The 252,338-nt window shown below is 53.3% G+C and overlaps 10 protein-coding genes across 33 annotated transcripts in view; 3 read left to right on the top strand and 7 right to left on the bottom strand.

Moving 5' to 3' along the window:
- Positions 1-2,702: 2,702 nt before the first annotated feature.
- On the bottom strand, positions 2,703-5,838 carry CCL19 (C-C motif chemokine ligand 19). Its single transcript, XM_037373814.1, has 4 exons — positions 5,708-5,838; positions 4,444-4,567; positions 3,986-4,082; positions 2,703-3,601 (listed from the first exon to the last, which is right to left on the bottom strand). The coding sequence occupies exons 1-4, from the start codon at positions 5,763-5,765 to the stop codon at positions 3,581-3,583; spliced, it is 300 nt and encodes a 99-aa protein (XP_037229711.1). The 5' UTR covers positions 5,766-5,838; the 3' UTR covers positions 2,703-3,580.
- A 6,290-nt stretch (positions 5,839-12,128) lies between these two features.
- CCL21 (C-C motif chemokine ligand 21) lies at positions 12,129-15,301 on the bottom strand. The gene is made up of 4 exons (XM_037374384.1): positions 15,163-15,301; positions 14,458-14,578; positions 14,165-14,342; positions 12,129-13,831 (listed from the first exon to the last, which is right to left on the bottom strand). Exons 1-3 carry the CDS (start codon positions 15,275-15,277, stop codon positions 14,180-14,182), a joined length of 399 nt encoding a protein of 132 aa, XP_037230281.1. The 5' UTR covers positions 15,278-15,301; the 3' UTR covers positions 12,129-13,831; positions 14,165-14,179.
- A 35,159-nt stretch (positions 15,302-50,460) lies between these two features.
- On the top strand, positions 50,461-59,084 carry PHF24 (PHD finger protein 24). Its single transcript, XM_037374650.1, has 8 exons — positions 50,461-50,854; positions 55,669-56,041; positions 56,958-57,143; positions 57,632-57,710; positions 57,812-58,014; positions 58,354-58,520; positions 58,762-58,860; positions 58,966-59,084. The coding sequence occupies exons 2-8, from the start codon at positions 55,673-55,675 to the stop codon at positions 59,060-59,062; spliced, it is 1,200 nt and encodes a 399-aa protein (XP_037230547.1). The 5' UTR covers positions 50,461-50,854; positions 55,669-55,672; the 3' UTR covers positions 59,063-59,084.
- Positions 59,085-77,476: 18,392 nt separating this feature from the next.
- DNAJB5 (DnaJ heat shock protein family (Hsp40) member B5) lies at positions 77,477-93,658 on the top strand. Its single transcript, XM_037374423.1, has 4 exons — positions 77,477-77,552; positions 83,813-84,057; positions 86,757-87,355; positions 91,701-93,658. The coding sequence occupies exons 2-4, from the start codon at positions 83,847-83,849 to the stop codon at positions 91,932-91,934; spliced, it is 1,044 nt and encodes a 347-aa protein (XP_037230320.1). The 5' UTR covers positions 77,477-77,552; positions 83,813-83,846; the 3' UTR covers positions 91,935-93,658.
- Positions 93,659-102,764: 9,106 nt separating this feature from the next.
- On the bottom strand, positions 102,765-123,804 carry LOC119141268 (valosin containing protein). Of its 2 annotated transcripts, none has more exons than XM_037373376.1 (17): positions 123,750-123,804; positions 118,326-118,437; positions 117,779-117,951; positions 116,146-116,288; positions 115,047-115,177; positions 113,159-113,290; positions 112,640-112,742; positions 110,701-110,834; positions 110,316-110,451; positions 109,167-109,279; positions 108,339-108,503; positions 108,108-108,230; positions 106,799-107,011; positions 105,214-105,522; positions 104,121-104,276; positions 103,624-103,778; positions 102,765-103,224 (listed from the first exon to the last, which is right to left on the bottom strand). In XM_037373376.1, exons 3-17 carry the CDS (start codon positions 117,943-117,945, stop codon positions 103,119-103,121), a joined length of 2,286 nt encoding a protein of 761 aa, XP_037229273.1. In that variant the 5' UTR covers positions 117,946-117,951; positions 118,326-118,437; positions 123,750-123,804; the 3' UTR covers positions 102,765-103,118. The 2 variants fall into 2 exon arrangements, with proteins under 2 accessions (XP_037229273.1, XP_037229272.1); XM_037373375.1 differs by lacking the exon at positions 123,750-123,804 and adding an exon at positions 123,401-123,586.
- A 1,153-nt stretch (positions 123,805-124,957) lies between these two features.
- On the bottom strand, positions 124,958-134,996 carry FANCG (FA complementation group G). Of its 2 annotated transcripts, XM_037374192.1 has the most exons (14): positions 134,874-134,995; positions 134,594-134,684; positions 132,964-133,095; positions 132,130-132,323; positions 131,290-131,443; positions 130,030-130,160; positions 129,517-129,663; positions 128,537-128,697; positions 128,229-128,295; positions 127,448-127,773; positions 127,253-127,308; positions 126,547-126,684; positions 125,537-125,669; positions 124,958-125,189 (listed from the first exon to the last, which is right to left on the bottom strand). In XM_037374192.1, exons 1-14 carry the CDS (start codon positions 134,958-134,960, stop codon positions 125,072-125,074), a joined length of 1,935 nt encoding a protein of 644 aa, XP_037230089.1. In that variant the 5' UTR covers positions 134,961-134,995; the 3' UTR covers positions 124,958-125,071. The 2 variants fall into 2 exon arrangements, with proteins under 2 accessions (XP_037230089.1, XP_037230090.1); XM_037374193.1 differs by lacking the exon at positions 124,958-125,189 and having other exon boundaries at positions 125,558-125,669; positions 126,547-126,682; positions 134,874-134,996.
- Positions 134,997-137,181: 2,185 nt separating this feature from the next.
- On the bottom strand, positions 137,182-151,986 carry PIGO (phosphatidylinositol glycan anchor biosynthesis class O). Of its 3 annotated transcripts, XM_037374086.1 has the most exons (11): positions 151,939-151,986; positions 151,139-151,632; positions 149,607-149,750; positions 147,986-148,109; positions 146,821-146,980; positions 146,173-146,346; positions 142,698-144,270; positions 141,968-142,171; positions 141,454-141,656; positions 140,584-140,654; positions 137,182-139,978 (listed from the first exon to the last, which is right to left on the bottom strand). In XM_037374086.1, the coding sequence occupies exons 2-11, from the start codon at positions 151,629-151,631 to the stop codon at positions 139,858-139,860; spliced, it is 3,267 nt and encodes a 1,088-aa protein (XP_037229983.1). In that variant the 5' UTR covers position 151,632; positions 151,939-151,986; the 3' UTR covers positions 137,182-139,857. The 3 variants fall into 3 exon arrangements, with proteins under 3 accessions (XP_037229983.1, XP_037229985.1, XP_037229984.1); XM_037374088.1 differs by lacking the exons at positions 151,139-151,632; positions 151,939-151,986 and adding an exon at positions 149,170-149,388 and having other exon boundaries at positions 149,607-149,698; XM_037374087.1 differs by lacking the exons at positions 137,182-139,978; positions 140,584-140,654 and having other exon boundaries at positions 141,514-141,660.
- A 393-nt stretch (positions 151,987-152,379) lies between these two features.
- Positions 152,380-157,613, bottom strand: STOML2 (stomatin like 2). 2 transcript variants are annotated; one of them, XM_037374341.1, is made up of 10 exons: positions 157,509-157,613; positions 156,463-156,615; positions 156,028-156,127; positions 155,352-155,410; positions 154,917-155,018; positions 154,235-154,369; positions 153,570-153,714; positions 153,147-153,226; positions 152,784-152,912; positions 152,380-152,675 (listed from the first exon to the last, which is right to left on the bottom strand). In XM_037374341.1, exons 1-10 carry the CDS (start codon positions 157,557-157,559, stop codon positions 152,544-152,546), a joined length of 1,086 nt encoding a protein of 361 aa, XP_037230238.1. In that variant the 5' UTR covers positions 157,560-157,613; the 3' UTR covers positions 152,380-152,543. The 2 variants fall into 2 exon arrangements, with proteins under 2 accessions (XP_037230238.1, XP_037230239.1); XM_037374342.1 differs by lacking the exons at positions 156,463-156,615; positions 157,509-157,613 and having other exon boundaries at positions 155,955-156,062.
- Positions 157,614-157,725: 112 nt separating this feature from the next.
- On the bottom strand, positions 157,726-199,768 carry FAM214B (family with sequence similarity 214 member B). 6 transcript variants are annotated; one of them, XM_037374183.1, is made up of 10 exons: positions 199,694-199,768; positions 192,862-192,951; positions 167,277-167,478; positions 164,324-165,573; positions 162,666-162,724; positions 162,250-162,346; positions 161,615-161,773; positions 161,125-161,193; positions 159,861-160,066; positions 157,727-159,519 (listed from the first exon to the last, which is right to left on the bottom strand). In XM_037374183.1, the coding sequence occupies exons 4-10, from the start codon at positions 165,389-165,391 to the stop codon at positions 159,366-159,368; spliced, it is 1,812 nt and encodes a 603-aa protein (XP_037230080.1). In that variant the 5' UTR covers positions 165,392-165,573; positions 167,277-167,478; positions 192,862-192,951; positions 199,694-199,768; the 3' UTR covers positions 157,727-159,365. The 6 variants fall into 6 exon arrangements, with proteins under 6 accessions (XP_037230086.1, XP_037230080.1, XP_037230085.1 ...); XM_037374189.1 differs by lacking the exon at positions 161,615-161,773 and having other exon boundaries at positions 157,726-159,519; XM_037374188.1 differs by lacking the exon at positions 167,277-167,478.
- A 20,902-nt stretch (positions 199,769-220,670) lies between these two features.
- UNC13B (unc-13 homolog B) overlaps positions 220,671-252,338 on the top strand; it is a 215,155-nt gene continuing 183,487 nt past the window's right edge. For 10 of the 14 annotated variants that reach the window (XM_037373658.1, XM_037373661.1, XM_037373659.1 and 7 more), the window contains exons 1-3: positions 220,672-220,825; positions 247,544-247,573; positions 249,692-249,791. In XM_037373658.1, coding sequence (XP_037229555.1) covers positions 220,804-220,825; positions 247,544-247,573; positions 249,692-249,791 — 152 coding nt within the window. In that variant the 5' untranslated portion in view covers positions 220,672-220,803. Of the gene's footprint in view, positions 220,826-247,543; positions 247,574-249,691; positions 249,792-252,338 lie in introns of all 14 variants that reach the window. The other 4 variants (XM_037373647.1, XM_037373652.1, XM_037373651.1 and 1 more) reach the window with 1 other exon arrangement.

The following is a 252,338-nucleotide window of genomic DNA, read 5'->3' as shown; positions in this document are numbered from 1 at the left end:
GCCTTCTGTGTCTTGTTCCCCTTGAATTCAGCCTGGGAAGCACCTGAGATGGTTTTAACCATGCCTGGGATGGACAGAAATGCTCTTATGATCCCAGCTATGAGACCAGGCACCCAGAGAAGAACCCAAAGTGTGCTTAATTTGCTTGCACAGATGCAGCCTTGTCTTTCTTTCCTGGCCTTGTGTGCAGCCACCAAGACAGCAGCTGTTTTGTCAGTTCCCTAGGAAAGCTTTTGAGTTATATATATATATATATGTATATATATATGTATATATGAGTCCTATCATTCCACAACATGTGAAATACTGGTCACAGGCATGGATAAAAACTGCAGGTGATTCAGCTGATGTTCCAGAACCCCTCGCATCAAAGTGATCCTTGCACTAAGCCCCAGACCTACTGAGGGCATGTCTGTTTCATACTGCAGTGGATCCTGATCCTGCCCCAACAACCCCTGAGGATGCAGTGAAGGTAGGCAAAGAGCAGGAAAAACGTGGCTGGGGAGAGAGATACAGGAGGACTTGGAATATTTTTTACTGAAATTTGCTCTTGGCTGAAGCTTGAGGTTTTTGACATGGCAGTCACTAGCTGCCATGGAAAGGAAAGTGTACTTCCCTCTAAAGACATTGTTGACATTTTGTATCTGAAAAACTCACTCCATAGTCTACAAAGTACTGAGCCCTGCTGGTTTTTTGACAGATTTCCAAGAGCTGCGCTCTGTGGTAGGGAGAGCTGCTGCATGGCTGGAGGAGGGACAGATAGGCAGGACCATGTGCCTGGCCCAGGACAGCATCTCCTCCTGTCCTTCTCTGGGGAGTAAGGGCAGCCTGCTGCCAGAGCTGGGACCTGGTTCACCGTCCGCTTGGGAGCCACAGCAGACAAGGACCTGACAGGCATCTGTGATGAATGACTGCATTGCTCTGAAGAGGGCATGTTTACTGCTTCCAGAAGAGATGGGAGCCACGGGCTTTGCAGCCATGCTCTTACAGGCAGGTTGGCCAAGCCATCCCTCAGACTGATGGAAATAGATAAACCTGCTTCCAGCATCACTGAGATTGATGCAAGTCCCTTCTCCCTCAGCTTCCCAAGGAACTGGGCCAGGACACTGTGCTCCTTGTCAGGGTAGCCTCCAGCCAAGGACGAACCTGATCTGCCCCAGGCTAAGCCCTCCTTCAGCCCCTGCCCTGCACAGGGACCCACATCAGCTGCAGCGGCTCAGCCCCAGTGCAGATCCATACCAAGCACGCTCCCCCCGCCCCCAGCCACCCCCCTCAGGGGTCACTGGGCGAGCAGCAGGAAGGTTCCTGCCCAAGCAAGCACCAGTTATCCTCCTTTCCCATTCACACTGTTTGTCTTGGCCTCTCTTCCCATACTATCCTTCCTCCTCCTCCTCCACCCCCTCAGGATTGTATTGCTGGGGCTGTCACTGTAGTTAATGAGCTGGGACAGAACTGGTGCTCTGGGAAAGTCACACCAAGAGACAGCTGAGCCCCGGGCATTGTGTGTGCACAGATACCAGGGCAGAAGACTGCAGCAAGAGAAACACCTGAAAAAGAAACCCAGTCACCAACCAAGGGAGCCAGCCAAGCAGGGGAGGAAAAGGGCCAGGGCTAAGCTTGTGCTCAACAGGTCTCAGCAAAAGCCATCAGGTGCTTGGACATTCCCTGGCTTGGACAGCCCAGCTGCTGTGCCACTGTGGATGCCATACCCTGGAGGGTCTGGTGGCCACGAAACCCTGCCTTCAGGAACAGACCCTGGGCTGTCTCACTCCCAGCCTTTGCCCAGGCTTGCTGGCTGGCACCAAAACTGGGCCAGGGACAGTGTAAATAATTTAACACTGTGGCCAGTCATGTTTGACATTGTGGTCTTTGGAAGGAGAGCACAGTGCCTGGCTGCTGGCCATGCAAATCCCACTCGTGCATGTTCAGCCCATGCTTCAATTGAATGGAGCAGCTTTGTTAGACATTGCATGGCCCAGGCAAAAGGGTAGTTTCCAAGGGGACGTAAGACCACTTTGGGTCAGCAAGACCGTAGTCCCAGTGCACAGACACAGGAGACCCAAGGCTCGGGGGGGAAAATGACCAGGGACTCCTGGCTTATCAGTGATGCAGGGCAGGACCTGGTTTGCTGCCCTCCATGACTTATCTATTGATGTGCCCAGAAGCAGGTGTCTTCACCTGCCTCCCTTTCCCCAAAAACTCCTTCTCCTTGCCTGCACCTCACCTGCTAGCAAGCACCAAACTGATCGGCCATGCTGTGCCTCAGTTTCCTTCCACTGCAAGGACAAAGCTCCTGTTCCTGCAGCTCTTCATCTGTGTCCCATGCTCCCGTGGGAGCTGGGGAGCTGCAGCCCAGCTGCAGCGCTGGTGGGACTGAAGTGGTTTGGGCTGGATGGTGCAATACTGCCATGCTCCCTCCCACCCCATCTCTGCAATACAACCAGCGGGGGCCTTGCTCCCATGGCCTGGCCAAGCAATGCAGAGCAGGGTGCTCACCTCACCATGGTGCTGAGAGACTCCCAGGAGAGACTTGCAGCCCAGCTGCTGTAGAAAGCATCCTTTACCCTTATGAAAGCCCCTTTCCCCCACCTCGCACCCAAGCACAGCCCCTTTGCCACTGAGGCACCACCGGCAGTGCTGGCTGCATGTTGCACACTCCATGCTGCCCTTCAGGCTCAAACACGAGGCAAGTTGACCACACACTGGCTTTTCTTTTTATTTAACAAATTCACAGCACAATAAAGAAGAGAGAAAAGAAGCAACTTACACCCGTAATTGTCACATCAAACAGATCTAGCAGCAAATACCTGAGAGCAGTCTGAACGCTGCTCATGCATCCCTGCCAAGGCAGGGGTGTGGGGCAGGGTTTGAACATGATGGCAGGCTGGGGGACCAAGCAGGGTGCCAACATCCCTGAGGACAGCAGGGACTGAGGGCAACATCACTGCCCACTCTGTCACCACTGCATTACTGGCTCTACCTTACCCATGCAAGGAAGGGCAGGAGGGGAAATGGTGGAGGGAAAGTCAGGGTGTGAGAGGGTAACCACATGGGCCACGATCTGCCCAAGGGCATTTAGGTTGTGCTCAGCAAGGGATCAGCACAGTGCATGGCCAGTGATGAACATTTCCATCCCTCCCATCCATGCCCACACTGTCCTGTCCTGTCAGCCCTTCCCAGGGATGCAGAAGGACTTGGGCATGGAGCTGGCAATAGAAACTAAAGGGATCAGAACTAGCCCTGGAGGTCACAGCTGATGCACTGAAGGGAAGGCTGAGATCCCCCCAAACCTATCTTGCAGAATAGTCCATCAACCATCTTCCAGGCTGCAAAGGTGGCAGAGTGTCTGGTCCAGCAGCCTCCAGCTCAGCCTGACACAGGTTACTGGGTCACAGTGGAGACAGAGGGAAAAAGAGAGAGCAGGCAGGGTTCTGCCCAGCCCAGTGCACTGACACGAATCCCGAGGAGGGTTGGCCCTGTGGCTGGAGGTGGAAGCAGGTTGGCTCCGTTAGCTTCAGATTCACAGCTGGGAGACAGCCCCACTCCAGGTGCTGGGGACAGCCACAGACTTCTTCAGAGGCTACTTGCCCTTGGGTTTGGCCTGGGGAAGTGAAAAAACCAGCTGTTATGGCTGTGATCCTCAGTGTAGGAGCCTTCTCAGAGTCCCTTCCTTGCAGTCAGGGTGGTCAACAAGGGGTGACCTCCCCCAGCCATGCCATAGTAGTGAAGTGGGGACCTGGCAGGCCTTGCAAAGCACCCACAGAACTCATTACAAGCCCTCCCTGTGAAGGTGCACAAATTACGAAGTCCAAGCTTGCAGGGCAGAACTGGGGAGGGGTTTGCTCCCAGTGCCTTTTCCTGTGGCACCCACTGGGCTCATCCCAGGGTGGCACTGGGTGGGCAACAGCCCCAGGGCTGCATTTATTTGGGTAAACCCACCCCCAGTCTTCCCCCAGTCCCATCTGAGAATAGGGACGGCTCTTACCTTCCTGGCAGAGCTGGCATCCAGCTTCTCTTGGAGGCGAACCACCCACGGGGCTTCAAGGGGAGCACAGAGGCGCTTGCCCTTTGTGGTGATGAACCTGCCAGGCCCATGGGGAATAAAACCCAAGATGAGCTGAGCAGAGACCCCAGGGATGCTCAAGCACATCTCAAGCTCTTATCCACTGCCTCCCTTACTGCCCTCCTCCATCTCTACCTTGAGATGACTCTTCCCTGATTTTTGTCCCAGGTTTTACCCTTCCAGAAAGTCCTGCTCTGATTGAACCTCTGATCTCCAGGGTCTTTTCCACAACACTCCTTATCCCTCTCCCCCAAACCCAGCTTGAAATCCCTCCTCCACCCTGCTCTGCCTCCCTTCCTGCCTCCCCACAGGGTCCATCTCTTGGCCATCACCAGTCTGGGGTTCTTGTGTCTCAACCATCAACACCCTGGGGTTCTTACACAGCAGCTGGGATGTTGCAGCCATCCTGCACCAGCTGGAGACGGTAATCCTGCACTATCCGGCGTGGGATGGGCTTCTCGCTTGTCCGCAGGCAACAGTCAAGGACATTGTTCCCACCATGGACTGGAGAAGAAACACACAGTGGATGCTGAGGTTGCTCTCCCTGGTTTGGCTGCTTCTTCACCCAGCCTTCCCAGAGAGTGAAGGGACTGCGGGACCACCCCAGCGGAGTGGGGCAGAACAGTGCCTACCAGCAATGCCCTCACACACTGCCCTGGCTGCACATGCAGGCACAAACTTTATTGCTCCCATGCCCCAGCACCAGGAACCGTTTGCATCCTTTTGACAGAAAGCAAAGGAGTTGAGAAAGAGCAAATTGGCAGACGGCAACCCTTCTGCATGCCTGGCTCCCTCCCGCACCCCCAGGGCCAGACCAGCAGCAAGCAAGGTAGGACAGGGGTCTTCACATAGCTTCAGTATGCTGCAATACAGACAGACACCCATTCCCAAGAGGCTGGAAATGACTTCAGCTTTACTTGCTGAAGAAGCCACAGATTTTGCAGCTACTCCATCACCAGCCCATCCCACGCCGATTAATCCTGTGACATCTGATGGACACAGCTGTCAGCACTTCATTGTGGGGTAGGGGACCTCAGCCATCCTCCAAGCAAATGCTGTATTCACTGTTAATGCCCATCAAGGCTGGCAGTGCCCAGGGATGCCTGTAATCCCAGGCAGCAAGGTGTGGTGCAACATCACAAGGTGTAGGTTGCCCCAGCTGCCTGCAGCAGAGCAGAGTGCCTGGTGTCACATACCCAGACAGCTGTAATGTGTGCAGCCCCCGTGTCCAACACCAGCAGCCCCTCAGGCATGGATTCTGCCCTAGCACACACCTCCCCTCCCAACCCCAGCCCTGCCACTGGCCAAAGAGTGCTAGGGCTGCTCCCCCGCTGTGCTGGGGAGACTGGGACCAAGGTGATCCCAGCCCAGTGTGCACAAGCTGGACTAGGGCACTGGGAGGCACGATTGCTCCATGGCTTTTCCCAAGTGCAGCTTTCCAGCGCCAGTGCTCTGCAGGCTCCTGCCTGGACTTTGGGTAGGACGGAGTCCCTCTGGGACAGGTTACAAGCAGAAGATGGAGGAGGACTGCAAGAGACCCCCAGCCATGGGTCCCTCTAAAAGTCTGCTGGAAATACAAAAGAGAGCAAGAAACTGGATCCTCTCCCTTCCACAAGAAAGTCAGCCTGAGAGGTTCCCTCTTACCATCCAGGATACGTCCCAGCACCAGGAGACAGAAGCAGAGAAGATACAACCGCTGCATTTTGCTGCTGAGGCTGGCAGAGAGTGGGCTGGAAGGTGATGGTGCTCCAGGCAGGAGAGATGAGTTCCGCACAGCTTCCCTGCGCTCTGCTGCTGGTGCTTCCTGCTGCCTATTTATCCTTCCAGTTTGTGGCTTTCACTTTCTTTTGGGGAAGAGGGGTGGGAAGTTGCAACAAGTCTTGCCACAGGCTGATTTTAATCTTTGAGCAGTTCCCGAATATCCTGACTGCTTTCCCTGCAACCAGCTGGTCAGAGCCAAACAGCTTCTGTCCTCCACTGCCAGCACCTGAGCCACAGGGGTTGCTGGTCAGGGCAACCTTTACCCTGCAAAAGTGCCCCAGGGCCCTGGGCAAGCACATAGGTGGTCTCACCCCATACATTTCCCAGTCACTTCTTCAGGACATCTCTGGAACATTCTCATTAGATATTGCATAGGCTCAACACACTGATGCTGGGGGGAGAACTTGCCGCAGCCCCACTTTTTGTGTACGTATTGGTGCTGGGGTAATGCCTGGCTCCCCCTGATCTTCCCCATCTGGTCAGGGGAGCCTGGCTTGCTCCCCCTGCCCTCCCCAGTGCCTGCCTGGCAGGCACATCCAAAGCTAGTGGATGGAGGAGATCTCAACCAGCATGCTCTGCTCCAGGTCTGCAATCTCATGTACCAAAAAACAACCTGGTTTCCAGGTGTCTCAGTGGGCTGATAGCCAAAGGCAGCTACAGATCTTCCTGGAAACAGGCTTTCTCAGCACAAGAGAAGAAATCCCCCACAGAAGTTGTGTGCATGGCGCTGGGTGCCAGCAGCTCACCAGCTGCGTGGGCACTGCAGGGAGTGAAGACCAGCACTCCAGCTCAAAACCCTCACAGGAGAGCAGGGATGGGAGCTGTTTCTCCTTGGGATGGTGACTCACCACAGTGTCAGTGCCACCTGCAGTGATGTGCCCTCACCACCCTGCTTCACCCCTGATACATAGCATGCAGGATTCTGAGAGCAGTAGGGCTGTGCAGCCCAGGGAGGGAATGGTGAAGGGGGTCTCACTGCCGCCAGCAGCTGCCTTGTAGGGATTTGGAGAGATGCCAGAGTCAGGCTTTTCTTGGAGGGGCCCAGGGCAGGATGAAAGGCAATGCACCAGCTGCACCCAGGGAAATTCCTGTTGATGGTAGGAAAAATATTTCTGCACAGGGTGAACAAATCCTGGAGCAGAATCTCTGTCCTTACCCCCTCTCCCTTGCTCCAGCTCCAGCCTGCCCTAGCACCTTGACAGAGAGCAGTGCACAGCCCTTCCACAGGGACAAATATCTACCAGAGGACAAGACACACAGATGGGACCCAGGGACCTCAGTGGGTCCCTCTGCTCCTCTCAGCAGTAGGAGATAGTGAGCTCTGCTCCTTGCCTGCTCCATGGTAAGAAGCAAGAGGAGATTCCAGCCATACCACCAGCCAAGGTTCTCCATCCCTGCACTGGCACTGGCACAAGCCTCCTGCATGAGGTGGTGTCCCCTGTCAGGAGAGCATGGCCTCCAGCCGTTCCTGTGCTCCTGTGCTCCAGCAAGCTGGCACTGTGCCAAAGGGGTACGCAGGGGCTGGTAGGCTGGATGAGTGGCACAAACAGGATGTGCCAGCTTAACTTCAGTCAGCACCTGCCTTCTTCTAGCACTCACAAACTATTGGAGAGAAATCTTGGCTGGCAGAAGGGGAATTTAGGTGGTGGAGGGTTAGTGTCAGTCATCAGCCCCAGCCTGCCTGTGGGTTTGGGGGTTCAGGCTGGCTCTGGGACCTGGTCTCCGCTTGATTTCCCCAGGGTGCACCAAAGAGATGCCACAGCAGGGAAGGTGACAGTTCCTGGGTGCTGGTGGTCAGACCTACATGAGCAACTGCTTCTAACCCAGAGCTGGCTCCTCCCTCTGCAAACTCAGAGCCCCCTGCAAAAAGGGGGTCCCAAGAGCAGAGCCCCGACCCACTGACAAGGGGTGCTAGGGGTGCTGCCTGACAGCATGCCCTCACCTCCTTGCCTGTTCGGTGGGTTTGGCAACTACTGGAGCATGCCCAAGGGCTGCCAAGGGGTGCTGGGGTTCCCATCCTGTGGGACACCCCTCCAGGCACTGCTGGGGTCCTGGTCCCCTTGGCAAGTGGGAGGTGTCCCCAGCCACTTTCCTGTGACTACCGTCTGCTGCTGGCTCCCAGCTGGCCACACACCAGAAGAAGCGTGTTCAGTGTTGGGAATACAGTCCTTCTCGGGGTGAACCCCTTAACGGCCTCTGGCTGCAGGGGAGTCCCTGCCTTTCAGCTGCTTACAGTGCCTGCTGACCCATGGGCAGGAAAGAGAGCCTCTGCCTCCTCCTGGCAGCTGTCTGGGTGCCAAGTGGGTGAAAGCATGGCTGCTCCAGTCACCTCTGCTCCCCATGAGGGACACCGGAGGGTAAAGAAGGGGGCTTTCCACTTACATTGCGAAAGGGGGATGTGATGGGTTTCCCCCCACCTCCAGTGGGGTCAGTGGGATTTCTAAGAAGAGAATGGTCATCTCTGAAGTGCATCCCTGTGGCATGCAGGGAGGTCACCCCATCCCCCTCACAGAGCTGAAGAGATGGTGCAGGTGGAGAAGAGAGGATGTTTTGGGGTCCAGGCACTTCAGAGGCACATGCAGGCAGGGAAGGGTCAGGGGATGCAGTGCAATTTGGGAAGAGGGGAGAGCATTGTGTATGCTGACCCATTTAAGCCTCATCCAGAGCAATTTGGGAGTGCTGGAGCTCCATCCCCGAGGACACCACAGGCAGTACAAAGCATCCCTGAGTGTTCACCCCTGCAGAAGCCTTGGTAACACAGTTGTTAATTAAAGTGGAAACCACGCATATGAGGGGATCCCCATGGGAATCCAACCCATCAAAATGTAAATGGGCCATGTGAGCATCCCCTCCATCCCCTGGCTTTCCTTGGGGAGCAGCAGCCATGCCGCCACCCTCTCAGAGATCTGCTGGCTGTGGGACCCCCCAGGGCAGCTGCTCCCCACCAGTGTGTGGATTCTGGCATGTTCCTGGGGTACCTTGTGGTGCTCTGCTTTGCACCTCTGAGCTACAGAGCTGGAAAGGCAAAGGGGGAATTTCAGCAAATTCCAGGCATAGTCAGTCCCTAGGGCAGGATCTGGCCTGGCTGCATTCACCTCATTGGGAAATACTGGGCAGGCGTTGCAGCTGTTTCAATTTCCCTTGCAACTCCCAGCACAAGGGAGCCTCCCGCATAGCTCCCATTGCAGTCCCGGTTCTAGTGCAGCATGAGGACTGGGACCACTGCCAGCCCATGGGGCTTGGAGCCCCACTGGATCTCCTCTAGCTGAGAGAACCCAGTCAAACCAATTTAAATGGAGTTAAGGGTCAAAAAAGAGCAAGTCACGCCTTTGTCCAGAGGGATCAGAGATGGTCCTAAGGATCTGGCTAAGTGTGATGCAGAAGGTGCCAATTCCTGCTCTGTTAGAATCCGTCTATCCCTAACACTCATTGGCTTCAGCGTCGTTGATGCTGAGGTCACCACAGGTGATGGGCAGCAGAGCCAAGACCTTTTACCTGGGTCCGGCTCAACATCCCCTGGGTGAGCACCCATCTCCCAGGGTCCCTGCAACACACGTGTCCCTCAGCATCATCCTTGGGCTGCGTAGTTTCCCAGCCAGGTGCTTCCTGCAAATGTCCTTAGACGTGCTATGACATCACCGAGATGTCAGCAGCTAAGTGGGATGCCCCCAGCCCTGGCTCCCTGCCATCATGCTGCCTTGTCCTCTTTGCAGCCTCTCCTGGGTTTTCACAAGAAGGTGGCTGGGGAACAGCTTGGAGACCTGTGCGAAAAGCAGCCCATCAGCAATTTCCTTGCCATCTCCCATGTGGCTTGACAGGAAGGATTCCTGGTGAGGCTGCACAACAAACTCACCTGTGGACAGATCTAAAAGCACATGGGATGGACCAAACCCTTGGGGGCTGCTCCCTTTCACTGTTCTGTTGGCTTTTAGACTGACACCGGACAGAGGAGGCTGTAAGGTTTTTGGTCTGATGCAGCTCTGTGACACAGTTCACATTGGCCCCACCACAGGACATCCTCAGAGGATAGCAGATGCTCTACCACCATGCCTTGGAGAGCTGCAGCCCAGGAGCAGGTCTGCAATCTCCAGCAGGATGGGAGGGAAGCAGAAGGACCTGGAGGTCTGGGGGAGTAGAAGGAGGACCGGCAGCATGAGGACACCCCACAACCAAGGGTCTCCAGCCAGAAAAACAGAGGACAGGGGGAGGGAGAGTGGTTGGGAGCTACATGTAGGCAAAGAAAGGGTTGAGAGGATGCTCTGGGCTGGGGACCTCTAGGACAAGATGGGTGCCAAGAGACGGCCAGGACTAGGAAATACCTTGAGGCAGGGAGGCTAGGAGTCCCTATTGCCCACCAGCTACTTTCCCACCTCCTCTTTGCAATCAAGACCATGGCAGACCCCAGAAGGGCAGTGTTGGTGGAGAGAGCACCAAAACAGACCTTGAAGGCTCAGCTGGAAACCATAGCCCCTCTAGCACCCATGCAGCCCCAGAAACAGCCTTTGGCACCTGTCGGGCCGCTGCAGCATAGCCAGATCCTGCTTCTTGGGAACGGCGTGGGGCAGGGGGATGGAGCCAGTGTGTGTGTCTCCAGGTGAGCCGTGCTGGAGCTCAGCCTGGCGTCACAGTCCAGCACACTCTGGGCACAAGCCCAGAGCACTGTCTGCACCAACTAAAAAATTGAGCTAATCATTTGGCCTGTGTTCAAGTCCTCCCTTTTCTTGGCTACACTCCATGGTTTCTGTCTTGCCTGGCTACTTTCTGCTGTCATTGAAACCTTTCTGCTCCAGGGTGGCCAAGCTCTCCTAACTTTTTGCTCTGCTTGACATGGTTGTAACTTTCTCGCTTTCCCTGCCGAACGCCTAGGCAGGCTCGTACAGCCCTTGCACGCCTGCTGCCCCGGCACACACCGCATTGATGCTGCCTTGTCTTCGCACGTGAGGCAAAGCAGCAGGTTTGCCCTGCGCAGGGGTATGACTGTGTGAATCCTCCCCTGCTGCTTCACTGCGGCATCATCTTAGAGCATCTTCTTTACATCGGTTGTATCCGCTGGGGCCTGTGGATTCAGCTTCTCTGTGTGGAAAGGGTTTTGGCCTCTGCTGCACACTGAAGATCCTACCCCATTGCCGCTCCCCTCAGCCTCTCGCAGGGAACCTCCTCAGAGGTGTTTTGGTGGTGCCATCTCACCATGGCAGCACTGTGGCCACCTGCCTCACCAGCAAAAAGCTCTCACTAACACTGACACATTATTTTCCTTAAAAGCAGCATTCTGCAGTAAAGCTGGAAGTGGTGTGCAAATGTCCGTGTGTGTGCAGGCACAGGCACACTTGGGACTGCATTTGTCATCTGTGTCCATGCTCATGTGTGCCTTCCTGAGTAGCTATCTGTGCCTGAGCATGGGACAAATGCCAGTGCTCTTCCACAAGCCCTGCTTTCAGGGTAAATTTTAGGGTAAATTAGAGCACCCCCATGGGCACATCTTTATAACCTGTTTTAGCCCAATGCCCACCTATCATCTGAAGAGAAAAAAAAACACCCCTGTGGTGTTTACATATGCAATCACAGAGCCACCAGGACACATGTCACATGCTGGCTCACTCCTGCCATCTGCTTGTGCTTTGCTGATCGTGGTTGCAGACATATTCAGCTGGGCCTCATTTCCAGGGTTTTTTTGCAATCGTTTCACAATCCCCTGACACCACCACCAGCACAACAAGGAGTCTTACAGAAGGAAGGGTCAGTCTCACAGGGCTGGATGCAGCGCATCCCCAGCAAACACAGGGCCGCCTCCAGCCCTCCCATGGTAGCCTCAGCTGACTCCGTGCGTGGGTGTCAGTTCCCAGGCTCCCAGCAAAGCCCAGGCCAGAGCACAGCCTCGTTAATAACTTGTTTTAGTGGTGTTTTCCCAAAGTGGCTGGAAGCACACAGCCCCTGCTTTGAGCAAGCACTGATTGTCTGGGGGCGTCAGAGTTGGAGGGACGGGCTCAGCCGTGAACAAAGGACATCACGTACAAAACCATTTTGTGCCCTTATGTTTGCTGGCACCTCAGGACCCCTTGGTGGGGACGGCTGAGCAAACAAGGCAACTTCATCTTGCTGGGCAACACAGCTGCGCGGGAGGGAATTTATGTGGTCCCGTTTCCCCATACCAGCAGCTGCCAGCCCCTGCATTCCAGGGATGCAGCATCCGGCAGTGCTACAAAAGCCAGGACCCGTGGGATGATGTGTATAGGGCAGGAGAGCAGCCCCTCGCACAGCCCTTCCCACACCATCAAAGCCCATCACAACAGCCAGAATGAGTGCGTTTGGTTGTAAAGGATATATTTTATTGCCTCACATCCTGTCCAAAAGCTGGTCTGGCAGATGGCTGCATACTCCCACGTGGAGGTGAGGGCAGCACAGAGCCAGCTCAGCACCCGTCCCATACTCACAGCGGTATCTTGGACTTCACAGTTTCTTTACACAGCCTTAAAATAATAGACCTAAATGCCTGCCTAATAAAGCAATCAAGCCAGATAAACGTGCTTGATAGAAACATTCAGCTACAAGCTTTACTCCAGCCAACACACAGCCTTTGCTGATACTATCAAGCTCTGCAAATCCTATTATTGCAATTATATGACTTAATAGACCTTTACTGACCAAAGTCCGTGCCTGAAGTCTCTGCGAGCAGATAGCACTTGCAGCTGCAGTGTAGCTGCTCGACTTGCCTCTTCTCAGCATGCTGGAGGGGGTTTGCAAGCACAGGGAGAATCTACTTCCCCACCAGCCCTGTCCTGGGCATCTGTCCCCCCTCTACTTGCAGTCTCACCTTTTGGTGTCCTCAGGTTAGTGAGTTCTTATTTTACTGAAGGTTTGGGATAGAGCTGCTCTCAAACAGCTGCAGCGTGTCTGTGATGAATTTTTCGAAGTCTTCTATTCCCCTATGTGCACAGCCGCACACGCAGTTTTCACCAAGTGGGCTTTTCAGATTTGGGAAGAAAGTATATAAGACTTTCTTTAGCTTCTTTCTTTTTTTTTTTCTTTTTTTTTTTTCCTTTTTTTTTTTCCTTTCTTTTTTTTCCTCCCAGAAAACAGAATACTTGGCCTAATAATGTCTGGATCACTGCAAATCACAGCAAAACCAAGGGAGATAAAAGGGTAAAATTCCACTAAAATTAACAATTTGTTCTGATTTCATTGCAATTTTATATCTAAAAAAAAAAAATAAATGAAAAGGATAAATCCTAACTATCTTCTTCCACACTACACTGCAAAAGCATGTTATAAAAGCCAAAGAGAAAGCCTAGAACAGCCCAGACACATAGCCACACTGTCACCTCTGCTGTCCTCAAACTCTCCATCCCAGCTGCTATTAATTGCTCTGCAAGGAAGCGCCCAGCAAGCAGCCTGGGCAGGGCCACGGGAATGTGGGACCGGCCTGGCACCCCACAGCCCTGCAAGCCAAAAAGGAGGAAACAGGTGAGAGAGAAATGAAACACAGCCGTCGTTTATTTGGTAGAAAAATAAGAGCAATCTTCCAGAAAAGCCAGCCTGTAAGCATAAAGGGTACTCTGTGAAGCACAAGGAGCCAGAAGTAAAGCCTTCCAGGAAGATTGAATGAAAGCATAGTCTTTAAATATAAATACAAATGTATAAAAAACCCAAAAAAAAGTCATAGGAAAAGCTGCCATCCTGCCAGGCTACAGAAATCCCCTCTGGTGGGAAGGCTGCCCATGTCCCGCTCGAGGCCACAGCCCAGCTCCCATGCGGGTCCAGGTCCCCGCTGGCACGGCTGTGCGGCGAGTGAGGACCTAGGTGCCCCTGACTGCCGAGAGCACCCAGCCGGTGCAGGGGTCCCGGCTGGGTGAATCTCTGCGGCAGGCACAGCAGCGCTGAGGTGGCTCAGAGCCAAGGGCAGCCTCTCCGCCAGCCCTGTCCTCGCCCTGGGGCCAGTGGGTGTGCGGGTGGTCTGTGGATGTCCATTGCCAGGCAGTGGGTCGGTCGTCAGTGGGGAAGGCGTCCGTCCTAAGGAGGGCAAGGAGGGGGCAGTGAGGTGGAGAGGGTCTCAGTGAGATCACCCACCCCAGCTGGGATACCATTGCCTTGCATGGCACATCTTGCGTGTCCCCAAAGCATTGCCTTGTCCCAGCAGCTCCAGAAACAAATCTGATTTTAAGGCAAGCACAGACCAGGAGGGAGCCATGCCCTAAATGCTTCTGTGCTTCAGTCAAGGCTCTGGCAGCCCTACTAGGCTCAGCTCCACGAGCTGGATGCCTGGCATCTTATGAAGATGGATCTCGGAAGGGGGGCAGCACCCTCACCCCATCACCCTGCTGCTCCCCCCTCCCCCTTGCCTACCTCTTCAGGCCTGACTTAGACCCGCTGCTGCTTCTGCTGCTTGGGTTTGCCCCTGGGACGTGGGGGCTGTCCCTTCTTCTTCTTATTTTTGACCTTCTTGTCCAGGTTCTCCATCAGCTTCTGGACAGCAGAGTCAGTGGGAGAGGCACAGATCTTCTTGTTCCTCTTGGTGGTAAACCTGGGGGTGCAGGCAGAAAGTTTCCCTAGGGCTGGGCAGGAGGAGGACATGGAGAAGGAGTGTTCGGCTGGAGCCAAACCGATCGCAGTGGTCTCAACCATAGCAAGGTACTTACACAACAGCACGCAGCAGACATCCCGACTCAGGTCCCTGGAGGCTGTAGGACTTCACCCAGCTGCTGGGGATGGCTTTCCGGCTGTACTTCAGGCAGCAGTCAGAGGGTGAGCTGCCAATGCCTGGGGGAAAGGGCAGGATGTGGGATTTCGGACCCTCACAGAGCCAGGGCACCTTCCCAGCCCCAGGGCAGCACAGCACAGCTGGCCGATGGCACAGGGCTCGTTTGGTGTCATTTGTGGGAGAGATGCTGGAGCAGCACGTGAGTGTAGGAGCTCTCAGTGTCAGTGCCCAGCTGCCGGTCAGACCCTTCCCCAGGGATATGTGGCTCCAATTTCACCGCCAACAGAGGGGAAACAGGCAGAGACAAGCTCCTTGCAAAGAGACTGAACCTCGTTCTCCTGCCTGCGTGTTTCAGCTCGGGGTGCTGCTGCCCCACCAGCCACATGCACACAGACACGCTCCCAAGCCAAGCAAGCCCTGCAAGCCAAGGCCACACACCTATCAGGTGCACAAACACACACACCAACACACAACTGCACTGCAAACCCCACACCCGCAGCCATCCACACACCCAAACACCCCACAAACACCCACCACACACTGCGACCGCACCACCCAGCACCCTGTGCAGACCCTGTCAAACACCCATATCCCTTGCCCCATCCCACCCCACAGGTGGGCAGGAGGGCGTCTCACCCCTCACCTTGAGCCTCGGTAATGGCGAGGATAGCAGCCAGCAGGAGCAGCAGCAGCAGGAGGCGCAGCGCCATGGTGGGTGCCAGGGGTGACAAGCTGGGCAAGGCTGGGGAGCAGGACATGCACTGCTGCCTTGTGCTGAGGCTGCTCCTATTTATCCCTGGACGCTTTGCTTTCATTTTCGGCCAGCCTGGCAGGCAGCCCACCAGTCAGCCAAGGGCTGGGTGATGCAGAAGCAGGAGGGTGGGGGATTCCTGTAAGCTGCAAGCCCCCCTTTACAGACACGTCCTGTCTTGTTCCCAGCTGCCCATCATGGCACAGGGTGCCAGGTGGGGGGCATGCCGGAGACATGGCCCCCATCACGGATAAATGAGTTTGTGGGCTCCTGTTTCCTACTCAGTCTCACAACCTGCCACTACCTGCTCTCAGAGGGTCGGATGTTGCTGCTTGCCTGTTTGTTCCCAGGGCAGGGACTCTGGCAGGTGGCCAAGCCATTAGGGAAACCAAGGAGTTGATATGTTCTGCTTTCCCACCTTGTGCTTTGCCCCCAGGCCAAGCCACACACCCACACAGGTGAGAGAAGGGGCTCAGGGTGACCCCAGATCCCAGCCCCCAGACCTCCATCCCTGTCTGGCTGCCTTGGGGACCTCCCTGAACAGCTGAACACATCTGTAGGGCTGGGAGGCACAAGGGCTAGACTGCGAATGGCACTGGGGGAGATAGCACAGCCCACCATACATTGGTGCTGGTGCCAAATTGTGGGAAGCTGAGGATGAGTGGGAACCTCCACCAGCTGGAGGAATGGGCTGGTAGAAACCTCCTGAGGTTTAACACAGGCAAGACACAAAGTCCCATGGTCACAACAGTGTGACCTTGTGCAGTGGGAAAGGTTGGGCATGCCTGGTAAGATGGGGGCTGTGCAGAAGTGGACTGCAGGAGCTGGACAGGAGCTCTCAGGGCACCCCTGTGGTGGCAATGGCCACCCAAAGAGGTGGCCATGTAGCTGGACCAAACCTTGAGCAGCCCGCTGTAACATTGGTCCTGCTCTGAGGAGGGGATGGCCAGACACCTCCACATTTTCATGCAGTCACCACAACATGGTCTAGAACAGACCAAGGATGGAGGTTCCACAACCACTTTGGGCAACCTGTTCCAGTGCTTGGAATGTTCTCATGTTGAAAATGTTTTCCCCACTATTTAATTGGAATTTCCCTTGATGCATCCGGTGCCACTACCTCTCACCCTACCCTCTGAGAAGAGCCAGGCCCCAGCATGTCTCCAGCTCCCCTGCACAGCCCCCACTAACAAGGAACCTCCTTTGCCATGCCACCCCCAGCTTCACCACTCCACTGCTAACAGCCCCCCTTCACCCATCCTGGCTTTCAGCTCCTGGGCCAGCCCCAGTCTCACTGCCCATGTCAGCCGTGTCCTGGGAACCCAAGTGGGATGCAGAGCCTAGATGGGGTCTATTCGATGCCAGTGGGGTCCAAGCCTCCTACCAGGCCCCTGCCAGTGACCTGGAGTGCAGCCCCGGGACTTTTCACCGGTCCCTGATAAGGACCCACATAAACAGTTATTAAAAGCAATGAGTAACCTAGGGGGAGACCAAAGTCCTGGCTGCTGTAGAAAGCAGAGCTGCGATAAGATGCCCACACGCTTTCCCCCCTCATCAGGGAGGGGGAGACACTGGAGTCATGGTCGGGGGGCTTACCAACAACTGCCCTGCAGCCCTCTCTTGGGCCAGGAGACCAGCAAGCTGCAGCAGCTTGCTGCCTTCCTCGGGGGAAAGCTGGGTGCCTGGGGCAGTGTGGGATCCAGGGCTGCACTCCTGGGGCTTCCTCCTTCACCCATGCAGAAGAGAAAGGGAGCTCCCATGCTGAAGGTGCCCATGTGCCCGGTGCTTGGATGGGGGTACCGCAGCTCCCCACACAGCCGTGCAGCACCAAGGTCAGTGTGGCCTCAGACAGCAGCTCCTGGGGCATGTGGCAGGCACAGGCCATGGGCCGCAGCGGGTTGCCAGTGGGATGCTACTCCCCAGGGTGCCTGGCAACCTGGGGAACTGATCCCTGAAGGCATCCTATGTGCTGTCACCCATCCCTCCAACCCCAAAGCACCAGTGGCATCAGGACAGGGCAGGAAAAGGAAATCCATGCTGGCACTTACTGCCTTTCCAGCCCTTACCTGTGCAACCCCTCCAGGTAGCAGTGCCTGGGTGCTGAGCACCTGGATGAACTCCCACTCTTGGCATGGGCTGAACACTGTCCCTGTGCTGGAGAAGCTGAGGGAGCACTGATTCTACAGTCATCCACCCTGGTCAGGTCTCTGCAGAGCCTATGTGGTACGAGGACAAGTGATGTGGAGGGAGGAGAGACATGTCACAGGCTACCCTCAGCACAGAACAGTCCAGTCCAGGACTCCATGAGCTCCTGAAGAGCTCTGTGGTCCCAGCACAGAGCTCAGATCCTTTCCTTGCCCAGTCCCAGCCCCGGCCATGGCATCAGGATCCTGGAAAGTCCCTGGCTCTCTGTGTGTTTTCAAGACACCGCAACAGCATCCTCTGGCCAGAGGCCAGCCCCAAACATGGTCTGAGCTGCTGAGTACATTCAGGACACACATTTCTTTCACAGCCATCAGTCTTTGGCAATTCTCTAGTTGCTGTGATTTGCACCCCGAAGAAAACAGCTGGCTGAGCAGAACCTCAATCCAGTCCTTCTAGGAAAGGTGGTTTGAAGAACATGCAGGGGGGAACAAACTTAGAGCAGGAGTACTCAGCCATTGCCCTGGCTGAGCAATGCAGACACACCTGCATGTCTGAGTAGCAGGGCCCCATGGAAACAGGCCTGAGGGTCTGTGCCCCACCTCACCTCCTGCCTCCCTTCTGTCTCACACCCCCTGTTTACTCCTTCCTCTCCAAGTGCCTTGCTCTATCACCTGTCCCCCCAGCTCAAGGAGAAAGCAGGGAGCTTCTGGCAGCGAGAGAGGGTTAAGCATCCCTCTTTGCAGGGGGGTCACAAAGCAAACTGAACTTCTGGGATACAGAGGAGCTGCTGGAGGTGGTGGGTAGAGGCAAGGTTTTGTAGGGTGCTCCAACAGCGGCTGCCTCCAGAGGCTGCTCTGGTCAGGCACAATTTCTTGCACACACTCACATAAACCCAGCTTGGGCTCCTGCAGGCATCAGCTTTTTCCCAGAACTCAGAGGTGCAGGATCGAGGCAGACACTGGGAAGGGGACATAACCAGGCAGGATGCCCCTTTGCAGTGTCTCAGCTACAGGGAATGCCTTTCTGGCCTCAAGATCTGTGTCAGGCACCGTACAGAGCCTTTGCAACAGGGCTTCATGAAATGGTGCCTCCATGCTCGGGCAGCCCTTCGTGCATCCCTGTGGGGGAGGGACCTCCAGACTGCCGGAAGAGGACAGGGTGTTCTAGGCAGAAACTATGGTGTCCCCACACACTGAGTTTGAGAAAACAGTGGGGACACAGCAAAGGTCACCAAACTGCCTTGCTTGTAAGCCTTTCCCAGGCAGTGAAAGCACTGTGGCAGTTTGTCAGGACTCATTCAAGCCTCCATCCCGTGTTTGCACCCTGCACCTCAGCACCAGAACGTGGAGTTCACCTGCGAATTAGTTCCCTGGCTTCCAGCATCACAGCCTCCTGGCACCTCACCCCATGTAATGCCAGGAGATCCTCTTTCCTGACTGCTCAGTCCTCTGCTCACCCAGCCATGAGCTGCCCTTCAGCCCTGCAAAATCCCCCCAGTTCCATCCTGCTTAACCAGGCAGCAGGGTCTGCTCCCCAGGTGGCTCAGGCCTGGGAGAAGAGGCTTCTCAGGTACATGCATGGACCAAAGGCATCAAGGGGAGCCAAAAAGGGGGACTGGGAATTTCCAAATCCTTTTGGATGCTGCCTCCAAGTTAAACTCACTGCTAACAGGAACAGGGTCGCACAGCTCAGCTCCGCACTGACCAGCAAATTCCTTCCTGCAGAGGCCTCGATTCCCAGGACACAGCGCAGAGGTAGTTTGCAAAGCCCAGCATGGAAAACCCCCGTGGCTGGGAAGGGGAGTGGGCTGCCTGCCAGGCACACCGTATAGAAATGCCATATAGTGAAACGATGCTCGGGAAGCAGGAAAGAATTGCTGGAAGCTGGCAGCACACGAGCCAGGCAGGCTCCCTGCTGGCTGCCTCACCATTCCCTGACATTCAGCAAGGCTGATGGGAAGAACAGGATGAGCACAACATGCTGGGAAGGGCAGGGAAGCCCTGGGACTCCCTGCACATGGATGCTGGACCCGGCTGAGCTTAGACAGGGTCTTCTGCCAGAAGTTTGCCTCCACCCCAGGTCAGGTAGAAATTTGGCTTCCCAGCTAGGTGTGGGTGCAAGGAGTTAACTCTTTGGTTGCTAATGTGCCTGCAGAGGGACTCAGGTGCTTTGGGGCAGGACAGGCTTGCTGCTGGAAAATGTGCAGGGGCGTAGTGAGCAGGCTGAGAGGGACCCAAATGGGTCCTGTGCCATGGAAAGATACCTTCTTCCTACAGTGTCCTCTGCATGGTATGCAGTGATGCCCATAGTGCTTCCCAGATCCAAAATCAAGGGACTGGGCAGGATCAGTCAGGGCTGCTCAACTCTCAACCCTCCTGATGCAGGCATTACCCAACACATCGGATCCTTTGGGCTCTGACTGTTGTGAGTATGCACATTTGTCACCATGTCACCAGGCAATATATTCAGTGCTGAGAGAGGTGATGGCTGTGATGGCTCAGAGCTTGTCCCTCCATGACACAGCAGAGACTTCCATGGGGTGGCCAAGGTTCATGGTGAAAAGAGGACATAACGAGATGTTCCTGCTTTTGGTAGAGATGCTCATCCAGAGAGTGGGAGATGCTGCAGGGAAGAGGGGTTCAGCTGGTGTTTGCCTGACCCTCCAAAAGCTGTGCCCCACTCAGCCAGTTCTTAGCTTTTCCACCAACCACAGGCACAGCCTGTGAGAAGCACATCAATTCTCCATCCAGAAATCCCATAGGTCCTCTTCTGGAGCATAAAACTCGGTGGAAGCTGCTGGCACCAATGCAGCCTTCATTGAAAGTAGACATGTAACAAGTCATAAATCGTCTCATGGCAAAGCAAGCAGCAGCCCCCAGAGCAAGGCACGGTGTGCATGCTAGCCAAGCCAGGAGCTCTTCACCGTTTGAGAAGGGTGGGTTGGCCAGGCAACATTTGGGCGGGGATGCGCACACACGTATGTTTTGTGCAAAGGCATCGTCCTGGCGTGTGAATTCAGAGAGACCCGAGAAGCTGCTGGCAAAAAAGCTGTCTGTGTTGTTGGAGAGGAAACTGCTTCTTCTCCCTCTCGGGACATTGGACTTTGTACTTAACACCAGGCAGATCTGTGCTGCAGACACCCGGCATCCATCCAGCAGCCCACTCTGCCCTGCGCTTCTGACATGAGCTCAGTTCCACAGGCTGGAGAGCCAGACCAGCCTCTAGAGCAAGCAGCAACTGGCACATGTGGCAATTTCATCAGAAGGGGGCAAACAGAGAAGGGCAAATTAAAGACAGCCAAGGGGAAATGGAGCAAAACATAAAGAACACTCTGGAGAGTTTGCGGAAGACATCAGAGCAACATGTAAACTAGGAACTGGACATACTTCAGCCACGACTGGAAAGCACCGGAGAAGCTCTCTGCTCCTGGTGAAGGCTCAACCAGCCACCTCAACAGGGAAACAGCCTCCCAATGCCCAAGTAGTGGTAGAAAATGCAAAAGCCATAAAGAAAACAAAGAGGAAGGAGATAAAGCCTCGCAGGGCCATGAGCTGCCAGGCACCAACACCAGGCAGAGACCCGCTGTGTTGCCTGCAAGCATCATGGGCTGCAAGGACCTGGACTTGGTATCAGAGGGAGCACCAGTGCCAGGAGGGCACCCAAATCACATCTGGCCAAACCCTTCCTGGCAGACTGCATGGAAAAGAAACAGCTTCTGGAATGGATGGAAATGGCTAGGGGGCTCTGGGAGCCCAGCTCTGCAATGGGCAGGACACATCCTGCTCAAATATAATTAAAAGGTAGGAAAAAGTTATATACTCCATATCTAAATATAACTGGTCGTTAACAGTAATTCAGAGCAGGAAGGCAGAGCACTGGAGCTGTCAAAACCCAGCACTAGCTGACTCCACCATGGGGCCAGCATCTGAAGATATGAGGAGTGACCTGAGGCTCATTTTGGCACCCAGGCAAACAGGAGTCATGCAAAGGGGACACCCTGCACCACCAAGGAGACCTGTGCTGTGAAAAGCAGCCTTCTCCCAGACACACACACAGCAGGGACTAACCCGGGCGCACCAAAGACTTGGGGAGTCAAGACTGGCCATTTGACCTGGCCATCAAATTGGTGACTCCAAGAGGAGGCAAGGGGCACACACCTGAACATGGGGAAAACCGTGTTTGGAGCCGAGACTCTGCTGGAGATGCCGCAGCCGGCCGGTGAACAGCTGAGCTCTTTGGTTCGGCGGGTGGCTGTGGGCAGCGTGCGATGGGGTAGGAGCAGCGTGAGGGGCTGGAAATTCCCTCTGGGGATGGGGATCAGGCAAGACAGCTGTTTACAGCAAGGGAATTGCTGCAGGGCCAGAAGCCGGGAGACCTCCTGGCAGCATCCTCCTGCCTGGCAAAGCCCCACAGACCCTGCCATAGCAGCTCTGGGAAAGCAATGTTGACAGTCTGCAAGAGACTCCTGAAGGGTGCTTAGTTCAGGCATCAGGAGGAAGGGGAGACATGCAGCATCCTACCCACCAGTGGGTCCCATCCCAATGCTTCAGCAGCAGAGCAAACCATGCATGTTACAGAGATCTGGAGGAGCTCAGGGCTGCCAAGATGAGCCTGAGCCCAGGCCCTGCGCTGTCTCCCCCAGAAGTGACTGACTGGTTGCAGCTGTGAAGGGGAATTTCCCCCCACAAGAATACCATGAGGGCTGCAGCCCCAGTTTCCCTCTGTGCAGGGCTCTGCTCCAAGCCTGAAGGTCCCTGTGACAGTTACCAGCATTGCCAGATCCAAATCTTCCCATGGGTTTCCAGATACAAATAACTCTCTGCCCGTTTCCATCTTTTCCTACTTCCTCCATGGCTGCACCAAGGCAAGGTTACAGAGGGAAAGAAGAGGTTTGCAAGACCATTTAATATGGTTGACATTACTTACTGGGCTGGGAGAGCATCCCCAGAGTGTGCTGCTGTCTCCATGGCCTACAGCTACCTCCCACTGGACAGCAGACCACTTAGACAAATACCACAGTCCCTGAAGCCGTTCAGGACACAGCTCTGGCAGATGTGGTCTATCTCATGTACCTTGGGTTGCTTTCTCCACTCAGCAAGGAGACAAAGCCAGATCCAAATCTTCTCATGGGTTTCCAGATACAAATCATTCTCTGCCTATTCCCATCTCTTCTCACTCTTTCCAGAGTCTTATTAGACTCAGGATCAATGCTGAATTGGGCAGCATGTGTCTCAACAACTCACAGCAATGGCTCCACCTTCCCATCACAGCCCAGGGGTAGCACAGCTTTAACTTAAAAATAGGCTGATCTGCCGTTGTGGGTTAACCTCAGTAAGCATCTAAACCTACAGCTCACTCGCTCTCCCTGCAAGTGGGATAGGGGAGATAATCGGAAAAAAGTGAGAAAACTCATGGCTTGAGATGAAAGACCATTTAATAGGTAAAGCAAAAGATGCATGCATGAGCAAAGCAAAATAAGGAATTAATTCACTACTTCCCATCAGCAAGCATTTACCACTTCCAGGAAAGCCTTCATCATGCTGATGAAGTCAATACTTTAATCACGTGTAGTTGTTACTTGGGAAGACAAATGCCATAACTCCAAATGTCTCCCCTTCTTCCTCCTTTCCCCCAGCTTTTATTGCTGAGCACAACACCCTATGGTATAGAATGTCCCTTTGATCCATTGGGGTCAGCTGTCCGACATGTGCCCACTCCTAACTTCTTCTGCACCCTCAGCTTACAGAAAAGGTCTTGAGATGGTGCAAACACTGTTCAGCAATAACCAAGTCATCCCTATGTTATCAACACTGTTTTGATCACAAATCCCAAGCACCATATGAGCTACTATGAAGAAAATTAACCCTATCGCAGACAAAATCAGTACAATCTCTACCCCTTATTTGATAACATTTCTGTCATGCTCAGATCCCACACCATCCAATACATCCTCATTAACTATTTCCCTGGCCCCTTCCCACCCTTTAATTTATAAATGTATATCTGTCAGTCTACTGCCCACCCCTGTAAAATGTCCACAAAACTGTGGACGCCATTGAGTTCATTTAGTCCATGACTTTGGGGTCCATTTGTTATGGTGGTCACACAGGACAGGAGAGGTGGTGTGTCGCATGGAGTTATTTGGCATCAAAGCCAGCATGGGTCAAGTCAGTGTTGCACTTGCACTGCTTCTTGCAAGGCTTGTCCTCCACTGGTTCAGGTGGTTCCTACTATAGTAATACCTATAAGATGCAATTCAAATCAAGGTTTAAAACAATTTAAATATATATCCATTACAACCTCCACCCCTAGTTCCTATGGACCAGACCACAGGGTTTAACATGGCAGTGAACTCCTCCCCTTGCCCCTTCTCCACTGTAGACTTATCCATGAGCTACAGTCCCTTCAGGGCAGAACCTGCTCTGGCATGGCCTTATCTGTTAGCCGTGTTCTTGCTTCATTGTGGCTTTATCCATGGGCCACAGCCTCTTCAGGGGTATTCCTGCTGTGGTGTGGACTTATCCATGGCCACAGATGCTCTGTGGTGTTCCAGCACGGCCTTATCCATGGCCACAAATGCTTCAATGTGTACCTGCTGCAACATGTCTGTCCATGATGCTGTGGAAGCCCCAGGTAGGGCCACTGCAAGCACAGACTACAAGAGCCAACCTCCTTCTACCACTAAGGCCAAAGTTATAATAGTCAAGGAGCTGTATTTTGATAGACATGAAAGACATAATCAATGGTTATGTTCATCCCGCCCAACTGCAGCCAAGGAGTTTTCACCAGCTGAGCCCATCATGATAGGTCAGGTCAATTCCTCTTCTGTAAGCACAACCCAGATAGTCCTGCTGTCCATCAGTATGTTCGGTATCAATAGTTTCAGCAGCCAAAATAACCTGTACTTACAAAATATGTGGCTGGCACTAATGCCAGGGCATCACAAACAGGGAATTGAAGTTAATGTACCCTTGTGCACACGAACATCAGCAGACTGCTGCTGACACCATTCAGTTATGGAGTCAGCTTTTCAGAAAAAAAAAAAGGATAAGGCTTTGAAAAAAGGATGAGGAGGGATATGGCTCATACCCAGGCCAGAACCTCCCTTTATGGCACTGGGGAATTTTTAATAGCTGTCTCTAATGGGGCAGAAAACTGGTGTGCAGCCTTCACAGGCACCCAAACACATAGTGTGCCACCAGATTTGCCCCACAATAATATTCATTGGGCACATTTACTGACTCAAAGCTGCAGGGCCAGGCCAGAGAGCAGTAAGCAGTTCTCTGTCACTCTGTTTGGTCATGGCCAACAGTTTGTTCCCCACAGTAACTGTGATGATGAGCTTTCCATGGCTGCAACATCCAGTTTCCATGAGGAACGCTCCACAAGACAAGAAACATCAAATATACCCTCCACCCAATATATCACAAGGAAATCCTACAATGGGCAGGAGGGACCCTGGGCCTTCACAGGGATGAAGAGCTGGTGGCACTTCTGGAGACTGTGGAGCATTTCCAAAGCCGCAGAGAGTCCCAGGCTGCTCTGGGGATGCATCGGGTCAGAGTGCAGGATGAAGCTGAACCAAATGTCCATGGTCCACCTGCACTCGCAAATATGGGCTGCTTCTTACTCCACAAGACTGAGTTGCCCTGGAAAAAGGATCATGGCTGGAAAACAATGAGGAAGCTGGTGTCTTTTCTGGAGAAGACCCCAAACCCTTCCTCTCTGACCTGTGGAGATGAATGAACAACCTGCCTTGGCCCATCTGGTACTTCCCACAGCCCAGAGATACTCTGTCTCTGTGGCATGGTGTGTCCTGTCTCCATCCTTGTGGTGTGTCTCCATAGCCTTGGCAGGAGGATGCTGCCAGGAGGTCTCCCGGCTTCTGGCCCTGCAGCTCTTCCCTTGCTGTAAACAGCTGTCTTGCCTGATCCCCATCCCCAGAGGGAATTTCCAGCCCCTCACGCTTCTCCCAGCCCATCGCACACCGCCCACAGCCACCCGCCGAACCAAAGAGCTCAGCTGTTCACCGGCCGGCTGCGGCATCTCCAGCAGTCTCGGCTTCAAACGCCATTTTCCCTGGGCTCTGGTGGGTGCCTCTTCTCTTCTACCTCCTGTTAGAGACCAGTTCAGTATGACACAAGGCCCCTTCCCCTTTGCAGAGGGCAATGGAGACAGCAAGACGGACTTAACAGTCAGGGCTGTTGTGGCATGTAGACACTGGACAGAGGGACATCCCTGTGCACCCAAAGCAGATACACCTCTGGTGTCCCAGCTGTTGGGTGGCTCTGCACACACCCGTGGGGTCCTGCACTGTGTGTGCTCTGAAAGTCCAACTCCCCATTTTAGGACCAGAAGTCCCCATCCCATCCTGACACCTTGGCAGCAGAGCAGACCCTAAATGTTCCTGAGGTTTGAAGCTCAAGGCTGCCAAGATGAGATTCAGATCAGATCATGCCCCATGCGTCCCAACAGTAATTGGCTGTGATTGCAGTCAGGAAGGGGATTTTGCACCCCCAGGAAGACCACAAGGGCCATGGCCTTAATTCCCATCTGTGCAGGGCTCTGCTCCAGTACTGAAGGTCTCTGTGAGCTGCCAGCATTGCAAAACAACAGCCTCGCTGGAAGAGAGCGGGAAGATGTACAAACCAGCAGCAGAGGACTGTGTGCCATTTCAATGCTGAAAGCTCTGGGAATGTTCCTGCTCTCTTTGTATTCACCTTGTGCTCCCACCTCTGGGAGCAGGACCACCAGGGGTCTCCAAGCCCAAAGCCCAGCTGCCCCCATGAGCTGTGTGCCAACTGTTTAAAGGTTTTGCACTAAGCCCGGAAAACCAAAGGCTAAAGTATCTCCCCTCGTCACCACACAGCATAGCGTTCCTTTATGGTCCAACAGCCAAAAGTTTCATGGCCAGAGATGGAAACTCAATGTTGGAGGTAAAATCCAGAGCAGGAGAGGTGAGGAGCAAGCAGAATTCAGAGCGTCTCCTGCTGCTTCCCAGGTGTACACGGACAGAGGGCATGGTTACCTGTAATGCTGGCAGTGCTGCGAGATTTAGAGCTGCAGATAAGCGGCTTCAGATCCCACACAGACACCTCCTCTATCTGACATGACCCTCTATTTGTCTGGTGCCTCTGGTATCATGGAAGAGGGCACCATGTGCTTTTTTGACAAAGCAGGATCTCCTTTGAAGCACCATCTCTGTTTTGTCTTCCAAATAGTAAGACACTGCCAGCCCCACAGCTCCCCTCACCAGAGGGGTGATGGCAGTCAGGAGCAGGGAATGAGGGCATAAGCCTCAGCACAGCCCCACCACAGCCTGGCAGGATGCTCTGAACCGCACACACACACCACACCCCCCCGAGTGCAGGACCCCCGTCTTCTTCTGCTTCCATCTGCAAAGGCCCTGCTGCTCCGGGAAGGCTGTGTGTCCCCTTCTGGCTGGCTCACCCTGTGCCAGCCACATGATTGACACATACAGATTGATGTAAGCATGTTTGGGGAGAGGCTTTGGAGCATAAACACAAAGGTCGGGTGGCAGGTTTACAACTGAAAGCACACAAAACACTCTGCTCTCCAAAACTGGAGGCTGGAATAGCCAGGGTGGATGGCTGACCTTGCACCTCTGCCAGGATCCAGCTTCTCATGCAAGTATCCTCCGCTCAGGGTTCCCCCATTGCCCATCATCAGGCCCATCACGCTAACCCTGTCTCCTTCCAGCCTCTCATTGAGTGCCTTTTCATCTCCCATCCTCCGTGGTATTAGTTTCTCTGCCCAGCACAACAAATCTTCCTGGAACCTGCTGAAATCTGCAATTGCTCATGTATCACAGGGAATTAAGAGATGAAGTGTCTCCCCGGGCTGCTGAGCCTCAGCCGAGTGTCCAGCCGAGATCGCACACAGACAATTTGGCTACAAGGCTGCAAAGATAATGATAACACTCCAAACATCCAAGCAAGCAGCTCTTGGAGGTCAAGCTGCTCTCCCTTCCCACTTGATGTTATCTGCCTTGGGATCTCCTCTGTCACACACAGACTTCAGGAAAAAGTCCTGTCTTATTTAAAAACTTTTGATTGCCAGAAACATCCTTCAGCTTGGGTATGTGCTAGGGCCTAAGTGTCTCTCCAGACATGTGCACCATCTTTCTGGTCACCCCTGTACCCTTGTCAAATACTGGCACAACATTTTCTTCTAAATCTTCTGGAAATCCCCACTGTCCCAAGACTTGGCCAGTGCCTGTGCTCAGCATGCTTTGCTGGAATAGACATTTTATATATGATAAAGTGAATGACGCAGAATGTTAGAAGAGCTCTTCTGGGGTGGGCGCAGCCCATCTTACGTTGTACTATCAAACCTCCCTTTGAGGACCTCCCTGAAACAACATGCTGGATCCGTCCACCTCCGCTGCAGTCCCTTGACTGTGAAAGACCTCAGCATGCTGGCTCCAAGCTACCCAGGAAGAGCTGAATGCAGAAAGCTACAGCTGGGGGACCTGCAGCGTGGGCACCCCACCAAATGCACCGGGGCAGTGACAGCATCCCTCATGGGTCTCCATGCAAGCAGCAATGCCTCCTTGCCCCAGAGCAATCTCGTGGTTGTCTGTGGTCTGCACTGCGCAACGCTAAGACTGGGCAACCCAAGTGGTGTCTTCCAGCTTTATACACCAAACCATGTAAGCAGAAGCCCAGAGGAGTAAGAAACAAAGGGGGATGCGGCACCCACATATTCCTCTGTCCTCACTGCACTCCCAGGGCTCTCCTGCCTATCCCTGGCTGCCAGACCACATGCTGGCTAATGCCACCAGTGCACCACACGCTGCCTGCTCCCTTCTCTCACTCTGAGGATGCCCCTATAGAAAGCTGTCCTTCCAGTCCCTTGGCACTAAAATCAACACAGTGTAATTTCTGGGAAGCTCTGTCGCACACGTGTTTGTCCCCCTTCCCAGGCTCCCCAGCTGCCCAGCTGTTCCTTTCCGTTTGAGATAATCACAGAGATTAAGGCAAAGACCCAGCATGGAAGGTTTGCAAACAGCTCCTGCCTGTTTCTGCAAACAGTTTTTGCAGTTGCGCTCCTGCACAAAAGCACACAGGCTAATAAACCCCGTGGCATCTGTGCAGAGAATTCCCAAGAACGGCTCAGTGCTAACTCAGTCCAGCTAGAAGCCAGCCACCAGCTTAGGGACATTACAAACCATGGGGACACCAGGCACAAGTCCTTCAAAGGGGAAGCTAAGAGAGGCAGCAAGGCTGGAGAAAAGGTGCCTAAGAGCTGTCAGGAAGGACTCCTGTCCATCTCACCACAGAGCCTGAGTTCCAGTGTTCCCTGTCGCCCCCAGAAGCAGGCTGCCACCTCCATCCCCCTGAGCACACTAACAGACTCCCCCCCTCGGGGAGGGGAGAGCCCACCGGTCCCAGCAGGGTGCCAAGGAGCTAAGCAGCCAGGCCAGGGCAGAGGGGAACCTCCATCCCAGTCCTACCAGCCGGTCTCCTGTCCTTGTGCTGCCCCATGGCTGCAGGCCGTAGCTGATGAACGGAGCTGTTCATTACTAAACTGACTCAATTTTTCAGCCTTCAAACTCTTGTGGCCAGGAGACTCCAAGCCAACATGACAGAGCCATCCTGTATCTGTCCAGCTGTGAACTGAGGTTTCTGCAGCCACCCACCAAGCAAGCTGCTGTCCCTGTCAAAGTAAACAGGTTGTCTCCCCTCTACTAACAAGCTCAAGGGATCACTTTGAACTCCCAGCCCATCTGTAGCCCCATGTTTGCCACTGTATGAAGCAAGCAGCTTGCAGATGGCCTCACTGTGACTGCATGTGAAGAATGGGATGCAGCCATCTGGGGGTCCTGGTGGGCTGCAGTATATGATGGATTGTTGGAAAACATGACCCTTCCCAGCCGTTCAGCACTGAGTCCCAAGGGATGGGTGTAAGGGTGAGCTGGGGAAAAGAAAGAAACTAGATACTCCCATAAAAGTGGCTTGTGGTTGAAACATGCTCTTTTCTCCCAGCATGGTGGAGAAGATCCCCCAGTATTGCTGCTTTGGAGGTGAGGGAGATATTTCCCTGGCCATTTTGCCTTCAAGAGCATGACAGTGGGCTAAAATGCATTGCCCTGACGCCCATGTGCTTTGTGGACACATGGTGGCTGATGTGCCAACACCATTGGCAGGAGCAGAGCACACAGCTCATGTCCCTGGTAATACAGGGATCCAAGCAAACCTGTCCAGCTCCAGGCATGTTGAATAGGGAGGCCTGTCCTCCTCTCCTTCCCCTCCCTGACACCAGCCCACTCATCCTCCCCCAGGGCTGGCACAACACGAGGTTGGAGGGATTTACAGCTCAGGCTCAAATGGCTGCAGACATTTGGCCGTACTTGCAGCCACATCAGGATGTACTCTGCCTGCCAGCGAGTAGTTTTGAAGGCAGGCAACAGGCAGTGCTTGCACGGCTGCAAAGGACAATGCTCAGGCTAAGCATGGATGGATTTTGGCAGGTCAGAAGGTGAACAGGGATCTGCATGACCTGTGCAGGGACCCCACCTGGTGTTCCATCTGCAGCGTCCTGGCTAGAGAACATCACATCCCTTTTTCGTCATAGCATGGCTGGCCGTTCCCAGTGTGCTGTCTTCCAGGCGTGACAGCCCAAAGTTTTTGCTGATAATACAAACAGGACAACTTGGACCCAAAACCTGGTCATTTAAACCAGAAACTTTGCTCAGATTTATGGTGGGGAGATTTTGAGACAAACAGTTTAATTAATTTAAATGAGGAGCATAACTGGAGGAAGAAACGGGAAAAGTACTTTTGATTCTCCTCTCTCTTTTTTTTCTTTTAAATAAGCATGTTCCTGAAAGACATATGGGGGAGGTGCATGGGTTTTCCAGCTAGGGGAGCTGCCAGAGGAGCACTGGGGACCCCACACTGACCAGGGTTCCCTGGGAACTCGCAGCACTGACAAATGTCCTTGCTGTGAACTGTGGTGAGAGAGGCGACTGTTTCTCATTAGTCAGGAGGATAAAAGCATCCCAGAAATCACAAGGGCATGACCACACAGAGGAGCTTTTGGGGTGACTACCTGTCCATGGATGAGGGGTGAAGAAGGCTCTAAAAGGAGCAAGAGGAGAGCATACATGCCTGATTTCTCAACTTCATGACATAGTGGCAGCAGCTCTTGGGAAGAGATGGCCACCAACTGCATTGTCCATACAGTTCATCTATTTCCCTGATGGTTTCTCCATAGCTGCAGTCACCAGTCTTTCAGCACCTCCACTGTGAAACCAGGGATTGTCTATATCTTCAGAAAAGTCTGTTTTCATTGGTACCTCCTGATTTATTACTGCAGCAGTCCTGGAGAGACCACATCCCTTTGAAGCAATACTTGGGCTGCAGTGACACTGCTGGAACATCACCACATGTGCTGATAAATTGTGTGCACACTCCCTTGCGTGCTTTTGAGCCAGGCCAGCTAGCGCCAAGCTAAGTGTATGGGGGTGAGCAGGGTCAGGGACCATCCTCAAAGGATGGGGGATGCAGCCGCTCTGTCCAGGGATGAGAGAGTTTGGCCCCAGGCTGCTCCCTGCCAGCTGGCTGAGGTGCCTGGTGGCCTTCCCGCGCACACTTAATCAGCTCATCTAGACCCAGCAGTTCCCTCATTAATCACCAACAGGCACGGGTCCCACCAGAGGCTGAGACAGCCCAGCCAGCTTCCTTCCCCTGTGCACCCCACACATTCCCTGATTTACACACTCGCGCCTTTGAAATGTAGGCGTAACCTCATGCCCTGCTCCATTCCTGATGCAGGCGTCAGCGGCCCATTCCTTTTCTCCCAGAAGGCAGCTCTGGCCCACTGTCACCCAAGTAGCTCATCCCTCAGTTCCAGGACATGCCCTGCATAGGACCCCCTGATCCATGCGGCTCTTGGCCCCTTGCCCCGCAGCCCTCTGTGTGAGGCCAATGCGTTTACAAACACTTTCCAAGCAGCCCCATTAATTTCCCCTCTCCCACCTCCTTTAGAGCTGGCAGAAGAGTACGCTGGGGTGAGTGTGAATCCAGAAGGAAATGTTAGAAATTGGCTTCATTTCTTGTCCAAGTTTGTCTGACTCCTCAGGCTATTTGGTCCCGCTCTTCTCCACCAGCTCCAAAAGCCTTGTGCTCCAAGCAGGTCCTTGTCAAGGCCAGCTCCTCACCAGGCTCAGACCAGGCACCAGGGACTGCCCAGGGTAGAGCAGGCTTTCCTCCTACCAAGCATCAGGTAGTCCTTCTCCCATCCCTCCTTCAGGCTCCCTCTGCCCAAGACCATTTTCAGCTACTGATCTCCCCACTCTCCTTCCACTGCCTTCACCAATTCACAAATCCATCTCATGGACTCAGAAACAAAACTAGGTCTGAAGTCCAACCTCCCATCCAAAGTAGGGACAGCAGTAGGATCATAGAATCATAGAACCATTTAGGTTGGACCAGATTGCACAGGACTTTGCCTATCTGCATCTTGAAAACCTCCAAGGCTGGAGATCCTACCACCTCTCCAGACCCCTCTTCAAACACATGGCTATCCCGATGGAGATAATTTCCCCATGCCAAAAGCTCGATCACTCTCTCTTATGCTCCTGTTATGCACCTCCATTAAAAGCCTGGCTCTAGCTCCTCAATCTCCCTGTATATGTTGGGGGACTGCTCTTAGGTCTCCCCAAAGCCTTCCCTTCTCCTCCAGCCTCTCCCTGCAGGGCACGAGCTCCAGCCAGCCTCCAGCCCCTGCTGAACTCAGAGCACTGAGTTCAGCAAATTGTATTGAGGGTAGCAAAACCTGGACGCAGTACCCAGACGTGGTGTAATGAGTGCTCAGCAGAGGAGGATAATTACTTCTCGAGGTCAGCAGAAAAGGGCTGAGCCCTTCTGCCTTTTAGCAACTCAAGGGCATTGCCAAAACTATTGCTCTGGCTGCCTTGAAATGATGAAGGTTCACATTCCCGAAGAACCTGTGGGCGATGCCCAGCTTAGCACCAGCCCCAAGTTTCTGCATCGCCTAAAATCTCACAGGGCAAGGCAGTAGAGGAGGTCTTTTGCAGACAACAGATCTGGAAAAGAAACAGGTTCCCCAGCTCTTTGGATGTCTGTCGGAAAGGAGCAGCTGCAGGATGCGTTTCCCACGGACTCCCAAAGCCTACGGCCAGAGGGAGCCATCAGATCAACTTCACACAGCCCGGAGCCTTGGTGGTGGCTGCATAGCTGCCCCATCCTTGCAATGTTTTAGTTCCTTGCTTGTCTCCTCGCGCTTGCAGATTTCATCTACAAGCGTTTAATATTCATTTCCCATCGTGTTGAATGTCTTCAGGTCCAGAATAGGTCCTGGAGGAGTCAGGCAGAAGGTGCCACTTCCCTGCAGATGGCTAACGGTGCCAAGTCACACATGCTGTCCTGAATCACCTCTGGCCCGTCCTCAGCTCAGGGCAACCTGGAGTCCCCAAACTGTCACAGGGGCTCCCACCTTCACTAGGGTACAGGTAGCATCCTTCACAGTACAGGGAATGACAAGAAATGGCCGCACAGCTTACAAACAAGGTTACACAAGATCTCCAAGCTTAAACTGTGCAAACATCACAGAATCTGCAAAAAGCTGCAGAATGGACAAAGTAAGTTGGAAGCTATTCCGGAGAGTTTGTTTTGTGAGATAGGTTGGCAGGAAGCAGTGACTAAGCGATGTTAGAGTGTTTTCTTTATCAAGGGCAGTTCAGCACACTCGTGATTGAACCCCTGAAGGGCTGCAGGCAAGAAGAGAACAATTAATACCAAGTCCGTGCACACAGCACAGAGTTGCTCTCTTCCAGCACCAAGCTTGCAGGGTCCCTCTGTGTCTAGGGGGAAGTGACCTCTCTCCACAAGCTGCTCACATTTACTCACCTTCCCAGGGATGGAGGAAGTAGAGGTGGAGAGCTGGGCAAAAGGGCCTCCTTCCCTTGGAAGTGTGCTCCCATTCCCCTTTAAAACCTCATGTGGGAATTGCATTGGCTTTTGCTTGACTCGGCTTGGGCTTTTCCCAGAAAGAGTACACAGTCATTCTTTCAAGATACTTGTAGTAACAGCCACGCTGTCCCCTGTGCGCCTGACTCAAATGAAGGATGCTCTCTGCTCCAAGGAACGTGGATGCCTGAGCAGGAAGATATCCAGCAGATGCCTGCCTGCCCCTGCTTCTCCTGGGAGAACCAGGGAAATTCCGGCTGTATAAGAAAAAAAATACTGTTGCAACTAAGATCCCTCAGCCCATTCTTTTGGGGCTCTTGGGTGCAATTCATCTGGGCAGCCATTTTTGAAATATTTGCCCTCGGTGTATGTCTTCTAGCATCCCCTCTAGCACCCAACAAAGTGGAAAGTATTTCACAGCCTTCCTTCTTCTCAAACCCTGAATACAGATACTGCCTTCCTTTCTGCTTCTTGTGTAACAGCATTTTAATTCTTTTTTGGAAAGATTTAAAAGTTGAAGATGTGTTTTAGTAGCGAAAACTGTCTTGCTCCTCCTCATCACTGTGGTCAGCCATGCATGTCTCCCAGGAGCCTTCACAGTTTTATACGTTCCCCAGCTTCCTGCTTGCATCTGCTGGTGCCCACCCAGCTCATTTCAGACAGCTGCTCCCTCTTCTCTGCTGAGCCTACCCATGAAATCCCCTTCCTCGCCGCACAGTCTGGGCTTCAACCTCTAATAATGCCTTCTAAAGGACATGCCTTTTCAGTGGGTTTTTTTTCTTCCCAGCCCCCACCACTTTGCTTGCTGCAAAATTTGCCCAGGGTACACTCAATTCTACTATCTATGTCATTGATGTAGATATTAAATAGTACTGGTCCCAGTACAGACCCTTGAGGGACACCACTCATTACTGGTTTCCACTTGGACACTGAGACACTGACTGTAACTCTTTGGATGCAACCATCCTCCCCACCCTTTATCCATTGCTTTTCTCAGACCAAGCAGGGATTACGGCTGGCCAGCACCACCGCAGTACCCTGGACACTGTTAGCTTGGCACAGGTAGCATGAGCACACTGGTAGCAGGGGCACTGCTCCTGTTTGCTCTTATGGTTTGCTTGCATTGATTCTACAAAGGTGAGCTCTACTGGCTGAGGGTCTCTTCTGGGCTGGAGGATGTTAAGCTGGGGAGTGGCACAGCTGCCTGGTGTGGCATTCCCTGTGGGAGGCCACCACCTGCCTGTCTCCCTTGCAAGTCTCTGTTCCTAGGGGTGCTCCTGGGGTTGGTTCTCCAAAGCATCCATGGGGCGCCCATCACATCCACTCCTCGCCATGGCCCCAGCCTTGGATTCACAGCAAGGATTGCACAGATGAGGACCAGGGAGGCCATGGTGGATGCAACAAGGGGCACAGCCTGTACCATGCGTAGGGCTGGGTCTTCCCTGATGGATGAGCTTTGGCAACATGGGGCAGCCTTGCCACAGCACCACTTGCTGCCAGGACCCTGCACCAGCACAGGCATGGCCCCCAGCCACAGTTCCAGTCCCTCTGTGCCATGTACATTGCCAGGGCTCAAGGGGCTTTGCAGCTGTGCAGAGGTCCAAGGGAGCAGGCAGACCCCAACTCTGCAGAGGCTTCTTCCTCTGGGTCAGGTCCATGTTGCTCAGGCTCTCAGCGGGACTGAGGTTCAGTTCTACCCCACAGAGGTGGCCAGGCTGAGGGTTGGAGGGGGAGCAAGTATGGAGCAGTAGGTGCAGAAGTGCCTGTTCTCCTGGACTGAGGATGCAGCCCTGCTGCAGGTGGAGGAAGTGCTGTGATGGTGGTCATTGGGCACTGGCTGGGCAAGGGATGCAGCACAGGGCAGGGTAGGTGTTGGCCCCACAGGAATGCCCCAGGCTGCTGATGTGTGACCTGCTCTTGCTTAATGAGGCATGTTGGCTTCAGCAAGGTGATACAGGCCCAGTCTGGCCACCATGGGTCAGCCACCACCTGCAGGAATTTGGGCAGTGGCTAATATAGCCTTTCCATGGAACACTGCACTGCCTGGGGGAAACTTCACAGCTTTATCTCCAGCTGTTTTCTCGCTGTGTGCAACCAATCTGCTGCATGTCTCCTGCCTCAACTTGAGGCTTGAGACCACAACAGGCACTGCAGCTTGAGGCTGGCCCTCACCTCAACCATGCACGAGCATGGGGTGGCAAAGTTGGTCCAATGGCCATCATCTTTCTTTGGCAGGATCAAGGCTGGTCCTGCTGCAGGTCCTGCTGCCTCGCAGGCTGCATTGGGAAGGGCTGGAGGGACCATGGACAAACCAGGAGACTATAAGAACTCCTCTTCAGTCTAGGAGATGGAGTATCTTGCACATGATGTTCCCCAGTGATGGTGGGTGGATGGGGGAGCAGACCCCAGTGGACAGCTCTTCAGCTCCACTTCTATCTTGCAGCCCTAAGCCTCTCAGTCCTGGGAGGCTCAGGGACAATCAGGACCTGCAGGCTCTGGCTGTGCCTGGGGACCCCAATGGGTATCCCTGTGCTGCTGTCACCAGGTTGGGAGGGAGCAGTCCAGGTAGTGGTCACTTACAGAAAGGCCATCATCTTCCTTTGGCAGGATAACGTCGTCCTCCTGCCAGTTCTGCTACGTCCTGCTGCCTTGTTGGCCAGGCTAGAAATGGCTGGGGGGATCTATGGACAAAATGAGAGTGCACAGGGAATCCTCCTCCCTCCAAGACAGCCCCCCATCTCGGCAAAGGAGGCTTTTGCACATGATGCTCCCCAGGACTGGATCCTGGCTGCCACAGGCAAAGAAGCATGGACCCTTCTGGGCACAAGCCTTGTCTCCCTACATCCCTGCAGAAGCAGCCTCCCCTAAATGGTGGCAGGGAACCTGCCAGCCATGGCAGATGGCATCTCTTCCCATGCTAATGAGCCGGCAGGATTTAATTCCTGCCTCCCATTAACACTCATTAGAGTGTCACTTGGACATTCTTCTTCATCTATCACATCTCTGCCACTTTTGCTTCAAGATGTTAATTCAGGACTGCCTCTGGCATGGCTGTCATCCTCTCCCACACCAGCCAGAAGGCTTCCACCTCGCTGTCCCCAAATCCTGCATGAAATGGGTCTTCAGAGGAGGCAGACACAGAGCAACACGGCACCCATGGGATGGATGGATGGATGGATGGGTGGACGGATGGACAGACAGATGGATGGATGGACACGTGGATCTGGTCCTAATCCCCAGACCAGGTCTGGACTCAGGGTTTTCCCTCAGCGTCACCACCTTGCCCAAAATCCCACAGCCCCACCACAGCAGTGAGCTGCAGGAAGATGCAGCCAGACCTAACACAGCTTGCTGGGGGCCAGAACTAGGTTACTTTCTGCCATGCATAGAAATGATATGATGCATATTCATCAGCTACAGTTGTGCGGAGATTACAACAGCTGCATAAATTGCAGGTTTAGGGATCATCAGCTGCACTCCATGACTTTCCCAGGGCTTACTTCCCTGACAAAGAGATGGAAATTTGAGTCATCTCATGAAAAATCAAGGTCAGTGCTCTAAATGATGTCTTAGAAATATGCTGTTTTCTTTACTGTACATTTTTGCACCCCTCAGGTGAACAATTCAATGATCATAAGCCTCAACTTATTATTTAAAATTATATTTATCAGCTGCAAACACTTTCAATACATTTTTGTTCTTAGAAATCAATTTACCAAAATCTTCACAGGTATGATGAAAACAAATTGAATTTGAAGACCAGCCTCAAAGGATTGATACTAAGCAGGTCGCTGTATCTGTTTACAAAGGGAAACTATTCTTTCCTGCCACTGTCTTTAAGCATAGTAAAGCACAGGGAGCCTAAAATCTTTGAGAAGTGGAAAGGATTTAGGGATCCATGCTCTGCAATCACCCATGAAGCCAGGAGCTGGGAGCAAAATCCTACCCCAGTTTCCCTGCTCAAAGATGCTCTCCCCAGATGGTTGTCACCAGTCTGGCCATGCCACCAGCTCTCCAGTGTGTGCCTCCTTGCCAGCCTCACCGTGTGATGCTGGATCCCTCTGAAATGTTGATGGCATGGCAATCACTTCACCCAGCCATGAGACAGCACCCAGGTGTCACCAGCAGAGACCTCTCAAAATACAAGTCAGTGGCTTTCACCCAGTGATAGGTGAAAACTTATCTCACGCATAGCTGTAAGAGCCCCCCAAATGATTTGAGTTCCTCTCAATCACAGGCTATGAAGTTAATCCAGGAAGGAAAATGTGCTGCAGTGCTTCTACCCATCCATGACAGGTGGGTCTCATCTGAAATTCTGAATTGGCCATAGCTGGAAAGGAAAAAGGCCTGAAAAAACACCAGCGTGAGCGGGCTCTGTGCAACACAGAGGCTGGGCAGTCAGCCCTGGGCAAATACTCATTTCTGCTGTCTGCTCCCTTGCACACAGCAATGGTTGGCCAAGCTACTGACCACTTGCTTTTTCACACATTCAGCTACTGCTGGAGCAGACTGGTTAGTCTGCAAACAGCCCAGCAGATGAAGTATTACTGCCTTTCAGTTGAGGAGCGACCGCACAGCAGCACAGAGTGACTGGAAGCATTTTGATATTCTCATATTTGGGGTATCTGTCATAACAGAAAAAAAAAAGGTTCTCTTCAGCCAAGCCTTTCATTATTTTTTCAGTCAACAGAGAACCTAATATCTAAGTGTAAAGGTCCTTACTTCCCCAAATGTCTTATTTGAACTATATGGGACTCTCAAGAAAGACCATCTATTTCCCAAGCAATTGTTCCAAGTGCCTTGGGATAACACTACAGTTCCCTTATTTCTTCTGCAGCAAACCCTGCATCGTCATCTGTATTTTCACATCTATTTATCAACAGAGGAAGGTGGGGGAGAGCTGCTATTAGGAACTATTTGAGACTGGCTTCAGTGATCTGTGCATCCTCACCAGTGCTAAGGGGAAGGGATAATAACTTCCCTCAGTCTGCCAGCCACGATCCTCCTAATGTAGCCCAGGATGTGGTTTGCCTTTTTCGTGATGAGAGTGCTCTCTTGGCTTGTATTCAGCCCAGTGCCCACAATGACACCTGAGTTCTTCCCATCAGTGCTGCTACTTGGTGCTCAGCTCCCAGACTGGGCTTATTGCATCTTGGTGCTGCACTCTGCATCTCCTTTTGCTGAATTCCAGGGTATCAATGCTCACATTTATTGAATTCCACCCTGACTAAGGCTGTGTTAGGTGTTCAGCTACCCTTGTCTAGTGACACCTGAGGTTTTGCTGAAGGTTCATCCTATGTCAGGGCCCCTGTTGCTGATGGCAAGCCCTGTGTAAGCCCCCAGGGGCTTCAGTCATTACTGGCCACCCGCCAGCTGTTGGGCTGTTGGTGGCCTCCCTCGGAGTCCAGCAGAGTTTTCCCTTGGGAAATCCCTGCTTGCCCTTTACATGCTCAGAAATGGCTTTGAGACACTGTGCTCCATAATGGATCATACAGCAATTACTGCTCCCTTTATTGATCCTCTCCAAGTCACGTCTCCCCTTCCCACAGAAAGCGTGGAGCCTTTTGACTCCTGGATGGATAATCCCCACCACCAGTCAGTCCTCCTCCTGCAAGCACAGCAATAGAAAACATAGAAAGCAGGGGTCAGAGACCATGAGATGTGTCTTTGCCCCCTTTGCTCTGGCTTGCCAGCCCAGGCACTGCGTCCCAACCAGCCAACAATGCCCTAAAATCTCCTTCAGGATGAACCATCTCCAGCACAAAGGAAAGTTTTGGGTGATCCCAGCTGAGACATTTCCGCACAGGCTGCAGCTTTGCATCCCAGCAGCAGCCTCAGCTACTTTTACACAAAGACACTAACGAAATTCAGGATATCTTGGTTTTGAAAGAGCTGCATAATTGCAAGCTGTTGTCTGAAACTGCGTTTGCAAGATGCAATCTCAACAGGCAGGCAGTTCAGGGAAAAGAAACACTTGCTGAGTATGGGAGAAGCTCCTGCAGGGGATACAGCCTCGCAATACCCCAGCCAGACATTCACGGGTCTTCTCAGCTGCCCAAAGACTATAGTTTTCAAGCAGAAACTTGACGGCAACATCCTACCTGAATCCCCTAGTCCTTGCCATAAACTCAGGGGTTTTCTGTCCCATTCCTCTGTATGTCATGCAGAATCCTTTGTCACACCATCAGCATCAGGTGGCAAAGCCAACAGTGGCTTGCAAAGCATGTCTTCAAGCTCCCCACCCTGAACTGCAACATCCAGAAAGCTCTGGCAAAGCTTCCACATACATGTTTCTACTCTGCTCACAGCTGTGCTGAGATTTTGCAGTATGTGCCCTTCCGTGCAAGCACTTACGATCCCTTCTAGACTCCTCTTCCTCACCCACCTTGAAAAGCAGAGGTCTGGAAAATGCTGGGTTTGATCAGGCATTGGCAAAGCCACGAGTGTGACCGCTACTTCAGGCATATGATTCAGGGAGGAACTAGAGCACCCCAGGAGGATGGCTGGATTTTTGTCTTGAGCTTTATGGTTATATTTCATCCAAAAAAGCTCAGGTACTCTGGGCAGGATCCTACACCTGCACAAGGTCTGATCAACAGCTCAGTGCTGCTCAGCAAGGGTTCATGTGACAGGTCCAGCCTTTCCCTGCAGGACATCCCTCAGCCAAGAGAGATGGCTATATGCACTCCCTATACTGTCTTGTCACAAATAGAAAATCCATGCATATACCCCATTCATGTCTCCACTTATCCAAACCCACCTGCACCCAAACTTTGGTGGACCTGTTAGGTTGCACAAAGCTTAGACTGTGCCTTCTTGTATCACTTGGCCCTGGGAGCTGGATTTTGCCATGCATCAGTTTTTGTGATGCATGGGACAGTCCTGCATGAAGTCTGGCCACAGACAGGCAACCTGGTCCTTGGAAACAAGGAGCAGGCAGCATCCATAGACTGAATCCAATTTGGGACATACCTCCATCTGGTTGGTACATAAGAACAGGCAGGACTTTCTGAAGTGGATGTCCCAGGTCCTCCAGGGTACCTGAGGAATGAGGATGTCTCAGAAACAGAGAACACCCCTGCCAAAAGATGCAATGAATGCTGCAGGTCTACTCAGTTTCAACAGGAGACCAGCTCATGGCAGAAAGGCCCCCTGAGGACAGCTAAATACTCACATGGTGGCCAGCAACCCCTGTCCCTGCCACCACTAGCCCCAGGGGACAGTGGTGCAGGGGCTGGTGGCCATGCACTGCTCTGCATGGCCCGGCAGCATTAGTGTTAACTGGGCTCTGCCCCAGCCCTGCCAGGAGCAAACACTTGCCTGCAGAGCTGTGTTTCCAGAACTCTCCTTGCAATTACATGCCCTGCCACCATGCAGGCGAGTGATTAATATTTATTAGGCTCAATTATTCATGGCCTCTTTAGGATCCTGTTGTTTAAGTCCAGCTTGAGATCTCCAGACTAGCAATCACAAAAGTTGCTTTCCAGAGGAATTACAGTAAATCAACCCTTTGGAGATGTTCCAGGCAGCTGTAAAACTCATGGACAGAGCTGCCTGGAAAGGAGCTTCACACCCAGCTGTCAGAGGCCCTGGACAGTCCTGCACAGGAATTTGAGCCCTCCTGGGGTGGGATGCAGGGTCCTGGAAAAAAAATTCTCCTCTTGCAGCCACCTGCAAGGAGGTCACACTGCTCATCTCCTGAAGCTGCAGGGAAGAAAGAGCCCAGGGGTAACAGCTTGAAGGTTTCTCCCTGTCAAAAGCATTAGGATGGAGAACAAACCGTGAAGTTCATGGCAGAGCAAGGCAAAGCAGGCAGCAGCCAGGAGGACACAGCCTGTCCTGGTGGCTATGACAGGGGATGCCCTTACATGTCCCAGCTCCTGGTCCATAACTGGGAAGCTACAGGGAGGCTGTAGGATCCAGGAGGGATACTCCAGGGTGCTCCTAGCAAGCACACCCTATGGCACAGGACATCCCACTAAGACTTGCCAAATTGCTACATCAGAGCAAGGCTGGAAGAAGCTAGAAGCGTGCACACAGCCTGGGGGGAGAGGATTTGCCTTTCTGCCCTGTTGATGCCCTGATCTGCACCATGGCAAACTGTGGGTGAGTCCCAGTACCGGACACAGAATGCACCAGCCCCTGGCATGCACAGGAGCAGGCAAGGGGTCTGTCTGCACCCTGTCTGCAGCTGATGTGAGCTGTCAGGACCGTGCTTTGCCAGCAGAAAGCCACCTGGACCACTCAGAGATACTCAGCCAGGCTGATAAGCCAAGGCCTGGCACCACACTAACTGCACCCGCCGAGCTGTCTCACGGCTGCTTGCAAAGCCCCAGGCTGAGCAGGTGAGCCTGATGCTTCCCCAGCAAAGCCTGAGCTACACCCTTGCCACTGACCTCTGCTTCTGCTCCAAGCCTGAAGCTCGGAGCAGCCACCCCACTGTCCACTGTCACTTCCAGCAGGTCTCAGCACTGTAGAAATAACAGGTGGGACAGGGGACTACCAGGGAACCCACATGCTGCTGGAAGGAGCTGTGGGTGGGCATGGTCCCCCAGGTGCATGGCATGTGTCCCTCTGCAACCCCCCCTGATGAGGGTAAGCAGACAGCCTCTTTTGTGGTGCTGGTTAATGCTCATTGGCCATGATGGGAAATCGGGGCATGTGGAGCTGATTTAGACACCTGGGAGGGGAGGTAGAGTCCTCGTGCAAGAGAAACAGCCCTCTGCCTCCCTCCAGCCCTTTCCCTTGGCAAGGCCTTGTCTCTGGACAGCTGGGGACCTGAGGAGCAGAGCACAGCCAGGGAGGAGGTGCATGGCCAGGAGAGAGTGTGGTGCATGCTGTCTTCTCCAGAGACCAAGAAAAGGCTGAGGAGCAGTGTTGCCCATGGTGATTCATGGCTGAGCCACATGGCCAGTGTGCAAGGGATGAAGCAATTTGTTCAATGCAGAGGAGGAGGAGCAGGGGTTCGAAAGGAAGCAGCCAAACATTTTGAAACCTCAGCAATGAGCAGGCAGAAGGGACTGGCTGCTTCCCCTACAAAGCTAGGGTGATGGCCCTGTGCCATCAGGCTCACACGCTGCTCAGGTGGGTGTCAGAGCCCAGCCAGTGGATGCTGGGATGGAGAGGACCTGGGTGGAGGCACTCAGATGCCACAGCAAGGGCCATCCCATGAGACAAAATGCCGAAAAAGCCATGTCACCCTCAATAACTGGGCTTCTTTGCATGTCATCTTTTCCCTGACCTGCCCTCCCCTCTCCCTGTCTCCCCTGTGTCCCTGCAGCAGCCAGTGCCTCCTGCCTGTGATGTGGCCCTCCTTTAACTAAAATCTGCAAAACCGTGTTGTGCTCTGGGCTCTAGCATGGCTCAAGATATAAAATTTTGATCTGTTAAATGGGTTTGCAGAGGAAGCTGGGTTAACAGGAGGGGGAAAACACACCCGCCTCCATGCCCCCACCCGCCCCAGCAGCTCCCTTGCCTGCACCACACTGGTCACTGCCAGAGAGGATGGAGGGGGGCTGAGAGGCAAGGGAGGGCTCGTGCCATGCCAGTGATGGCAAGGAGAGGTAGCCCAGAGCAGCCTGCCTAACTGGGCAGGAGATGCTTGAGGGGCCTGATCCAGCTCACAGAAAGGCCAAGGGTGGCAGAGGTGGGTTTGGAAGTGGGACAGAGAAGGGACCGGAGCACAGCCAGGGTGCAGGGGAGACATGCAACACAGCTGCAGAAAACAGGGCAGGCACACACCAGTGGGGCCAGTGCTGCTGGGGGCAGGGGTTCTGCCCCATACCCTGGGATGACACCAAGTCGAGGACAAACAGGGGCCAGACTATCTGAGCTGTAAGATCTGCCCCCCATTACCCCCCAGCCACTCCCTCCTCCACTGAGCCACTGCACCAGGTGGCTGCACCACCAGCCCAGCCAGCTTTGGAGATGGTGGATCCCCGAGGACAGCACCCACCACCCATCCCCACACTGCCTGCCCAGGGACCTTGACACCTTTGTCTCACAGCCCTTCCTTCATGCTGCTGAATAAACTGAGATGGCTCTACCACCAAAAGTGCCTCAGACAGATGCCAACAAGCAGGGGCATTTTCTTTTTCCCCAAAAAGCCTCTGAATCCCAGCAAGAGCTGTTTTAATCAGAGCTTTCTGCCCTGCAGGACTCATCGCAGTGTAATGAAAGAGGTGCAGACAGCCCTTTTATTCTTCCCTCCCATCAACCCTGTTTGGCCTCCTCTCCTTTTTTAATTCTCCCCTCTCCCTGCATTACAAGCCTGCTTGGTAAACGTTTGAAAGTGATGCTCATGTGGTTGGTATGGCAACACCAGGCTGGGGCCCTCGCCTGAAACCCCAAACACACAATTAGCTGATTAAAAGGCGAGGCGGCAGCGTGCTGGGGCTCTGGTACTCCATGGGGCTGTCCCCACCCACATTAAGAGGCTAAGTGGCAGCGTGCTGGGGCTCAGCTGCTCCGTGGAGCTGTCCCCACTCACTGTACCCACTAGAGGTACTCAGGGGTCTCCAGGAGCGATGAGAGGCATCAGGGGCTGAGGTGCATCCCAGGGAGCATGCACAGCCCCTCATGTGTGTAAAGGACCAAGTTTCCAGGTTTGGAGAGGCTGAGGACAAGCCTTTGCACAAAGCATGCTGTGACATGGGAATGGAGCTGAAGGAGACAGTAAAAGCAATGTGGAGGCTGCTGGACCTGCTTGCAAGCACTATATCCCTGTTCAAATAGCAGCACGCAGGACCCCTGTGTAGCCCCCAGCTTGGTACAAGTCATACCACATCCCACCTCCATGGTGGGACAGGACCCAGCTGCGCCCCAGGGGATTCGATGGTCAAATGCAGCACTCCCAGCTCTCAGCTCTGCTGAGCCATGCTGCCCTAGACCCAGCAGGGCTTTGCATCTTCCTCCAGCCCCAAGGGCTGCCTGCTTGCCCCCACCACCCAAAACAGGCCATGGCAGTGTCCTCGCTGGCAGGGCAGAGGTATTTGGACAGCCTCGCCTCTCCTCTCCTCTCCTCTCCTCTCCTCTCCTCTCCTCTCCTCTCCTCTCCTCTCCTCTCCTCCCCTCTCCTCTCCCCTCCTTCCCTCTCCCACAGCTTTATTGCTTATAAAGCAGCTCAGGAAGGCAGCAATCATACCCATGACAACCTCAGTTAATGAAGTTGGCCTTCATTAGGCGTTTCCGTTCCACTTGAAAAGCTCCTCTGTGAGGATGCTCGACCGGGCTGCGGCAGAAATGGCACCGCCAAGGACAGATGTGGAGCTGGGTGACACTGCAGGGGAGCAGCCAGGCGACCAGGGTGGGCAGCAGGGAGGGCTGGCATTCCTGCCTCTGCCTTCCTATGGGGACAAATGCGTCCCTTGCAAGGTGCTGTGGGGCTGGCACTGGGACCCTGCAGCTGCAAACCCAGACCCTGCACCTATCCACAGCCCAGCCCTGGCACTCCCCTTCTCATCCCAGCCTTGACCCTCCTCCCTAGCCCCATGGCTCATCCTGCTCTCCAGAGCCCTGCATGTGCTGGGGGACAAGTCCCTGCTATTTGGGTACACCTGTGTCCCCACTTAGGGCAAGGGGGTACCAGTCCCTGGAGAGCCATGGAGTCTGGCCTTGACCCTTTCCGAGGACTTCCAGGTGGAGGGGAGAGGATGGTCTCAGGGGGGGCGACAGCTTCTTGCTGGTCACTTGCTTGGAGTGGCCCTGTGAAGAGGGTAATTTAGCTAATGCCTGCAAGAGTGCTCCTAGATTAGAGAGCTCTAAAGTGCTCAGCTATTATCTGTCCAGAGGGAGCATCCTCTTCTCATCAGGGCCAGGCTTGGCAAGCCGCCAGCTGCAGGGACAGGGTCAAGAGACTGGTGGCTTGGTGCCATGCCTCGGCTGCTCCAAAGGGACATGCCACACCCAGGAAGGGCAGCCCAGGGTAAGCCCAGGCAGCCACCCTTGGGGAACACCTTCCAGCAGACCCAAGACCCCAGGTCATGCCCCCTGGGGCAGGACAGGTTGTTGGCTTCCTCCTGTCTGCTTCATCTCCCACCTGCTTCCCTCACCCCTGCATCTTCCCCCCAGCTCATCCTGGGGTATTTTGGCATCCATCCACACCATCAGACCACATTCTTTCTGTGTATCGCCTCCCCAGGTCCTAACATTGATCCCCACCAGCTTTTCCCCCTTAACCATGGGGATGAAGGTGGCTCATGGAGAAGCAATGTGGGTAAATAGATGCATGAGGCAGCACGATGCTGAGCACCTCATGTTCTCTCCGAGGCTCCCCAGAGTCCAGTCTTGTAGAGGGAAAAGGGAACAGCCAAACTGTGACTACAGGACAGTAGCAGGGAGCAGACAGCAGCACACAGACAGGGGCTCATCTGGAAGTGGACAAGCAAGAGGACAGATGGGCTGGGTGCAGACTGGATCTCCTCTTTCCAGCAGCTGGAAAAGCTGGTGGGGTGTATTGTTCACTCAGGACTGTATGTCCAACATACCTGGGGCTGCCATGGCTCAGCCTAGCAGATGCTGGGACATGGCAGTGAGGCAGGGCTGCGTCAGACACAGATGAGGATGAGGAGGAAGCAGCCCTCAGCTCTGCACCAGGCCAGGGCCCTGGATGGAGCTAAAACCACCCTGAGCAGCAGAATGTGCTCATGCCCCAGGAGGGGATGCCTGGTCAGGCTGGAGTGGGAGGTCAGTCTGTATTTGCAGCTGGGCAAAGGAGAGGTGCCTCCTACCCACACAGACCAGTGCCTGGCCCTGCCCCAGCTGGGATTTTGTCTACCAAGTGCATCCAGACACACCTCGACTTCAGACTCCCAGGTCCTGTGGAGCAGCAGAGCTGAAGTTAAATTCATTAGGTAAATCCTGCTCCAGGCTCTTGTACTGGGGGATTTTTGGGTGCCACAAAAGCTGCTAGGGAGAGCAAAGCCAGCCGTTGCAACCTGATGGTGCACACAAAGCTGCTCAGTAATTATGCCCTGCAAGAGCTCTGTACTCAGGCCCTGGGATGGGAGGGAAACACTCAAAGCAAGCAGAGTGCCACAGCCGCAAGGCACACAGCCAGCATCCACAGCATCTTAACCTACTTCAGTTTTGTTACCACGTGGCTGCTGATGGGGCCCAAAGGAGGGGCTGCATCCATGCTGGGCACCATCTGGCAGCTCCTACTCAGGGCACCCTGGCCACTGAGGGCAGGGGGAAAGCCAGGACCTGCCATTCCCATCCCTGTCACTATCACAGTTGCCAAGATATCATGGCAGGGTGAATGTGAGAAGCAGGAGCCACAGAGCAGCCACCACCCCTTCAGCAGTTTGCAATGGCATTGGCACTGCAGCCCCCTGCTCCCACCTGGCAGGGGACCATTGGTGGGGGACACGAATGGGAGCGGGAAAGTGTCAGAGCAGCCTAGGGTGAGGGGCTGCTCCAGGAAAACAGCCCCACCAAAGGCAGCTAGTTGAACCCTTTGGGATGGGGGGCACAGGGTTGCAGCCCCACTCCACCAGCAGGCTCTGGCTGCAGGGAGCCAGCAGCTATGGGGACCGATGGCTGAGCTGCTGGGGTGCGGCATCACCAGAGGACAGCTGCATCGATGGCCAGGGGTGTGACAGGCGGTGTCAGTGATCTGACCTCAGTAGTGGGACTGTGACAGACAGCCATCAGCATCATGCACAGTATCTGTGTTGATGACCAGGGGTGTGATGGACAGCCACTTGATGAGCCAGTGTAAATGCCCAGGGGCAGTGATGGAGAGCCATCGGTGGGCATGATGGACAGCTGTCGGTGGACATGAAGGACAGCCATCAGCAGGTGGCCTTGGGAGGTGCTGTCTGCACTCAGCATCAGGATATGTCCCGCTTGGATGCCAGTGGAGACAGGATCATGTCTGCAGCTCGGATCAGGTCTGTGGGTGAGATCCTGAGCCCCTTCCCTTATGTAGAGCGCACACAGGTGGAGGGCATGGCCTGGGACAGCTGGAAGGAACAAGGCATCGTTCCCCTCATTCACAGGCTTGTTCTTGCACCACTTGTTCCCTATGACAGGAGATGCTGTGCCATTCCCTGCCTGCAGTCTTACATGGCAGCCCATCAGGCAGCCAGTTTTTATCCCATTTCATGCTGATTTTGACATCACCCTCCCCTCCTGAACCAGCTGCCGCGAGGTGTGCTGATGCCTCTCTGAACCCTCCCCACAGCGCATCAACACTATTATCTCCATCAGCCAAACTTGTAATCTACTGAAAAAAGATACCTCGCTATTTTGACAAGTTCTCTTCTCCATCACCCCCCGCTGGCTGGCACGAATGCTGGCTTATGCAGGCGCCCTGCTGCTGCTGCTCCTACTTCTTGGCAGGAGCCAAGTTTGGGTCACCCCAATCAAAGAGCAAACCCTCCACCCTGTGCCCCCCCCCCCCCCCGGGTGCTGGCAGCTTCAGGACTGGGGGCCAGGCAGGAGCGGGGATGAGCCGGGGCGGCACAAGGTGGTGTTCCCAGGCGGCAGGCTCCAGATGGTGAGCCCACACGCCGTGTCGTTGCAGCAGCCAGTTACCTACACGCGGGCGTCATGCGAGATTTTGAAGTCGGGGAGGGGGGGTGGGGGGAGCTGACGAAAATGTTCATTCCTGCTGCAGCTCAGCTCTCACCTCCGCCCCTGCAGCCCTCCTCCAGCAGCCCAGTGCTGCTGGCTCTGCCAAGAGCTTTCTCAGCCCATTGCTGTCTGGCCACACCAACAGGCACCCAAGCCACGCTATGGCTTTTTAGAGAGGGCAAGAGACCAAATCTTCCTTCTCCCCAGGAGGTGTGAGAGAATCCTACATCTTGCATGGCGGGGAGGCTTGCTGGATGCCCCTTGCAGAAGTGGATCTGGACTGTAGCTCTCCATTGGTGGGACACTGCACCCACCGGCTGTGCCCTGGTGCATCCAAGGGCTGACAAGGAGATGCCATTCCCCAAGCTCAGCCAGCCCTGTCCACTGAGCCTTGCTGCAGGGGTACAGCCTGGCCGTGATACAGAAGGAACTACAGACCACAGGGGCAGACAGCAGCAGGAGCCCCAGGCCCCTCCACAGCTTGAGCAGGAGAAGAGCTAGGCCTTCTCCTCGCCTTTACTTTTCCAGGAGATGCTGCATTCTGCCACTGGCCCATTGGGGCAGGGCTCTCCCCACAGAGGCACTTAAAGCTTTCACGGATTGCTAGCACACTCCTTCTTCACCGCTTCCCCCTTTCCCCAGTCCTCTGGGGCCAGGGTTTGTCTGTAGAGATGTTTTCCTCTGTCATTATTTACAGCTGGCCTCCTCTTTCTCCACCCCATATGCATCCAAGCACCTTTTGACCATGCTCCCTGGACAAATAATGCAAAATGTAATTCATCCTAAAAGGAAGCACCCCTGGGGGGAAGACAAAGCACAGAGAGGCAGCCCAGGCTAGGGCAGGGTGACTGGAGGCTCCATGCAAGGCTCCTGAAGCCAATGGAGTGAAGTAAGACAGGACCTGACAGCCACAAGCAGAAAGCAGATAAATCCTGTCTGCAGCCTGGCTTTGCACATCTCCAGCTGGCGCGGAAGGGAACCACGGACCAGCTCATGTCCCAGCGCTGCACCCAGATGCTGCCTTTCCCAGCCCCTGGCTTTGCTTGCAGGTGACATGAGCTGCCAACAGTCTCAGCTCACTCCTGGCTAAAAACGTGTGGGAGTAGGAAGGGTAATGGAAGTACTGTGGGACCAGTGTCAGTGCCTGCAGGTCTAGGGAGGGCTGGCACAAGGCAAGGAGCAGCAGTCAGAGCTCAGGGACCAGCCTGGTACCAGTGTGTGGCACCGGCTGGAGAAAAACTGCCCCAAATACAGCACTGGTAGCAGCGCTCTGAGACTGCCCTGCCCCAGCTGCTTGCTCCTTGGAGGGCAGGGCATTGCAGAGGCATTGGATGCAGGGTCCAGCACAGGCTTTTTCAGAGGTGGAGAAGACCTCAGAGATGGTGCTTCTGAGCTCCCAGGTGCCAACAAGCTTCAGCCATCCAACAGTCCTTCATCCCATGGCTTCCACCCCACTGTCTGCATGGGAAAGGTGAGATCCCCTCACGGCTGCCGCTCACTGATCTACCAAGGCATCCTGATCGCCTCTGCAGACACATGCATCATTGCACACATGCAAACATGTCCACTCCTCCATGGGGCTGGCGGGTCTGCATGGAGCCAGCCAGGCCCTGCTCCACGGAGGGCCAGGATGTCAGGCTGGGATGTGGGATTCCCACCTCAGCAGCATCCTGAGGACAGCAGTGCAGTGGGGCTTTGAGCAGAGCATCCCTGTCTCCTAGCTAGAAGAGGGCTTGCTGTATCCAGCCTGGCCAAGGGGCAAGGCATCCTGGCAGCCATCCCCACTGCCCAGGCCCCTTTGCTGTGACCTTCAGCACTAATCCCAGGCCTGGCTGGAAGCTGGTCCTAGGAGGTCTCAGAGCCTCTTGCACCCTAAATCATTCCCAGGTACGGCTGGCAGCTCTTGAACGGGAAAGCACAATGCCCTCAGCCAGCTGTACCCCATCCCAGAAGGGTGTCAGGGGGCTGATTGACCATCTCCACTAGGCCAATGTGAGGCAGCTGTGGATGCACATGGAGAAGATATGCCACCTTCAGAAGCACTGCATCAGGGCTGCACCCACCTCTCCAGCCCAGCACCAATTCCCTTGCACCCTCTGTGAACTGCTGGCCCCACTGCAGAGCTGTGGTGTGCACCCAGGTGATGTCCAGTCCTGGGGACCGGGGGAACCGAAACCCCTGGTGCTGCATTGCACCGGGGAGTCGAACCACGGTGCGGGAAGGACAGCCTGCCTGCAACACTGACCGGCATGTATGAGGTTAAAGCAGTTGCAGGTAGCCTGTGGTGGGGGCGCCGGGTCCAGGGAAGACCCCGCGGCAGGGCAGGGAACACCTTCACTCGTCTCCTAGTCCTTCAGGTTGTCTCAAAGAAAGGCAGTTCAGCCCCAGGGACCAGGGGAGACGCAGGGAAAAGCTGTTGTTGGTATCTCCCGGCCAACGTCAGCGTGGTTAAAAAAAAATGCTTCGTGTCTCAGAGAGCTGTTGAACACAGCCCAGGCAGCAATTGGTACAGGGACAGCAAACCGGGCTGCATCTGCTCAGCCCCTGTCACAAGCTCCCTGCGCCTCCCGTGTGCGCGCGTGCGCGTGCGCCTGTCTGTCTGTGTGTGTCTGTGTGTGTGTGTCTGTGTGTGTCTGTGTGTGTGTGTGTGTGTGTGTGTGCGCGCGCACAGGCATCCGCTCCCAGCATCTCGCTGTCTCCTGCATCCTTCGGCAGCAAGTGCAGGGGCTCTGGCTCCCCGGGTGCCAGCCTCACCGCTCCGTCCCCTGGCCGGGATTTGCACGCAGGGCACGGGATGCGGTGAGCACCCACAGCTGGAGAGGGGGGTCGCGGCCAGAGGCGGTGGCAATGGACATCGTGTGGACTGCTCTCTAGGGCTCGTGCGCCCCGGACGGACCCTGACCCTGGTAAGTGGCTTTTTTGCCGCCGTTGGCTCTTTGCCCAGAGCATGGCACGGGCTGGACACATGTCGAGACACCCCATGGGTGTGTCCCTCTGCTGCCCCCGAGGTCCTGGTGCCAGAGAAGGTGACCAGGGCTCCTGGGATGGGGTGCCTGGGAAGTGGGGGTGTGGATGGGGTGGGAGGATCCTGCCCAGGTGTCAGGATCCTTATGTGGGTGCTGGGGAGAGGGGCTGGGGACAGAGACGAGGAGGACAAGTGGGAAGCTGGGCAGGAGCCGTGTCTGCTGCAGGGGTAGGGACTCTGCTGTCACAGCATTTTCATCCCCCTTTGGGAGACTGAAACGTGCGACACACCTATAAAATCTGCCATGGCATGACAGGACTGGCAGCCTGATCCAGCACGGAATGCAGCCACCAATTTGGCATCCCCAGGAGGGGAACACAGCAGAGCTGGGGTTCCAGCCACCCCTGCAGACCTCCCCACCACGCTCTTGCAGCCCTGCAGAGCGTGGGGAGGGTACCATCATCTGCAGATCCCCTTGCCCCATGGCAACCGTGTCACCTCACAGCAGCAGCCCTAGCAGTGCCACAGTCCCAGCATGTGACATTTGCCAGGGAAAGGGGACAAGGTGGTTCTGCCAGACCCCTCTGGATACCCTCGGCCAGCTCAAAGAGGTGGGATGTGGCATTCCCCAAGCACAGCCTGCTGCCTGCGCTGCCCGGTCCCCCTCACCCCAGGCAGGCAGCAGCTGGCAGTGTGTGCAGGGCTGTGCCAGAGCCATGGCAGCTCCTCCCAGCCCTGCTCAGTGCCCTTCAGACCAAGCCATGGGCCCAGGTTGCCAGGGGCCCCAGGGTGTTCTCCCCATCGATACCCCATCTCTCTGCCCTCAGGTCCATAATGCTGCTCCCAGGAAGGCACAGCACTGGTGGGTAAAAACACGAGGAGCCTGGCAAGGGCAGGGAGGAGTCCTGGCCCACGAGGAGCCTGAGGGGACCAGGCATGTCCTTCCCCATCAGTGGGGAGCTTGGGAGGGGGTCCTGCCCCTGGCACACCCCTGCTGCATCCCCTTGAAGGTGTGTGCAAGGGGTGCCACGGACACTGCTCATGGCACACACAAGCCCAAGCGCCCGCTGGCCCTTGGTTTGCTGGCAGAGCTTTGCACTGGGGATGCACCATGGGGCAGGGGGGCTGAGCACGAGGCAGGCAGAGAGGCAATGGCCAGCCTTATGGACCCTGTGGCTCCACAGACCCAGCTCCTCATGCCACCACTAGGTACTGCAACAGGCCACCCTGCAGCCATGGCCACTGAAACACACCCATCCCAAATGCCCAGCTGCCACAGACATCACCCACTCTCACAGCTGCTGCAACATCCCTGCACCCAAAGCCACCACCCACGCTGTGCCCACAGCTGCTGCAACACCCCCAACCTGCACACTCCCCACGAGGCCATAACACCTGCCCCACGCTGCCAGCCATACCATAGCACATCCACCCCATAACACACCCACCCCGCACTGCTCCCTGCTGCATCCATCCTGTGCTCCCAGCCACCACAATGCCCCCACTGTGCTGTGATGCACCCACCCACACATCACCTGCCACCCCACAGCCACCACTGCCCTCATAGCTAAACCTGGCACCCCATAACCCCAGCACAAGCAATGGGTGCTCCCTGCTCCTGCTGCCATGGGAGGGAGGAGAGTTTGGAGACATGAAAGGACCACTGGGTCTGTTTGCATCAGGATGCTCTGACCTGCTTCCTTCTCCCGGAGTGCCTCTGTGCTGGCCGTCAGCCCTGTCTCACCAGTGCCCTGTCCTCAGCTAAAATGGGCTGATCCTCACTCCAGCTGAACCAGCCTTGCCTCTGTGCCTCAGTTTCCCCACACACAGAGCTGTGTGGGGCTGGGAAAGATGGGTGCTAGGAGATGAAGTGCTTTCTGGCTCAGCATTTTGCTGCAGGGATGAAGTAGCAAGGCATAAATCCCCACCAGAAGAGCCACAGGGACAGGGCAGGGGTGCAGGGAGCTGGGAGCAAGGGAAGTGAAGGGGGTGGGAACATGCCCAGCACCTGCAGCAACAGCCCCTGGTGCCAGTGGGGCTCAGTGGAGCCGGGTGTTTGCAGGCAGCTCCAGCCCATGCCCAGATTTATCTCCTCTATGGGGGTGACCTAAAAATAGACCCCGCCAGCAAAGTGAGCTGGTCGGTGGCACAAGATCCCCAGCTCCAGGTGCCTCAAGGGCTGGGCACAAATACCAGCAAAGACACCTTCCCTCAGAGACATATGGAGGAAGCAGCGGCTGCTCAGGTAGCTGGACTGCTATGGGGTGAGGGTGTCTGTGGTCCCCCCTCCCCAAATCCAGGCAGGACCAAACCTGGCAGGACCCTGATCCAGGCAAGGCTGTGTGGAGGTGATGTCCCACCCCACACAGCCAATGGGTCAGGCAGGGCATGGCGGAAAGAGATTGCAGAGCCGGTCTGGGGTGTCTGGGGAGCACTGAGGCCTGTGGAAAGGCAGCAGGGTCTAGAGATGGGGCTTGGGGTGAAGCCATTCAGCCCCTGGACATGCAGGCAGGTCCAGCTGTGCAGCCTTAGCTGGGACAGGGAGGCCAACAGGGCTGAGAACAGACACAAGTTGTGACAGGAGTGATGCCCTCCAGACTCCAGGCATGCAGCAGCCAGTGGCACTGACTGTGGCAGGAGACAGTGGGGTGGCCTTGGGAGAGGACAGGAAACACAGAGATGGGCTAGAATCTCCCAGCAGCAGCACAGGACAGGGGGATGACCACACCATGAACACACAGGGCAACCTCGTTTCTGGGGGATTACAGCAGCCCCATACACCAGTCACCCCACTGCTGCCCAGGCTGCCGGGCCACACTGCAGGGTGGCTGGGGATGGGCCACCCAGAGCCCCAACAGCACTGCAGGAGATGCTGCCAGCACACTGGGGATCAGGAGGACCAGAGCAGCTACTGGGAGCACTAGTGTGTTGAGAGCTGGAGCCCACACCCCTCTTTTTCACTCTTCTCTTTGAGCCCAGCCTCTCTGCACCCTCTCATCCTTGCACAGGATGAGGCCAGGATCTGGCCAATGGTTGGTGATGCAGGAACCTGCAAAGGCAGCCCCTGGAGGGAATTTCCCTGCGGTGCCCCCAGCTCTCTGGCTTGCAGGCACAGCCGCAATGCTGCCCAGCAGCAGAACTGATCCTGCCCATGGCTGGTGTGATCCTGAGATGTGCGGGCAGGGTGTAGCAGCACAGCAAGGAGGCAGAGACCCTCAGGTGTCTTCCCTCCCACTGGCACAGCTGCAGGGATGCTGTTGCTGTGGCTTGGGCACTTGCCTCCAGCTTTTCCCCACTCCCACCTTTGCAAACCCCCAGGAGCTGCAGCATGCCAGGCACCAGCCCCAAACCAGGCACAGGGACCAACAGCTGTAAATACCCACACATGTGCACACTGATGGGACCCACACACAGGGGACAGGGCTCACATGTGTTGCACACCCAGCTCTGTGCGTGGGAATCTGCACGCAGATGGTCCCATGGTGTTGGTGGGGAGGCTGGGAAATCACATGCGTGTGTGCGTGGTGGTGTTTGGGTGCTGCCTGCCAGCATGCACTGCTCAGCACCGCTGATGTGATACAGCTGTAACTACCCTGCCCAGGATCCCTGCCACAGCAGCGCCCACAGTGCTGTGTCCTCCCACAGCTGTGAGGTCCCAGTGTGTGCTCACGTGCTGCTAATTATCCCGCTACCTGGGGACTTCCCTGCTGAGGCTGATGGAGCAGGAGATGGCTGCTCCGATGTCTCCCTGCTTGCAAAGGCAGTGAGTGCTCCCTCCTGGTCCCTGAGCATGATCTGGGAACACCTCTTTGCTGCAGCATATTCATAATGCAACCCCAGCAGGGCACAGGCACACTGCTGGGACCCACACAGGGTGATACTGTGCCCCACGTCACTGGAGACCAAATCCTCCTTCTCCCCAGCTTCAGCCCACCCCCAACTGAGACAGGGCCTGACCTGCTATGCTGGTGCTGTTACCCTCCTTGTTTTACCCTAAGATGATCTTCCCTTAGTTCTGCAGCCAAACCCCCTTCTCAGGACCCATGTGCCCTATATCCATGAACTGCTCCCCTTCCCTCCTGCTTCCTCACAACCCTCCCACGGCTGGCCCAGCCTCACCTCACGGCTCCCTGCAGGATGCAGAATGCCTAGCGGTCAGGCAGCAGCAAACACACACATGCACACAAGCATGTGAGCCCAGGAGAGGCTGGGGGGTGAAGACGAATTTTGCGAAAGTCAAAGACCCAGCACCAGCTCTGATATGCCCTAGCCCTGGGCAGAGCTGCTGGGAGGACACTTCTCACACTTGGATGGCCAAAGAGGCTTTCTCCGAGGCAGAAAGGAGATGCACACAAGGGGCTAGGTTACAGCTGGTTCCAGTCCCTCTGGGATTTACCGGTCTGGTGTGGGAAGGGCTTGGATGTGTTTCTTGTTAAGCTGGAGTCTACAGAGCAAGGATGGGGGAGCAGGGTGAACCCAAACCAGCTCCCTGCTTGCTGTCCTGCTCCCCCACCAACACAAACCCCCCATGGCCAGATTTCCACATGGCTTCAGGTCCACCTCCCCATGGCCACCATGGATGATCCCAGTGCCAGCTTGCCAAGGAACCCCCATTTCTCCCAGCCCTGAGCTGCTCCCCACATAGCCAGGGAAAAGCCACTGGGACACCATTTTGGGACCAGGGACATGGTGCAGGGGTTGGACCAGCATTGCACCCTGAGGCCTTAGTACTGAGCACCTCCCTTCCCCCCACAGAGCCATGGGGGTGCTGATGTCCAGGCGGCAGACGGTGGAGAAGGTGCAGAAGGTCAGCTTGGCCGTGTCAGCCTTTAAAGACGGGCTGCGGGAGCAGCCATCAACACGGCAGCGGACAGAGGCAGGGGCCACAAGCCGAGGGACACTGGAGCAAGCAGTGCAGGAGGGAGAGGAGGAGGCACTGGCAGGACCTTCCCAGCCGGAGGAGAGCAGCACCAGCAAGGCAGCCTGGGAACGGCTGCGGGATGGTCGGGGCGTGGAGCCAGAGGAGTTTGACCGGGCCAACAGGTTCACGCCACCCGCCTTCATCCGGCCCAAGCGGGAGCTGCACGATGATGAGCTCCCACACATCAGCCTGGAGCAAAGGGAGCAGGTGAGCAGACAGAGCACAGGGGTGTGGAGGGAGGGATGACCACAGGGCTGGAGATGCGCAGGGGAGAGCCCAGGGATATGCAAGCATCCCCAGTGCCCACCAGGCAGTGACAGCCTCCCCAGGCATGGCAAAACACCATGGAGGTGGCTCAGTGGAGCGGGGGCTGAGGGCTGGGCAGCTGGACGAGGAGGAGGGTGTGACTGGTTGGATGTGCCTTGGAGGGACCTGGTGATGTCTTGGAGAGGAGAGGTCACTGCTGGACACAGACAGCTCCAGCTTTGGGGAAGAGAGAAGGACAGTTCAATCTATGTTTTTTTTCAGCCTACAGCCAGCCAGCCTGTAATTCAAGCCATCCATCTGTATCCGCAACCCTTACAACCCAGCCCACCTACAACCCAACAGCTTACCCACCCATGTCCACAATACTGCAGCCCACCCATTCACATCCATGACCCTACCCAACCATCCACCAACCCCAACAAGCCTACACCCCAGCCCACCTACAGCTTTAAAGCTTAGCAGTCCACACCTACAACCAGCCAACCCACAGATCAGCACTTCCACCTGTCCACACTGCAACCCTAAAGACCAGCCAAACCCACAGCCTGGCCATCCACACCTACCACACTGCAACCCGGAGAACCTACGATGCCACAGCCCCACCAACCCCACAGCTGGACCTATCCACCCTCTATTTATCCCCACAAACCCATCCACCCTCCTCTAGCTGGATCAGCCAGGTCCTCTACATCCCCACCACCTATAACCTATGCCAGCCCCATGCAATCCCACCCTCCTGTCCCTTCTGCCCCCCAAAATGCATCCCCACCTGCAATGCATCACCCTGACACCCACCCTGAGAAGCCAGCCCCCTGCCCACGGTTGCCTGTCTAAGCATCTGCCCATCTCTCCCCAGGTCCTCAATGACGAGATGTGTGAGATCTGTGAGGTGTGGACGGCTGAGAGCCTCTTCCCCTGCCGCATCTGCAGCCGGGTGTACCACGACGGCTGCCTGCGCCGCATGGGCTACCTGCAGAACGACAGTGCTGTGGAAATGACGGAGACGGCACACACCGAGACAGGATGGAGCTGCTACTACTGCGTGAGTGCCTGGGATGGGGGACACCAGGCTTCTGCTGGGTGGTGGGTGCTCCCTGGGGAGCCATGCCCCTGCGTGGACATGAGCGAGTCCCACGTCACAGCCTGGTCCAGGGCGATGGGAGACCTGCTGCTCTCCAGCTCCTGCCGCCCACCTTGGCCTCATGAGGAGCCACCAGACAAGAGGGGACAGCGGCCCTTTGCCACCCCCCCACCCCTGCAGCCAGTCCCCCAGCACCTCACCCTGGCGGGGGACGTGAGACCACAGGATGTGCTGCTGGGTACAGGAGGGGCTATGGCAGAGCTGGAATGGCCAAAGTGCAAGGGCATGGAGCCATCCCACTGCCGCACCCCTGGGTGACACAGTGCACTGTCCCTCTCTGTGTGCCCACACCCACATACCTTCAAGGGGCCCTGGTGTTCTGGCATGGCCAGCTGTTCCCCCCACCCCGCGGCTTTTGCCCCATGGCTCTTCTCTTCCCCCCACACCAGGACAACCTCAATCTCCTGCTGACAGAGGAAGAGATGTACAGCCTCATGGAGACCCTGCAGCACTGCAAGATCATTCCAGGTGTGTAACCTCCCCACAGCAGGTCCAGATGGTTAGGGGAAGTTGTTGGGGTGGCAGGTCCCCTCTCCCCAGGTGCCCTACCACCGATCTACCCCCCACAGAGACCTGCCTGACCCTGGACGACTTTCTGCACTACAAACACCTCGTGCACAAGCAGCAGTTTGAGCAGCCCATGGCCGAGGCACAGGAGGAGCAGGCGGCCCTGCAGTTCTCTGCCCTGGACCCTGACAAGAAGGGGCACATCGAGTGGCACGACTTCCTCTCCCATGAGTCCATCCAGTTGCTGCAGAAACTACGGCCACAGGTACGACTGCGGCACCCAGGGCTGGCTCCTACAGCTAGCACCCATGGCTGTGGCACCTAGGTCCCACTGCCATGGCCAGCACCCATGGCCATGGCACCCCGGGCTGGCTCCGACAGCCAGCACCCACAACCATGGCACCCAGAGCCAGCTCCTGTGACCAGCACCCATGGCTGCAGCGCACCGGGCTGGCTCCTAGCACCCACGGCTTTGACACCTGCAGCTGGCTCCCATGGCCAGCACCCCATGGCTGTGGCACCAGGGCAGGAGACCCCACAGCATTGGGCGAGGTGGGGGTTCCCATGGGGCAAGCACTCCCCCTTACCCTCTCTGCCCCCCCAGAATGCCCTGCTGCGGCTGCTGACAGTCAAGGAGCGGGAGAGGGCACGAGCAGCCTTCTTGGCCCTGGACCAGGACAGCGATGGCTTCATCAGGGAAGGAGAGTGCCGCCGGGCCCGGCACACCTGGTTCCGAAAGCATCAAAAGGAGACACCATCCTGCAATGTCAGGTATGGGGACTCCCGCCCTCCGGTGGGGGTGACATCCCTGCTGGGGCTCCAGCTGCAGTCCCACCACCCACCTAAGTGGCTCTGCACACAAATGGGTGCCCCCCCCCCCCCCCCCCCCCAGCCCTTCCTGCCACGTCCCCCTCCATGGGCCCGCAGCCCTGCCCTGGGCCTGCACACCCTCTTCCCCCCAGCCACCACCACCGGGTGCAAGGAGCAAAGGGTTCCCTCCTCCCCCCAACAGCATCAGCCATGTAGGGCCCATGTCGGAGAGCAGCCCTGCCAGCAGCGGCAGCAGCAAGAGCCAGAAGACCCCGCCAGCCACGGAGCAGGAGGAAGGCAGGTGAGGCAGGGGAGGTCTAGGGGGGTGGGGGACACCGCCATTTTGGAGGAGACACTGGGGGAGCAGCGATGTCATGGCAGATGGTGAGCCCGTCTCTGCCTGCAGGCGCGTCGACTGGCCCAGCTTCCTGCAGGAGAACGTCGCCTACATCCTGGCCGCCCGCCCCAACAGCTCCGCCCTCCACCTGCAGCCCCCGGCCTAGCCCCCGGCAGCGCCATCTTGGGCAGCGAGGCCTCTCCCGCCACGGAGACCTGCCCCGCCCTCCCCTGTGGGCGGAGCCGGCCACCGATTGGCTGGTGGGGAAGTGGCCATGCTGCTCCCTCCCCCTGCCTCCACTGTGGGTTGGTTGTGAAGAGGATGGGTGCCAAGCTCTGATTGGCTGAGGGAAGGGGTGTCTCTGATTGGTGGGGAGGATGCGGGGAGGGGGCAGCACGGCCTGTTGCCCCCACAGTGCCCCCCCCCACGGCGCCCCCTGCCCGCCAGCGCCTGCCGCCACCCAGCACCTGCCCCCAGGGACCCGCAGGCAGAGCGGGGCTGGTCCCGGAGGAGCAGTGGGACTTGCTGTGGTCCCGGAGCCAGGTCTGGGTAGTCACAGGGTGACAGCAGAGCCCAGAGCAGCCATGCGGCCCAGCCACCACAGGGCAGCACGGCCGGGCAGCGTGGGCCCCTGCACGCTGCCGGCAGCAGCACCCGGGGGTCTGCAGCAAGCACCAGCTCAGCTCATTGGCATGGGGAGTCCTGAGGGGGAGGACGTGGCTGACCACCGCTTGGCCTCTTTCACAGCCCTGCCAGGCTCCAACAGGAGCTGGAGTCCTGTGGGTCCATCCTTGCACCCACAGCTCGTGGCTGTGTCGGAGAGAGTGCTTCCCGGTATGGCTCAACCCTGCCCTGCCGGGGACCAACTGTTTAATGCCAACAGCAACGGTGTAGGAAGGAACATTGGGAACAGAAAACACCAGGGGCATGGGAGGGCAAGGCTGGGTGCAGAGGAGCACTCCCCTGTGTCCCTCACCCCCTCCTGTCCCCCTGGTCCCATGGGATGCTGCAGGGATGAGGTACTTCGCTGGGCGGGGTTGATGCCCAAGGGCCCTGTGGTGGATGGATGTGCTCAGCATGCAGGCAAAGGAGCAGAGACCCCTGGAAACCTTGCCCTGCACATGCCAGGGGTCAGGATGCCCAGGTCCCATGGCAGCCCCGGCAGCTGCCCCATGCCCCTTCAGCCACTTCCCCACAGTGCCCTCAGCCTCTCCCCACCTGGTGTGCCCTGGCTCAGCCGGGGTGCCCCGGGGTATGCACAGACCAGGGGTGCACCTGCAACAGCCTGGTCACTCCCTCACCTCCACCCCTGATGCGATGGGGCACTGTCCTGCTCGTCCCCCCTTCCCCAGCCAGGGCACAGGTCCCCTTTCTAGGGACTCTCCCCACATGTCACCACGCCGGTGACATGACATCTTCCTCTATCATTCCGTCATTCCAGACCAATGGGGATATTTTGGATGCTAGGTCTGAGATGGGGCCACAGCCATGGCCATGGCAAGGAGGTGGCCGTGGGTGTGTGGGTCACAACACCCACCACTTTGTACTGTACTGAGAAGCATCCATTAAAAAGCTGTGTCCAACTAGCCTCCAGCCAGTGTACTTACGGGACCTCTGGCTTCTCCTCGGGGACTTCTGGGGACCCACAGCTTCCTGTTGTGTTTAACACCCTGCCCCAGCCACAGGTTCCTGTCCCACAAGATGGGCTTGGCCTCATATCCCAAAGGTGTCCCACAGCAGCAATGGGGGGAAGCCAGGGGTTGCACCCAGGACCCTGCAAATTTGGGATGCCACATGTCTTGCCAGGAGAGCAGACAGTGGGAATTGTGCCCAGCTGGCCCCACAACTTACCCAGCCCCTGCAGCAGGAGGGATGCCCATCCACTGGGACGAGTGTGCTCCTTGCCTGCAGAGGCACTGGAGGCTGCAAAAAGAACACTGGGCACGGGGGGCAGCTGGATGCTGGGGAACCGGCTGTTTGCAGCAGTGCTGGGAAACGCAAAATAACCCCACAGAGACACCAAGGGTCCCTAGAAGGCAGTGTCTAGAGAGTGATCCCCATGGCTGGAGCCTCCTGCAGTTCTAGCCACGTCCACGGAGCTCCCAGGGAAAGCTGCAGCTGTTGTTGGTGGCATATGGTCTGTGGGAACCAGGCTGCCAGCAAAGGGGGCTCACCTGCCCGGAGGGGGCTTCCCTTGCACAGTGCCTGTGCTGCAGCTGGGAGGGGAACAAGACCTGAGAAGTGGACCCAGGGGAGAATTAGGAGGGCAATGCTGCCCCAGCAGCATCCGTAGGACCACCAGTGACACAGAGCTTGTTGCTGAAAGTTGGACTTGGATATTTCAGCCCATTCCTATGGTTGCAGTGGGCTGCCATCGCATCCAGACCACAGTGGTGGCATCCAGTCAGCGCCCCAAGAAAATCCAGTGAGTGTTTCAGGCCCTGGAAGACAGATTAGCTGTAAAAGCTCCCAGGAGAGGCACCTGTCGCCTTAAGGAAGAGGATGGGCATGCAGAGGAAGATGGAGATGGCTGTGGTTTGTGTGCCTGAAGCTGGGACGCCACCGGTAGGCAATGTCATTGGGCTCGGCCTATGGAGGGAAGCCCCAGGGAAGCCATTGCCTGGGGAGGCAGTGATAATTGCTGCATTATTGCTCCAGCTGCTGGAGCTTAAGAACAAGATGGGGCAGAGCACAGATCCTGGGGACCCTGGAGGTGAAGCACCTGCTGCCAGCACCCCAAACCCACACTCTGAGTACTCCACAGGATCCAAGCTGGGAAGGCAGAACCCTTCCAGACCCTGATCCAGCCCCACTCTGCATCCAGCCCATCCCCTGAAGACAAGGCACAGACAGCTTTCCCAGACCCAGCTACCCTGCCACCCCCTGAAGCAGCCTGGCAGCCCTGCCAGGGCATGCATTTGGCTAGTGTCCCCAAGGCTAACAAGGGCTGCAGGTGGCCAGACTGGCCTGCATCCTGCAGGGCTGTGCTGTCACAACCGTGGCACCAGATGCCCAGCACGCAGGCGCTGCTGCCACAGCTGCAAGGTCTTGGTGAGTGCCCGCCATGGGGCAGAGCGTGCCCCAGCCAGCTGTGTCTCCACACAGCAGCCTCAATGTCTGGGAAGAAGCAGGAGGCTGGTCGTGAATGGGCAAGGTGGTGCCATGGCATCTCTTAGCTGCCACCTGCTCCTTCAAGACTGATGACCTCAGAGATACTGTCCCCAGAAAGCCTCCATGGCCTGCCAACTGCCCTGCCAAATGCTGGTGCAAACCTCCCTGGATGCTGGTGCAAACTTTCCCCTGCACATATGAGCAAACCTCCTCACCACCTGAATGCTGGTGCAGATCTCCCCCCGAATCCTTGTGCAATCTTTTCACTAAATGCTGGTGCAAATGTCTCCCTGAATCCCAATGCAAACCTACCACTGCATGCTGGTGCAAACCTTTCCCTGAACAGAGGTGCAAATCTCCCCACCAAAAGTCCCAGAGGCCCCAGACCAAAAGGTCAGGATGCTGATGTGGGAGGTGTTTGTGTAACCCACACATCTGTTGTCCCCGGTCCATCACCCACCCCTGGGTGCCACACAGTGCGTGCTGTGGTCCCTGTGGGTCTGTTCCCCAGTGGGTGTCCCCAGCCCCAGGGCTCCAGCCCAGCATTACCCAGCCTGGGGCCAGGGGTAGCATCATGGAGTCCTGGGGGGCAGCTCCAGCTCGTGTGTTATGGTTTGCAGCAGGCAGTGGTCAGAGCGTCAGCCACCCTTGACCCAGGTGGCCCTGCCACCTGCAAGAGGACTGGAGCACCTTGTGCTGCCTGTCCTGCCCGGCCCAGGGTGTCCCCCTGTCCCATGGGACCAGCAGTGCCCCACTCTGCCGGGGAGGTTGCACCCTCTGCTGGGATGCGTGGCCATTGCACAGGGCTGCCACTCACCCCCAAAACCGCTTGGCTTTGCACCCCAAGGTGCAGGATAGCACCCTCCTCCAAGCCTGGGCACTTCTGCATGTCCCCTGGGTTCCACTGGGCTTGGCCAACTGCCATCAGGTCTGGTGCATCCCAAAGGGAAAGTGACCACAGCGTGCCCAACATCAGAGCCAGCCTACCCTCAGGGATGCGTGCAGGGGGCTTTGCTGACACAGAGGGGATAGGGGTGACCCGATGGGCTGAGACACTGTCACCATAAGCCATGGCAGCTAGCCATCGCTGGGGCAGGATGTCAGAGCCCCATCCCATCGCCGCCACAGGACCAGCAGGGACCACTGGCAGGAAAAGGGGGTTCTCTGGACAGCATGTGACAGTTACATCGGCAGCCAGAACTCCTGGAGGCAGTGCCACCCTGGTGGCCCCAACCATCCTTCCCCTCCTAGGCCAGGGCAGGAGTGACCACGAAGAGATGTGTCCCCACTGAGCAGCAACCCAGATGCGAGCAGGGTAAGGGAGCAGGGAAGCTGAGGGGATCCTGGCGCACAGAGCTGGGATGAGGAGGTTGGACCAGCCCGAAGTGACATCCCCACCGGAGCCAGGGTCTCTAGAGGGACCAGACCCCTTTGGGGAAACCTCCGGGTGGACCGGGGGGTGTGGGGGCGGGGCTGTAAGAAGCGTGTGTGTGTTCCCCCTCCCCTCCCCAGCAGAGGCGGCCACGGGGTGTCGCCCTGCACCGCGCCAGGAGCGGGCAGCGCCGCGCTGGGACCGGCACACTGCACAGCCGTACCGCGCTGCTGCACCGGGACGGGGACACGGCACAGCACGGCCAGTGGAGGACAAGAGCATGCTGCCAGACCATCCCGGTGGAGTGGAGGGGCTAGCAACACCGCACTGGCCGTGCCTTCATCCACACGCCCAGCTCCTGGTCCTACAGCCGTCACAGCACGCGGTGGGGAGGGATGCAGGGACCGATTTCAGTCCCCAGAAATAATTTTGTAGGGTGGTTTGTGACCCCCTTCTCCTCCAGCCCCAAACCCAGCTCTGACTCCAATCTCTGCCCCATAGCACCCTCCTCCTCCATGGTCATGTGCCCAAGACAGGTGAGTGGTGGGCCACAGACCCTGCATAAGGAGCTGGGACTCAGCCCAGGCAGCCCCAGGCTCCTGCAGTCTGGGGTGGGCTCCATCCTCTGCAGCACCCAGGAGCTGGGAGACACTGGGCCTTTGAGAAGAAGGACTGGCCCGGGGCTTCCTTAGCTCTAGCACTCCTTCCCCACGAGACACACAGGGAGCCAGAGCCCCCTCCTCTCCATGTCCCCTGGCAGGTACCCTGGGAACCCCCTCCTCTGCACAGAGCCACTGCATCCCATAAGAGCCACAGGGTCCATCCATACCCAGCACTGCCACAGGGCTGGGAAGGATGCTCAAGCAATGGAAATGCAGCCAGGTACTGGGTGTGGTGACAGGGGCAGCAACTGTGATGCCCACCAGCACCTGCTGGGACCAGCCACATGCTGTTTGGGTCCACAGGGCAGCCTGAAAAGAGTTATATGGGACCTGAGCAGGGAAATGGGGTGCCCTCCCCAGCACCTCCCCTAGCACACTGCCAGGAGCAGCAGAACAAGCTGCCTTAACAGGACACAACCCTGTGGGCACTTAAGCATGGAGATGATGTGTACCTCTCCTAGGAGGATGCACATGGCCTGAGCCACCCACGGGAGCCCACACAGGGGGCTGTGCACAGGTTCCCACCAGCACGCCGTGCTGCCAGCTCCCACCACCCCCACACCGCTGGCTCAGTGGCCCTGACAGGGCGCAGGGCTGCCAGACGCTGCCTCCTGTTCACAGCATGCTTGCCCCAGCTTGTCTCCCCGCAGCACGGCTATGCGCAGGGACCTGGGGTGCCTGCATGGTGAAAGCGGTGCAGAGGCATCCCCAGGGTGGGGGGAGGGGGGGTATGTGCTGGGCACAGTGAGGATCTTGCTCCAGGCAGCAGCTTTGTTGTGACTCATCCTGGCAACCCACACAGCACCCGGGCAGGGTGTCCAAGTCCTCTCCTGCCTCAGTGCAAGGCCATGCAGGAGCAACACATGAACATCACAAGTCCTCCATTCCTCCCTGCACCTATTGCCCTTGGCCTTGCAGTGGGACTGGGAGGTGGCACTGGGGTCGGTGGCCCAGCCCTAGGCTCCCATGTCCCACTGTTCCCCTCTCCACAGCAGCCTGCACCCCACTGGCCCCTAAGCAGCTGCTGCAGAGCATCAGGGCTTGCAGGGGGCAGGGGCATCAGCTGCTGAGTGAGTCAGGGAGGGAAACGGTTTGACGTATGGCAAAGGGCCTGACCTGCCTTCCCATTTTGGCTGCACAGATCCAAGCCCCGTGGCTAGCATCGGAGCAGGTGCTGACAGTCCCTCTGGTACCACAGTGGGCAGCTGTGCAGTGCCATGCATGTCCCTGCATGCCCCAGCAACCCTTCTCACACCATGCATATGCTTGTGCACCCCAACATCCCCTCTCCATCTGGGATGCGCCCCTGTACCTGAAAGCCAGCACAGGCAGTCCCCTCTGTGCCCCCCACCCCCATGTCAAGGCATGCAATGGGGACACCGGTAACAAGGCATCCATCCAGGACTCATCTGGGAGACCCATGGGGCCAAAGCATACCCTGGCTGGCCAGGGAAGAAGGCAGGCAGCCAGGGTACCTGGAAAGCAGGGATTTGGATCTGAGCCACCCCAGAAAGCCAGCACCATGCTCGGCACAGGCCAAGGTACCCAGCCTGCAGCCACTGGAGGGGACGTGGAGCCAGCCCATGCAGCATCAACTGGGCCACCGGCAGGCCAGGCAGGGGATAAGGGACTCTGGCAGCAGCAATGAGGGTGATAAAGGGGGAGGCACCTCGTGGTCGGCACGGGGCATCCCGGCAGCGAAACAATCCGGGGGCTGGAGTGACTGATCCGTGGGGAGCCGCACACAACTATATCTGTCTCGCTCGGCTGAGCGATGACTAAGGGAAGGACAGAGAGCAGTCTGCACACAGCCAGGCAGAAGAAGAATTATTTAGGCTGGAGCGTGGGGGTGGAGGGAGGGGGGGCTGGGCAGAGGGAAGGTGGAGGCTGGGTGGGATGCTCTGGCAGCACTTCCCCTCCTCACCAAAGGGACACTGGGTACCGGGATGGGGAGAAACAGCACAAGGGCAGGGGCACTGTGAGCTGCCATCTCACTTTTGGGGAGAAAATACTTTCAGCCAAGGTGGTGTGCTGCCCTGGCCCCAGCCCCACAGCCAGGCACTGGCTGGGAGACATGCCATTAGCACTGCAGGACAGCCAGCATCTCCCATGCACAGGAAAACACCCAGCAGCTGCCTGCGCAGGGCAGGGGCATGCACAGCCCCGTCCCTGCCCTCCCGAGATATGCCGACAGCCAGCGGGCTACGTCCAAGTGTTATTTCTGCTAGTCTCAGCGCCATGCTGCTCCCACACTGGGGCCACCCCATGCCTGTGGACAGCCTGCACCTCACTACCCCGCGCTGGCTGCTGGGGGACAGACAGGCACAGGCCTTGCAAAAATTTGCCTTGGTGACCAGAAAGTGAACTTTCAATGGCAGGAAGAAGGAGGTAGAAAAATGACCCCACTATGTGGCATCTCTCCTGAGCCCCAGCCTGGCACAGCTGTGCTCTCACATACACACCCAGCACACAACAAAAATCAAAGGCAGGAGGAGGGGATGCCGAGACCCAGGGGCTCAGCATCCTCTGGGACCAATTCCTTCCCCCTTGAAGGAAGGAAAACCAAAACATAAGCCATTCCCACAGCCAACAGGTACCAAACTTAACATCTGGCGTTACCCTGTGCTTTAGGAGCTGGCAGCAGGATGAAGAAGAGCAATTCAAGCAGTGGAGCGGCAGCTCCTGCTGATACCTCAGTTGGGCCACCCTGCTTCATTGACCTGCATGCTGCAACTCTTCTCCCCACTCTGCAAAGATTCTTGCAGTGTAACTGGGGCACAAACATCCCAACCCAGCTGGCATGTGGATTTGTGGGAGCCTGCAGGCTGCTCCATGCATGGGGAGTGGAGCCAAGGAACCTGCATGCCCTCCAGACCTTTTAGCCCAGGAGGGTGTTTGCAAGGGAAGCATCATTTCTAACTCAGAAAGGCCCTGAAACTTGTAGCCGGGAGGGCCTCAAGGGTCTCTGGCTCACTTAACAGTGCAGAATTGTGTGTTACAGTCAGGGATTGGGGATGAGGCTGGGATGAGCCTCACCAGCTGAACTGCTATTAGCTACAAGAGCAGGACCACAGTCCAGGATGGTACAGGAAATGAAATCAAGGAAGGGGCTATAACCCAGCATCATTTCATGCCCATACACTCAACAGTGCTTGTCAAATAATCCTGCCTTCTTTATTTGATGACCTTATAAATCCATTTGCTAAAACACCACCATGCACATACCAGGCTGCTTTCAGGTCATCCCTCCAGCACCCTGAGCACCAAGCAATGCTGGGGGAGCACCAGGCAATGTCAGGGGAGTACTGCAAGGCCAGTGACCTGCCAGGACCCAGCTCTGGGGAGCTCTACCCATCACACCGGCTCCCATGGTCAGTGACACCTTCATCGTCACCTAGCCCCCTCAGAGCTGGCCTGTGTCTAGCAAGTCCCTGGGCTGGCAGTGAGGTGGCATTCAGAGGCCACAGCATCACCCCAGCTTCATCTCCCATCTTCTCATCCTTAAAGCAACCTGACATCCTCTCCCAACACCCTCGGCGTAGCCTGGCAACGGCAGTACCAGCATGGAAACAGCTGTACTGGCATGGAAACGCAGTACCAGCATGGCAACGCAGTTGCTGGTGGAGAGACAAAAATGTCAGGCAGATCCCCCCTTGCTCTGGCTGTCCCTCTGCTTCCCAGAGCAGCAAAGCTGCCCCATCTCCCCTGGGTACCTCCAACGGGCTGTGGGGCACTAGGCACAATGGGCCCCATGAGCCTCACCACCTCCTCTCCCCATTGCCTGGCACTGCATGAGATGAGTTGCTGGGTCTCAGCCCAGGTCTCTCGTAGGTCCTGGCATCCAGGGAGCCATGGCAGCATGCTGATGTCCCTCGTGGGTCCCCTGCGGTGGGAGAACCACGCCCCTCCTTTACCTCTCCCAGTGCAAACCCCTGGTTTCAGAGGCATGAATTCGTAAGACCCAGGAAAATGGTTTCTCTGAGTTTTGGCTGCCAAGGGCTCTTTGCTGCAGCCAGTCCCTCTGCCTGCTGGAGCAGGTCTGCCGCTCAGGGCCAGCCCTCCCTGCAGCGGGGAGGAAAGGCACTGGCTTCCCTGGAAAGGGGGGACATTGGGGCTGCCCTCCTCACCCTGTTTGGCTGGGGGGATGTCTCCCCGGCAGCGAGCAGGGAGGGCAGCCCGAGCATCCCGCTTTGCTGGAGAAGGAGATCCGGTGGGGGCATCGGAAGTTACACAACGCTGCGCCAAGCAGACAAGGCAGCGAGTGCAGCGGGGGCGCGCACCAGCCCCCGGAGTGAATTCCCTGACGTGGCAAACATCTCCCAAAGCCCCCTTGACGCCCACCTGCACACGCAGGCAGGAGCCCACACGCATACGCAGGCAGGAGCCCACACACCGGCGCACGCCTGCCTCTAAAGGAAAAGCCTTAGCAGAGCCAGTGCTGAAATAGTGAATTGCCTCATTCATTCACCCTCTCCGGAAGCTCTGCCCGTACATGCAAACGCACACGCGGGGAGGCACGTGCGGCAGACTTTCGCCGACCCCTGCACCCTCCAGGAATCCCCCCCCACCCCCAGCCACCTTCTTCACCACCTGCTCCAAAATGCAAGCACAGTCCGCACCCTGTGTGTGTCCCTCCACATGACCCCCAGCTCTGCAAGTAGGGAACCCTGGTTCCCTACAGGTAGGGACCCACATTCACAGGGGGGTGGAGAGCCCCCCTTGCCACTTTTTGGTTCCAAATCTAGAGACTCTCATGTAGGAGATGCCCCCTTAGCACACACATAAGCACTCCCAGCTGCATTTGCCCCACCTTCTGCAAGGGATGCTGCTGCAGCAAAACCCCCTCACCATGGCCAGGTAGGTCACTCTATCCCCAAAAGCTTGAGAAGGAGCTCACAGGGCACAGCACATGCATGGCATGCAGGACATGTATGTGCATGGCATGCAATGTGTGAATGCCCAGCGACACATACAGGTGGGGTGTACAGACAGAAACCTCCACTTCTAAGCCAGAAGGTCTGGCGTGGCATTGACACCTGGAAAACAGTGTCCCGGGATACACAGGCTCACGGCACACACCTGCATGCAACCACAGGCAGATGCAACATGTGTCCGCACATGTGTGCACACACCCGGCACACTCCACAACACACAGCTCTGCAGACCCCGTTTGGGGGCTCAGCGCACACAGGGTGCACACAAGTAGAGCCAGGCAGCAGTGGGGCAGAGCGATGGCTGCAGCCTGCGCCCCGGCGTGACCCCGCTGTGCCGGCGCGTCCTTATGTAACTCCAGCCAAGTGTGGGACAAGCCACCACACCAAGCAGGGATATGGAGTGGTTTCAGCTCATTTCTTTTCCTGGAATAACTTCTTTTTTTAAGGCCCACGAGGTGCCCGAGAAAACATCCCATCTCCACCCCCCACCCCCTCACCCGCCAGCCTCCCAGCAGCACCAAGCTTCAGTGCAGCGGCAGCACCCGGCACCATGTGTGCAGCACCCACAAGTGCAGCATCATGCCCTGGCCAGGGACCCTTTCTTGACCTGCTGGGCAGGTAACAGGTCCTGGCATCCAGGATGGTCAGCTGTCATGATATCAGTACTATTCTCCCTCCCCTTGTACAGAAGGGCCATACTGATGCATCCACACATACCCCAGGACCTGCAGGATGCGTGCCAAGCTCAGCTCCCCTCTCTAATTGCTGCTGCAGACATGTGCCAACATCAGTGTTGGACAGCAAGGGTTTCTTGCAGTGAGGACTGCTGCCCACATTGGCATGACCCAGGGATGCAGGCTCCAGAGCACATGCCTTGAGGAAGCAAAAGCATCAGCACCTGCAGCCTAGAGTCTGTGCCGTGTCCCTACCCATCCCCTCAATGGCTGCTCTTCCCATTTGACTTTGAATATTCTTATTTTTCCTCAATCTTATCTAGAATTTGAGACCAGACACAAGGGCTTGTACCTGCCCAGATTGTTCCTTCACAAACACAGGTCATTCAAGACTGCTCCAGCCTGAACAACACTTTGTAAAGACAGTGGGCTGCCAAAGAGGAGCCCTGCCACCACCACAGTGTGTGTCACCTACCCTGGGTCAATCCAGGGGCCCACAGTGCTGCCCAGCCCCTCTCCCCAAGCCTGGCATGCTGAATGCTCTGTTTCTGTTCCTCCAGCAGCAGCAATTTCTCCTCCCCGCCTCCCTCCCACTCCTCACCCTCCTTTGGGTTGTACATTCACTGCTTCTGCCCTTACTGAAGGCTGAAGTAAAGCATGCAATTAGATGGGGGCTGTATTTTCTTCAGTGTCAATTCTTCCAGTCCCTTCTCATGTGGAGACACTGCTGCTTTCCTTATTTGCTCCCTGATTACGCAGCGCTGTAAGTTGTCCCTCTTCACTTGCTCTCTTACAGCGAATTGGAGGGTGGGGGTTGTAAAGCATTGCTTTCACCTTAACCCACCACCACCCCTTACCAGGCTCAGATGTATTTGCTTTGCAATGGTCCTGCCAGAGACAACGGCAACCAGCTTTATCTTGGTGCCCTGCAGCAACTCTACGCACTGCGTGCCAAGTGAATCCTCTCTGCAAGCCCTACTGCAAGCAATGCGACATGGCTTTGGGAATTAGAGTCCCAATGGTCCAGAAGTGGCCCCGCAGCTGGCCAGCTGTGCAGTGCTTCCAGACACTTCCACATCCCCAGGGATCTGGCCTCTTTGGAGCCCTGGTGGCTCACGGGGCTGCTGGAAAGCATTGGTGGGTGCTGGGGAACAGCCAAACCTCCTGCCCTGTCTATTGGTCTGAGTTGAGAGGAAAGCATGGGGCTCGCTCTGCTCTTGGGCTGTCCTCTCAAGCCAGTGTTACAGAGGGGAATGTTGCAAGCATGGCCCCCAGCCCAAGCACTGCCACCAGACCCAAGCGATGCAGGTGGTGAGTAGGAGCCCCATTTCATCCTGAGCAAGCATGGGAGGAGCCGGACAGCAGATCAGCGAACGTCTTCAAGGCTGCCTTGGCAAGACCATTCTCCTATCCCCAAGGAGTAGGGCAATGGATCCAGAAAAAAAAACCCATGCACAGAGCAGCCGCTGCAGATATCCTCTGCCAGGCAGGGTAGTACGAGTGTGCCCAAATACCACAGTGACAGGCACCCAGGGAGACCACATTAAACAGAAATCTGCAAGGTCTGCCCTCTGGGACAGAGACACATGAAAAAGCTGCTTGTTTTGCAGATGGTGATCCATAATACACTGTCAAGCCACTTCATACACCACCAAACCCTGCCCCATCTCCCCGTACTCTGCCTCTGAGCAAGAAACAGTCAGAGAGAAAAAGTATCCTTGCTCCAGCCTCCACCCAGGGCACCAGATGTTCAACCAGTCCCTGCCAGCATCCCCAGCTCACTACCACGTCCCCTTCCACCGTTCCACCATCCTTCAACCTGGTGGAATAGTTAGTGTTTCAGGTTCCTGACGAAAAACTCCAGGCAAAGTTGTTCCCTGCCAGCAGCAGGTGAGTGACTTGGAGATCCACAAAACCACCACAGGACTGGCTCAGTGACATATGGCAGGGCCAAGGGCAGGCATGAGCCCGAGCTAAAATGCCCAGGGCCAGGTAGCCCCATGTGTCCCCATTTGCTCGCAAAGACGAGACAGGGGCACCTCAGCATCCTCCAGCACTTCAGAGAGTGTGCTTGGAAATCTTCCTCCTACTTCTTCTCCTTCTGTACAGGGATCTCTATGGCTTTATGCACCCACCATCCACAATCCCAGCGGACCAAGGAGATGGGATGCTCAGGAAGCAGCAAAATCAGAAGGGTTAGTAGTTAGGGGCTACGGGTAAGGAGGGGAGCAACCCAGCACTGCTACGGCACCACTGGAGTCTTATGCCCCCAGCATAACATCACCTGCACCCCTCTGAGGACCACCTGCCATCAGACCAGGGCAGTCACAGGGAAAGAGGTTTGGAAGGCAACAGAGAAAAGCAAGAGCAGAATAAATATAAGCTAGTCTGTTCTTTCAGAAAACTTGCAAAAAAAACCCCAGGGTTTTTTTTATTATTATTATTTTTTTAGAAGTCACAGATTTGGTAGCACCATGGAGCTATCAAGCTTCCTACAGCAGTCAGCTGGGTACCACTTTTTGTCCTGATGAAGCCATTGCAACTTGCCACCTTCAGCTCATTTGGAAAATTAAGGATTAGATGCTAGGCAGATCTGCAAAAGGAAAAGCATATGGACACCCTCCTAATAGATGCAGCAGGGTTTGTCTCCAGCCCAGACACTACCCACCTCCAGCTGTGACCTTCAGAGGGCCAGCATCACTGCTGGGAACATCCATGGATGTCCCTGCCCTGGAAAGCAGGGACTCAGGATGTATTTCAAGGCCAAAATTCCCCAAATGATGGGGTGTCTGGAGAGGCTAGAAAAGCTCAGTGTGCTTGGCACCCAAATGCAGGCTAGAAATAACTTGGTTAAAATGTAACTTGGAGAGCGCCATTCCCAAGAGAAACTATGGAGTGCTAGAATGCCTTTGCTGAGGAAAGCAGAGCAAAGGCTGGAAGCTGAAATGGAGCAAAGCCAAACTTCAGTGCGTGCCCTCCAGCACGTGTCCTCCACGTGCAGATGGGTCCCCAGGGGTGACCAATGCTATTCAGGCTCCCCAGTACAGCTGGCTCCCTTCCAAGAGGACATGTGAGGTCACAGGTGGGTAGCAAGGAGGCCTCCAGGGGCTGCAGGGCTGTGGCCAGCCCTCAGCTACCATCACCCTGCCTTGCTGGAGATCTCTCTCAATCAGAGTCCAGATGCCCCAGATTTGAGACCTATGCGTGCTGCTGATTCCCACCACAACCAGGGACAACTCACCATGTTCCAGCATCCGCAAATCACGGTGGGGACACTGCCTTTCCTCTTTCACCTGCTTGGTCAGGGGGTCTGCAGACACAGCTCCCACGAGAGGCTTTCCCAGCCCACGCACTCTGCGTGCCCAGTTCAGACCTGTGCATTGGTGTTTCAGAGCAGGAGTCAGCGGGGCAGGTCAGGCCAAACCAAGGTGTCCGGAGTCAGGATCTGTCTGGTGCAGCCTTGCTTTTCCCCAGTCTCTGACCCAGAAAAGCACTGCAGCATCCCCCACACTGCCCTTTTCTCCCACTCACTCCTGCCCTCAGGTTTTGGCCACTCCAGCAGAGCCTGAGAACAGGTGGAGGCAGCAGGGGAATGGAAAGGACCGAGTTCTCCCACGCACTGCAGCCCACTGCCATGCAGAGCCGCTTGCAATCTCCCCTCCACACCCACGACGAGTGGCAGGAGAGCCCCAGTGTGCTCATCCGAGGGGGTTTGCAAAGGTCAGCCTGGGAGGAGGTCTCCAGCAAGGGCCACGTGCCAGCACCGGCTGGGAACCACTTGAGAATAGAGGCAGGAAGGGAAGAAGAAAAAAAAAAAGGGGGAAAGAAAAAATAACCCAGCTGGCAGCACAGACACTGCCGGGAGAGGAAGCGGCAGGTTGAGACAAGGACACGGCTCATTATGCCACCCCCGCAGGTGCGGCCGGCTCGGCTGCCACCGGCAGTGTGCTGGCAGGGGGGAGGCAGCAATCGGCATCCTCAGCCCCAGCTGGGGAGGACAAACCGAACACCATCATTATAGCCAAGAGTGGCTTCCACCCTCTCCAACCCACATGCCCTCAGAAGTCAGGCAGGCTCTGATGAAACACAGCCCCACAAGGACACGGAGATGCTGCTGGAATAAGCTCTTGCAAGTGCTATGACCATCCTTGGGTGTTTTCAAGGTCAGTCCCTGATCTTGGGGCTGACCCTGCTCGGAGCATGAGACTGCCTGAGGACCACTCCCGTTGGGACTATCCCATGCTCAGAGGTGGGCAGGCACAAATCCACCACATGCTGGGGCTACCGACATGAGTCAACACGACTGGGAGCTGGTGAGAGCCAGCCACCTGAGTTTGATGGTTTCCTTGGGGGACACGCCAGAGGCTGGAAAGGGCCCCAAGGAAGAAGGTCCCCATGTCCTCAGGACAGAGCTTGCAAGCACACACAGCAGTTTCAGCAGGAACTAAGACCCAGGCCTGACCTGGAAGGTGACCCACCAGCATCTCCTAGGAGATGCATCAAGCTCAGACCACAGCCAGGACAGCCGCAGACAGGGAACAGGACATTAATAAAAAAAAACAAACCCAAAAACCAACAAAAAAACCAACCAAACCCAAACCAAAAAACCCTGGGTATGGATTTTTCCTTGCAGCCCTTTCCTCATCCTGCAGCTCAGGGTGCTAGAAAAGGCGGGCAGCATCTCCAAGGATGGGAACAGGCAGGAAGGAGAGACAGCACCGAATGCGTGGGCACTGCTCTCGCCGTGGAGAACAGAGTACAAACCCCACTGCTGCCAAGCCCAGTGTCCTCAGATGCATCTCCCCAGCCACAGTTGCTGAAGACTTCCCCAAGCCACACTGAGCAGGGGAGTCTGAGTGGGTCACAGGGAGCAGCACAGCAAGGAGCCAGCGCTCTCCTGCATGGGGCGTCATGCCCTCACTCCTGCTCCACCGGCTAGGCCACGGGGAGATACAGATCCAACTCAGAGGAGGTGGCAGTGAGAGGGGAAAGGTCTCCCTTGCAGTCGTACAGCACCTGCCAGGAACGTGGTTCATAGCTGGCACTTGGGTAGGAGGCTACAGAGCTTGGCGGCCTCATCCACTGCTCTGACTTTCAGACACCAAGTAATGACAGATGAACAGAAAAAAATAGGCCGTGGTTCCCCAGCTGCCCATCTTCTCTCGGACAGAGACCCACAGCCAAACCCTTAGAAGGAGCTGAAGCTCCAGGGGTACACACTGTGCTGCTCAACCCTGCAGCCTGGGGATTTCCCACTCCAGAAGCACCATCACTGGACACAGACCTGGATTTCTCTTTTCAGGAATTTGCTTAATTGCCTTTTGACCTCAGACAAGTTTCTCACATCCTCCCTCCACCTAAGGCCACCATGTCCACAGACTAAACCCAAACTGCTACACAACACGCATCTATGCCCTGAGAGGCCACCACTGCTTCCTGCGCAAGATGCCCTGTTACAGGGAGGGAGCCTGAGCAGCCCTTTCCTGCTCACCTTTCCCGTGCTTCACAGGATTTTATTATTCCCCATCATGCCTCCCTCAGTCATCTCTTCCCCCAGACGGAAGAGAGCCAGTTTATGTAATTGTTCCTTCTATGGAAACAGTTTCGTACCTTTAATTATTCCTGCCACCCCTCCCTGCACTTTCCCGGCGTGTCTTTAGAAGGGTGCGGATGTGCTGGCAGGCAGACAGGCTGTGAAGGAGGAGCAGTTTTGGTTAAGACACCTGCTGCACCCAGGGAGGGAGGTTGTGGTCTGCCCCGACCCTGCTCCTGCCCAGCTTTCAGCAGCACAGGGGCCGCACCCAGCGCTTGGACCAAAGCACTTTGTTTGTCCCCAGGCAGGCTGCACAACAAGCAGATCATTTGTGAGCACAGGGACAGCCAGCACCAGCTCCCCCACTCTGGGGCCTCCAGTGCCGCTGGTGATGAAAGACCAAAACACAAAGCATTTGCAAGGCCAGGGCATTGGCATGGTGCAGGACAAGCAGCGTGAGCCCACCTCACTGAGGGTACATGGCTGGCTGAACAAATAGACAGCAAAATAGATGGGTAACAGTAAGTGCTGGTTTAATATCACGATGACTCAGCCACTGTGCGGGGAGTACAGTGAGAACTCAGACTCTCCCAGCTCAGAAGGGCTCCACATTCAGTTTGTGGCGGGTAAAGAAGGAGCCCAGCTGGCTCCCTGCACCCTGCCTGGGGACTCAAGTCAGAGACCCCACGAAAAGACAGGGAAACCAATGTTGTGACCAAAACCCAGGAGACGGACAAGCTGTGAACCCAGGAATTACTCGAAAACATCCCATTCGAACACCTCCTCTATAACAGGAAGCATACAGAGGTTATAAGAGCACCCTCTAATCATTACAAACATGACAGTAACGGCCTCAACTGTTCACATCACTGCTTGGCTTCACCCATGAGCTGCAGCACCTGCAGGACCAGTTGCTTTCCCTGCCTGTCTCACGACAGGTCTGAAGGTAGGACACCATCAAAAGATGGATCATCGCTCTGCGCCAGCATGGTACCTCAGTGTGGGTGAGAGGCTAATTTCTCAAGACAGGCATGTTTCCTAGGACAATATCCAGGATGCTGGGCCAACACAGCTCCACCAACCAGAAGCCACCTCACTCCAGGTCTAACCCTAGCTGGGATGCTCGAAAGATCAAAGGGGAGACTCAACTGCTAAAGCCAGAACACATACACACCCCTCATAAGGGGACGCGTGTCAGGGCTTTGCATGGGGACAATGCTGGGAGTATGTTTAGCTCAGCTACCCCGCTACCCTGCTGGCTGGCCAGAGCTGCCACAGAGTTGGGATGCACAGAGCCAGGCAAATCAGGAGCTTTTTTAAACACAGCCCCTAAGCTTTATGCAGGGCCTGGGCTCTGGTGTTGGATGGCTTGTTCCTGATGAAAAAACGCAAGACTTCACATCCCCCCAGGCTAAAAGCACCTCGGCCAACCCTCAGACAGGGAAGCCGCTGCTGCAGAAGGGCCACAGGTCCCACTATGTTGGGCATCTGATAGGGGACCAGCACTGTCCCTTGGGTGCTGATGCTCACCCATCACCCCCACCAGACACCCGCAGGCCACCCCACAAAGCAACATCAGGGACTCACTCTCCCTCCTGCCCCAGCCAGCCCCAGGCAAAGCAGGCCGCCACCACAGCACCAACAAGGCTCTGAGGAGGCCTCCACTGTCCAGCAGCCCCCTGAGCACTGCCCAGCTGCAGGAGCTCACCCTGCACCAGGGCTGGGGGCAGGCCCAGTGCCTCCCTCCCCGGCAGAGCTTCACCCCCCTGCGCAGCTGCTTCCAGCAACCTCCTCCTCCTCCCGCCACCGACCAGGCAGCCCCGGCCCCGGGGCCTCCTGCCACACAAGTCCAGCCCCGGGCCGGCCAGCACTACGCCGGGGAGCAGCCCAGGCCTGCGCAGGCCTCGCCCTGCGGGCCCCGGGGCCAGCGCACCCCGGCTGTAGAGGCCTCCGGCCCTCGCACGGCCGCCGCCCCCCTGAGGCCCCGCGGCCGAGGGCGAACGGTTTGACGCGGGGCGCGCCGGTGACATCAGAGCCTTCTAGAAGATTCCCCTAGGGATCCCGCCACTACAAACGCGCGCCTGACCAATGAGAGCGCCTCGAGGGGGCGGTGCCGACTTGAACTGACCAATGGGAGGCGGTTGCATGGAGGAGGGGCGAGGCGGGCGGGTGGTGGCGAGGCTTCGCCACGGCTCACCGGCCTCGCCCCGCCTCTCCCTCAAGAACAGCCAATGAGCTCGGTGCAGCGCGGCGACGGACAACCTCCCGGCCCAACGGGGCGGGGCGCGCGCGGGCGGGACTCCCCTGACGTGGCGGCCGGGGGGCGGGGGCGGCTCAGCGAGCGCGCGGCGTCCCGGGACAGCGCGAGCGGTGAGTGCCGGGGGCGGTGGCGGCCCTGCCCCACCGAGCCGCCCCACCGCGCCGCCCCACAGACCCCCGCGGTGCCGGCACCGGCGTCCCGGTGGGGCCGGGGACGCGGCTTCTCCGCCCCCTGCGGTGACAGCGAGTCCCGACGGGGCTAGGGGTGTAAGTCCCCCCGCCCCGTGGGGGTGACAGGGTGTCGCTGGGGTGGGTCAGTGCCCCCGCCCCGTGGGGTGACAGGGTGGGGCTGGGGGGGTCAGTCCCCCCGTCCCGTGGGCTGACAGGGTGTTGCTGGGGAGGGGTCAGTCCCCCTGCCCCATGAGGTGACAGGGTGGCCCTGTGGGGCTGGGAGCGTCAATGCCCCCATCCCGTGGGGTGACAGGGTGTTGCTGGGGGTGTCAGTGGCCCCGCCCCGTGGGGTGACAGGGCGCCCCTTTGGGGCTGGCAGGATCAGCCCCTCTGGCTGTGGGGTGACAGGGTGCCCCTGTGGGGCTGGGAAGGGGGCATCAGCCCCTCTCCCCCTTCATGGGTGGGGAGCAGAGGCTGGCCTGTAGCCCCATTGCCCCCAGGGGGTGGCAGGGTGTCTCTGTGGGGCTGAAGGCAGGGGAGGAAGGGGTTGGCGCCTCTGCCCCCACGGGGTGACAAGGTTTCCTGGTGGGAATGTGGGTCAGGGTTAACTGCTCTGCCTTCCCTAGTAACAGCTGTCACGGTGGGTCTGAAGGGGGTGGGAGGAAGGGGTTAAACCCATGAGCACACACACCCCCCCCCCACAGGGCTGCTGTACAGCCCTGTGGGGCTGCAGAGGGTGGTAAGGTGAGGGTTAACCCCTCTCTCCCCTCTGGCATTGGAGGGAATAATGTGCCCCACTGGAGCTGTGTGGCGTGGCCGGGAAGGGATTAACACCCCCCCACCCCACCCCGGTTGGGGGCACCTGTATATCCCAGCGGGGCTGCTGAGGAAGTGGGTAACCTCCCCCCTCCAGGTTACAGGAAAGGGGTCGGAGGGGCCAGCAAAGAAGGGGTTAACCCGTGTTCCCTGTCGAGGTGACAGTGTCCCTCAGGAGAGCTGGAGGTGGGGAGGAAAGGGTTAACCCGCTTGGGGCAGACAGTGGGACCCAGTGAGGCTGCAGCAGAGGCCAGCATCTCCCCGGGTCCCTGCACTGGAGGGATGAACCCCTTCACATGGAGGTGACAGCTCCACACAGAGCCACTAAATGGGGCACCCCTAAATGGGGCACTGCCTGCGGGGGTCTTAACTCTGTCCCCACACAGGTCCTAGCCCCCCGTCGGGGCTGGGCAGGGAGCACAGAGGGGTTGCAGCGAGGGTGTTTTACCTAGGGGACCCCTATATGGGCAGGCAGCAAGGGGGTCTTGACCCTGTCCCCACACCGCTGTGAGTGCCCTAGTGGGGCTGGAAAGAGGGGACCCTACACGGGGAGGCAGCGAGGGGGGCTTGACCCTGTCTGCACCCCGGGGCCAGCACCTGATGGGGCTGGAAACGGGGGACCCTGTCTGGGGGGATGACAGTGGGGCTTGACCCCGTCCCCATGCAGGAGGCAGCCCAGCGTGGGCACGGAAACGGGGGACCCGATATGGGGAGACATTGAGGGGTTCTTGACCTGTCCCCACGCAGGAGGCAGCAGCCACCGGTGCTGGCAGTGGGGGCTGTGCTGGCAGAGGCAGCAAGGGGAGGGTTAACCCTGTCCCCACGCAGGTGCCGGCACCCCAGTGGGGCTGTCGGTGGGGAGGGGGAGGCGGGCGGTGCGTGTGGGGGCTCAGGGAGGGGATGATTCATTGCGGGTAGTCATGACATTGCTGCCTGGTTGCCTGCGGCTGCCAGCCAGCACGAGCACGGGTGGCTCTGCCTGCCCCGTCGTACTGAGATCCCCTCCGGCTCCCTGAGCAAACCCGGGACACGCTGCCATGCCGGCCATCCTGCTCTTCTGGAGCCGCGCCGAGAGGTACGCACCCACCCTGGCATCCCTGGCTCACCGCGCTCGGTGCCTGGCAAAGCCACGGGACCCCCAGCCCCTGGGGATGCTGCGGGCTGTCGCCTGCCCGGCATTTCGCTCGCCAAGGGTGGGATGCAGGAGCCGCCGGGTGATGTCCCGGTATGGCTGACTAATTTCGGTGTGCAGCATCCAGAGGGGATGCTCGCTGTGGCCCGTGAGTGACGGTGACGGACCGGGGGGACGTGGTGGCATTGGATTTGCTTGGTGCACCTGAAGGTGACTTCTCAGAAGTAGGTTTTGTGCCGACGGGCTCGGAGAAGGCACCCGTCCCAGTGCCCCGCTGCGACAGGGGGACTTCCAGTCGCTGGGTGGGACCGTGGCCGTCGGACCCTTTCCGCTAGGGGGACCGGGACCCGTGCCCGGTGGTGGGATACAGGGACCCCCATGCATCTGAAGGGAATTTGCTGGGGAGGTGCAAATTGGTTAAATGTGACTTTTTTGCTCCACATCACCGCTGCCCTACTTTTCTCCCTCCCCGATTCGCCTGGCGGGTGCACAGCCCTGGGCGTCAGCAGAGTCGTTTCTGGGGACACCGGGGGCTCCTGGCTGCGCTCCCTGCTCCTCGGCGGGGGCTGCGCGGGGGACGTGACGGTAGCGGGGCGGCTGGGCGCCTTGCGGCAGCGGGGAGGGAGGATGCCGGAGCTGACGGCAGGAGTGTCTTAATCGGGCGGCTTAGTGAGAAAGCGTCAAGAAACCAATTAAAAGGAAAATTACGGCGTGGCGAGCAACTCCATTGAAGGGTCCCCCTGTGCGCGGCTGGGAAGCGCACAAAGGACGGCAGCTCCCCGGCAGCTCCCTGCCAGTGCCGCGTGGACACCTCCTCACCTGTCACTGACACCGTTTTGGAGCCGTCCTGGGAGCAGGGGTCAGAGCCAACCGTGGGCATCAGGCTGGCGAGGAGCTCCCTTTTCGGTGCAGTGGAGGAGCTGGAGGGGAAGGCTTGCCACCGAAGCATCCCTTGGCGGAGGCAGCATCCCCGGCACGAGCCGGCACCTTCCTCTCTGCCGTCCTCCCGCCACCCTCCAGTGACTCCCAGCCGAGCACAGGGCACCTGCCAGCGCCTGAGGACAACCGTGATGTTTAAAGTAAAACTAGAGCCTTTAAAAATGACGGCATGGACTCTGAATGTGTTCGTAAAGTTTCGGTAAGTGGGTTTCCGCCTCTCGACCTCGTGTCCTCATTAAACCGTCACTGCCCATCCCCAGTGTCCTGCGGTGACCTTGAACCCTGAGATGGAAAAAAAATCTCGGTGCCGCTTCTGGGGTCGGTTTGTTCCCTTAGATGACTGCCGAGCAGAGGGATTATGTCAAATGATTGCTATTCAGCTGGTGCTCTCATCCAGCGGTTGCACGGGCTGATGTCATGTGCGGGGCTAGAACAAAGATTTAATTATTTTTTATTTTTTTTTTTGATGTGGTTGCGAGAACAGGATGGAGGCTGGGCTGGCTTGGCGGTGCCACGGGATGCTTGTGGTTTTCTCCAAGGCCAGGTGGCCGTGGCTTGTCCAAAGGCATCTGATTTGGGAGGGTGATACAGGAATGGCTTTGCCTGCCTGAAACCCAACCTGCGGTGCCTTCCCCCCCCCATCGACTCCCGAGGGGGTTAAATAGGAAGGCAGGAGAGGATGACTGAGCAGAAGGGGGAGAGCGGTGGCAAGGCACAGCTGATCCCCGGGAGGTGGGAGGGAAGAAGGGAGGCTTTGCGGGGACAGAGTCGTGTTTTACCATCATCGCACATGTGAGTGTCGCCTCCGGAGCGTGCCTTAACCCACCAGGTCACCCGCCAGCAGCTGGTCCTCACCTGCACGGTAAACTGCGGTGCAGGGATGCGTTTCGGTGCAGCTCTTCCCCCCTCCTTGAGCTCAGCTGGGCAAAGGGATCCCCTGCCGGGAGAGCATCCCCAGTGGGCATCCTCACCCCAGCCAAAGACCCCTCGGTGGGCACGGCCAGATATCTTGTGGGGGGCAACAGTGTTTTGCTGGGTACAGGATGTGTTTTTGTGGGAAGCACTGTGGGGTTTCAGCTTGGCAGGGGGGTCCAGTGGTGCTGTCAGATTGGGCTGTGCAGGGTTGGAGCCGGGGGCTCGGGTCTTTAGGGGGTGATGACTGAAGGTTTACCACCTCCACATCTTTCGAGCCTGGGTGTGGTGGGGTTGTCTTGAGTGCTGCCTGGCTTGCCCTCGCTGCAGGAGGGTTGACATTTTCCAGACAGGGGCCAAATCCTGGTCCAGGTCCTGATGCTGGTCACAGGGAGCCCCTGCCCAGCATCAGAGGCTGCTGTGGGGAGGGGAGGTGTTGGGGTGACAGCAGGGGCAGTTGGCAGGTTACCTCTCACTCCCCCACACCTGTTGCTCACCCCAGGGTCTCCTGCAGCTCTCGAGCCCCACAGGGAGGGCAGATGGGGAGGCAGAAGTGGGCAGGGGTCAGAGCATCCCCCAGCGCCTTGCGTGGGCTGGGTGCTGCCAGTGGCTCAGCGTGCGGGTGCTGGAGCTGGCACGGAAACAATGCTGGCATCCAGGAGCTGCCGTGGGAAATGCTGTCGGATGCTCTTTATGCCCCCAGAGACCTTCTCCCATCTCTTTTGTGCCACCCCAGGCTGCCACATGCATCCGCAAGTGCCTCTGTCTCCCCTTGCTGTGTCCTTTGGAGGCCTGTACCCCGGTGCCTTAGCCCTGCTCCCCACCTACAGCAGAGTACCTGCTCCATGGCTGGGGCAAAAAAGAGCAGAAGGTGGTGGTCTGGATCGAGGTGGCCAAGTATGGGGCCAATTTCCAAGCCCCTGTAGCAGCTACACAGCTATAGAGGGGTTATCGCCCCAGGCATGACCCAAGACAAGCCTTGGATGCTTGGGGTGGATTCGGGGGGCTCAGCGCAGTGCCGCGGGCATGTACCTCAGGGCAGAGCAGCCACCCTCATCTGAGCTGCTGTGGCTGGGTGGTGGTTCTGGGATCTCCACTGGGAGCTTATGGATAGAGTGAGGGTGGGGGAGGACATCTGGTAACTTGTATGATGGTGAAGGCAAGGGCCAAGGCTCACACCCTGTGCAGAAATCTGTTTGCTGGAGCTGCACGATGGGCTGGGGCTGCCTAGGGGTGTGTGGAGCAAGGATGGGGTGAAAGATGGACCCTAGCAGGGAGCAGGACGTGAGCAGGAGCGCTTACCAGGCAGCAGTGGGTCTGCTGGGGCAATGCCAGGAGGAGGGCAGGGAGAGCAGCAAGCACAGAGCTGCACTGTGTGAGGCGGGGGACGGCAGGCCAGGCTGGGGGGGTGGGGGCTTTGCTGTAGGATAACAAAAGGTTGGGAAGCAGCGGGAAGCATTCCTGGAAGTGTGGGACTTGCTCAGCCTCTGCCTGGAGGAACTGCCGTCCTGTGCAGCTCCCTGGGTCTCTGTGACTCCAGCGGCATGTCGGGAGGGGGGATGATCTGCAGCTGCCGGGTTTTCCATGCCTTAGTATAGGCATGGCCCTGGCCTTGGCCCCTGCGCCATGGAGGGCGTGAGCCCTGGGCTGCTGGCTTACTGCACGCTGCAGCTGAAGGCTCTCGGGGAGTGCAAGTCAGGCTAGAAAGCGGTGGGTTTTTTTTTTAAAACAAAAAAATAAAAAAGCCCTCCCACCATCACAAGATGTTTCTGTCTAACGGCTTCGTTCTCTCTTCGCTAAATACAAATTATGGCTCTGACAGCCGGAGGCGCTTATCTCCAGCTGAATGCCAATTGCTTTTAGGAACAAAACGTTTGAAGTTCCTTTAAGGTGAAGGCAGCAGCAAGGTCCCTGCTGCCGCTTTCAGCCTCCAAAAACCTGCTGTCACGGCCCCCGACTGGGGTCCCAGGTTCCCAGCTGGGAGAGCACAGGGACACACACACACACAGAGATGCCGGTGGCTACATTTAGACATAGCTCAGCCCTCCTGGCTCAGCAGCCGGGGGGATGGAACGGGGACACGGTCCTGGCCTGACGTTAGCAGTGGCGTGGCCCCTATAATAACGCCGTGCCCTGGCTCAGGCTTTCGCTCTCGCCGTCAGGCTCAGAGATGCATCTCCCCGTCCCCGCTGTGGGGCTCGGCGGGGTAAAACGGGAGCCAGGCCACATCCTGGCACCGGGGCTCTGACCTCCGGTGGGAAGTGTGGACTTGAGCCATCTCTGGTGCTGCTGGCCTGTGGGACACAGGGAGCAGCAGCTCCGTGATAAGTGTGTGCTGGTCCTGTCCCCAGCTGCCCCAGTACAGTATTCACCTTACGAAGAGCTGTCTTTCTGCTTTCAGGAATAAGTACTCGGCTCCCGGCAGCATCGCCGTCATGGGAAAGGACTATTACAAGATTCTGGGTATCCAGACCGGTGCCAACGAGGATGAAATCAAGAAAGCCTATCGGAAAATGGCCCTGAAATATCACCCTGATAAGAATAAAGACCCCAACGCCGAGGAGAAGTTCAAGGAGATCGCAGAGGCTTACGACATCCTGAGCGACCCCAAGAAACGAGCTGTTTATGACCAGTATGGGGAGGAAGGTAAGGGCATGTGCACTGCCCACTCAGAGGCAGGGGTGCCGGGTCCAGATCAGGTTTTGTAGGCGAGGGAGCATTTTCACACAGCGATGTCCCTGTGGTTCATGACTGCCCCTAAAACAGGGCTGGTGGCCACAGAATTGGGGAGAGCGAAGTCTCCGCAGGTGCCAGAAATCACCTCTCATCCTGCTTTACCCCAGGCTGTTCCACTTTTCTAACCTGCCACCCTGCTTCCTGGGATGGCTGGGCTCTCTGTGCCCTCTGCCCCAAAACCCCAGCAAGCCAGCTGAGATGATGGAAATAGAAGGAGCTCACCTCCCGGGTCGTAGCTGGGGTAATTAATTTAATTGACCTAAACATCCCAGCAGAGTAGTACTGCTTTTGCCCACATTCCCCCTGCATTTGGGCACTGGTCCCACTGTCCTCCCCAGTACAGGCTGACCTGCAGGATTCAAAGCTTTTCCCAATTTAAGTAATAGGTCTTTGTTTTGAAACCAAGCGGCTGCTGTTGTCTGGTGGTTGGCACGGAGGAGGAGGAGAGCTCTGCACCGCAGGCAGCCTTATTAGTCGAAGATGGAAGAGCGCAACCCCATTTGAGGAGAGCACCAAATAGCATCTGCATTAATCAGCCCAGGACCTGGGTGCTTAAAAGAGCAGGAGGTCTGGCAGGAGCAGGGTGGCAGAGGCAGCCCCTCTCACGGGGCCAGCAGGCAGGTGCATCCCCTAACGAGCCACCAGCAGCATTAACCAGCGGTGGGTGGGTTAATTCATGACCCACTAGTTATGTCAGGGCTGTGATGGATACACCGGCCACAGTGATTTGCCACCCTGTAAAATGAGAAGAGACTGCCTCAAGTGGGAAACCAGCCTTTCTCCAAGGCAGTGCCGAAATCGGACCCGCTTGGCTGGCGCTATGGGATTAAAGGTGAAACCTCCTGGCTGTACAGCCTGTTAGTGATGGGGGCTCTCCAGGGATCTGGCAAAGTCCCCATCGCCTGAGTGTAGTCAACTGGCTTGCAGATATGTGATTAATAGAAGGCCAGTTTGTTATTTAACTTGAAATGTGAATAAAATATGTAAATATCGAGAATGAAAACCAAGAAAGAATGTGGAAAAGAGAGGACGTCACAACTAGGAGAAGGCATAGATGCCAAAATATGTCTAGCTGGGACATAACAAGATAAGATGTAAGAGAACCAAACGGTTAACGAGACCACACAGAAAATTACTTGAACTATGTGTGGACTTTCCTGAGTAAGGAGCTAAAAGATCCACCCTCGAGCACAGAAAGCCCTTACTGCCAAAGCCTGCTCCTCACAGAACATGCAGGGAGGAAAAAAGAACACTGTACCTTTAAGTGGAGACAAGGCTCATAAGAACCCTTGAGTGTGACTAAACCTAATTGTAAACAATTGTTCAAAGTGTATAAAGTGTTTTACTATGCATTAAGAGGAGAGCTAGTTCTTGTGGATTTCCACCTAGCTCCCCACTTTGCACAAACTAGAGTAAAAAGAGAGAAACAGCTCAGCCTGTTGTGTGAGTTGATGCTGCACACCGGCTAGGGACCCGCATACTGCTTACAGGGCAGCATGAAAGCATCTGAAGTACGAGCAAATTGAGGAGGGAGGGAAGAGCATCCTTCTCCTTGCTTCATCGACTTCAGAGCAGTCATGGTCCATGGCCCCGCACACCTTTCGTTTCCCTTCTGATGCCATTTTTTGGAGCAACGTGACTTGGGGATCAGCATTTTGAGGAGCTTCTGGGTCCCACGTGCTGCAGTGGGCAAGCTGCCCCCAGCCCACCCAGAATATTCACTTAATCAGAAAAGACCCCCAAACTTGCCCTGCTGCTGGGGGTGGGGTGGGCGGGGTGGGGGTGGGGCTGGCAGGAGTAAAGTGTCAGAAATAGCCCTCCACTGTCACCACATGCCCTGAAAATAGCCCTTGAGCTAGGCTGCACTTAACCCTTTCTGCCCCTCCTGGTCAGAAATAGCCTTGCAGAGCATGTGTGACCTCTCTGGGGGGGCACTTGTCATGTGCCTTGGCTGCTTGGGACTTTGGGGGAGTTGCAGTGATGTAAGGCTCAGCCTGGGACCTGGCAGGGGAGCTTCCCAGGGGAATGGTTGCCAAAAGATCCAAACCTTGAGCTTACCTGGCATTTCATACAGTCTGTATGCAGGGAGCTGTGTGCTGACCTGGAGTTCTGCTGAATTCCACCTGCTGTGCCACCCAAAGCCACCGTCAGTCGCTGAGCTCAAAGCCTGTTCTCACCTGCAGGACAGGATGCTCCTGGACTACAGCCGTCGGTACAGCCCAAGAGATGGCTATTTTGGCAGAAGGGAGCCTGCCCACGAGCGAAAATAGAGATGGGCTGGTCAGGAAGCGTTTTAAATTAAAAGGCCATGAATTGGGTGGAGAGAACCAAGGAAGCACTTCAGTAGGGATAGCAGGGACAAAACCCGACAGGATCTTTAGCTTGCTGGGTGTAGGGGCAGAACTGTATGTCGTGGCTTGAGGTGATGCCTTCCTGGCCCAAGCTTTTCGCAGGTGACTGGGCTGGAGGGAATGACCTGCACCCCTAGGAGATGCTGGAAGTGCTGCCTGGAGCCAGCAGAGACCACACTCCCACCTGAGAAATGCAATCCTAGCACGGCATCTGCTGGCAGGGAACATTCATGTCTCATCTTCCCCCTTCTGTTACAGGTCTCAAAACTGGAGGTGGCTCTTCAGGTGGCTCAGGGAACACTTTCCACTACACCTACCATGGAGACCCCCATGCCACCTTCGCATCCTTCTTCGGGGGCTCCAACCCTTTTGACGTCTTCTTTGCTAGCAGCCGCTCTCGGATGTTCAATGGCTTTGACCAGGAAGACATGGATATCGATGATGATGATGACCCTTTCAGTGCCTTCAGCCGTTTTGGCTTCAACGGCATTAACGGGGTTCACCGGCGGCACCAAGAGTCCCTGCACACGCGGAGGAAGGTCCAAGACCCACCTGTCATCCACGAGCTCAAGGTGTCCCTGGAAGAGATCTACCATGGCTCCACCAAGAGGATGAAGATCACACGCAGAAGGCTCAACGCTGATGGCCGGACCATGCGGACTGAGGACAAGATCCTAAATATTGTCATCAAACGGGGTTGGAAGGAGGGAACTAAAATCACATTCCCCAAAGAAGGAGATGCCACCCCAGACAACATCCCTGCTGACATCGTCTTCATCCTCAAGGACAAGCCTCACGCGCATTTCAAGAGGGATGGAACAAACGTGGTCTATGCAGCAAACATCAGTCTTAAAGAGGTGGGTATGGCTGGGAAGTCCCACAGGGTGAGAGGTGGCGCTGGGTCGTGGCACATGGGGCCAAGATGGGAGTCAGTCTTCTCCTGTGTCAATGAGGAAGGACCAGGTAGGTTGTGAGAGACACGAGCAAAGAATTCTGCAGAGAGGAGCTGTAGAGGCCAACTCATGCTTGGTTTTGGAGGGGCTCAACCTCTATGCTGGGTGTAGGACACAGGTGCTGCGGTCCCTGCTGAATGCACCTTGCTTCTTGAGCCAATACAGGTGGTATCTATCGCTTTTCCCCTTTCCCCATATGTCTTGTCCTTCTATTTCAGCATAGGGTATTCACACGTGGAGGAGAGCCCAGATCCTCTGTAAGAACAAAGGAAAACCCAAGCTGGCTGGCATAAGTCTGGTCCCTGATTGTTCTTGTAGCTGAGCCCGCTGTGGCTTAGTTGCTGTCCGTGATAGCACTGAGTGCCTCTCCCCATGGACAGAGGGAAGGGTCACACAGAGGAAGGTGGTACTTTGCCCTCCCTGAGCAATGCTTTAGCTCTTTTCCCCAGTTCAGCCTTTCCTAGATGAAGAACCAAATAAATGAAATACTCAGGTAGTGAGCAAAACCCAGCGCATCCAGGCTGCCAGTCATGGGGGTCTCAGTGGGTCTGGGTGCCTCAGAGCTAGCAAGCTGCATTGAGGTGGGAGAGGAAGGGCAGATTAACCTAGTACAAGATCTGCCATTCACTGCTGCTGCTAGATAACTACCTTTTAATAAATCCCAGCTGGCAACTGCATTTAACATTGACTTTTTTGGCAGCTGCCATTTACTGTTCCTTTCAGACTGTAGATGCTGTCTGTCTTCTTAATGAGCTGTTGGTATTTTTTTTTCTTCCTGAAGATGGATTTATGTTCCCAGATGCATATAATAGAAATAAGATCAATGGGCCAGACCTGAGGTAGGGAAACGTGAGCTCAACAGTGTGCCAGCAAGTTGGGAGAACTTTACGATGGCTCTGCATCCCAGCCGGGGCTGTGTCCAGGTGTACTGGGGGCAAGAAGCAGCCATGTGGGTCTGACAGGGCTGGGTGCTCCTGGAGCAAACTCTGCTCCAGTTAACCTGCAGAGTCAGGACTCGAATTCCCTTTGTAGTGCAAAGTGCAGTGCAGAGTTTTATTCCTTCGGTGGCTAGCTCCCCCGGCATCTCCAGAAATACTTGGGAGAGACTGCCTTATTTATGGAGCCATGCATGCCATATCTCAGATGTTTCCTTCTGTGCATTCCCCTATCTGTAAAATTAACCCCAAGCTGGTTGTACTGATGTCCAGACCATGTTAGCCCAGGTTCATGCACTGCTGAGGCTGCAGGGACTCTTGCTTGGAATTGCCTTTTGAGTAGCAAATGCAGGAACCTGCTCCCATTCCACGTGCTGTTGCACCGGTGGTGCTGGTGCTGGTGCTGGGCATCTGTGATCTCCATGACCAATGTGTGCATGCTGGTGTTTGGTTTGCACGATGCAGTCACAAAGTGGAAAATTGCTGGTCTGAGCAAACTCCTTGTCTCTTTGAGCTGGAATTTCTGGGCTCTGTCCTTCCCCACTGCAAACCCAGTGTGCTGGGCATCCTCAGGGAGCTGCTGGCCTGGCTGCCGTCCCCAGTCTGCTGCTTGCTAGGGCAGGGTGATACTCCGCTGCTTTTAACTTCCGTGAGAAGTACCTTAAGCACTCCGGAGCATGAACAGATGCCGGGAGCTCCCCAGTTCCATGTGCCACCACCTCAGTATGGGGTGGAGTACAGCCTCTTCATCACTTGAGATTATGGCCATAGCTTCGGGCACTCTTCTTGCATCCTTCCTCCTTGTAAGTCTGCCTTTTTGAGCCTGATCTTTAGTCTCTTCCACTGCCGTGGCAGCAGCACAGCACAGTGCCAGCAGGCAGAGCTGGCAGGCAGGCAGTGCTGTGACCCCACTTATGGCCACGTTGGAGACCCCTCACCAGCAGCCTGCCGTGAGGAGCAAACCTCCTGTTGCTCAGGCTGGGGGCACTCAGGAGAGCATCCTCCTCCTCCTCCTTCCCACAGAGCCCTCTGCAGAGCAACCCAGGGAGGCAATGCCCTCCCAGCCCTCAATTCCCAGCCCTGCTGGGTGCCACATACCCCACGCTGGAGCCGTGCGGGTTGGTTGCCTCTTGGCTGCTGCAGAAGCCAGAGGCGTATGTAGGCTTCACCAGGGACTCGTGGGCTGCGGGGAAGTGTCCCTTCCTAAAACTACAGGCACATGTGGCAGTGGGAGGCTGAAGCAGGGAGGAGCGACACCACTCTGCAGGCAGCTGCCTCTCCTGGGAGGCAGATCTTGAGGCAGCAAGCACTGCCGACAAGGGCTTGTGCCTGCCTGGCTGCCTGCCTACCGCCTGTCACCTGCTTTGCATCCTTTACCTGGTGTCACCTTCCTCCAAGCATTTGTGTCAGTGCCTGGCTGAGGTGTGACTGGTGGCGATGTCCCTCCCAGCAGCTTTGCTGCAAGCAGAGGAGGACCTGATGCTGACCTAGATAAAGCTCTGCTCTCGCAGCACAGGTGCTCAGCTCTCAAACGCAGGGTGATTTCATCCCTAGGGATAAACCAAGCCTCTTTCTAGGATGCAGGGCAGCTCCCGTGGTTACTGGTGTTTCTTCAGCAACCAGTTTCCCAAATGCCAGTGAAATTGAGCAAGAAGAATGAAAAACAGGGACATACGGTGGAGGAGTGATCGCTTTGAATTCTTAGATCTTGGCTCTAGGAAGGAAACATTAAGATCCCATCTGCCTTTGCTGTTACCACCCGCTCCTGCTCGCATCGCTCCGCTTGCCCCGTTCACATGTTCCCACAGGGAGTTCGTGTTCTCCTTCCCATTTTGTGGCTGTAGATGTCCTTTCCGTGGCACACATGGACCTGTGCAGCCCTCCACAGTGCCTGGCAATGGACACCAGTGAGCAGGAGTGCTCTGGCCTCCTTGGGTGAGCGTGGGACAGAAAGGCATTGGTGGGGGAGATGGTCCTTTGATTCCCCCTGCAACCTGCTGGAGATTCAGCCAAGCACCTGCTGCTTACACGGAGCTGGCAATGGACATTGTCCTGCAGCCAGGAAACCTCATCCCTGGAGGGCACCCTTTCCAGGACACTCCATGCAGATGAGTTACACAAGGAGATGGCCCCATCTCTCCTGTTCTCCACTCACCAGAGACCCCTCTGGCTGGCTCTGGCACAGGTCCATCCCTCTGCAATCGCCCTGGTGCAAAGCCCTGGCTCAGCCGCAGAAGCCGCAGCCAGTGGCCCTGGGCCAGTGGCCAACACAAGAAGAGATGTTTCTCCTGGGGCCCGTTGCTGCTCTGCCACTGGATGCAGATCATCCCCCCACCTACCCCAGAAGCAGCAATTGCATCCTCCTCCCCTCCCTTTGCAGGGTGTTTTGGGACTGCTGGGACCCCCCCAACCCGATCGGAGCTTGGAGGGGTGAGCTTGCTCCAGCCTCCCACCTGGAAGCTCAAGGCTGTGCCCCCAGCAATCCCCCCCACCTCTTCCAGAAGCATTGCTCCACAGTCCTCTCCCTCAGCCCTTGCCGAAAGCCTGGAGACGATCCTGCCCACATGTACACCAGAACTGTCTGAGTTATTTAAGGACACAAGGATTTTCTTGCTGCATTCCCACGTCACATGGCTCACTAATGCAGGCTGGCTTGTGGCTGCCGCGGCACCCACCACCCTGGCTGCTCCTGGGGGCTGGGGTACAACAAGGCACCCACAAAACTGGCTCTTGGCTTTGCAGCGGGGGCTGGCAACAGCGACTAGCCCCTCTGGGACCCCAGCTTCTAGGAAAACTTGATGCTGTGCTGAGGCCATGCTGCAGTCCCACACCAGCATAACCTTTTGGGGGCTGTTGGGGGGGACAGGATGCAGGCTGTGCTATAGATAACCCCCAGCGCTGGGCAGAGCTGCTGGGCTCCAGAGGGGAACAGCTGATGAATTGTGGTGGCATCCAATGATCTCAGCTTGGTTTTCGGCTGCCCAAGGCTAGGCGGTGAGGACGAGAAGGGCCTAAATTTAGTCTGTCCTGTTGCTGTGAGTGGCTGGGCACTTGCTGGTGGTGCCTCCTGGGGGCCAGGAGGTGGGGAGGGGGGGTCCTTCCTCCCATGCGGCTGGGGTACCCCTCTCCTGCACTGCGCAAGCAGCCCCAGTTCTTGGTGGTTAGACTGGGCTGGTACCAGACGAGGGCTGGGCTTCATCCAGATGGAGCTGGGCGGTTTGATAGGAGGAGCAGCCAGTGGTGGGATGGGATGTGGCTGTTGGGGTGATTCAGAGTAGCTCTGTCTGAGGCTGTGTCCCCTCTTCTCCCCCCAGGCTTTGTGCGGCTGCACCGTGAACATTCCCACCATCGATGGGAGGGTGATCCCGCTTCCCTGCAACGACATCATCAAGCCGGGGACAGTGAAGAGACTGCGCGGGGAGGGGCTGCCCTTCCCCAAGGCCCCCAGCCAGCGAGGAGACTTGATTGTGGAGTTCAAAATCCGCTTCCCAGACAGAATAGCTCCCCAGACGAGACAGATCCTCAAGCAGCACCTCCCGTGCTCTTAGAGCCCAGGGACTCTCCTCCAAGCAGCAATACTCCAAACGCACGTGCTGTAGCACCTAGCCCACACAGGACAGAGGTGCCACAGCACTTTCAAATGCAAAAAAAAAAAAAAAAAAAAAACCAACAAAACAAAACAACACACCCTCACAATGCTTCCTTTCCCCAAAAAACCCACCCAACCCCCATCCATCCCTCCCCATCCATCCCTTTTGGCCTGTTTTCTACTCCAGCAGCAGGGAGGCTCCTGTCTGTCATGGTTCTCCTAGCTGCCAGACTTTTTCTTTTTTCCCCAGAGGTCCAGCTTTCCAACCTCCCACAAGCGAGTGGCACGGGCCCTTTGCCCAGGGAGGTATGTCACGTTGTGGTTTTTTTACGTCACCTGCTTTTCAGGCCACTTTTCCCACGAGAGGCCGGACTTGTCAGGGTCTGGCGCAGTGTAAATAGGACTCTGCAGGATCTGGCGTCCCCACTGTTAGTTTTTTCTCTTCCCCTCTTTGATACTTGCTGCTGTTCGGGGGTCCCGGCTGCACCGCGGTGCCAATTGCTCCTGCCTGCGGTGACCGCCCCCCCTGTAGCTGGACTGTTTCTCACCTAAGACCATGGCACTGAGTCCGACCGTGGTCTGCTCTCCTGTGCCAAGCCTACAACCGAGCCTCGGCTGTGCCAAATTATGGAGCACATGGGGATGATCCTGTCCAGCCTCCTGCCCCTGCCTGGGGCTGCCCCTGGTGCCTGTGGGCAGCACATGCCTGTACCCGCTGCCCACAGAGCCCCGGCTAGCAGGAGGAGGGGGGGAAAGCCCGGGGTAGAGCTTTCTTGTTCAGATGTGTTGAGTTTGCATTGCTGCTTTTTTTTAAGTACATATATATAGAGCTCATTAGATAAACTCCATAAGGGTTTTTCTCTGCCTGTTTTGGGGTTCCTGATGTGGTGCGCTCTGACTTTGTGGGAGGGGGTGGTTCAGCAGTATGAACTTCAGACCGCCGGGAGGGGTGGTGTAGTCTGGGTGAAAAAGCAGAGCCAAGTGTGAGCAGAGCTGTGGTTTTCAGTAGCGTTTGAGGTCAACCTTAGGCATTTTATTAAGAGAAAGGCTCATGTATATATTTTTCTACAGGGACGATTCATTCAAGAGTTTTTCTGGGTTTCAGAGTAGAGACGGGAGGCGCATGAGGCAATCTGCTTGGTGGCTTTATTTTCAAATGCTGTATTTTTTTAAAACTTGGATTTCCATCAGGAGAATTTTTATATTTCTTAGCTTTCTCAGCCCACTCTGCGCCGTGTCAATTTTTTTCCCTGGGAAGGGGCTCCTAGGGAGCAGGAGGCGTTTGACCTGGTTGTGTATGGCTCCTCTTCCACCACAGTACTGCCAAGAGAAACCATGCCAAAATATTCCACCACCACCCCGAGGAATTAGTTTTTTTAAAGAAAAGTCACTGACTTGAAATGGGGATCCTTTGGGGTGGGGGGCTGAGTGCATGGTGTCCATAGGGGCTGGGTGTATAGCTGTACAGTGTATCATACAGGGCGAGGAGACCCATTAGGTGCTGCTTAATTCATCGCCTGGTTTGGCTGGTAAGGGAACACTGCCAGTTCCCTCCACTGATCCCTGTGGAGTTCAACGTAGAGAAACCCGGTGGACACCGCAAGCGAGAAGACAGGCTAGCGCGCAGATGCAAGCTGCTTTGTTTTTCTCGGTTTCAATGAGACCTGAATGTTTTATAGTAGGGCTTTTTGTAATTTTATTCTTTTTTTTTTTCTTTTTCTTTTTTTTTTTTTTTTTGTAATGTCAGTATTGAGAGAAATAAAGTATTTTAAAAATATACTTCTTCAGGATCTATAGTGATGGGAGATGCTGGGCTGTGTTCACGCAGGCAGCAGGGATGGGGCTGTATGCTGGGGTCACCCCCACCGGCGGGCTTAGCAGGGTGCCTGGGACCTTTAAGGCCGGTGAGGAAGGGAGTTAGCCAGCCTGGTGCCCAGGGAGCTTGAGGCTGGTAGGGAGGGGAAGAAGAGTTCTGTTTGTCTGCATGGTGCACAGGACCTTCAGGGGCTGATAATGAAGGGAAGGAATACCTGACCTGCTCGGCCACAGAAGATGGCTTAATTGTGCTAACTACATTGCCAGGGACCCAGAGCAGGGGGAACCAGTCAGGAGCTCTGTGTCCCCTTGGGGCTCCCAGGGCACGGCTGACACAGATGGTGGGGTGCTGCCACTGGGGACGGGCTGGTAAAGCCAACTGCTTGCTGGCTGCTGGGGATGGGGCTGGAGAGACGCCAGTGCCTGGCTCTTCTTCAGAGGGGCCCTAGGGCAGGGCGAGAGACAGTGGCACCAGTGGCACCCAGGGTAAGACCTTCTGAATCCCCAGGATGCTTCCCCTAAGCTCCGAGCAGGATCAGCACACCAGGATGGGCAGTGAGAGCGAAACCCATGGGCATTATGCCTTGGGAGGGGACAGTGCGGAGGCTATGAAATCCTGAACGGGGGCCATGGCTCGCTAACCCTCCTAGCCAACACCTCAGGGCCATGAAATCATCCCACAAAGACCTAACTGTCAAGTCCACATAGCAGACAGGTCTGGGGGCAGGTAACAGCCTGGGCAGGCTGTGGGAGAGCCAGCACAACCCCTCCGCCCTGGGCACGGGGGCTGGCGGTGCTGCTGGGTGGCGCTGAGCAGGGAACGGCCGTGGGCAGGGGAGGCCTCGCAAACACGAGCACCCATGAGGAAGGAAGGCAAAGTGGGGATGTCAAAACAAGACGTAGCACCAACGGAGGGATGACAGCGGTGGCCCCAGACTCCCAAGACCCAACAGTACACAGTGGGGAGGGGTCCTGCTGTAACATCTGCCAGCTCTGTCACTCCTCTGCGATGAATCCCAGCAGGTCCCATGGACTTGGGAACCTGCAGCTGATGCAGCTGGTCCCTGACAATTTCTGTGTCCACACAAATAGAAAGTCACGTTCCTGCGCCCATGCTCCTCTGGCTCAGGGCACCGGACAGCCTGCCACCCATATCGTTAAAAAACAGGTCCAAGAAAGCATTGAGTCCCTTGCTTTTTCTTCATCCTTAATGTCACGTGTCCATTGCCAAGAAGTAGCCCTCCGGTGTTTGCATAGAGACTTCCTTGTGCGATGAACATTCTTCAAAAGCCCTTCTTGCTGTCACACACATCCCTGGCCAGTTTCAGCTCCTGGTGAGCTTTCGTGTCTTCTCCCTGCCGATGCGAGCCACGGCTCTGTCATCTTCTGGCAAAGCCTCACCGGGCTTCCAGAGACCATCCAATTCCTTTTCCCTCTGCAGCTGTGCCAGGAGCTCCCCATGCAGCCCGGCCAGCCGCCTGCCCTGCTCGCCTGATGTCTGACACGGGAATTGCCCGCTCCTGAGCTTCTCCAAGGCGCTCCTCTGAAACACAGCAGCACTTACCAGATCCTGAGCCCTCAGCACAACATTCCCAGGACACTGCCAAGTGCCTCCCTGAGCAGCGACACTTTTTTTGCTCTCTCCAAACCCAGGGCAGCAGCTCTGCTCTCCCTTTTGGCTCATTCCACTGACCATTTTAAACTCCACCATCTCATGGTCACTGTGGCCAAGACCATCCCACCTCCCATGAGTCCTCCTCCATTCACAACGAGCAAGCCTGGGAGGGCAACCTTTCTTAGGCGGCTCCCCAAGACTTGTGGCAAGAAGTTCTCACTTCCCACAAACTTCTGGAATTTTCCAGACCTGCCCGGCACAGCAGCAGCAGGCTATTGCCAGCCAGTACCTGGCAAGTAGAAAGCTGCCAGAAGGACAAGGGATACCCATCCAGGGATTTCCCCTCGTTGCCTTCGCAATAACTCCTCTGCTCTGGCATGGCGCTGGGCCCCGGGGAGCAGGCACCGACTGCCGCCCCATCTGATTTGTTTCCCATCGCCCTCATCCTCACCCAGAGGCTCTCAGCCACAGCACGGGTGACCGTAAGGGCTGTACCCTCAAACCTCTGCCTTACAGCAGGTGCAACACCCCCAGCTCGCCTGCCCTGCCCACCCCTCCACAACAGCCTCTACTCTCCAGCCCAGCACTGCAGGCGGGGACCTGCTCCACCAAGGATGTTGCTGCTCATCCCAAGGATGTCCCAGCTCTGCCAATGGACCAAGGCTTCCAGCCAGAGGCACCTGCACCCACAGCCCCCGAGAGTTGCCCTGTAGGCACTCCGGGACACCCCAGACCCCCTGAGCCCTCTGCCTCCCAGGAGGAGCTGGGGAGGTTCTTGGGGGGGGGGGGGGCGGGGCGGAACACTGGCAGCCCCAACATTCCATCCTGGGAGACACCAGAGAGTCATTAGCAGCCAATGGGCAGGACTGCCACCACTGCGGCTGGCCACCCCATCGCCCTGGCTGCTTTCCACTTCTGATCCCCAAAACCTTCTGCCCCAAGGTAGGGACCAACCCGACCCCTGCAGCCCTGGGGACACGCTGGGAGGCAAGTGCAGAGGTGACCGCCGGCCATGGCTCCTGTCTCTCTTTCAGCCTCAGCCAACCTGTGCCAACTGGCCGGGCAGGAGGAGCCGCCGTTCCCCGCAGCCTGGGCACCCCACACCGCCCAGGCACACCGGCAGGTATGGCACCCCTGGCTGCTCTGGCACCCCGGTGTCCCATACAGCACCGGTGGCCCCTCAGCGCTCCCGGCGCCCCCATCACACCCGCTCCCCCAGCACTCTTCACAGGGGGGAGGGGGGTGCAGCAAGGCTGGACCAGCATCCCTGCCCTCACCTGCCTGACACGTGCCCAGAAAAGCCCCTTCCCAGAGATTTTCCCAAGGCTCCTCCCCACGGTGCAGCCCCCTCCCGCTGGCACAGCAGCTCAGCCCGTGGGGGCACCCCCCACGTGCCTGGCGCAGAGCTGGGGCAAGTTGGTGATGGGGGCCGGCTCGGTGCGTGCCCCTGGAGGCTCCCCCAGCTCAGCATGGCTCCCACGCACCCACGCAGGGCTGCAGAGGGCTCCAGGAGGCTGCTGCTGTGACCCCCACATCTTCCAGCTCCAGTGGGCCACCACCACCCGGCCTCTGCCGGCCACTGCCACGCTCAACCACAGCAAGGCTTTTCTGCCGGGTGCTGCCCTGTGGGGCCATGGTGGCTGTGGGGTCCCCCAGGGCCAGCTGCAACACCTCGCACCCTCCAAAAAGCAGCGGAGAGCCCTGGCCCCAGCACCCCGCTGCTGCCCCAACGTCCACCCACAGCCACCAGCACATCCAGGGGCAGCCTGCAGGGACCAACATTTGCCGCACGGCCACCCCTGCGGGGGCACCCCCGGGCAGCAACATGCCCCCAGGCAGTGATGTCGCCCCCAGCCCCTGTGCTGCCCCCTGCAACCAAGGCACTGGGGATGCAGAAGGTGACCACAATGCATCTCAGGAGGTCCTGCTCAAAGAGGCCCTAGGGCTCTTCGGTTGTTTCCTGGACACAGAGGGGGTCAGCTGTGACAGTGCCAGCAGTGTCCTCCTGCCTGGGGACCCTGCTGGCACTGAGAGAGAGGGGACAGCGGTGGCCCTGGCCCCAGACCTTGATGTGTATGAGGACCTTTTCCTTGAATTCTTCCATTGCTCCCTGGACACATCCAGTCCAAACAGTGCCAGCAGCATCTCCATGCCTGGGGATGCTGGTGGTACCTGCAGAGAGGAAAGAGCCCCAGCCTCCCCAGTTCTCACCACCTCTGAGGAGGCTTTTCTTGAAGAGATTGGAAGGCTCTTTCCTTGCTCCCCAGACACGGTGTGGGGTAACCAGGACAGTCACAGCCACATGCCCCCCAGCTCCTGTGCTGTCCCCCACAAGGAAGCCCTCAGCGACCCACCAGGGGATCTCCATCTGCCCAGGAAGGTGTCTCTTGAAGAGGGACTGAGGTTCTTTGATAGTGCCCTGGAGGCGTTGGGGGGCAGCCAGGAGGCTCCCAGCAGCATCCCCATGCCCAAGGACCCTGGGGACCCCTGCCCAGCCATCCCCTACTGGGACTGTGACTTGCTTGTGCTGCCTGAGGAGCTCCTCAATGGTGACTGCAGCGTCCCCAACATCGCTGACGCCATCCTGAGCTCAGATGAATTCGACATCAGCTGGATGGAGCCCCAACAGCTGTTGGGGGGATGTGGGCATGGAGCTGCCACCACCCCAGCCTGCCATGCCAGAGCAGCAGCCCAAGAGACAGTGCAAGAGCCCCTTGCTGCGGCCACCCAGGAAGCACAGGGCACTGGCAGCCGGCACAGGGGTGGCAGGGGGGGACTGGAGCCAGAGCAGCCCCGGGACAGGGACAGACATGGGGGCGGCAGGGCAGGGGGCACGCACACACCACAGCAAGGGCTGCAAGGCCTTCGTCACCAACACCACCAGCGTCCCCTCCAGCGGGGACAGGGCTCGGTGTGAAGCTTAAACTTTGGGTCAGCCCTGCAGCTGGCGTTCTGGGCTGCATCTTTTCTTGCGCTTGCCTCCCTCTTGCCAGCAGAACTCTCTGTGGCCCCCGAGAGCTGCAGGCACTGGCAGTGCCGCTGCTGCAGGGCACAGGGGCTTTGGGGCAAGAACGATGCTCGATGCTCGGGGTGGGCCAGCATGAGAGGTGAGGTGCTGAGCAGCAGCAGCACCAGGAGCTGCGGCGTGCTGTGTTGGACTGCACCTGACTGGACTCCAGAGCGGGTCCCAGTGCCCTAGCGGCCTCCCTGGGGCTGCCCTAAGGAAGGGGCTCAGCCCCCGAGCCCGGGCACTGGGGACTGCCCTGGTGGGGATCTCACCCCACACCTGCAGCCAGAAACAGAGAGGTGAGGCTGCTTCCCGAAGGTGCCCTTAGCCCCACTCTCTGGAGCTCGGCTGGGCAATGGGCAACGCTGGAGAGCCAGTTCAGGACACTTTGTGGCCGGAGCAGGAGATTCTTTCTTTTTCCTCGATTCCCTCCTTGCTGGTCTTGTGGCTGCCCAGGGTGCAGGCAGGCGAGGGGAGGGGGGTCCCTGGCTGGCCTGCAGCTCCCTCCCTCGCCAATCTTGGGGTGGTCTGTGGGTTTTCTTGGGTGTCTGTCACAACGGAGGGAAGACACAGTCACTCAATATGAGTGATCAGCAGACTTCGTTTATTGTCCCTTACAGTCACCTTTTATGCCTTGTTATAATTAGCTCATACATATTACAAAAGTTAAGCTCATTATTGGTTAGTTGCCTAAATACCAAGCCCGCCCCTAGTTTCTCTTCTGTAGTTATCTGTTCCCACCTGCAACATTCTTTTCCCACCGCGATCTTCCTGATATTGTGTAACGAGAACAGCCAAAGACAGTGTATTTTGCTTTACTTCACATAAGCTGAGAGCGATGTGCATTTTTGTCCAGCCAGCTGGACTATGTCTGTGTGACCCTTTTCAGCTAGCCAGTTATCCACAGATGTCTGTCAGTAAGGAACATCCATTGGGCAGGGGCTACTTGTGGAGGAGGAATGCCTGTGGCAGGGGGATGCCCTTGGGGCAGGGGCAGCCATGGGGACATGATTCACAGAGCCAGGGCTGCCCCTGTGGAGGGGTACCCTTGGGCCCAGCGGTGGGCATTGCAGCAGGGTGGGCACTGCAGTGGGGTGGGCACTGCATCAGGGGTGGGCAATGCATCAGGGTGGGCACTGCAGCAGGGGGGCACTGCAGCGGGGGGGCACTGCAGCGGGGGGGCACTGCAGCAAGGTGGGTACTGCATCAGGGGGGCACTGCATCAGGGTGGGCACTGCAGCAGGGGGGCACTGCAGCGGGGGGGCACTGCAGCGGGGGGGCACTGCAGCGGGGGGGCACTGCAGCGGGGGGGCACTGCAGCAAGGTGGGTACTGCATCAGGGGGGCACTGCATCAGGGGGGGCACTGCATCGGGGGGGCACTGCAGCAGGGGGGCACTGCAGCGGGGGGGCACTGCAGCGGGGGGGCACTGCAGCAAGGTGGGTACTGCATCAGGGGGGCACTGCATCAGGGGGGGCACTGCAGCAGGGGGGGCACTGCAGCAGGGGGGCACTGCAGCAGGGTGGGCACTGCAGCAGGGTGGGCACTGCAGCGGGGGGCACTGCAGCAGGGTGGGCACTGCAGCGGGGGGGCACTGCATCGGGGGGGCACTGCATCGGGGGGGCACTGCAGCAGGGGAGGCACTGCATCAAGGGGGCACTGCATCGGGGGGGCACTGCAGCAGGGGAGGCACTGCATCAAGGGGGCACTGCATCGGGGGGGCACTGCATCGGGGGGGCACTGCAGCAGGGTGGGCACTGCAGCAGGAGAGGCACTGCATCAAGGGGGCACTGCATCGGGGGGGCTCTGCATCGGGGGGGCACTGCAGGGTGGGCACTGCAGGGTGGGCACTGCAGGGGGGGCACTGCAGGGGGGGCACTGCAGGGGGGGCACTGCAGGGGGGGCACTGCAGGGGGCGCACTGCAGGGGGCGCACTGCAGGGGGGGCAGGGTGCATCTGCGCCCGGGCCGCAGTGACAGGCGCCGCCGTGCGGCCGGTGCTGCCCTCTGCTGGCAGCTGCACGCGCAGGGCCCGGAGCCTTCCGGGGCGCTGCAGGAGGCCCCAGCCCTTGGGTCAGGGACCCACCTCTAACCGCAACACCTTGTCCAGCGAGGGGGTCTCCCATCCTGCACCCACCGTGGCTGGGCTGCGGCTCCTATGGGTTCCCATGGTCCTTGTGTGGCCCAGCTGTGGGGTGGGATGTGGCTCTGCAGCCGCACGGGGAGCCCCGGGTGGCGCAGGGAGATGCCAGCCACAGTGGCAACGGAAGGGCTGCCCTCAGCTGCCACCTTGACTAGTCTCACGCCATCCACAACAAGCCCCAGCTACCAGAACCTTCCCCCCCCAGCACCTTTGGGTGCTGTGCAGGGGAGGAGGGTGCCATGGGAAGGCTCTTGCCGCTGCAGCTACCAGGGGTCTCTGCTGGGGTCGTGGCCCCTGGAAAGGGGCATGGGCTGGCGCCGACCCAGTCCCCAGTGCCAGCTGCTCTCCTGGGACTGCTGGGGGGTTGGGGAGGGGGGGGAAGCCAGCCAAGGTCCCTTGCTGCTGCAAGTACTGGTGTGGGGGACAGCTTCAGCCCCCTAGCAGGTCTATACACTACTCCAAGGCATGGGCAGGTGCCCTCAGAGCCCCCACGGGCACTCTCCCCACAAAGAGCCATGTACCATAGGTGGCAAGAAAGAAAGATAAGGTTTTCCAGCGCTCCTGCTGGATTTAAATAGCATCCTGAGTTAAGAGAGGCAGCAGGGAAGACGGGCTGCTGGGAGCTGGGACATGCTCACCACCGTCCCATGGCCTGGTTGTCCCAGCCTCCCCAGCAGGCTGAGATGCCAGGTGGGATCTCTGCCCAGCACTTGCTGGGTGGTAATGTGCTCAAACAGAGGGAAGAAACCCAGCCCCTGTCAGAACCAAGGAAGGCTTTGGGAAGAGTCCTGGAGAGCTCCTGGGAGGGTGCAGAGCAGCCCCTTCCCCCTTCCCGGGTGGCTGAAAGCAGCTGGTTCCTGGTGCCCCCACCCCAGATGGAGCTGCCTCTCTCGGGGGTCGCAGTGGGGAAGCAGTAGGACACGAAAGCAAAGCCAGCATCTGTCCCGCGGGAACCATGGGGAGAAGGGCAGGCAGGGAAGTGGCCCTGGGGTCAGTGTTTCCAGGTGCCACCTAACACAAAACCAGAGCTGGTGGGGGGCAGGGAAGCGCCAGGCCCTGCTGCCATCGGAGCTGGCAACGGCAGGAGCAAGCAGCAGTGTTTTCTCTAATAGAGGTGGCATGAGGACAGGGTAGACATCTCTGAAGTAGGACAGAGCACCTGAGCCACCCACCCTCCCCAGGGACCTGCGTGGCCTCCTACCCCAGCAGGAGCTTGTCCTATTTAAAGGCAGCATTCCCGACTCCAGCGCATTCCTCCCCGCTGCCATGCACAAGCCCCCTCTCACAGACAGCCCCGTCCTTCTTCTGCCATCTTGACACTCCCCTCTCCCCTTCAATCCAGCTGGTTTGATGGAGCCCTCCAAGATCTGCCAGGCTTTGGGGCCCCACATGGGCCCCACACAACTCCTGCAGCAGGGGAGGGGAGGCAGGGAAGTCAGAAGGGCCCAGGGCAACCTTCTGCCGCACCATCTGCATTTAACACTCTTTGTGGAACCCTCAGCTCCTGCACCCCCCAAAGGCCGACGGCACACGTATCCTACGGCTCCTGCCTCCAAGAGGTTCCGAATCCAGCCTCCCACCCTGCTCCTGTGTACATGATGGGACCAGACCCAGGGCTTCTCACATAAACCACCAAGAAGTAACACAGCAGCAATTTCCTCAATTCAGAGAGGGAAAATAAACCAAGGAGCAAGGCAGCAAGACGGAAGTGGAAGGGAAGGAGAACCATGGTCAGAATCCAACTAGTGTTCAGGGCACAACCAGAGATCCAAGACTGTCATCAGAAAGCCAAGGGGATGCACGAAGCGCTGTGCTGAAGCTCCCCTCTTGCCCAACCACAGCGGTGTCACCCCAGCCCCAGAGACAGCCCAAGTGCCACCAGACAGGACAGATGAGACACGATTCGTTGGAGAAGTCCTTTGCTGCAGAGGAGCCAAAGCAGCAGGAGAGCTGACAGCTCACGGCAAGCATCGCAGCAGCAACACCAGACACCTGCTGCCAGGCTTTCTTGCCAAGCCAGGGCAGTGGGGAGGCACAGCCAAACCCGCTTCTTCAGTTAACGCGAGCTAAGAAGTGTTAAGAAGCGCAATCCCGTACACAGCAGGGACGTGCACATACAGATGGACCCCACCAGAGGAGCATCCCACGGCATCCCAGACACCGGCTTACAGACAGCACCAGCACCACACAAAGGAACTGCCAGGGCCTGGCTAGAGTTTTGTGGGATTTTTATTATTTTTATGGGGTTTTGTTGTTTGTTTGTTTTTTTTTTTTTTAATATAGGCTAGCGTTGTACCCTTTGCTAAAAGCTGATTTCTGCCACATAAACTAGAACAGAAATTTCTCAGAAATTAAGTCAGTTCCCCTCCTTGTTAATTCACTGTCTGCCTCCCAACTGAACAACGGTCTGGATTTGTGCCTGCAGAAAACATTCCCTGTACAAAGTCTGACGTGCAGCTACACTGTTCTGACTGAGGAATGAAGAAGCCAAGAGTCCATTGAACATTGGATTTTTCCCTGTACAACGTGGCCTAGTTTGGAGGTTGGTCGACCAAGGACAGCAAGTTAACCGTAGAGATCATCATCGTTGTCTTCACTGTACACGTTGCCCCCGCTGCCACCTCCTGTGCCTTGGCTCGGACCAGCACCGCCCTGGCTGCCCGACGGGAACCTGTGTGCAGCAGCGCAGAAGAAGAGATGCTGTTCAAAAGCCTCCGCACAGCTCAGCACCATCCCCTCCCTCCACACCAACACCCTGGTGCCAAGTAGGACAGGCAGAAGAAATGGGATGAAGCCTTAGGACAGGTCACACAAAAAGCTCACTGGGCTGCCGCTTGTGTTAAGAGGAAAAAGGGTTGATGGAGCTCAGGAGCACGAACAGAGCAGCTACAAAACACCTGCAGCACAGCCTACACCTGCAATGTGTACTGGCCGTTGTACACACCGGGGAGAATCAGAAAGCATAGTGGAAAAGGGGTTTGTTATCCAGAATCCAGCAGAAATCTGCCTTGGTGCCCTGCTTTGGGGCCAGCTGAGCCATGCTGCCCTCCCTGCACCTCCCCATGGTTACCTGAAGCTGCCAAAGCCACGGCTCTGCTGTAGAGTCTGTGCAAACATCTCGTATTTCCTGATGTCGTTGTCACTGACAGAGCGGCGAGCAAAGCGCATGGCCTCCTCAAAGTGATCCCTGCGTATCTCGGGAACCGGGTCATCCTCCTCCACTTCCTGCAGCAGGACAGAGGGGCCAGGTGAGCTGTGTGCCTGAGCTCCACGGCCCAACAGCCACCCACAGCCTCCCTCCAGGCCAGGATGCTCCAACACCCACCAGCGAGGGGGCTGGAGAAAGATGCTGCAGCAGAGTGTGAGTCAGGGCTGCAGCAGGGGCCTTCTGAGCAATACTGACCATGAGCCACCCCAGGAGGGCCTCAACCTCCCACAAGATGAGAGCAGAGCGCTCCAGCTCCACACTCTGTGTAAAAGTCCACTTGTCCCCATATGACAATCAGAGGGAGGAACACTTGACACCTCACACACCTGAGCAGGGAAAGCTCACAGTGCCCCACTCACCATGGCAGAAGGGTTGGTTTGCCTCTCGCGTTCTCGCCTGATCTCACTCTCAATGGACTCACGAATGGCCAGTTTGCAGGCACGCTGGCAAATTTCTGTCAAGTCAGCCCCCGAAAAGCCATTGGTCATCTTAGCTAGGAAATCCAGGTCAACATCCTAGTGGGAAAAGACAAGATTTAAAAAAAAAAAAAAAAAAAAAAAAAAAAAAAAAAGGCAAGCAAGAACTTCTCCTTAACACCTTACATCCTCAGGTGACAGAGAAGTGTTTTCAGATCCCATGGTATCAAGGTGCTGCCTTAACTCTGGCCACTTTTGGAAAGATCAGCTTTTAAGGTTCCTGTCTTTGGAAGTTAACCACACAAAGGCAGGCCACACTCCCCACACACCCACCAAGAATCCACGAGGTGGCTCTAAATGCCTCTGCACTTGTGGATTTAGGATATGATTTGCTCAGGTCTCAGCATTAAGAGTCAAACAAAGCACTGTCACACTGGAAATGGGGCACAGGCAGACCAAAACAACTGACAGTTCTCCTTCCCCTCAGCTGAGGGCGTAGTACCACAACCTCCTCTGAAGCTTTCCTTCCCAACAGAACTTTAAAAGGTAAGCTTGGCATAAAAAAAGCTTGAGCTCTCACTTGACATCTGCTTTTCTCTGATTAACTATCAGTTGAATGATTGCCTACTCCCCAGGCAAAGAACATAGCTCTTGCGTACGATAAGAGTTAAGCAACAATTAACTGCAATGGTTCCTCTTTCCCCTTCCCACCCCTGTGTCCTACATTAACTTTTCTTTCAGAGTACAAGGATCTTTTCCATCTTGCCACAGCAGGCTTCCCTGTTCCCGTGCTGCGGGCAGAACTCCACCATGTGACAAAGACCTGCTGTGCTTACAGACGGACGCCTAGCTTTGTTAACACCTACCTCAAAGATAAAGACTCCCCCCTACCTCTTCATTTCCATCCTTCAGGGACTGAAGGTTTCCCAGCTCTGCCCCCAGCATCCACAAGCCCTCTGTTCTGTCCACTGCTTGTGAGGAACACGTGCAGCACACAGCAAACCCAAGTCAGGCACGCTCAGGTCACAGATCCTACCTTGGCAACTGGTGATTTCCTCAGGTTGGCCTTAAGAATAGCAACCCGAGACTTCTCATCAGGCAGGGGGATGTAGATGAGCTGATCCAGGCGGCCGGGGCGCAGGATGGCTGGGTCAATGATGTCTGGCCTGTTGGTGGCTCCAATGATGAAGACATTCTTTTTGGTGGACATGCCATCCATCTCAGTCAGGATCTGGTTGATGACACGGTCTGCAGCACCACCACCATCACCAATATTCCCACCTCGAGCCTTTGCGATGGAGTCCAGCTCATCAAAGAAGAGCACACAAGGGGCTGCTTGGCGGGCCTACAAAAAGGAAACGGGAACAATTAGTCCATGTTAATACCACCCAGTGAGGAGCATGCTGACTTCACACTCAGCCTACCCTACTATTACAGCAGCTCAGAGGAGTACCAAAGCACTGCTGCTGCAAGAAGAGCTTGAAGGAGCTGCTCCAGAACAGTCTCCTGCCACACAAACCTTCAATTAACTCCTCCTGAACAACAAGCTGAATTTCAAGAGCCTTGCCGGAGTAGGCAGAAGCGTGGAAACTCCAGTGCCTAAAGGGAAAGCTGGAGTCAGTTTGCCTTGCAATTTTCCTTGCAAGGCCAGGGGACATTAACTGGTTATTTAGGGCCTCAAGTATCAGTAGGCAAGATATATCCAATGGAAAGGGGAAATCCAATAGCTGTCTTCAGCTACCTAATGGGTAGTCACAGGGAAAAGGGAGCCAGATCCTTCTTTGAGGTGTGCAGTGAAAGGAGGAAAGACCACAGGCACAAACAGCTGCAAAGAAAACTCCAGTTAGAAATAAGGAAAAAATAAATTCTTCACAGTGAGAGTGCTCAAATACTAACACACATGCCCAGAGAGGTCAGGAACTCTCCACCCACAGCATGTGTTAAGAACATGAGGCACTGAGCAACCTAATCAAACTTCCAAGTTATCTCCCTGCTCTGGACAAACAGCTGGGCTAGATGGCCTCTGAGGTTCTCTCCCAACCTAGGTTCTTCTCTCTCACTCTCCTTCCAATTTTTTTTTATCAGCACCTTCCCTGACCACAAAAGTGAGGATTGCCAGGATAATCCACACAGATATGTTCTGGAACAGCAGGCAACACTACCTATGGAGCAACTGGGCAGGAGGAGTGAGCTCCTTTCTAAGCCATGTAAATTGCAGGACAAGAACCTGAGAAGATATTTTGCAGATTTTTGACAAGATATTATGCAGGACAAGATATTCTGAAAATCTGTAGATGGTGATGGCTAATGAGGTGTTAGGTCTTCAGGGACGTGGATGATATCTACGCCATTCTAATGCTAGCCTCACTGCTAAGGCACTGGGGCATCTATCACCCTGTAACAACGATGTAAACTGTAGCCAGAGAAAAGGGTTTAAATAGCTATGTTGCTGAAGAGGGTTAATTCCCCAACATCAGGAAGGCAGCTCCCGCTCTCAGTGCAAGTGGACAAAACACAAAGGACACAGACAAGAACAAGGCCAGTAAGGCAGATGCTGTGGAGACAAAGTTCTGGGGGTACCTCAGCACAGACACAGCACAGGGAGCAGAAGAAATGCTTACCTTGTCAAAGATCTCACGCACGTTGGCTTCAGACTCGCCAAACCACATGGTGAGCAATTCTGGCCCCTTGATGGAAATGAAGTTTGCCTGGCATTCGTTGGCAATGGCTTTGGCCAGCAGCGTCTTACCACAACCAGGTGGCCCATAGAACAGAACCCCTTTTGATGGGGTCATACCAAATTTAAGGAACTTGTCTGGGTGCTCCACAGGATACTAAGGGAGAACAAAACAAATAAACAAAAATCTCCTGTGATGAGCCAGGACAAGCCTGTACCTTAGAATCACAGAATGGTTTGGGTGGGAAGGGATCTTCAAAGATCACCTAGTGCAATCCTTCTGCCATGGGCAAGGACATCTTTCTGTAGATCAGTTTTATTTCTCCTCCTACCAGAAACACTACGTGCGATTTCTGATGGGTTAAACACAAAAGATCCTGCCTGCTCAGTGCCACTGGAGTTTTTAAATGGACACTGGTTCAAAGAGTGGCTAAATTGGAAAGCTGCCTTAAACAACCTATTTACCTCTAAGAACTAAGTACCAGTTCAGGTAGTTTTCCAGCACACTTAACCCCAACTTCACTCTGCCCTGCAGAAGCAAAAACGAACAGCTCATTATCTAACCTATTCCCTCTGCTCTCCAGAATCAGGCAAGATGTGTGATGTGAGCATTTATCCTCAGCAACGAGGTCAGAGATAGGTGATGATTTTAACATCAGAAAATTAAGACTGAAAATTAGATTCTTTTATTCACAGACAGGATGTTTCTACAGTGCCAGCTGAAAGCAGGAACGTATCAAACCCTAACCATCCCAATGCAGTCAACAGGAGTTTCCACAGAGCATTCTTGACTTTTTGTCCCAGTCTTTCCCTCACAGAAGCCTTCACAGTTACTTCTCACCTGTCCCTGTACTAATGCTGACAGGAAGCCCTTCAGAGGCTCTCTGTGTGAGAATCTTCAACCACTTTCTGGCATATAAAGCCACCACATAACAGGACTCTCACAGTGGTCCCACTGCTGGTCTCCACTTAAGAGAACCAGAATGCTGCTGTTTCAGCACGTAGCACAACACCCACCTAAGATGCCACTGTAGACTCAGCTATGGAAAGCCTGATGCTGCATCCCAGCACTTTCCAAGTTCACTAAGATGGAACAGCATGGTATTTTTAGTCCATTACAAGCAAATACCATAAAAACCTCTGCATTTAGCCAGTTCACAGCCCAAACAGGAATCTGAAGAAGTTCTGGATTTTATTATTATAATTCATTTTTCAAGCTGACTAAGCAAAAAAATGTGTTGAAAAATCCTTACTTGTACAAGCTCCTGGAGTTCTCTCTTTACGTCCTCTAGACCACCAATATCTTCCCAGGTAACTTGTGGCACCTCCACCACAGTCTCCCGAAGAGCAGACGGGTTGCTCTGGCTCAGAGCCCACTACCATTATAAGAAACGGCATTATATGAATTCTAACATATTATGTTCCACTTGCTTCAGATAAGAAATTAGACATTGCAACAAAAAAGAGGGGCACTCCTGCATTACCCTGAAGTCATCCATTGTCACAGCCAGTGAGTTCATCACTTCTGCATCGATGGTTTCATCTTCTAGGTCTATGAGATCCATCTTCTTTCGGATAGCCTGAAGGGCAGCTTCTGAGCAAAGAGCAGCCAAGTCAGCACCAACATGGCCATGGGTCTCGTTTGCCACCTGAAAGCAGAGCACTGACTATGACTCACAGGGATACACGCAAATGCTCTGCAAGGGCAGCGCATGCTCTGGTCACTCACTGGGAAGGGCAACAAAGCTCTGGAGGACAGCAGTATCAGTGCTTTCCTGCAGACTCAAGCCAAGCATTACCACATATGTAACAGGCAAAGACACCACTGTTCCACCTCCTACTTGAGATCCAAGCTGCAACTGGAATTCAGATGGTATACAGAAAGATAACCCTGAGGACTGCAGTTCTTCATTCAGGACAGAGATTACAGGAACCATCCAGTTTACACAGGATGTCCAGTATCACCACAATGCTCACCCAGCTCTCAGAGAGCTGTTTCAGGCTTGCTTTACTGTTAAAGAGAATGCCCAGCAAACAAACCCAGAAGAACAGGGGCAAGGCATTTCCAGACTGGACTGATGATACACATTTGTTTCTCTTAGCCATGGCATTCTTAACTAGTGAGTAAGGATTTTTGTTCACTGGTAAACTAGTTAGAAGGAAGCCCAGAGATCACACATTCACAGTTTCATGCTGTCCTAAATGAGCAACTGCATTTATGCGATCAAGGCTTAACAACTCTTCCACTACAAAACAGAGCACTGGGAATGTCTCTGTGCAAAGACAAGCTTTCCTAATAGCACGCTACTCACCTGTTCCAGATCCACATCATCAGCCAGTTTCATATTTTTTGTGTGGATCTGCAGGATCTCCAGGCGCCCGGTGGCATCTGGGATACCGATATCTACCTCTCTGTCAAAACGACCTGGGGAGCACAAAACATACGTTGAGCTGCTGATGCTGCAAACTAGCAGAGCTGCGGTTGCTGCCTTCCTCTGACTGAACATGATGACAAGCCACAAACACATACAATTTCAGAAAATGCCAGAGCTTTGGGTTTCTCTGCAGCATCTGTCAGCACAGCAGCAGAGTCAGATCAGAAAAGGAGGAAAGGCTTTAGCCATTTAGGGAAAGTGAGACTACTGCATTAACTAGAGTTCAAAATTATGTGACACACTGGATTGTTGGTTTAGTAACTTTCCAAGCCTCATTGTTATGAAAATATGCTCCCCTGAACCAACACACCATGAGATATTTTTGTTTATTTCTACCTTTGTGTCCTCATCACAAGAGTCCGCAAATACTGACAGACTTCATTTTTCAGAACTTTCACAGCAGTACTGAAGTGGTGAAAAATATAAACTGCCCCAGCATCTGAAGAGAGGTATTACTGCAATATCAACCAAGGTACATGCACCTGTAATTTTCCTCTGGCTATAGACGGGCATTCAAATGGCTCGCTACACATTTAAGAGGCTGTTTTCCCCTGCACATGTGACTGGTTTGCTATTACAGACTTCATCAACTGGACACACACCAGACATTCATTCACAATGAAAAGTTTAGAAAACCTGGATCTCAGAAACTACCAGACTTCTCACCAACAGAAGAGAAATCAGACAGTTCAGAGCCTTCTGCAACCTAAGGCATGAACATCTCCTTAAGCACTTACTCTTCAGTGTGTCCTCAACCAGCTTCACTTAATAGAAGCTAGCACACTTTTCCACTCTGAATTATTTTGTTTATTTCTGCAAGTTCTAACCTAATACAGCATGGAAAATGATACCAAAGTGTGGAAGCCTAGAGATGAATTTCAAACAAGCAGCTGGAGACAAGTTGATAGTTTATGTAACACACAGAAGATGTTTAATATTAATTTCTGCTCAATTCTTCCAAGGCTCCTGAAGCATAGCCTGTAACAAAGTATGTGATACACAAGAAAAAACTGCAATCATGGTTACCAAATCGCCTGAGTGCTGGGTCAATGCTATTAGGTCTGTTGGTAGCTGCCATAACGATCACATGCGCTCTCTGTTTCAGTCCGTCCATAAGAGTCAACAGCTGAGACACTATGCGACGTTCCACCTCCCCATGTGTCTATGGAGAGAGATATCAGTGGTTAGACCAAAAGCTCTACAACACAGCACAGGGGCTAGTACTGCACCAGAGTGGACAGATTCAACAGCCAAAAGCTGTCAAGAAACATTGTGAACTACATCTAATTCTTCTCATGTCCAAATGAAATCGAGCATTAAGTACTGCTTTACCCTATAGTCAAATGCAGAGATTCATGCCTGCTGCTACCAAAAAGATTGTACTTCTTCACCTTCTATATGCTTTCTTTACCTTCTCTCTCTTAGGAGCAATGGCATCCAGTTCATCAATGAAGATAATGGCAGGAGCATTCTTCTCTGCTTCTTCAAAGGCTTTCCTCAGATTGCTCTCAGACTCACCAGCCAGCTTGCTCATGATCTCAGGACCTGAAAAGCAGCAGCACTGTGGCACTCAGAGAGGCAACTAGCCCCAAGACATGCAGCTGAATCTGAATTCTTTTAGGTCAATGCTCTTGTGGGACAATTTGTATTTTAAACCAAAGGAAATACTATCAACAGAGTTCACTAAATTTGCAGCTGAACAGGCAAGAAGGGCATGCAGAATTACTTTGTATCATTATTCTGGTGTTTTCAGTTTACTCTAACAGATGCAAATGCAGCACTAGTCAATAAGCTCTTTAGCTGCCTCTTTCCTTACCTTATTTCACACTTGGTAAGCTGCTCTGTAATGTGCTACCACACACTGTTAATGGCAATCGTAACTTGTAAGAAGAGCAAACAAATTATATGGTGATGAATTATCAGGGTAATTAAGGAAAAAGCTCCAAGATACTGAAGCTGCCTTTAGCTTACATTACCAGGTATACATTTACCTCTCTAAATTCCTACAAATGAGTTTTTTTTAAAAAAAAAACAAGAAAACAAAACCAAAAATCCAAACTCCATCTCCTCTCAAACGACACATTAAAAAACATTAAAAAAGTGTAAGCAAATGAGTCCCAAGAGAAAGGACAGCACTCCTCTGAGATCTCCTACAATTGCTGAGAACTAGTGCAGGCTTACAGATTTTTTTCTGTTTTTAAAGATTTTTCCATCATGCTGATGGGAGTGGTAATGAACAGAAAGTATGCTTCTAAAAGATCCAAGAAAAAGAAACCTGATCCTCAGGAGTGCAAAGCTGCTGGCTGACTGAAGCACCCTAGCTGCAGAGCCACTGGTGCAGGCAGGTAGTAAGACTGCTTCAATACAAGTAATTCACCAGTTCATGCCAGCTCTGCTTACAACACTGCCTGCAGATCCAGGCTTGGGACGAATGCATCACTAACCCTGACAATGTTATTTTTATTATGCAACAGAAGTACAAGTGTCTATAAAGAAACGGCTGGCTCATTAGCATTCAGTGACAGCTTCCACACACTTTAGGAAGTATATGACAAGGGTGACATATGGTTAAACTGAGCCCATTTACATCTGATATCTTGAGACACAAAGCAAGTCACATCCCTACTGCTGGTCACTGCTATGCTGTGCTATGCAGTTCTTCACTATTGCCTTCATGGGTCTATGTGATTGAAAACAGAAAAGAAAACCAGCACTCCTTAAGTAAAAATGTTCAGTTATTCCAGCACTGACTGTAAAATGGGACAGAAAATTCAGAATGTGGTCCTTACCGGACATAAACCAGTAACAATCTCAACTGCAACATATGAGAGTTCTCAATAGGAGGTTCTCTCACCTGTAGCTAAGTCCCAAGGTACTCACAGCTTTCAGGAAAATTCCTCCCAATGGATGTTACGTGAAACAAAACTGGTCTTGTGCTTTACTTGAAAGGAAAGAGAAATCCACAGCAGACCACCTTCTTTTCTAAATGGAACATGGTGCAGCAATAAAAGCAAGTGTCCTGCACCCATATACTTAGAATAATCTCAGCACTTCGCTCCCAGCTCTGCCCTCAGCAACATAAATGAACAGACAGACAGACAGACTTCAAGTCCCTGTGTCGCAAAGCTGTCTTCCAAGCACCCTACTACAACACAATCAAGCTGAAGTGCCACTACAGATGCTTCCACACAAGTGGCCTCCAAATGTCCCCAGAGGCATGCTTGAAAGAGGTAAGGCAGGATGTCAGGCAGACACTGTGGCTCTACAAGCCCTATTAACACCGTTCATTACCATAAGATGGATGAATAAGCACATAGCAGATCTGGGGCCAAAGCAACCACAAACCTTACCATTTATCAGGAAGAAGAAAGCCCCTGTTTCATTGGCTACTGCTCGGGCAATCAGTGTTTTACCAGTGCCAGGAGGACCATACAGTAGGATCCCACGTGGAGGCTGAAGACAAAGACAAGGGACTTTGGTGAGCTAGTATCTGAATGCCCAAGTAGCTTCACAGTGAAATTGTACACACTTCATAAAGCTTGTCTGAAATTGAAATTGATGCAAACTCATGCAACAGCTGTCATCCCAGCATTGCTATCAACACCCTCACTACTTTGCGCGTCACATGAACAAAAACCTTGCCAGCAACTGACAGCACTGATTCAAGGCATCGTTCTGCTTTACAAGTTGCCAGTACTTTAATACGTGTCCAGAACATGTAAGCAAGTACTTTCCTAACACCATCATTAAAAAAAAACAACCAACCACAAATCACTTATTTGCCCTGCCAATGCCTCATAAACCTCTGACATCAAGAGTCATCTGCAAGGGCAAGCTCACTCATCCACCTGGTGCACACGGAGACCTACCTTCACTCCTATGGCTTTGAAGAGGGCAGGGTGTCGGAGGGGAAGTTCCACCATCTCTTTGATTTGAGCCAGCTGCTTCCGGCAACCACCAATATCATCATACCCCACTTCATTCAGTGACTCCTCTTCATCCTATCCAGAAGGAAATGCATCAAACATTTGAGTGAAAACAACAGTTCAATAACCCCTCCTAGTCTACAGAAGCCAGGAATCCAGGTTTTTGCTCCCAGCCACTTCTTTGCTGTCTTGATATTCTCACTTTAAAGTCTTCCTGGTGTCTTCTACAATTGTTTCTTAGCTCTGTCTTCCCAGACATACAAAGGGAATTGCCTGCACATACCTAGACCTTACTAAAGCTCAGACTCTTGAATGACAGCCTCTGCTGCCAGGCTCCCTACAGACTCAAGCACAAAACAAGCTCTGGGACACTCTGACATGGCTAACAAAGATAGTAATAGACAATGAAGCTCAGTATAAAATACACTTTATTCCTTAAACTATTAAGCAGTATCTCTACTTGACATACTCTAGCTATCATACAGTTCTGAGATGTACTGCTGTCTTTTAGGATTGACCCAAATTAACAAAGAATATTAAGATCAAGATATGTGGATAAGATCAACTGCAACCAACTCTTCCAGTATAGCTCTACAGCATCCACTCATGTGGTTGTCCAAATTTCTACTTGGCCTTAGTTATCTGTAACATTAGGCCACAATAAAACAGTAAAATAACACAGCCTGGAATCTCAGAGGGGCTCAGTCAGACCCCACAAACAGGAACTACTACCTCAAGCAGGTCACTCACAGTCTGGACCTACCAAGCAATGAAGGACTCCACATCTGGAGATTCCTACCCTCTCTGGGTCCTGCTGCAAGTTTGGGGGGAACATTTTTCCTAGTATCTACTGGGAATTTCCCTTGATCCACCTTATGGCACTGCCCCTGGCCCACTCCCTGGGCACAGCTCTGAGAAAGAGCTTGGTCATCTCCCCATTCCCATCAGGCAATTGCGAGTACACCTGCCCTTTTGCCTTCCAGGACTCTCCAGACTGCATCATCCCACTCTACCTTCTGACCTCCAGCTCCTCATCATTTCGGTGGCCTTGGCTGAACCTTCTCCTTTCCGTCTCTGCTGTGTCCTGAAGAGCCCAAAGTGGAGTCATGGGGTGCCCAGATGCAGTCTCACAAGTGTCACACAGAGGTGAATTTTTCAGAAGGCAGCTAACTACAAACTAGCACTCACCCTGATCTGCAGGCAGTAAAAAGGCTTTTACTTCATGAAGTATGCAACCACCTTAGCTCATTTCTCTGAGATTCCCTACTCTGTAACAGTAAGGTGGTCAAAATCTGACAGAGAAGCCACTTGGGCTGCCTCAAACCTGGGACATTCAAGGCTAGACACCTTATGGGACTGGGGATTCATTTATTTATTTATTTTATTTTTATAAGTCAACCATTTTTGGATTTCAGATTTCTCACTGAAAAAGCACTAATTGCTTTCTTTTCACGTGGCATGAAATTTAGTGACATTGTAAGCTCTTCCTCCTATGGAACAAGGCAACTTTGGAATTAAAAGACGCACCCAAGTCCAGCATGAGATATCTGGAAGCAGATGCAAAACCAGCTGCTGCCAAAGTATGTCATCTCATCAGCAAACCTACGCACTGGTTGCTATCTCAGCATATGAGGAAGGACACTGGAAGTGCATTTCTCTGACGACCTCCAGCAGCAGCTCATGTCCTGAAACTGGAGTTTGTAACCATTACATTCAATACACAAAATGCCAAAAACAGGAACCACAAACACTGCTGCTCTCATCCCCTGTGACAGAAACAGACTTTGGACAGAGTAGATTCAGGAGAACCATGTGGCAGGATTCTGCTCACCTCTCGTTTGATCGGCTCTCCTTCACAATGGATCACTGTGTCCGGAGCCACTATGCAGTATGGACTTGGATCTGTCTCCACCACTTTGAACTCCACTGCACGCATCCCTCCACGCACCAGGAAGATGTCACCTGTAAAACCCCACACTGCAGTAGCCTGCTGCAACTGACAGCTGCAAAATGTTGACCCTTGTACTACCAGCAGCCCCAGAGGACGAGGAAGTGGGCTATGCAGGCATACACTGCTGTCATTTGAAACTGCTCTGCATTTTAAACTCCAGAGCTGCATGTACTGTGACTACCCGGGCACCATTTAGATTCGCAGCAGTTAAAAAGTTCTCAAATTTCATCCAGTAACAAGCAGCAAACCAAACCAGCAAACAATAGAAAAGAATACTCTGCCTAAACACAAAACACAAAGACAAGGAATCACATTTCTTTTCCATTCAGTTTCAATTTAACGTTCCTGAAACAGGCAAAAAGAACTAGCTTAATGAAAATCTATTTTGAAGTTATTATAACTAGTTGGTACTAGTTATAACGGGTTGTCTCCAGAAGCAGAATAATACTGCACTATGACTCCTGGCTAAACCAGGCCACAGCATAGTATATTAGGACCTATTTGTTCCAGCAGAAATGCTACTAGCACAACTTCTAAAGTGCACTTACTTTTCTACACATTCTCCCAGTTATTTTGAAGAGGTGAATTTATCAGAGCAAGCTGATATACCCAAGCAATTGCTCAATATGCAGGCAACTCCCCAATTCCATCAAGTGGTAGCAACTTAGTTTAATGAGATTTTCTCCTGAGTTCTACCCTGAGCCTTTTCTGATGCTCTCCCATCTCATGTAGCAAAAAAAAAGAAATAATTAAAAAAAAAAAAAAAAAATCAAGCTGCTCTGCCAGCCAGCAGCAGCAATCATACTTTCTTCTGAAGATCTGGAAAAAAAATCAGCAACAGCAAAATCTCACTCTACAGATGTCAGTCTAATGCTTCACAGAGATCTCTGCAAGCTTCTAGAAATTCTCTTTATTCAGAACAGTCTCAGGACTAGCTCGCACTCGCTGCCATCAGGACTTCAATAACAGGCACTATTACCTTTCCTGATGGGCCTGTACGCTTCCAGGAAGTACGGCTTGAGATAGACCTCAAACAGATTCCCCGTGATCCCTTCTACCGTGTCATCAATTGGAAGCACATGGATACGTTTACCGTATTTCACATCAGGGCAAGGCTGGATGCTACAACAGAAGAAAACTCCAGTTAGATGGTAAATCCACAAAGCTCACAAGCCTCGTAATACACAATAAAACACTTGATACACCGTGAACAATTGTTTACAATTGGGTTTAATCACAATTCTCACTGGTTCTTATAAGACTTGTCTCCCTTTAAAGGCATAGCATTATTTTTTTTCACCCCATGTTCTGTGCAGAGGGGGCTTTGTCAGCAGGGGGCTTTCTTTGCTCCAGGCTGGATCTTTTAGTATGCTAATTAGGATACACACATAGTTCAAGTAATTTTATGTTTGGTCTCATTATCTCCTTAAGCCTACCTTGTTATGTCTCAGCTTGACTTACTTTATGGCATCTGTTCCTTCTCGTATGACCATGACCGTTTATAACATCCCCTGTTTTTCAAAAATCTTTCTTGTTTTTCATTATAGATACTTGCGTATTTTGTCTAAAGTTAAATAAGAGACTGACCTTCTATTAACCACATATACGCAAGCCAGTCCAGTATGGATCCACAGACCAACACAAAGCACTGTTCTGTTCTGACTACTGCGGTGTTTAGAACTTGCATTTTCTAGTCATAGGGGTATGGGTGGAACAGTCTCATTTCTCTCCTCTACAAAGTTTGTATGAAACACATTTTGCACTTTGGAGATCATTCCAAGTACCACCTCAGAAAGTTTAGTGTCAGAAACCAATTCTCCCAGAACATGCAGGACATTCCAGATTAGGACAATGCTCAGGAGGAGTAGCTATTAGCACTCCCATATTTAAGCCTGCAAACCAGCATCTGTATGTTTAAGAAATGCTGACCTGCTTTCCCCCACCCCTCCCACCACAGAACAGAACCTGCGTCCCATAAGCTGAAATACGTACTTCACTACTTTCTGCAGGTATTGTGCAATAAAATTCCTGCAATGCTTTTTAAAGCATTTCTAAATTTAAAATCATTTTTATATCAAGGACTGGAATATAAACATCCTTTGGGGATGTTGTAAACTTGTTATGTGACTGCTTTATGTTTCTGTCACTCATTTCCAAGCAAGTTTTAACTTCTTTTTGCCACAGGGAAGCTCAGCTACTACGAGATCGATTACAATGTTGCTTTAATACCTTCCACAGTTTACACTGTGGACATTTAAAAATTTAGACAAGACAAATGACAATATAAATTTGAGAAGATGACTGTGACAACAGTGGGATGAATGAACCACTCAATTTAATAGCAGGACATGGGCTCCTGAAGGTGCTGAAGAGATTTGAGAATCTTTAGCACAGATTTTTAGTATTAATTTGAATATGCATATAGCCAGAAACACAAGCAAAAATAAATTGAGATCCCTGATCCTGAAAATGCTTCTGTGATCTCCTCTGGAAGATGTAAGAATATTTCCTTGCAGACCCTGCTTCTGCTGCTGACTCGATCAATTCAGGGGCAGCACACAAATTATTTAGGTAGCCCAGGGCTATGCAACAGTTCGCAAATGAGTCCTCACCTGATTACATCACCCAGGCGCACTCTCAGGTTGTTTCGAACAACCCTATTCATGCGGATCTTCTCATCTGAGCAGGTGTCATCTGACAGAACAATACAGACTGCTTCTCTCCTCTTCTTTCCTTTTAGCAGGACAGTGTCCCCTCTGAACAGCTGCAACTCGTCCATTTTTGCCTGTGAACAGTAACAGCATTAGAAAAACCTTTTGACCGAACAAGAATTCAAGCACTTGAAGGAGAGTTACTTGACTTTGGAGAATTACATCTTGGAAGTGATAACACTAAATTCACAAGGACAAGAGGCTCCCACTACGCCGCTCAAGAGCTGATACCGAAGCCAAACTGAGGGCACAAACTCAACTGAACCCTACAAATGGAGAATCATTGGAGATACATTTTATCATGGAAGAGTGTTAGGAAACCAAACAACCAGCAGCAGCTTCTGACACAAATACTTAGGCTCATGTTACAAAGTTACACTTCAAGTTAATACACAGTAACAACTTGCAAATTACCAGATTAACTGCTTTGATTTTATAGATGACACACCTGGGACAGTGACACAACACTGTTGTCTTCGTTGATGGCCTCATCAACAATTAACCGATTGGGCCTGTTCTTCTGCTTCAGAATAGCAGTCGATAAATCATCCACTTTAGAACTGGAAAAGAAAACAGAAGTTATGAGTCTGAGCAATACTGCTCCTCACTTTCCAGCCACCCTGTTTTCATCTCCACATTCTAAAACTTTCTTTGTTATCTTTTAAAAAATATGCTTGTTTGTAAAATAAAGAACATTTTTGCCTGACACCAGCTGCAGGAGTTCAAAGCACAATGCTTTCTGTCAGTAAATATAACTACTTTACTAGCCTCAAATGGAAATAGCTATGAAGCCACCTTTGAAAAGAAGTGGTCAGTGAGATGTTGCTGACTCTAAGATGTTTTGCCTAAAAGAATTAGTCAGACTCATCTGAAATCACATGTAACCACTGCCACCACAACAAAAGGTCAAGTCTATTTCGTGTCAAATCCCAAATAAATAGAGGAATTAAAGGACAATGCTGCAGACCCCCTGACAGGAAGAGTTGTAAGAGTTTAGCCTGTCAAGGCCTATTAGTTAAACCCAGCAAGCCAGTAGAAATATTCAAGTGCTCATGAAAAATGGGGGGGGGGGGTGTTTATTTGGGGTTTTTTGGTTGGTTGGTTGGGTTTTTTTAGGATATAAGCACCTTTCCGTAATACTTTCACAGGAGTCACTGCAGCTCTAGCCCACTATGCCACAAGAAATATGACGGATAATTTGTTTGCCTTGACAAAATGAAGCAAATCAAACAGCAAGGAAATGGAAGAAAGGCAGATTAAATGTTTTCCTTCAAATCTAATACGCTCCATTAAAGAAATATGAATTCAAATCTTTTGATTCCCAAGGAGCTCTTGGAAGTTGTATATTTGCCAGCCACAACAGTGGCTGACTGCTGTAACTTTCCTTGACAGGCACCTGACTCTTTCTCCAGGTATTCCAGATGTGCTGGAATGCTAAGGTCAGAACAGTTCATTTAATTCTGACAAATAAGACATTTGTCCTAAGCAAGCAGCAAGGGTAGGAAACTTTGTGGACAATGGTGATGGCCACACACTTTGGCTCCATTTCGCTCTTTTAGGGACAAAATAACCAGAAGAAATCACACCTTGAATGGAAGTGGCACAGCAAGCAGCTACACAGCATGAAGGCAGACCGTGGCAGCAGTGTGTCACGTGGCACACTCACTGCATTTTTCAACGTCCATAGGAAAGGGGTGACATACCTACAGTGTGATGCTACCCAAGGGCCGCCCACCTCTCAAGATAAGGGTTTCTCCAAGACAGGCTATGCTGTATTGGCTCCCTTCTCTGACACATAAAAGGGGGAACAATACCACGCAAGCCTCTGAAGGCAGCCAGCTTGTTTCCAAGAGGTTTTAAAGAAGCCCTGGAAGCATAGGAAACATGTTGCAAATGACAGACATTATTTTAAGTGAACAAAAGGAGCTGCTGTAAAATATGTCTTTCCTGGACTGCTGGTACTGGGAAAGTCGCCTTTTTCCCCTCTTCATTAAAGAGTGCAAGTGGTAAGACATTGCCATCCATCCATTTCACTGTAAGATGTTACAGATCCATTCTCCAAACCCAAAAAGACACAAGAAAGGCTGCTGGGCACATCCTGGAAGAAGCTCATGAATTCCATCCGCAATCTAAAATGTGGTCTTGGTGAAGTCCTGAAAAGGGTGGTATTTCTAGGAAAACTGAGAGAGCAGTAAGAAAACCAAACAAATACACTGTCAGGCCAGACAGGATCATGTGGTTAAAACAGAAAAAAACCTCAACAACCTATTTGTAAGGACCCTTCCTCAGCATTAGCTCCTGGCCACTGGAAATTAATTTAGCAGATAAGAGTTTAAAACTTGAGCTAAGTGACACCAGAAAGAAACAATACTCCTATTTAGCCTGTTCAAAGTATGAATGTAACTCATACTCCTCCACACATGAGATGTGGATCCAAAGGCCTTTTGATAAGAAACTGCTGCCAGACTTTGACTACAAAAGCCATTACTGAAACTGAGTGGCTATCCCTTGGGATGCAGAGACTGCCGTGTAGTCTAAAAATCAGTTTGGGACACAAGATAAAAATAAATGGAAAAGGAACTGGGCAGCAAGTGGAAGCTTTTGGAACTGTCCACAAACCAAGAGCTGTATAAAACTGCAAAAAAGTTCAGATACCTCCGACACACAGCAGTGCTGAAGAGCACAGCAAGAGGTCCACTTAGTTCTGCTGAATGGAAAAAAAAAGTTTTAGTACTGAAGAACTGAACCTACAGTTTCCTAAGTAAGAAGCAAGGGCTGGATCAATGTTGCTAGTACATTACTGCGCTTAAAGCAATCAAAAAGCTTGGAGGTATTAAAAATGGAATGAAGGTCTCCCAGAAACAGCATGCAGCCATCTCAATGTGCAGGGTCAGCTTCAGTTATCTGACTGGACATTTCTGCAAAGAAACAAAGGTGTTATGAAATTGTATGTCAGCTACACAGGAAAGTGATGTTATTTCTCCTACAGACAATGGTAAGGACTCTGAGAGACAAGCATCTTCCAGTAGCAATTCAGAATATTATTATCATCACTATTTGCCCTCCTTGCATCTTTCCTGGGGGTTCCTTGTGCTGTAACTGAAATGACAGAGCAAAATATATCTGTGCACCTCAACCACGCTCAGACAATCCCTGACATCTGGGTACCAGGGAAGGAGAGCGTGAACTGAAAACACTAAGCAGAAAAGCTTAAGGCATGGGTTGGGGCTCTCTTCTGCCAACTCTCCTATATGTGTTGGCAAGACTTCAGTGAAGGGTGGGACAGACAGCTAAGCTACGTAATTTTTAAAGCTCCACCATGAGTTTCCCATCAGAGAAAGCCTGGTGCAAATCCTCTAGATCATCTCTACTCACCCCTTTTGTGAGCTCCCTCACTCCTTTCTTTCACTGACTCAACAAGGAGATAAACTGAACACAACATAGCTTTAGAGCTGTTTTGGAACTAAAAGGAAATTCAAAGCCTGCATCAAGCCTGCCCCTAGAGAAAGGTCAGAAGCGAGGACATAACCCCTAGGCACAACTAATGGCCGAATTTGTATATGAAGTGCAAGACATCAATAATATTGAAGCAAATACATACTAGCCCTAAAGACCAACAGTAACAGGTTCCCCGTTCCCACCCTGAACCCCCTCTTCTCTTTCAGTAAAGCAGTCCAACAGCCCCATTTGACACAGGGAATGAATGGTAGGGGGGACAGAACATGGGGACGACGAATTTGCTACAACTTACATCCTTTGTCATTTTTCTCTATGCCACAGCTCTCCTTGTTCAGCATGTGATAAGGCCCAGAAGTTATGCATTGTGGTGGATGGCATGAAGAACAAGACCAGAAAGTAATTACCAATTAGCAGTTCTTCTGAGAAAGACTACCAAGCTCCAAGGCTCCACTTAAACTGAGGAAGCAAGTTCTTCCTGTAAGACTGTGCTAAAACTATAGCAAAAATTCACTGACTCAAAATGATTCCTGCTGCAGTAACGAAAGTGAAAACGGTCAAACCCTCTGAATGCTGGTGTGCCTTTTTAGCTATATGCTCAGGAACTTGCTTCCAAGATAAAACCTGTTAGTGGTTTCTTACCACCCTGAATATCCACATTACAGACTGAACTGCTTTCCCCAAGTATGTATTAAAAAAAAAAAAAAAAAAAACCACCACCAAAAAAAGCTCCAAACACATTAAATATTTTATCCATTGAAGTAAATGAGTGAGGTATCTGATGACTGCAGCCACTCACTGGAACAGCACATGACAACCAAGCAGTGAGTTCACACTCACGCTTAAGATGCCAAGTTCTCAAACACTGTTTCAGACAGGTAGGCACATGAAAACAAGAATCCCTTCAGAAACCACACTGCCTTAGCTCTTGCAATGCTACTCGCTGTGGTAAGGCTCAATTCCGTAAGATGGCTGCCAGAAGCACTGACCCAAAAAAGGCAACTAAGAAGTAACTCTTTTCCAGTTGCAGAGTAACTTTTGTTGACTCCTATGTGGTGAGAAGAACTTTGCTAAAGTAGAAATTTCTTTTTAAAGTCACTGTTCACCCCACTCAGCTGCAAGACACACCTCTGAGACTGTCACTTCCACCACAAGCTCTACCATGGACACCAAATTCTTGGCACAGCTTGCTGGAACTCACTCAACAGGACCAAGCAGATCTAAGTTTCAGGAGTTGCAAAAGAAAAGAAGAACATCAACGAAGGACACTGAAGGACCAAAAGCGCCTCTGGCAAGCCCAAAATGTCACTTCAAGTAGTCCTGAATTTGGGCAGTTTCTCTTTAGGTGCTATTTTTACTCCTCTCAACGTGCAATGAAGTAACTTACACACATGGGCTAGGAGCCAAGAGACCACTATTACTCAATTCATTTTTGAGGAGCACGAAAGACGATCCTCGGCCTGGAACAGAAAACCGAGCGAGGCAAGACACCAGAGATGAAAATATAGCCTATTGCCTCAGCTGGCACAGAGGGCAACCTGGCACAACATGTCTGCCTCTGCTAATGCCAAGTCACTTGCCAGACCGGGCCCGAGGGCCGCTGCGAGGAGGAGGCTGGGACGTGCCCCTCGCTGCCCCACCAGCCACTCCGAGGCCTGGAAGACAAAGCCCGCTCCGGCTAACGGCCTAGCCCTGGCGGGACGGCCCGGGCCGCGCCGGGGCATGGCAGGCAAGCGGCCCCAGGGCCCAGCGGGAGGCTCGGCCAGGCCTCGCCTCCGCCCCCCCACCCCCACCCCATGACTCGACACTTCCCGGGGAGGCCCGACCGGGGGACAGGGGGGCGTGGGGAGCAGCACGCAGGGAGGTGCCCATCCCCCTCCCGGCAGTACCCCCGCCTCCTCTGGGCCTGCATGACACAGCAGGAACGCGGGACGGATCGGGCCCGCCGACGGGCCGGGCCGGGCCGCGCCGCGCCTCGCCGCGCCTCGCCGGGCTAGGCCGGGCCGGGCCCAGCGCCGCTGCGGCGGGGCCTAGGCCGCAGCCTCCCGACCGGCGCCCCGCGCTTACTCTGATCCTGAGGCCATGGCGCTGGGGGGGAAGGGGCGAGGGGAAGCGGGAGGCGGCGACTCCTCAGGGCGGGCGGCGGCGGCGGGCTGCGGGTCCTGAGCAGGCTGGCGGGGACGACGGCGGATCCGGGCACTTCGTGCTGAGTGAACCTCAGAGCCGACTCATCAGAAAGGGGAGCTCCGCCGCCCACCGCCTGGCCTGCCTAGCAACAGCGTGCGCTGACCAATCGGAAATTCCTCCCGGGCGGCGTCTCAGCCAATGAGAAGGGCGGAAGTGGGGGGAACGGGGGGTGGGGTGTGGGGAAAAGACCGGGGGCGCTCCTTCCTCCGCCCCTCCCCTCTCTTTTTACCTTGCCAATCGTCACGAGCTAAGCGCAGCACCCGTCAGCCAATCGCAGCGCCGCCCCCACCGTCTCTGTTCTACCGGGCAACAGGGGCCGGGCAGCAAATGGCAAAAATCCGCCAATAGGAAAATCCGAACAGGAGGTCCCGCCCCAGCGGCCTCCTGGGTTAGTCTCCCCTCGGATTGGCTAGCGCTCGAGGAAGGGGGAGAGGGCAGCAGGGCTGCAGCCAATCGGAAGGGGCAGGGGGCGGGTGCTCGGGCGGAAGAGCGGGTGCTGAGGCGCGGGGCGGGCTTGCCCGGGCACGGAGTCGCGGCGCGTGCTGTGTGGCGTGCGGCGCCCGCGTCCCTGCTCCCCCATTTATTTGTTTATATTCCTGGCGGCTTTTCTTACTGGTGGATTTTTTTCCGGCAGGCCCGGCCGCACAGCCCGCTGCCCTCCGAGCCGCGGTCCCCACGCCCCCGCCTGGGTGGCGTTTGCCTGGAGCCTGAGCGCGGCCGGAGCCCAGCGGCACACGCAGCCCCGGCCCCGCTCCCCACCTGCCGGCGCCGGGCGGCCGGGGCAGCTCCTGCCGCCAGCTCCCCTCGCTGCCAGCTCGCCCCTTGCCATGCTGCTCCCAGCCGTTCCTGCCCCCTCCTGCGAGGCAAGGCTCGCCCAAGGCTGATCTTAGGCAGTCGTGGGACCTTCCGCACCCAAAATTAGCTCCAGCAAAAGTTGGGCAGGAAGGTGCCCCTTCACCCCTGCTCATGTCACAGAGGGACCCAGAGCCATGCAGTGCGGTGGGCACAGACCCCCAGGGATGCCGAGGACAGGCAGGCACAAGCCTGGACCCTGCCACCATTCCTGGCTCATGCAGCACACTGGAATTCAGTCCTCAGCGCTGCGCGCTTCAGCGCAAACCACGTCTCTGGGCTCCAAAGTATGCCGAGTATGAAGCCAGTATACAGAGCACAAGTAGGACAGATGATCTGACAGCCCCTTCCTTCATGAGGCTGTCTGCTCTGCCACCACCTCCCTGGAGCCCGGAGCACAGCCAGCCCCACCGCGCACAGCTGCACAGGCGATGAGGCTGCCTCTGCCTGTGATCTCCCACAGCATAGCCCACAGGCTCGCAGCAGCACCAGGCAGCATCAAGGCCATGACTTCAAAGGTCTGCTCCTGAAAAAAGGGCACAGAGCCAAGGTTTTTATTAGAAAAGAAGATATATTACATTTCAGTACTTTGGAAATCAAGCTTTATTCAAGAGTGATTGTGAGTCTTAGAGCAGTCCTTAAAGGCTTCAGGCCAGCTTGTGCAGGGAGACTTCAGCAGGTGAAGATGGTGAGATTGGGTTAGCTCAGGGGGTCCTGGCTCGTAGTCTCCAGGTAATCCTGTATGCTTCTAGCAAGAGATTCACTGTGTGGGAACATCGTCTGCTTCAGACACGAAACCAGGTACAAAGGGAAGGGTCTGAAAGAGAAGGCAGCGTTGCTGCAGCAAGGACTGCAGCATTCCCTTGCCATGCTCTGACGAGGAAGTTCGCTCCCTGTGCGCTGTGCAGAGCCCCCCAGCTCTGCCCCTAGCCTCTGCGCTCCCATTTGGCACATGTCAGCTCTTTTGTGCTCTGGGGAGTCCCCGCAGAGCCACAGCCCATGGTTTCTCCCACAGCAATGTGTCTGAGAAACTTCCCCCTGCATCTGAGCTGTGGGTGCAGGCTAGCAGGAGCTGCGCTAAACCATCCACGCAGTTTTAAACAGGCTGTGCTGCTGGAGCTCTCACGTGGCCAGTTGAGATCCCCCCCCCTTCCCCCTACACACCTTCTCTGCCCTTCCTGCTGCCCATCCTCTCCAGGGGGGCTGTGGGACGACTTCTGCCAGCGAGCAGCCGCCTCCTGCTTTCGGTTCAGTTTCCACAAGGTCTGCACCAGGTAAGAGGCAGCAGTTGGGTCACCTGCAAGACACAAAGGGGAATTTCAGCCCTTAGCAGAGGAGGAGCAGGTCCTAAGCACTGCTGTGGTTTGCAGGGTGTTGCAAAAGAAGCTTAGAAGCCAGAGGAGGGATGTGAGCATGAGGAGAGGTGTCATAATGGGGAGGAGACCATCCTGGTTGCATCACTGGCTCTAATTAACTCTGGGGCTGGCAGCCAAGGCAGATGGCATTAGCCCTGCAGCACAGCCAGCCACACCTCTGTTTGGACACAGGTTAGGGTTTTCCTTGCAGGCAGGTCTGCACCCTGAAAGGTGTGGAGCCTCAGTCAGGACTGGGACCGGCAGGTTTGGTAGATCCTGGTGAAGCTCACAGCCCTGCAGCATGTCAGCACAGCTGGAACACTAAACAGGGCAGGTCACCCCTGGGAGCAGCACTAACCATGCCTCAGCTGTGCTTAGAACATGTACAGCTCCCCGTTCTGCTCCCCTCTCCCCAACAGGCCTCTGCACTTGGCCTGTAGACTGCTAGGCATGGATGTGCTGCTTCCTAGGATAAAGCCAGACTCCAGCTCCTCTGTTTTGGGAAAGCAGACCCTGTCTGGGAGAAAGCTGGCTGTGCCAAGCTAGGGTTTGGGCAGGAAGAAGAGAGATTTCCAAGCAGGGCAGGGTTATGATACACTCCTCTGACAACAGTTTTGGTCTGCTTCTCCAGGGCAGTGAGCTGACCAGGCCCCAGAGAAGCATCTCAAGTATGTAATATCACTAGTAGCCTTACTGTAGTCCCTGACATACAGGTAAGTGTGGTCTAAAGCATAAGGCCTTTCTGCTGAAGGCAGCAAAGCAGCCTAGGACAAATTACTGGAAAATCGCTTCTGTTCCTCACCAGAATGACCCTCTTACCTGGTGAGATCTGCAAGCCGTGCTGGAAATCCAACAAGGCTTCCTTGTGCCTCCCCAGCTCCAGGAACTGCATACCTCGCCCAGTGAGAGAGAGAAACCTGATCTTCTGGAGCACCTCCACTTCTGGCAGGGGATCCTCTGGCACAGAAAGACACACACACCTGGAGACAGCATTCTCCAGACATTCCCTCCCTTGTTCCAGCAGGCTGAGCCAGGTTAGCAGTCAGGACAGGCAATTTACTTGGGCTGCTCATCTTCCAGCTCCACAAACCACCAGTGGCAGAGCTCAGCCTCTCCGCCAGGCCAGAAGAGGCCAGGAGGTGGCTGGGGGCACGTGAAGACGGCCCTTACATTGGTACATTACATAGCTGTGGTGAACAGTGACCTGGGCAGCAGCCTGGCCTTTGGCTGCCCACCTACACAGCTGGTACAGATCCCTTCTCTGAAATCTGGATTGGAGAAGCTTCCCAGTTCACAGCCCATTTAACTGTAACCTAGAAGGCTGGGAAGGAGGCAGAGCCGAGGTCAAACCCTGCTCCAATCAACCCAGTCTCTTCAGAGGCTCCAGTGTGCCACTGAGCTCAGCACACATGGGACAAGTGCCTCCTGCCACAGGTGACACTGGGCCTGGCACCTTGCTCCTGCCAAGCTCATGGATCCCAACCCAGCCAAGCCCCACACAGCTCCCAGCTGTGCAGCGTCCTACCTGCTGGTTCCACACCAAACCCACAAAGCTGGACTCGACAGAGATCGCCAAGGCACCTGTGGGTGGGAGGACAAAGGAGCTTCATGGTACCACTACTGGGCTGAGAAGCCAGCTGCAAGTTGTCAGGCCAGCGCCTGCACCCTGCCAGCTGTTGCTGCCTGCTGGGGAGGCCTCTTCTCCCAGTGACGCTGTCACCTGCTGAATTGCGTTATTGCCTCCTTGCTCTTGCCCATTTTGGCCCACGCCCAGCCCTGGTGCAGGTATCCAGCTGCTCTCCAGGCAAGGCAGCAGAGACTCTCCTTCTTCTGGGACAGGAGGCCACCTGTCAGCCCTGCCCCTGGCGATGGGCACTCTGGTTCCTTCACTTGAAACACCCGTAGGATGAGGCGAGTTGTCCGGCTGATGACCTCCTCACACACAGTTATGGCGTCCTCATGCCTCCCAGCCTGCTCCAAGGCAGATGCTGCTTCCAGGAACACCACGGGGATCCTGGGCAGAGCTGAGCTACTATTTAAGGGCACCTGGTGAACAAAAGTGATATCAGTGCTCAGATACAGAACTGCAGAGCACCCAGCCAAGCAGAATGACTCCACACTTACTGGGAACCGGGAGCTGCTGCCCAGCAAAGCTCATACCCACTCCCACAGACACTGGAGCCTGTCAGAGGAGGCAGACACTGAAGTATAATCAAGGCAGCAGATCCCTATTCTTGAAGTGAAGGACATCCAAAGCCAGGCCGACAGCTGCTCCCCACAGGGAAGGGGAAGCTGTTTCTCCACCACTTGGTCTCTGGTGTGAATCCAAGGGCACCCATGCCACAGGTCAGAGGTGCCAGCCCCCACCTCCCGTCCTTCACATCTCAAACTAGACACTGAAACTTAAGAGTCCAGGGGTGACACCTGGGCCCAGGCCTTTGCACAGGGATCCAAACCTCATCTACCAAGTCACCAAGGGAGCTCTCCACCAGGACACCTACCTGCTGCTGCAGCCCCTCCTGAAGCAGAGCCAAAAAATCCAGGTAATGTTCCACTGCATCAGCCACCCTGCAACAGGGACAGGACATGTGGTGGAAGGAGCAGAGGGACCCCAAGAAGTTCCAGCAGCCAGACAGAACCTGGATCACCAGCCTATAGACTCTGCCTGCAACACACTCGCTCTGATCATGATACCCTTGCTTTGAGCAGACCTACAACAGCAGCTGAACTGCACGATTTCCAGGAGCACAGAGAAAATGGCAAAGCCCAAACAAGCAGCATGTTGCAAGCAGACCAGAGGCACTGTTACCTCCCTTCCTGGAGACACCGCTGTGCCAGCAGGTACTTCACTTCAGAGGGATGGCGATGGCAAAGGAGAGAAGCTAGTATTGGTGTGTGGACCAGAAGCTCTATTCTGATTAGGAAATACGGACTACAGGAAGCAGCTGCTGGAGGGTTTTTTTCCAGAGCCTGTGAAACAGGAACAGAAAATATGGTCAACACAACGCAGGCCAAGTCCCAAGCAGCTGCAACCACTGGCCATTTCCGGCACCTGGAGATGCGCCAAGACAAGGCACTGCACTTCATAAGCACAGCTATGCTGTTCTCACTTGCTACAGCACAGCCACTTCCAGGAAAAGCAACCGGGACCACACAGGGACAGGCAGACTTTTGATCTCCACCCACCATCAGGAGATTTGCAAGATCACCCAGATCACTTGAGGTTTTTATTTCAGTGTTCTCCGAGCTGCCTGGAGTGCCATCTCCAATTGCAGCCACAGACCTAGTTAGACCAGATTTCAGGCCATTTGTAACTACAGACCCCTCTCCACAGCTGAGTTTGTCTTACAGATTTCAAACAGCTGACAAGCTAACCTGGTGTCTACCACTGTGACCTGCTCATCCCAGGCAGACTAAGGTTGCTATGGCTAATGCACACCCCCTCACAGCCACAATCTGCCCTTTAAAGGCCTCTTTACTGTCAGATACTTTATTGAAAGACTGATAGCTTCTGACCTGAGAGCATAACCTCTTCTCCCAAGCCACCAAAAACATGAACTCAGACCCAAAGGTCTTGCCACATCCAACTGCCAGGTGCTGAGCAGGAATTCTAGATCTTTATGGGCTCCTTCCTGCCCACTGCTTGAAGGCACCACCATGGCTGGATTGCTATGGTCTATTCTGGGGAGCCCTCCAGGGTCAAACAGCCCCTCAGAAGGCAGGAGCCTGCTTAAAGCTTTGTGCAGGCTCTTATGGGCAAAAATAACCCAGTACAGGAAGCAGACAAACCTCATAGAGCAGAGCCAGGGCCTGCAGCTCCACGTCGGTCTCCCCCAGCTCATGGTACACCTCTGCCGCGTGGGACAGGGCGGGAAGGCACTGGAAGTCTACCTGGAGGGCCCGTTTCAGGTGCTGAAGGGCTGTTTGAGGCTTGCCCTAGTTAGATGGGAAAAGGTATATGTTGCAAGGGCATCTTGCTGACTTCTTTACTGTTTGGTGGGATCCAGATCCCTGCTCTGCTTCCCCAGTGATCCCCACTAAGCAAGGGCAGCGCTTTAGCCAAAGGCAGCGCTCCTCAGGCTGCTTTAGAGCTTCTCTGCAGCAACCATTTGCACTCAGCCAAAATCCCTCCCTGGATTTTGCAGCTGTCCAAGGAGGCTGGGGCCACAAGGGCAACTTCTTCTCAAGACTTTACCTTTCTGCAGCACCCTAGGACCACACAGAGGCAGTGTAAGACATCAGCCTGAGCCTCCCCACCCTGCTCTAGGCTGTGTTTCCCCCCTCCCCACTGACAGCCGTTACCATTCGTTGAGCACAGCAGCCGAGACAGGTATAGATCTGGGCCAGGACTCTCTTGGAGCAGAATCCTCCTGCAGCCTCCTGAAGGAGGGAGAGGGCAGTGGTGAAGTTCCCAGCCTCCAGCTCCTGCAGCCCTAGGACAGACCCAAAATCTCAGCTCTGTGGCTCCCCTTCCCACCCTTCCCCAAGCAAGCATACATGCCCTTTTCTTCCCAATGTCATAGGTACCCATCCAATCCCTTTCACACCCAGCAATGCAGAGCAGGACGGTGCCAAGCTGCCATCTTTGGTTTGATGGTGTTGCAAGAGAACAAGTCACGCTATGGAAACGTCCACCAGAAATAACAGCAATTTCCAAACCCAGATACCAAAATGCCTGCCTTGGCCCAGAACAAGGACAGAGGTAGGTGCTGGGAAGGTCCACCTGCACATTCATCCACAGTGGTGATGGTGCAGATGGGGAAACACACACAGACTCTCAGAAAGACTTTTTCCATCACCTTTAGGCTATTTCCCAGCAGGACGCTTTAGGATATTAATACACGAATATTTATTATGAATGGTATTTGCTTTTTCAGGCTTCTGTTTGAGGCTGCTCTCACATGCCTACTTCACATTCACATCTGCCACCTCCCTGCTGGAAGTACTATTGCCACCCTAAAGGTTTTTGAAAGGTCTGTGGGCAGGAGCTCCCACCCTCCCTCCTTGCAGGAAGGCCCCCGTGTCAGCCTGAGCACAGTGAGGCAGTGCTGGCTTCACCCAGCACTGCTGGGGTTGTTAGGACAGTCACCAAGGGAAAACCACGAGCTGGATAAGATCAATCACCTGTTACAAAGCTGCGTAACAGCTTTGGTGGCTCTTGCAGCTCTGTCATTTGACAGGAACAATGTGCTTGCAACAAGGCAGGTGCCAGAAGACAGAAAGAAGAAAGGAAAATCCTCATAAGTCCCCTGCCAGCCTTCCACTTCATACAAAATCACTGCAGAGCCCAGACACCCACCTAAAGCCACAGGCAGGCAGAGGAACCCTGTGACAGTGAAGAAAGGCTTAGCTGAGGAAAAAGCAGAGAAGCTCTTTGAATACTAAACAGCAAAGCTGACACCCAGAAGCTCAGCCCAGACTCTCTTCCAAAGGAACAACCCAGAAAAGCCCAAGGGATGGCTTGCTTGGGGAGAGAAACCAGGATAAGGGCAGGGAGAGCGGGTCCTAGGACAGGAGCGCAGTGGGAGGCTGTCCTGGCATGAGCACCTCCTCTACACAAACCTTGCAAGAAGGCCACTGCGGTGCAGAGGATCTCTTTCAAGTGCCTGGTGCTCTGTACAAGGGGCAGGGAGGCCCCCTCAGTAGGTGCTTGCCATGCCTTAAGCAGAGAGAGGAGTTTGTTCTCGTCCTTGCTGCAGTGAGCTCTTCCTGGGTCCTGTAAACACAGAGAGCAGAGAGAGCAGGGAATGCTGAAAGGAAACAGGAAACACTGACCCCAGGGCATAAGGAAACGGAGCTCCCACCAAACACTTTGACAGTGCTCTCTATGCTGGGGAGCAATGTCCTACCACCCCCTCACTTCAACTACAATCCCCTCACCACAGTGATTCCTGCCTAGCCCAGGGCAGCACCTCCCCACCTCAGAGCCAGATGCACCTCGAGGGGCTCCTGGCAAGACAGATCCAAGTGCTGTTGGAGGGCATTTGAAAAACTGTGATGCCTCACCAGCCTCACAACCAGCACAGAAGGTTCCTCTGCATCGCACTGCTTGCAGAGGCTGCAAGTCTACCTGCAGCCCCCTTCCAGCCTGCCCAAATCTCCTGTCTCCCACCTTGAGGTCCAGGGCCTGGACAGGCAGGAGATATCCTGGGACTCATTAACACACTCAGGGCCACAAGGCTATGCTGGGATGCCAGAGAGAGGGTTACTTACACTGTCTGGGCAGCACTGATGGGTTCAGGTTTCCAAATGTCACAGCAATGTTTTAAAGAGTAGGGTTTATGACAAACACAGTATTTATGTCAGTTCTGCCTCCTTTACCAAACCTGTAGGTATTTATATCTGCACATACTCCGGTGCAGGTATCTGTGAGCTCTGCAGCATCCGCCTGTGCCCAGTTACCTCAGTGTTGCTCAGGAGCCTGAAGAGGCCAGCAACGCTTCCCAGGCGGCTGGCTGCCAGCCACCATGCTGCTTGCAGGGCCCTCAGATGTTGCAGAGGTGCCTGCAGCTCCTTCACGGTTACCTCCTGCAGCACTTTCTGCCACAGCTCCTCAGTGCTAAGGTCCTGGCCACAGGCCCCACAAGCCTCCAGAACTGAAAAAACAAAACAAAAAAACCATGAGACAACAAGTTGGTGCCCTCTAACAGACGCCCTCCCAAGAGGGAGATTGAAAGTCTCAGGCAAGCACGAGCTCCTTGTAATAAGGGATGGAAGGGGGTTACAGTGCTGTCCCAGCCTCAGTAGCCTGGAAACCAAGCTCTCAGACAGTGGAGTTAACAGCAGCATGCTCAGGAGACAACATGCAGTTCAGAGCTACTACTCCAGCTCTGCCAGTCCTCCTGAGGCCATCTGCCCCTGGGCAAGCATGTGCCAACACTGCAGATCCCTGTCTGACCTGCAGCCTGTTTTGGTGTGTTTTCTTTGAAGCCAGCACACCATAATTACAGAAAACACCAGTTTTCTACTGTCATTGAAACTTTACTAGAGACTTGGCACCTCACGCCTCAAAAACTCTCATTTTCCTTAAAACCTCTGGCCCATCCCTGCAAGGAGCAGCAGGTAGGCAGCCAGGCAGCTGCACATTGTCCCTGGCCACAAGCTACCCCATGTCCTGCGCTTCCCACAAAGCCAGGCTTCCCTGCTCACAGACACCCCCACCCCCAGCACACCTCCCAAGAGGAGAGAATGCTACCATCGACCCAAGGAGCCTTGTACAGAGAATGACCTCCTTACCCCTGAGGAGCCCCTGGCGTATTCCTTCTGCTTCTCCTTTGATGGCAGACTCAGAAGCTCCCACAGTAAAAAGCAGGGAGTTGCAGAGGACGGTAAGCTCCAGAGGCAGGGTGGGGAGGGCAGCCGGCAGCCCTGTGATCACAACCAACCAAACAAGAAATTGAGCTGGCTAGGAAAAAACCAGCAACTATCCATGCTAAGGTGTCATGACCCACCTCTGTGACAAGAGAAGTGCCCTGGCAAGTAATTTCTTTTGTTGTTGTGGTGAGGTTTAATAGCCTGGGGACTGCAGTATGAAGAGAGACAGCAGGTGTCACCTCTCCAGGTGCTTTGGACATCCATTCCCCAGCTATGCAGGTGCTGCAGTCCTCCAGGACTGAGATTTTTCAGCTCTCCCAAAAGAGCATCAATAGCCTACCCTCTTCCAACACACATCCATCCTTTTGCACAGAAGTCCCACACTGCATCTCTCTTCCCCTCCCTTGCATCAGGCTTCCTTTATACCACAATTGTGGCAGAGAGCCCCTTCTCCAGTTTCCTAGGACAAAGGTTGTCTCTCTTTTTCCAGAAACCCCACAGCTCTGCCCATATAGCCCAACAAGATTAGCTAGAGGTTGGGGCTGGGTCATAATCCCTTTGGAAGCCCAGTTCAGTTTAGGGCAGCGGGGAACATTTCACCCTCCTCCGTTCCAAAGTTTGCTTCCAGCACTGTGCTACCAGAGCTGCAGCCAGGTAAACACCAGTGCTCAGGAAATGGTGCTTCTGTGCCCACCTGCTTTGGGTCCAAGACAGCAGTGGGACAGAGGGTGATGGCAAAGTTGACTAAAAACTCCCAAATTCTTAAACTGTGATTTAGTGCTTAATCATATGTGCACAGAGTTTAGGTCAAGCTGACCTTGTAGAGTCGTCAAGAATGACGAATAAAGGGACTTCTAATCAAGGGAGTCAGCTTTGGGAGAGACAAAACAAAGAACATCCTATCTTCATGACGCAAATCACACATGCTTAGACTAAGTTTGTGTTACATTCTGATTAGTCAGCTGTTATGGTTTTTAGCCTTGCCCTAGAAATCAACTAGCCTTACAGTGATACTAAAAGTCACACCCTCTAAGGCAGGGGTCCTCAAACTGTTTAAACAGGGGGCTGGCACGCGGATGAAGTGGCAGGCAGTCATCTGCGGCTGCTTGGTTTCCCCCCCAAGCCCCAGCGGGGGGGGGGTGGGGGGGGGGCGGATTGAGGACCCTGGGGGGTCCGTATCCGGCCCGCGGGCCGTAGTTTGAGGACCCCTGCTCTAAGGGAAAGATCTAGGCCCACCAAGAGACCCTTTCTCAGGGAGCATGTGTAGTAGTAAGGCAAGTTAGGTAATGGCTATGTAAGTGTGTAGCAAATCATCATTCTGGACCCACCCTCCGGGCAGGGAAAGCGCGATAGGATTTCGCAGCGATATTTGTAACTTTGATTGCCCTACGCTGTTTGCTAGCACCCAGACTTGCGCAACTCTGTAAGAACAACTCACACCCGTCCCAGCATGTAAGACTGGCTTGTCGACACACTGGGAACGGACCGGTATTTTAGAGACGACAGCAAGGCCCGGGGCAGGGCGGCCTCTGGCGACGGCGCCGCCACTCACCCCGCATCCTCCGGAGCAGCTGCCCGAAGCCAGCCCGCTGCTGCCGCACCTCCTGCGCCGCCGTTTCGCCGTGCCCCGCGCTCCACGCCGCCTACAAAGGAGACATTCACCCGCCGGCCTGACCACCGGGCCCCGACACCGCTCCCCCACCCCGCGCCGCGGCCGACGGGCAGGCCGCGGCCTAACGCCAGGCGGCAGCGTTCCCGCGGCTACCGCCAGCGGAGGCGGCGCGGCCCCGCAGAGGCAGCCCCGGGGCCGAGGGAGGGGAGATGGGCCGCACCCGCCAGCGCTCGGCCCGGGCCCAGTTCTCGGCGGCCCAGGCCCGCAGGCAGCCCGGCTCCGGGGACAGCCCGCGCCGCCGCTTCATGGCGCCCGCCGCCCGCCCCGCCGTCCCTCCCGCCTGCCCGCCGATTGGCCGGCGCCCACCGCCGCGATTGGCCAGCAGGACGGAGCGGATACGGCGGTCGCCAAGGCAACAGCCAAGCGTGGAGAGGGCGTGGCCAGCCGCTGTCCCGCCAAAAAGGTGGCGGCCGAGCAGGGCCAAACTTCGGCGATGGGCGAAGCCGCCGGCTGCCGTGGGGGGTAACCCGGGCCGCGTCTGGGCGGGTGTCTCGCCTGCCCGCGGCCCGCACCGAGGGTGCGAAGGAGGAAACGACCACCGTCCACTTTGGATCTCACTGTTTTATTTGCAGATATCTCTTTTGCAGCCACCCGGAGCCCCGCGCTACCCTGACAGCAAATATACCCTGTCCCAGGATTCATTAATTAGTAATTTCATAACGAAGTGACCCCTCCCAGGCTGCCTCCGACGCACCGGGCACGGCGCAGCCCCCGTCGCGCCAGGTCAGCCACAGCCCAGCCCTGCAAGCGGAGGTGCCAAGGGCCACCGTGGCAGCCCAGGAACGTAGCTGTTGGGTGAATGAGTGCTGCCAACTTCCCTGTTTGGGGGTTGTCTTTTTTTAAGGAAAAAAGGCTCTACTTCCTAGCAGAGACTCCAGCATCACTCCCACCTTCCAGGTATAGCTGTTGAATGGGAACAAAAGCGTTAACAGGCAGAGATGTAGAGACACCCAGGGAAGTGTAGCACCAGACTGCAATGCAGAGCTCCCAAATTGCTTTCCCAAACTGGGTCCATCCCCAATATTTGTTTTTTTCCCAAACAGGGTATTGAGGCACAGAGAGGTTTATAACAAAAAATAAAACAATCTCACTCCCAGCCAAGTGGCGAGCCAAGTTAGAGCTCAGAGAAGACAGCAGTGCTCCACAGCCCAGCTCCCGCACCTCGGCACTGCTGCTTCCCAAGGGGAAGACGAGACGTGTGCACTGAGAATGTGACTGTGCTGTGCCATAAATAACCGGCCTGAAGCATTGAGGGAAGAACAGAGACAGGACAGAGAACTGGGTGTGGGAATGGAGACAGACCAAGCCGTGCTCTCCCTGAAGCAATGCCATCCCTCAGGATGGCTGTGCGGGCAATGCCAGCCACATGGATCAGAGCGGGCAGATGCTCTGGAACAGCCACAACCTTTCGCAGCGGTGGTGGCTTTCAGTCGCCGTTTTCCAGGTGGCACAAACAAGACAATTCCACCCCTGCCCCATGCCAAGGCCACGGCACACATTGCCCCACCACTGGTCTGAGCTAGGTGTTTCCCAGCAGAGCTCTCCCCTGGCCAGAGGGACAGGGCACTGGGCAGAAGCCCTGCCAAGGAGCACACACACCGTGCTTGCAAAAGCCCAAGTGCAGCAGGTTTGTGGAGTGCAGCATGGACACCACCCTGCTGAGCATGACACATCCCCTGTCACACTCAGCCAAAGGTCACTGGGACCAGAAACAAACTGCTTGGAATAACTGCCCCAGGAGAGACAAGTAGGCTCCAGTGACAACCTCAGTAGGGGAATGTAGGGCAGAGCCTGCTCACCAGCATGCCAGGTTTCCCAAAGAGCCTTGGTTTGGACCAGCAGGCACCTTCCTCTGTGTGGATAACTGGCTAGCTGAAAAGGGTGACATAGTCCAGCTGGCTGGACAAAAATGCACATCGCTTTCAGCTTATGTGAAGTAAAGCAAAATACACTGTCTTTGGCTGTTCTTGTTACACAATATCAGGAAGATCGCGGTGGGAAAAGAATGTTGCAGGTGGGAACAGATAACTACAGAAGAGAAACTAGGGGCGGGCTTGGTATTTGGGCAACTAACCAATAATGAGCTTAACTTTTGTAATATGTATGAGCTAATTATAACAAGGCATAAAAGGTGACTGTAAGGGACAATAAACGAAGTCTGCTGATCACTCATATTGAGTGACTGTGTCTTCCCTCCGTCGCGACACCTCTGGACACTCTCTGGGGCTTTAAAGCAGCAACCACAGCCATGTCTGCTCTAGCATCAGCCGCACATCCTGCTTCCAGGGTTGCCAAGCCTTGGGCCAACGTTAACTGTCACACCCAGCACACGCGGGAGAACAGGAGCCAAACAATCAGCTTGAGGGCAGCTGGGGAAGACTGTCAAAGATTAAAAAAGTCAAAGAAAGCAAGCAAGAGCATCTCCAGTCCTTGGAAAACTCATCTTGAACTTAAATTCTTTGGTGTAGTAGCCAGTCTGCCTTGGCTGAGCAGCTAGCATTCCTTGGCATCTCTGCAGTGACAAGAATGTACCTGCAGCTTTGTTACTGCAGGTTTTGTTTAGCCTCCAGCAAGGCAAGCATGCATATTTTCATGGCGCTCCAGCTCTGCTGTCCCCTCTGCTCCACCCTGGCCTCTCAGGGCTGTGAACCTACAGCCCTAGCAGGAAGGCAGAGGAGTGATATGGAGGGATGAGGAGAGGATGCCCAAGTGCTGGCTGAGCAGTCCAACCATGAACAATAGGCAGGGGAAGGCTCAGCAGCATTATGGTGGCTGCTGAAATAACAACTGCTCCCAGAGATGGGAGAGGAGGAAGCCCAAGGGCCTGGGTGGCCGCTGCAAGGACATCAGGGGCCAGCTCTACAGCCTTAGTGACCATAAGGATTTCTGCCAGCACAACTATATTCAGGCAGCAAGCTCCTGACCAGATTCTGAAGTTACAAGACCTACTTGGGCCCCGGCCTTGGGGTTTAGCAATGTGTGCTATATAGACTATCATCACATTAAATGAAAATTCAGTGGGTAGCTAACTCCATCCCCTTCCTCCTCTCTGCACCAATGCACCCCTCATCCATCAGCACGGCCCCCTCAGCACCGAGAACCATATGGCCACAAGGAGTCAGCAAATAACCCATTTTAAAGGGTGGGACTGCCTAAGCCCATCTAATTCTGGATTGATGCATTCCTTCCGCCTCAGTTTCCCCCACTGCATGCTGCTACTCCTTGCCTTGCACTAGCAGTGGTGTGCATGCATCTACGTGGCAACGCAGCCCTGGGAGTCATACCATCTACAAACCAGTCCGTGGTTGTGTCAGGTGAAGTTAAGCAGGACAAGCCCCCAGGGCAGGGGAGATGAAAGGCTGAGGTGGGAGACCACAGCCAGCAGGCCAGGGGAGGTCCCACAAAGGAAATGCAAAATTAGAGCAGTTTAAGACTCCCTGGAATTGCACCCCATCACCTGAGCAAGCATTTTGCAGGGGTAAAATACCAAACTAAACCTGCCTTCAAGGGCCGTTTTCCACAGTGACTGGGCATTGGGCGTAACAGCAAGAACTGAAAGCGATGAGAGAGATGACGAGACACTTTCCCCATGACTCTCCAGGGCAGATGAGATGAAAAGGCTTGAGTTACGCCAGCAGTCTGCAGTGAGGAACTCAAACAGGGGCTATCATGGTGCATAACTTAAAAAACAAATGGGATCAGAACAAAAATCAACGCAGGAATCATAGACAAGCAGTCCTCAGCTCTTTCCAGAGGGGAAAGAGACAAAAGGTTTCATAGCACCAAGTAATGCCACACAGTGGTTCAGGGCAGTAAGGAATGCCAGATCCCATCAAAACTGCAGAGGGAACTTTGATGGGATATGGCCAGGCACCATGGTCATGTCCTCTACCCCTGCCCCTAAAGAAAGAAATACGATGTCTCCTGACCGTCAGCATCCAAGGGTGGGTTTGGCGTAGCTCACTTGCAGCTTGAAGTCCCACACAGAACACCAAGGTGAAAAGGGAGACAAGCACCATATACGGGATCACAAATGCCATCAGCTGCAGTGCCTGACGTCCCTTCAAGCTGACATAACCCCCAGCACGTGCACAGACACCAGTGAACTAAGCCACCTCCCAGAAGAGTTGTTGCCCACTCAGGGCTTTCCAGCAGCAGCTCCCAGGCACCGCAGCTCACACCACTCCTGCAGTTGGGACAGCTGCTCCAGCCTCCCCTTTTGTCCTGACCAGACTCAAAATGGGGATGACCTGATGTTCTGTCACTATATCCTGCTGCATCTCAACTGTTCACAATCAACAGCCAGAATCCAGCAGCACACAAAGACACGGGGAGCCCCAGCTGCTACAGCCCAGTCCACGGGGACAAACAGGCTGAGATCATGAGTGGAGAATTTCTTGCCCATAGACACAGCTCTCCCTGCTACCACCCCCTCAACAAATACGCCTGCTTCAGGCTGTACAAGGCAGCCCAGAGTGCTCCCTACTGCCCTTCACAGGGCTGAGGAAGACCAGGAAAACGTGAGTGAGGCAGGAGGGGCCTCACTACAGAGCAACCAGTTGACTTTACAGAGGAGCAGCTGCTACCAAGACCCCAGGAACCATCTGCATGCATAACCATGTGTACTTTGATTCCAGCATGAAAACTGAGCACGTGGAGAGAAGTGGTGGCTGCAGGACCTTCGCTCTTCTCCCATCCTCATCTCCACTCCTCAGCAGGCCCCTTCCCATCAGTCACTGTCTCTGCACAGGCAAGGTGATGCCCTGCCAGCCACTGAAGCCAACCAACTGCACAGTGGGGACAGTTGTCAGGAAAGCAGCAGCAAGACATCTGTTTGGTGTTTCTCCAGAGGAGCACTTCAGGACTCCCGCTTCTTGGGCTCCTGCAGCAGAGTCCTCCTGCTGCCACAAACGCCCAGTGAGAGCTCTGACCTCCACTTCTGAGAAACACCACCGCAATAAGCGGGGAACGGTTGGCTCCAGTCCTTTTGTGCAGCGCTGAGGCAGGGAGCTGGGGATAATCCCTGACTGCTGTCGGCAGGCACTCGTTGCTGGTGGCTGATGTATCCCTCCCAGCCTGAGGGAAGCCAGGAAACAACCACAGCCTTGGCCAACAAGCAGGTCAGGTTCCCCATGTCTCCAATGCTACCTGAGCTGAAGCTGGCTGAACCAGGTGCTGACAGCACAGTCCACACGCATCACCAGAGAGATCCCCAGCAGGAGACAGATGCTGCTCACCATGAAGCCCAGCGACTCAAAGAGGAACCTGCAGGCACAACAGATGCAGTAAGGATATCACAGCCAGCATGCCCTGGCCTGGCGAAGGCAAGCTGCTACCCTCACACCCAGCAGACAGATCTTCCTGACAGTGAGAGGCTGGTAGCATCCCAGATCCTAAAACTTGAATTACAGTCACTCGCCAGCAGCTGCTGCCTGCAACGTAGAAGCCAAGCACACCTCTGCTTCAGAGGTTGTTCAGGACAACATCCAGGTAGGATTTTGAGTCCCTCAGAGGCTGAGGCCACCCTACACACCTACTAGCTCAGAGGTTTGCTAGTTTAGCATTTCTGCGTTTATCGTTTCTGGTCTGGTATCCCTACCTTTGGCTCTCTGCCCTGAACATTCCTAGCTTCCAGGTGAGCTCTGTACGTACTTAGAAATCAAGATAAGGAGAAACTTCCAGGTTCTAGCTCAAGTCCAGCTTCTGAACTTGAAGCAGGAATTAGTTAACGACACTCCTACAGCCTCTACTACATAAGAAGTCTGAAGATCGACCACAGTGTCTCTTCCAACATTACTGTCTATGAACTCTAGTCAAAATGTCAGTGGTATGAACCCTAACCCACCATCAGAGCAACTCCTGGGACTTACTTTGGGGCAAAGACCTTCCAGACCATGAGGTGCCTCCTGAGGATCATAGCTGCACAAACACAGGCCAGAAGCTGTGGAGGAGATCAGGAAAAAACAAGTTACAAGTGACTCTGGAGAGACCTCCTGGGCACTAGGTTCACATCTGAAGGTGGTACTAAACTGCACACACCTGAGATGCTGGTACAGCACACACCAGAAATAAGCATCCCAAACAGGATTCCTTTCCATCATGTCCTAAAGTCAGGACACACAGGCAGCTTGGGATATATGCAGGCTTTCCTGGGGTCAGGCTGGGACAGCACAGAGGAGGGCTCACACTGTGGCTAACCTGACCCAATATTTCACTGAGCGGAGCACTCCTGCCTTCCGGCTGCGGGGCCTGCCCCGTCCCTTGCACCCTCTGTGGTCTGACCACACAGGAGAATGATTTCAAGGGCTAAACCCCAGAAAGTTACTAGCTTCTTCCACGGGATTAAATTTCTGGTGTTTCGCTCCCTGTATCACCACAGCACAGGATCAGATGGAAATCACAGCTGGTGCAAAATAGAAGGCATGGTTGGGAAAAGGGGGAGCAGAATTACAACCATGCAGTTTCTGAAGAGGTGTTCCTACTCTGGATCGATGGGTATGAAAAGCAGTCTAACCTGTACTTCAGCTTCCATGCTGGAGCTCTCCCAAAGCACAGAGCAAATGGCATGGCTGAGAAGAGGACCTGTGCAGCTGCTCTTCCACCTGCAACTAGGCATATTACCCCAGGGCCTGTCTGAGCCCTGGTGGACCCCCTTCTCTCATCAAAGTGCCCTACGGCTCTCACAGCACCCCTACTTCCTCTAGACAGTCTTCCCACAGCCATCCTGCCTCTGTCCGTACCTGCGTCCCAAGGACAAAGAGGTACTTCAGCCCCAGCTGCAGCAGAGCAGTGGAGAACTTCTCTGGGGACTCCCGCAGCCTCATCTCCATCATGTGCTCCTCTACCTCCTGCAGCTCCTCCCGGGACTCCTTCTTGGGCTTCTTCCTCTGCGAGTTGGGCATCTCACACACAAAGGGCCAAAGCAGGAGCAGAGGGCAGCCAACTACCTCAAGGACAAAGGCACATGAAATTACTGGAGCCCAGGAGGTGAGGAGCAGTCTAGGCTCTGCCATCATGCCCTGGACATGCAGGAAGCATATACCCCAGCTCCAGTTTGCTGGTCAGGCACAACTGCATGGAGGCTGCAGGCCACGGGCAGCTCTGTGGCACCAGAAAGGGACAGCAAGGATGCTGCTGTTCAGCTGGTGCCGGAGCTCATCGCCTCATGCTCGGCCTGCAGGCCTCCAGACAAGGCAAAGAAAGCAGTGAGCCCTGTCTGCTCAGGCTCAACAGCCCAGGAAGAAATCGATTTACCTGCAAAGAGGATATGGGAGGCAAAGGTGTTGGCGCCCACCAGGACAGCAGGCAGGAGTTTCGTGCTGTGGTCAAGGTGAAAACCCACAAATGCTGCATTCCAGTGGATAGCAGGGAAGATGGGCTGGTGGCCTGTGGAATAGAAGAACTGGGAAGCAGCAAGGAGCCAGGAGATGACTGCATACCAGGGCACTGAAAAAGGCTCTGAGAGATAAAAAAATTAGAGACAGGTATCAGCACCAGGGAACAAGACAGGTCCACAATCGAAAAGAGCCTACTGACTTCTCTTCCAGGTTCCCTTTCCACACTCTGTCTTTTGAGAGACAGAAACCAGTCAGGGTCCCACCACAGACAGACTGAGGGGCCAGGCATTCCGTCTGCTGCCTGCCCTGCTACTGGACTCTGTCAACAGCAGTGAGGTCTGGTGGCTGTGAGCAGCCCAGGCAGAATGGATGGGTATAATAGAGCCCCCTTCCCTAAGGGACTCCCCCACCACCTCCTCCTCCTCTTCCTCCTCCCACTTTACATCCCTGCTGCACACACCTGTCTCCTACTAGAGAATTTAAGCAACTCTAAAATAAAGCTAGGAGGATCCCCTGAGGATCAGTGCATTGCCATTCCCCAAAAGCAGCACATGGACCCTGCCTCTCCCACTGGACATAAAACAAGCTTGCTGCAGATGACGCCCACACTGCATATCCAGAGGAAGCTCTACTGAGCCCTGACTCACCAGCATCTCCAGCAAGGCCTCTGGCACGCGTGTGGATGTGCAGCAGCACAAAAGCCTCCAGGAAGAGGAGCAGGAAGGCGAGACTCAGCCGTTCACTGTGCAGAAGCATCAAGAGGAAGCCCAGCAGGGTGAGCGCTATGACCAGGGCTGCCGAGTAGACGCTGCCCAGCCCATAGGCTGCAATGGTGGCCCTGCAGTTACCCCGCTCCAGGCAGCTCTTCTGAGACTCCTGCATCCTCTTGTAGATCTGAGGGATGACGTGGAGGAAGTTGACTTCAGAGCCGGGAACCCCCAGGTAGGGAGTGACGATGGATCCTGCTGACTCCCGTGTGTCCTTCGCGAACACTGTCATGGGATTGCACAGCAGGAGCAGCAGCCCCACGGATGCTAGTCCATAGACAGCCCATGGAAAGGCAACAACTGCCACCTGCACCAGCTCCTGCAGCTTCCCAAGAGAGTCATCAGCACTGGAGGCAACGGCCCAGTAGCAGGCAATGCAGAGGACCACCAGTGGGAAACCCCAGCGCACGAAGAGCACAAGGGGGTCCGAGCTGTTCAGGTTGCCGTAGCGCCGCAGCCAGCTCCGCACTGCATAGACCAGCCCAGCCAGCAAGGCAACACACAGGAGGTAGAAGAGATTCTTGGCTCGCGTGTTTCTCAGGCTGGCAAGGGGGGAGAGGAAAAGAGAAGGCCGACACTGAAGGATTTCTTCGCGGCACTGGTGGAAGAAACCAGAGAGGCGCACACAGACCAGAAGCATGGCCACGAGGCACAGCAGGTACCAGATCTCTCTCCGATAAGAAGAAAAACCAAGGAGCTGCTGCTTGGGGCCTTCTGGCACAGTCAGGCGACCATCCCAGTGGAGCTTCCCTACTAGCAACATCACCAGCGAGGCCAGCAGGAATGGGGCCACCCTGGCCTCAGCCACGACAAAGCTATCAGAGAACATAGCTCCGCAGCGGAAGAGCAGAATGCCCATGGGGAAGGCCAGCCCCAGCCACTCTCGCAGCCTCTGCCTCAGGCCAATGCTGGCCAAGGGTGGCTGACTGCCCGCCAAACGGGCTCGCTTGGGATGCCGGCCCCACCAGTGCCAAAAAAAACCCAGCTGAGAAGCAGCGGCTGCCCATGATGACATCAGGAGGAGATCCAGCCCCTCCTGGGTGAAGGCATGGGCCAGCCCAAGCAGAACAGTTACCACGAGGCCCCAAAGCAGCGGGTACAGGAGGCAGCTGCGATAGAAACAGTCCGATGATGCAGCCAGCTCTGAGGCCACATAGCAGAGCAAGCAGGAAGCAGCAATAAGGGTGCAGCCTCCCACCATACGCAGGGGATGGAAGCGGGCCCAAGACTGGGTGCACACAGCCCGTGCCTCCCGCAGGTAGAGCTGGAAGCGACTGATGAGGCTTCCCAGCCTGGACTCCAGTTCCGGAGGCACCAGTGTTGACCCCTGCACCTGGGCCAAGAGCTGACTGTGCTCCTCCACAGCGCTGGAGAAGAGCTCCTGCAGGTGCTGGAGCTGCTCTGCTGGCAGGTCCTGAGCCACCAGCGAGTAGGAGTGCAGGAAGCGGTCCACCTATGGGAGAGGGGACACTGGGTCAGACAGCGGCACTGGGACCACTGGGAACGGGATTCATTGCCTCGCACAGCCCCTTCAGAATGGAAACAGCCTCAGTCTGCCAACCCCTGCCAGGACAGACCTGTCCCCAGCCACATAACCCAGGGCTGGTCACTTAAATCCAGGATGTGACTTGCAGGAAACACAATCCCTCTGCCAAACCCCTCTCAAGTGATGTATCCATCCTGACAGCCACACTGACTCCTCTCAGTTCTTCACCTGCAGGTGTATGCCTGGTAATGCTGTGTATCAGTAAGAACTTCTACACAGAGTTTTTGGTAACAATAAGGCAAACAAGCCCCCAGAAGTCTGAGTCATTACTACCTATTAATCTGCACCCCATGTTGACTTTTACATTGTTTGTCTGAGGACAGACAGCTTATAGTTGATCAGATCAAATTGCTCCCCCTTCTTCAATACAGGCACATTAACCCACTGTACCATAAGCTAAGGACAGCTCACTCTGCTTTCCACTTCAAGAGGACAGGAACAGAGGCAGCTATGATCCCAAAAGTTGTAAAAAAAGTCTTACCAGGGCATTAACAGGGCAGGGCACCCATACAAACATCCAGCCGCTCAGCAGTGTAGGTCTGCTCAAACACTGAAACATCCCAACACCTTCACATACTTCCCAGCTGCCTCAGAGCACAGACAGAATCAGTCTGCCCCTACCCATGAATGGCAAACATAGGCACCAGCTCTCCCACAGGCCTGCACAATTTTCCTGGTGTGCAAAAGCTTCTTCACCACCAACACGATCGAGCCAGAAAACTCCTCAGACAAATGAGTGCAAATATTTAAACAGGCAGGATTGGATAACACTAATTCCTAACAGAAGATGATCGATATTCTTGGTGACTAACAAGACAGTAACGTACACTACACTATCATCTTTAAATGACAAAGCACTCTGCTGCTCTATAAATACACAGCAGAGATGCTGAACACTTCCGCCCTCCCATCAGCGATCATATCCACTCCAGCTCCTCACTGCCTTGCACCAGTGGTGTCCAACTGTCACCAAAGAACTGGCTGGGGGCTGCAGGAGTTATTGTTGTGCTCCTAGCAATCCAAGGGTCCCTCAAAGGCAGACCAGCACTTAGCTGAGACACATGTTGCAATGCATGTGGCAAATCTGGTTCTGGACCATGAGATCCACCGAGCCACAACAGATGGCCCTCATGCCCTCCATGGAGGCTCTGGCTCGCCCTGGTAGATGGCCTGCTCCATTGCCTGGGCTTCTTTTATACCTGGTATAGTCACTCTCATTCAAGATTTGTCCTTCAGAAATTAGGGTTCTGTATTTTGTTGCACTTGGTATAAACTGTTCCTTCTCTACTCCACTTCACTGGCACCTGTTAAATGATGATTCTTTTACTCAGTCATTCATTACTGTTTTCCTTCTGCCACTGGTCTAGAACTAGAATAGTTCTTTAGCTAACACTTTCTCTTTCAAAACTGAAGCAGCATCGAAACATCCATTTGTACTCCTGAATCTCCATTAACAAGACTTGCCCCTAGCCGTCTTCAGCCTTGAGGAACCAGCCTCCCTGCCAGACTCTCCAGTCACCAAATCCACCTGTCTGGGACCAACCCTCACCCTGAAGTGAATACCACCTTCCCAGCCAGTATTTTACACACTGCAGCACTCAACATCTAGCACTAAACAGGTAACTCTCATTTCTCTTTTGAGAAAATGATGCAACCTTTTACTGGAGTAAACACTGCAAAGGAGGTAACTCTTCAAAATAAGTTCCCCACGAAGACAACACCTTGCCACCACGTCACCTCCACCAAACAGAAGAGGCTTGTGCTTAAAATGCCATTCCTTCTCCTCTCCAGTTCAATGGGGAGGCCTACCTGCTTGGCGTTGATGTGATAGACCGAGAGCTGCTGCAAGGCTGCAGACACAGCATCGCCATCCCCGGAGAACAGCTCAGCCATCACCTCCCCGATGTTACTGTAGGGGATGGGCACACCCAGGAGCAGGGCCACAGTGGGCACCAGGTTCACCTGGGCAACAGCCTCGGGCTCCTGGAGAGGGAAAAATTGGAAATTTGGAAAGAACACAGCAACATGGCTTTTCACTGGGACTAGAGGATGATGGGGAAGACTTTCCTCTTCAGAGGAGAATATGGGTGAGCCAGGAGTGGGAAAATGCAGGGGAAGGCAGCGGCACAGCTCTGCCCTCCCTAAGCGCCCTGTGGAGGGGAGGATGCTTGCTGGGAGCTGCAGGTCCTTAGGTATGCCCCTGGCTGCTTAACAGCTCACCGGGCCCTACTCAAACACCCTTCACAGCTGGAGGGGCCTGAACATGGGTCCCAAACACTTTGGTTACCAGCACCCCATGTCAGTTTTTCCATTGTTCTCTCCAGAAAGGTGACAGACTCCTCACCTCCTCTCAGTCTAAATGACCCCAATGGAACTGTTACTCTCTAACCCCAGGACACATTTTCCACCCTGAATGCCACCTCAAGCAGTGACAGCTAAGGATCAGCTCCTTCTCACCTCTGGAGGGCCCGTGCCAAACAGGGGCGTTCTGCTGTACACAAACAGCGCTGCGTTCACTTCCTTCTCGCTGTCACCGCCGTGGTCTCCAGTGTCTGTCATACCATGATCCCCAGCCACCAGAAGAAGGGTGTCATTCCCCAGGTGATCTACCAAGGATCTGTCACCCGAGATAAGGAAGGTCAACTCCTACCTGGGCAGAGGCCCAAACAGCCCAGGTGGGAGAGGGCATGTCCCCACCAAGCCTGCCTGCACCACAGAGGTGAAGCCCACAAAAGGATCTGAGCAAAACCAAGTGCTGACACAGAGCTGTAACAACTGAGCCAGGTACTAAGGCAATGGATGCTTTACAACCAAAATGAAAATTCTAAGCCTTGAGACAGAGTGGACTGCTCTTGCTTAGGTCCCCAGTGAATGGTGGCTGGTTCCTCTATGCCTCCAGGGATCTTGACAAAATGCAATTCAGAAGAACAGTTCCCAACAGGAATGCATTTTAGGCTGCATCTATTTGGGTCTTGTATACTGCATCATGTTGTGTGAGCTGTCTCCGGCTTTTATGGAAAAAAAGAGGGGACCTGCCCCTGAAGAACACATTAGGTATGACACAATATGCACTCTCAGGTGCAGCAGGGGCAAGTTACCCACTCCTTCTAGCAGCAAGAATTAAAGCAGTCCTAACTAGGAGTCAAAAGCCACAGCATTTTGGGCTGAGGCACAGCTGTGTGGATTTCTGGATCCCATTCTGCCCTCTGACACAAAGGTGCAACTCATGGGCCTGTGCAGTAAATGCATCATTCCCTAGCCAGGGTCCTCCAAGTGCTTCTCAAACAGACCTCAGTGTGAAAATCTCCCTTTTAAAGATGAAAAGAGTGAGGCTCAGTACTCCAGCTGCACCATCACCTGATGGTTTGGCTGAGAAACAAGGCCCCAAGACCTGAAGACAGCCTTACCTCTGAAACCAAACCTCTTGTGAACATGGGTCTATGCAACCGAGACCACCCCATAGCTGAGGCTTCAGCTGCTGCTGACCAAAGCCATTCTCCATTTTAACAGGCACAGTAAAAGTCCCGTTGCTCTCTGCATCTGTAAACTCCCTGGGAAGACCCCACCAGCCTGGGTCAAGGAAGAGGCCAGCTGGCAACCCCGCAACTGCCGCACTAATCACCTGAGCATCTCATTCATCTGGGTGAGCTTCTTAGCCATTTCAGGATGGTCAGGTCCATGTTTGTGCCCACAGTGGTCCACGCCGAGGAAGTGAGCAATCAGCATGTCCCATTCACCACTGTCCACTGCAGAACAAGAGCAGCCTTATCACACACACACTAACCCGGGATTCAGGCATGGGCTCTACATCTGGATCGTCTTGCCAGAGCTTTCTGGTTGCCTCTGGAAACTGCTGTTTCTCCCCCTCCTGCCATTGTCGCTCCTAACTCTCAAGTGGACAGTGCAGGTTTTAAAAGAAGCACACTCCTGGATTGCTGGTGCCTGGGTACAATGCCATGGGAAGCTCAATGCCCGTAAGTGCCCCAGTATCCATGTTTTTTGTCCACCACTCCTCAGGAGGGGAATGGCTCAATGTCACCCAAGTCACTTTGAAATACCCTTAACTCAAACTGCCACAAACTGAGTGTGTATAAGTATATAAACTTATAAAGTATATAATGCTATTATTGCCCCAGCCAACCCCCCAGGTTTATATACCCAGCATGACACCCCATGGTATGGAACACCCCTTTGGCTGGTTCAGCTCGGCTGTCCTTGCTGTGTCCCCTCCCAGTTCCCTGTGCCCCTCCAGCCCTCTCGCTGGCAGGGCCCGAGAAACTGAAAAGTCCTTGACTCAGTATACACCCAGCAATAACTAAAAACATCAGTGTGTCATCAACATTGTTCTGACATCAGCCAAAACACAGCGCTGTATGAGCTACTGAGAAGAAAGTTAACTCCACCCTAGCCAAAATCAGGACACTGAGCTAAACCAAGGGGACGCTCAGGAAAAGGAGAACCCAGAACTACAGTCCTCTAGAGATATTTCATGTCAGACTCATCAATGTGCCCCTCTGCATCCAACCTAGGCCATGTGCCTGGCACACCAACGCTGTCCCTAGCTAGGGAGTTACCTGGGCCTCTCCCCTCTGCTTCAGGGCCTCAACACCTAAAAATCGACATATCTGGAGTTAAAATGATGAACTGCAGCTCTCCCACAGGGCATAAGGACTTCCCCCTGAAGGGCCACTGCGCTCTTGATTCACTTTGATTCACACAGATAAAACAAAGAGCACTCCCCTTGGTCCCAGGACCGCAGAACAATCTGAAATCACCTAGAACTCAGAAACCAATCTCACAATTCACCTTCTTCTGACAGCTGGGAGCCAATGACCCTCTGCTGAGAGCAACATTGTGCCCCAGCCTCCCAAGCGGGTAGCTGCGCTGTTGTGTATTTCCCAGAGCACTGTGTGCCCCTGCACAGACACGTGTCAAAGTTAAGCTGCTCCTCTGGCTCCATCCTGGCAGCGTATTTCTAGGACAGATATTGAAGTCTAACCTCGTCCCATCAAGTTGCACTCTCTCCTAAACAGAGGAAAGGCATTTACAGAAACAGTTCACAGGCTCCAAAAGCTGGCTTATCTGTGGAAATGCAGCTAGAGCACTGTAATCCCTGTGCAGCAGTGTGTGACTGCCCAGAGCCACTTCATAACAGAAAGAACTCTTTGGTCCTACCCCAAACTTGCAGTAGGACCCCCACAAAACATATGGGCTATTCAGGCCCTGGGGAAAGAGCTGCTTACCAGTTGGATAGAGATGTTGCAGGATCCCATCATCCACAGTGTGAAGATCCTTCACATTAAAAGATGGGAAGAAATACGAGCGGAAGAACTTCTTGGGGAAGAGTCCTTCCCAAGTGTCATCACCCATGAAGACCACTCTTCTTCCTAATTCAGCAAGAAAGGAATTAATGACAGCAGGGAGCCCACATGAGTCATGCTGTTACTCTCACTACAGCAAAGAGCCTGGGCAGGTCCAGGTCAGGGTCTAGAACTCTGGCTCCTTTCCAACCCACACTCAAGAGCAACCTAAAATTAAAATGACCATGTGGCTGTAAATGAGTTTGAATACAGGGAAAGACCAGCCCTGTTTCTAAGCCCACAGGTCCTGTCCCCCTCCGAACCCACCTGCACAACATCACGACTTATCTTTGACCTCTGACATGTCACCCCAGCAGAAAGACCAGTGAGTTGAACAGGCGAGGAAGCAGGCAGGTACCCACTTCACTACAGCACTTAGGAAGATGCAGCACAAAGCAGACGAACCTTTGCCCAAGGCCTGCAACCCCACTGTAAAACACAAGGCAGCAGACTGGCTGCTGACAGGGGCTGAGGAGAATCTGTGAGTCCTGGGTTCTGTTTTTTTAACACGATGGTGGGTCTTCACAAGCAGAAAGGAGAAGGCAAAAGCACTGACACTTCCCACCACCCTCACTCTGCTTGTCCTGCCTGCTGGCAGGCAGCTCTCCATGTTTCCACAAAGCCTCTCCAGCCTGCAAGCAGGAACTGTTTCTTCCGAGGCTGCTGCTCTGGCATAGGGTGTACCAGTGTTTTGCACCTCAGTTGATTTACCACATTTGCCCACCCTGTCACACTCAGTGGAGCAGACAACCCCATCACACTAACTCATCCCAGGTACTGGTATGTGTGCCACTCTAAGCCCTGGAACGAAACACCTCTGGGTAACACAAGACTGCATCCTGTCCCCTTCTCTTCACTCCATTGTCCTCGTCCCAGCCAAAGAAGCCCTTTTCTGCAGCACTAAGCACACCCCAGCAGCACCAAACCACAGAGGAAATGTGACGAGGTCTCTGCCAAACAGTTGCAGGCAGCTGGCCAGGCAGGCTTGCTGCCTGAGTGACAGCCCCGCAGTACACCTGGCACCAGCTCCTCCCTCGTCATGTGTCTCACCTGAGCGCAAACATGGACACAACTGACTGCCCTTGGCTTCAGGAAGCCATTCCTGGTGGTGACCTTGTGACATCACCGTCAGTGCAATCACTTTCATCTGCTTCCTCGTCATCTTTGAAGACACTGAAGATGAAGCCATGGTCCCAGCTACTTCTTACTCCCAGTATAAGATGAAGAAACCCTACCTGTCTGACAGCTCTGCCTGAGGTAATTTTCATCTGAGTAGGGCAAAAGAATTGTCTGACAGGGTGGATGTGTTGTAAGCAGTTCCCTTCCCAGTGAAAGAGGAATGAGAGTGCCATGTGAGCACTGATCAGTAGCTTGCACATGCTTGGCCCCGTGGGACACTGCCCCTGCCCGCCTACCGTTCTGCACCAGCTGCGCCAGCAGGTTGTCCTCCTGGATTGCGTAGGTGGCAAAGTTGCTGCCCACATCGATGAAAGTGGGCAGCGAACCGGTGGTGAGGCCCTTGATGCGCTGCATGGTGGCAGTGGGGGGGTCGGCTCGGAAGCGGTACAGGCGGGCATGGCGCGGCTGGGAGGTTGCAAGGTGGTGCAGAAAACTCAGCTTGTTCTCATAGGGCAGCGGGCTGGCCTTGGCTGGATTAAAACGTGCAAACTCGAAACTGAGGGCATCGATGATGACAAGCACGGCCTTGGAAAAGCGCTGGGGTGCCCAACAGGAGCCCAGCGGGAGGCTCTGCCTCTCCCAAGGCGGTGGCACCAGCGGGTCCGAGCAGGAACTGCTGCTGGCGAGCTCGATCCGGGTGAGCAGGAACCCGCTCATGAAGAGCCCGATGCCGGCGAAGAACAGCAGGCACACCCAGGCCAGGAACAGCAGCACCGGCCACCGCTGCATCCTGGCGGGGGGACAGCAGGCTCGGCCGCCGCGCCGCCGCTGGGCTGGGCCCGACTCCGCACCCCGCCGCGGCCCGCACCCCTCCCCCGGCCGGACCCCCCCTCCCTTCCCCCCCCCCCCTCCCGGCCTCCACCTCACACCCGGGCTCGCCCTCGTGCCCCCCCTCCCCCCCCGGCTGCCCTCGCAGCCCCTCACCCCCCGCCGCCCCCACAGGTCTCTCGGCCCCCCTAGCACCCCGTGCCGCACCCCCGGCCCCCCACCGCTCAGGGCCCCCTCGGCCCCCCGTGCCGCCCCCTCCCCTGCCTACCTGCGGCCGCCGAGCTCCAGCGCAGGCCGCCCCCGCCCCCCCGGAAGTGCCGCGCGTGGCCGCGCAGCGGCGGACAGCGGCTGGTGGGGGTAGCGCCCCCTGGCGGCCGGGAGTCGCACCACGCCCCCGCTTCTCTTGGAGGACCCCCACCTCGACACATGCTTTGCTTTAATTAATTAATTAACCGCCAGAGGCGTTTCTCCTCCGTGCGGCGTAAGCTACGAGGCGCTCGCTATAGAGACCCCGCCGTCACACACCACGGCGGCAGCTACTGGGAGGGCAAGGGGATGATGACAGGAGCTCACACCCCTGGAGAGGGGGGTGTCCCCACAAGGAGACGGGGGTCCCGGTTCCTCCCGCAGGCCATTGGGAGCCGCAAGAGCCCGTTTAGGGGGTACAGTGGGGTCACGGGTCAGGCTCCCAAGTGCCAGCAGACATGCCGCAGCTGCACCTGTACCATTTTATTACGGTTACAATCCAAATAAAAAATAAGGACCGAGGGAAGAAGAACCAGAACAAGAGCGTCTGACCAGGGAGGGCGGCAGGACAGGCCCAGGGCCTGCCGGGCTGCCAGCAGTCAAGGGCGCAGGATCCTTCTGGCCCCATTAGCTGGGGCTGGCCTGTTCTCTCTTAAGCACGTCCGTGGTGGGAGGCTGGGGGTCCTCACAGGCTGGGGGCATCTCATCCTGAGTCTTCACAGCTTGCGGCTTGGTCAGTGTGGTGTAGATTCCCAGGGCCTGAAGGGAACAAGAGGCATGGGGGAGGAGAGGAGAGGGCCAGGCCCCTCCGGGCTGCCACCTTCACCTCCCCCAGGCAAGAGACAGGGTCCCTGTGAGCACACTAACCTGCGCGACCATGTTGGTGACATCGCCGGTGTTGGCGGGCAGCAGGACAGTGTTGGAGTCTTTGGCAAGCTTGGAGAAGGCGCTCACATACTGCTCAGCCACAGAGAGAGAGGCGGCAGCGCTGCCATGCTGGGGGGAGAGGGACGAGGTTCAGCAGCAAGTCAGACACCCCCAAGAACTCACCCGTGCCCCTAGCCCCACACCACCCCGGCTGGTCATGGCCCCCAGGACAGCAAAACTCTTCACTTGCTACTGCTGAAGATGCCAGGGAGCATCCAAGAGAAAGCCAGGTGCCACCCCAGCCATGGTTTCACCTCCCCCAGTGCCAGCGCTGAAGCTGTGGTGTCCCAGGATGTCGCTCACCTGCTGTGCCAGAGCAGCTGCCAGGAGCTGAATAGCCTCCGCCTTGGCTCTGGCCCTGACCAGCATCGCATTGGCTTCTCCTGCAACGAACCACAGCAAAATGCACATCAGAACCTCGACAAAGCACTCAAAAGGAGCGAATCAAGACAATTTCAAGGAGAAAATCAAGACAAATTCATGCATGCAAAGCCTCCTTTTCCTTCAACACCTGCATGGCAATACTCCTGCCACACACCTCCTGCTGCACCAGGCTGTGGGGCAGCAACGCGAGCTGGAGCTCAGCGCGAGGGCCCCAGCAAGGAAGGATCAGTGTAGTTGAGGAAGCCTGGACCACAGCGACGCGGTCTCTCCCTGGGGGCATCACCCCTCAATGTAGAGCTACGGATTTCCCCAGGCCCCACATGTTGTAGCCCAGGGCACTACCAGCAGCTTTGTTGATTTGTTCGGCCTTCTCAGCTTCTGATGCCAGGATCTGGGCCTGCTTCTGCCCCTCAGCTACATTGATAGCCGATTCCCGTGTTCCCTCTGACTCCAGCACTGTCGCCCGCTTCCGTCGCTCTGCCTCCACCTGCCAACACAGGTCAGACACCAGTCTACTACAGCCGTGCTGGGGAAATCCCACCCGTTGGGCAAAGCGCAGCGAGGACAGGCTCCTACATCCTGCTCTGGCAAGCATGGCTTAGCAAAGTATGAGAACACAGCATGATCCCCAGTGAGGGCTGGTTCTGCTCCCCACACTGCACAGTCCTCCATAGCCTGGTCCACACCTAACAGGACAGACACTTCCCCCTCCTCCCCTTCCAGTCCTGAGATCTGGCACCTGGCTTTTCTCAGTGGGAGATCTTCAGCTCTGGGTCTTGCTTCCTACAGAGCCCAGTGTGAATTTTAAAGGGAGCTGGCAGGGCCCATGTGTACCAGGCAGTGGCCACCACCACTGAAATAAGGATGGGAATTATTTATTCAATAGCTGTAGGTTTGCAGCCAAAGTGTCAGTGGGCTTCCCTCACCACAGGAGGGGTCAGCACTGCCAGCTCTGGACAGTTGACAACTTCCCTCTTGTTCCAGATTGTCATCCCAGAGAACCAAACCTGCATCTGCATGGATTCCTTCACACGTGGGGGTACATGGATGTCCTTGATCTCATAGCGCAGGCATCGGATGCCCCAGCAGTCTGAAGCCTGGTTGATGGCATCCACAATGTTGGCATTGAGGGACTCCCGCTCCTGGGAGGCACAAAAGGAATGGCAAAAAGCAAAGAAGAATAGCTTAGTGTGAGAAAGAGGTCAGGAGGGAAACAGACACATCCAATCACAGGCCAAGGCCAGTCAGAAAAACCCATCTCCAGAGGAACTAAGGCAGGATCAAGTGCTTTCCACATCTCTTCAGGGGGTTACTGTTCTCCTAGAGGGAGCAGTGCCCCAAACTGAAATTGCTGGGATATAAACATCTGGTGTACATCTGGATACAAACATTGTCCAGGAATGCCAACTGCTTGTTTCTCCCAGCAAACACAGCATGAGGGCTACAGCCCCCCACGAACTGCGACAGCCAGGACATTCATCACTGCGCCTGAGCAGAGTCACCAACTCCAGAGAAACACAGCTGGACCAGCCGAGTCTCCAAGGATTCACCAATAGGTCAACTGTAACAGAAGCCAGAAGCCCTCTAACCAAAGGGCATTTTAGTGTTAAGTGTATCAGCCTGGCTGTGCAGATTGCCCCAAGGTTTCAAGAGACACTGGCAGCTCTGTGATACACCTCCCCAGCTCACCCGGAACACTCTGTCGAGGGAGAGTTTGCCAAGTTCAGATCTCATGGTGGTCTGGGCCAGCTGGGTCACTGCATACTCAGGATCTTCCACCCCATAGCTGGCCTAGAGAGCAGAAATAAAAAACAGAGTCAGTGGCAGTGCCAGGAGGAACCCTGAACAAGGCAGGATGGGCAAACATAGCGCTAAGATGAGAAACCTGCCACAGATACCCCTGCCGAAGAACAGCAGAGTCCAGAGCCTTGTGAGGGGCTGGGGTGCTCAGCCCACCCACCTCACAGGGCATAGCAAGCTGGGCAGAGGCTGAATCACGTATCATCGGGCAAAGGGAGTCAGCAGAAGGCTGCCAGCTGAGCAGTGCAGCACACACAGACCATGCTGGGTGCAGCCATGAAGGCTGCAAATTTGGGCCAAGTGTCAGTGCAGCAGGGACAGTACCTTGTAGGCGTCCATAACCCGCAGATAAAGCACGCCATCAATCTGCAGGGTAACATTATCTGCAGGGAGAGAACATGTCGTTACTGAAGCACCAAAGACAAAACATGGCAACTTCCCCTCCCACAAGAGAGTAGGGCATGACCCTTTCCTTCCAGTGGCAGCAGCGTAGTACAGAAAAAGGACTGGCTGAAATGGATCTCCTCATCTAAAAGACTTTGTTAGCACAACCTTGACATTCCCTAGAAAACACTGTGTTTTGGTGTTTTAATATGCAAGTCTCAGATTTCTAGACCAAAACATTTCATACTGTAGTTATCTTCCTAAATTGAGACCGGGGGGGTGGGGGGGTGGCAGAACAAAAGCTTAGTGCTAGAATTGTAACAGAGCTGTCCATTAACCTGATCTGAAACCTTTTTTACAGAACAGAGGTTTTTTTGTGGCCCAACACAGGAAAACATCTGAAAAATTGACTCATGCCCAGGTGCATTCGTCCCAGCAAGAAGAGGCAGCCGCAGCCCTGAGAGGAGAAATGGGATCTCCTGCTCACAGCAAAGCCCAGGTCCCCATGGACAGGGCTGAGTGGTCTGGGACATTTCCACTCACCCTCACGCTGTCCATTGCTTATCCCAGTCACAGCAGAACGAAAGGGAGACAGAACGCAGAAGCTGTTCCTTACCGAGGGTGACAGCTGACTGCTCTGGGACATTAATGACGATTTCTTTGAGACTCTGCACATAACGAATACGATCCAGGAGAGGGATGAGGAAGTTCAAACCCTGGGAAAAGGGCAGGATTAGATGCCTGAGCCCTCTGATCTAGGGTTTTCCTCCCAGAGACCTCAGTCGGACTAGAGGGACCTGTCTAAACAAAGCCCAAGTACGCTACATGCTACAAATGCCACAGGTAGAGCAAACATGCTTTACACGTTGGGGGAATTTAGGTTTCCCTGTGCTTTTAACACTCCACTGAGGAAAAAAGTCTACAGGCATTCAAAAGGATTGCAGTCTGGAAGAGTAAGCACGCGAACCCCCAAATCCTCATGGAAAGGACACGCCTCGCTATAGCTTGAGGAACCTGCTGAATCCAGAGGGGGAGAAAAGTGGCTTCTTACAGGCTCAAGGATTCGGTGGAACTTGCCCATCCTCTCCACCACCCAAGCCTCCTGCTGCGGCACAAAGAGCACCCCGATATTCACAGGTAGGCCAGAATTCAAGCGCCGTGGTGCCAAGGCCAGCCATGCTGAATGCTTCAGCTGCTGGGAGCGCTAGAGAAAGGAAAAGGAGCATGAGTGAGCCCAGCTGCTGGCACCATCTCTGCTCTCCCACCTGGGATCACTGCTTGCAGCCTCAATAAACCTGGGCACAAACCAGCTCTGATGCCCCCAAAAAACCCATGCTGTGCAGGGACACGGGCCATTCCCACAGGGATGTGACCTGGATGGCAGGACCAGTGTGAGTGTCAGAGCCTTCCCTGCAGATGCAGGGGAGCCTGTCCTTGTGCTGAAGGTTTCTCCATGTCTCCCCTTCTCCCACAGCCCTACTAGGGCAGGTAGAAATATAGCCTCCTGGACACCATAAAGGAAAGGAAGGTTTGCACATGGTCCTTCTGCCCCACTCAGCCCCCCGTAACACGGTGAGACACCTTCTTCCCGTCCCTTCCCCCTCACACCACCCCACTTCGACAGTCCGTCCCTTCCCAGCTCTGGCTGCCTCCTGGCCCCCTCCAAGGACCTGTTTCCCTCCCGCACCCCCTCACTCTCCTCCCCACAGCCCTTCAGTCCCACAGCTCTCCTCAACACGCCCCCTGCCCAGCTCTCCCCAGCTCCTCCCTAACCTCCCCCCGCACACCGCAACCCACTGCTCAGCCCTCCACGTCCACCTCTCCAACAACCCTCCCCCCGCGCCCCATCAGCTCACCCCACCGCTCCCGGCTCCTCCCGGTCCCCCAACACCCCCAGACACCCATTTATCCCCGGGCCTCCTCTGCGCCCTCCCCGCGCCCCCCTACCCTCACGGGCGCCCGTCTCCCCTCAGCCAGCTCCCCCACGGCCCCACCACCTCCGCCCCGCTCCCCTCAGCCCGGGATCCCCCCGGGTCCCCCCAGCCTCTTGCAGCACCGCCTGCACCGGGCACCCCCCAAAGCCTCCCCCGACCCCACCTGCAGGAGGCTGAGGCCGGGCCCAGCTCGGAGCCCCGCCCGCGCCAGCATCGCTCCGCCGCCCGCTCCGACCGGTGCCGGTGCCGCCGCCGCTACTACTCCTGCCCCGCCGACCCGGAAGACGTGGCGGGAGGCCCCGCCCCTTCCGGGACGCCGCTCAGAGCCGCCCGTCCCGCCCCGGCGGCCGCTGCCCTTTGTTCCGCCCGCCCCCCGCAACGGCAGGGGCCGGCCTCCGTTTGTAAACGGGTTTTATTAAAGTCATTAAATTAAAAACAAGCACGAAAAGTACCGGTACAACCTGTCTGCCCACGCTGGGCCGCGGCGAGGAGGACCCGGGGCGGGCCCCCGGTGATGGGGGGCGAGGGAGACCCCGGGAGCCGGTGTCCTGTGTGTGTCGGCGGGGCCGGAGCCCCCCGAAGGCCCCGGGGTGTTGGGGGTAGGGGGTGCAGTTCGCCTCCGGCCGGCCCCCAGCCGTGGGTGCGGAGGGGAGGGCCGCGGATACGCGGTACGATCCCCCTACAACGGTGGACAGCCCTGGGAGCCCCCAGTCCTGGGGGTGCTGCCCACCGCGGGGGTCCCAGCCCCACACAGGCTGGCACACGGAGGTGTAGGAAGTGCCCCGCTCTTCCTCCCCGTTGCAGAGAGGGGCTGGGGTCCCCGCAGCCCAGCGGCGAGCACGGGTTGGGGGCGATGCAGGCCACGTATGGGCCTGGTTCCCCCAGCCCTTCTCCCCTCTCTGGCCAGCCCACAGCTCGGCCCGCAGCTCTCCAGGCAGCAGCAGGGACAGGCCCTGTTCCAGCTTATCCCCAAACCTCCTCCCGAAGGCCTAACACAGCTCCCGCTTGATGTCCTCCATTGCTTTCTCCCTTCCCCGTGACTAAGCTAGGGCTCAGGCTCCTGCCCATCCTCTGGCACCTGGTCACTGTGCCAGGCTCCTGCCCAAAACCAGCTCCTGGAGACAGAAAAAGGCCCTGTATTTTTTGAAATGTCCATGTGGGCTCCAGAGGTTCCTGCCAGGAGGGCTGTCCCTATGCTGCTGTAGAAAGCCTCAGTCCCCCATGACCATGGTCCCCAGCCATGACTATTGCCGTGGATCATGGGGCTGAGAGACCCTTCCCTGCCAGCCACGGGCTTCCTGGGGCTGCAGGACAAGTCCAGGCTTCCCCCAGCCTGCCTGAAGCAGGAGGGCTGGCCTCACAGAGCTGCTAAGCAGCAAGCCTCAGCCTGTCCTGGGGCTTTAAACACAGCCCCAGCCTGGGAGCTATGCCCTGGCCAAGCTGCACCCTGGCCCTACCCTCTCCTCCATGGGCCAAAATATCCCCATAACTCCAGTCTCTCACAGTAGCCATAGCCCTGCCCCAACCCAGGCAATCCGAGCGCCACCAGGGGCCTCATCCAGCACTGAAAATAACAGAACAGCACCTCCAAACCTCTGCACAAGCCTCCTCTGCGCTCCTAGCAACAATAAATACTAATAAATACAAACTTTTCTGCACTTCCTGCTCCCAGCCCTGGGACCAGTGTGGGTAGCCTCACCTGGAGCCTCTGGCCCAACTCTTCACTGCCACCCACCCACAGCTACAGCAGAGAAGCTGGTGCAGCTGGGAGCAGCAGTGGCAGAAGCTTTGGGCATGTCCTGGAGTGCCAGGGCTGCTCCTCAGCCCCTGCCCCTCCAGGTGAAGCCCCCTCAGTGATCCCAGCCCTGCTGCAGGGCACGGGCACGGTGTCTGTGCTGCTCAGGAGGAGCGGGGCATGTGGAGAGGGTGATACTTCAAGGCAGTGCTTGTTTTTGGCCCTTTTACTCTCTCCAAAGTGCTGGGCTGGAGGCTCCCTGGTGGACCTGGGGCTGCGAGAAGGTCAGGCCCGGGGTGAGTAGCAGGGGTTCCTCGGCATCTCCGTGAAGGATTTCAGTTCATACGGGATCCCCGAGTCGACCTCGATCGACTTGCGGGAGAAAAGCATCCGGATGTCATTGTGAAGGTAGATCTTCCCCGACTTGGAGCTGTGAAACCTGAGTGGAGACAAGAGCAGGGTGGAGGGACGTCAGGCTCCCAGACAAGGGCAGGACAGCCTCGGCAGGTGGCATAATCCCCTTGCCTAGTGTGCCCCTGGTCAAGGTGGCCATGCTCTGCTCCAGTTGCCTTCGGAGGGACAGAAGCCACTGCCCTTGTGCAGGGTGGCAGCTCCAACCTCCCTGAAGGAGCAGCTGGTCCCTGCTCCTCCCCAGGGTGAGGGGGTCAGGCTGACATCCCCCCGCCCGGGCCTCTGGGCTTGGGGGAAGGCAGGGGCACACAGGAAAGGAGCCCAGGGGTGACGCTGGCGCAGGTGTCCATCCCTCCTCGCACACCTTACCTTAGGTGCATAAGATAGCAGAGGACCTTGCGGGGTGGGCCAGCACCTGGTGGGTTGTGGGTGGCCACGACGGCCTGTTCCTCCTCCCCAACAGGCACCAGGAAAATGCGATGGCGTAGGAAGGTTATGTGGTTGGCTGGCATGTCCTCAAAGTCATACGTCACCAAGAACATCTTCACCACAGTCTTGTTGGGGTTAAATAAGGTCTAGGGAGCAGAGGGTTAGGAGGTGAGAATGGGAAGGGCACAGGAACAGATCCATAGGGCAGGTCTGGGGCACCTGGGGGCAGCAGCAGCAGGCCCAAGGACCCAGAAAGCCCCATACCAACCCCAAAGGGCTTAGCCTGAGGCCCACAGGTCACTCCTTTCCACCCACCTCCACTCCTGTGCTCCCACTCCATGGTATCCCATCCTCATTCTCCTGCTGAGACCCCATCCCTTCTCATCCACCTCTCCATTCCTTGCATCTCCCATCACCCTGTCTCCCTGCCAGCACACTGGGGACCCCCTGCTCCCCTCCACTGTGCTGCCTTGGTGGCCACGTACCGTCTCTGCACAAGCTTTCTGGCTGCTGCCCTGACAAACAACATAGGACCATTTCTACCCCAGGGGGTTGTCCTGGTTTCAATTGGGATAGAGTTAATTTTTTTCTTAGTAGCTGGTACAGTGCTGTGTTTTGGATTTAGTGTGACAATGTTGGTAACACACTGATGTTTTAGTTGTGGCTAAGTGGCGCTTACTCTAAATCAGGGGCTTTTCAAGTTTCTCATGCTCTGCCAGTGAACAGGTGCACAAGAAGATGGGAGGGAGCAGAGCCAGGACAGCAGATCCAAACTAGTCAAACAGATATTCCATACCATAGAACATCATGTTCAGTATTTAAAGCCAGGGGAAGAAGAAGGTGGGGACAACATTCAGAATTGCGGCATCTGTCTTCCCAAGTAACTGTTACACGTGATGGAGCCCGGCTTTCCTGGAGATGGCTGAACACCTGCCTGCCCATGGGAAGCGGTGAATGAATTCCTTGGTTTGCTTTGCTTGCATGCGCGTCTCTTGCTTTACCTATTAAACTGTCTTTACCTCAGCCCACGAGTTTTCTCACTTTTACCCTTCCAATTCTCTCCCCGCTCCCACTGGGGAGGGGGGAGTGAGCAAATAGCTGCGTGGGGCTTAGCTGCTGGCAGGGGTTAAACCATGACAGGGGTAAATGGAGCCCACCTGGCCCCCCTCCCCATGGAACTACTGGATGCCAGGGAACAACTTACCACTTGGATGGTTCCAGCTTTGGGGACACTGTAACCCTTCTTTCCCAAGGCCTCCAAGTCAATCACTCCCTGGGGCAAAACAAACAGCATGTGAGAGAGGGAGAAAGCCCATGGAGAGCCCAGCTGGGACCAAACACGGGGCTGAGAGCCCCCCTCGCTAAGAACGCCTGGCACAAGGTGGCAGGAAGACACCCAGCTCAGTCCATCTCCAAAGCAGGGGATGAACAAGCAGCAACATAGAGGTGAAGCAAAGCAACAGCCATGAATTAGCTGAGCAGCAGACCACCCGTTTATATGCCTGTAAGGGTTTCCTCTTCTTTCCCTCTTTGCTTTTGTGTTAAATACTGTTCCTGGCACAGCTAGTGGTCTCCTCAGGTAGGTGTGCTTGAACCACACTCTCCAGAGAGGAGAAGACCCCCAGGATGCGTGGTGCCTGGGTACAGCCCTCACTTGCCTCCCTCATGGTCCCAGCCCTCCCTTGTCTGCATACCAGGAAAGGCGAGGGCATGCTGTGTTCGGAGATGTCGAAGTAGGTGACATCAACAGGCAGGGTGACGTGCTGGGGGCAGTAGGAGCCACTGGCACCAATCTCTGCTGTGAATCCCTCAATCCTCCCCGATGGTGCAAAGCACCCTTTCAAGATGGACTCCTGAGAGAGGAGCAAAATGTTAGGGACCTTCAACCACCAGTCCTACCCCTTGCCTCGAAGCTGCAGGTGAGATCACTCCCACCTCCACTGCAACCACACGTCTGCTTGCCCTCACATGTCCAGAGACCACCCATGACAGGCCCTGGCTGCTCACTCTGAGACAGACCCATCCTGAAGTGGTGGGCTAAAACCAGCCGTCTAACACAGAGAAGCTGCGAGAGCGGCTTGGCTCAGCCCCACAGCAGCCATCCCAGCAAGGTCCAGGGTCCCAGCGCATCACCCAAGGATCTGCTGGCTGAGCCATCCTGCTGGTGGATGGTGGCTATGTGACACAGCCACTGCATGCCAGGCCCTTGGGGACAATCAGCTCAGCCCCACATCAGGGCTCCTGTCAGGTTCAGCTTCTCGTGACTATCACTAGCCCAGCCTGCAGCCCCCAGAACCCACCTCCCGCCCTGGCAGGTGGGCACCATTACCTCAAAGTTGCCCAGCAGAGCATGGCTGACAGTGGTAGTGGCCCAAGGTGCTGCAGAGGACCTGGTGCCCCGCCAGAGCCTGCTCCGGAGATGTCGCCTTTGACAGAGGAGAGAATGTTGTGTGTCAGACTGGACAGCACACAGCCCTGGGCTGCCCATATCCCTGGGGAGGTGGATCCCTCTCCAGGTCCCCCATCCCTTTCTTTGGTGGAGGTTGAACCCACTTAACTAACCCCCAGGTGCAGAAGACACTTCCTCCTCACTGCCCCACAGCCTGGTGTCTTGGTGGAGGGGAGACGGCTGGGGCAGGGCAGTGAAGAGGATTAGACCCAACCTCCTGTGGGGCTGCAGGGTGCTGTGTTGGCTGGGCACCCTGAGCCACCATGCCCATCCCACAGGGCTGCCAGGACACTCACGATTTGAGATGCAGCCCACTCTTCAGCCTCCTCTCAACTGCACTGCAATCCGCAAAGCTCTGGAGGGGACACGAAATCAAGAACCATATTAGGGCAGCAACTAGGGACTGAGCACCCCTGGAAAGTACCATCACCCCTTGCTCTACCCCACAGACCCACGAAGGTCCCAGCAGATTGGACAGGCTCCCACCCATGGAAAGGCATCAGTAGCCTCTGCAGGGGCGGCCAGCATGAGGGCTGGGATCTCTGGTGGGGACATGGAGCTGCCCAAACCCCAGAGTGTCTCTGCTGGAGATGAAGGTGTTGGTATCCAAGCTGAGGGTGCAGCATCAACCTCCCACCTTGCAAAGCAGGTCTTGGGACCAGCCCTAGTGACAAGACACCCCCTAAAAGGGCCATGTACCAACATCCTCTTGCACGTCCCAGGGAGTGGTAACACATACAATGGAGCTCCCTGACCAGCCCAGGAAAAATCCCGTCCCCTGGTGATTCATGCAAGATCCTCGGTAGTGCTGCCAGGCAGAGGGGTGTGCTGCTCACCCCTGCTCACAGCCAGGCTCCTACAGCTGTTGAATGGGAGGGTAAAGCCAGAGCCACACTGCAGCCTCCTTTAAAAGATGTCCCCTTTTCAGGGGTTTTCCCTTCTGGAAGCCACACAAAGGGCAGCAAAACACAAAGGGATGATGGAGCTGGCTGGCATGACCGGGCGGGAAAACCCAGGGAAGCTGCTGGAGGCTTCATTGTGCAAGGGCAGTGCTAGGGTAGCCAGGCTGGGGGACAGTCACCAAAAAGGGCACACAGGCAGGGATGGAGCTGTGCTCCATGGCCGGTGTGTCCCAGCTCCAAGCAGCAAGAAGCCAGGGTAGCTCTGCCATTGGTCCCTGCACCATGGGATGCCCCAGGGAAAGAGAGGAGTGTGCCAGCTCTGGCATGAGCCTGCTGCAGCCTCAGCAGGCAAGGCATGGTGAAGGCAGGGAGCTGGTCAGGAGAGGCAAGTAAGCAGGGAGGAATCACAGGCAGCTCCTGAACTGCCAGGGTGGTTGCAAACCTCAAGAGTCTACCCCATTTCTGGGAGCCTGTGGCACCCTGGGGTCACGCCACAGGCACCTCAGAACTGCAGAAAAGCCAGTGACATCTCTGCACAGAGCACTGGGGCTCCCACTACTTGGCCAGAGCATGGCCAGTTCTGCTTCCTGCCACCAAGCCCTTGCCCTGATGGATATCATGGCCAGGGGCCCAAGCGTTCCATACCTCTGCCTTCCTCCCCACCAGGCAGGCAGAGGCCATCTGCTCTTCCCAAGCCTGCTGGTAAGTCTGACTTAGCATGCAGCTGTTACGACACCGAGCGTGGCCCCTCACCATGTGTCCAGCTCTCGCTGTCATGCGGAGGTCGTGTCCTGTCCGAGCAAGGCTCTCCAGGCTAAAGAGCCGGTTGCAAGCAGAGGGTCCAGTGACTACAAGGTGTCAAGAGCTGGTGACAACCTACGGACCATGTGTCCCAGGGCTGGCTGTCAGCTGCTGCCCTGTTCACATCAGTGCTGTGGCACAGAGACCGGACAGGGCATGCTGCCATGACAGACCACATTGCCCACGAGGACAGCCCTAACCTCTGGGTGTCCCCAGGCCATTCCCAGCCTCCACCTGCAAGCAACACTCACCTGGGCCTTGGGAAGCAGGTGATTCCAGAAGGGGGCCCCCTTGGCATCAGTGCTGCGGCAGGCCGTGGCTGCCATGTGGCATGGCAGAACCCTCTTCTTTCTTGCCCATGGGGACAGGCTCTCGTCCTCAGAGTCAGTCACAACATCACCAGCAGGCAGCAGCTTCCTTTTGGCCTTGCAGCTGCTGCTGCTGCTGAGCTGGCTGCTCCCACAGGGCATCTTCTCCAGGGAGCTGAGGTTGCCGGGCTTGGGGCTGAGTGCTGTCTGCGAAGCTGGAGGCTCCCTGCACCCATTGGACACTACTGGCTGCTCCTCTTCTCCACTAGCCCTGCTGTTGTGAGCTGGGCTGCTCCCCGGCTTCTCCTTCCCATCAGAGCCCAACTGGGCTGTTTGTGCAATACTGTGCAAATCAAGATGAAGTAAGTTGTGGCCACTTGCCTGCTCCCCATTTTCTCCATAGTCTGGGTGCTGATCCCCCAATGAGACAGGGCAACTGTCTCTCATGTGCAAAGTACTGCAAGCAATGTGCTGAGGCCAGGAGGAGGAGGAGACATCCTGCAACTTGTCTTCTCTGCTAGCTTTGGGGCTGTGGCTAGGGCTGCCCTCACACCGGTGCTCCACCACTCTCAGCCCACTGTGGGAGAAGTGCTGGGCAGAGCCATACAGGGATAGCTCCTCCACCAGCAGACCATCCTCGAAGGTATCATCATCATCCAGGGAAGCCTGCCCAGGACCTCCATCACACTTGCTATCCACTCCCCTGCCACCCCAGTGAGTTCGTTTGGGATCTCTCCCCCTCTCCAGAGTTCGCTGCTCAGGGTAACTCCTCTTTGCCGCCCGGCTGCCTGCCCGCTGCTCCATGCTTTCAGAGGAGCTGGAGAGATGGGAGAAGATGGAGACCTGGTAAACCTTCTGGCGCTTGATCTCTGTCTTGTAGCCCATGAGGATGCTGTGGTGGGCGCAGTGCTGTGAGGAAGGCTCCAAGGGTGCCTCTCCACTGGGCTGGGACAGGCTGGAGTCCGTGCTGCGCTCCGGGGGCAGGGATGTCTCTGCGTGGATGTGCCTCATGGAGCCTTACTTGCCTGGACTCCAAGCAGAGCCGGAGTCAGAACAGCCCATGCAACAGTGGACAAGGGAAACTGTAAAGTGCCACAGGTCAGGGTGTGAGGACAGGGGGTGGGAGTGGGACCCGGCCTCACTCAGGATGTCTGGGTGAGCTCTCCACTACAGGGTGCGATGCAGCACAGCATCTGGAAAGAAAAAGCAGGAGAACGGAGATTAGCCCTGGATCCTCGTAATTGTCCAGGCTTTTGGCTGCAAGGGGCCTGCCAGGATGCAGGCAGCTGCCTGTACAGTGCCACTCAGACCTCCCTCACGGGAAGAGGAACCAGGCTGGTGTGGCTCTCGGGGGAACCCTGTGGTGACACCCACATGCAGGATCAGCACTTCCCTCCCAGCCTGGGCACGGAGAGGAGTCTCCAGCTGGGCCAGAGACTACTGGGGACAAGTCTGGACAAGTGCAGAAAAGGAGACCTGCCCTCTGCCAGGGACGTGATGTGCTTGTGCTGTTCTGGAGCACAGGAGTCAGGCAAGTCAGACCAGTCGCAGGGGCTCAGGACTGTAATCACCCCTTTAGGCAACAGCAACAAGATCTCCCAGCAGTTGCCAAGAAGATCTGTCCCAGCCACATGCACTGAACGAGGCAGGGCTGGTGCCCTGTGCTGCCAGCCTCATGGCCGGGACAGGACCCTGACCCACCACGACAGCTATCTCTGCCAGCTTGGACCATGGACCTCCACCACCTCAGTTAGCACCTGGGTGGTACCAGAGGCTGCAGAGCCCACCATGGGCTCCTGTACCATCTGCCCTGAGGGCCTGACCACGTCCATGCTGCACGGCACCTCACTTAGGATTTTTCAGCCCAGTTTGAGAGCTGTGGGAATCCTGACCATGAATTTTTCTGGCATGACAAATACTGAAATGGCTGCAAGAGCTCAGAAGATGCAGGAGAAGTCACCAGAGACCAAGAAGCTCCAGAGCCTGACAAATGTGCCCATGCTTGGCAGCTCTGCCCTTTGCCTGTACCTGCAGCTCTGCATGCTCTTGCACAGAAAAGGCTTAGGGGCAGATGAGCAATAGGGGAATTGGTTCTCCAAGTGGGTCAAGGCTATCCGGACAGAGAGGCTGCATGTGGTATTTTGACGTCACTATGATGAGGACAGGAAAGTGGTGGACTGGGTGGTTGAGCCCAGGGATTTTGTTTAAAAGAAGCAATGAAAGGTATTAACCATGCACCAGGACATGCTGGGCACCAATTAGCTGGAAATCAGCTTTGCAGAAAAGGCCCTGGAGGTCCTGGTGGAAACCAAGTTGACCATAAGCCAGCAAATGTGCCCTTGCCACAAAGGATGACAGTGTCCTGGGCTGCATTAGGCACCGTATTGGCAGCAGGTTGAGGGAGGTGACCCTTCCTCTCTGCTCAGCACTGGTGAGGCCACACCTGAGGGCCACGAAGGTAATTAAGGGACCAGAGCATCTCTCCTAGAGAAAAGGCTGGAAAGCTGGAACTGTTCAGTATGGAGAAAAGAAGGCTCAGGGGGATCTTATCAATGTACATAAATACCAGAAGGGAGGGTGCCAAGAAGATGGAGCCAGGCTCCTTCCAGTGGTGTCTAGTGACAGGACAAGAGGCAATGGGCACAAACAGGAGGTTCTGTCTGAACATCAGGAAACTTTTTTTTTTTACCGTGAGAGTGACTGAGCACTGGAACAGGTTACCTAAAGAGGTTGTCTTTGTCCTTGGGGATATTCAAAAGCTGTCTGGACATGGTCCTGGGCAATGGCTCTGGGTGGCCCTGCTTGAGCAGGGGGTTGGACGCAGATGACCTCCAACCTCAACCTCTCTGCATAATCTACCACAACGCAGCCTGTCCTGGCTGCCCTCTGCACTCACCCCTCTGCAGCAGAACTCCACTTTGCTCCGGATTAACTTCCCTGTCCCTCAGCAGGCGGTCGTTGGCACAACTAGCTGAAGACACCTGCCAGCCAGGCACCCCCCAGAAGCGACGTGGCTGCCGTGGAATGGCTCCAACCATCACGGTGTGCCCCCGAACCTCTGCACCGTCCTCTACAGCTCTTCGGTTTCCTCAGTGGCTCTGAGGGGAAGGAAAGTAGTAGAGGCAGGGCTGGAGTGATTCAGATGCTTTCTAGAAGAAGGACAGGAGGGTACTGCCTGTGTGGGGTCACACAGGCAGAGCAGACAGCATTGAGGCTCCGCCTCGCCCAACCTCCCAAACCCAAAGGCCACCTCAGGCAATGCTATCACCTTGATTTCCATTTAAACCACAAACACTTTAAGCTATGCTGTGAACTTTCATACCTGGCTTGTATTTTATAACCTTTTTGCATGCCTTCCTGTATGAAACCCTTGCATATGAACAGAACCCCATTTCTTTCTGGTGACCATTTCATGCCTTGCTTTCCATGACACTGCAGATCACCAGCAGCCTCCAGTTAGCTGCTGGTCTCATGTCCACCTCCTGTCCCTTTCACCCACAGCACAAGACACTTTCCAGCCCTATGCCAAGGAGAAGAGCTTGCAATTGTTTTCTTCCAGTAAGAGATGCCTGGCAGGGAAGACAGAAACCAGGAGCCTGACAGCCCTGAGCCATAATGGCCCCCCTACCAGCTTCCCCCAGCCCAAAGACAGCAGTCCTTTCGTGTGCACAGCACTCACCTGCTCAGATATGTCCTTGATGCACAATAGAGATTTACAGATGCAACACAGCTCTTCTGTGGTCACAATCTACCAGCACCACAGCCTCGAAGTCTGGAAGAGGGCAAGGAGGGGCATCAGCTCAGGCAGCAGCTGGTGGTGCGACACCTTCACAGTGGGCAGGAGCCCTTGGGCGCCTACACCCTCAGCCCCCCTGTGGCAGGGGCAGCCCATGAGCTTTACTGGCCCAGGAACCTCCAGGTGAAGGAGGAAACACTACCCATCACTAGGGACCATGACCTCCCCGTGCAGCCCTCAGCCAAGGGCTCACTACAGCAGCTGTCTGGAAGGAAACCACCATCTGTCCCACTGGGCATCCCCACCCAGCAGCAAGCACTTCCCTGAAGGCTGGGAACAACAGGGCCAGGCAGATGAACAAAATCCCTGCAGGGATGCGCAGAAGCACTGAACACCCAAGTGCACCCCCTTTCTGGCACCCTGGTTCAGCAAGTTCTGCATCCCATTGTGTTTCAGGTGGGAAGCCAGCTTCAGCAGGTCACTCACTGTGCTTGCTGCCTGACCTTGCCTGCCCCAGGAAACAGGTTGTGCTTTCATCACATTTCCAGTAAGACTTGTAATAAACAGGCAGTCACAGCCAGTCACCAAGACTCAGCCAGCCCAGAAGCCACCACCAGCAGTGCTGGGAAAGGCCACTGCCAGTGACCAGCCACCAGCCAGAACAGAGACACAATACACCAACGCCCAAGGAGCACTTCCAGCAGGACAAATCAATATCACAGCATAACAAACCTCTGGTCCAAAACCTCAAAAAAGCTCTTTGTAAAGATCAGCTCCGCCTGGTACCCCACATGGGGCCTGTACCAAGGCAGGTAGAAAAGCAAATGAATGTCCACAGCTGTGGGCAGATGCTGAGGTAGTAACACACTGCACTCTCCCTGCCTGGAAGGTTGCTGCTTCCCTCCTCCATCCCTGGAGGAGGTTTGTACCACAACTTGTGTGGCACAGTCAACCACCAGGAAGCAACGTCAGCAACCAGCAGCAAAAGTCAGCATGGTGTGGTGAGAGAAAGCCACATCCCTCCTGCGCGTGTCCATGCCAGGGCAAATAGGCAGTCTCACCTGCATCCTTTCTTTCTGTTTTCCACATCCCTCCGCAGTCACAGCCCTTTGCTCCCCAGCAGAAGCTGCCTTTCAGGGGAATGGGTCCATCACAAGAGGCTGACGCTACAAATCCATCCCAGCTGAGACCTCAACACCAGTCACCAGGTGATGCCAGCACTAGCCAGTACTGCACCTAAGTACAAGGGGCTGCACCACGTTTTGCCAGACCGAACACTGTCAGTTGAAGCATTGTGCTAGGAAATGCCAGGATTCCACAGCCCATTGTAAATGCATCTCTTGGCTGTTTGGCTCTGCCTCCCAGGGCAGTTCCTCCCTGTGAGAGCTCAGCCTCTCACAGCTCCCAGCGGGAGCCCACTGCCACCCTGTGCAGCAAGAGACCAACACAGGGACAAGGGACTCCTGCACTCTAAGCAGGGATGGGGAAACAGCAGGGGGTCACCTCTCCCTTCACCTGCCCTTGAGCCAGGCATCTCCAGAGCCCTACTTCTGGCCACCTGGATGGGTCCAGGTCCTCACCAGCTCAGCTGGGCAGCAGAGGTACCATCCCCTGGATGCAGCACATGGAGTGGGTTGGGGGCTCCATGTGCCCAGACCGAGGGTTTGGCCCCTCCTACGCCCAAGTGATGGTGATTTTGCCAGTGTTTCCGCTTGTGCTGTTGCTCTGACTCCTAAGACAGGACTCGAAGGGCCTTGCCGGTTGGAGGAAGCCCAGCCAGAACTCCTCCTGCTCTCTGTCCTGCTCCTGCCAAGCTCCCAGCCCCCCCCCTCAATGCTCAGAGGACAGGGGGGGGCCTGTGCTTTTGCCAGCATCTCCCAGCACCTGAGTGCAGAGCTATGCCAGGCACAGCTTTCCTCTCTTCACCCTGCCCATCATGGTCTGGCTTCAACAGCCAAGAACACCCAACTCCAAAGGACCTGCTGGGAGGCACTGGGCAAAGACACCGCACTCCCCAGGGACACTGAGCCACCAGACCCTGATACAGGATGACACAGCCAGGCCTGTAGCAGGTCGGGGACTTGGCTTACCTGCTGGTTTCATTCCTATTAGCACATCCAGGGGCAACCCAGGATTAACAAACCATGATCTCAGTCTAGTGGCAACAGAGCAGGGTGGCGGGTGAGGAAGGGTGCCTGGCTGGGCAATGCAGCAGCTGCACCGCACGCCGGGCTGCAGCCTGCAGAAGGAACTGTTGCTGCTTTAACTGCACTGTAGTAGTCAGAAAGAAAGTGGGATAGGTGGGGGGACAGCTCTGCCAGCTGGGGTGGCGGGGGCATCTGTTGCAGGGCAGGATCAGCAGAGCCTTTGGAAAAGGGAGTCTGGCAGGGCTGGCAGTGCAGCGCTGGTGCAAGGGAGAGAGCAAGAGCTGTGCCTGAAGGGGCCACGCTTACCCACTGGGGATCCATGCGGCTCCGCAGAGCAGCACTGCCACTGGGTCAAGGGGACACACAGCCAGTGCACGAGAGGCTTTGGTCTGGGCATCGCTGCCTAGGGCACAATGCCATGCTTGGGGCCTGGCAGGGCCAAGATGCATCCTTGCACCCTTTAAACCACAAAAAAAACCCAATCCAACCCCAAAGAGGCTTTTGCTGCCTGCCTTCTTCCCTCCTGCTCCCTCTCCTGGGAAGTACTAAAGAGACCTTCACAGCCTCACTGGGGATGAAGCAGGAGCCACACAGCTAGGAAGAAGAAGGGGCGTCATTACAAGAGGGCAAATAATCATCCTTGGTAGGACCAGAGCACAAGGCAAGAGAAGCAGCAACATAAACTGCTGGAAACAGACTGCCTGGAGGATAAATCACAGTTCCACTGGTCCTATATGAACCCAAGGAGAAGGAAGGAAATCTAACCAGTGCAAGTGCAAGCCTGTGCCAAGGAGCTTCTGGGTTAAGAGCAGAGCTTGAGAAACACCAGCAGGCAGTAAGTTTCCATCACAGCCCTGAAGGACAGCAACATTAGCAGCAATGCTGCCATCAGACAAGGGTTTCTCCACAGGGCATATTACCACTAGGAGAGAGAGGCTGGGGATCTCCTCCAGCACCATCCACTGGAGAAGTGGGAATCCTGGAGAGAAGCTGGTTAAAGAGATGCTAGAGGAGAAAATTTTGCCTGCAGGGAAAGACAACCAGCGTGGATGTGGCTCTGGTACTCCCCTACAATTTAGGCTTGGGGGGAAAGGAGCTTACACATGGTGGAAACAAGGGAGAGGGAGGGAGGCGCGGGGTGCAGAGGGAGGAAACATCCTTGCCCCACTGCAAGGGCAATTGCTGCTCTCGGGGCTCAGGAGGCCTCCTACTGTGCCAGATTTATGCAGCCGCAGAGCCTTGCTATGTGACGGCCCCTGTGCTGATAACAAGGAGGAAGCCCCAGCCCAGAGGGGAAGGATGGGGCAAGAGGCAGTGCCCACGTTAGGAGCACAAGCTCCTAGGAAACACCAGAGACAGCTTCGACAGAGACAGACCCGACACCCCCCTCTGCCCCCAGAACCCATGTGCATGAGGTACTGCTGCCGCTGCTGCACTTGTCCCATCCCGTGGGAGGGGGCACTGATGGGATGCAGAAGCCCCTGGGGACAGACCAGCCCTCTCCGCAGGGCACCCTGCCGGGGCTCCAGGCTGCAGCAGGTGCCTGAGGAGCTATGGTCTGCCCAGCAGCGTGTGGTGCCTCCCCAGACCCACACACAGGTGCCACAGGGACTGAGCCCTTCTGCTCAGCCAAGCCAGGATAACACAATGAAACCTCTCCCACGAGCTCAGGGAGCCAGAGCAGAGCTCCCAGCCCAGGGGCTTACCCCTGCTTCTTCTGACGCCCCGTGTCCTGGCGTGGATCGCCTCCACACACACCTTGTCCGGGTGCCTTGTGTGCAGGCAGCGACGCTGACAATAGCCTGCAGCTGGGAAGGGGGGCTTTCAGGGTCTGCAGGCAGATTCTGCTATGCAACGGCCACCTGTGTACAGCTTTCCCCCACGTCCAATCCCACCCCCCCACCCCACCAGCCTCCCCTCCATGCACGGCTGCCCCTCTCCCCAGGAAAGCGCAGTCAAAGAATGACAAGCAGCTTAAAATCCGGCAGGACAATCAGGCAGCTCTCCAAAGCCAGCAGCACCCCCTGCCCACCCAGCACCAGCAGGCTCAAACCTCAGCGACACAGCCCACGGCCGCCCAGCTCCAGCATTCGACCGGGAGCCCAGGAAACCTGCAGCAGGCAGGGCAGGGAAATCCCATGCAGCAGCCGCTCACGGGGAGGACAGCCCAGGTTGAGGACAGACCTTTGTCTCTGCCTGCCTGTCTCGCTTGCTCGCTGCCGGAGGAAGAAAAGGGGGGCGGTGGGGGACAGCGAGCAAAGATAACACCCCTAGGAGGGATGTCACAGCCACGTTAATCACTTGGAATTCCAGCCAGCACAGACCCGGGCGCCGCAAATATGGGCAGCAAATGGAGATGCTCAAAGCTCTGAAATAATTGGATCCTTTCACAAGAGCCGAGCCCAGAATCCAGCACAGGAATTCAATCCCCGCTGGAAGTCGAGAGATCAAATACAAGGAGAGGCAGGCGCAGCACAAGCAATCCTCAGCCACCACCGTATCCGGCTCTGCAGCCCCTGGTGCTGCTCTAATCTCAGGTGCCTTCTCAGCGGGAGCAAGGGCGAGGGAGGACCACGGCAGAGAGCCCAAGCCCCCAGTGGAGCCGAGCTGAGGACTGGCCCCTTCCCATCCAACTTACTCCACTTGTGGCAAGGTGCAGAAACGCTGTCAGTGCAAAAGAGGGTTTTGCAGAGGAAACCAGCGGCCTCCAAGCCTTGCTCAGCCGGAGGAACAGCCCACGGAAAGGAGACCCCTGAAGCTGCTAGCTGGCCTCCGCAGCCTTGCGAGGGAGATGCCCGGCCCGGCAGGCTTGCCAGCCCACATCACATTCCCAGTGAGACGCACACACGGCACATGTAGGCTCCTGCTCGGCGCCTCAACGGCAATGAAAAGGCACAGAGGCTTCTGCCAGAAAACAAAGAGGCAGCGGCAGAGCTGGGGGTGGGGAAAACTCTCCGCTGCCCAAGAGGATCCCTGCAGAGGCATCAGGATGCTGCTGGGCTCCACCGCAGCTATGCAGCCCCACAAGCCCCGGTGGCACCCTCTTGCCCGGCACAGGGACTCGGAAGGTGGGCCAGCCCCACTTCCCTCCCTCCCCGAGGCAGCACCGGGTGAGAAGTGCTGGAGGACGCAAGCCAGGCCCAGGACAACAGCTGGCCGCAAGTGGAAAATTCCTCTGGGCTGGCTCCACTTCATAAAAAGCTGTGTCTCTTCACCTCGGGGTAGCTGCTGCGCACCACTGCTCCCGGGGGGAAGGCACAGCCGGCTCGGCGCCCGCAAGCCCCACTGCCAGGGCCGTCCGCGGAGCCCACTGGTGCTGGCCTTGCAGCGGCACGGCAGCCTGGGCAGTCACCCCGGGGTGACAAAGATAGTGCCTGCAGTGAAAGCAAGCCCCTGGCCACCCAGGCACAGGGACATGTTGGCCAGCTCCCTTTCAGTCCTGACCCTCTCCAGGGGCTGTGGCCTGAGGGACAGAGACCTCAGCCACCAGACGACCATGCAGACCGGCTGCTTCACTCCAGACCTTGGTGCCAACTGCAACTGATGGAAAATTTTCCACCGTTGAAGATTACAAAGTCACGTGCCTGTGCAGCCAGTCACAGGGTGGCCGCGAGAAGGCAAATGGGTCCTGGCAGAGGGGCAGGGATCACTTCTGCTCTGTGCTTGCATGACGCCTGGGGTCTCCAGCCATGACCAGGGCACCAACACAGTGCCAAGTTTCAAGCTCAGGAAGGACGTTTATTCAAGGGAGGCATACCCCAGGTCCAAGCAGGACTAGACCCTTACTGTACTAAGCGATGCACCAATGTTAGCATTAACAGTCCTTTTTACCTGATGTCCCAAGAAGAGGAATGATGCCCTGGGGTTGGCGTCTGCATCAGAAGCCCTGCAAACCCTATCTTGACCCATTTAACTCAACCCCAATGGAAAGGCAGTAGCTTACTGGTAACTCCCATTCCATCAGCTCCATGTCCCAGGCTATGTGCTATGGGAAGTGTGATCTAACCATGCGGCGTGAACAGCCCAGCCCACTCTCCATCACTATGAGCCAGGTACGGAAACATGAGCCTCTGACAGGGAGCTCTGGCAGTGGGGTGATGCTTTCCAAGCCCGGAGAAGACAGCACAGCAACCAACAGGTGATGGGAGCCCTTTTGCTCTGTTGTCTCCTCTCTTCTCCCTCCAGTCACCATCACATACAACCACAGTCATCCACAGCCCCACCTTCCCTCCTTACCAAGCCAGTTCCTTCTGCACCCTGATGCCTTGTAGCCATCCACACCGCCTGATCGCAGATGCACAATACTTCACCTTCCCCACAACCTTCACATGGCAGCTGGCCTCTGCATCCCCACAAGTGTGCTCCTGTTGGCTCCCACCCCAACCCCATCCTCCACCACCACCACCAGATCCTGCCTTGCATGTCCTCAGTGTCCCCAGCTCTTTACCTGGGCTATGTTGCCTCCCGATTGCTGCAGCTCATACCATAACTCACCCCAGTCTCCCCTCATCCCTGACTGCCACACACCTACAACCCTGTCAGCCCAAGCCTCCTCACACATACTCCACTGATGAGTCCCTGACAGCCATCTGGGGAGGGCCACAGCAATGTCACCTTTCCCTACCACAGGCATCAAAGCTACGCATGGGAAGAGGGAGCAGGTGAAGTGCCTGCACTGGGGAGGGCAGCAAGGATTGTGCACGCTGCACTTACTCCATGGGAACTGCCCGTCTCCACCGCAACTCTTGCAATACACTTCCTCTTACCGCAAGAGCCCTCCAAGGGAGGTGCTCGGGCACAGGCACTCTTGCCTCCAGCTCAGCATTACCAAGCTGCAGCCTGCAGATAAAGCTGCTGCAGCTGTGCAGACATTCAGCATCTTTTCCACTCCCTGTGCTAGACATCTGTGTGGCACAGAGGGAGGAGATACCACACACACACACACACACACATGGCCGTGCACACCCACCCAACTCACCCTCTTCCAGCAGCGATTTAAGAAAGTCTCAAGTCTAGCACAGGCCAGAGCAGCAACACAGGCTGGGCAGGGATTCAGGCCATAAGGGTGAGTCTTTGTCCACCTTTGATTGTCAAGAGCTGGACACAGCCAGGGCTACTCAGGGAAAGGGGATTTCCACCATGAATTCAATGTCCTGTGCCTTGTCACGGAAAAGTCTCTCTTCTCATGGGACTGAAGATGAGAGAAACATCCTGCTGGCATCAGGAAAAGGGTGTCACAGCTGTCACCTGAACTCTCACGCTGTTGCCTGTAATGGAGGCAAACACACGCACGCACGACCCCCTTTGAAATGAGGGGACACGAGGGACCAGGATGTCTGACTGCAAGTATATCCATACAGAGGGCAGTGGGAGACACAGCCTAGCTCCTATTTCATCCCCTGAAACTGGCAAGCCTCCGTGTCCACACACTCTGAATCACCTGCAGGGTCCCTCCAACAGCAGGGCCCTCTGCCTGGTGCACCTGCCACCCCCTTCACAAGGACCAGGCTCCTGCAGGGCTGGCAGGGCTCCCAGCAGCACACGTGGCTGGGGAATGCCCTTGGGATGGAAGGGGGAATCCACCTGGCACCTAGATGTTGCACGGAGGCAGAGGAAACCAAGGCTCGGCTGGTGCTTCAGGTCAGGAAGAGGCCAGAGAGGACGTGCCCTCAGGGGCATCTGGCAGGTGCAGCCTGCAGGGACTACATGGCACTGGGGCACTGGCACATCAGCATCTTCCCTTTTCACAGAGGTGACAGTGAACAGGGATTGGCTTGAGACGCAGCTGCATCCCCAGACAACGCTTGTGCACAGGACATGAGCCCCCACGTCAGTCCTTGCAAGACACGAAGGCCCCCACGCAAACTCTGCTTGCTGCCACATACATTGCTGCGCTGATTCTGCAGGAGCACACAAAGCTCAGAGACCTCAGAAACCAGCTTCACTATGGCAGCTGGGTCCAAAAGACCTTCAGCCCGGGTGGCAGCTGTGCCACTGGGGACACAGATGTCCCGCAAGACCTGACCCTCCTAAGGAGATGGAGCCTATGAGGGACCCACGGGCTCTCCATGGACTGCCAGGAACAAGCTCATTCCCGGCCATGCAGTGATTTACCCATGCAGCTGAGAATGGACCCCAGGGGCCTCTTGGCTCAGACCACTGGACCCTGCCGCTCTCAGTGCGCACGGGTGTTGTAATAGGGACATCCAAGTAATGCAAGAGTGCCCAGAGCGGTGTTGAGTCATGAGCAGATGGCCAAGGGAGAGCGCACAGGGCTCTGAGCGAGATGGCAGCCCAGCATCAATAAGCCCAAGGGAGAGGCTGAAAGAAGCAACTTGCGCAGCAATCTGGGGACTAACACAGGCTCATGGGAATGTCCTAGACCTTGAAAACCCACATAAAAAGCACCTGGGAGCTGGACATCCTCCCAGCCTCTGCCAGACGAGGAGGCAGATGTAGCTACTACTGCAGGTCAGCTCTGCCCATGCATCATGGCTACACGCAGCCCTGTTTGCTCTGGTTCATTACTCTTGCAGATGGGATGGGGCAAACACTGAACACCCTTTGAATATTTACACACTGGACACGGGCTTCTGCAGCATCAGGCACCAGGGTCGGAGCTCAGAGATACAATAAATAACAGAGTAAAGTTGTTTCTGAAGACAAGGCTGATAAGGCTGCCAGCAGCCAGCCTTGCAGAAGGACAGGATCAGGAAAAAGAGCAGCCATGAGAATAAAAGGCTGGCAAAGAAACAGAAAATACTGGGAGCAAGTAATTCTTTCCAGACAGTCCTTTGGGCTCATCTCAGCCTCCATCTGCTTGGGATGGTCAGGCAGCTGGAGCCTTTAAAAAGGCTACTGGTGACTTCCCCTGCAGTCGCCACTGTCTCTGGGACAGGCACCACAGGGAAGATAAGCCTGGAGCCCTTCCAGCCGGAGGGCTGGGGGCCAGCATCCTCCCCAACGTCCCGACAATGCCAGCACCCCCCTACAGACCATGGCTCTGCACTGCCAGCAGAGCAGGGCGGATGGTTTACACCCCGTGCTTCCCTGCCAACAGGCTTTTTGTGCTTGCGCAGGGAGGGAATAATACAGACCTCTGGAGAGATGCGCTGTCCAGCTAAGATAGGTTGGGGTGAATCAATGAGATGGGAAATGCTTCTAAGGCAGCGCCTCCATCTCCTGGCACCGCTAATACCGTACAGATGAAACGACCAAGCCAGGAAAAGGTGAGGAACAGAACAACGCCCCTAAGCCCTCCGCTGGCCTCCAAGCTGGTCAGTCCAACAGGCTGTAAGATGCTCCATTGCCAAGTGCCCTGAGAACTGCAGAACTGGGGAACAACAGTGGGAAGGGACCTCGGGGGGGGGGGGGGGGGGGGGGGGGTCAGTCCAATTCTGCTAACAGCAGGGCCAAGCCTGAGCAGGTTGCTTAGGGTTTGCCCCTGACAAAGGCTGAAAGTCTCCAAACACAGAAACTGCCTCCCTTCTCTGGGCCCTGCTCCAGAGTCTAACCACCCTTGTGGGGAAATATTTTTCCTAATATCTAATTGGAATTTCCCTTGTGTGCCATTGCCTCTTATCCTGTCCCTGGGCACTTCCCAGGGGAGCCCAGCTCCGGCTCCTCTCCAAACCCACAGCTGCCAGCAGCAGTGAGAACTCCCTTCGCTGCCTTCCCTTTCCCAGGCTACACAAACCCGCTGCCCCCAGCCTCTCTCTGCTGCAGCACACCAGAAGCCCCACGGCAGGGCCAGAGCTCCAGCACATCTGTGGAGGCTGCTGGAGCCTGCTAGTCTCCATCCTGCCCAGCCAAGGGTGCCAACAGGGAGGACAGGAGGTACCTACTGCCAGCACTGAGTAGCAGACACCTACACACCTCGGGGATATTGAAAAAAAGAGACTTACCTCAACACTGAGACCAGTGGGGCTGGTTTTGTTCAAGTATTTGTTCCTTGCTGTGGCTGGTGGCAATACCAGTGCCTGCTGCAACACACCTAGGTTACCCCGAGCTACAAGTCCCGAGTACCTGCTCTGAGAAGTTTGGCCCTAAATAGAGAAAGCTTTGGCTTCACCATTGTGGCACTGACACCAAGCCTACCTCCATCACGCCCACAAGGGACCAGCCCTCAGGAGCGATGAGCAGGACCATTAGGACTCAGACTCAGCACCGACCAGCTGGGCTAGACGGAAACTCAAACAGCCCAGGGCAGGTCCCTGGATGAGGCAAGCAGCCATTGTGACGCACTCACACACACACAGAGGATCTGCAGCAGCATCCACACCACACAAGGGATTTCAGGGCGAATGACCAACCATGGCCCCAGATCTGCAGTGCATCATCCCTCCCAGCTCTTTCCCTGGGCTGCATTCACTTAATTCAGAGCTATCTGTTTATCACACTCTGCCGCCCCATCAGGGATCATTCATTTTTCCATCCTCTCACCACTCTTTCAGAGCAGATGGGAAGGTTACTGGGCAAGATTTGACCACAAGAGACCTGCTCAGCCTGCCCAGAGCTGGCTGGACACCTCACTGTCTGTGTGAGGACAAAGATCCACCCCATACCTGGTCACCACACTGCTCCCTTGCAGTGCCTGTCTTGGGTCCCTCCTGGGAAACCTCAGTACAGAGGATGCCCCAGGACACTCCAGGGCAGCAACATACCCAAGGCTGGAGGAGACGTAGGCAGAGAATGGGTTTGACACGTGGCTGAGCTGGATCCTGGCCCATTCCCAAGCCACAGGCACTGCCTCCACCTGCTAAGCCTTGTGGCTTTCCCAGCTTTCCTCCAGCACCCTCACCACATCGCCCAGGGACCCAGCATGGGCTGCCATGCCCTTGGGCTCCCTTAAAGCCCAGCCCTGGGCAAGCACCTGCCTCCTGCTTCCCACTGGCTCTCGTTCCCTTGTGATTCACCCTCTCCTCCTGCCTGACTCACCCATTTCTGCCACAGCTGTGTGCACACACACACACACACACACGTGTGAGTGTGCAACCTGGCCGCATCTGTCAGGGCAATGCCACAAACTCCGCACAGCAGTGAACTGGGCAGGGAGCCTGGGCAGGCTGTGCCAAAGCCCTCACCTCCTGCAGCAACCAGCGGCAGAAGGGGCAGAGATGATGCCGCCGGCTCAAGTCCGTGGCAGGGAGATGGGGCAGAAAGGCAGGCCAGGAGTGCTGCCATGACAAGTGCCAGCACTGCCAAGATAAGGAGCGATGCTGGGCGAGGGCTGCCTCCATGCTCCAAAGCTGCCTTCCAGGCAAACACTCGCTTTATCAGCCCTGCAGCAGCCTGACTCCTAGCACTGGCTGTGGGAGGGTTACCCAGCACTGCCGCAGCTCAGACCCCCAGGCAAGCCATCTGCCAACTAAACCTGGGTCTGGGTACAGCCAAATGTGCCCCCTCCCAGCCTGTGCCTCTTCCCAGTTTGGCTGTCCAGGGTGGAGAGACTCCTGGGATCCAGAAAGGGATTTCTTCTAAGCACAGCTACAGTCACTTGGCATCAGCTAGTGCCACTGCCCATGCAAGGCCCACAGGCTTGGTCAGTTCCTGAATCTGGACAGTACGAGTCACGCACATTATGCTATATATACATGTTCTCTGCAGGCTGCTTCTCCAACTAGCAATTCCCCTAATGCCCTGGCAGGGCTGAAGCTCAAATGAGCTTTGCCCCACATCCCTTCCCTTCATCTTTCCCCCAGCATCACTCATCTTGAAGGCTCTCCAGCTAACCTCAGCCCCCTTCTTGAAGGGGACCAGAGCAGACGGAGGCGGTAAGTGGAAGACCGCACACCACAGCTGCGCTGAGCCCAGCGAGAGCTGCGGCACACACCTCCCAGCCGGCAAGCGGCTCTGTGTACCAAAGCACATCCATCTGTGTCAAGGAGCACACGAGAGCGCCGGCGCACATGAAACACCAGTCTGTGCAGCACACCCGGTCATGGATCTGCACCTCTGACTGTTGCAGCTGGAGCATCTATTTCCCATTGACTACAGGAGCAAATTAAGAGTATCAGTCACAGGCCCTTCTCTCACCCCTTCCTCTCCACCTTCCACTTGTCACAGCCACTCTGACAAGGGGCTCTCGTCCCTTCCACCCAGGAATGCTTGGCCAGCCGCAGCATTTTGCCCACAGGCACACACAGAGTACTTCGGACAACCCTTGCTGGTGCTGCAATAGGGCAAGTCAGTTGAGCATCAAGTCTCCAGCAGGGTCACGCAGCCCCAGCAGGGTCAGGGGGCCCTGGCACCCAGAAATTAAGGCCAGACTAAACCATCCTTTGGCCAGGGAGGGAGGGAGGGACAATGTTTTGGGCTCAGATGTCATGTATTAATAGAGACAAAGAACAATTTTCTGCCAAAGCACAAGACTGCATATCAGATCTGATGGTTCTCCCTGTATTTTAACATTCCTGATACTCACCATGTACACACAGAGCCTTTTTCCCCTTCTCAGGGCAAAGAAAACCAAGGGTCCCATGGGCTCCAGCAGCTTCCCCTGCACACCACCCCTCCTCTCATCAGGATGCTCCAGTCCCTGGGGTCCCTCCTAGGGAGGCAGAGGGGGAGATCCAGAGTTCTCACCATGTGTCATTGGCAAGGCCAACACTTGACCAACACTACAGTCATGGTGTCACCAAGGTCACAGTAGTGGGCAAGCACCTAACGAAACTCAGCAGCTACCAGCAGGACAGACCCAGCAATTTAAATGCACATCCTTAAATCAGCATGTCATCACTGAAAAGACGGGCATCGCTACAAGCTCTGGGAGACCCTGAGAGAGCAACAATAACCTATGTGAGCTCTTACACAAGGCCGGCTCCCTGCCATCGCCCCCAGGCAATGGAGAAGCTGAGAGATGTGCCCTACACCCAGTTAGGGCAGACAGACACTGCTCCAATTTGAGCCAGACTGTGACTATTTCCTGCCAGCTCCCTGTTTGTGACTAACAGAGGGGTAACACCCCACCTACGACACCTGCCTCCAGCCAGGTTCGGGGGAAAAGCAAAGAAGAGACAACAAAGGTGCCCTTGCTTCTGCCATCTCTTGCACACCAAGAGGATCCCTTGCAACAGCCTTGTGTTCCCCTCCTGCAGCTCAGGTGGCTAAGGAGAGTGGCAGAGCATCCCTCCAAAGTACAGCGACAAGACCTTGCTGCCTCCAAATAGCACATTTCAGGTCAGCAAGTCGGGAACTGTCAGCAGAGAGAAGGCAGTTTATTCACCCACCTTTGTGTCAGTGGCATGCTTCTGCAGCACAGGTGATGCCAGAGGACAGGATGAGAAGATAAGATTTGGACAACAAACAGATGGAGAGGTCAGGCTTCTCAATGTCAGTGTTAAGCAGCAAGAAGTAACAACGCTGACACTTCAACTGAAACCAGTTCCTGGTTCACAAGGACCAGGGCAGAGAGCACTCCTGAGAACAGGCCATCTACCCTGTGAACAGATGCATTCTGGTTTTCAAGAGCCCCCCAAACACGCCCCTTCCCGTTTCTGTGTTCTCCTTCTCACAGCAGCTCTGCGCTCCCTACCGTTCTCCCTTCATGGTGCTTGAAAAAGCAGAGTAGCCACCCAGGCTTCTAACTTAGGTGGTGGCTGCACTGACCTTCACGGTCATATTTACTGGGCCCAGTTTCATCTCCTAGATGGAGCCGAATGAAGCATCAGCCCTTTGCTCCAATCAATCACATCAAGGTCATCTGATCCACATAAAGACCAGATGTGGGATTTCTTTAAATGAAAGCTTAATGGGGGAGCCTGCCTGTGCCAGGGAAGGAGCTGAATGGCCAAGTGCCTCGTCACCCAGCTGACAGTTTTAAGGACTAAACCGCCCTTTTTTATGGTTGGTAACCCAAATCCATGTTGCTAAACTTGGAAAGCCCATGTGTGGTTCGCAGCTGGCGCTCACCTTCCTGCAAGCTGGAAACCCTATTTGTCTTGGCGCCCTGATCAGCCCCCCGCCTCTCGCAAGGGGCTGCTCCTGTTGATCAGCACATCCTGCAGCCCTCTGTACATGTCCTGGGTGGGTGGCCAGCTGGTTTATGCCATCCAACGCTCAAGATGGAAACTAGCTGTGTCTCTTTCAGCCTTGCATGTGGGAAGGGAAACAGGTCTCTGCCATCCACCCCCCTCCCTAGCTTCTTTTGCTGGACCCCTCTGGTCCTGTGCCCCACAGGGCAACCTGAGCAGACGGACGTTAAGCAGAGGAGGGATAGGAAAGCAGCTAGAATCAGGCTGCTCCTCCTTAACTTCACATGAAAAAAACAATCCACGGTTTTAGCTGGGCAGGCATTGAAAAGTCAAATTCCCTCCTTCTGTCAAGGCAAAATGTGCCTGCAGGCACTCAGGACTGTCTCCTCTTCTGCATTCTGGAGAGACCCTCCCTTGCGGGCATTGCCTTTCACCCTCTACAGCCTTCACTGGCTCGGAGAAGGCTGGAGAGGCCCAAGTGCTGGCTACAGCAGTGACGCTGCAAATTCAGGTGCCATGTGTGGGGGCAGATGCAAATGCAATACGAGGGGGAAAACCAAAACCAAACCACCCAAAACTCCCCGGGCAGGAGGCCTGCACAAAGCCTACAGTCCTGGCCTCCTGGCTCCCAGCCTTGTGTTCAACACTCATTCATCTCAGCATACAGTTCCCGTTTTCATTCTGGTTTTAAAGCTTCCCATGAAGTTGCTCACACTGACTTTCACAATTCCTTTTCTCTCTGCCCCACTTCCAGCAGGGACCTCAGCCACCATTGCCTCCCAGAAAAAGGGTCTCCATGACCTTTGTAATTCAACACACTGGGAAAGGCTCAATCCATTCCCTCTACTCCTAGCCCAACACAGACCTTAAAAGCCCTCTTGTTCTGATACAAACCCCTATCCCACTACTGTGGCTTAACCCTTAGGCACTGCCTCAAATAAAGAGTGCTTACAGAGCAAAGCGGGCCTGCAGCATCCATGGGAAGCTGGACCTACCCTTCACCTACAAAAGAGCTGTGCTGACAGTCTGCTGGTAGCTTGCAGGACGCATCAGATACACCCAGCGGGGGTGGGGGGACAGGGGGGACAGGGTGGGGGGAGATGTCTCTGACTGCCCTCATCATCAATACAAACTACTGCCAAGACGTGCATGTGGGAACCCTGTGCACCCACGCTGCTACAGCAACATAGGCAAGTGGGTTGGGCTTGCACGCTGTTTAGCCTCCTGGTTTGCTCTGCCTCCCCTCAGTTCCAGCAGGTTGTTACAAAACGTGCTCCATGCAGGCAGATTTGGAGCTGCAAGGAAGGAATAGGGTGAAGAAGGACAGCAGGTGGGACCAGGCACTCCCTTGTCACTCCCACAAGGACTCCTCTGCTCCTGCCCCCAGGCAGTCATGCTCCATGCCCCAGGTGCAGAAACAGCGAGGGATGCCACGCCCATTACCTCCACAGCCTGCATTAGGTGACGTGCACAGCTAACAGCACTCCTGATCTTGCCCTCTGTCTGAGGTAAGAATCAGACCACATCCTAAGCAGCAGCCATAAATCACGCATTGGAGGAAGCAGAGCCACGGGACTGTCCATATTGTACACCCTGCACACAGGAATGCAGAGAGGATGGAAGATGCTGCCAGCTCTCCCGCCCTAGAATGATCCCCAGCACAGCAGAAGGCAGCATGGAGCAAGGACTGCTTGTGGCATTCAAAAATGCCAGCTTTGCAAGCTGGGATGGGAACAGAGCTTCCTGGCAGCACCACAAAATGTCTCCATGACATAGCAGGCTGTACCCCTGGCACACCAAAACACCACTTCTGCAGGACAGGATGGGGTAGGGCACCTTGCAGCACCCCAAAATGCGATTTCCTACCAGCTGCTGTAACTTCCCCTCTTGCCCCTTTCCGCTCCCACTCCACCCCTCCCTGCTCCCCAGGCCACGGGAAACTGAGTCACAGCGTGCCATCCCTGCCCCAAGGATGGGAGCAGGTGGGCAGCCCCCAGCACCAGGCACAGTGTGGGGCGTAGGGCAAAAGCAGTACTGACACCTCTGAAAAACCCAGCGATGGAGCATAGATAGAGATACCCACGGGGCTTCTGCCAAGCAGCTATCCGGAATACCAACTCCTCTCTTTCCACCTACCGCTGAAGTAGGAGTTGGCCCCCACTCTGCTGCTGGCCATATGGACCTGCACGCATTCTGCTGGGCTACTATGGCCCCTACGGTACTGACCCCAAGTGCTCTCTGGCACCAGAGGGGACAGGGACATGCAGGGCCCTGCATCAGATGCACATAGCTCAGCATGGCCAGAACAATAAAGGTAATACCACGTAGGAATGAAATGAAACAAACAAGAAAAAAACATACAGACCCAGAGCCAGACCTGAGCGTTACGAACCAGAAGGTGCCCCTGGCTCCCAAACCGCTGGTGGGGGCCGGACACTTCCTTCAGAGCAGGTCATTGCATCCTTCACTTAAAGATTCATGTGTTTGAGTAAAGACTTGGATTCTCTGGTTAGCTCTAGAGCTGATTATAGTTTCCAGGTATTGACCCTCGCCTCTCTAGTTTTCATCACACTCCCCCAAAAACCCTTTTGAGTGTTGAGCCTGATTACCAGTGAAGACTCTCCCAGGACCAGTTCCACAGCAGTGTGGAGACACCAGCGTCCTGTAAAATTCCTATGTCTGAAGCAGTAGCAAATCACCATCCAACTAAACTACCCTTGTAGGCAGAGAAGCTAAAGATAAAGATTTTGTTCATTCAGGCTCTGGGTCAGACCTCTCACTAATGTTATTGAAGTTACAGTTTCTTTAGTGATTTCTAAGATCACAACAAGGTTAAGAGCTCAGCGTTGTCCAGTTCAGCTGGGCCACTGAATGGGAAAGCAGACCTCAAGCTGCAGAAAATGCACAGCTATTATGCTGTTCTTCTCTGCAAATATCCTGGCATCTTTCCTCAGGCTTGTGTCTCTTGGTTGCCTCACTCCACTTTCCTGATGATTCTCTGAAAACAGACCCTTCCACCTCTCCCCGGGGAAGCACGTTCAGGTGGTATTTGCTGTTGTTGTCATGCAAAGCATAATGTTATTGCCAATACCCTTGCCCTAGCTTTATCTCCCAGGACAACATAATAGTGGATTAAATTCATTATCCCCTATCACTTTATGGCACAATCTTTTCATTTCTCTGTTAACACACATCTGAGACACAGTGAGTTTCAGGCAGGCTCAATCCAGAGTAAATTCCCTGCTCTTTCCTTACAAGGATTTGCACAAGCCACACCTTTTATTTTCAGTAGCAAAAAACCCCCAAGTTAAACCACCACCACCACCAAAAAAAAAAAACCCCAAACTAAACCAAAACACTCTGAAAAACACATTTGGACGTTCACTCATAGACAGAAATTGACTTTTCTTCCCAGACCACCACTTCGGTCAGACCTTTCCTAGGCTCTGGAGGGCAGCATTCTCACTACTGCTCACACTGGTGCAGCTCCATCAACAACGTCTGGAGTCATGTAGTGAGGAAGCTTTCAAGGGTGAGATGCCTTTTCCTTCCCAAAAGCGACCAGCACATGAACACAGGCATTTCCTGATAAACTGTTCCTCCTTGCTTCCAGCCTCTGCTACAGGGGTGGCCTCTGATAGCAGCCTTCCTCCGGAAACACCACTGCATTTTGCTCCGTTACTCTAACAGTATGATATTTGTAGGGAAACAGAATTAAACAGAGCTGTAATCTATAATAAATCATTCCAACTGTGCTGCCAGGGAGATAGCTGCACAGAAGAAAGAGAGGAGATGTAAGTCTGTTTCCTCACAAATCTAAGCCACATAACAGCCCTTTGGTTACAGAAAACAGGCACAGCAGCAAGAACGGTGGCAGACTGATGCCACCAGTTTTTGCATTCTCTCTAGCCAGATTTATCATGTGGCTAGGACAAGTCATTGCAAACACCTTAAGATCCCAGACTGCCAGCCCAGGGGAGAGGTCGGCAGACCAAACCCAGATAAAAAAGCCTGACAATATTCTAGTTCTTCAAAAAAAGCTCTTATCTTTAGCTGTTGCCGCTCCTAGAAGATAAATTGAAAGCAAAGCTCTGACCTGCTACTTCATGCCATAACTGTTTTCTTTTGCTGTCAGCCACAGCAGAGAGCACCTTGAGAATTACCTCTTTGTCCACCCGGCCCAGCTATGCTAATCTCATCAGTAATGCAACACTGGTATAGAAAGGACTTGAGTGACTGTGCTAACGCGTCTAGGCTATGCTCCTCACACAGCCACAGCACTGCTGACTGGCAGTAAGAAAACCCCAGTGCACAGAGTCCAGGCATTTTCTCCAGGTCTGAGTGAAGCAAAAAGTTGGCTCTTGCAGGCTATTCTTCATGCATCTTCCACTGGGCAATCTGTACAGCACTTCTGGGCTTCACTATCTTCTCACAATTTAGGGAATGCAGGTAGAAACACCCACCGAGTCAAAGTTTCCTCTTGGTCCCAATGATCCATCATCTCTCTGCTGAAATCCCCAGCACTCCTCCCACAGCAGCAGCAGCTTTAAGATTGCTCCTGATGTCCAGAAAGGAGACTGGCCTTTTTTTCAGTGACACTCTCAGGATGGGTGTGCCAATTGACTTGCAGGCATGCATTGTCCCAGACTTGCCTAAGGCAATGGCAGCAGCGAAGGCCAGCAGCACGTAACCCACACAGTACTTTCCAAACTCGAACACCACAGCTCAGTCCAGGAGGAAATTCTCTTGGCTGCCTCTCCCTAAATGCTTATTCCCAGCACTGCCTGTCTTAACTCCTCCCCAAACTGGGAGTAGAGTATGTGACCCCACTGCCTTTGGGCTTTTCTGATCCTTTGCACTGTGCTTAAAAATGTGTAGTATGAAGAGGCAAGACAGAAAAAGAGGGAGCAGCACTTCAAAGATGACACAGTTATAACTCATCAGGTCACAGCGCCCAGGAGCTTGAGTCTTAGGCAAGGATCTCAGCATGTAAGGTGCTGTACAAATGGCAGAAGTGAAAATACCCTCTGCCCTAGAACCTGGCAACTCACATCCCAACACACCCATACGTAACCCAGAGCCTTACCTGCTGGGCTCTGCATCCACTCCATGATATTCCATAGCACATCCTGGGGCCTCAGTCCAGTGGAAAAAATCAGAAACAACAGGCTGTGAAAGGGGGGTCAGAGGGAATTAAAGTTTGGCTCAATGGATTCTGACCAAGGTCTGCCATCACCCACACCTGTAATATATTGTAACACCAGTTCTCACACCACAGTGCTGAAGGACACATACATGAAGAGCAGTGCTCGAGCTGCTGATCTGAAGTTGCCTTCAGTGTCAGTTACCAGTGTCCCAGCTTCCTTCATGGGAAAGAAGCTTCAGCTGCCAGTGCAGAGCAAGCTGTTGGCCTCTGGAAAGGGAAGGAACCTGTCAGAAGCAGGAGGGAGGAAACTGTCTACTGCAGGCGGCTTTCCCAAAGGCTCCACATTCCAGCTTCCACCTCCTGGCTTGCTCTCCCTTGGGAACATTAGAGTCTGGAGTCCAGGGGACTTTTTGCAAACAAGTCTAGCCTACTTGGGATTTTAAGATGACTGGAACTGTAGCTGGACAGTGTTGGGCAGTCTATACTGATCTTATAATCACCCTAAATAGGAAATGGACACTATGACAGATCAGAAATAGTGAAACGATTTTCAGGGGAATTTCTGAGGCTTTTTACCCTGGTTCAGAGCTGGATGAAGGGGTCACAGGTCAGGCAAGAATCATGACTTTTATGAGTGCAGACCCATTTGGGCAGCTCACAGACATGCATCCTTGCCGCTCCAGTTTTGCTTGAACATCCTAGTGCCAGATGAAATCCAGTCACAGGTGCTACAGCAGTGTGTGCCACCCCCTGGCAAGCCCACACATCTGACCTCAGAGCATCCTCTGAAGGTGGGGCAGGCTCCTTCCCCTCTCATTCTGGGCTGGGTGCAGAGATGTGGGCAGGGCATTGTAGCTTGTTGCGAGCAGAGCACTGACCTTTGAGAGGTGTAATGAGAGAAGTTTACAGCTCACACAGCCATCCACACTGAGATGGGCAAGCTGTGCTTGCTGCCAGCCAGTCCCTTCCCCCTGGCTCACATCCAGGACTTTAGGCACATCATGGATGACAGGTCAGGTCTCAGTCATGCTCACATTATGGCTGGAGCCAGCTTCCTGACCCATTCTCTCTGCGCAGCAAGGAGCACGGTGTTCCCCACTTCCTTCAGCAACAGAGGCCAGCTCTCTGATAGCACCTGGCAAGAGGTCTGCCCAAAGACAGCTTCAGAAATGTTTAACCACTCTTTTGTGTGCTCCAGAGGATGGTCTCAGACCATACCAGAGGGCTTACTAAAGCATCTGCTCTCCATCAGAGTACAGATATCCCAGAGCAAGGCAAACTGGCTGTGCAAGGTAGAAAGCACAGTACAGGGCTAAGCATCCTGGGAAGATGCAGGCACGGCTGGAGCCACTCACATCGATTAACTGAGGATAAGCAAGGGCAGCAGAATGAACTTGCTTTCTTCGTGTCGTACAGTGAGAAGGGCTAAGGAGATTGGTTTCTTTCTAAGGCTGAGCCTGCTCTGCAACTTGAGGCTTCAAACAGAACAGGTCTGCAAAGAGAAGCTGACTGCTCATTCCCCAGCGGGAGGCAAAAGAGGGGAGAAGATGGACAAAACATCCCCGGCCACCCACCCTGAAGCTGCTGCCCAAGGAAAATGGCTTCAGGTGCCAGATTGTCATGTAGGAGCCCAGCAGTGCCAAGCCCATGGCATGGCTAGGATGGTGCTGCATCGAGGGCTGCTCCTCCACCATGCACTGCAGAAAAGCAACAGTGCAGCATGCAGCCAGCAGTGAGTTGCCATAGCAATTCCCCCAAGCATGCCCCGCTACCTCCCTCCTTTGTCTCTGCTCCCCCAAGCCTCACTGCTCCCTCCCTGCTGTCCCACACACAAAACCAGTTGAACAACATCCAGAAGCCTCAACATGCTCCTGAAGGGCTGTTCATTACCCCGAAGAAGGAAAGGGGACAGAGGTGGATGTCCACTCCCACAAGCCATCACCCTCACCTGCTTCACAGGCTACTCTGGACCTGGTGCACCATACCCCACCGTGCCCAGTGCCAAGGCACAACACGGGAGAGCCAGGCAGCCAGATGTGGGGTATAGAGGCCCCTCTAGGTGCATCCCACGTCATGATGTGGCAGGCAGGGATGCTTCAACATCGACGCCTGCCCTGTGCTGCCCGCTCCGTGGTGGTGACACATAGCCCCTGTCCAGCCCAGCCCAGCCCAACACGGCTGCCGGCAGGTCAGAAAGCCCCATGAACTCTTTCTACCTTGTGGCAGTACCAGGTTTGATGGAAATGAGGGTCCCAGATTTGACTTGCTGCAGCCTGGCAGGCACCTCTTAAGTCTCTGCTTTCTAGTCCCAGCCACTTCCACTTCAAGCAGGTCTGTTCCTCTGCACCAAACCTCACTGTGGCTTGAACCAGAGGCAGATCCTGCTTTGCTTCCTGTCCTAAAAACTGCTGTCTACCATCACTGTGCTGCTAAGCAGTTACCCAACCTGTCATGTAAGCAGAGCTCCTCTCCCCTTCACCTCTCCCACAGGGGCACAAGATACAAGGGGAAGACAAAGGACCCTGCTGAACCACACTCAGGTGGGATACCTGCCAATATCTTTCAATTAATGAATTTAACGACTTAACAGAATAGATAAAGAACTTCTAAAAAGCTCTGCTTCCCTCCCCATTCTGCCCTTCCCCAGATCTAGTAGGGCCCACCACAACCAGTTACATCACTTGAAGGTTACAGCAGAAGCTAGCAAAGCCTCGGTCCTGATCCAGGATGAGTCACAGAGCTCAGGAGATCACGCAACTTCCTTCTGATACCATCAACCGTGCCTTACACAGGCTAAAAATAAAGATGTGCCAAAACTGCAGAGCCACATCTTGCCTCAACACGAAACTTAGCTAAGCTCAGTGCTAAGTTCAGTGCTGCTGAAAAATCACCTGAGCAGGTGGAAACCAACAAGTGCAGAGAGGCCACAAGTCTTGGGCGTACAGACAAAGGAGAGGCCAGAAGGTCTCACCCTGTGCTGTGCTGTAGGATGGTGGTGGCAGACAACAAGCAGCCATTCACCCATACAGACAGGCCCAGAGCTGGGCTCCCATCTCACTTGGCTGCGGACTTTGGAGTATTTCCACACCCAGAGGTTTCGTGGAAGACCATTTTCTATACCACAGGCACCCATCTGAAACAACAGGAACTGACTGCTACGAACAGGAAGGATGCTGCATTTTTGGCAGGAAAAGGCTGGAAGGCTGTGGCCTGTTTCCCACCATGCAATGCATGGGCACCCACAAAGCAAAGTCCGAAGGGTGCTTGGAGCTAGGGCTAAAAAAAGGGGTCACACATGCATCTGATATGGCTCAGATGTTTTAGGTAAGTGAGTAATTCGAAGTTCTTCCTAATCCCTGGGATGCTATGCCCCAGCAAAACCTTTGCACATGAGGATACAGGACTCTCACATAGCTCTTAGCAGGGAGCCACAGGATCACACACAAATAGGAGCTCAGAGGGACAACCCGCAATGTTCAGAGACCTAAAATTAGCCTCAGCAGATGATCCTCTGCTCCATTCCTGGGAGCAGTGAGGACCGAACAAGGATCCAGCTGTCCCAACACTCCCATGAGCAGGATCTTTGAATGCCCGACCGACTTGCAGCAGAGATGGTAGGGCAAAGAGGGGATTCCTCGCATAACTCCAGTGCCAATACTCACAAGGAACCCAGAGCTCCATCTCTTGAAGGGAGAAAGCGGCGGGCAGCATTTTCTTGGGGTTTCCAGTGGAAAGACCTACTCCTAGATCAGCTGGTCAGACTGAAGCAATGGCAGCCCACTCACGCTAAAGAGTGGACTGAAGGACATTAGGCTGACCACTTTTTGTCTAAGACATAACCTCCACTTTGCCCAGTCTTCAAGTTTGCCAGCAAAGCATTTCATCCTGTTCTCAACAGAGGCACTGCAAGTCTCTCCAAGGGCCTGCAAGCTGTACCAGCTTCCAGATTACAGCCAACTGCACTAAACTGAATTAACATCATTAATTTAGCCCAAATATAAGTTTACCAATGCCACCTGGCTTTGATGATATCCAAACCAGAGAGGAGGTTCATGCTATGATCAAGTAATGGGAGAAGCTGCTGCATTACACATATTTGCGAGATTTACTGTCCCTGGAGATATTAAGCTATTTGGTCAGCAAGGGGAGGGGAAGAACAGTGGATCTAACACAGTAAACCGTGTGTTAAAATGCCTCTTGTCAAAAGGCCGGGGAGCCTTGAGAGGATACTGGAGCTTGGTGGACTGGATCTGCAATGCAGCTCCAGCAGAACCAAGGGCAAACCTTTTCTCTGGTCTTAGCCACATAATATGTCTCTTTTCCATCACTAAGATACACATAAGATCCCAGCATGGAGCAGGTACTAGTGATTGCCACAACTCAGCTGGATAAAGGCGCTGCTCTGCTGCAACCATGTTGGGTGGTTGGAGTCCTCAGCACACACCAACACCAGCAAAGGACTACTTCTTACCTTTAACTTCCCAGGTAAATCTACCCCTGCCTCACTCGTTGTGGCTACCACTTCAGCATCGGGCTGAAGGATGAGATGGCCTGAGTCCCTGTCTCCAGCTGCCTCTGGACTAGCCCCAAACTTCCATGGGGAGGGAAGAGCCACAGACCCTGGGTGACCATGCATCCTAAACAGCAGCTTCCTCATATAACCTCTCCAAAGAGCTAAATCGTACCTGAGCTCTGGATTGACAGGTCTCCCTCGGAGGCACAGTGTTGATGAGGGCTCCCTTCCCAGTGAGAGCACACCGTGCAGGTGGGGCGGGCACTGCTGGGGCCCAGGCATGCACACCAGCATTCAGGCACAGGGCTGGGGCAGGAAGCCCAAAGCTGCCTCAGCCTGCTCCAGACAGCTTACCTCAGAGCAGTAAGGGCCTGACCTTCTTCACATTTCTTGACAGTGGCAATACAAAGACTACCAGTCCTCCTGAAACACTTTGCTGTCACTCTAAGCCTCATACAGCACAGCCAAGGGCCTCCTCAAGCTACAAAATCCTGGGAAAATGCAGGAAGAGCTCAACTGGTTCAGATAGAAAGCAGGATCACATCTCCCATGAGCTCTGTGTGAGCTCTATTTGTTCAGGTGAAGGACAGCAAGCTGCAGAGACCAGCAGCTGGGAAATGTTCCCATTCCATATTGCTGGCAGGCAGAAGGACAAGTGCAGCAAGTAGCACAGACTACAGGTTCTCGAGGGCTTAAAACACACTGCACTTGAGCTCCCGAAAATTGTGTGCAGGGCTCAGTGGTCTTAACAGCATTGGTCACACACAACCAGGCTGCCTTTGCCACACTGCCAACCAGGTGGGAGCCAGGAGCACCCAACAAGCCTGGGCTGTGGGAGCCTCACCTGGGTGACACCTACTCTACAGAGCTGTCCCTATGGGCCAAGAGGAGAGCACGGGGTTCCCCTGCTTCTTCACGCAGCCCTGGTGAAGGAAGAGAGACCAATGACGATTGTGCAGGTACTAACTATGGTGTAGGGCTGAAGAAGATGGGAAACGCCAGTCTCCGCATCCGCAGCATAGTCTTGGAGTTGCTCGTTCAGGCTGTCTTGGGTAACCTGGAAAGACACATGCACAAATAAACATTCAGCTCAGCTTCAAAACACCTTGCCCATGCAAGACAACCTTCCAAACACTAGCCAGGCAGTAACTGCTCATCCAAGCCAAGCACATTAGTGGCCTATGCATGAAATGAGAGATCCCAAGCACCCCAGCACCTCAAAGACCCCACCATACCCCTTCAGCTGCAGCCCTGACTCCCTCCTGGGGTTCCAGTTACCACCCCAGTTCCCTGCAGGACTCCACGTGAGTGCATGGGTGGTTCCCCAGAGAGGGCTGCTAAGGATGTGGCCACCGTCCCCCTTCCCTAGATTTCAGTGGGAAGTAAAGTCCTTTCTGTGCCCTTGACTTTGTTCTTCTGCACCTGCGCAGCTGTGCATTGCTCCACCACACAGGCTTTGCCAGTACTCAAGTGCGTGTGCTGGCATATGGTTTATCTGCAAGAACAGACTCTGGCTGCGGTCCCCATGGGCCACCCACTAAACCACCCTGCAGTGACACGAAGCCAGGGCAGGGAGGGCTGAACTCCACTGCTGGAGAGATACTGCTCCCAACAACTCCAGGCCAAGCCAAATCCAATGCTGCAGTGTTTCCCAGGCTACAGCGAAAGGGGAAAACGACAACTGCTCAATAGAAATCTGAGGGGCCTGCCAACATCATCACAAAGAGGTTGTTCAAGACCCCTCCCAGTGCTGTAATTATAGACTTCTGGTGATCACACTGTGTGGGGGCTAGATCCTCGTGTCCAGCAGATCTTGAAAACCAGGACAGTATCAGCCTCCCCAGACCCAGGTTTTTCGCTGCCCAAAAGCATGATGAGCAAAAGCTGCTTGGGGGCAGTCCCCAATCCCCAGCCTACCCTCCCACATGGGTAACCACCCTGTGGTACCACCGGCGGCACAACCCAGCTCCAACCACAACCACAGCACCAGTGAGCACAGCACTGTGGGCAGCCACACTGCTGGTCCCCCAGAAGCACAGCCTTTACATCATGATCTGGGGAAGCACCATCACACTAGCTTATTGGTGCACCAGCCCTTAAAACAGTCATGAAGGTGATATGGAGAAATAGTTTGAAATAGGGACAATGGACATCGATTGTGATTGTGTATGTCTGCTCAAGGAATGTGGGTATGGTGACTGGTCATGAGTGTGGTGTCTGGTCACATAGCCACACAGCTTTGAGGAGACACTACCCTTCTTCCTCTAACAGAGGGGCTATTTATAAAAAGGATGAGAAAAGGATGAGAGACATTTCAATGTTATCTAGAGGAAGGGAGTGCTAAGTCTTCTTGCTGGAGAAGTTCAGATGGTCACAAAGACATGAAACACCTACAAACCTGCAAGACCACCACATTCCAGGCAAAGGACTGATAAGCTAATTAACATACAAAGCGAGAGTAAGCGGATTTAGGTAACAATTGAATATTCATTTGTTTTATTGTATAAATGTGAGATGGTTCGTCACTTCGGGCATGCACGCTTGTGGAGGAGCGATCCCCCGTGCATCTGCGCGCAATAAACATACCTACTTTATAACTTTCGGGTTATAGAGTCTAATTCCGCACGTCAAAGGCACCCAGAGTGTTTGTGCTTAAATGTCACCTGCATCTACACAGTTAGGAGGTCAGCCTGCACCAGTGTCCCAGGAGAGGTCCCACCTGGGAGCTGTACCAGCTAGTCACTAGGGCTAAGTTTTGGGGGAATTTATAAGCAGAAAAAGCCCCAGTTAAGTGTAGCATGTGTATATGTAAATATATATATACTTATAACCGTCCACCAATTCCCTGCTCTACCACACTACCCTTCACAGAAGGTTCAAAAGGCTCTCAGCCTGAACAGTGACAAGAATTGCTTTGGACACAGCTGAGTTACTGCCACCCACATACCGCTGCAGCACAGGAAGCAATGGCAACGTATCTGACAGGGATGGGTTGAAAACACTCCCCAGGAAGAATGCAATTACCCCAAATGGACTGAGGCCAGGAGATCTGGATTATCACCTCAGCTCTTGCATAAAGGGCTTTGCATCTTTATTCACTTCCAACAAGAAGAATCACAGGGTTGACACCAGCCCTGGCCTGGGACACAGATTTGTTACTAAAAAGCACTTCCAGCTGAATCACTAACTGCACATTTTGCAACACACAGGACTCCTTTAAGGGCCTCCCATTCAAGTATTGTTCTACCATCATGCTGCTTAGCTGGGGGGGTTCTCCAGGCCACAACACAGGCAAGTATGACTGCAAACCACTGGCCAGTCCTGAAAAAGCTCTCTGAAATGCAGAGTATGTGAGCTCAGCTGCTCTTCATTCAGGATTCACAACCAGCTGAAGATAATGACAGAAACAGGGGGAAAACATATTAATTGGCAGCTGGGCATTCACGAGGCCGAGGAAGGGAGGCTGTGAAAGAGAGGGGCAAAGCCAAGAGAGAATAAGGATTTGCAGAGACATTTCCCAGTCAAAGAAAATGGTTTTTAAAACGAACCTCAACCTTTGTGAGAGCAAGTTTTCTAGAGGTTATAATCACCTGGCTCACCTGCTCATAAGCAAAAGCAAACTGGAAAAGCAAAGGAAGAGGGCTGGTCAGAAAACAGGCTCCAAAGAGCAGTTGCCAGGCACTGCAGATGGAAGGAAGGAGCGGAACACCCAGTGGTGTTACTGGGATACAGGGACCCACACAACCCACTGGAAGAAGGGAGTTCCTGGGAGTGATGAGAGGTGGAGAGGCACCAGACAAAACCTCCCCACAGAAGACTGTCACTGCCAAGTAACCTGCAACAACACCCTCCACAAGCCATCTGTTAAAAGTACAAATGCCTCCCTTTGAGTGTTCTCCTGTATTGCCCTTCACACCTGTCCTGCTTCAAACCTGACTCATTAATTCCTCCAGCCATGGAGCCTCTGATAATTTGATTACAGTTCTATTGACAGTGTGCTGAGGACACAACTTCTCTAACCAGTACAGCTTCACTTTTTCCTTTCACATCTGTGGTCATGTATCTATGAACAACACATTTTCTTGTTCTGCATCCAGGCAGCATCCCGGCCCCCAGGCACTGCGCATTTCCAAACAGCACACCACGGTGCCTACCAAATCTAGCAGGGTGAAAGTGTGGGCAGGCCCGGAGCAGTAAGGGCAGGTAAAAGACTCAGGAAGAGTAAAGAGTCTTTGATTTTGAAGAGTCCAATCAATAACTATCCCCTTGAACCACTCTGAGACTCAGAAGCAGTGAGGAAGGTCCTGCCCCTGGGGAGGGACAGCCCCAGGCACCAGCACAGGCTGGGGTGACCTGCTGGGGGGCAGCTCTGCGGAGAAGGACCTGGGAGTGCTGCTGGGCAGCCAGTTGCCCACGGGCCAGCTGTGTGCCCCGGTGGGCAGCCAGTTGCCCGTGGGCCAGCTGTGTGCCCCGGTGGCCAAGCAGGCCAGTGGGACCCTGGGGGGCATGAGGAGGAGCGGGGCCAGCAGGTCGAGGGGGGATCCTCCCCCTCTGCTCTGCCCTGGTGAGGTCCCACCTGCAGTGCTGTGCCCAGTGCTGGGCTCCCCAGTTCAGGGGGGACTGGGAACTGCTGGGGGAGGGTCCGGTGGGGGCTGCAAAGACCATCAGGGGACTGGAGCATCTGCCTGGTGAGGAAAGGCTGAGGGAGCTGGGCCTCTTTAGCCTGGGAAGGCTGAGAGGGGATCTTACCAATGTCTACAAGTATCTTAAGGGTGAATGTCCAGAGGATGGGGCCAGGCTCTTCTCAGTGGTGCCCAGCGACAGGACAAGGGGCACTGGGCACAAACTGCAGCACAGGAAGCTCCATCTGAATCTGGGGAAGAACTTCTTCACCTTGAGGGTGACAGAGCCCTGGAACAGGCTGCCCAGAGAGGTTGTGGCATCTCCTTCTCCGAGACATTCAAAACCTGCCTGGACGCAACTCTGTGTGCCTTGCTTTAGCAGGGGGCTGGACTAGACGACCTCCAGAGGTCCCCTCCAACCCTGACCATGCTGTGGTCTCTGGCGTCTGCCACTTAGCACGGCTGTGCAGAAATGTACCAAGGCAAGCAGTGGTAGTAGTGAGGAGGAAGACCAGCAATGCAGATTCTCTGCCCTCAGAGGTCCCTTCACCTCAGGGAGGGAACTTCCTTTCCTCCTTCTCCGCATGCTCAGAAGACTTGGAACTGTTGACGGCACAGGGGATGGGAAAGCTCAGTACTATAGTGGAGGGAGATGTACAGACTAGGGGCTTCACCTGCCTTGGAGGAAGCCACCAGAAGTTAAACAGCATCCCTACCCATAAAATTAAAATGATCTGTTGTTCCCTAATGTCTGTTTCTGGAGAACAGAGCATCGAGAGCTGCTTTGCCCAGCTTGCTGTAAAGGCAGGTGAGACCCTCAGTGAGCTGTGTCCCAAATAACAGGGTTGCCAAAGTCAGTGCAGTGACCCCAGCAGCTTTCCTCCTGGCAGCAGGTAGGAAACCTTCCACACAGGGAACAGAAAAAAGGCAGGTGAGTAGCAGAGCTGAAACGGCCCCAGCCCTGCCCTGCTTGCTGGCTAGACTGTGGTTCCACATGCCCAGCTTGCCCAGGACCACAGCTCTACAGCTGGGATGACAGGAGGGCTCTGCTGTCCTCACACATCCTGGTCGCTCCAGGGTCCATGGGAAGGGAGGCATGCACATCCCATGGGAGTCAGCAGGAACCTGGCAAAACATTACGGGAGCAGCTGCTGCAGATGAGGCAAAAGCAGGTGCTGCCTCCTCTGCAAGAAGCACCCTGGCAGCAGCGTCCCACCGCGATCCAAACCCCGTATAAACCCCCCTGCCCACCCTGCTCCCACCACTGCCCTGCCCTCAGCACAGGCAGGGCTGACAGGAGGCTGCAGATCCCAGCCTGCCACGATGCCCAGAGGGGCGGCTGGGCTGCGTGGAGGGAGCTGCATGCTGGGACATGTAGTCCCTACCAGGGTCCCCACCGCTCGCTCACGCGGAGACCCACACAATGTGAATCGATGCTGTGGAACAAGGCAGTGGCGACACTTTAAAGGATGACTTAATTCTCCTGGTCCTCAACCCCTTCCTAAAGCCCAGCCCAGCCAAAAGCCTAGTATTATCACACTGGGAGGTTACTCACGTTTCACCTGCCAGACCTTGTTCACCTTCTACATGTGTTACCCGGTTTGCTGAGACTCCTTTGCGTCAGGGTTCAGTCCTGCTACACTCTGCACAAGGTCTCAGCTTCCCCTCTTTGCTAGGACTGACCGACACAATCCGGGCAGAGGACAGGTCTGTAAGCAGATTCTCGCTTGTGCAATGCTTTTTTAAAAGGCACTGAGTGAAAGCAACTTTCAAAACACCCCAAGACGCAGCGTGGCATTCCTCTCCCGCACACTTTCCACAGCATCTGCAAACTCCACGCTCCTTCCTTAAAGGATAAAAGGAGTCTGGAAACCCGGGAGCTAAGTCTATGCCCCTTGTACACATCACCCGAAGGATCACATTTACAGGTGGGCTGCAGGCAAGCCCACCACCCCAGCTGCCGTCATGCAGCCATCTCCTCCGTCTTCCCTAACACACAGCAGCCGTCTAAACAGCACGTCTGGCACTGCCAAGCACCGCCGGCGTGATTCCTGTTGGAACCGGGCGCCACGGCCACAGCGAACCGCTTGAAAACCCCGGGAGGTCGGTGGCGGCGGGTCTGGGGTGGGCAGATGTCCCCCCGCCGGGCCCTTCCGCCGGCGGCGGCGGTCACCAGAGGGCAGCAGGCCGGCCACCAGGCCACATCCGCCCGGCGCGGCGCCCGCAGCCCCACGCTGGCGGCCGCCGGGTACCCACGGGGCAGGTGCCGGCCCAGGAGGCACGGGCCGAGCCGCCGCTGGCCGCCCGGGCGGGCTGCGGGCCGGGCGACGGCGCGGCGGCCCCGGGCCTCCGACGCGGCCCCAGCACCATGGTGCCTCGGGCACGGGCCGTCCCGGGGGGCCGGGGCTGGTGGCCGGTCCCAGCCGGGGCCGGGTTTGAGCCGATGCCCGCGGGGAGGTGGAGGCCCCGTCCTGTCGGCAGGGCCGTGGGCAGTCTGTCCCTGCCCGTGTCACGGCGGGGAGGACGTGGCCTCGGCGGGGGAGACCGGGGGCAGCGCAGGCTTCCTGGCTGCGGGGCTGCGGTGGCAGGCCAGGAGCGGGGGTGGGGGCAGAGCCCCGCCGCACCAGCCGCAGCGCGCCCCTCCCGGGCAGCGACTGCTCACAGCCCCGCTGCGTGTGTCCCCCCGCCCCGCTCCCCCGAGAGCTGCCTCTGCCAGACCCTCCCCTGCCAGACTCGCGCTCAGCCCCCGCGATGGCGCAGCCCTCCCCCGCCGGGCACCGGCGACCCTGGCGGGGAGCTACCCCACCTCAGCACCGCCTGCCACGGCTGCCGCCGGGCACAGCCCCCGCGCCCGTCCCAGAACTACCGGCTACGGTCCCCCCGCCACGGCCCCCCCACCAGCTCACAGCCCCCATCTTGGTCGCAGCCCCTCACGTACTACCTGGTCACGGTCGCTCCCCGCCGCGGCCCCCCCCCCCCCCAGCTCCCGCTCGCCCTACTCGGCCAGAGCCCCCAGTCCCATCGCCCCCCCTCCCGAACCTTCTGGAACCGGAGGGGGCGGCGGGGACGGGGCGTATTAACCCCTCCCACGCCGGACAGGCGGCCCGTCTCCCGCCGGTGCCCGGTCCCGCTCCGTGTGCCCCTCGGCCCTGCCCGCCGCGGCCCCGCCAGACCCACCAGCGCCCCCTCCGCCACTGCTGCCGCCTCGGCCCCGACTGCTGCGCGGCTCCCTCAGCTCCTTCCGGGTGTCGGCGGGGACACGCCCCCCGCGCCCGCCTTCCTCGCGCTGATTGGTGCGCTGGGCGGGGCACGGCGCGGGGCGAGGCGCGCGGCGTGGCGGCGCGGCCAATGGGCGGGAGAAGAGGTGGTGACACGCGGCGCCGAGATCCCGCCCTGGCTCCGCCCGCTCCACGTGCGGGTGTGTGATGACAGCGGGGACGGGGCGGCCCCAAGCGAAGCGGCCCCTCATTGGCCACCGGCGGAGGGGGCGGGGCCTGACTCAGCGCTGGGGTGGGGGCTGCCATCGCCCTGACCCTCCGCTTCTGACCCGCAGCCAGGCCGACCTTTAATCTCTGACCTGACCCCGGCCCGCCCTGGGGGGCGCTGGGCCCATACACGGCCCCGCGGGTGCGACGTGTCCCGCCCCACGGGCACGGGGTGCCCCCCCACAGCCGCAGCCCTCCCCACCCCGTGGACACGGCACACCTCGGACCCATGGGCACCCCCTGCCACCCACCCAGCCCCATAGACCACCTCCCCCCGGCCCCACGCCCAGGGACACACACAGCCCCCTGCCCCCCACGGGCAAGGCCTCCCCAGGTGAGACTCCCGCCGTGTCCCTGGCCCCACGGACATGTCCTGAGTGGAACGAGCCAGGTGTCCTCCACCCCCCGGGTGATGCCGGGACCCCCCCGTGCCAAGCCTGCCAGCCTGCCAGCCACCCACAGCTGGTGCAGCTGGGCTGGGCTGTGCCGGATCCGGGGGGGGGGGGCGGGGGGCAGACAGGACCCGTGGGGGCAGCTGCCCCCGCAAAATGGCTGATCGTAAATACTTGGGTACCGGGGCTCTGCTACCCGCTGGAGGGGTCATGGGCAGGACCCACCGCCCTGAGGGGCAGCAGCCTGGAGCTTGCCAGTGTGACTGCGGGCCGTCTGGTCAGGGCAGAGACACCTTGGCTTCAGCGATTTTGTGTGAAGCCCAGTAAAAACCAGACCCCCGGCCAAATCACCTCACTCCGCAGCAAGCTGCAGCTGCAACACCACTCTAAAAATAGCGAGGACCGGTACCGTCAAATGATAAATATAACTGAGATCTCGTCTTCTGTCAGTGCTAGCATGCAGCAAGCTGGATGCAAACCGGCAGCACACCGGCTGCTGGAGCCCCGACACCCCCCTCGCCTTGCTGCCAGTGCCAGGGCATTATTTTTGGAGGTGCCGTCATGGACAAAGCCACGCCGGGTGCTCTCTGCGAATAGCCATGCTGGGGGACAGCGGGATGGCCAGTCCTTTCATGCTGCTGCCCTACAAGTGCTTTTCTGCAGGGATAAATGGCAGTGCAATGCAGTGCTATGTGGCCATGGAGCAGCTGCCAACACGGGACCTCATCGCCTCCTGAGGCCGCAGCCTCAGCCTGTGGTTGTAGGAGATTTCTTGCCAAGTCTCCCCTGACTGTTCCCAGATTTGGGTAGTGGGCCATTAGAGGGTATTGAAAGTACAGAGCATTTTAATTTCTGAGTGTGATGACAGCAACATGTGATCCTTGGGTGCTCCTGGTGGTTTAGGAGCCACTGCCTTGGACAGCATGTGTGCAGGTGCTGGTTTCAGGGAGGAAGAGCCCAGGAAGCTCAGTTCCCCCACACCCCTGCTCATCCCTTATGACAGGGGTTTCCTACATGCTCCCAGGGAAATATTTAGCTTTTCTGCCCTTTGGTCCTGTGTGTCAGCTCTGCCAAGCCGGTGAGAAGCTCTGGTGTCCAACTGGGATGGGAGCAGAGGCCATGGAAACCAGAGGTGGGCTGGAAATGGCTCAGTCCCCATCCCACAGCCACTTCCACAGGCTGAGTTTTCCAGCTTGAACTGGCTGAATTGAGTTCAGGGTTAACAAATGGTTAATGAACCATTATTGGCCTGAACGGGAACTGAACTGGAACAACTTCAGTCACAGCTGAACCCGCTGTGGAGCTGAATCCAAAAGATTTGCTGGTTCAGCTCCTCGGCTGCAGGGAATATGGGCTCCTTTGTCCTTGACAAGAATAATAACATTTCTGTTTATTGTGTGGGCAGCGAAGGATTAATAATACCCCAAGTTATTTACCTCCTGCTTGTGAGTGCTGAGGGTCTGTGAGCAACGTCCCTGCTGAGCACACTGTCCCTTAGCAACCTCCCCTGATTTTTAAAACATATCCTTGTTCCAGAAGCAGGATTAAGGAGCAGGATGTAAAAGCTCCTTTTAGCAGTCTGGGTGGGGTGAGGGTGCTCCTGCTTCTCCCAGGCATGGGGCAGAACCTCAGCTGTGGCCATTTGATGGGGATTGGTAATGCAGGCAGAAGACAGCAGTGTTTCAGAGAGCGTCTGGAAAAGCTCCAGAGGCTCGGAGGGGATGGGGATGGGGGTAAAGTTACCGCACGAGCCATACTGCTGCCTTGCAGAGGGACAGCCCACCCAGGGCTTGCCAGGAGTGAGCTTCATCCACTCCCTGCAAACCCTGGGGGACCTGCAGAGGACTTCACAAGTGTTAGTGAAGGCAAGCAGGGAGGTTTAAATATGTTAGGCAGGGTTCTGCACCATGGCTGGCCACCTTCCAGAGGCTCGACTGCCAGGGGATCTGGGGGGAGGGTGTTTCCCCAGGAAGATGAGGTGTCCCAGGCAGTGCGTGGTGGAATGACGTCCTTCCGTGATGAGCTCTGCTGCCTGCGGGGCTTCCCTTTGAAGGGTGCACTGGTGAGGTGACTGGGTACCGGTGAGTTCATCGCTGGGTTAGCTCCCTCCCGGAGCTGCCCAACCGGCCGGCTGTGGGCTGGGGCTGCTCAGCCTGTTTGCCAGGCTGGCTGCTCCTGCTAGAGAGGCTGTTGTGTGCTGAGCTTCAGCAGGCTGAGCTGACACCAGCAAGGCTCCTGCTGCAGTTTTAATTTAATCGTTTTCATCATGGAAGGGTGACGTCCACACACACACGCTCATTTTCTTGGCGTGAGCAGGTTTTGCAATAGCAAAAGCGCCTTCAAAAAATACACCCATCATCTCCCAGAGCTGATGGGGCAAGATGTGCCTCTGTAGGGGTGATGCACCCCTGCACTACCTGCATGCTGCCCACGCTGGCAGGCTGGCCCACACCATGCACACCCGATCCAAGTCCATGTAGGTAGAGCAATAAAAGGACCCGTGTGCAGAAACGAGCCCGGAAAGACCTGGAGAACTGCCAGGGAGAGATTGCGGGGAATTTTAAAAGGCCTTTGGAGGAAGCTGGTGGGAATCAGCTGTCACTTTTCTTGGGGCCCCTGGCAAGCCATGCCAGGCAGCGAGGTGCAGAGCAGTGGCAGGGCTAGACTGGGCACCCCATGGTGACTCATGGCCTCATCCCAGCTGGCAGAGGAGATGCACAAAGCCCAAGGGGAAGGTGTGTGAGAGAAGCGTTGGGTGTCAATTCCCCTCTTAATGGTGGGCCGCACAAGCATCTCTTGGTCAGGCTGCCACAGAGAGGCTTTGGCTTTTTTATCTCTTGCAGCCACACCCCTCCACATGCTGTGGAGAGACCTTGGCTCCTGCAGCACTGCCTCCAGGGGTTTTGACGCTTCTCATCCTCCCCGTGTTTAGCCACCAGAGGAGAGAGAAGCCAAATCCTGCCTCTCTTTCCCTGCGGCTGTCACAAGGAGGCGATGCACACCAGTGCCCCATGGTGCTGCGCTGGAGCCATGGGACGTTCCTCAGGTAACGTGAGTTGGTGCTGCAGAACCTTTCCCCCACTGGAACCTGTTTCCACAAGGTGCTTGGTTTACCTGTTTGGCTGAAACAGCTGTAAAACTGGAGATGTGAATCACGCTTGGAGAATTTCCTGCTGGAGGAGTCCTTTGCCTTATGGGGGTAGGGGTGGCATTCCCTCCCGGCACTGCAGGAGTCCCTCCCTGCATGGCTCTGAGCAGGGCTCAGGGTCACAATGGAGCTGAAAGTCACTGCAGCATCCCGACTGAGCCCTGGCTGCCCACTGATGCCTCGTGCCGAACTGGGGGCATCTGCTGGGATTCAGACCCCTGATGGGAAAGGGGGAGGTGAGAGCACTACTAAGGAAAGATGGATCTCATACGTCTTTAACAAGCACTGGTGGTAGGGTCGGGCTGGGCTGCTCACTTTCTCCAAAACCTCACATGACCCTCGTAGCTCCAGTGTTGCCTCTTTCCCATCAGCTGTCTCCCAACACCTTGCAGAGGACAGCAGCATTGGGACCCCCATGGGACCATGGAGGGACTTAGGCACCATGGAGAAAAGGAACAATTACAGGCTACACAGCTGGATGCAGGTCATTGATCCTATACTTTAGCCACCACACTTCACTGCTGCTTTGTGTCTCAGATGCACATGGGTTTCCCAGAGCCAAACAGGTCTGTCTTGGCTGGGGGCAGCACTCCAGAGGTCCATCCTGGAGCTGCTGGCAGACAGTCTAATGAGGGGTGAAGGCTGCTGCTTGTAGCTTGGCAGGTGGAGGATGCTCGGCAGGAAGAGTTTCTGCAAGGGAGATGTGCGGTCCTGGGCTCTCCAGGCCTGGGGGTTTGCAGTACAAAGCCACAGCAGATCTGGTGTCTGTTGGTTGTGTCCTGCTCTGAGCAGGAAGGAGGTCAGGCTGGGAATGTGTCTGACGGTGGTGCTCAGGGAATGCCCAACTGCAGTCCTGCACCCAGTGATGGGACAACACCACCTGGGGACAGTACGTGCCTGCTCGGCACCAGAGAAGTAATCCCTGCTGACCCCTCACTGTTCGGCACGCAAATGTCTCCCTGCTGCTACTTCAGCCCTGGGGATGACCTGTCAGCCTGGCCAATTTGACTTCACCTAATGGCCCTCTGCCCTGACCTGCAGCTGGGCAGTTGGGGGATGTGCTGCAGGTTTAGGATGGCAGCAGGTACAGGCTCCAAGGAGGGTGCTGCTGGTCCTGTCAGGCTCTGGGGAGAGATGTGCTGTGCCCCACTGCCAGAATGAGTCCCTCTCTTGTTCTCGAAAGCCTAAGCTTCTCCTGCCGCAGCTTCTCTGCAGAAATGTTTACTTTTCGTTTTGTCTGCCTTAAAAAAAAAAAAAAAAAGGAAAAGAGAAAACAAGGGAGGAACTGATTAACTCCGTTTACCCACTCAGATAGCATTGGCCCCAAGCTGCTGGTTGGCATGGGCCGTGCCGGGGCTGGTACGTGCCTGGAGTTGAGCAGTGATGTCTCAGCCTTGCTGCTAGTCCCACAGCTGCACTGGCAGCCTTCACTGATGGCAAGTGTGTGAACCAGGGCTGACAGCAGAAGGTGAAGGTCCCCTTGGTATCACCTTGGTAGGGTGGTGGAGGCTGGGACCACGCACAAATGCCTCGCACTGCGACAGGCCACCACACGGCCCAGGACTGGCCAGTCACTGCGGGTCCTTGCCTGTATGTAAATTTGTAAATTTTGGCATTTCTCCCTGGCCACACTTGGCGTTTGGGGCTGTGCCCTTCCACTGGGCTCTGCTGCTCAGAGCACTCGCAGGGATCCTGCACCCCATGCAGCACCAGCACCCTGGGGTGTTGCACTTGGCTGCACCCCCTCTTCCAGCACCTGGGCATTTCCCCGAGGACACAGCTGATGGACGGCAAGGCTAAGCTTTGCACAGATACAGGATATTTGAACCCTGGGTTGTGGATAAAGATGTCTCCAGGGCTGTGCTGTGTGGAGGGTCAGCAAAGCCCCTTCCCTAACGCCTGCTACTGGAGAGGTACTGAGCTCTGTGGGGTTCATATGCAAACTGAAGTCCGGGGGTATATCCCCACTTAAGTCGCTGAAAACTTGGGGTGATGGAAAATCACTTCCCATGCCTGCCTTGGTCAGTGGATGCTGCCTGTTGGCACAAGGTGGCAGCCCAGCCCAGCTTATTTTCAGGAAGGCCATGGCCAGCACCTTTTAGGGGGGTGCTGGGCTCTGCCATGACCTGCCAGGGTGGCCCCTGTCCCACAGACCTGGGGTGCATGTCCTCTTCAGGGTGCTGCCCTTGCCCCTGCTGTAGGTCAGCATTACAGGAAGGACAAGCCCTGCTGCAGGAGCCAGCCCCACCAGGCATGGGGGGGAGCATCAGGGGGGCACCACCTTGGGTCAATTGGTTGACCTGGACATAGAATCATAGAATCACAGAAACATTTAGGTTGGAAAAGACATTTAAGATCAAGTCCAACCATTAACCCAGCACTGCCAAGTCCACTACTAAACCATGTCCTTAAGCACCACATCGATGCGTTTTTTAAACATCTCCAGGGATGGTGATTTCACCACCTGCCTGGGCAGCCTGTTCCAATGCTTCACCACCCTTTCCATGAAGAAATTTTTCCTAATATCCAATCTAAACTTCCCCTTCCCAAGGCTCATTACTGGGGCCAGTCCTGTTTAATATCTCTATCAACAATCTGGATGGGGGAATCAAGTGCCCCCTCAGTAAGTTCACAGGTGACCCCCAGCTGGGGGGAGCGTTGATCTGCGGGAGGGCAGGAGGCTCTGCAGGGGGGTCTGGGCAGGCTGGAGTGATGGGCCCAGGCCAGTTGTGTGAGGTTCAACCAGGCTCAGTGCCGGGTCCTGCCCGTGGGTCACACCAACCCCATGCAATGCTACAGGCTTGGGGAAGAGTGACTGGAAAGCTGCCTGGCAGAAAAGGACCTCATGATGGCACAAATCAGAGCCTGGCCCTTGCCAGCACCAGGAAGCCTTGCAGAGTGTGTCCCCTGTGAGCACGCACCCAGCAGGTCGGTGCAGGATCCAGGCAAGTGCCTGTCTCATACCAGATCTGACATGTCCCTGGAGAAGGGCTCCGAGGGCAGCCAGGCAGCGGCTTGAGGGTTGCACCCAAACCACCCACTCTCTGGAGGAAGGATTGCCCCTGGGCGCTGAGTTCTCTCTGCTCAGATGCATGGCAGTGAGGCCCCCCAGGCATGGGGCAGCCCTGCCCGTGGGCACCCATGGCTCCATCTCAGCTGTGCTGGCTCTGCTGCACCTTCTCTCTGTGAGGGGATGTGGGGGCAAGGGACATGTGGGTGGGCTCTAGTGCTGCAGCTCCTGGACTAGAGAGGGCTCAGGCTGAGGTTACACCAGGTACATAGTTGCTACCAGGACCTTCTTTCAGGGCACTTCTGAGCAAGAAGGAGCAATGCAGGCATGGAGAAAGAAGCCAGTGCAGCAGTAGAGGATGATGGGCTCTTCTCAGACCGTGGGGAGCAGGGACACCCTAGGGTCTGCAATAATCAGCCCAAGATGGGAGTGTTAGGGTGCTTTACAAGTGTTCACAGGCTTCTCACCCTGAAGTGGCCATGTACCTCCAGCAAAGGGATAGAGAGATGTGTTCTAACACAGCCATGAGGCTGTGGCATCAGATCAAACTTCTTGGGATTCACTGTGTTCCCCTGTCCTGTTGTTTCCCTCTTCATGCTGCAGATTGGAGGCTGGTTTGTGCCTGAGATTCCCTGTGGATATGTTCAATGAGACAACCATGAGGAGGCATGGCAGGCTTCAATTTCTTCTCTCCATCCATCCATGCATGCTTTGCAGGTGCATTTCTGTAAGAACAAGAATAGCCACGAAACTCCTGGCATGGGATAATTCAGTGGATCTTTGTGATGATGCCTGGCTCAGGCTTTGGTCACCCTTGGTGATCTTCCTGATGGTGCCTTGGCTCACCCTTGTCCCCCAAGCAGCCAAAGCTGCTGTGTGTGGTTGCATTGCTGGACCAGCTCTGTCTTGACGTGCACCCTTTCCCATCTTCTGTTTGTTCATCTGTAACAGGAACAGGAGAACACTGCTGCTGTGATACACCTTGTTAGAAGTCTGCACCAGCTAGCATTTCCTTTGGATTTATAGTCAAATCTCATGCCAGACCGATTTACCTCCTTGTTGTTGCCATAACCTGAGCCTTGACTACCTGAGGCTGGGAGCTGGGCATCCCCAGCCTTTCCTGTCGTTGCAGGACCCTGCTTTCCAGGCACTGCACGTTTGTCTTAAAACCATCTTTTTGGGGTAGGGGCTGCTTCTAACTTCTGTAGGAAACTGGCAGAAAGATACCTTACTGAACAGTTGCTCTTCCCTTCTATATATCTTAAGCACATCTGCATCTTTATCTATAGACAAAACCAGGTCAGAAGGAGCCCATGGAGCAGAGGGGCAGATATGAAGGAGGGCTGAGCTAGCTGCCAGCATTATCAGGCAGGGCTGACCAGACGAGCAAGCTGCTGCACTGCCAGTGTGTCTATCGGCGTCCATAAAAACCCATTCTGAGCATCCACCTACGTACAACTGACCCCCATGCTTAGATCTGCAAACACACACAGGACCACAGACTCCACTGACACGGGCATCTCTGTGCTCAGCGGGCAGCAGGCAGCAGAGAGGGCAAACCCTGAATCACGGCTGCTCATGGCCTGTCACTTCTTCTGGCACTGGGCTGGGGGCTGGGACCCTCCCTAAGGTTTCAGCGTGCTGCTTGAAGGCAGGATGGGACCTGCCAGCTCTGGCTGTGCCACTGGTTTGCTGGCCAGAGAAATGCCCCCTCTGCCTGTTATCTCTGTCTTAGCTTCTCCTGCTCAAAGTGATGTTTGGGAAGAAACTGCTCTCACTGGGTCCCTTCAGCTCCCAGTGCATGGCTCTGCCCCTCATGCCTACCCTTCATTTCAGTGAATGCACTCAATCCCTCACCAGACTTTTGGGAGGACTGAGAATTAAACGATACAAAAAGCTCTGCCAGCTGCCTGTGTGGAGCTCCCTGGATGAGCTCAGGTGCAGGCGGTGTGCGAGCAAAGGTCATGGCCACGGGGGAGGCAGAAGTGTCGCCCCCCCTGGCCCCAAGCACCAGGGCTGCCCCCACCCCAGGGAAGCATCTGCTGGGATGCAGATCCCTGGCACCACACTGGAGACGTGTGAGGGGGGCTGGGGGCTGAGCAAAGCTTTTCACTGCACTGGTGGGGGGTGCCACAGCAATGCTGGCAGTGAGAGCAATGGCTGGGGAGCGGTTTTGGGCTCTCTGCAGGCATTTCCAGACTGGAGGACCTGCCTCTCTATCTTTCACACTTAGATCTGCAGAACCAGAAAAGCCCCACTAGCAAAGTTGGGTTGGTTTTAGTTCAGAGGGGAAAAAAATGCACCCCAAATGTGAACTAGCGCTGATAAAGGTCACCTGCTGATGCACCTTATGCCATTGAGTCCTTTGGCAAAAGGGCACAAGCAGGGTAGCTTTCATCAGCAAAGCTGTCCAGTGTGAAAGAGATCACAGTGATCTTGTTCCAGGTGCAGGTGGCTGCACTGCGGTGGGAGGCACTTGACTAATTTTGGGGTACCTATCCCTAGTCTGTGCTACCTAAACATGCTCCACAGGGATGAGCTATTTCCAGAAGATGGCTTCTTGCCCCAGCAGAGCTGGCTCTGGAGTTTCATCTCCAGTGGCTGCAGCCTGAATAAACACACAGGGGAGCACGGGGGTGCATGCAGCTCTCATAAAAGTGCTGCTCTGCAGCTGTGCATCCACTTTGCTGCCAAATGGGTGATGGAAGGAAAGAGGATAATGTTTATGAATAAAATTTGCAGCCCTTCCCTCCTCCATTACTAATCTCCATTCAGATTTAATTAGGCAAAGAGTGTATTTCAGTCCTTGCGGTCTGAATTATTGCAGCAACAACCCGCTCCAGAGGAGCTGTACTTCAGTGGCTATTGTGCCAGTTCACAATAAAGAGACAAACCTGCCTCTGAGAGGTTGCTATCTGAAACACAGCAGCACGTAGAGACAATGCTAACAGACACCAGGGAGGAACAAAGTCAGGCAATGCTGTATGGATCCAAGCATGCCAGCTGAGCTAACCAGTCAGCTCACATTTGGGGAGCATTGCAAGATGAGTGTGGAGGGATGTTGACAACCTCAGAGAGGAAAACAAGCAGACAGTGGAGAACTGAGAGAGCTGTATGATAAATGCAGGAGGTTCATGAGGTTTTTCTTTAGGACTGTGTAAGCCAGATGGGTCTGGCATTTGGCTAGGAAAAGATCCTTTGTCACGCAGTTCAGAATAGCTCTGATGGGAGCTTTGATGACACTCGTTCCTGCGAGGGAGTGGGAAATCAGCCGTGTTCTGCTGAAAAGCTCTGTGAGAGCTTGGTGTGGAGAGGCACCTGGTTTGGAGATGACATGTTGGTTATGGCCTGAAAAACTGGCAGGATAACGATTTGGTACTCCACCACAGAAGGATCTGATGAATGTGGAGAATTTGTTCTAGCCAAGTTGAACTTGAGGCCTTGGGGTGGATCTGTGAGGAGAGAATCATGGCAGATCGAGGTTCATTTTGAACAAAGAAATCTGGGTCTGGGACGAGAGGCAGATCTGTGAGTTCCCAGCATGGTGCTGTATGAGCTGGTGTCTGTATTCAGAGATAAAGCATTACATTCATCTCACCTGAGATTTTCTTTCCTCTATGCTAAGGTCCCCAGACTCCCTTTCAAGACAGTGGAGAAAAATACCACTTTCAGGACATCTGATCTAGTTTGAACATGTATTTGAGGGTGAAGGGAACTGTTCCCAAGAAGTGTTTCCATGGATTATAACGAGGGACACAGTGGGAAGAGCTCAGAGACAGACAACCACGCTGCAGACACCTGCATTTGCACATCTCACAGAAAGCCCAGGGGGTTGTCTGCTCCAAAGGACACCCCAGGGGAATGACCAGTGAGGGCACAGAACACAGAACATGAAGGAAAATGGGCTATTCAGGAGAAAAACGTGGTTAATGACCCATTGGTGATAAACTGAGGAGGACAAAGCATCTGCTCACCCTCTAACGTTGTTTCAGGACAGCAGCAGGGCCAAGAAGGGGCTAGAAAATGTCCTCCAGAGCTTTGCAGGGGAGCAGAGCAGTTGTACAGGCTTGCACAAACTCAGTGTCAGGAGAAAGCAACCCCTCCTGCTTTCACTGTGTGGCCAAGGCACTGGCACATCCCACCTCTGTGAAACAGCTACAACTGCCGGTGGAGCTGCATGAACACACAAAAACGTAGAAATGATGAGGCTGAGAGCATTCAGTGCCGATGGTCTTGGAAAAAGGTGCAAGGATGAGTTTTGCGAAACCCCTGTGTGCAAAGGGAAAGTTTCTTTGTCTTGGTTTGCTTCTGCGAGAGAGCTGCCAGCTCCCAGCTGTGCTGTCTGCTTGGCTCTTGGCTGGAGACGCCAGCATGCATCACAGCCCCTTTCTCCCTGCTGTTGGAAAGGGCTCATGCTTTGGTTGTTGGTCCAACACATCCCCAAAGCACTAGAAAAGCTCTGCTTTTCTTTCCAGAAAGTTGAGGCAGGATATAGATGTCAGCTCCTCCATCCTCACATGCAGATGTAATTACTACTAACACTTAGTACCTAAGGGTCATTCATGCTGCCATCACAGCATCCTGCAGTTAGAGATTTTGGTCTGTAGAAACTCACTGTCAGTGCTAAATTGGTGAGGCCACAGGGATAAACTTTCCCTAAACGACACCAAAACTGGGCAGTTTTCTGGTAAATCCTCAGATTACAAACAACCCCGAAGAAACACATTAGGTTTGACCTACAAGGCTCCTTAGTACTTTCAGTCTCTGCACTGAACCTCCAGATCCTGCAGGGAAACATGCACTTTATTGCTGCTGGATGCTGTATGAGCAGATCTTTCCACACAAAAGCAGGATTTGGACTGCTTGATATTTTCATGGGAGACGTCTAGAGAAACTTTGCTGCCTTATGGGAAGGTGGATTCAGATAGGGATACTTTTCTTCTACGTCTGTGCTGTCTCTGTAGGGGGCTCGGGGGCCAGAATATCTGGCTTTTTTGCAGTCAAGCTTGCCATGGATGCTGCAGGCTGTAATCAGCCTGAGGAACTGGGCTTTGCCCTGTGGATGTGTCAGCCAAGCCTTGGCTTTAAGGGGCAGCTGAAGGCAGACAACAGCACCAGTGTCACCACATGGGAACAGGAGGTGATAGTTGGCTGGATGAGAGCTGGAGACTATAGCGTGGAATTCCTAGGTAGGGGAAGAGTCAGGTGATGGATAAAAGGTCCCGTTACAGAAGCTAAAAACCTCTACCCAGTATCTTTGTGAGCCATCAAGTTTTGGTGTGTACACAAAGATCTCCTGAGAGATAAATGGCTAGCAATTCAGGATCAAAAGACGGGGCAAAATTATGGTATCTGCCTAAAATTTCCTGCGTTTTGCATGCTGACTTTTTCTAGATTTGTGCAGTTGCCAGTACTCAACATGTTCCTAAGCAGAATTTTCTATGTTAATGTGTGTAGCTCTGAACATGAAAGCAAACAGCATCTGGAAGCAAACTACTTGTAATGAGTGCCATTAAGAATTTCAGTCAGTAAACCACAAAATGATCCCTCACACATGTAAATGACTCTGCCAATCTGTTTCTTTCCTACCCACTAAGCATAACAATGACACCGGGTTCCTTTTCCCAGTTGGAGGTCTTACTGCTTGCACCTCAGCTCTATGAGCAAGCTCACATCAGACCTCTGACTACCGTAGGCAATATCCAAGTCACCCAGGCAATGCTCACCCTACAGGCAGGTCTACAGTGGAGCCATTCCCCAAGCTCTGCCAGCATTTAGTCTCCCACTGGCAGGGGAAACAGCCTTGCTAATGACTAGAATTCCTGAAAATGTCAAATAATGTAGAGCCAGGCTCCCTAGGGAAGAGAAATAGCATATGCAAGCCGTTACCTAATCATGGTCTAATTACCCAACTGGAATTCGGCCAGGATGCTGGGACTAAGAGCAGTACCCCAAGGAAAGGGTTGTAGGGTCTCTGATGAGTGCATCCACTCGGGATCTTGGCTTTATACACTTAGCAGAAAGTGTAAAGGGGCAGAAAGCATGCCTCATACTGTCAAAACCCACTCTGGGCTAAGCAAATTACATTGCAGTTAAGGTTGCTTCTTCATGGCTTCTTGTTTCTATAAATTAGACAGCAACCTCTGTCTGCCTCCTGGCAGGTCTTAGGCACCCCAACTATCAATTGGCGGGGGCAGGTTTTGGTTCAGATGGTGGGTCCCAGCTTAACCTGCTACGGGGTACCCCTGCCACGATTGTATCGGCTTGCGTTGATGGATGTCACTACAGGCTGTGAGGTTTTAGTGCTCAGTGTGAGAAACTACACAATCAGGAACAGGGAATAGCATCTCAGCAGACAGGAAAGTTCATTTCCCATAGATGACAGAAGGCTAGACCCAAGCTGCCCTCCAGCCCCTCCTGTACCACCCTGCTTTCCACCACTGCACCTGACCCGATCTCAGTGGCATTGTTCTGTTGCTGCCTTTTTCTCCAGGGTGGTTTTGCTGTCCTTTTCTTCAGCAAGAATCACCAGCTACTTGCTTATGACAAGACTGGGCAAACTCGTGCCAACATCAGCCACGAGTTAGAGGTATTGACTGCAGTCGTGCTCTGGTTGTAGGCTCTGAGAGATGCTTCAGCCAAGCCCTTCTCAAGCAGATGGGAAGAGACGAGACAGAAGTGAAGCAGGGAGGGAAAAACAATAGTCTGAGCATAATGCAAGTGCTTTTCAGGGTGGAGATGGGGGCTGGAGGTGTTGGAGGCCCTTGCTCATTCCCTTTGGGTGCATTTGGACAAGTCCCCCAGGTGAGCTGAGAGATGGCTGTGGCAAAGGGTATCAGGCATTGCAGCGAGGCTCAGGGCTGACTGCCCTAGTGCCCCACAGCTGCGATCTTACTAACCAGGGACGTCTCACTCCCCAGCTTTTGCAGCTTGCTGCCAAGGCAAACCTCGACCATAGCAGGATCCTTGCAGATGCCTTATCACAGCCCCAATGTTTAAACAGCCATATCTCTGCCAGGCTGTTTCTCTCCAACCTTTGCTGATTTTCCTAAGCAACTTTATGTAACCAGCTGGGTTGGATTTCTATTAGTATAGAACAAAAGCTTATTGCCCTTTTTGCTATTTTATGGTATAAAAGAAAGTTGGAAGAGCAGTATTTTCCTCCTTTTAAATTTTTTTTTTTTAATCCTCAACTCTTGGAAGAGGCTCAAAGAGCTCGTGAATGGTGTCTGTTCTGATTGTAACATGAAATTATAATACCCAGACCAAAAACCAGAGGAAATCTGGGATTTTTAGCTACAGTCTTGAATTTTGCTTTGTATTTGCTTTTTGTCAATTTATTTAATTCAAAGATGCAGCAAAAAGTATAGAGAAATAGTCCTTAAATGATACTCATCTTGTTCAAACAGCTGTTACTCAAGGCATTCTGGGGAAGATTGCATGAGGAACCTCTGTTTTTGTCATTCTTTCAAAACCCACCCTCCCAGACCGACCAGCAGGAGGTATCAGTATCAGTAATACTTATGGCCCATAAAAACAACGGCTTTCCGACTGTAACGCTACATCTTCTGCAACTTATCTTCACTTGCAGCTTGCTCTATTATTAAGGAGACCATGGTGCTCAGCTGCCAGGCAGGCTATATTGTGGGCACAAATAAGTAAAATCTGGAGACTCCTAATTTTTATTTTGCTTGTTTAAAAAAAGGGGATTTGAGGGAGGAATAAGAAAAATTACAATCTGGACAGTGAGATGCTTCCTAATTTTTAGTTACTGCTTCTCTTAAACGGCAACAATCAGCAGCACAGTGCTAGACATTGCATGGGCATTTAATGAAATGGGTAAACTTTGCATTTTAAATTCTTTTGAAAAGGATTTTTCTAAATCCTTTGGGAAAAGGCACAAAAAGGGGAGTCAAAATGTGAACTAGAGAGACTCCTGGGTGAACCTGGGAGGACAGAACTGTGAAATGCTTGCTTTCTGCACAACCCTCTGAGAAGAATAGTGGCAGCAAGCGTTCACAACAGGGCTTTTATTCTGCTGTCGCAGCATTGAGAGCTTGATGTGTGTGCCCAGGGGAAGGCGAGCCTGCCTGCTCTTCCCCCTGTTCCTCACGTAGCAGGAAGGCACGGTACACATGCATGCCACTTGGACTCCAGCGCCTACGGAACAACTTGCCTGGAAGGTTAAACAGCCTGTTTGCATTGGAAATTGTCAGTCACTTGGCCATTTCTAGAGGGTCAGTGGCTCTGCTAAACTGTGTGAGGTTAGCCTTTCCCTGCAATGTATTTTATTCCTCTAGAAAGTAATTTTACAAGAACACTATAAAAATCCTCTGAAAACAAACATGTTACTCACAATAACAGGTAAATGCCTTCCCATACCCTTCATGAGGCTTACCCTGGCATTTTTTGCTTTAATGTAGGAGCCCCCCTTCTCTCTGGGCTGCTCTCAGATAACAGATAAGCTATGATACAAAATTACACCGGAGGGGAGAAATTCTGGCCAGCTGCTGCACAGCTAAGTGAGAGGGATCCAGAATGCCTGAGGGGTAACACCATTTCCCTTATGCCTGTGATGCTCTTTGCTAGAAGTTAACTGACTTTGTGCCTTTTAACTGTGGTCTTGGGATGGTGAAGCAGGTCACACAGACAGAAGAGTCCTTTGCAGTCTCATGATGCTTCTTCCTCAGAGCCCATCGCTTTCTGTATTTGCCAACAACTTTAACTTTGACAAATAGCTCCTCTTTTATCTCTGACAAATGTTCCTCTTCAATCAATAAAAACTACAAAAGCAAGAGAAAAGCTATCCCCCTAGGTTTCTCTATTGAAGAATAACCTTCTGCACTCTTCAAGTATCTGTTAATGCAAACAGTTAAAGCAAAAAGATACAGCTTTAAGGCAGCAAATAGGCCTGGGTGGGGTGAGGGGTTTTGCACCTTGCCAAGTTAAAAGTGATTCCTCTTGGAAAGGCAAAATATCTGATTTCTTTAAAATAAAATAGTTATTCACTCCCTTTTTAATAGGGAAGCCATGGCTCAATTTAAATATGAATCCAATCGAAGTGAAGTATGAAATAGCAGAATTGAGTTTCACCTGTTCCTATTAAAACCGAAGGTGACCATCTCACAGGACTGCATAGATCTGTGTAGCTAATTTGAGGCATCAACATCAGCAAATACTGCCCTGATTCTGATGTGACAAGCTGTGCACGGATACGTGCCATCCATACTTGAGAAGAGCTACAGAACAGGAATCATACAGTCACAGCCAGTGGTCTCTGGACTACCTAGAAAATACACCTTTTTTAAGTCTGGCAAACCAAAATTAGAGAGGGGGCGAGGCTGCTGTCTCATGGCTAAATATTAGGAAGCCAGAAACACTGTTTTAGCTGAAAGGTGAAGCTGGCAGGAGCATGAAGAATGTGAGTATGTTGGAGATGGTGGCCGCTGAGGGGTTCCTGTAAAGTGCCAGAGCAAACCCGCAAGCTGTTTGTGAGGGAGACAGAACTGGGGAGAGGGGGCAGTGTGACTGCAGGGACAAGACTTCTGATCCCAGAGGTCTCTTCAGTCCTATGTCCCCATGTCCCTAGCTCCTGACTGCCAGGCAGCAGATGTGTTGAGGAGGGGATAGTTGAGGCTAAAAATGTAGCCAAGTATAAATATTTCTCAAAGGACACTATTTCAGCTGATGAAAGATCACTTCACCCTAAGGCAGAGGCTTTCAGGGCACCTGAACATCCTTCTGCTCATGCATATGTTATGGCACCTGCTTTTGGGGGAGCAGCAATAGTGTCAGTGTCCATGCTGGCCAAGTGAGGGACTAGCAGACAGCACCAGTCCATGATCAGATCCCAGGAAAATATCCCCTGTTGGGATCTCTGCTTCACACAGACCCTGTGCTGCTGCCTTTGCTGCTTGCTGCTTGGACAGACAGGGACCCCACGCTGCACATGTGTAGCCCTGGGGGTACGCTGCAGTACAATCCCCCCACTGCATTGCTCAAGGACAAAGCATCCCAATATGAACAAGAAATGCTGTGTTTGGGATGCTTGGGATAATTGCATGAGAAAGGGGTTCACTTCTGTCGACTCTGTCATGAGCAGTTGAAAGACTTTTCTGCACAGCAGCTGTAATTGAAAGGTCAGTTCCCATGGAAGCTGCCCTCTTATGCAGAGAGTTTTTTCCCTGAGATGAAAGGATGCTTCTCATCTCTCCAGCCTTTTGAACGTGGATTTGTAATCTAAAAGCTGGCAGATCTCTTTGTGCTATCTGTTTTAAATGGTTATGTGGTGACAGTGTCCAAGCAATCTCATCATTGCTAACACATTTATAATCAAGACACCCTCTATCTTTAATACCTCTTTCCTTAAAGAATTACCACAACCTCCATTTTGTGAATGGAGAATTAAGGCACAAAGACTAAACCCTACCCAAGTGCCCATGCTATGCAGGGAGGAAAACTGAATGGCTGCAGAGAGCTCTTGAACATGCCAAAAAGAAAGACTCAATACAGGGACTTCAATGGCATGGTGGCAGGTTGATCCATGACAGTCGGAGAGTCTCTGATTCAAACGGCAATTAAAATTAAGACACCAGTTAATGCCTTAAATTGCCAGACCACTGTCACTTCCAGATGTCATGGATCCTTAAGAAAAGACAAGACTGGGACATTAGAAAGAAGATGCCCCAAGATGCAGCCCCAAGTCTCGATGGTTGTTTGGTGGGGACTGCTGCCCCTCACTGTCCTGTTCACCTCATGCCCTGCAGGTGCCGAAGTCCTGTTCGTTCCTGGACCTTTAAAATTTCATGAGTATTATGATGGTTGAGCTTTTCTGAGTGTTAAACCCAGCATCCTGCTTTACATATAACTGACGGGATTGCAGGCTGCTTCCCTGCGGGTTTCAGTGCATGTTTATGGTGCTCTTCAGCTGGTGCACCGATTATCATCTGCGACCCACTCCAGAGAAAGCTGTGTTTCAAGATACTATTGAAATGACTCCCACACACAGGTAGGACAGCCTGTGGTGAGAGAGATCCTGTGATCTCTGCAAATGTCTGTTCTGCAAATGTCACATTTTATTAGTAAAAAAATAGAGTAGAAATACAGGTGAAAGCCATTTCAGTAGCCTGTTACCTTTACAGTCAAATCTGAGGGCTGCTTTCCAATAACAGAATATCAATCAACCGCTCACTCTATATTCAGCACTCAATTCCTGCCAAATGTCGTAGGGTAAATTAAAAGCTTTTTTTCCTTATCTTTAGAGCTAAGCCCCAAAAACCAGGTCTGAGATGACTTTTTTTTTTTTTCTTGTCAGTTGCATAACAGAAAAATGGTTTAACAGACCTAAACCCTTTGATTTAAAATAAAGCCCATGTGGGTTTGCTACATGTCAAGTTCCAGCTTCAGCCATTCTCCAGCAGCAGAAATACAAAACTCAAAAAAGGCAGAAGAACAAGAACAGAAGAAGAAGAAAACACAGTTTACCTAGACTGCAAATATAGCTACAGTATTGCTCTCTGAACAGGGGAACTATGGCAAACAGGCAGGTATAAAACAGCTGGCAAGCTGCATCGAGTGGAGGATCACCCATTTATTACTATCCAACAGCAGGTAAACTGAGACCAAGACCGATGGCTGGTGTCTGAGTAGCCAGAGAAAATTAACTCTTGCTTTGCAGGGAGGGAAAATTGGGTATCACTTTGGAGTTGGCAGTAACTCCTTCTTTCTGAGTTTGTAGAGTACCTCATTCTTTGTTCAGAAAGACATACAGTTTCAGTGTGTGTGAAGGTTACTGTAGTGTGCCCGCTGTGCTGTATTTTTCCTCCTTAATTGGGTAGAATTCTCCATTTAAAAAAAGATACACTGCTGACAGACTGCTGCCTGTGCTACCAGAGCACACTGTCAGCTGCAGAATTTAGATCCAGTCTGCTACAACAGGATTTGGGGCTTTGCTTGTAGTTAAATGTTTATGAACCTGGCATTCCTTTTTGTGGATTTATAGAAACAGATCTGGAAAGTTTGTTCACGTTTAAGAGGTTAAGGACAACACAGGAAGTGGTACAGTTTCTCTTCCTATTGCAGTGCTTTTATTGCTAAACTGTTTTTGGATTTATGAAAACAATGTCCAAAGGAAGAACTAGAAAAAATAACAAGAGGAAGATGCATTTGGGGAGTGTCACTTCAGCTGGGAAAATAAGGAAGTTGATTTCAAGGAGCAAGCATAATTTAGAAGAGGGTAATTCTAATTTGCAAAAGTTTTGCAGTAGTGTCATGGTGCTTCTTCTAGCCTATCTGAAGCAAAAAGGAGAGGAGGGATGGACTGACACACAAATAACCACTTTATTTGGGCCTGGGAGTTACACAAATGGCCTCTTTTGATTAGATAAAGACTGGTAAAACAGTTGCATCTAATTAGACATCAGAACTCTGGGGAATTCTTAACAGCTATGATAATCCCAGCCTTCACAGTTATTGCTCATAGTAAGATATTTCATCCTAGCTACAGGATGCTTACTTGATTGCCATGCTTGCTAATAACGCATTACTATGATTTTAAAATGCATATGACATCATCTGCCCTTGATGAGATAATTTCTGTATTATGGCAGCATTACAAGCTGTGGCAAGATAGGTACCAGGTGCTGTGTGAGTCTTCCCTGCCTGCCTCAGTGCTGGCACTTGGGAGCTGCAGTAACAGTTCACATTCACACTGCAAAGTGGAAGTGTTCTCAGTCCCTCAAGACTGCTTCTGGTGACACCTTTAGCATGCAGTCTGCTTTTTTGTTTATAGGAACATCACGTTTTTTCCTCCCAAGTGGTTCCTCTTGGTACCTCAGAGCAGCTTTATAAATCTTTTTGACATATTTCCTTGACTGATACACTTCTGTGCCGCAAACCTAAGGGCAAGAAAACACGCTGTACTGGACGGGGCAAAAGTAAGTTCTCTCCTGTCTAGGTCTGAGTTTTGGAAAGGTTTGTGGTGTCTTTGAAACGCCCAGCTAGGAGCCTTGTCCTCTATCCTCTGTGTAGACTTTTGGGCTATTCTAAACATCAATGCAATAGCAATCAAATTATATGACACTTTGCTGTTGAGTTTCAATATTATAAATTACTTGTTTCACCTTGGATCCTCTGTTTGGAACTAGAAGCACATCCTGCAGTGTTATGGTTATTTATAGTTTGGGAAGAAGCAGCACTGAAAGCATTAGAGGTCGTCAGAAAAAAACCACTAGAATTCCTAGGCTCAAGGGACACCAAAGTGTGGTTCTTCCTGCAACAGGCAGCAGGTGGATTGTCTTGCCAGTAGACAGGGAGGGAAGGACTTTGCAGGGGTCTGAGAAACACGTATCAGCAGAGAGATGGATTGGGGGGTTACTAACTGCACAAACACATCAGGCTCTGGAAACCCTCAGAGCTGGAGGGGTACTGAGGGAGAGCTTCAGACACAGTGTCACACCTGCTTGTCCTGTCCCTGCTCTTTCCAGAGTGTTCCCTCTTGGCTGTTGCTACGTTGGGGGATATGGGTGGCCACTGCTGTGCATCAGTCGAGCATCGCACCGTGATAAAGCAGAGCCTGTTCCAGGGCAGGTGGGTGGGAACGGTGGGAACGGCTCCGGCAGACACAGGCAGGACGTCACCGGTGCAGTTAAGTGCTCTTACCTTGCGGGAGTAAAAGTGAGAAAGCAGAAAACAAGCAAAAAAAAGAGGCAAAGTACCACCCCGCCACCCCCCCGGCCAACAGCCCTGCCTCTCCTCAGGGACCGGGGCCCTGTCCCCGCCGCCCTGTCCCCGCGGCTGCCGGCGCCCCCGGGCCCTGTCGCCCGCACACGACGCCCCGAGAACCCGTCCCGGTGCGGCCCGCCCAGCCGCGGCCTTTCCTTCCCGCTGTGTTAATTGCGGGGGGTTAATTTCGGGGAGGGGGGGGTCGACGGCGACAGCTCCAGCCCGCCGCAGCCCGAGGCCCGGGCGGTTGCCGTGGCGACGGGGGGGTGGGGGTGGGCTGCGGCAGCGGCGCCCCCTGTCGGCCGCCGAGGGGTGGCGACGGCAGCGCGTTGGGAGGGGGGGCCCCGCCCTGCCCCGCCCCGCCCCGTGGCGCCCCGCCCCTCCCCTCCGCGGGGCGGTTCCGCCCCGGCTCACGGCGCCGCCGCCTCGCCCCCCCGCCCCCCCCCCGCCCCGACCTGTGGCAGCGGGGCGGCATGAGGCGAGCCGGGGGCGGCTGGCGGGGCGGCAGCTGAGGTGCGGCGGCCGCCGCCATGTCGCTGTTGTGTGTGCGAGGTGAGCGGGGCGGCGGCGGGGGGCGGCCGGGCTCCCGCGGGAGCGGCGGGGGGCGCCGGCGGGGCGGGGCCGGGGGTGGCCGGTGCCGCGGGCGCCTCAAGCCGGGCCGGGCGCCCACGCGGTGCCGTCCCGCCGCCACGGTGGGGAGTTGCGCGGGACGAAGCCGGTGTGTCCCCCCCCCCCCGGGAAGGCCGAGCCTGCCCGCCGCCGGCACCTGGCTCCCGAGCGAGCTGTCACCTGGCGCCCCGCTCCCGACGGGACGCGGCTGGGAGCCTTCGGGCGTGTGCGGCGACCGTTTTCCGCGTTAAATCAGCGACTGTGCCTGCGGGACGCGGCGCCGGACGTCCCGGTGACCTCTCGGCTGAGCCCGCGTCTCCGTCCAGGGCGGCGGACGGGGCGGGCGGTCCCCGGGCAGCCCGAGCCCCCGGCATGAGGCGCCCGCCCCGGGGCTGCGGGGCCCGGGGGCTGGGGGTGCGGGGTGCGGCGGGGCAGCGGTCCCGCCCGGCGCCGCGGCCCCGGCGGCCGGGAGGAGCCGTGTTTGACTTTCCGAGTTCGTTTGAACACGAGTTGAAACGCTGCCGCCGAGTGAAACTGCGCTGGCAGGAGGCAGGCTGCTGTCACCCGCCTGAACGCTGCGCTTGTCGCGCTCCGTGTGGTCGCTCGTAACGTGCACAATTATTGCAGATACGTCGCTAATTACCCCCTCGTCCTGCTATCGAGCCTTGCGCCCTTGCTGACCAGGTTACTGAAAAGCAGCACTTTCTCACGCAGGCTGCATTATAGTGCCAGCGGCTTGCTCTCTATCTCCGTTTTTCAAATTCTTGCTCTCTTGTGGAGGAAAAAAAAAAAATCCCGGGGAAAGCCATCTGCCAGGGCTCACGCCACTGGGACGTGCCTCCTCTCAGCGTTCTGCACTGAGCACTGTGATCACACTACATCCCTGCATGCCAGTCGTGCCCCGCGGCTTAAAAGTACAGTTTTAATGTTCTCAACTCCTTTGCCAGGTATGATTAAAAAAAAAACCTGGCACTGGTGTGCTGGTGACAGTTTAACTCTTCTTTGGTTCACATCTGTTGATTTGATAACAGCTCTTCATCCAGCTGTTTGTCACCTTTTTGAATCAAAATCCTTCTTTTGATGATGGTCTTAATAAAAAGATGCCAGCAGAGTATCTTGAGTGTGTGTGATTTCGGGGAGAGTGCTGTTCTTGCAAGAGGGCGTTCTTAAATTAAGTTTCCGTCCTTCTCTGAAACACATATTGTGTTTAAGGAGTTAGGAGAGGTGTATAACTGTGAAGTTTATCTTAAAAATGCTTTTGATGTAGTTCTGTGTAAACTGTGAAGCATGAGTAGCATCTCTGGTAAACTTGTCTATTTTGAAGGCTTTGCCAAAATGCCTTCACTGAAGCTCATTCTTACTAGCTCAAAGATGCTTATACGTTACAGGTGTTTCTTCATTCTTCTTGTTTGTTTATCCTCAAAATGTTCGCAGGCTGTCCTTTAAAGAAATGTGGTTTTGATGCTACTTGGAGCTGACTGTGTTAAAGAGGTACTTACACCCTAGCTACTAAGGGTAGTGAAAGATCGTGACTGGATGACTGAGTCATTGAAACTGTCTTGCCTTTTCAGGGTGTTACTTCTTGGTCCATGGAGTCTTTGGGACAAAAGCATTTCAGCAGCCTGGAATTATGTGCTTTTGTGTTTGGCTTACTCTTTAGTTATGTGTAAAGAGCTAAGGAAGAAACTTGAGGTGGCTGGTGACTGTGGGTGATGGAGGATTACTGTGAAAATTATATCTTTAATTTTCAGTGCTGTGCTAAGACAGTAGAAAATGCCAGCAGTAATTTAGATAGATGATACTGAGCAACTTACAAGAATGCAGAATGTAGCCAATTTACTAAACTTGAAGAAACATGTTTTCTGAAATAGCCACGGCTGAAAGAATGAGCTGGTGAGATCTCACAATATGAACCATTACACCTAAAATGGAAGTATGCAGAGGCAGAGCCATCTGAAAAACAAAATATATACAAGGAGCTGAGATAAAACAGTAACTTTTGGGGCAAGGAGAAAAAAGCTATATTAACTGTCACTTCTTTGCAAGTAAAGTGCCACTTTTACAATGTATTTTGCCTTTCTACTGAAATTAATCTTGCTGAGAAAGCAGCACAGCTGTTAATAAGAAAGTTGGAAAAGCTGGGGTTTTTTTTCCATTAAAAATGGTGCACACATAAGACTGTGTAATAACATGAGGTTGGATGCTGTAGACCTGAGGTTAAAAAACAAAGACAATAAAAGGAACTGTGAAATAAGTGTAGGTGACTGGGACACTGTTAATAGCCTCTGAAATGCAGTTTAACAGATAAAGGGAAATGGGGAAAACCCCCTCAATGGCAGTGTAACAAAGCCTGGCAGCCAGAAAGATAGTGTTGTAATTAATTGATTTATCCCCGCACATAATATAGTATTTTAATGAATAGTTAATCTAAAACAGTGCACACCAAACATGTCTGAGTGCTGCCTTTGTTCCTGAAAGAGCAGCTAACGTGCATGGCTTCTTGATCTCGTATTTAGTGGTACATTTCTTTTACATCTTCTTCCTAGAGAAGAAATCAGGGGTGGTTTTTTGGTTGTTTTTTCTTCAGAATCATTGAGCTCTTTCTGCCATAGAAGTACCTGACAGAAAACCTAAGCCCAGAGGAATTGCGCATCTGGGCTCACCTGCAAGTGTACAGAGGATGTGTGACGTGAGCCAGTGGTAACAGGCTGTTGTAGAAGCAAATTAAGGGGTTCTTTTGGAGCAGGAAAATATGCAGAGGGTATAAGTGAAGTGAAGGAGAAAACAAATCCTGAATATTACATGACTGAGGCTTTTAGAGGAGACTTCTTCATATTTTGATTCTACTGCTTAAGTGCAAAAGAGATTGCATATACTCCTGTTTAGAGCAGCTGTGTCTGGATTATGTCTGATAATCTTCTCTTGGCATAGTTTGCTTTATTTAGTTTGCATTTAGTGTTGTATTTGTGAAAATAGCACATATTAAATAAAACTAATCCCAGTGAAACAGTCTAGTTTTTCACATCAGTATTGTGTCGTTAACTTTCTTGGCCTTTTCTTGGAAGTCTTGATTTTACCCGAGTTCTCAACTGATTCTTGTTCTGAGCTTTCCTGTCTTCTGACTTACAGATAGAAGTAACTGCTATCTCAGCACCACTTGCAAGGTCATAGCAAAGGAGGACCCTGCTGAGGCTGGATCACCTGGTTACAGGTGTTCTGTCATCGGCTCCTTTGCTCTGTTTACATTGTAGTCCCCAGACATATTTCACACTGCTTCACTTGCTCACCTTTATTATATCTCACTTTGTCCCCAGCTCTTGCTGTCTCGAAATAGTGATGGTTGTCTTCTAGTTTTCCTCCTCTCTGCTTTATATCAGTTTATGCTGTGTCTTCAGTGTTGTTGTATTCCTAACTTCATGACCTACTTTATCCACCTGAGAATTGTAGTAAAAATTGTGTCTCTTTGTTTCATAACTCGCCTGTCCTGTTCACTTCATCGACGTCTGACGTACTGTGCTGTTGCAAGGCTGTTGGCGGTGGAGATGTGCCATTATCGCTGTGCAGGGTACCTGGCTTGGCCCCAGGAGTGCCTAGTGCTTTTGTCTAATGTGCTTTTGTCTTGGGGCCTGATTTGCAGTATCTGTACGAGATCTTGCTGCCTGAGGTTTGCAGGAGATTGAATTAGGTGATCTCTTCAGGTCTTGCACTTAAAAAAACCCGTCCCTAACCTCTAGAATTTTATGCCTGCTGTTTATCTTTCTGCTGCTCTGAAGAGTTACTAAACCTTGCTTATCCAGTTGCCAGAATAGCTGGAGTGTTGGAATGCTGCTCAGTGAACTTAACTGTGCGTCCCTGTATTGCCAGAAAAATTCAAATTACAGTGCCCTTCCACCGAATTGAACTCTGACGTCCAAGTGAAAGAACCAAACAGGGAAAATGGAAATGGTTGTTAACAGTAACAGAAATGAAAACATGTTCCTCTTGTGGAGTACTTTGAAATCTTTGTAACTAGAAGTCTGGCAGCCAAATGTCAGGGCTTTTTCCTTGTGTTAAAGGATTTCCACCCCCACCCCTGAAGCGATAGCCTCAACTCAGGCTGTTTTCTCCCTGTAAGGCGGAATGGAGTGGCTCCAGCTCTTTCTGTCTCATGGGGGGAGAAGGTCTCTCGCTGGAGCTCCCTACATTGCACACTTGCAAAGAGCACTCATAGCAATCGGGTGATTGTATTGCTGTGTTGTGACAGTATTCTGAAATGGTTACAGAACTGAAAAAAACCCTCCCTGTCTTTGTGTAAATCAAAATGGCAAAACCCAGAATTTGACTCAAATTAAATTAAAAGTGGTAGCAGAAGTAGAAGTTATAAAGGTAGGGTATTAATAAAAATGTAATGCTTCCTGAAGAATTTGGTCGTAAGCATTATGAACTTGGTTCCTCTAGCTGCAGTTAGTCAGGAAGCTACCAGTCTATGTAGTGTTGGAACAAAATAAAATGTGTTAGAAATTTGGATAATAACACTAAGATAAAAGAGTCTTCGCTACTGAAGGAGTTTCTTTGCGTTGAGACTTAAGTCTGGGGTTTGTAGACTGTAATTGGTGGCTTAACTGGAGAGAAAACTCTAAGACTTTAAAGCTGCTTCTGTTGTTAAATAATAGGAATGTTGGGGACCTGTAGACTGCATTTGCCTTGGGATGCACGGGTGGTCATTCATTTTTCTGTTTCAAACCCTCACTCCTTCAGCTTTGAACACTGTTACTGCAAAAGTTTCCATGAACAGTGTGGAATCTTTGTTTTAATTATTTAGAGACTAGGACCTACTAATCCCCCCCTGTAATTTTCAGTGGGATGAAGGAAACGTACAGAGGTTCTTCCTGGATTTGAATAGTGTCTGCTTTCTTCTTGCTCACTTGGTGTCCTCTCAGTTGACTCCTTCAGCTTGGGACCTGCCAGGTCAAACTTAAATTTAAGTTGTTACTAACATACAGTGTTGGATTTAATCCAAATGCTGAAAGATCCTGATTTTGAACCATAACATTCTCAGAGCTATTTGCGATTTACATGAAGGCATATAAAGATCAGGCAAATGAAATTGCTTTTTTAAGCCCAGCACCTTATTTCAAATATTTGACTTGGAGGCGTGTGAAATGGATATGTCTGGTGGCAAATGATCTTCTTATAAATTTCTCTTGAAATTTCTTCCTACATATTTTTTTCATGCCTTGTGATCAAATTTTGCTCAATGTTTTGGAAAATACTTCAGTCATTTGGTAAAAGCTGTTCTCAGTGCTCTTCCAAGAGAGCTTAAACCAGAGTGATATGCCTAGTAACTTTCTCTCTTGCTTTTTCATTCAGTTATTTCATTGTTTGGTCTTGCAAATGAATTGCAAGCTGCTGTTAGGTTGTGTAGGTTTTTCCCTTACTCTGCCTCTTTGGTAGGTTAAAGCTTGCTAGTTAGTACCTCGTATTTTCTTGGTGTGAAAGTATGTGAAAGCAATATGTCTCTTGTTAGACAGAAAGACTTCTGGAGTCTGTAGTTTGAAAGGATTCTCTTCAGCATTTGAATTTGCTCTTCTTTGCAGTCTGTATTTTCTGACCATACTTCTAAAGTTTCCATAGAAATGAAAATTGCATTTAATATTCTTGGGTTGATCTCATCATCATTAAATGGAGAACTAAAATCTGCTTTATTCTTATTGCCAGCTCATGCTTATCTGTGCATGCATTGTCTGTCTTTGCCAAGGACTTTGCTGAAATAATGTTTTGCTTGTCTACTGTGACCTGTAAAATTTGGCAGATGCTTTCAGTGATACAGATTCTTATTCTGTAGGTATATTCTGGGTGTTTGGATCAGATCTTTCTGGATTTAGCAGGATTTCAGATGGATTTTCTTTTATCTTAGGGCCACCTTATACCTGACTAGGCTGCTGTGCATAATGCTGCTTTTATTATTTATGCCTTCACTGCCTTCTGTTTCCTGCTTGGTTTTGTGTAAATGGCAAATGCTCAATCTAGGAGTGAAAAAGTTGAAACATGGCAGGCATTCGCTATGTGAAACTCCACTAATCATGACTGGTCAAGTGGCTAACTGTTAAACGGTTTCACTGGCTTTCCACCATACTGTGTAGTTTTACACTTTAATGCAACTGTCCTGCGCTCATGAGTCATGTCTCTCAACAAATTGCGTGTCCAATCTGTATGGTTTAGATCAGTCTTTCCAAACTGGTTGTGAATAGTAGGCATAATTTTTCCAGAACGTTAACTCCTTAGACATTTGAGGCTTTTGTCTGGTGTGCTCAGTCATCTGCAGGTACCTGTCCTACAAGTGTGCGCTGAGTGTCGAGTGGCCATACTCTGATCTCCTTGGAGTCTGTTTTCTAATCTCTCAGGATGCATTTAAAGCAAATGTCACTGGGCTACAGAATTCTTTCCTAATATCTGAATGGCAGTTGTCTAGACCTTCTGGTTTTTATTATTTGCATCTTGGATATTTAACGTCATCTTCATTTATTGATGGGCTGGAAAATACCTGATCTCACAGGTACTTGCCTCTTCCAGAGCACAGGGAAATGTTTATTGGATGCCTATTGCTTCTTCACCATTAGCAGTTAAGTCAAGTGATGGAATGTGAGGGCAGTATCCTTGTTGATGTTTTTTCTTTAAGATTTTTTTTTTCTTTAAGATTAAGATTTTTTGTTACATTTAACTCTCATTTTCCCCTGCCATCTAGCTTCCACCACCTAGGGCTACCCAACCTGTATTAATACTGTTTATTTCTTGTATAGTTTACCATGGCTTATAGCTCTGTGGGGTAGAATGGACGTCAGCTGATCTTGCTTGAGAAATGGCTTTTTGACCTCCTAGAAAACTTAATAAATGATTCCTGCTTCTGATATCACAGTTTTGGTTTATTCTTCTCAGCCGATTTTCTAACAATTATCCTCAACTTTATGAAATTAACCACCTCTAAAATGTCCCTCGTGCATTGTTGTTTGTTGTATTTGTTTTGATCACAATACTGCAGGTAACTTTTAAATAATTGCTTTGTAGAAGTAAATCATGGTGGGGATCCAAAATAGTTGTTTTCTGTTTAACAGTTTTTGAGTTGGAACTCAAATTTACAAGTTTTAAAAGAACTGAAGAAGTACTGGTAGGCATATGAATGCTCCAGCATTTCTCTGTTCAGCTGTTTTCATATGACTAATATTGTCTTTTGTGATGAGATCACAGATTTCAGTTAAATACATTATGAAATACATGATAAGCATCTATATTTCTACTTCAGCTAGGAAGAAAGCATCAATTTTAATCCAGATTTTTTTTTTTAAAAAAATTAAACTGAGAAAACTCTGGTTGATAGCTTAATTAAAAGATGCAAGTGAGATTTACTTGGTGTATCACAGAAGGTTGAACTGCCTACCTCCTTCACCAGGCTTTCAAAATAGATTCCTCAATGTCCTTTTAAATTATTTTCCCATTATTAACTTTGAAAAATTGATTAATTACACTTCTGACTACTATATAACACAGTGTACCTACAGATACTAAGTTTCCTTCTTGTGCAGTGTGGAGTGCAAGAGACCAGTGGTGGCCATGGGATCAAGTTAGATGATAAATCCTCAGCTGAGGAATTCTTTTGGCTGGTGTTGGCTGAACTTCATAAGCACCATGCTGTGGCATGGTTTCATGTCCTGCTGTTGTGGAAAGTGGCAAGGAACTGAAGCATGGCACTGGCAGGTACACTGTCTCTCTGACAGCTAGGTGAGGGCATCTTAAAAATGAAGGAAACTGCTAGGTAATGGTTGTGACTCAGTTTATGTTCCCTCTAGCACACTGCTCTTGAGTGTCTATATGTTCATTCTTTTGTCAGATGAGTTGGGGTGGGATTTGAAAAGAATGGTAAGGGGGTTGGGTACATGCATTCAACATTGAAGCATATGTTCAGAGACCTTCAGTTTATGGAAATCTTATACTGGGAGAAAATTAAACTGAGCTGGTGTCAGGTGTCTATAAACTTCACCCACTTAGCACAGGATTCACTTTTGCTGGCAAGGCTTGAATTTGTGAGGGTCTTAACATTGCTGGGCAGGATGCATGGCTTAGAAAGTGTGTTAAAGGGATGAAAAAACTGATTCTCCCTCACCCCCTACCTCACCCCCCCCCCCCTTTTTTTTTTTTTTTCTTACCTGTGTTTGGGGAGTTGGGGCATTTAGAAACCTAAAGAAGGTATGAGCTTACAACAACTTTTTGCTGGCCTCAGACTCCTGATGGTCTTCCTTGTAGTTTGGCCATCCCATATGAATGGAAAGTGAATGGGACTGGGAATGGCATGTGAGATGAGGGATAAGAGGGAATGTGGTGTTAGAGATAATCTCTAGCATAAAACTGTTGGCGAGTTTTAAAAGAAGTTTGGCTTCCAGGCTTGACCATGTCCCTTTAAGGAATACTGGTTTTAACCTTGTTACTTAAAGCTCCTGTGATTTAACTCTGTTAATTCTTTACAGCTAACTGCTCTGCTAAACAGACTCCAGCATTTCCACCGTGGAGACATAATCATTAGGTATAAAATAACTGCAGAATTACACTTTCAAGTATTGGCACACGCAATGCTTATTTTCTCAGCTCAAGCCCATGTAGTCAGTTTAAAAAACATAATTTAAAAAAAATCTACATGCAAGGACTTTTTGGGTTACCCCTCTGTCCAAATGAAGGCTGCAACATGTAACCAACCTGCTGTCCTCTTTGTTGGCCTCTCCTGAGGAAAGGAATTTGGATCTGGAGCTAAGTTTGGTGGCCCATTAAATCCTTTCATTCTTCTAAGCTTTTACGGCAGCAAGTGGTGCAGGCTGTGGCAGGGATGCAGGCATGCTTGGGTAAGGCAGAATGGACTGATGGAGGGACTGCATCACCTGAAACCTCTTCGGGAGGATGATATAGGGCTGTTGTCCAAGGCCTGGGCTGGGAGATGGTTTACTGGTTTGGAACAGACAAGCGTTGCTTGAACTTTCTCTATGATGTTGTAGCAAATGTGTTGTCCTGCTGCGTGGCATTTTTGTGATGTTGTGCCACCAGGCGTTCTCTCTGCTCAGCTGTACCAGGGCAGTGCTTGAGCTGGGAGGGGGGTGGGTAGCGGTGCTGTGCACAGAGAGCAAACCCCCAGTCAGGCACTGGTTTGGAGCCTCGTGTGCTGATGAACATACACTGTGCTTCTAGACCTTCACAGGACTTTTCCCTGGCCATCTTTCCTGGCTTGCCATAATTTTTGGAGTTGTCATAGATTTATTCTATTTTTTGTGTCAGTGGATATCTAACTGAGGCCAGACAGATTTATAAACTTCAAGCATGGGGAGCTGTGGGCTTTATTCTTCTTTGTACTGATTGTTGGTGTCCTGAGTATCACAAAGAGGTTACTTACTGTAAGGCACTTTTTTTTTTGCCTTTTTTTTTTTTTTTTCCACAGCAAATCCTTGACCAGATTGATAGAACTCAGTTTGTACAGTGGTTTTTAAACAGAGTTTGGTGGGGTTTTTTTTGTTGCTGATTTTTTTTGATGTTTGTTTGCTTTTGGTTTTGTTTGTTTTTTAATTGCTCTAAAATATGTTTTAAGCATATTTCAAAACAGTTCCATATAGTCAGGTAGCAATGGAAAGGCTAGGTGTGAAGAAACTGGGGGTCAAATTTCACTTAAGCTATGTTGTAAACTGAAATTTTCTGCTTAGCAAACATACTAGTTTCCAAGTATATATATGAATATGTTTAAATTTCTGGAGAGAAATCTTTTAGAGACATTTTCCTTTCCTGAGGGCCTGTGTAAACCTCAGAACGTGTTTTCAGGAAATGTCCAGGGACTTCAGACTTCCAGTTCTTGTGATGATCCACGTTTAGTTGTCATAGTTTTCTGTTGCAACAACCACAGGCCTTCGCAGATGAAGTCCCTGTGGAGCGTTATGGCGGCAATTATACACTGGGGATCTACAAACTGTTGGGCTGTAAATCTTTAATAACTGTTTCTTCCTATCAGGCCAGGAGTAACAGACACTAATTGAGATGATGCCAAGGTAGCTTATCAGCTTTGGGTGAGGAAGGAATTTGACTGCGGAGTAAACTGCTACACACGTGTTAGAAAATTATGTGTCATTCCTGTTTTGTTCACCTTCCTAGTTTCATGAGTTACTCTTTTTCACGAGACTTCTTTAAAGGCAAGCAGGTGGTGTTCAGAAGATGCTTTGGTCTCTGTGGAAGGCACACTTCACGTGCCTCCTCTTTGAGAAGTCTGAGGGGCCATAAATTACTAGAAAGCTGAGACTGCCGCCTTTTTTGGTTGTGGGAGTTCTAATGCTAATAAAATCATAATGCCATTTTATAGATAAGTAAAGTCTTAGTTTTTAACGAAATAAATTCTTTTTATTTCCTGTTTCAAACATCCCCCAACCTTGAACTCCTGATCTGAACCTAGACTTGTAGTATGTGACTTGAATTTGGCACACAACGTGGATATGGATTGGTGGGGAGGGAAAGATGGATATGAAACAGTAATTTTATTTCAGCCTTCCGTACCTGGTACGTACTTGCTGCATGTGCAAAATTTTATTAGATTTTGACATATCAAATTAAGTAAGTGGAGTCTGTGTATGCTCCATTTTAGTAGGAGATTTTTTGAGGAGATTAACTGCTTAGAAACTCTATGGTTGTAAGGCCAGAATGGATTGTTGTAATCATCTAATATGACCCTCTGTAGGACATAGCATTTTTTAGTAAAACAACTTAGAGTCTTCTAGAAAAAGATCAGATTCTGAATTAAAATTGAGGGATTTTCTACAGATCTCAGCAGCTTTGTTGATTATCATCATATGTGACAAATTCATGCTTTTTAGACTGGACTGAGTTTCTAGCTTCAGCACCACCAACAGCAGAAGCTGGCGTGCCCCTCCTTAGATCAGAGAAGCTGTCACAAATTTGTACTTGTCGCCCTTACAGTACTTGTGGATTGGAAAAAATGGAGTTTGGTAATGTCTGTTGCTTGAGTAGAGGTACATGGCTGTTTTATTATGACTAATCTGACTATAATGAGAAATGTTTACATATTTTTCCATGGTTAAAAAGCGATCACAATGTGCCATGACCTATTGGGTTGCAGTGTTAGGTCAGTATTTTGTTATGCTTGGTCCCGTGGAGGAGTGTGGTTTCACAGAGCTCTACTGACAAACCTTTTACTTCCATTGTAAACTTGAGTTTGAAATTACTATTCTGTGTATCTCTGGCACTTTGGTCAGAGATACAGAAATGTGTTGAGGCTTTACCAGAGCAGAGCAGCACATGACGGAAGTCTGAATATTAACCCTGTGCGTGCTTGCTGGGGGCCTGCATTCTATTTTTTTTCCTCACAGAGCACCAGGAAAGAGCTGATGTTGAAGATAAAATAGGGATTACGTGATCCTGAAATGACAGGTGATACAGATGTATAAAGTAAACAGTGAAAAACACTTTAATTAGTAGTTTTGAGTTTGTTTCCAAGAAGGTGCAAACACATTAATGTTTTAAAGCAAAGTGGGGAGCTTGTGTCTAAAATGGGTGGAAGGGGGGTGTTGGTGTAGGACTCGGAACTAGCCCTCGTAAGATTAGCAGGAGCCACAAGGAGTGGCCATTATGAGGGGGACAGAGATGTTGGAGGAGATGCTCTGCTCTGGGAAGAGAAGAATAAAGGTGACTGGGAAAATTCCACTGTGTGTTAGTGATGCAGAATTGTAAAGCAGCATTAGTGTGGATAAAAGAGAACCAGCTGGGCTGAAATTGCGTTGGGAAGAGCTGATAAGAGATTTTGCTGTGATAGCGCAAGAGATCTGCTTGCACGTAGTCCAGGATTTAAATGTGGGTAGAAATCTCGTAATATGGTTAGAGAGAAGTATTTCTGGGTATTGTCACTGTGAAAGACCAACTCCCCACACCAGAGAATGAGTGCTTTTGGCTGGGTATAGAGAGCTGTGTTATCTGGCATTTTCATCATCAGATAGTGACTGAAGCCATAAAATCAATGGAGTTAACTGTAGATGTGGCTTTAAAAAGCACAGAAGATGCTTCAGGGAAGGTGGACATAGAAGCGAACTGGTTTTGAGTGATCACAACTTAAACTAGGTTAAGTTAAACAGATTAACATGTAGACTAGCAGCTGCCTAGAGAAACATGTCTCTAGAGAAATTGAAGAAGCTTTTTGGTGAAGCAAGGAGCTTGGATACAGAGGAGGGCATGAAATTCAGTGAAGCTACAGGGGTAAATATTAGCATCTCAAATAACAGAAAAGTCTCCACCTAGGAAATGACCCCAGAGCTGATGATTCACCTGATCATTGCGTCATGATATGGTGAGCAAACACAGAACCTCTGAGAGGTGTGGGCAAAAAATCAGTTTGTTAAAGGAAGGTGTATCTTGAGGATCAGGAAGTCCAGGGCTAAGGCAGGGGCTTCTGCCTCTGCAGACAAGGTGACGTCTTGCAAAGAGTATTAAAACAGATAACAGAAGGTGCTTTGGTCATGTGAAAAAGAGAAACGGGCAGTCTTACAAAGGAAGGAGTTGAGCTGCAGTGGATAGGGACAGAGATGTAAAGATGATCTAAGTATGATCCCTGAACTGTAGGAATTGTTTCTTAGGAGGATGACACTCAAAACTATGCACAGATGTATCAGGTGGGAACAAAACTTTTAATGCCTTGAATTTCGAGTGTGGTAATCAGCAGCCCAGAGCGCTAAAACATGCAATACTTGGAATCTGAGTTCTGTTTGCAGAAGTTTAGCTGCAGTTGCACCACCGAACTGGAGAACAAGAAAGGTAGTTTCTGTGGGTTGGCAGGAAGATAAGGAGGTGGATGATAAATGTGGGCAAGTACGGGTCTTGACTTCAAAAGGACTGATAATATGCAAGGTTTAAAATAAACTTTCAGGAGAGAATAATAAAAACTTTATAAACAGGTGGAAGCAGTGTGGAAGGTCATAAATTGTGAAGGTATAAAATGTGGCACAAGTTTGCGAGAGGATGATCGTGCTGGGCTAACCTCTTGTTTCTAGGTGAAAGCATGCATCTGTTTGGACTTTTGTAGTATCTCACAAATCACCATAGCAGACATTTCTTTTTGAAGAAAATTGGAATTGGCAAAGGATGTGTAAAGTGTGTAAAGAACTGGCTGCAGCAGAAGCTGGTAATGTTGCAGACTGATGGGAAGAGTGGTAGGTGTCTTGTGGCATGGCAAGAGAAGCAGGAATATGCATGTCAAAGTTGTTCTTAAGACAACTTCTAATGCCGTAATCAATTTGGAAGCAGATAAATACAGCACATTAAGGATTCAATGCCCCTGAGGCTAGCAATAATGAAAATGAAGACCACCTATGCACTTAAAAGCAAATAACAAGAATTTCTGAAAAATGCAAAGCTTAGTAAAAGGAGAGGTGTTGAGGGGTCCTTGTGACTCAGCATCGTGGCGCTGATAAACAGAAACCAGTGGTCCATCCATTAAAAACATCAGGAAATTAAACACGGGGTGAGGAAAAACATTAAGGTGGAGGATAGTGTTGACATAAGATACAGAAGGTATAAGCATGCCAGTAATTAAAGTATAGGCTGGAAGTCAGGAATGATTTCGAATGGCTTAAGTGGGACAGACAGGTGATGGGAGAACCAGCATTAGAGTTGGTGATCCCAAAGGGCCCTTCCAGTCCTATGATCCTCACACCACTAACTTCATTATGATGTGAATTACTGCTCTGACAACTGCTTGCTATAGACAAATTGTATAGTAAGGTAAAATTTTGATGTAGCATCTTGCTTAGTTATAATTTTAATAATTAAAAACCCAAAGAACAGGTGAGGGAACTTGCTCATACCCAATTGTTACCTAAGGCTGTTTAGTTTAGTTAATGATTTTGATTCTAATGGCATTTAGCCAGATGGAATTTCACTTCAATTTTTATGGAGGCCCAGATGCAAACAAACAACATGGGTTTCTGGAGAACAGTCCTGGGCATAATTCTTGTCATTAGTAAGACCTGGTTGTGGTTCAGTTCTTTTTGTACGTGCTGTGTCAAAACAAAAATACTGGCAGGTGAATGCTAATGTGTTTGGGAGACACGGCTCCTTCAGGTGCTGTAAAACTGCCATGGGGAGCAGCCATTCGGCTGGAGATTTATCTCCATCTCCCAGGTGGAGGTAAGTTATGTGCCTGCTCAGGTACCAGTGTCTAGGCTGAATTTTATGAAACACATTCTGTCTTTGCAAATGCAAAAACCCCCAAATGCTCCCACACCATCTTTTTCAGCTTCCTCCTGGGGGGAGGTATTGTAAGTGACCAATGCCCCAAGACCTTAAGCAAAAAAGCCCTGCAAAAATATTGGTGCCAATCTAACTGCCCTATTTCTACAATTTGTGTGTGTCCTCCAGGGACCAGTGTGGTCTGAACATTTTTTAAATGCTACGAGCAAACTTAAGCTGCCAAGGAATGAGTCTGCAAAGGGCGTTCTCTTAGATCTCCCAATCCTCCCAGGAATCAGTTACGCTGTAACTTGTATCCTAAACAGTTGTTTTACACTTTCTTAACGGTTACAGTGAGCTTCTTTGTATCTCCTAGATATTAATCTTTTCTCTGGTTTGTGAATTCAACCAAGTAAGTATTTAAGTAACACAATATTAATATTTCTATTAAAACTACTTTTTGAAACTAGATCAGTCATGTTCCATTATTTGGTGCAGGAAAACACAGGTGCTGTTTTTCCTGGGAGCTTGTCATTTGCTGTAGTATGGTGGGATGTTTTTGCTGTTAAAAAAAAAAAAGTTACTGAATGCACCACATATGTGCTGTTGCTTTATTTTTGATTTCTCTTTTGGTGAATATGCTAGACTTCTGAAGTTGGACAATGATATTTTTTAGTGTCAGTTTTTAGCTCGATGCCTTTCAGGGCAGGCGTGTGCTCAGTCCTGCTTGACAAATAGCTGTGTTCCAGTTGGTTGGTTGCTTGCAATCCAGTAACTTAAATCGAAACTACCAGCAAATATACCAAGGCTGTGATTAGGTGAGGTTACTTCTGGTGTGGTTAGTCAGCAACTCTTGTTCCAGGGTGCATCTCATTGGAACTAAATCTGAACAGGGAGTGTAGAAACCTGAGTCATTTGGGATGACTTCAGTGCTTATGTTGACTCAGGAGAAAAGAACACGCCACCAAAGGAAGAGCACACAAGCTGTTTTATTCTATCTGTAATTCCTGTTGGTTTTTTTCTGGTTTGGTACCAGAGTACTTGCGTTTTCTAGCAGCTGCTACCTTGCCATGACCAGGCAGCGTGACTTGCCCTAGTAACTCTGGCAAGATTCTAGTCGATGAAGTGGCTTTTACCTGTATGTAGTGTCTGAGCAGTGGCTACCTATGCTTTGTGTCTTGGAGGAAATTATTCAGTAAAGATGTCTACCTTATTTTCAAAATACTACCCCCCCCCAAAAAAAAAAACCAACCAACCAAATACATTTGTCCATTCATCTGGTTTCTGAATTAGTTTTAAGTTTTTTTGTCTTTTTTTTTCTCTTTGGCTTGTGGTTTTTGCACTGAAACTTTTCTTGTTAGCTGGTTGAACTAGACATTTATCAGCAAAGTCGGTTTACCAACTCAGTGGCTCCTAGAAGACTTAATACATTATCAGTCTGTCTCTTTTCCTGCCTTCTGGTGCAAGGATATGGCTTTCATTATGCATATTTCTTAGTCTTTGACAGCTGGGGGCATATATGAGTTGAAGTCTGTTTTGTGTAAAATTAAGTAGCATGGATTTTGTTTGCTTATTCAATTAAGGCATTTCCACTAACTTAATATATTCCTGAACCTTACAGAACTTGAAAGAAGGAGATAATTTATGCCACTGAAAATTGGAAGCCTCCCTTATTCTCTGCCCAGTAGTGTTTATCTTCTATATCTAAAAATTCTGAAAGATTTGATGGATTTATTTTTTTCCTAATAGGCACAGATTCAGGATAGTGATGCTGTCTCTTCTGATCATAAAACATTTAAAAGTTCAGCAGAAATCTATCTGCAGGGAGCTCCTTAAAGGAAAGTGACCAAAGCACAGTCTAACAGGATACGTCTTCTCAGTTACAAACACAATAACTCACTCCAATATGTTGCACCCAAGCAGCTCTTTTCCTAATAAAATAAAATAAGGGCTGCAAAAGAATATTGGAGAGAAGAGGCAGCTTGGATTACTGTTGAGTTCACCTCTTGGTTAGGGAACCAGGTCACCTGACAGAGTTGTCTGTGTTGCCAGCGTCAGAAGGATTAACCTCTCATAATCTCAGTGATTTGAATAAGAGATTTTGTTCCTGTCCTCACTGCTCAGTTCAAAGCAGTGCTGAGCAGAAACTTCAGTGAATCTTCAGCAACGTGTCTGTATTGGTCAGCCAAAAAAGGAAGAAATAGATTTTAGAAGATTTCTCCTAGCTGTGTTTTTTAGCAAATGGTTTTAGTGTTTGCATGGTAAGTGTATATAGGTGGAGCTGTTCTACAGAATCAGGGAAGCTGGCTACGTCCTCATTTTCCTTTTTGTATAATAGGTGTTCTGTTACACAAATAGTATCAAACCTATTTCTCCATCACCACAGTCTGCTTTCCACCTCCCCTTGGAAAGCAAACTTTTGACAACGGCATCATCTCTTGGTTTGTAAGCACAACATAATGAAACTTCGGTGTCAGTTTTCCCACTTCTCAGGAAAAATGTAACTGATCTAGACCAATCAGTCAGAGGTGATGCTTGCCTGCCTGTGCTAGGTCAGGCCAAAGCTAGGAGGGATTACTCAGTCAACTAACATACGTGTATCTACCCTTAAGGAATGCTAGTGGTAGTGATAAAGGACTTACCGCTGCTTATAGCTCCACAAAATTTGAAGAAGGATTTTCTTTTGTGTATTGGGGTCGTGGGGAGGCTGTTTGTTTTAGGTTGGTTTTTTTTTTTTTTTTTTTTTTAAAAACAGTATTTGCTGTGTCAAACAAGGAGCAAAGCATCTTGCCTCTGAGTGACAGTCCCTTTCTTCACAGTGGAGTGGTATGGTTTTTCTTGGGTTGTCTGCCTACTTTAAAACATCTGATACTGTTGTCAAGAGCAAAGATGAGGCTAAACTGTGAAGGGAGGTCTCTGAAGTACGTGTTCCACCATGCTATTGAAGAAATACCAAAGTGGAATTCACCTGAAATTGCCTGTTGGCACACTCTTGGTTATATTGGAGATGGAGGAGATTTGGTGGTAGAACAGACCTTCTGAAACTCTGCTTCTGAAAATGTCACCTCTGGTCCCAAGCCTAGAAACTGGGGACATATTAATATATAGAGTAGGTACTGCCATATCATTCTGTCATGGTCTTTCCTAGGAATCATCTAGGTGTTTGTATGGACAAGGTACGAGGCTAAACAGGCTTGTTCTGCAGCACTTCCTATCATGATACCACTTCTCTTAGTGCAGACTCCTGCTGAAGGTGTGGAGCAGTGTCCTGCCTCTTGGTCTGCAGGGCAGAAGATACTGGTTTGGGACCCAGGTGCAAGGTGTCACTGGTGTCAAAGTGGCTCTCGGGGGATTTCAATGTCCAGTTTGAACAGTGGGACTGTTGGACTTATTCAAACAACTGATGTTTTGGGAACACTAAATTGTGAATCTGATTGGCTTTGTCATGGTGCTGGTGTGGGCAGAGGCAGTAACCACAAGGTGAACATCTGTGAGGTGGCATAAAGGTCTCTGTGGAGCATTGTTTGTGATGCTTTTGTGTGACTTGCAGTTCATGTTGGAGAAACGGGGCAGGAGAACTGACACTTCAGAGTCTTTCCTTGGTGAAGACAACTGTCTGAAGAGAGCCTGAATGCTCCATTAACTGTGTCAGAGCCTGGGTCTTTGGCTTTGAGTAGCAAATGGATGTTGAGGTGACAATTAGCGGTGAAGTTAAATTTCAGGTAGATGCTAATATGTCTGTGGGAAGGTTTAAGAGGAAGGAAAGCACAATTCTAAATAAGCATCTGTATAAGTATGCTGGTTCTCACCTTGCTAGAATTAACTTGTCGGTTTGCGCTGAGTTCGTTATTATTGTCAGATAAGTTGAAAAGGTAAGTAATGAGGTAAAGGGCTCTCTGGAGAGCAACACGCAGACTTGGCGTATCTTTGATGTATTCAGGCACAGGCTGTAGGGCTCTTGAGAGTTGGAGCTAACATTTTCTGCACAGCCTTTATGGATGGCAACGGGGTGCATTGCTAGAGGAGAGGATTTTGTCTGAGCAGTGGGAAACTCTCATTCCAGAAAGTCCCAAAGCTGGCAGAAGATGGCTTATGATTCTCAACTTGTTTTATTTACCTGAAATGTTAGATGAGCTCAATGATTGATGGGCTTTGTGTTGGCTGGGGAAGTGTCCTGAGACTGCCTGCCTGCCACCCCGAACTGTGCGACCATGAAGGCCAGAGAAATGAGGATAGACAGCCCCATAGCCTGGAAGAACATCTGCAGTGACGGGAATTCCTGGGAGACTGTCCTGGTGTTCGGAGTTCCAGCACAACACATTCCACTCCTTTTCTCAAAGTGCTGCTGCCTTCTCCTGCAACAGTGTTCAGCCTCCACCTGGAAGTAGAGGCGTCTGCACTTCTTTCATTTCTGAGTATATTTCATGTAAAAACTGGGATTTTTTCTGTGGGCTGTTGGCCCTCTGGATTCACTGGCAGTGCTAATCTTTTTCTGAAGTAAAATTCAAGACTTGCGTGTTCCTACTTTCTTTACTGCTTCCCAGTGTCTGTTTCCAGCTTTTTTGGCTATATGATTCATAACTGCCGCCCCCCCGCCCCGACAGAGGAAACCATATTGTCAGGCTTGTTTAGGCTGCTGTTTCTCTGAAATCAGTTGAATGCTTCCTACTGCCTTTCAGGAAGCTTTTTCTGGGATCAGCTCTAAGTAAATTTCTTGCAGCTTCCTCACTACAAAGCTGAAGTTTAACTAAGTGCTAATGCTTAATGTAATAATGATTTGAGCTGTGGTTTACAAAATAACTTGTCAACATTTTAAGCATTTTACTGGTAAGATCTCTTCAGACTGTTTTGGATAGCATGGTCTGCATGTTTTAAAATGCTGGAATCCTCTTGCAGTACCTAACAGTCATGGAGAACTGCTGGTGTAAGGATCCTGGAAAAGCAATCTGATGTCTGCTCTAACTCTGGGGAAGGAACCAGTTGCAGACCTCTTCAGTTTTCCTCTTGCATTTTGTTCCCTGTCACAGTTGCTTTCTACAAGTTGCATACATAGGTTCAGTTCCATTTTTACTGTCTTGTGTTCCTCTCATAAGATGCTTTATTTTCAGTTTGTTTCATCGAGATACCGGTTTGATTTTTCTGTCCAAAACTGTTCACAACTGCAATCCCCATGGCGTATCTTCTGCAGCACTATTTATAATTTTTTAATAGCTGTAGCATTTTCTTCACCTGTGAATTTCTGTTGCTGAAATAGTTCAAGGAATATTTTAGGTTAGGTGAGTTCTTGAGCTAAGCAACAAACAAGAAAGCAGATGAAACTCTTCAGTTCAGGAGGTTGAAAACCTGTGTGATGTTAAGTCAGTGTGTCAAATCAAATCTGGTAGAAGATTAACCTGTAAACGAGACCTAGATGTCTCTCTTACCTGTCTGAATATATTTTGTCATTGAAAGTGTTTAGAGGCCTACTTACATTAACTGACTACTACATTAAACCATCACAGAAAGTAGATTGAATTGTCACCCCTTCTGTTGCATGAAATACCTTTTAAAGAAGTAGGGTTGTTTAAGAGAAGGCTTATAAGGCCTGAGTTTTACTGAGAAAACCCCAACAATTAAACCTTTTCAAAGGGTCTGCAAAGCTGATCCTCTGTTTCAGGTATATTGTGAGAATGTGTTTTCAGTTGGAATGTTTGCAACCACCAGAAAGGGTTTCCTACGAAGCTTTTTAATTTGTTTCTGTGTAAGTTATCTAGTAACTTTGGTAAGGATGGAAAAAGCAGAATATTGTGAAGCTCTGATGCAAGTGGAGCCGTGCTGTGTATGCTTACCAAGTTTTATGCAAAAGCTGAGCTGAAAAGTGATGGTATCTGCAGGAGGTGTGAAATTACCTGGTTCACTAAGGTGATCAGACTGGATGATTGAGCAAAATAGTCAGATATATCTTTGACTGTTTCAGCAAACTCTATTAGCTGTGGGTTTGCTCAGTTTTGTGTACATTGGTCATTGTGTTGTCCCGCTAGCTCTCACAAGTTCGTGTGAATGAAACAGCAGTAGGGAATACTCCAGATACCCTGCCACTGTGCTATGTCACTCTGATGCCCATGGGCTGTGGCAGTGATAGAGGTTTAGACAAGACAATGATATGTAGCCTTTATATAAAAAAGCTAGGCTCTTTCTGGGTAGATTTCAGTACTCTGCTCACCAAAGTTCGGCCTGAACAGGTGGTGAGATGCTCTGTCTGTAGCTGTGAAAATTCTGGCAAGAAACAAATGTTGGGGTGAAGCTTAGTAAGCAGAATGAGGTGGCAGCTTCAGTGTCACATCAGGGCTGGAAACATCTGTCATCCCCAATGTATGGGCTGTGGAGGGAAACAAGCCAAGTGCTATCTGCCTGTGGGTTGTGACACCTGTATGCGTGCAAGCCCTGGACCTTAACTGTCCAGAGAATTTACAGATGAACAGGGGAGCATCTAGTGAGATTTGGCAGTGTGGAGGGTTACTGGGATACGTACTTCATGTAGTACTTTCCTGGATTTCCTATGTGAAATGGTGCTGAAGTTAAGTAGCATTAGTATTGAGCGTGTCTCTTCTTAGCACAGGAATCTGGAAAACCCTTCCAAGAAATCACGCATGTCCTAGCAGCTATCAGTCACTGTCCAGTGGGCAGAATGGGTTGAGTGACTGGTAGAAGGCTGTTTGTTGGAAAATGTATTGTAAATCAAATAAATTTAGTAGCTTTCTGGACAGGGTAATGAATTTGCAGATCATCTGAACAGGAAGATGCTAATTCATGTGAATTAGGAGGGATTCTAATTCATTCTCAAGCCATCTGCCAGAATGGAAATCCTTTGGGTAGGTCAATTTGCTACCACCGGCAACAGAATAGAATTCTTTTCTTCCCCCTGCTCAGGATCTGAGAGTGATAGTAGTTGCTTTTTAAATGTGGTTGGTCGCTGGAGGGGCCATACCTTCCCTTTGTTTGACATGGTACCCAAGGCCTGGAGAAAGGTGGGTCAGGTTGTCCTGTGGGCATTTAGGGTGGTCAAATTGAAAATGCTCTGTGCTACATGAATGGGAACTGCAGTGTAAAAGTGCAGTTTTTTGGTTTTGGTTTTTTGTTTGGTGTTTTTTTTTCCTCTCTTCATTTTGATGAACTATTAAAAATTGATAAACTTTTATTGTGTCCATTCCACTTATTCTGGAGTACTTATTAAAGCAGATGGATCTCTTGGTTTGGATGAAGTAAATTTAGTGGCACTGATGGCTTGCTGTTGAGGCTATCTGGATTCCTTCACAGTTGTCTCAGCCAAACAGATTTTTGAAGGACTGTTTTGGGTATTGAGAAAAATTCTGCACATAGATGCAACCTCAAGTTCTGCAGGTAGCAACAGAAATCTCTGCTGCGTTGCTGCTCTGCCAGTTACCAAGCAAAGTGGCATTTCACGGTGGCTCTTCTTCCTCCTGGCAGCGGAGCATTCTCTGGTTAGCCCGGCCCTCCACTCACACCAAGCAGTGACAAAATATTGTCCTCTGTTTACTGTGAATGCAGTCTCAGCTTTTATGTCTGTCGATACAAGAAGGTACCCACTGTGTTTCCGATGCGTCACTCTCGGAGGGAATATGCTGGGGCATAAAAGGCTCTTTCCCACTTGAGTGGAACAGTGTTTATATATAAACCAGCCGTTTGTTTTCCCTGGCAGAAAAACAAAGTATAAAGTAATAAATGGGATTTAAGTTTCTTGTCTCTCAATGGCCCTTGAGGCTGAAGGAATCTCTCAGCTGCAGTTGGCACCCCAGCTCAGCAGGGCTTTGCTGGGAGGAGATGGAGCCTAAGCAGACCCTGTGGTTACAGCAGAGGCTGCTGAGGTGCTGGTGAGTGCCAGTGGGTCCCTGGGGCCTCCTGTGCAATTATCCTGCCTCTGAGGTGGTTCAGGAAAATCTTTTCCCTCTGAATATAATTAAGCTCTGAATGTATGAGAATGCAGTGGAGCCTTTCTTTTTAGACCCATCTCAGACTGGGAATACCAGGGTGGCTGTGATGTGTAGAATCTTCGTCACATGCTTGGAAAACCATTAAAATGCTCTTTTATCCAGCTCGCTCTTAGAGTTATGAAGGGATGAGAAGAGTTTCATGACACCGTTAGTACTGCTCTTCTGCTGTGGCACATGCAATTGCATTTAATAGTATGCCTCAGATGCTGCTGGGCTTTTATAAGGATCATGTGAAAAAAGCCAGTGACTGAGTTAAAATCAGGGATGAGGTCACTGCATGGCCTCTGCTTCCTCCAACTTGGAGCATCTTTGGGTTCAGGTAGTGGGAGAGACAAGGGTTCCTCACCCTCCGGTGGGACGTGAGGATGTGCAGGGGCTGCGCATGTAAAATGTTTTGATTTCCAGAGGAGGGAAAGGTCCTCGTGTGTCAGGGTGAGATTGCCTGGGACAGAGTGGTCCTTGTTTGATGCGCCAGTCTTGCGCTGCTTGCCAGCCTGTCATGGATTTTATAAATTGCTTTCAAGAGCTGAGTAGGAGGTTGTGGGTTTCTGGCTCTGCAATGAGTACACATGCTGTAGCTGTTGGTGCACGGTTCAGACAGCAAAATTGTTACCAAAGGCTCAGTTACAGAAAATACAACAGACCAGAAGGGCTAGAGAACAGTCAAGCCCTGGCTTCCCTCCACTCTGTGTCCTTGCTGCAGGGTGCACAGGCTGTGAATTTGGCGTGTTGACTTAGTCTTGAGTAGTATGCATGGTTTGCCATGGTCTCTTACTTCTGTAGCTTAAGCAACTTTTGCACTTGGTGCTGTGTACCACTGTGCCCTGAAGTCTGAGCACCTGGAAAAGGTGAGAAAAGCACAGAGTGAAATGGAAATGTGTATCGATTTTGCTGTACATCTGGGGACCGTTACTGTAGAAGTTAGAGTGCTCTCAAAAACACATTAATACTGAATTCATGTTTTACAGGGAAGAAGAAACTATTTGTCAAATTGCTGATCGTGAAAGTGCATTTTGAATGCTCTGCTTTTAGCACTGCATTTCTTTTTAAGAACATTAATTAAACTACATCCTTTCATTCTTTTAATTTCTCCCACAGCCCCTCCATGGCACTTTATTGGCCTCTGTGTAGGGATGTAGACTTTGTTGTAGTGTGGTGAGTGACCAGCACGTAAGTCATGTGCTGGATTTAGTTAGGATGTAATCTTTTCACCATCTGCTCAGGCACTCCCATGTTTCTGCATCACTCTGATTTGCAAGCAAATGTTAAAGGTGATCTCGAATCTGCAGACGTTCAGAACACCACAGCTCCCTTTCACTGAATATGAGCATGTTCCTGCTGAGGAGTTTTGAGCAATGTGTTGTCTGAACCTCGCAGTAACTTGCCGTGCTCAATTTTAATTCTCTGGCTGGTGGATGGAGCACCTAGTCAGGAAAAAAAATTATCCTTCAGGCTGATTGAAAGATAAGTGCACAGGAAGAATTTCTCTGTAGAACTGAGTTTAAGAATACTTTGATACATGTTCTGCAGTTGTTTTTCCACCCTCCCACAGTGATTCTGGACCTTTTTTGCAATCTCTGGCTTGTATTTGTCTTCCTTAGTCTTTAGGGGTCTGTCTGACTCTCCAGCCTTTTGTAGCTGACAGCTGTAGGGCATATGGAATTCTGTTGTGGCTTTTTTTTTTTTTATAAAGTTGCAGGCAAGATTTCAACTTTGTTTGTTGTCTCTTGATTTAAAGTAACATCAAATGGTGAGAAATTCCCAGAGAAAAAAAATCCCTGGAACTGAACATTTACATAAGTTTTCTTTGCTTTTCTATCTGTCTATCTTGCATGCGGTTATTTCAGTGCAGCCTGTCTGCTTTCCAGTCGGTCCTTGAACTGAGGTGCAATAGCTGTATCTCTCGTATGCCCAAGTCTTTTTTAGTGATTAAATGAATTTTCATATGCACCATGAGAACAAGTGCATCTCTGCGCATCTGTATTGTGCAGTGCTTGTACATGGCAGTGCAGAGGGCTAGGTCTTGCTTTCCTTTTTAATTTTCCAGCATTTTTATTCCCTCCCTGGTGTCCTTCCCATACAGTCTTGCACTGGCTAGAAGGATTATGGTTCAGCATAGCTCAGTGTTTGCTTCTGAATGGCTGGACTTTCTGTGCTGCCCAGTTTGCTGAGAGAAGCCTTTCGAAACTGAATGGAATTTAACATTTCCAGAGAGTTTAAAAATGCAGCTTCCCCAGAGCCCAGAAATGCCTGCAGGCTAAATGGGAGTGAGTCAGGAACTCTCTGAGCTAGACTTTGTCGTCAGGTTTTCGCTTTGTGGCAATGCAGAAGCAACAGTGTGGTAAAACTTGGTGTTGCTGAGTGCACTAGGGAGTGGTTTCCTTTTGTGATACAGACCTCATTTTATAAAATGTACTGTTTCATGTGACTCGATGTCCTCCTGTCCCTGGAGTAGCAATGAGTTTTCAGCCTTTGTTGCAACACTCCGAGTAATTAACTGGTAGTGCGTCAGGCTTCTTCATGAATTCATTACTTCTTTGTGTCCTTTCTTGAGCACATGGCATAGAGGAGCTCTAACCAGACAGAAGGAGCAGGTGTGGGTACAAAAGTTTCCCTAGGGAAGCTAACCTTATTGTGCCTTTCCAAAGCCGTGGTCCCTCGGCAGGGCAGCGGCATGGCGCAGTGCAGTTCTGTGCATTGCACCCGACCCATGCATCCTCTGGGCTGGTGAACGGGCTGGGTCTTGGCAGCATTTAACGGCTCTTTCCAGCTCTCACCTGTTGTATGGGGAACTTGCAGTCTCATGGCTGGTCCTGATCCTGACAGCGCAGCTTGTTATGAACTGGGAGAGAAACAAGCTGAAGCTTACGGTGCATCCCCCTGCCCTCCTCCTTATTTCTAACTTCCCTCAAGCACATGCACTTCTTCCTTTGTCTCCTGCTTCTTGCAAAGATGGGGAGAGGGGAGGATTGCAGGGAATCTGGTATCTGCCTGCTCCAGGGCAGTATTTCATGAAATGCCTGCTTTTACGTGGTAACCAAAGGCACCTAGAAAGTGGGTAGATTGCCCTGCCTGTTTCTCAGCCGACCGATTTGGAGATTAAAAAGCAATCCGCTTCTTCAGTCAGCAGGAACACTGGCCCCCACGACTGTATATTTTGCTTGCACCATTAGTTTTATCATCAGGAATACTTCAGGCCCTGAACCTGAGAGAGAATGAACCTGTTTATTTTGGGCATAAAGGCTCATGGGCCTTGGCAGGTAAAGCTACAGCTCTTCTGCCTTCTCTTTGAGATGCCTCTGGCTCATGCTGTACCTGGTACAGCATTTCCTTCGTGCAAACATCTACCTGGACTGTAAATGCTTGCAAATGCGAATTTGTCAAATAGCAAGGGTGTTCTCCAACAGTGGACTCCATTGCAACTTTGTGCATGTAATTGTGTAAGGGCCATTATTATTATTATTATTTTTTATGTTCCTTCCTAGAACATGTATCTTGGAAGTTAGACTGTGTGAGCCCTTAGTAGGTGCTAGGTGCTCTGTTTTCTGGAGGAAACCACTACTCCAGTTTTTAAATCTTTTTGCTTTCTGTTATATCTTGCTTTCTAGCTTGTTAACTGTGTTTTCTTCTTGGTGTTAGTTTTCTACTGGGAAAATTAGCTGGTGCCTAGAGATGTCTTTTCTTAGTGCTTACACGTAGCAATACCAGTGGGCCTATGAGCCTGTCAAAGAGAAATGTAAACAAAATCTCCCCTAGGTAGACATGGACCTTCCCCATCTGGTGAGATAAGAACTAGTGCTGTTTTATGTTTTAACCATTGTTTTTGATAAATACTGTCCTGGAACTAAATTAACAGAGGAAAGCTTGGGAAAGTGACATTTGAGTTTAGACTGCTGCTTGTTTGGCGTAGTGGGTTAGTTTGATTTACAGATGTCATGATACAGAGCTACTATTCAGGCTTGATTATTTTGAAGTTGTGGTTGAATGTCTACTTTCCACTGTTAGGAGAGATTCTTTGTTTAAAATGAAATGTGTATTTCTGCTGGAGTGTCTGTAACTTTAAGTGAGGTGGTATGAAGTGATGTCTTGCTAAGCAGCAGTAACTGCTGGTTGCAAAGGACTGGTTTTGAAATTGCTTTGCATTAGACGTATCACATTGTTTTCCAAACATTAATCTTGTGATTATTTTTAAAATGCATTTTTTGAGAGGTGACATGGGGTACAGAGGAGTTTTTGTCTCCAGATCTGGTAAACTGTTAAAAATGAGTGTGGATTTCCAGCTACCTGGCCTCTGCTGGGGCTGTTGTCCAGTTAATGCGATGCCCTGTGATGCTTTGACTCAAAGGAAACTGTAGCAGGACAAAATCACTAACAGTCTCTCTCTCCCCATCCCCCACCCCCCACCCCACCTCCCGCCCCTTTTCCTTTTTTCTCTTTACAGTAAAAAAAGCTAAACTGCAAGGACCACCAGGTAAGTCATGCTTTACTGCTTGTTTGCAGCTATGTTGACACCTGCTCTCTCACTTCTACTCATGCTGGTCCCTCCAGTTTTCATTTACCTCCTCTTGGCTCCTTCATGTTCTTAGGAGTGACAAAATCTACCCTGAAAATCAGGCGGCCTGAGTTAGTAGAAAGCTTGAGGCTGTGACCTGGTATCACAGTGCTAAGAAACACCTGCTCACCTGACCTAAACGGGTGATGGATGAGGAAGTTCGGTCCTTTACTGTCACCAATTCACACCCCACCCTGCCCTTTCCTCTCACCCTTCCTCTGTCCCTGTTAAAAACAGGATCTGAAAATCTCCACCAAGCAGAACTGTTGTGTGTGTGCCTGCCTGGGTTCAGTGCCTCCTCAGTCCTGATTGGGATTGCTGGGTGGTGCTGCAGAAGTGATTCATTCTCATACGTGGCAGTCCATAATGGCTGTGCTTGGGGCTGAAATCCCATCCACTGGGTTTTGTGTCTGCATAATATAAAACCGAATAGTTAACAGTCTAGGTGACTATTTCACTGTGCCTCAGTGGCTAGCCAGGAATCCCTTAGCAGGCAAATACATTTATTGAATGAAATCTGATGTATAGATTACAAAAGAATAAGCAGTTTTCTTCTGGAAAAACACCTACTCAGGCATTTAGATCCAAAGCAATTGATCCAAAAGCAAAAGCTGTATTCATGACTTATTTGTTCAGCTTTATTCTCTTGATATAGCCCTCCTCATGTTATAGTGGAACATTCCCAGGGCTCCTTGTCCGTACTCCATGTCAGGTCAAGATCTGTGTGTGCACTGACCTTGAATTTCCAGGGAAGGAAGGCTGAGTGCCCAGACTGGAAAGGAGATAGTGTGTACTTTATCCTTTCTCTAATCAAGTAGCCTGCTCATGGCTGCAAAATATTTGTCCTGTAGTCTAGGTTTAACTCAACCAAAGCGTGTGGTTTCACTGACAAGCCCAGTGACCCAGGAGGATGCAAGTGATGTAGCAAGATATGAGGGAACCTGGCTTGCAGTGAATCCTGCTTTTTCCAGAGCTGCTGGATAGTATCATTTCCATTTCCTCCCTTTCTGTTAGGATATTTCAAGCTAGGTGCTGGGACAAGCAATAATAGCCCACAGCAACGACGTATGCAAATTTTGACAGTTTTAAAACGGACTGTGATCTAACTTATGCTGGGAATAGATGTAGCAGAACATCGAAGTATTAAAATATGCACATTGCTTTCTAGCTACTTAGCATACATCTCGTTCCAGGCTTCATGAAACTGATAGATAGGTCTAAGGTGGTAACTCCTCTTCGAAGGGAGTTTGTTCATTCTCAGATGCTGAGACTCAAACTTTGTGTGGGTCTGTGCTTGGCTGCTTTTGATTTTATTAGCAAAGAGATAGCAGCAACTAGGAAAAAAAGTTGTTTCAGGGTTTTTCTTCAGATTTGAAATAAAAAGCAAAATGTCTAAATGACGCCCGCCTTGTCAAAATGTGAGTGCAGCATGGTTCTTCTAGGTCAGGTCATTCAAGCAATACAGATCAATTTTAGCACATTTAGCATCAATCACTGTATTTTCCTTCTGCTCCTGATTGATCTGTAAAGTTATTTGTGGATTCATGGCTGGAAAACCAGGTTGGAACTGGCAGAGTGGTTGGGCCAGAAGGGAAGAGATGATACAATCAGCCCAACTGCTTCTTGCTTGTATGTTTTGCAAGTTTGTTCCTCCCTCTGGGTGGTCTGCATGATGGGGCCCTGTTCCTTCAGACTGTCTCTTCTTCCTCTCATCTTCCTTTCAGTAACCATCTTAAGCATGAAGTGTCTGTGTTCTTCAGGATTTTATACTCTTTTCTTTGTCCCTGACTTGCTGCAAGTGCTTAGTTGCTTGGTTTTGTTTGTGCCTGAATTTCTAAAAAACTGTGATGGAGAAATTGATGGCAAGTGAAAAACACCTTGCACATTTGGCTCCATAACCCAGTGATGTCTTCCCACATGGACTTTTCATTTTGGGTCCCCCTGGGATGCAGCGTATGGACTGAAAACCTTGAAATGTTGCGCTTATGTGATGAAAGGGTATACTGAAGGAGACAACTTCTGCCTCTCGTTTCCCAGATAAATTCAATACATATGTGACCCTGAAAGTGCAAAATGTGAAGAGCACGACTGTAGCTGTGCGAGGTGACCAACCCTGCTGGGAACAGGACTTCATGTTGTAAGTATGGTGCAGTGATGGGTTGCTTGTGGTTGAGTCCTTCCACAGCATGATGTTTATACGGAGTTGCTATTGTGTGTATAAATTGGAGTACTTGGGTAGAATGCACAAGTCTGGTGACAGTCTGAATCATTTGCTTTTCTGTGTTACACACTGACCTGTGGTGAAAGAGATGTGTGTTGGGAGATTCTCTGCCTGTGCCACAGAGTGGCTGGAGTAGCCTGTGCTCTTTAATAGCACAAGATTGCCTGGATTCCTGTTCTTAGACCTGTGTGTCAGGGTGCAGTGAGGACCAGCTGCTCCCACAGCATCAGGCAGCCAGAAGCAGAGTGTGGTAGGATGGTTGGTAGAGCAAGGTCCTCACCAGCCAGGGCCCAGTCCCACAGCACCTCAGCAGCACCAGCGGAGCTGGCCTGAGGATCAGGCCAGTGTCTGCTGAGAGGTCAGCTCATCAGACAAGTTCGTAGTAATGAGGCAGTCATTAAAAAAAAAAAAAAAAGTCAAGCTGGGAGTGTAAGTTAGCAAGTCAGGCTCAGGGCTGCATCTGTTGGTAATAATCAGGGTCAGGCATAGTCCAGTAATTTCCAGTCAGTTCCATGACAAGGCAAGTCTGAAGCTGAGCTGGGAAGTCAGTCTGTGGGTTGATGGGGTCAGTGATCAGACATGGGCAAGCTGCAGCTAAGCTGGAGACAAGCACACCTACAACATAGCTTAGGCAAGGGCTAAAGACCCGGAGCTGAGCTTAAATGGGCCATAGGTAGAGGCTGTGGGTGGAGGACACTTAGTGTGGCTGGTCAGGGTGATTAAGGGCCATTGTTAGTGCACTCAAGGCATTGACAAGGTGGTCCTGCTTCCCTCAAGTGTGAGAGCTGCTCTTGTGTGTTGATGCTTTCTGCCACTGGCCTGGGGCCCATGGATGTGTTTTCTAGCTTCTCTGTGCAGCTTGAGGGGCTGCCGGTCCCTGCCATGAGCAGCAGAATGAGTTCAGCTCTCCCGGGGTTTCTGGTGCAGTTGGCACTTCTTACTTGCTCTGGTCCTTGTAGTCCTGACATGTAGCCAGGGATTTCCCAGTATCTTTTTAAATGGTGGAGGGTTTTTTTTGCTGCTGGATGAATGACTCATTGATATATTGCATCTGCTTTGTTTCTATAGCTTTGTGAGACAAAGTGAACTGAAGTTAGTAAATCCTGGACCTCCAGGATTCTCTGAAGGTGGCATGGACGGTGCTGTTGCAGGGGTAGTGATGTTGTGTTCATCTTGTGGAGTCAAAGCTAGTGCTGCCGGTCTTGAGTGGGTCTGAGCTGTTTACACAGTGTCTGTAGCAAGAGACCCAACATGGGATTTTGTGAGTATGTTTCACAGTCCAGCAGCAGTTGGTTCTCCTCTGCCAAAAGTGGGAGGCTTTTGTCTCTGGCTGAGGAGTTCACCTGGGTCAGTACTGTGTTGTTACAGCTGTGCTCCCATCTCCTTTCCCTGGTGGCACCCTGCTTTTGGAGCAGCACGTGAGGTCTGTGCTTCTGCACAGAGTCTGGAGTCTATGCTTTAGCATCTGGTGACACACATGTGCTTCTGAATGCTACCATCTTCTGAACTCCGCAGTTTCTGGTCAGACAGAGGCTGTGGCTGTCACTGATGTAAACGGTGCAGGACTGGGGTAAGGTCTGGGACAGGGAATTGTACCTGTCAGGCAAATCATGTGCTCGTACTCAAACTAGTAACTCATTCTTCCTGTTATTTGTGCTCATCCTGTAGACAGGAACTAGCTTTAAACATGGCCAGCTACAGAGAAGGCTGCTCACCAGTGATTTAAGAATGGCACTTATTTGTGCTGGGTGACAGCTGTCATGGTTGCTCCTCCTTCTTCCCCTCAAACAACTCCTGGAACTGCTTTCCAGTATCAGCTGGGAGCTGAGTTAGCATGCTATAAGGTCACTGTGCTGCTCTGTAATTAGTTGCTAGGGGATATGAAAGCAGAATATTGGCTGAACCACCTCACCATTATCGTCCCTGCTTTAGCCAGGCAACAGCACAGTTGTTCGTATGTTGATAACAGAAATATTACACATGGCAGGGAATGTGTTTTGCATGATTCTGTGTACATTAATTTGTCCCAGGAGAAATAACACTGATATTCTAATACTACTATTCACTGGTTTGCTTTTTTTCTTTCTGGAGTTTGAAAAGGCTTTTGAACACTTTAGTTTTTTCCTCAGGGAAGGATGCTTTTATTGTCTGTATTTGTGTTTACCTTTTTTATGAGGCACAGTAGAAGAATATACTACAACGAAGAAAATGCTTTTTATCTGTATTTGTTGTTTTTGCTTCCAAACTCCTTATGAGACTTTAGAATCTTCTGAGACACTTCAGAATCTGAGACTTTGGGGTTGTTTGAGATTTGCTTGTTTACCAGACCAGTAAAACACTTTTAATGTGTTCTTTGGGGACATCTTCTAATTTTGAAGCAGCTTTAAAAGGACTGTGTATTTGCAGCAAACACCTCTTGAGTGAAAGTGCAGACTGATGCTTAGAACGTGATGATTACATCGG

This window comes from Falco rusticolus, chromosome Z (assembly GCF_015220075.1).
Source record: "Falco rusticolus isolate bFalRus1 chromosome Z, bFalRus1.pri, whole genome shotgun sequence".
Classification (NCBI taxonomy): Eukaryota; Metazoa; Chordata; class Aves; order Falconiformes; family Falconidae; genus Falco; species Falco rusticolus.
This window is presented reverse-complemented; position numbering and strand designations above follow the sequence as displayed.

Bases quoted from the DNA above. Each gene is read 5' to 3' on its own strand.
- CCL19 (XM_037373814.1), bottom strand. From the start codon at position 5,765: ATGCAGCGGTTGTATCTTCTCTGCTTCTGTCTCCTGGTGCTGGGACGT. The intron at 4,568-5,707 runs GTAAGAGGGAAC...TTTCTTCTCCAG, and splicing joins GCTGGGACGTATCCTGGATG to TCCATGGTGGGAACAATGTC. The intron at 4,083-4,443 runs GTAAGAACCCCA...TGGGCCTGGCAG, and splicing joins TGCAACATCCCAGCTGCTGT to GTTCATCACCACAAAGGGCA.
- CCL21 (XM_037374384.1), bottom strand. From the start codon at position 15,277: ATGTCCTGCTCCCCAGCCTTGCCCAGCTTGTCACCCCTGGCACCCACC. The intron at 14,579-15,162 runs GTGAGGGGTGAG...CCTTTCCCCCAG, and splicing joins CGCCATTACCGAGGCTCAAG to GCATTGGCAGCTCACCCTCT. The intron at 14,343-14,457 runs GTAAGTACCTTG...CTGCACCCCCAG, and splicing joins TGTCTGCTGCGTGCTGTTGT to GTTTACCACCAAGAGGAACA.
- PHF24 (XM_037374650.1), top strand. From the start codon at position 55,673: ATGGGGGTGCTGATGTCCAGGCGGCAGACGGTGGAGAAGGTGCAGAAG. The intron at 57,711-57,811 runs GTGTGTAACCTC...TACCCCCCACAG, and splicing joins GCACTGCAAGATCATTCCAG to AGACCTGCCTGACCCTGGAC. The intron at 58,521-58,761 runs GTATGGGGACTC...TCCCCCCAACAG, and splicing joins ACACCATCCTGCAATGTCAG to CATCAGCCATGTAGGGCCCA.
- DNAJB5 (XM_037374423.1), top strand. From the start codon at position 83,847: ATGGGAAAGGACTATTACAAGATTCTGGGTATCCAGACCGGTGCCAAC. The intron at 84,058-86,756 runs GTAAGGGCATGT...CTTCTGTTACAG, and splicing joins TGACCAGTATGGGGAGGAAG to GTCTCAAAACTGGAGGTGGC. The intron at 87,356-91,700 runs GTGGGTATGGCT...TTCTCCCCCCAG, and splicing joins CAAACATCAGTCTTAAAGAG to GCTTTGTGCGGCTGCACCGT.
- LOC119141268 (XM_037373375.1), bottom strand. The intron at 108,231-108,338 runs GTAATGCAGGAG...TTATAATGGTAG, and splicing joins TGACAATGGATGACTTCAGG to TGGGCTCTGAGCCAGAGCAA. The intron at 107,012-108,107 runs GTAAGGATTTTT...GTTCTCCCTTAG, and splicing joins AACTCCAGGAGCTTGTACAA to TATCCTGTGGAGCACCCAGA.
- FANCG (XM_037374192.1), bottom strand. From the start codon at position 134,960: ATGAAGCGGCGGCGCGGGCTGTCCCCGGAGCCGGGCTGCCTGCGGGCC. The intron at 134,685-134,873 runs GTGCGGCCCATC...TCTCCTTTGTAG, and splicing joins CCCGGGCCGAGCGCTGGCGG to GCGGCGTGGAGCGCGGGGCA. The intron at 128,296-128,536 runs GTAACAGTGCCT...TCCCTGTTGCAG, and splicing joins CGGTGTCTCCAGGAAGGGAG to GGTGGCTGATGCAGTGGAAC.
- PIGO (XM_037374086.1), bottom strand. From the start codon at position 151,631: ATGCAGCGGTGGCCGGTGCTGCTGTTCCTGGCCTGGGTGTGCCTGCTG. The intron at 146,347-146,820 runs GTGAGAAGGAGC...TTCCCTCTCCAG, and splicing joins TTGGCACGGGCCCTCCAGAG to GAGCCCGAGGCTGTTGCCCA. The intron at 140,655-141,453 runs GTACGGACAGAG...TCTCCTCCACAG, and splicing joins TCTTTGTCCTTGGGACGCAG to CTTCTGGCCTGTGTTTGTGC.
- STOML2 (XM_037374341.1), bottom strand. From the start codon at position 157,559: ATGCTGGCGCGGGCGGGGCTCCGAGCTGGGCCCGGCCTCAGCCTCCTG. The intron at 156,616-157,508 runs GTGGGGTCGGGG...TCCTTTCTCTAG, and splicing joins CCGGCCTCAGCCTCCTGCAG to CGCTCCCAGCAGCTGAAGCA. The intron at 155,019-155,351 runs GTACTGTCCCTG...TCTGCTCTCTAG, and splicing joins GGGTTATGGACGCCTACAAG to GCCAGCTATGGGGTGGAAGA.
- FAM214B (XM_037374183.1), bottom strand. From the start codon at position 165,391: ATGAGGCACATCCACGCAGAGACATCCCTGCCCCCGGAGCGCAGCACG. The intron at 162,347-162,665 runs GTGAGTGTCCTG...CCTCTGTCAAAG, and splicing joins AGTGGGCTGCATCTCAAATC to GCGACATCTCCGGAGCAGGC. The intron at 161,194-161,614 runs GTATGCAGACAA...GTTTTGCCCCAG, and splicing joins GCATGCCCTCGCCTTTCCTG to GGAGTGATTGACTTGGAGGC.